This window comes from Vanessa cardui, chromosome 9 (genome assembly GCF_905220365.1).
Source record: "Vanessa cardui chromosome 9, ilVanCard2.1, whole genome shotgun sequence".
NCBI classification, from domain to species: Eukaryota; Metazoa; Arthropoda; class Insecta; order Lepidoptera; family Nymphalidae; genus Vanessa; species Vanessa cardui.
Window position 1 is genome coordinate 6,216,645 of NC_061131.1, and position 288,358 is coordinate 6,505,002.

General features: G+C 31.1%; 13 protein-coding genes, 1 long non-coding RNA gene and 1 pseudogene across 24 annotated transcripts in view; 9 read left to right on the plus strand and 6 right to left on the minus strand.

Moving 5' to 3' along the window:
* The first annotated feature begins 7,644 nt into the window (after positions 1 to 7,644).
* Positions 7,645 to 39,320, plus strand: LOC124532447. Its single transcript, XM_047107351.1, has 5 exons — positions 7,645 to 7,740; positions 20,418 to 20,569; positions 23,585 to 23,640; positions 25,094 to 26,074; positions 39,247 to 39,320. Exons 1-5 carry the CDS (start codon positions 7,645 to 7,647, stop codon positions 39,318 to 39,320), a joined length of 1,359 nt encoding a protein of 452 aa, XP_046963307.1.
* An 11,899-nt stretch (positions 39,321 to 51,219) lies between these two features.
* Positions 51,220 to 131,006, plus strand: LOC124532248 (repetitive organellar protein-like). 7 transcript variants are annotated; one of them, XM_047107029.1, is made up of 23 exons: positions 51,231 to 55,121; positions 79,982 to 80,029; positions 98,110 to 98,294; positions 98,727 to 98,889; positions 101,596 to 101,688; positions 103,216 to 103,361; positions 103,876 to 103,942; positions 104,046 to 104,081; positions 105,136 to 105,355; positions 105,749 to 105,863; positions 106,108 to 106,140; positions 106,829 to 106,894; positions 108,128 to 108,222; positions 108,386 to 108,555; positions 114,163 to 114,222; positions 121,303 to 121,466; positions 125,149 to 125,199; positions 125,524 to 125,778; positions 126,121 to 126,361; positions 126,899 to 127,060; positions 128,526 to 128,652; positions 129,063 to 129,208; positions 129,295 to 131,006. In XM_047107029.1, the coding sequence occupies exons 1-23, from the start codon at positions 51,626 to 51,628 to the stop codon at positions 129,315 to 129,317; spliced, it is 6,162 nt and encodes a 2,053-aa protein (XP_046962985.1). In that variant the 5' UTR covers positions 51,231 to 51,625; the 3' UTR covers positions 129,318 to 131,006. The 7 variants fall into 7 exon arrangements, with proteins under 7 accessions (XP_046962992.1, XP_046962985.1, XP_046962987.1 ...); XM_047107036.1 differs by lacking the exons at positions 106,108 to 106,140; positions 106,829 to 106,894 and adding an exon at positions 109,442 to 113,911 and having other exon boundaries at positions 51,220 to 55,121; XM_047107030.1 differs by lacking the exon at positions 106,829 to 106,894 and having other exon boundaries at positions 51,269 to 55,121.
* On the minus strand, positions 109,004 to 114,543 carry LOC124532250. The gene is made up of 3 exons (XR_006966633.1): positions 114,395 to 114,543; positions 114,137 to 114,233; positions 109,004 to 109,205 (listed from the first exon to the last, which is right to left on the minus strand). It is a non-coding gene; the product is annotated as an uncharacterized LOC124532250 (long non-coding RNA).
* Positions 131,007 to 132,799: 1,793 nt separating the features above from the next.
* LOC124532448 (centrosomal protein of 290 kDa) lies at positions 132,800 to 143,996 on the plus strand. The gene is made up of 30 exons (XM_047107352.1): positions 132,800 to 133,143; positions 133,522 to 133,790; positions 133,860 to 133,995; positions 134,132 to 134,268; positions 134,673 to 134,957; positions 135,025 to 135,212; positions 135,285 to 135,539; positions 135,615 to 135,742; positions 135,816 to 135,990; positions 136,218 to 137,050; positions 137,128 to 137,293; positions 137,365 to 137,503; positions 137,590 to 137,699; positions 137,775 to 137,951; positions 138,220 to 138,481; positions 138,560 to 138,794; positions 138,880 to 139,531; positions 139,699 to 139,833; positions 139,902 to 140,007; positions 140,238 to 140,411; positions 140,529 to 140,731; positions 140,820 to 140,969; positions 141,128 to 141,262; positions 141,407 to 141,561; positions 141,650 to 141,813; positions 142,266 to 142,432; positions 142,558 to 142,685; positions 142,989 to 143,089; positions 143,459 to 143,596; positions 143,773 to 143,996. The coding sequence occupies exons 1-30, from the start codon at positions 132,948 to 132,950 to the stop codon at positions 143,836 to 143,838; spliced, it is 6,165 nt and encodes a 2,054-aa protein (XP_046963308.1). The 5' UTR covers positions 132,800 to 132,947; the 3' UTR covers positions 143,839 to 143,996.
* Positions 143,997 to 146,259: 2,263 nt separating this feature from the next.
* On the minus strand, positions 146,260 to 161,633 carry LOC124532246 (putative sodium-dependent multivitamin transporter). 2 transcript variants are annotated; one of them, XR_006966632.1, is made up of 11 exons: positions 161,332 to 161,633; positions 155,353 to 155,475; positions 154,714 to 155,276; positions 154,550 to 154,646; positions 154,007 to 154,171; positions 153,440 to 153,597; positions 152,184 to 152,388; positions 150,796 to 150,984; positions 148,947 to 149,108; positions 147,850 to 147,923; positions 146,260 to 146,797 (listed from the first exon to the last, which is right to left on the minus strand). XR_006966632.1 is itself a non-coding variant. In XM_047107027.1 (10 exons), the coding sequence occupies exons 2-10, from the start codon at positions 155,467 to 155,469 to the stop codon at positions 146,765 to 146,767; spliced, it is 1,689 nt and encodes a 562-aa protein (XP_046962983.1). In that variant the 5' UTR covers positions 155,470 to 155,475; positions 161,332 to 161,633; the 3' UTR covers positions 146,596 to 146,764. The 2 variants fall into 2 exon arrangements, 1 of the variants encoding a protein (XP_046962983.1); XM_047107027.1 differs by lacking the exon at positions 147,850 to 147,923 and having other exon boundaries at positions 146,596 to 146,797.
* Positions 161,634 to 179,259: 17,626 nt separating this feature from the next.
* LOC124532582 (odorant receptor 19a-like) lies at positions 179,260 to 183,949 on the plus strand. The gene is made up of 5 exons (XM_047107542.1): positions 179,260 to 180,182; positions 181,328 to 181,424; positions 181,889 to 182,002; positions 182,539 to 182,694; positions 183,882 to 183,949. The coding sequence occupies exons 1-5, from the start codon at positions 179,260 to 179,262 to the stop codon at positions 183,933 to 183,935; spliced, it is 1,344 nt and encodes a 447-aa protein (XP_046963498.1). The 3' UTR covers positions 183,936 to 183,949.
* Positions 183,950 to 184,477: 528 nt separating this feature from the next.
* On the minus strand, positions 184,478 to 193,684 carry LOC124532581. Its single transcript, XM_047107541.1, has 5 exons — positions 192,996 to 193,684; positions 191,534 to 191,594; positions 188,855 to 189,063; positions 185,655 to 185,817; positions 184,478 to 184,906 (listed from the first exon to the last, which is right to left on the minus strand). Exons 1-5 carry the CDS (start codon positions 193,162 to 193,164, stop codon positions 184,822 to 184,824), a joined length of 687 nt encoding a protein of 228 aa, XP_046963497.1. The 5' UTR covers positions 193,165 to 193,684; the 3' UTR covers positions 184,478 to 184,821.
* A 4,233-nt stretch (positions 193,685 to 197,917) lies between these two features.
* Positions 197,918 to 207,624, plus strand: LOC124532254 (cell division cycle and apoptosis regulator protein 1-like). 3 transcript variants are annotated; one of them, XM_047107042.1, is made up of 16 exons: positions 197,918 to 198,769; positions 199,529 to 199,677; positions 199,765 to 199,990; positions 200,100 to 200,389; positions 200,837 to 201,104; positions 201,403 to 201,559; positions 201,637 to 201,807; positions 202,564 to 202,739; positions 202,877 to 203,047; positions 203,133 to 203,369; positions 203,755 to 203,990; positions 204,233 to 204,335; positions 204,425 to 204,539; positions 205,916 to 206,151; positions 206,682 to 206,797; positions 206,969 to 207,624. In XM_047107042.1, the coding sequence occupies exons 1-16, from the start codon at positions 198,107 to 198,109 to the stop codon at positions 207,141 to 207,143; spliced, it is 3,489 nt and encodes a 1,162-aa protein (XP_046962998.1). In that variant the 5' UTR covers positions 197,918 to 198,106; the 3' UTR covers positions 207,144 to 207,624. The 3 variants fall into 3 exon arrangements, with proteins under 3 accessions (XP_046962998.1, XP_046962999.1, XP_046963000.1); XM_047107043.1 differs by having other exon boundaries at positions 201,406 to 201,559; XM_047107044.1 differs by having other exon boundaries at positions 199,532 to 199,677.
* A 3,264-nt stretch (positions 207,625 to 210,888) lies between these two features.
* Positions 210,889 to 217,941, minus strand: LOC124532576 (abl interactor 2). Its single transcript, XM_047107533.1, has 9 exons — positions 217,769 to 217,941; positions 217,117 to 217,556; positions 216,181 to 216,369; positions 215,330 to 215,454; positions 214,707 to 214,782; positions 214,077 to 214,144; positions 212,422 to 212,550; positions 211,888 to 211,987; positions 210,889 to 211,156 (listed from the first exon to the last, which is right to left on the minus strand). Exons 2-9 carry the CDS (start codon positions 217,547 to 217,549, stop codon positions 210,993 to 210,995), a joined length of 1,284 nt encoding a protein of 427 aa, XP_046963489.1. The 5' UTR covers positions 217,550 to 217,556; positions 217,769 to 217,941; the 3' UTR covers positions 210,889 to 210,992.
* Positions 217,942 to 218,391: 450 nt separating this feature from the next.
* LOC124532286 (striatin-interacting protein 1) lies at positions 218,392 to 221,111 on the plus strand. Its single transcript, XM_047107110.1, has one exon. It carries the CDS (start codon positions 218,538 to 218,540, stop codon positions 220,989 to 220,991), a length of 2,454 nt encoding a protein of 817 aa, XP_046963066.1. The 5' UTR covers positions 218,392 to 218,537; the 3' UTR covers positions 220,992 to 221,111.
* Positions 221,112 to 225,362: 4,251 nt separating this feature from the next.
* On the plus strand, positions 225,363 to 229,201 carry LOC124532449. Its single transcript, XM_047107353.1, has 6 exons — positions 225,363 to 225,589; positions 226,171 to 226,380; positions 226,567 to 226,748; positions 227,229 to 227,437; positions 228,173 to 228,423; positions 229,090 to 229,201. Exons 1-6 carry the CDS (start codon positions 225,363 to 225,365, stop codon positions 229,199 to 229,201), a joined length of 1,191 nt encoding a protein of 396 aa, XP_046963309.1.
* A 2,726-nt stretch (positions 229,202 to 231,927) lies between these two features.
* On the minus strand, positions 231,928 to 238,810 carry LOC124532450 (homeobox protein ceh-19-like). Its single transcript, XM_047107354.1, has 4 exons — positions 238,624 to 238,810; positions 238,348 to 238,431; positions 237,427 to 237,540; positions 231,928 to 232,298 (listed from the first exon to the last, which is right to left on the minus strand). The coding sequence occupies exons 1-4, from the start codon at positions 238,808 to 238,810 to the stop codon at positions 231,928 to 231,930; spliced, it is 756 nt and encodes a 251-aa protein (XP_046963310.1).
* An 18,028-nt stretch (positions 238,811 to 256,838) lies between these two features.
* On the plus strand, positions 256,839 to 258,215 carry LOC124532451. Its single transcript, XM_047107355.1, has one exon. It carries the CDS (start codon positions 256,839 to 256,841, stop codon positions 258,213 to 258,215), a length of 1,377 nt encoding a protein of 458 aa, XP_046963311.1.
* Positions 258,216 to 259,039: 824 nt separating this feature from the next.
* Positions 259,040 to 272,337, plus strand: LOC124532452 (annotated as a pseudogene).
* Positions 270,165 to 288,358, minus strand: part of LOC124532579 — a 37,496-nt gene continuing 19,302 nt past the window's right edge. For both annotated transcript variants that reach the window (XM_047107539.1, XM_047107538.1), the window contains exon 2: positions 270,165 to 272,430. In XM_047107539.1, the coding sequence (XP_046963495.1) occupies positions 272,345 to 272,430 (86 nt within the window). In that variant the 3' untranslated portion in view covers positions 270,165 to 272,344. The remainder of the gene's footprint in view (positions 272,431 to 288,358) is intronic.

The window sequence follows — 288,358 nt, forward strand, 5'->3', positions numbered from 1 at the left end:
GGAAACCTGCATGTGACAAATTTCATAGAAATTCTGCCACATGTGTATTCCACCAATCCGCATTGGAACAGCGTGGTGGAATATGTTCCAAACCTTCTTCTCTAAGGGAGAGGAGGCCTTTGGCCCAGTAGTGGGAATTTACAGGCTGCTGTTGTATAACCCATCAATTTATGCTTTTTCAAAACAGCTAAAATAGTTATTACGAAATTACAACGTCATCTGTCCATAAAGGTAAATTACAAATTCTTCAGATCTACTTGTTATTTTTTTTAATCCTAAATTATTTGTATCCCAATATCAGGTAATGAGATTATAAGTGTCCGACGGCTCTTCGTTTGTAAGAAATCTTTATAAATCTCAATGACATAATTTAAAAAAATGATTATAGTTTATTAAGTCTTACTATTTGTGAAATACCATTCAGGGTTAATAGCGAACATTAAAACAATTCTTCTCGGACGGAAAATATAACCGAACGTACGTCATTAAGTCATACCGAATGCCCGGTCTCGTAAAGCTACGTAATGTAATGTAGTTATATTTAACCTTCGATTAACGAAATGTGAGTCAGCCCATGTACTCTATTAAAAGCCAGAAGTAGAAAGAGCGTCTGTACAACCGTCACGTCTTGACGCAGGTCGACTTAAATTGTTCGCCTGTCAATCATTGGACGGCTTTCAGGTAATATGTTTGCCATCAAATATTTATATAACCAATAACGAGAATTTAATACGATATTCAAGGTGTCCCGACATTTCGAATGTGCTGTTTCATGTAGTTGAAATACAGTGTGATTAGTACTTTATTATTAGACGTGTTCCAATCGATCCGGATAGATATAGAACTATTTTTGTTTTATTATTTACGTGAGTAAACATACAACTAGGTCAAGTATGTATTAATTTGTTTGGAATATAACAGTGATACGTAAAGAGTGATGTACTCGATTAATGCGTCTAGTAAATGAAATGTAAATATTTTTGAATTTCGAACTAATATTTATGAAAATCTACATGTCAGATAGTAACGAATATTTTATTATAGATTATAAATACAGAATGTAAAATGATTGATGTTAAGAGTTGATCTCTTTCACACGTATTATTTTTTAATCTCTAAGGTCAAAAATATGCGTTTGATAAGGTTGCCGAGGGTCACTGTGTGTGACACATCTGTTTCTGAAAGACAGCGAGGGTCCAATTCAAACGTCAATCTCATGTTTCCGCTACATTGAAGTTTGCTCGTTTACCGCCAATCTACTATAAATATAAATATTCGCATATTGTGAGTACCTTAATCAATTTAATTAAATATACATGATTATGATTATAATTGTAAATTCAAAAAGCTAATAATATAGCTCAATTATAATTATAATTGAGCTATGCTGTTAGATTTTAGGAATATATGATTTTATATAATCTTTTTGAATTGAATAATTATAATGAATAAAATAAATAAATATTCGATTGTTTTGTAATTATTTAAAAAAAATCTTAAGACATGATTGAATTTACGAGTGATACTTTATTTTACGCATATTTTTAGGTGATTAAAATATATTTATCATTTTTACTAATATTTAAAATAATTGTACCTCAGTAGATTTCAATCATTCATATATAAATGATCACGACTCTACGCGTTTTAAACTATGAACAAGTTATATAATTATATTATTTTGTTATTTCTATACTGGTAAAAATATTTGTACACATCAATATATAAAATACAAATAGGTATTGCAGTAGGTAATAAAAGTTTATTATAAAGGAAAGGACATAACTTTTCTATTTCTACAAAGAAATATATCAGTATTTTCGCATATATTTTATCTTCGACGCCATATCCGGCTCTATAAATTTCATACGTTTTTCTCGATACCTTAGAAAATACAGCGTCGATTTCAAAACTAGAATACTGCAAAACGAATTTCGCTCCTTGGATTGCGTTGGGTAAGTTACGAAGGTCTTCAATCGACTTATATTGATATAATGGAATCATAGAAAATAACCAAACGCTGTTTATATCTACACACTATGGAACTAAAGAAATAATGACAATTTAAATAACACGTATAATACTGAATGGAGCAAAAGCCAGCTCAGTATAGCACTGTTTATTAGGCGGTCCCTTAATCTCGCATATTTTGCATAAAATTACTAACAGAAACAACTAAAACAGTATTAAAATGTAATATAAGTGTCTGTAGAGACTATTTGAAATATCTCGTTAATTTGTTTATTATTTAGGTTTGAAACACAAAAAAAAAAAACACAGACAGAGATCAAAATTATTTGTATTTATTTAAAAATGCTTAGCAATTAAATCAGCGATTTGTACTAAGCAGCCTTTATATGGGGATCCATTGCCTGTATTCATCATTATTTAATTATAAATAATAAATACAATACACCAATAAAGTGTTTTAAGCTGTTGACAATGCTTTATGATACAGATAGGGATGAATAGCTGTTTGCCTGCGGGCGACGCAAATCTTTACATATCGTTTTGTTTTTTAAAACAGTGTTTCATTGCTTGAATTTTATATTTTACCGTTATTTTCATGACGCATTTATAAAGCTCTAGAGTATATTTAAACAATTTGTAATTCAAAAATTATGCACTACATTATTCATATTTTTATACTATTCTCACAAGAATATACACTATTTAAAATTGTAAATAGTAGAAAATTACTGAATTAAAATTAGTTTAATTTTTTTTACTTCTTCTTCTTCTTCAATTGACTACCTACCTACCTACAAAATATATAGTGGTATTATTTGTGTAATATTTTATTTAGAATAATTAAAGATATACTAGATGTGTCAATTTTGATTTAGTAACAATTTAAAATCATTCTAGACAGACTACTAATATATTTAGATAGCTAATTATATGATTGTGATAGGCAGTACAATTAATTTGAATCGTATTGTCGGAGTAGTGACTTAAAATATCGTGCGCTTTTCGGTTTAATAACTTTCATGAGTAGAGAGGTGGCTCAGGGATGGAATATTTACTGTCTGTAACTGAATTACTTAGACTATCGTCATCTCCACTCAAACTTGGTACAAAATTAATTGTTATATAATTTAGTTGCGATATTTTACATGCAACCACAACAACAACACCAGCTTGTAAATTTCCCATTGCTGGGTTAAGGCCTAGTTCCTTCCTTTGAGGAGGAGGTTTGGAACATATTCCAACCCGCATTAGAACAGCGTGGTATACATGTGGCAGAATTTTCTATGAAATTCGACACATGCTTGTTTCCCCACGCAGTTTTCCTTCACGGCCGAACACGAAATGAATTATAAACACAAATTAAATACATGAATACTCAGTGGTGCTTGTCTGGGTTTGAACCCGCAATCATCGGTCAAGATGCACGCGTTCTCACCACTGGGCAATCTTGGCTCTATTTATAATACCTATATTTAATTTAATTTAAGGCTCTATAATTATGTAATTTTACATGCACTGACATTGAACGTGAAAAATTATCCTGTAATAAAAATAAACTTGATTGAAGTATTTTACAATTAATTTGATGTTTATCGTTCCACTTGGTGTTGTCTGTGCGTTATTCGAAATATTTTACAATCAGTTTAGCCTTCGCTTCGGCAGTTAGTTCACATCATAGACTGAAATAATTTGACGGGAATGACCTCATTTCCACTCGTTATTTAGTTATACTAGTGTATTAGGTGCAGATGCTTGTTAATACTGGACTTTGACCCATATAGGTGATTACGACTAAGACTAATGAACTTAAATCGGCCTTGTTTCGCCAATTGTTTGATGTATTCATGTTACCGCTTACAGAGATAGTTAATTTATATAGACTGCATATTCAGTAACTCTGATGTAATATTTACTTCACAACAATACTCAACAAAGCGTACAAAATTAAAAAAAAAGTTATATGTGACTTTGTAAATCCAAAAGGTTATAAAAAACGAAAGATTTCATAGATTATATAACGTCTTGGAAATGAAATGAAAAGTATTTTTACACTATTACAAATTTTCACATAAATTATAAGTTTCGACGTATTTTCATAGTCCGCGTATTTCGTTACCTGAACCATTGGAAATTATAATTTTAAGTCTATTTATAAATCAGTACAATATTTTCATATCGAATTAATTACAATTCAGCATATTGAACTTAAATAATAATAAAAATAATATAATTACTACAATATTAATGTAACTTATATTGACTATATGACCTATTCAAAAGATCAAAGTTATTTTATTTTGAAGTCGTGATTATTTCAACTCCAATGAAAATTAAAGGAACATAATAAAAAATCGATCTTATTTTAAAATTGAACGAATATTTAACTGAAACTAGGAAAAACAATATAAGATAATGAAAATGTAATACTAAAATAATACAATAAGTCTGAAGCAAATCAATGCGGTCAATACAAGCATTAAACTAATTATATAGAGGATCTAATCATAAGAGCTCTCTGACACAAAGGACAGATAATAGCTTGTGTAAGTTGTGAACAGCTCTTTATTAATCGATTGTGTAATGGCTTCTGTATCGAGTTACAGACAATTTAATAAGTAGCGTAATTACAAGAAAAAGCATCTAGAATACCTTATAATGATGACTATAGGAGATAGATACTATTGTATGTATATTTTTTTATGAAATAATAATTAACACTTAACTAAATGTTAATGAGCCGAGATTGCCCAGAGCCGGGATTGCCTAGAGCCGAGATGGCCCAGTGGTTAGCACGCGTGCATCTTAACCGATGATTGAGGGTTCAAATCCAGGCAAGCACCACTGAAAATCCATGTGCTTAATTTATGTTTATAATACATCTCGTGCTCGACGGTGATGGAAAACATCGTGAGGAACCCTGCATTTCATCGAAAATCTGCCACATGTGCATTCCAACAACCCACATTGGAACAGCGTGCTGGAATATGTTCCAAACCCTCTCGTCAATGGTAGAGGAGGCCTTAGCCCAGCATTGGGAAATTTACAGGCTGTTGCTTTACTCTACTTTAAATGTTTATAACTTAACAAAATTTGACCATTCTAAATATATTAAAAGTGCCATCAATTCTGGAAACAATGTTTTATACCTCAATTCGAAGCGGGTCTTTACAATAAGTAGGTGGTACTTCCAGACTGGATTGTACAAAGATCCATATAGTCTAGATATCTATTAGTCAAGAGTTTTATGTCAATAAACAAAGGGTAGACTGAACTAATGGGTCACCTGGTGATAAATGGTTACCTCTAGTCATATTGGCAGTATGGGTAGTATTCACCATTCATTACCCAGTCAATGCGCTGCCAACCACGGGATGAAAATTGTCTCTCGTGCCAGTAATTACATTGGCTTACTCATCCTTCGAACTAGGGCATTGATGTTTGTCGCTATAATATGATAGGAGAATTTTAGCTACTGCCTAACCTGGCACAAGGCACATTCTTTTTAATTAGTTTTATTTCAAACGATCCGTAAAATAAACAAACATTGATCTTTAAAAAGGTATTTAGTATTGAATTTATGTAGAAACTTTTTTGACATTGAAATATATTGGAATGCTTTATAAAATTCTTCATACTGAAATAATGAGGTCATGATTTTCTCATTGAATAAATATAAATTGAGCCACGGAGCGCAGCTAATAAATCTGCTTGTAATTATAACTTATTTTCAGATGAAAGCGTTCTTAAATAGTCGAATATGCATGTAAAAGTTTGCCTTAACTGGTTTCAGTTGATATACTTATATATTCTAGATATGTATATCGATATTTATACTATATTGTAAATGATTACATTGAGAACAACAAAGTGCTAAAGTACCAGATATGTCGACAAAATATGTGTTGTTTTGTAAGAGTTTGCGTCAGCGAGCTATCAATCTGAGTATTAGGTATATTTTATTCTTGACCGAATACCAGAATCAAACATGTGTTACGTTTCAAATGTTCATTTGTAATCTTCTGAGAAATATCTTCTATTACATTAACGATTCTATAAAAATAATTTTCTAAGTTCGATACCAAAACAAATGGCATTAGCAATAAAAAATAGTTTAAAATTTAAAAATATAAATGTTGATATATCGTAACTGTGTTCAATTAATTAGATCTTAAGAATCATCTCGGCTTAATAAGCCTTTAAGGTTTTATACACCAAAACCACTGATCAGACAAAATGGCTACATTATCGCTGGCTAATCGTCAATACAATTGTTTATTTGTTGGACTGGCGATAAATTTTGAAAAATGTACATTTTTAAAACATTTGCATTATTTATTTGTTAATGTTTCCTAAGAAAACATTGAAGAGCGCATTATATAGATAATCCTAGTTATCTCTTTAAAAAGAAAAAGAAGTAATCTATACAGGCAGTTTTTCTGTTAATGAAATTAATATGTTTAAAAACTTCTAAATGTTCCCAAACAGTATTTCAGTATTGACAGTATTTGTTGTCTCTATTTTTGTAGTTATGATTTTTAGATTCGAACTTCGTCGGATTATATTTTATTGGATGATAGAGGAATTCCCACTAGTGATGTGATGTGTGTGATTGTTGGTTGTAGACTAGAAAAAAGTGATGTGCTTTGATTAACCGGTATATCCGTTTTTTGCATGTGTAAAAATTTAAACTTTTGCACGGGTTAACACCCAGTAAAGAAAATTGTTAATGTTGATTTACATTGAGACATTAAAATAAATGATTACTCTTTATTCGTAACAGAATTTAATTACGACATTTTTAATTTTTTTAGTGCAATAGTGAACTGTAAAGATTTAATTTCGCTAATCTCATTTAGTTTTAACAATTTTCGTGTGAATGTTACCGAATGTAATTAGCTGCTTACACACGTCGATAACTATTGCGTTTAAATATGAGCAGAAATTTAAATAAGCTATTACTTTGAAGTAAGTCATAATGTCTGGAAAAGTTTAATATAGAATCGAACGCCGGAACGCGGAAATATGCATTGACTTTGCGGAGTCACAAACTTGATGTACTTAATAAGTCTGCATTTACTTCATTTTGTTACTATTCTTATCGATATATATTAATAATTTACTTTATTGAAATAATCTATAGTAACATTACAAATGTAAAGCTCATTACACAATGAAAAAAATAAAATATTATTATCTTTCTATTATATATTATTTTTTTCATTGTGTAATTGGCTTTAATGTAACTCTTTCTGTCTATCTCTCTAATACTCTTTCACGGAGTTTTTCAAAGCAATAAATTATATTTGACAAATGAAAAGACTTTTTTTAATAAATTAAATTGGTATTGGTTTCATACATTATCTTCTGGATGAGAGAAGTTATACAATGGAACCTTTAGATGCTGTTATTTCTGTACTTGCACTGATAAATCGAATTTATTTCGCTATATGTGAAAATAAACAAATATTAATTCTAAACGCAATCTTTGTTTCAGATATACACTGTATCAAACCGACCTACCTCCAGAAAATAATGTGAATAGAAAAATCGTCTTCCACCAACTACCTCAAAAATTTATATAATGAAAGGGCACTTTGAAGAAAGCGGTTGGAATTTAGTTGAAGTGTGATTTCGAGATGCGAAGTTTTGTTGCAATGAAGTGAGAAGCTGGAAATGTCTGCTCGGGAAGTAGAATTGACTGGCGGCGCGCCGTGGGGCTTCCGAATGCACGGCGGCGCTGATCAAAATCAACCGCTACGAATATCGAGAGTAAGTATATAAGTAATATTTCACACGAACAAACGCGTATGCATATTTCAATCGATTTTAATAAAGGAATGTTGTTGGTATTTTATCCGATGTCGCTATTTTGTTTCGACATATAAAAAATCAGTATTACTCTTTATTACGAAAATATTTGTTGACTCGATATATTTTCGATTTTAATATATGACATCAACAAAAGAAATATATTATTTAGTCAAATATTTAACAATTATTGTAACAGAAACTCACATTAAATTGTTTTATTATTGTATTATCAATAGTCTTTACAAATAATAACGATTCATATAATATTATTTGTCTTAGCCTTATTTAAGTTATTTAAAAAAATGTCTCTTTCTGTTAAGATTGATTTGACATTCAAAAGGTAAAGGGTTAACTAATCACTCCCTTAACAATAATTATAATTAAAGCCGTAATCAATCGTAGCTTAAATCCTTACTTAATGAGCTGACTAAACAATCGGCCGATAGTAAATTCGGATTGGGCAACTTCGTATCGTGCAGATGCTACTAAACCGGACCGTGTATTTTTTGTCATAATAATTTAAATCGCTGGGCATGCGCACTCAATCCCTGTGTGGCAATTAAACAATCGATTAAACTAACAGCCGATCAAAAGTCAGTATTCTACGTTAGCTCTAAGATTCGGAGAGCTTTAGGGGAAATGATTTTCAGCGTTTCTCTGCGAATCCCGTAGTGACGAGTGAATGTATTGAAATTGCTTACTGAATTTGCAAGTTGAAGTGTCAATGTGCAGGCAATTGTGTATATTTTCGTATCAAAACTACATTTCAGTAAACCTTTCCTAACCGACTCAAAACTCAAAAATCATTTAGGGGTTAAAAATAATATGAAACGGGCTTCTTTTGATCATTTCAATAATCTTTTTTTGCCAAATAACCCTAAAAGTAAAATGGAAATAATATAATGTTTGAATATTCGTAAACAAACATAAGTAGGTAATAAATGAGGGTTAATTTTTTTTTATTAGATTTAACTACTTTTAGATTATGAGTAGGTTTTTTTACTAAATTATCCTTTTATATTAGGAGTATTTTATTTAGTAAAAAAAGCAAAAAAGTAACAGCCTTTACATTTCCCATTGCTGATATAAGACCTCTTCTTCCATTAAGGAGATGGTTTGGAACATATTTCACCACGCTGTTCCAATGCGGGTTGGTGAAATGCACATGTGGCAGAATTTCGATGAAATAAGACACCTGCAGGTTTCAAGACAATGTTTTCCTTCGCCGCCGAGCATGAGATGAATTATATAATATATAAACTTAAATTAAGCACATATATATAGTGGTGCTTGCCTGGGTTTGAACCCGCAATCATCGGTTAAGATCACGCGAGCACGCGTTCTAACCACTGGGCCATCTAAGCTCTTCATTTATTTATTTTATTTATTAACTAAATTTTAATTCCTATTAAATAATAGATCTTATTTTAGTTTGTGCAGGCTCATATTTTGCAGTGAAAAATATACTGTAAATAAGCATGTATTGTTATTTGTTAGTCATTTTTAAAAATATTTTATCTGCAAATCCACTTGGACCATCGCATTATACCAAGGGACGTGAACCTGACGTCACTTATAATTATCTTTCAAACTTTCCTTTGTATAAAAAATATATCGTGACATTATTTTTGGTAAGGATCGCTACGATATTCATATTTATGTTTCGAGAGTTTTACTCGTGAACCCTAGTTATTAATTTTCGGAAACTCGATAAAAACATTCAACTCGGGCGTCCTAAATTAGGTACTTTTAAATAAACGCTTACTCCCAAATTGCGCTATTAAAAATCTTTCTTTAATATCTTGAGAGAATATTGCGAAAAATCTTTTATTCTGAATGATCATTGCTGAAATGTTATTCTTTTTTCCTGCTGGATGGATCATTACTCGTATATTAAAAATGCTAGGCGCGTCACAATAACACTCCTTGCATATTTAAGCAAAAGCATATTTATTTTTACGTGTTCTTTTGCTAAATATAATTATAACAGAGACAAAATTACTGTGCTCAATTCGATGAGAAAATGTTTCGTTTGATAAGCAATAAACTATAAAAACAAGAATGTTCCGTTTATTTTACTGGACGTTATAATTCCGACTTGATTTTTATGCTGTTAACACAATGGTCAGTTTTATATATTTTTTAAGATACAATATAAACAGACGTAAATGATATTAGTTTTATAATATATTTTACGAGTATCATATGGCGGATCAGGCAATATCTGCATTCTATTTTTGATTTGTAGTAAATATTTTCGTTCTATTATCGTCCGTGCATCATTCAAACTTTACTGCCCTTAAAAACTTAATAGGACATAAATGATTGCTATCTGGCGCAATGGCAGCCAAACTTTTCTTAACGTATGTTTAGCAATAATTATATCATAAAACATTTGGTTAATTTTGCATCATCATCATATCCGTTTATACAACCGTACTTTTATTGTTTGTTAGATTAGAAACATCAATATTACTTAAATAATTGCTTCTACTCTACAAGCGGTTCTATATTTAAAAAATCTGATTTTATTTCGTTTAGCGAAGATTTTATTCAATAAAAATGTATATTGAAAGTTATAAATTTAATAAATCTCTCTTTTATAAAGTCAGTCGAAATACAACCAATAAAAATTATTTTATCGAGTCTTTAATTTTAAATTCACAAGTAAAAACTTTCTTGAATTTTTATTTCCAAGTTGTTGGCGTAAAAATCGTCGCTGGAAAATGTTGTGAATATTTTTATAGTGACAACTAACATTTAATCTCGGTTTTGCGCGGGACTCTCTAGAACTCATATTAAACAGAATATTTTAACAAAGTAAATAAATTTGTAACCTTTTATGAATGAAAATCAAGCTTTCAAATAATGCGCAAGTAACAATGTGGTTTTCTGTAAAACATTTACGGTTCGACACAAAAAAGTTAGTGTTATTTTTGGTTTACAATATGTCAACATAATTTAACGTATTTTGGAGACTTTCCAATCAATGCAGTATATATAATATGAGAACAAAACTATAAAGCTTACCGAACTTGTGGTAAAGAATTTATCACCTAAATATCTTACTATACATAGTAAAGTAACATATAAGAATATATGCATTGAGATTTGCAAGTTGCAAGAATATCAAATAAATCTAGCGATGATATGTAGTACAATTTTTATAAAGCCACTAAGTTACATACTCGTATATCCCCACAATAATATCTTCATTTTATTTCAACAGTGCTTCAGCGATACGCTCGAACGAACATTGGATGTGAGTAAAGTTTGCCGAATTGTTTCCTTAACAAACAACAATCAATCTTAGTAACGAGTGTTCGCTCATCTTTATTTACTAAATATTTCAGTAAAACATTTTCGTACTTGTGTTTTGTTACAACTAATTGATTTAACATTAATATACATGTGTTTGCTACAGATTAATATTAAACAGTTTCCTCAACTATTTCATGTTAAAAGGCAAAATTAATATTTATAATTCGAATTAAACTAAGGAGTATTATTATTAGTATTAAATTAAAACAAGCCTTCTTTAAATTCCGAACGAAAAGTTCTTGTGTTTTTTTTTTAATTTAAATAAAAGTTACTGTTAAATGGTGACATTAAATAACGTTGCCAGTAATTAAAAGAGTTTGGGCGGTCAAAGGCGTTGTTCAGTTTGCATCTTACCTTTTACCGAGAGACAGAATTCTCAAGTAAGTCTTTATTTCTAGAGCACTTGAAGGAAGGCGTAAAAGCCTGCGTTATTTCCACATCCTCGTTCCATACGTAGGTCTTATCGGAGGCTTTCAGCATTTCCCCCTTTTCCTAGAATCAGAACGCTATTACCTAACAAATTTTTTTGTTCGTGGAATTCTCTTGCCGCGTTTTATTCCTTATGAAATTCAGATAACACGCTACTTTTAATATTTTCACGCTTTATTTTTTTAACACACTAATTTTAATATAAATATTAAATTTGCTAAAGCATTGCATCTTTGTTTTGGTTTTATGAGGTTTAAAACTAAAATACTTACTACTAAATTGATGTTGATTTTTATTTTTATATCTACAAAATAAGCAACGCTATAACTAATTATTTAAAAACCAGTAAACTAAGCATATTAAATATCACACATTACATCTGATCGACATCATATATTAAAGTATTCAGATCTTAAATGAAAAAAAAATTGGTTGCTTCCGGGAATATTTAAAATATAAGCTGGATTTATATTTGACACAATAAGAAATATTTTTTAATTCATTATTTTTATTTTCAAGAGATACAAATCAGAAAACGTATTCATGAATATTTGATTATACATACCTAACGTATATAGACACAAAAATATATTTTAAAATGTACGTGCATAAATATAGATGTAAGTATTTTACACCAGCGATTGAATATAGTCCTTTTTATGTATTAATGTATAGATTGTGCGGAAACAATGCATTCACTTTTATGAAAAGGCTAGCGACCCGTCCCAGGTTCGCACGAATGCAATCTATTATTAAAGAAAATGAAAGTGCGCTCAGTAAGAATAATTAATTTAGTTCTTATATTTTATTTTATAACATTTATCTATTAATGTATCTAAATAGGTCATGTGTGAGATATATGAATTACAAACTTGTTTTGACTGGTAACTTCCCTGTTACATATAAATCAAATCTCTACCTTGGCTTATAGATACAAATTTATGTAATTTTAGTTGCCAAGGCCAAAATTGTATTGTTTCAGCCACTTGATACGACCGACAGTTTCCTTGCCTTGGTGACCTTTTTTTTGGTGGCACGTAATTTAGAATTGGGAATGTCTTCTAAAATATTCATTGGAATTGTAAGGTGTAGAAGAATATTTTAATTTATATTAAATACTCAAGATAACTAATATTTTTATCAGAAAAGCGATGATTAAATTGCTGAAAATGGAATTAATTGTAATAGATAAGAATAGTTAATTCTTTAAATTTTTAGTAGATTGTTATGATGTATCTCGTAAGATTTAGCCATTGTTAGCAAAACATACGAAAACATTTTATTGTGTAAAATGATGTCTAAATTCAGTCATTTCATACAAAATATTTACAAGCCATGTATTTAAACCATTCCTATCGCCTATCTTTTTATGAAAATTGTATCAAAATCCGTTGAGTGGTGTACAAGAAAGAGCGGATACAGACAGACAGAAAATGCGAGTTTGGTTTATGCGGTCGAATCGAATATAGTAAATAATAACTAACATTTTGCTACTGCTTAATATTACAGCCTTATATAAATGTTAGTGATTCAAATTTAATTTCCTGGAATAGAAAATATACTATGGCTACAAAATATATTTTAACGATAATTTAACAAATTTTACTCTTCGTTATTATTACAGAGTATTATTTTTCGAATATATTTATTGTATAATTTGATATTTCAACTATGTGGAAGTTTAAAACGAAAGTAAATTTTATGGATATATACAAGACGCAAATAAAACATATATTTAAAAACTGTAGTGTATACAATATATACTGATGTGTGGCTCTGATAGTGGTTTTATGCCGACGGCCTAGTTATTGGAAACGGCACAAAGCGTAGAAATCCATACGCTTTTAGCAGTGGAAAAGGCTGCGTATATCACATAGCAAATTCTGTAATGTCTGGTCGCTACATTGGTAGGCTTTCATGCGTTAACGAATATTTAAATATACATTTAACTATTGACGTTTTCAATTCCGATAGTGAATTTTAATAGTTATGTATGTAATAAAGTTTCTTAAAATTATTTTTAGCTAGTAGTCGCTCGTGACTTCGCTTTCTTTTCGTTTGGTTCAGGGGTTTGGTTGTCATGTGTTAAGCAAAAAAGTTGTCCTTTCTTGATCTTGAAGTTCATGTTTGCTTCATACCAAATTTCATCAATATCTGTTCAGCGGTTTGGTCGTGAAAGAGCGGCAGACAAACAGGCTGCCAGAGCTATTTTTACATTTGTAATATTAATATACATAAATAGATTTATTATTAGTAACATTTAGTGTTTCAGAATTATGAAATTGATAATTATAATTCTGAAAATAACGTGACTCCATTTCTTTTTGCTTCCGAATATTAATAACGGCGATAAGAGTACTGCTAGTTATAAATAGGGTAAATTAGGTATGGTGTTCAAGGAGGCCGATAGACGAGATCGCGTAAGCAAAACACGTGCGCGTAGAGTCATGCGTACGTGCGTCAAATACCAATATCGTACTTCCGTCTGACCAATGGCAAAAGAACTGCGGTAATCCACAATCTCACTACTCTTATTATATAACCCGTAGTGAAAATATAGTTCTTTCTAGACTGGACTATTTTCGTCTGGATATATGACAACATATTCTATTAAATTCGAAAGGATTTTTTCATCATTTTACAAGAAAATGTTCGATGAACGAGTATATCGTTCGATTTAAAAAATGTGCCAATTGTATAGATATAGTAAGCCACTTATAAATTATATACTTAAATATAAATATTTTAATAAAGGCAAATTAAATTTCAATTTTAAATGGTTGTTACTTAGAAACTTATGGGGTTCTTTTTAATTCATCATTCTTTTAAAGTTGGTCGGAGTTGTATAGAAATGTTTCAACCCCCAGTAATACTAATAAATTTATTAAGATTTAAAAAAGAAATGGTACTTCAACATCGACTTATAAACAGCTGATTTATTGGGCAAAATATATTGGACTTGGTGGTAGGGCTTTGTGCAAGCAGCTACTGAATGATCAGATATTCTTTTGTCAATCAGCTATATTTAGTATTGTTGTGTTCCGGTTAGTAGGGTGAGTGGGCCAGTTTTAATATATATACAAAGAACATTAGCAATGTAAAGAACGGTTAATATTTCTTACGCCACAGTCGCTTACGTATTTGATAGATAAAGACAATAATATAATAATTATAAGTGCGTCTATAAATTGTAAAGTGTAATATTTCTGCGTATTGCGGCAGCAACCGGGAGGTTGATTACAGATTGTGAAACTTATACTTTTAATTAAACTAACTGCCAGACTACATACTTCCTTAGAATTTCAACGATAAAACTTCAAAACTTTATGTACGAAGAGGTTTTGTCGGAATGAACTTTCGTAAACATGATATCCGTTTGTTTTGCATATTTGTATTGTTTATCTTAAATGATAAAAAGTAAAATTATCATTATGAGTAAATGATTAAAATAAAAAGCATAATTATGAGTAAATTTCTATTTTTTAATGGTTAGAATGGTAATGAACTCCAATATATTTAGGAAATAATAACAATAATTACAAGCAGATTTTAAGGCTTCACAACCAACAAAAGATGAATTATAAACACTTATTAAGATCATGAAAAATCAGTGGTACTTGCCTGGGTTTGAACTCGCAATCCTCGGTTGAAATGTACGCGTTCTAGCCACTAGGCCACCTCGGCTACAAATGAATGATATATTGATATTATTTATTTAAAGGACCTTTAGAATCCTAGTTTCAAAGGAATTACTAATATTTCCGTTTTTCTCTCCAGTTAAGCGTACAACTCGGGTTAGAAGTGGGTACGACTTTAGCTCAACGGATCGGGATTGAACCTGCGACTGTTTTCACGCCGCATATCTATTGATATTGTGTGTTAAATAAACTATCATGTATTAATAATATAAAATGAATAATTAAAGCTAAAATGCTATGATCAGTAGACGTACACGAGTAGCAATATATAAGTCAACTAATGCTTATTAGAAAATGATAAGATATAGTAATTACATCATTATACTCCACTGCAAAAACGTCGGCAGACACTGCTTCTCATCTGTACATAGCATAAATCGAAGTCACTTCCCACGGTCTGAACGCTTCGATTTTTTAAACAAAGCACACGGATTTGAACTCGATCATACGTCCACGTATGAGATGAATCGCTATGAAGCGGACTGGTAACAGCTAGTTTACAAATAAACCTAAAACAACGAATAAAAAAAATAATGACTATAAATTAAAGAAACCGCTCTGAATCCAATCAAAGCCATGTGACCCAATAAACAGTATGCTAGTATTATTTAAATCTATTTTATAACATGTTTAAACTTTTCAAACTTATTTTTAATGTTTATAATTTTTTTAATTTATTTCACAGCGAAGAGATGTTCCTTTTTTGTATTAAAAAAACTCCGTTGGTTATTCATGGTTAACTAATTCGTTACATTCCTTAAGATGGTTAGAGACTGGTTTCTAGAAAGCTCTTAAATACACAACTCCTCAAGATTTTAATATATTAAGGATAAAAGCTTTACTTTATGTAATTCGAGTTCTACTTACTCGAAGTTCTTTCTTTAGGTCTTGATACACTACCTAGAAATAAGTAGTTTTGAAATACTTAGTTTACAAAGATTAATTAATGTTTTATTTTGATTGCATTCCTCTTCATGTTTTATTAATATAAATATAAAATGCGTTTGTAAGATAAGAGTAATTCCATAGCGAGTTAAAAAGCTCAGCGGCAGCGCTTGTGGCACTCACCGGGACTGTCACAGCAATGAACATTCAAGTAACACGTTAACCCCAACACGTCGAGATAATAACTTAACGCTCTCATGAAAATTATATTCAAATGTTACTTATAATATCTCAAATTATTTACATACAATGTGAGTTCGTTGGCCTATTAAAAATACACGGAGGTTCTGCACGTAGCCATGGAATCAGCTCGTGAGTTTGCCTTCTACAGGATTAATATTCGAAACGAGTGACGATCCCCGATACAACAATAGCTACGTCCTCACGGCGCATGCATATTCGAATAATGCCCATATAATGTTTCGATGAAATTGGCTCTATCGTCCCGTGCCTCCTAAGCTTAGTGTCTACTTTGACTTTCTCGGGGTGACCGGACGATAGTCAAACTAAAATCTTTCCCTTGATTTTCGTTACTTATTTATTATCATTACAAGTAAATAAATTTTCAAACAACTGTGTGCTTTATCCTGTAACGTATCATATTATATAATCGTCGGTTGTGTTGTAAGTGTTTTGTAATGACTGTGTCCCTGTGTGCGTGATTATTAAGGCTGGTGTGGAAAGAGCAAGGATTCTCTGAGTGCACTCCGGAAGGAAACATGTTAAAGTTTTGTTCACCGGCGGCAAGGCGGCGTGAACCTAGCGCGGTTTGTAACTACTGAATTTTCAACGTGCCGCAATAGTTTAAGTGCCCTATTATACGCAGTATGACTTAATGAGTTTTTCTCATTCTTGCCATATTAAACGGTAGGATTTTCCACAGAATTTAAGTATTTACCATTTCAAAAATGACGAATTGTATGATAAAAATAATCTGATCAAATCCGATTCGTTAATACATTACTCATTAATGCATATACGGTACACTCAGTGTTAATTTGATAGAGTTTAACGTTCAATAAATTTATTGATGATGGAATACAAACATTAAAAGGATTTCTGGATCAAAAGGTTATTGAATGTAGTTTAGTGATTAAATAGAAATAATTATCGAACAAAATTGTCGTTCATTTAGCGTTCACGCTTGTAGGTCAATTTGTCTAAAGTCAGTTTCATTTTTGTTCAACAAAATATTTTCGAACATTATTTGTTGTGGTTTAAATTACTACGTCAGCGTTTTGTTTGTTTCCATGTAAAATATGAAACGCTGCAGGGAAGCGAGCTCTACATAATTATAGTCCGCTTGCATCCGTATAATGATATTATTTTTATGGGTAACATTCACATTGGATTGCATTATCGGTAGAAGTTATTGCAGTCGATAATAGCGTTATTTGTTTTTCATGCCTTTTTACGAATATTATTTTTTGATACTGCTGCTTTTGGCTTTATCCTACCGTTACCTGATGGACTTTAAGTTTTACCGACGAAATAATAAAGTTTATATTAAATGTTCCTAATCAAAATTTCGCCACAGCTCAAACGTGTAATACGTTACGTGTTTCATAATACTAACAAACGCTGTCACTCCCACCCAAGTGGAAAAGTAATAATAGCTCGCATACGACCCTCACCTTTGCCCACAAAGGACTATTCTTGAAGAAAACGTTTTGGGCTGTATGCCACCAAACAGTTCTACGAGTTTCATATATATGTAGTAAGTTATCTTCATGATATTTTCCCGTTTTGCCAAGATGAGATGAATTATAAATATACTACCTGTGGCCCGCGACTGCGCTTGCCATTCAAGGTTTGGTTATCATGCCCAAAAACAGAAAGGATTGAAACCCATAGTATCCGGTTAAAACTCATATATTTACTTAGATCTAGTCGAAGCTTTATATGCGAAAATTTAAAAACTCGCATTTTTTATTGTGTATTAGTATACGGTATATGTGCGTTTTGTTATGGAAAGCAAATAAAAATACGATATCGATTTAATTTTACTTCAGAATAAATTGAAACGAAGCAAAATCCTTTATTAAATATAGAAGCATTAATTTTGTTTACGTAACAATTTATTATACGTACGAAAAAATAAAACATATACAATAAACATGTCAAAGATACCTTAGTAAAGAAGGCACGGTTATCTCTTCCTTTACTGAATGAAAAAAAAAACAAGAAAAACGAAAAAAAATAACAAATGGTTCGCAATATAAACTCTACTGAGAACTTGTACCAATTAAAATACATGAGTTAAGTAAATGCAACTTTTTTATGATCTGAATAATCTTTAATCACGTACTAAGCTATATTTATTTATGTTTTTTAGAATGCGACTTAAAGTTATTAATGCGTTGAGCGAAAAGTATATGCGGAATTTTGTTCTAGATGCGAAAATTTTGTCCAAAGGAGGATAAATCGACTTTGCGGAGCTGAAAACTTTATAAGGTTTTCTTTACTTCTCGAATTTATTCTATGTTTGATATTTTTCTATCATTTTTAGCATATCCAAAATCAAAATACACTATATTAAAGTAAGCTTTCACAAGAACTTTTGAATCGTCATTTAGAAGTAGATTCTTCAGAGAAGAACCGACAAAAAATTCAGTAGTTACTCTTTTTTCAACATTAAAAAATACAGTAATTTCAGTTATTTCTTGTATGCCTATATAACATTTTTTATAACTCTATAGATAATCCGGTTTTGTTAAAGACAGCTGGAGTTCAGAGATTGTAAATAATCGATCGTTGTTGATTCAATATAGTGTATATGTTCAACTTTATCCCAAAGTATTAAACTGTTAAAGTAACTCGGCTTTCCATGAAAAGTATATGCTATAAGTGTCAATGGTTTTAGAATTGGATTATTAGTTCAGGGGACAACTTTATTCAAACAAACAATGTTATGGCTTTATATTAATATAGACACACTAATCAATTGATGTCAATATTCGTTAGTAGTTTATCTATCCTCACAGCATATACTTCGGAACTGAGTCTCCAAAGGACGCCAAATTAGAATTGCGCTAGAGCTTTGAATATAAAACTATGGTTAAAAAAACGGTATTATTCGTTACACTAAGAAATGTATTATTCAACGTTAACTTGAAAAGTTGTCGTTTACATTAGTTATTGTAAAACTTACCCGTACGTAAGTTAATACGTGTAAGTTTGGTTATCACTTACCCTTAAGGGGCTCATTTGTATGTCCTCCACATTTTATAATATAAATGTTAAAAAAACATTTTCTGACAGTCACTGATACGACAAGAATAAAGAACAACTGATTACAGCATTATTTCGTTTTGCAACTTATTAAAAATCTGTAAAAATTATCACCTATTATACACCTCGGAGGTGTTAGAAAGAGGTCAAAAACCTTAACGCGAGTACAAACAGTAGAATAATGTTTAATATTTATGGCCTTACTTGTAAACTTTGTTTTGCGGGTAATTAGTTAAACGCTGACTTCCCTTCCTGACATCATTGATTAGAAATACGTAAGGAGACTTGTTTCACTAACATTAAATGACTATACTATATAAAAGCAATAGTAAATTTTACAAAGGATTTTCACTCTTTTACTCACGCTGATTTAGTTATTCTGACAACCTATCACATACAAAACAATGAATAACACGATTTTATATTGAATTTTTAGTTCAAATTCCACATAAAGTAAAAAAAAAAAAATGAAAAATGGGCACGAGGTGGCGTATGTCAAAACGATCAAAGAATATAAAAATAATAATAATAATTCCGTTAAGGTTATTATCTACCTTGCTTAGTATTGTTGTGTTCCGTTTTGAAGGATGAGTGAGCCAGTGTAACTAGAGTCACGAGGGACATAACATTTTAGTTCCGAAGGTTGGTGGCGCATTGGCCAAGTAAGAAATGGTTAATATTTCTTACAGTGCCATTGTCTATGAGAGGCGGTGACCACTGACCATAAAGTGTCAGTGTCATCAGACCCGACATGATAAATATGCTAGGATTTTAAAAGCAAAAAATAGAGTTTAAGATTCAAGTATATCAGAATTAAAGTTTGAAAATATGCATAACTGGAAGTAGTTTTAATTTAATCTGGGAAATAAAACATTTTACGGCAACTCAAGTGAAGCTTCATATTAGTGAAGAACTGGAGCTGCATTCTGCATGTCATTTGTAAATTTAATTTCAACATTAAATATGCTGTTCTAGTATGATTAGACTTATTTTATTTGTTGTATGTTTCAGGTAAATCCCGGTAGGAAAGCTTCGTTAAGTGGGATCCGCGAGGGTAATGTCATCACCTCGATCAACGGCAAGCAGACCAAGGACATGAGCAACGCTGATGCTCATGCGATGCTGCGCTCCGCTGGACCCGTTCTAAGACTCGGATTGAACGAGTGAGTGATTGATGCAACCTACCTTTTACTAGTCACGGTTACTCTTGAACTCAGCGTTTTTGAAATCTTGTTCAATTATATTATCTTGTTGAATTATATTATAGATTAGAAATATCTCTTAGAATATATTTCCCTAAATGTACATACATATGTATACTAACTAAATGTATATATGTAGTTTCGCTTACACTAAAAACAAAAGTAATGCGTTCAGCATTCTGTCGTGGTATATAAAAAATGACGTTAACTGACATCTGATCGAATTTCACTTTTGAAGCATATTAATAACAAAAACTCCCTATCGACGTATATACGTGGTTTTTTGATATTCGTATTAGTTTTAGAAATAATTTTGTTAATAAGTTTCTTCTTCATAGATCATAATTGAGTTTATGTAGATAACGACATTATAGATATATGCAACAGCATTAGTAAACATACATATGCAAATATTCAAACCACAAAAAGCACCAGTATGCACAAATATTAGTTAAAAGCGAGCATCGACGCCCAGACCTCTAGCGTATTTGCACTAATTATTCCATTAATTCAATCATCAATTAATGTGACGAAATCAATTGAGTTATTGAAACTTACGAAATGATTTAATTCAAATTAATGTACGCTGTACGTTTAACATGGGCACAAAATAATATTGAAATTATAAAAATGTAAACTCTTTTAAAAGCGACAAGTTTACGTAAAATCAAGAGATACAAATGCAAACATTTGCGCTCTAGATTTGCATAACAGTACAGTCAAGTGCAAAAGTAGTGAACGCCGAGACAGAGGGATGCAAAGTGACGTAGACAATAAAGTATCGTGGAATACAGCAACATTTTTAAATGAGAGTTACTCTTATTTCCCAGCTTTGAACTCGACATTTTGCGAGCGACTGTATCGGAGGCTCGTTTTAATCTAGTTAATCCCCGTTCGTTTCACGCGATATTTGAACTCGAACTGTTTTGGAGATGGGAAATGATTGAACCCAAAGCTTTAATGAATGTCTCTCTGTCTCGTATGACTGGAAATTGGCAAATGGTGTGGTCGGGAACGAATTATCTATGCTTTGTAGATGCTTCGATATCCGTTTCACTTATTTATAATGACAAACAAAATCGAACACTTTTACAAACAAATATTAATTAATTCAATCATTTATTAATTTATCTAAATGTAAATCACTAGCTGTTACCCACGACTTTGCTCTCGTATAAAAATATGAATATATTTACAAATTAACTTAAAATATGACGTTGATGATTGGTAGACAAAGAGGTCATACCTCTTTGTATTTAAAAAAGTAGTCTACGTCCTTTCTCGGGCTCTAGACTATTTGTATACCAAATATAATTTAAATCGGTTCAGTAGTTTTGGCGTGAAAGTGACACAGACAGACAGAGTTACTTTCACATTTATAATATAAGTATGAAAGTATGGATTTTTATTAAAATTTATCGCCAGATAACATAGTACAGCTTATACAACAACAACAACAACAGCCTGTAAATTCCCACTGCTGGGCTAAAGGCCTCCACTCCCTTTGAGGAGAAGGTTTTTGAAACATATTCCACCACGCTGTTCTAATGCGGGTTGGTGGAATGCACATGTGTTAGAATTTCTATGAAATTTGTCACATGCAGGTTTCCTCACTATGTATTCCTTCACCGCTGAGCACGAGATGAATTATAAAGACAAATTAAGCACATGAAACAGCGATGCTTGCCTGGGTTTGAACCCGCAATCATCGGTTAAGATGCACGCGTTCTAACCACTGGGCCATCTCGACTCTTACTCAAATGTACTTAAATAATCCTACTACTATTATAAAGGCGAAAGTTTGTATGTATGGATGTATGGATGTTTGTTACTCTTTCACGTAAAAACTACTGAATGGATTTGAATGAAACTTTACCACAATATAGCTTATACATCAGAATAACACATAGGCTACAATTTTTGAGGTTTCTAATGTGAGGTCGTAAAAAAAACACATTTTTTGCGCTTACATTGCAAACGCTGACTGAATCCTACAAGATAGATCAAAACAATGTACTACAGTATTGTACAACTTAAAAAGGTCTACAAAAAAGTCAGTGATGGTATATGTTTATCTCTTAGGAATAATCCACAATAACCATTTTTTATCCTTTACTTTGTATGAGAAATAATGGCTTATTTACGAAGTGATTTTAAGCGATTACTAGACTAGACGGGACGAACCTGAAGTCCACGCGAACGAAGTCGCGGGCAAAAGCTAGTATAACCTAAATAAGCAAAACAAACAGCTCCGTTCCTCTTTCTCCTCTGTTTGTTGATATGATTTTCGTTTTTTCTTTTAGTTTCGTAGTTCATTGACGAGCTATAATGTTATCAATAGAAATAATTTGGAAAAACTTTATTTTCTGTTTCGTTTTAGTTTTTAGCAGTTGACAAAATTCCAAAATTTACAAAAGCTTGGATTTAATTCTCGCTGACTTCCAGACAGAATATATTACATACATTTGTAATTATTTTAACTAACATACCTTTGTTTTTTTTAATATTGAGAAAGAGTAACTACTGACTTTCTTAACGGTTCTTCTCGATAGAATCAGCATTCCGAACCGGTGATAGCTTCACTTAATATAGTTGTTTAAAGATTATTAAAAAGTGCTTTTAAAAGCCATTTGAATAATAATATTTTGATTTGATTTATTCCACCAACCCGCAATTCCACCAACCCGCATTGGAACAGCGTGGTGGAATATGTTCCAAACCTTCTCCTCAAAGGGAGAGGAGGCCTTTATCCCAGCAGTGGGAATTTACAGGCTGTTGTTGTTGTTGTTGTTGATTTGATTTGATTCTAACTTCTAATATAAAAGAACTATATGTAATATTTTCTGTACAGTAACGGTATTTTAATACATTTATTATTCTATTCTAATCCGTTTAAAAATTGTATAACATAGAGAAGATACAACTTTATGAAATTAACTTACTACCATGTTTTAATCTAAGTTTTCTCCTCGCCAGAGACAGAGAACTGTCACCGCGAAGAAGATCTATTGGAAAAGCTACCGAGTTAAAAAGTAAGTTTGAGGAATTTTCTGGAATGTAAAACTACTTTAATTAGTATTCAATAATAACTTTGCAGGTGTTGACACAAACACCTTTCCTTTTAATTGAATCAATTTATTAGAGAAGCAATCTTTTTAATCGAATAATAAATACGCCCAACGTACGAGATTTTTTTTTTTAAAGTTGGAATAATATAACTCTCATTCCAAATTTGAATTTGAAAATTTCTAGTCTCAACAGTTCTGGCTGTATTTTGCGTATTTGTTTTGCAAATTAGAGTATTACCTTTCTTTAGTGATATATGTTTTCCCCTTGAAATCGTAATCAGCACCCTACTGAAATCCAAACCGCTAAAGGGCGATGACCCACTACGTCTACATAGATTCACAACACTTACATCCTTTGACGCACAGATTTATATTTTTTTACGCTCAAATATATTGGATACTAAGACTTCAAAAAATTTACTTTTATATAAATAATATTAAATGTAATAATATATTAACGAAATAATCACCAAAGCACGCAGGCATAAAACAATTTTCCTCAAAATAACCACTTAGATATTAATATTCTAAAATTTATTAAATTATACATATCTTTTTTTCGAATACACCTCCCCAGTTTTTCTAAGTAGGTAATGATATTGTTACATAAAACTAGCAATGTAGAGGGCATGACAGTTAAATATCGTTTGCTCATATATCAAATGAACGCATTTCTCCGTAACAAAATAATCAAACATGAATCAACTGTGGTCAAAAATGACTTAACAGACTGAAGAAAAAATGCATGCATATAATATATGCATCAATTCTAATTTATTTTCGAAATAGTAGCGATTTTCAAAATCATCTTTATTTCATACTTATACCCTATATAAGCTGGGTATTAAATAAAAAATGTAATTATTGTAGTGAAAACACGGCTGACATAAGTAAGTATATCTTCAATCTTCAGTCTTAAAAATGTTAAGTAACGTTACAAAAATAATTTATTAATAAAAACAAGCCAGTTAGTTTATTCATGATGGAGACAATATTTTTTATTAATTAAAAATATATCAAACCAATATGTTCCACGTTTTTAAGTATTCGAATGTTTCATTCAGAACATTAGATGGTATAAGATTAAATTTAAAACGGTCTTTTCTCGCTTTTTAACAGCAAATAGCCTAATGTAATCAGATGCATGCGATGCGTTCCGGAAACACGTGACGTGCGGGGAAGGAAATTTAATATCCACGAAGAAATCTAATTTAAAGCGAAGCAATACGCCCCAACTCTAAAGAAATTTAAATTGAATTTTAAACTCTATATTTATGAAAGACAACTTTGTTAAACGTAACATAATTACGTTCGTTATGTTGCAAATAAAAATATATAATACATTTATTACTATATGAAATAGGATTTTAGTTCTTATAATTATATATTTATACTACAACAAACTGTTCTGTTTCAGGACCTTCGCAACTAATTTCGGAGATAAACAGCGGAAGAGCGACGCCACAAGCGCCTGTCTACGCTACGATCCGGCCGCCACAGTCCCCGCACAATAAACTTTCGTCTCCGATACGATCGCTAAACTCGCCATTGTCAACTCTAAACTCAACACCGCTTGTAAAGTCCATCGTTCCTCCGGAGGAACCTATCAAGTTTCATCCGACTAATCCTTTCTACTCAACATTACCAAATTACACGAGTACTTCCAAACTTCCTATCCCGAACGGAAAAACCACAAACGCTCAATCTTCATTACACAATAGGCCAATAAATAGATCGTCCGATTCCTATACTAAAAATAACGATCATGACTTAAAATTATCCTCATTTTTTTCTAAGAAATTTGATTCTGGACCAAGTAGTATACCCAACGTGACAGTACACGACATACAAGTTGATAATGGTTTTGAACAAACTTCACCAAAAGGATATACAAACGAAAAACATAATTCACTCTCCGACGATCAGATAAAGTCAAAAGAATTTAGAAAAAACAGTGATTTAGATAAGGACGATGTAAAAAATCCTTTCGAATCACTCAAAAATAATTTCAGCGACAAATACAAATCCAGTGATAAAATTAATGGGACTTCTAGTATCGGATCGAAACAACTTTATTATTCAAAAAGTGATGGTGATTTTCGAGTAAATGAAGAAGTAATAAAACAATCATCGATTACCGAGCAAAAAATTAATGAAATTGAAGAAATAAAGACGATAAAGAAAATAACGCTTAATGGCTCAGTTGACAACGAACATAATCAAATAAATGGTGTGACAAAAGAGAGATCGTCGCTGCATAATAGCACGAATGAAAGGATAATTCCAACGACAATTCAAAACGAAGATTCATATAGAAGTAAAGTCGAACAAGACGATAACAGTCATGGCTGTATTTCTACGCCGACTTTTCAATCGGCCTGTGAGGAATATAATGTAGGTAAGTACTTTATTTTTGTATATATCTAACACATACTAGCTAAAGATGTAAACGACTATTGTTTGTAGCCCATTATTTTTTACACTGTATATTTGAGGTTAAGAACCGTTCGAACTATAACATTCTCCTTTTAAATAAACCTATGATGATATTATTAACGTGAAATTCTTCTCAGTGATCTCTTCTCTCTTTAGTTTGTTTTACAAAATAGTTATATACACTATTAAATGTTAACGTACTAAAGTTAGTAGTAAGTTACTTAAGTCAAATATAATTTTTCCTTTTCGGAAAATGCTTTGTAGTTTATTCTGACTAGAATTAGTGTTGTATGATCGCAGATTACAGAGGTCTATGAATATAAAATTATTGCTTTTTTCAAATTGAAACATTATAATAATAAATTACCTAAAAAAACTATTAAAGTTTTTTTAAAGTAAGGTTACAAAATTGTGGCATACATGAAAAATACCTACCTATACTATACCTACCTATAATAGGAATTTTGCTTTATTTAGTTTTATTTATATCAGTTAAGTGTAATTTTTTTTAATGGCTATAATTAACAAATATGGAAATTTCGGTAGCAAAGTATCGTATAGTATGAAGTAACTTAGATAGTAATAAAATAACAAGCGACATCAACACCTACAATGACTACACACAAAGGATTATTTAATTTACGTCCAAATAAAACATAATTTAAATAAATAATTCTTAAAAGGTAGATACTCTTAAGAGTATAAATTATTAGCGTCCAGGGATTGTGTTTAATAGTACTTTCAATGTTTGATGGTAAAAATATTAAGTTTCATTTAATAATTCACGATGCCTAATTTGATTATGTACGTAAGGTTTTTTATAATAAAAAAGTATTTTAAATTTATTTCCAATAAAATTGTATTGAGCCATGCTTTTCATTAGATTATACGTTGCTATTTTTTTTCATCGTTCGGATTAATTTCGCAGAATTGTAATTAAATGTATCTATCCATGAAAAAAAAACTTAATTTTAAAGAAGTAATTGAGCACAATAAAAGAGAATTTAATTCTTTAAATATTTTACGACACGAGATCATATTTTTGTAAATTATGCTTTTCTTCCTATTGAATTCCTTTCTTTACATATTTCATCTACCTTTTTCTATTGGTCTTATTGTTAGTGAGTGACAAATAAATATTACCGAGAGTTCCCGAGATTTTTCTCCGTATTTTTAGAGGGATCGCTTGGCATGACACTCCTTATATTATTCAGGCAGAATATTTTAAGAGAAAACTGCTAACATTATTACAGATAAAACGAAAGTGTGAGAGATTTTTGACCTTTAAAATATAAAAATGAAAGTTAACCAAAATGTATATAAGACACACGTGTTTTAATTTATTCGTGCAGGTATACTTTGTATTACTATTATAATCATATATAATATATAATACTTTACAGATAAAAAAAAATTGTCACCATTTGAACTGTTTAATTTAAAGATAAACTTAAAAAAATACCTATTCAATTTGTATCTTATGAATAAAAATTACAATTTTTAGAAATATTTATTTTTAATTGAGTGCACAGCGGTGGAATATGATCCTTACTTTGACATATTAATCATTTTAATATTAATTAAATACCTTATATTATCAGTATTGATATAATGAAAGGATTCAGGACTGACTTTATCAGTTGAGCCTAAAAAGCCGTAGAACAAAAAAAAAATCATACATAACAATCGTAACAAACTATATATTCAAGGATCAAATTCAATTAAAAATATATCTCAAGTACTACTACTTCTAACTTTGCTTCTAATTTAACCAATACCTATTTCCTTGTGTTGGGTCCTTCCGAAACCCTTGTTATTTTTAACAAAGAATTTAAATGAGATCGAATTTCTACGGCCTCATTAATTTCACTGATACCCTTTCACCCGCTAAGCTTTGGCAGATTTTCAAACTGGACGTAAGTATGATGATAGAAATCCGAGCCGAGTCAACTTCCCGACAAATTCGTACGTAATGGAATTACCAGTGTTGTGTTTCGTACACTTTGTTTAAGGGCTAAAATAGTTTAGAACGCTTCTTTACGATCTTTTATTTCTTATCAAATTTCAAATGTTAGCTTCAAAATAAAATCACTTTTAAGAATTTTTTAGCGTATTACGAATATTGTGACGTTTTTTATGATAAAGTTAAATGTTTTCCATTTAAACTGTTTCGTTGTTGTTTTACGAAATTCAAAATATGTGACATTACTATATCATGTCATGTATATGCGTTTCTTAATAACGATTGCTTTGTAATTATTTTATGGTTACTTTTCCGTAATTAAGGACATAACTATGTTAGGTCTTTCTGCAAGTATAACTAATGAAACTATTTTCCCCTCCAGTTGAGCGTAAACCTGAAATTAGGATTGGGCACGATTTTAAGCTAAGAGATTGAACCCGTGACTTTGAAATCAATATGCAACGTTGATAACTGTCAGTCGTTTTTCAGGATCATTTTATTATATTTATTAATTAAAAAATCTACAATACAAAATACTTTATAAATAAGAAGATGTAAATTGAATGTAGACTAAAACTAATTTGTTATTAGTAATACTATTTTAATTAATTAAAATAATTAAAATATTTAGAGATATGCTTAATACATCAAATAAGCATAATAATTCCATTAACGATAGTTAGGTCACAGTTGTCTATTTCCTATAAAACGAAGAATAAATCAAATCTTATCTAGCCAATAGATAAACTAACAGTACTGTCTTATGCCTCTTATATAGAAAATATATCACTGATGATCTAATAACAAATAACTATCATCTATGCTCTAAATACGACAAGACAAACCAAGGTCTTGGGCCAAACAGGGTGCGGTGTCACGCTCTGAAGGCGACCTGGGTACGCACCCGAAATACTTAAGTATTACTGCTACCGATTAAGCACAACGTTTTTCTGACATCGATCTGGATAGTCGTTTCTATTATTCTCATCTTCATTTAAAAAAAAAAAAAACAACCTAAAAATCTGTTTTGTGCAAATGTGATATTCGGACTTTAAAAATGAACTCGCCTTGTTTCGCGAACGCACCTTATGTTTTTCATCCACCATCCGATTCCTCCGCGACCGAAACAGACGACAGTACCGACTCGGGTTGCGAGAAAACTATCGGGGACGATATACGAACGAAATATAGCGATCCAAAGCGCCGAACAATTAACAAAGTTAGTAAAAAAATTCTGAAAGTAATCGAGCGTCTAACGTGTAATATAAGGCGGTACTCAAAGACAAAGAACGTGAGAGCAAATGAAAAGAAAAACGAACATCGAGGTCAGTACCAAAAGGCAATGCACTTACTAGCTTTATGTTCAAATAACAAAGTTATTTCACATTTTAAAATAAACACTAAAGCTTATCTTTATTTATTTTATTAACTTTCGAAGTTTGATCATAAACGATATTATCTCATTCGCTAAAAAGGTTAGATGTTTAAAAAATTGATTGTGACATATTTAACACGATTTAAGTTATTAATTTAAATATTAAATAAAGCTTGCTCAAGCGGAAGCTATTATATTGAATTTTTAATATTACTAGAAATGTTTGTCCCTTAATCAATTAAAGATTGGTCGACATAAAATACCGCTTTAGTGTATTATTAACAGTTTAGAGCCTTGAATTAGTGGTAAATTGACGTTTTCCATTTATAACTCGTGCAACTTAACCAATTATTGCGGGTTCAAACCCATGCAGGCACCACTGAATTTTGTGTTTATAATGCGTGTTTATAATTCATTGCCTGCTCGGTGTTGAAGGAAAATACAGTAAAAAAACCAACAAGTGTCTAAATACAACGAAATTCTGTAACTGTATATCCACCATCGCTCATTGAAGCACCGTGATGGAATCATTCTTCTCTAAGGGAGAGGAGGCCTTAATTATTTTACTTGAATATATGGCGCAGGTGTGTAATCAGACTTTTATTTGACTTTAAAAAATACTTCATTTTATTAGTAGTTGAAGTAAAGATACTTCAGAACAAACCGACGTGTAGTAAAAAACTTATTATATATTGTAGAATAAATACCCGAATAAAGTAAAATTACATAATTATTTAATTATACACTTAATTTTAACAAGAATAATATATTTTAATAACAAGTTTCTTATATTATAATTACACATATATGCTCAAGACCCCATTTTGTTTAAGTATCTGAATGAAATGTTATTTATTGCGACCATAAAAGGTCAAATCTTCGCAGCTTAATGTGCTTAAATTGAATAAAGAGGTTTTATTGATAAGTCATAAACATTTCGTCATTTCTTATAATAAAATGAATAGTTTGTATTGAATAATTCTGACATTATTAATTACTGGCAACCCAACTCGGCTTCGCACGTGAACAACGGCTGTTACTAAAAGTTATATACAAAACCTTCGTCTCGAATCACTCTATCTATTAAAAAAAATTGTATCACAATCCGTTGCGTAATTTTAAAGATCTAAGCAAACATTTGGATAGACAGCGGTAAGCGACTTTGTTTTATACTATGTAAGTAAGGATTTATCGAATAAGAAGTCACATGAGTTTGTTCTTGTTGTAACTGTCACAATACATCTATGTATTCTCGAATGTCGAATTTGAACTTCGAACATAACAAAGTTACGTGAAATTTCAAATAAATTTACCATTCTGTTCGATTTTTAAAATATCAAATAATTAAATAATCGTTTTGTTATTATTAGCTTTTAATTTCTTTTAAATATTTATTTAATGTTTTAGTTGAATAACTATTAATTATATATTCATAACTTTTATTTCAAATACTTCGTTGACATAATTACTTTATTTAATATAGTGATAAAAGATACTTGACAAAAGTATTACTTAAAAAGAAATTATGTACCTACTGTAGTGAGTCTGAAATGTAATAAATTAATAATCGATTTTATTGTTTATTTTCTCTGAAATTATTTTAATTGACATTCAGTATTGGCGATTGAGCGAGCAGATTTACGATTCACAGTGAAATAAAGAGCTAGTTCTTTTCGAGCTTAGTACTTGAATTAATTATATTTTGATACTTAAAGTGAATTAAATTACTATCAATTTATTTCAATTCATTGAACTTTGCAGTATAGAATGATGTTTGGAACGAAAAAATCAAGTGATATTACAAATTTATAAGTGTCTGTTTATTCGTTTGATACGTTATAAAAAGAAATCACTTCTGAATGTTTGTGTGCAATAATTAATAATGCCTTATTGGTTTGATTCTTTTTTAAAATTTTAATATATATATATATATATATATATATATATATATATATATATATATATATATATATATATATATATACGTTAAATAGTTTCAAGTTTGTATTATTCACAAAAGCATGCGGAGGTCAAATACGAGATTAATTTGATATTAGTGTATAGAGTAATGTTTTATATAATTATTTATAGTATATCACGAATACAAGTAATTTTACTGGAAAACCTTATTTTTTCTTATAAAATTTCAAGTATTAAATCAGTATAGGAAGCGAATGGTATATAGAGGTTTTAACTGTAATAATTTAGATGTATTAATAATATAAACATACAAATGTGTTGTTAGTAAATACGCAATGAATAATGAAGGCTTATCAATTAATCTTAAGCAGATCGTAGCTATTTCCAATGAACGTATCTAATATCTATCTGTACAGCAAATAAAAAATGTATGCAAAATCAAGCACTGATAACAATTTATATAATAGCAATGGTAGTATATAGTTACAGATATTTAAAAAAGGTTTCGTAGTATATGGCAGATAATATTTCGCAACGTTTCACAATTTCGAAGAAATATATTGTGAAGTAAATAAAATATTTTACACCGCAGAAGTGAAATTGACTTTTAAAAAAAAAATAGACTCTTAATTATCTGACTGTATACCAAATAACAATCAATAGTGAATAATAATTACTATAAACATACATTTTCTACAACTCCGACATAGTTTGACCGAAGCACCCATACTTTATGCCAAAAGTAAATCATCTGTTACAGACGATAGCACATTCTTTTCAACCGACTTCAAAAAGGAGGAGGTTATCAATTCGTCTGTATTTTTTTTGTATATAACGTCACAAGGTACCGGTGCATTAGGCGGTAAAAGTAAAGTAAAGTAAAGTAACAGCCTATAAATTTCCCACTGCTGGGCTAAGGCATCCTCTCCCATTAAGTAGAGGCCTTGGAACATATTCCACCACGCTGTTCCAATGCGGGTTGGTGGAATGCACATATGGCATAATTTCGATGAAATTAGACACATGCAGGTATCCTCACAATGTTTTCCTTCACCGCCGACCACGAGATGAATTATAAACACAATTAAGCACATATATATAGTGGTGCTTGCCTGGATTTGAACCCGAAGTCATCGGTTAAGATGCACGAATTCTTACCGCTGGTCCAACTGAGCTCTTAGGCGGTAAGAATATTTATTATATTAGATATTTTTGTTATAATATTTTATATTAATTATGTTCGATCCATAAATTGACTCTTAAATAAAGTAGTAGTACTTCAATATTTTAATTATCTTTATAATGTTTTCGTATTGATATTGTTTGTCTGTGATTTCTTATGTAGAAACGTTCCTTAAGTTTGTAAAAAACGAGCAATATTTCAATGTACAGGAAACAAAAAAAGATACTATTACAGATTACTTATGTTTCATTGTAATGTCACAATAATTTTTAACGAGTACGAACGAACTAACACTTGCTAATGTACACATATATACTATAAATACTAGACAAAAACTGACCATGTCAAAACATTAGGATAGCAAAAGAGGTTTGAGGAGATAGTCATATATATTTTGGTGTTTACGTTCATGTTAAAACTTACATCATATGCATAATATGTGTATGGTGTTGATAAACAATAGAAAATTGTTATTTATTTATTTTTGCCACCCGTTATAGGCGTTGTAATGCTATATCAACTTAGCTTTGCACGTAGTTCAAACATAAGATTAATATTCACTTAATTAAGGGGCGTGTATGTAATACGTTTGAAGTATTATAACTTAAATACAAGTTCAGGGAACACATGTCTGACCATGTAAAAACAAATTACTGACAAGGGAAAACCAATTAGAAAAGGATATGTTCTGAAGTGTCAATTAAATAAGATAAGGATGTAAATCAACTGTGATTTCTATTATAAACTTTTTAATTCTTAAACATTTAGATTATTATACAATTAATTGAATTGTAATTATTAATAATAATTTCTTATTGATGTTTTAAAAAGTACTAGCGACCCGCCCCGGCTTCGTAGGTGGCAATGCTCATACTAAATATACTACAGATTTTTTCTTGTTTCTTTTGAATATTGTCTATGTATTATATACAAAAACCTTTCTCTCGAATCATTCTATCTATTAAAACTGAATCAAAATCCATTGCGTAATTTTAAAGTTATAAGCATACATAGAGACAGACAGCAGACTTTGTTATATACTATGTAATGACACGAAAGATATTTTAGTCAAAATTGCTATTAGAACGCAATAAAGTTGGCTTAAAAATTATATCACTATATCTCTGGCACACTACTTTTGTGCGTTCACATGTTAAATACTGTACAGATTTTGATAAGGATTAACACAACGATAACTCGTGACATTGAAGCTATCCAGAGTAAATTTTCTGAAATCAAATTAAATTAATTTGTATTTATTAATAATGTCTATATGAGTTAGTATATATTATAAAGTTCTGATTAGTTTCACAAACAAAATCACCCAATCAAAATAACTCGCAAATATATTTTCAATTTTTTTTTTTATGAAAAATCAAGGATGTAATTAGTTTCACGGATCGAATAAGATTTGAACTCTGGTAACTCGGATTATTTGTTCTTATAATTATTATTTATCGCGTACATTTGAAAGGAATATGTGTGAGGTGATGCATGCATTGAAACACTTTTGTGTATTTCTTAGACCTCACTCTGGAATAGTGTATTGGAATTAGCTTCTAACTTCTCAAAGAGCAGAGCGATGTGGAGTAATATTTAGGATTCATTTCTTTATATACATTCATAGAAATATATTCAGGGAAAATATATTAAAAATAAAATATATATTCAGACATATGTTGACGATTCAGAATACAATTACTTTCCGGACTCTAGGCACTTTGAATATCCTTGCTGAGTATGCAACTTTCGTACTATTTCCTCCCGTCTTTTATGTGCAAAAAATATGATAAAAAGACCCTTCATCGTCCTTGACGTATTGAAAATGTGAGGTTGGCTTTTTGGAATGACGTCAAAGGGTACCAGCCCGAATATGATACGCCTATGATCGAGTATTGGAATAAATTTTGTAATTGTAACTTGCATTTTTGTTAAACAAATATGTGTCTTTTGTAATATTCAAGTAAGTAAAGTAACAGCCTGTAAATTTTCCACTGCTGGGCTAAGGCTTCCTCTTCCTTTGAGGAAAAGGATTGGAGCATATTTCACCACGCTGCTCCAATGCGGGTTGGTGGAATACACATGTGGCAGAATTTCTATGAAATTAGACACATGCCGGTTTCCTCAATATATTTTCTGCATCGCCAAGCATGAGATGAATTATAAGCACAAATTAAGCACATGAATATTCAGTGGTGCTTGCCTGGGTTTGAACCCGCAATCATCGGTTAAGATGCACGCGTACGCGCTCTAACCACTGGGTCATCTCGGCTCAATATTTAAGTACTCTATTAAAAAAAGCATTTTTCTCTGCTATTACGAATATACGCATGAGTTTGTTTATTTAGAACTTTCTTTTATTAGTTAAATATAAACGCGTTATACTGAATGATCTCTAGCAAACGAACGCTACTTGCGTAATAGAGCTATTTATTTGCTAAGTCAATGCACCTTCATTTTGTTGAGTTTGTCTGCGCTATGTTTTTAATCCGATTCTATAAAACAAAGTCGTGGTAGTAGCGTCATTAAAAAACATTTTTTTTATATTTAAATAATTTTATGAAATATATTTTATTCATAACAGTTATTATAATTTCTTATTCTATAATCATATTAAATTATAATCTATGGTTAGTTTTTTTTCATATTATTAAAATTGTAACCAGAGAAGTAATTAATGCCTTTGTGTATTTTTGAATCTTCCACCAACCCGCATTGGAACAGCGTGGTGGAACATGTTCCAAACCTTCTCCTTTAAGGGAGAGGAGGTCTTAGCCCAGCAGTGGGAATTTACAGGTTGTTGTAGTTGTTGTTGTCTGTTTGTATTTTTGAATTATATATTTAATATTCCTGTATGTTTTAATACAATTTAGTTTTACAATCTGAATTTTAGAAATTATGTATGGGTGGTATTAGTTCGACATTCGTTATATCATTACGTTAGGATACAATTTTAGGCATACTCATGTTTGCGCAACTGATATTTATCTTTTCCACTTTGACATTAATCTATACCATATAAATACATAATGACTAATAATACACGCGGCATTTGCACAATAAAACGCAAAGGGTGCGCCTACGCATCGCGTTAACGTGACAAGCACAGTTCCGCCCTTTGATTGGTTCAGTGCTTTCCTCGCTCCACTGATACTATACAACGTGTGTTCCATTTCTGACAATCGATGTCTTGCACAACCGATTCAATATACGCGATTTTCCCGTGGAACTCATTTCAATGCGTACTAGATCGAGGTTAAAAAATTGATTTTGTCATGTCGTCAAATACAAAACGAAATTATTTTCGTTTTTATAATATTACTTATAATCATACTTACGTTCATACATAAATACACTTATCGTGGCTATTGGCCGACTGTTATTGTATCTATGTACTTATCTGTACTTAATATTATAAATGTGAAAGTAACTCTGTATGTCTGTCGCTCTTTCACGACCAAACCAATGAAACGAATTTGATGAAATTAGGTGTGAAGCAAACTTGAACTCCAAAAAAGGTTATAGGCCACTTTTTTGCCTAACACATGATAACCAACCCCTAAAACGCGAGCAAAGCTGCGGGCAACGACTAGTCTAAAATGTAGTAGAAAAATATTTTAAGGTAAAATTTTCTTCATTGTATGTATCGAATAATTTTATTTTTTTGATTTCTTCCACGTTTAACTGAGCAATCACGTGGTGGCAATATCATTCAGAACTTACACCTAACGGTGATACAAGACAGTAGCTTAAGGGCGTGACGTTATAGTAATAAGAATATAACATCAAAACACCTATTGTATTTTCTATGCGCAGAATCTAAATGTACAAAACCAGTGTTTCATTTGAATATTATTCTTATTGGTGAATATTATTTTCGATTCACAACAAATAATAAATGTGTATCTTTGAAAGGCTACACTTGCAAAAGGAATAAACTCTACCCATAAACATATTTTTATTTCAACCACGCTGATATGGCTCAGTAGTTGCAAAATAAAAACAAAACAAACCCAGGCAAACAACTGATTTTTCATGTGCATTTTGTTTGTTGCTCCTGCAAATACCTAATTTCTATGAAATTCTACCACTTGTGTATACACAAAATCGCATTGGAGCAGCGTGGAAGAGTGAGCTACAAACTCTCCCCATAAAGGAGAGTAGGTCTTAGCCCAGCTGTAGGCCTTTTATAAGTTGTTAATAACACTACTTTACTATTCAATTTTAAATACTCCAAACATTATACTTCTCGTTATTGTAGTAGGCTAGCTTAAAAGCGAAGGCCCTGGATTCAAGTACCGGCCTGGACCTATTTCGAAATGTGCACAATCCCATCACTTGTAAAATATGTTCAGCTAATTGTCTCCTGTCAAAATATAAGAGTGCGGGGAAAGAGAAGGCAATCGAATATTTTACTGTCTGCATAAATTGTTAGTGATCTATACTTCTATACTAATATTATAAATGTGAAAGTAACTGTGTCTGTCTGTCTGATGCTCTTTCACAGCCGACATTTTCACGCAGAATTTGTCGAAATTTAGTATGAAGCAAACTTGAACTCTAAGCACATTGGCTACTTTTTTGCTCAATTCATGACAACTAACCCCTAAAACGCGAGCAATGCCCGAATGACAACTAGTTATAAATAAATTAATATGATACAACATCACATACATTACTCTGATCCCAATGTAAGTAGTTAAAACACTTGTGTTATGGAAATCAGAAGTAACGACGGAACCACAAACACCCAGACCCAAGACAACATAGAAAACTAATGATAATCTACATTGACTCGGCCGGGAATCGAACCCGGGACCTCGGAGTGGCGTACCCATGAAAACCGGTGTACATACCACTCGACCACGGAGATCGTAAATAAAAGGTTATGAATAGCCGTTACGGTCAAAATCACTGAGATATTAATCAATACAAATCAATCATACATTCTTAATACTTTAGTACTAAATTATAATCTTACGTATGAATTTCTGACATACCCACATATCATCACTCATTTCTGTATTATTTATTACAATGGTCAATAGTAATAATTAATTTATATCCTATTAATATGACGACAAAGCAATCTTAGTTGACTTCCCACGAGAATCGAATTGTTGTTATGTAATTTAGTTCATTGAATAAAGAGACAGATGTCTTGACTTTGCCGAACACGCCAACAGCTGTTTACATTCATTTGTTAAAGTTTAATTTGTATTTCGATATTAATTTAGTTACAAATCCACACATGCATTGTAAACATATTCTAAATTGTGTAATTGTTATTAAAATATACCATAATAAAATTGTTAGATTCGTAGAGTGTTCGATTATCTTAATGTTAAGATAGAGTATCGGTTTTCTCTTCTTGAAGATTACACTTAATGGGATCAAAGAAATTAGTCTGTGGGGATCTTTCAATTTGGGTTCATTTATTTGTAGTAATTAAGACAAATTATGTAATTGGTGTTTACATTTAAAGAAATAACAAAACGTTATAATTAATTGATAAACAGACATTTAATTGCAGAAAAAAATATATACAATTCTTTTCTTTTCAGTCGGTATTTAATTTAAAACATTAAATACCAGCTGATTTTTTTCATCAAATTCAAATAAAAAATTTGTAAAAATATCAATCCTAGTATATTTAAAGGATATCTGTAATCGAAAATTAAAACAAAGTGACAAAAAAATCAATACCCGTTTCATTGTAATTAGGAAGTTTGACTTCAGTGATAAATTACACTAGGCTTACTTTACGTGACCTATTTCTGATCGCTTAATAAAATGAAGTTGAATGGAACAGACCATGACACGTAGTCGAGTGATGGATGGTCAGAGTGGTCAGAACAGAATTTACCTATTTGGTCTTGTACAGTTAAACTGACAATCGCCGCACCTCGCCTTCGGACAATATATTGTATGTCAATCACTGGCAACACGCACGGAAGTGTGCATTACCGTAATTTTCGTTTGTTTTGTATTCGAACATGGCTTAAATAGAATCGTTAAATATAAAACACTGAGTTATAAGCCTCGTAGTGTTAGTTGACAACAATAAAAAGATACACGCGACATGTTAAACTGATTATTTTATGAATTATTTTTAGCGCTTTTTTAACGATTTTGTAGTAGAACATTTTCACTCTTCATATATTTGAAAAGGCAATATTTCCGATCAAACATAAGTATATAAAAATGAATAATAATATATGTATATAGGTGTATATTGATCTGATTATCAAATAGCTTTGAAGCTATTTTATCTGACTTTGAGAATATATATTTTTTACATGTGTAATGCTCAACATATTAAACTAAATCACTTATGACTTTTGTTTGTTATTGAAACCTAAAAGGTTTTTCAACCTTTAAAATTTAATGGAATTATTTTTTTGAAATCAATATCTGAGTTCTATAATAATCGTATTACAATTTATTTCCAATATGAAATAGCTCAAACATTCTACCTTAAAGTACCATTAAGAAATTATTATAAGTACCTAATATACATTGTGGCATATATCATACGAAGCTGCGTGTAACTGATATGGGGCAGGGAATTCGAGCTTACATTCGCCTTTTTTATGTCAACATTGATCGAGTTTAGGATGGTATGACCGGTGCTTAGTACAGCGTGTCGTAATCAGCGGACAAAGCGGGTATTTTATTGTGATTTACATACAGAAAGTGTCACTGTGGGCTCGCCCTGTGACAGTGGACCGGTGTGCGCGGAATCCGACGCGCGGTCTAACACGTGAAATGACATTTTGACGGATATGTTACGCTAACAACGAATAATCGAGTTATTTTGGTGAGTAAGTTTTTGTCATAGTTTTAATTTTTCTTGTATTTTTGAATGAGATTTGTTTTCATCTCGTATTTATGAATGAAAACATGATAAATGTTTTTATTATTTATTTTAAACGATGATTAATATTAAGTGGGTTCGGTGTTTTCGACGTTGTTCACGCCAACATTTATTGCTGTTATGGAAAATTTAATACACAATATTTAGTGAATCATATTTCAATTAAATTTAAACAATGATTTACTTCATTGACATTTAAATAATAATTTAAAGGATTTGGCTTCCATAATTTTACTCAACAAAACAATCTTTTTTATTTCGTAGGTAATTATAAAACCTTATAAGATAGTATTCTAAAATAAACGTAAACGTATAGGGTCAACTCCGAGTAACTTATTTTATACTGTATTTATCTATACAATACCCTTCCATTTAAATATAATGAGAAAAAAACAAATATTATAATTATTTTAGTTTAAGGGTAAAAAAAGTAACAACAAACATGTTTTGTAAATTATAATTTCATTATATTGACTTTCAATTAAGCGCTTAAGGATTTCCGTAAACATTAAATTGAAACAAATATTTCCCCTCGATCGCTATGATGGCTTATTCGAAAATATTCGATATTGGGTAATGGAGGTGTAACGGATTAATTTCGCCAATGATGTGATGCGAACAACAAACCAATTCGATACCATCAATCGTATCTACTGAAAATATATTGCTTATTCGATAGCTATCGACTCGTCATTAAATTATCGACTTCCATCCAAATTCCATCATTTAGGTGCGACACTAATTGAGCCGATAAAACAAACTTAAGATGAGAAGCATCACCCTAAGAAATGTTTGATGTTCTAATCGATTTGTACTACTGTTTATTACATTTAGTCGATTTTAATTATATCGGAATAACAAAATTGTTTTGGAACGAATGTTTTGGAATAGGTAAATATTTTGGCGTAATTTAATTTTATAGTTAATTTTTTTATGTATGTATATGTATTTTTTTAGTATGAATATAAAAATAAACGACTATTTTCGGTGATTTGATTTGATGATTACACTTAATATAAAAAAGTATTGTTAATTTTAGAATAAAAACTCTAATCCCAAACGAAAATAATGTCGATCACAGTTTCTCCTAATTTTCGTCTGAACTATGATCGATTCGAAGCACGATCGTAACTTTATAAAACTTTCAAGTTGGAATTCTTTTATATGTTTACCGGTAAACATTTCCAATTTTGGCCTGAGGAAATGTTTTATTTCATTCACACTATACGTGATCGAGAATGTGTGACAGCTCAGCAATTGGCAGACACAGGTGGCACTTGACAGTTTACGAATTTTCGAATGATAATGGATTATCGGTATCTCTTTTTAATAGTTTGTACATAACAGAGATACAAAACATTTTGACTTGTAGGTCGGGTTTTTTATAAGTCACCTATTTATGACATTATATTCTAAAATCAAACACCAATATTTTGTATTTCTGTATGAATGCATAGTGATGAGTTGAAAGTTAAATCAGTGTAACTACAGGGACAAGGAACATAAAGAGTTTTGTTCCAATATTGGTGGCGCTTAATTGTGAAGTGTGATTGTGTGAGTCGAGATGGCCCAGTGGTAAAAACGCGCGCATCTTAACCGATGATTGCGAGTTCAAACCCAGGCAAGCACCGCTGATTCGTGTGCTTAATTTGTCTTTATAATTCATCCCACCAACCCGCATTGGAACAGCGTGGTGGAATATGTTTCAAACCTCCTCAAAGGGAGAGGAGGCCTTTAGCCCAGCAGTGGGAATTTACAGGCTGTTGTTAGTTGTGAATAATACTATTTATACCTAATAGTAACAATGTCTAAAAGGCATTAATGACTTATATTAATGACTTTCCTACATTATATATAAAAATTGGCTTCATCAACATCCTGTAGACTCACTTTCAGAGAAGTCAGCTATGTTTCAATTTATCAGAACCGTAATGATGTTCTAAATAAACGCGCAGCTGTGTATCGATCAGCTTTCAGCTGCATTGCAAAATTAGGATACCGATTGTTTTAGCTTTAATTTACATTTAGTAGTAGTATTTCCTTTCATAGTTTTGAGTTGTTTATCAGAATGTTCCGAATATATTCGATCATTCAATATATATTTATGGTTCAATTACTTGAATATATTTGTGCCATAAATCTCCCATAATTTAGTATGAATTATTTTGTCTTCTATTTATACTAAGAATGTTTGATTGAAATTATAATTAACAATAATTTATTTAAATGTATCAAATGTACTAGTAATTACAACCTCAATGGGACACAATAATTTTGTTTAAATTAGTTATATTCATTAATTTTATACAATACTATTTTATGTACCATGTACATGATATGTATACTATGTTCTTCAGTAATTAGAGATACATTTAAACATTGACTACTTTTTTGTGTAAAGTACTTTATGGGTATTCGTATTTTTTTATCTATACATATAATAAAATTGGAGTGTCTGTTTGTAATATTACTCAATACATATATATGTATACACGATACATATATCAAAATATTTTTTTTACCATTTTTGTGTCTGTCGGTCCGTCTGCTTGTTCCGGTTAATCTCTGGAACGGCTGGACCGATTTTGACGGGACTTTCACTGGCAGATAACTGATATAATAAGGAGTAGCTTAGGCTACTATAACTACAATATTTTTTTTGTTAAATTCAAACGCGTACGATGTCGCGGGCACAGTTAATGACATGTAAATGCATATATAAAAAAAATTCCATCGACTTTAGCGCCATATGATACTCTACATAACTTATTGGCCACCAACCTTGCAAACTATCTTACTCCATTTTGCCTATGTCTCAATCACTCTTCAAATCGATAACCAACAGTATTAACTATACTTGGCAGACGATGGAATATATGATGAGGGTGGTAGGTACTTATCTATACGCGTTTACCACCTAGATTTCGTTATAAAAAAAATATATAAGATCATTTTAATAAATTCTAAATGTGCAACTTTAATATTTAATGTCGAATAGTGCTGGATGGGAATGAGATGAAAACTCAGTGATAAAATATGCTACGCGAGTACACGCTATTTTAAGCATATAATTTAATATAAACAGTAATATTAGTTGAATATTCGTTAGTACATGTTATATATGAATAGCGTAAGCCGGTTTTGGTCCCAGTGATTATAAAAAAATTGGTTATGGTCTTATATGAAGAGCTCTACCCTTAGATGTGCAGAAATTGAACAAGGATTATTATTGATTGCAATTTACTTAATTATTACGATTTAACTTAGAATTAATCTGAAAGAGCAGAAAAAAGTTATGGGCTAGTTAAAGAGCGGTATTACGGCTGTATTAGAGATAAATGAGAAACGTCAACAAAATTAATGAAAATTGTTTTTGACAAACTCAAATTCGAACTGAAAAATATCATATCAATTAGGTTTCATGATTTTGGCGCCAAATGTATATAGATGAGTTACATGCAATTAAATCAAAACAAAACATTTAATAGGTTCTGAAATTTCGAATCTTTTGAACAATTTAGAAGTTTCGCGGTATTGAATATTAGTTGAATAATATTGATATTAATTTGTTTACATGATGAATAAGTTAAAATTTAATTTTATATCAATTATTGAAAGTACAGACAACGTTTTGCCAACAACAGGAACTTCAGTACTAAAAATCCAAAAAAGAGGTGATATTATTTATTTTGCTTAAGCCGAAAATAAACCTGAAGCATTATTAAAATTAAATCAGCGTCATTGTAACGTGACACTTGGTCGCCTGCATATACTGCCATACTACTTTTAACTTACTGTTAAATCAAATAGGAAATCATTGTTATCGTTTACTTTATGTCTAGCTAATAGGATTTTCTTATTCTATTCAAATAAAATAAGAAAATTTAAAATCTTATATAAAGGGTAAGAGCCATGGGTACGTTTATCAAATCGGATCTCATTTTTAATAAGTAAATATGATGTATCTTTTTTATTACCAAGCGTTAAATGTCGGTATAAACAGTAAAATTAACAAAAACCTAGTATGCTTGGATGTTTTACTGCATTTCATATTACTATATCGAAAGAATAAAATAAATTTTCTTAATAAAAAAGTGAGGTGTTGAATTGAAACAATATTTTATTCAATTCCCTTTTTCATTCATACAGATGACCAATCAGATGATGTGTTGCTGTCAAGACCGCCCGTGAAGTCTCCGAGCACACCTTCGCAAGCCACAACCCCGACAAATAAACGTAAGTGCACATTAAATGTTTCGAAAACCGTCTCACACATTATACAGATCCGTGTATTTAATACCTATTATTCCATTCACATTATTATTATAATACATTCATAATTTATCGGAAAATAACATAATTATTTCCGTTTTAATTATATTTGCTTATATTAATCGGATGAAAATTATTTATACGAACCAATCACAGAGACGGAAACGTGTATTAGTGATTAAGTTAATTAACTATTAATAATTAGGTATTTAGTTATATAATTTTGTTGATGCACAAATTAATGTCGCGTTAAAATTCAATGCAGTCGAACTAAAAAAAACTATTATATCACAAATAAATATAGATTAAAAAATCCTCAAATATATCTGAGAATATTCTAATTAACTCAAATAGGGTTTCGAGGTCATTATCATTAACATGTATTTGTAATATCTGAGTATAGAACACTACATTTTTAATAAGTCAAATCAGTAGAATTTGTTAAGATTTCTCTAACAAATAAAAACGGACTGTAATCAGCTCAACTTATCTTCAATATTCAGATGAAAACATTCTCGATCGTCCTTTAAAAAATCGATACATATGTGTCATTAGTTACGATGCACAGACACACAATACACATGTTTAACTCAACACTCCTCGTTTTGCATCAGGAGTTAAAACAGCACGGACGCAACGAAATAAACTATTAATTAGTTACATTTGGGGTTTTTTAAAAGTTTTTATGTATTTTTAATGCGTCGTTAAACAGTTTAAAGCTTAAGACAATAAAATGTACGATTTACATTTTATATGTGACGTATATTTTTTGAGTTATAATTACAACTATGACACATAACATTCGTCATTCTATTCGAAATGTAAAAGCGTTTTGGATAAACTAATTTAGAATACAAATGATATAAACGACCTTGATTCTAGAGCCCGACTGTATAGCTAATTCCTACTCATAACTTATCGTACAGCTACATATGACTTCTTGATATTGAAGTGTTCCGTTTTTAAGTGTGAAACAGGATTACAAGCACAAGAAACTTAACTTCTTAGGTCCTAAGGCTGATGGCGCTATGCTAATGTAAGAAATGGTTAACATTTCTTATGGTGCCTATATTCATTGGGTGAGAAAACCTCTTATTCTAAGGGCAGTTGTAAGTACCTACTCTTGCAAATGAAAACATAATATACTTAATAAAATGCAAAATAATGTTAGTAACTGTAAATTGATGGCGTTTTTTTTGTTCTAATTTTGTTGGACATAGCAATTTCAAACATTTTCTATGAATAAAATATTTTTTTTTTATTTTTTATAATTTGGCAAATACATCTTGGAAATCTACCTTTGATGAGTGTTTCCTGCACAAATAATAAAAAATGTTTTTATTTTATACAAACATAAATACTGTTTTGAAATACATATTTATATGGTAAGAATGTATGCAGTAGTATTATGACGTAATTCGAGAGTAAAATGTCTCAAGATGAAAGATAAAAATTTACGCATCCAAAGAACGTATACTTATTTATTGAAATAGTGTGAGTTATGAATGGTTTTTTTTTCTTTTAATCAAGTTTGAAGGAAATAATTTACCATAAAGTACCAAAAACAAATTAAGCGCAAGTATATAAAATTCGATAAAGTGACCTATTTTTCAATGAATTGAAATAGATATGTAATTTAATGTTATTATATGTGTTAGATTTGAATTATAAAAGAATAATATGTCAGGAGCACTGGATAGGTTACCAGAACGGGTACCATATCCTGTCTGAATTTCTTGTATTATCACGTCACACGTTTATATACCTATGATTGTTTAAAGATTAGGCTTAAAAGTAGTTCTAAGCAAAGAACAATAATGGTAATGTAGTGTTTTCAATAGGGTTTTCGTAATAGGTATTGTTATTGTGCTTATAAACTCTTGTAAACTTAATACTTCTTTGTTCTGGACAACTTGTTTGTAATTTACATCAGGTACCCTCTTTAATAGGACCCTTTGAATTTAACGTGTTTGTTATAGTTGTTTAATGTTCTAATTAGTGTAACAGATCTTTACGCTCGCGATGGCGCGCCCTTCCATGCTAAATTGTTGACGTGCATTAGTGTGTGTGTCGCTCATGATTATAAGATATCTTTGTGTGCGTGCGATGATGAGAAAGAAAAAGACAATAATGAATATAAATTTGACTTTATTTATTTATTCTATCACTTTTATTTTGTAAAAATATTACTGTTCGAATATTGAAACAGCTTGATAAAATAAGTTTGAAACCCTCTCCACAAGAAAAAATGTCTGAAATATTTAAACATCACTTTTGATGATTCTATAAAACGATGGCAAATAAATATAACGAAATGATGTTAATATATTTTTACGTACCAATTTTCAATTAATACAAGATTCCATGACGTAAGCTGACATTATGTAAATACGATGAAATAATACGAATTTCAATTTCAGACGATCCTGTTACTGACCCCAAAATTATAATGCCAAGCGTATGACAATAACCAGATTTCACTTGCTAATCGAGGGTTGGACCATGAGTAATGTCCATGCATCACGTTGCCTCGCTTTGAGTTTGAATTTAATACGTGGGTTAGTCAGGTTTCATAAACATATTTCATTAGTTCTCGCTGAAAATATATTTTTATTGGTTTAATTATCGGAATTCCTAATTATTGAAATATTAACGGTATGCTAATACAACGGATACTTAAGTTATATTAATATACGATTGAAAAAAAAAATAAAGAAAGACTCTAAAAACATCACGTCATAGAAAATAATTTATCTTGTGAGGTTACTTTTAAATAAAGATGGGTCTTAAAACTCGTATCGATATATTTATTTTCATAGAAGCATTCATTATCCGGTAAAACAAATCTATTTATATTTGTTAGGCATAAAAATAACCTATGTTGTTCCGCTATTCCGCTATCAGCTTAAGATTGCTTAATACAAAATTGTATTAACATCGGTTACAAAACAGACAGACAGAGATACTTTCGATTAATTTTAATATGAATTTATGATGCAGTATATATTATGTTCATTTATTGAGTAAAAATATTATTTTATTTATTCCTGTGCTTTTAAATAAACTTCAATTTATGATATAATATAAAATGAATTGTTTCCAAAGGCCTTACGATCTTACGATTTCAATAAAGAAATATATTTTAATAATTTATTTAATTAATTAACGTAATATCCATAGTACACAAAGAAGAAATGGTAATAACCTTAATACAACATTCATAGAAATCTGCTTATAGTCGATACAATTGCTTTATGACCCTTTGAACGTATGCCAAAAAAGCGCCACCAGTTATCGTGCCGGCCTTTTGGCACAATATTCCGGATCTATACGGCGATTATGTCATGCATCGCAATTCCGAACGTCCGTCCGTTTGTTGTTCTACAGTCGCCACAAACAACTATTACACGAAACTTTATGCTTATGTCTAAATTCAGTCGAACGTGTGTGTGAATGGAATGGTATTCCTGGAAGGTCACCCTCGTACGTTTGATCTGTATTTTGAATCTCAAAAACGTATTGCATCTAATCAACTCCAAAAATTACCTTACTCGTTTATTACCCCTGTTTTCAAGGTCTAATTTCGACAAAAAAAATTATAATATAAATATATAATATATAATATAAATTATATAATTAAGATATTTTTTTTCGATACGATCCAGGAGGAACCATATTCGCATCCAGATATTTATGTACATATATTGATTATGAACCAGATGGTTATATACACGCTATTATTTTAACTAGATAATATATAAACAAAAAAAAATAAATAATAAAAAGAAACAAATATATTTGTTTGCGGACTGTACTATAAACCTAGATTATCTCTGAATGTGGATCGAATGAGAACAAATCCCAATTTAAATATGCTTTAAAAAGAAGACTTGACCTAAATAAAAAGTTCAGTGAATTCCTCAATAACATTATAATATGAAAATAATGTGTGCATTTGAATTTTAGCACTGTTATTAATCATGGCAAAACAACCCAACCCGGCTAATAAGTGTATATATCTACATACATATACATATCTATATACATGTAATAAAATTGGAATGTCTGTTTGTAATATTAAAATAGACCCTTTTTTACTCAATGCATATGTTTGTATACACGGTACATACGCCAAAATAACATTTTAAACAATTTTTGTCTGTCTATCCGTCTGTCTGTTTGTTCCGACTAAATTCTCGAACAGCGGGACCGATTTAGACGGGACTTTTATTGTCAGATAACTGATATAATAACTTAGAGTTCAATTATATTTATTCAAACGCTTACAAGGTCGCGGGCACAGCTAGTATCTTATATATTAATAATAAATAAGTGCAAGCCGATTTTTGTACCAGTGATTATGGGACGATATATTTTAATATGAGACAATATCACATACATTACTCTGATCCCAATGTAAGTAGCTAAAGCACTTGTGTTATGCAAAATCAGAGGTAACGACGGTACCACAAACATCCAGACCCAAGACAACATAGAAAACTAATGATAATCTACATTGACTCAGCCGGGAATCGAACCCGGGACTTCGGAGTGGCGTAACCATAGAAACCGGTGTACACACCACTCGACCACGGAGGTCGTCAAATTGATATATGCAGATAAAAAATCGAATAAGGGCTCATTTTGAAGTGCACCAGCTGTAGTTGTGCAGACTATTTTAAAGAGGATTCTTAATTGCAATTTACTGAATTGTTACGGTTTAACAACGAATTAATTTAAGAGAGCGGAAAAAGTAACTGGTCAGGTAGAACGACACTATGGCTGTAGAAAAAAAAAAAAAAAATATAAAACAAAACCTGTCATAGGATTCGATATTTGTAAAAATCCGTTGAATTAACGCGAAGTTTTGTGTGCTACTCACTTATCTATATAAACTAAATAAAATCAAAAATCTAAATCAAAATAAACTTAATTCAAGTAGGATTTTACAAGCACTTTTGGATCGTCATTTTACAATTAATTGAAGCTATCACCGATTCGGAAAGTAGATTCTACCGAGAAGAACCGGCAAGAAACTCCGTAGTTACTTTTTTCAATATTTAAAAAATACAAAGTCATGTGAATAAGAGAATAGTCAAATCATCCAACGCAGGACAGATTATGGTACTCAAGGTTACGCTCAAACGCAAGTAAACTTCTATGTTTTACACTCACATAATGCGAAGAGAGGCTATTTGATAGAACCAGATTGCATTCAAACGAAAACACGAAGATCCAGTCCCAGTATTATTACATTATAAACAAGCCTTTTGGCCGAGGGACCAGTTACATACATGTTCATACATCTATATGACTTATAGCAAATCAAAAAGCATTTAAATACATAATATAATATTTTTACTTCGTTGTTATTTAATTCACTTTGAAGAAGTTTAAGTTTTCCTTATTCAGTTTTAAATGTACAAAAAAAAATAGAATTCTTGACCAACAATTGCTTGTCCTTCCCCATTTATCTGGGGTCGGTACAGTACGTATACAGCTTGCATAGGATTTTCACCGCCGCTGTACGATGGCTGAGACGCTTATGTACTTGATTGATGAGTGCGCTTAAACAAAAATCGCAGCGGCTGTTTCGCCATCAGGTTGAAATGAGCTCTATCCTACTCTACCAAAACAACACAGATCATATAGTAACCATTATTACTAAGAGATGAGTATCAATAATGCTGTGTCTGTTTTACACAATGATTAACCTAAAATTCGTGATATTATTTTTAGTTAGTAAGAAAGAGAGAGCAATATTGGTAGTCCTACCAAAAGCTACGTAGAAAAATCCATAAGCATTTTATCTCCTCGCGTAAAACAATCAGCTGATCGAGTAGGCTGTAAAACATCAAGAGCAAGATTGACGATTCGATTGTTTATCATTAAGGTTTCGACTATTAATTGTACTTTAAAAAAAAAAAACAATTCCAAAAATACATGCTATCCCGTATTATTACTTTAATTTGTGTAACTGAAGCTACAACAGAATTAACACACGCAACGACTTAACTGGAAAAATAAAAAAATATGAAGTTCTGCTTGATACTAAACCGTGATAATATAGATGTTCTTAATTTATTTTATTTTTTATACATTTATAAAAATATGCTATTAAAACATCAAAAACGGTTTTTCACCCTAAACCTTTTTTCTTAACGCCTATAACATGCATGATTACGTTGCGCAGTGGAAGCGTTCAATCAATCTAGATGACCTGCAAGTCTAGAAACGTAGGGGCTCGTTAGTCTAATATTAGCCCACGCTAGTAACGAACTACATGTAATATCCAACATCCTTTATTTCCATATTGGGTTTGCTTTGTGTACCAATTCATTGCAAAATAGTCGTGTAGGAGTCGAAGCCGGTATTACTGTTTTTTTTTATTCAAACGATATAGACTCCTTTTTCGAAGATCCTTTTTAAATTTCAATTTAGTAATATACATATAGAGTCATTAGATATATAATATAAAACCAAATCGCTAAGTACTAAATTCTTTATAAGGCACGCAAAATAAAATATAAAGTACCATTGCATTAATTTATGTAAATACATATTTTTTATTCAAAAAGGTGAAATGAGAAATTTTACTATAAATTCAATATTTAAATGTATATTTGTTATTTTGTTATCACATAAATTTTAAATTATTAATCATTTTTTGTAACTGTTTTTACAAATTGAGTGAGAACGTAGTGCACTCACATGACAACACAGACTGTTGTTGCCATTTCCATTTTTAGGTAATATTATTATAACATCAGAATTATTCCTAGTTCAATTTTGTTGAATTTTAGTAGTAATACAAAAATTTATGACGTGTATAAATCCAGTTTCATTTGAGTAACTGCTTGTTTGAAAAATGACATTGTTTTGTGATCTGTACACATGATGCGTATACTTCGTGATATAGTTGGTAATTGTATTAATTTTATCAGCATACACCTTTTTTACAGTTGTCTTAATAGTGAGCTTAAAAATAATATAAAATTTAAATATCAAAATTATATTTTAATATTGAATAGCAAGACGATTTATTGGAAAAAATTAAATTGTTTCACTATTTATTATCATTCAACATTCACATTTATATCATAAGACGTCGTCGGTTAGAATCAATACATGCTTGTATCACTGAAGGTCATCAAGAAAGGTGATAACATTCTTATTTTTTATTCGTTCATTTATTTAATCGCTGAGATATTGTTTAGTTATTTTTATGCAAATTGAATATATTTTTTTCGAAAACAAATATTAAATATTTCGCATATTAGGTAATGTAATAAAAATGTTAAATTAATTTTCAATGTGCTAAATCCAAAGAAGGCATACTGACAAATTGATATTTCGTTAGCGTGACAGTTCATTCCAAATATAACTTATAGCCCATTGTTTTGTTAAGTTCCTCTCCGTTATTCACCCCTAAAATGGGAAAGTAGTGTGTGAGCAATACTAATTAGCAATAACTAATTTAAATCGCGTCTGGCGATAATATAGATGCGTGTTAGTACGGAGCGGCCGTCGGCGGACTCCCCTCGTGGCCGGCTCGTCGCGCGCGTACCGCTCGCGTACACGTCTCCGCGTAAAAATAAAGTCCACAGCGCGCGTCTGCGCACTTCAACCCATTTATAATTATTAGTAAATCGCGGCGCGAGCGCACGACTGCCGTGACCGGGCGCGCTTGCGAAAAAGAAATTCGTTTCAATTCAAACACACGAACCCTTACGCGACATAGACTGTGACGACCGACGCGAAATCCCTATCATGAGAATTAACTTGTAAACGAAACAACGACTCCTACGCATAAATACCGGTATTTCGTAACGAGTGACATCACAACTGATTAAAAATTTACAAGGTTTTTCATTGATTAAAGAAGTGAAATAGTGATAAAAGTGAATAATATTTATTTTAATTATGCCTGAAAGGCCGAAGAGACGCAAAAATAATAAAAATAAAAGGAAGAATAATAAAAATAATCGAAGTGATGTAAATAAAAATAACACAGAAGAAAATGAAACTACCGTTGTGGAATCTAGCTCGAATATTACGACGGAAGTCACTAATGAAAGTAAAAACGAAGCAGTTAAAGATAATTGTGATGAACCTGTGATCTTACTATGTGAGAACTTACCTTCAAATATCAATACAAAAATAAATACTTTAGATGAAACACGACAATCTGATAAGGCACAAAAGAAGCAAACTAGTGATGATGACTCTCTTGTATTATCGACGTACATCGTTGAAACTCCTGACCAAACTATCAAAGCAAAGCCAAAATTAGATAATGGAATGAAAAGTAAGAGTTGTGATAATGATGATAGCCCTACTATAGTTGAAATCACTGAAGATTTAAATAATCAAAGTGATAATAAAAATAACGCTCCTGTTATTGACAGTGGTCATGCAATAGTAACACACAATGAATCAAATATAAATTGGGAAAATGTAGATGATTTTAAACCACCCCAAACAGAATTGATCGAAGGTGTGTTGTCAAGTACAACAATACCACTCAATGTTGCTGAATGTGAGCAGATTAAAGCTCTTAGTCCAGAAGAAGAATCATCATTGCGAAATTACTTACAAACATTAAATTTATCCACAAATTCTTCAAATCTTAACGCAGGAGATATTAAAACAGAAATAGAACAACTTATTAATCGCGAAGTAAAATACAGACTTCGTCGAAAGGGCTTTACTGAAGATATTATATATCCCCGTGCAGGACCATCAAGATCTTTAGCCGTAATTGATGAAGAGGGAAGTAGCGGGTCCTCCAAAACATCACAGCGCCACTCATATTTAAGTGATAAAAAAAGTGATAATGAGGAACTAGAAGATGAAGTATTTGAATGTAAAAAAGAACAAAATCTTAGAAATGAAAATGTTGAGTTTATAACCCAAACATCTAGGCACTTAATACCGCAAAAATGTATTCGAGTAGATGCAAAACTTAAAGAGCCTGAGATATCTGAAGCACGAGGCGATTGGACCGTCAAGACTGTTGAAAAATTGTCTGGAGCCGAATTAGTTTATTTGACTGACTCATCCAGTAGTACTAGTTCAATATATGATGCGAATGATGATTTTAGTAAAGGCGAAGAAACTGATACATCTGTGCGTATAATAACTCCAACTATTGAAGTAACTGATGCAGAAACAATGCTTTCAAATACGTTTTTAGCAAAAAATTATGATATCAATGCTAACAAACCTCGAGAAAATGATATGAATGACGATAAGAAAATTAATTTACAGTTATCAAATAACAAAGACTCAGATAATATACAAAAAAGTGATTTTTCGTACAATGATCCACATTCAAATAATAATGGACATGAAATTATTGTTTTAAGTACTGATAACCTAAAAACAAATTTATTCGTCAAAGATTTGGAGGATGAAAACGTACATATATCACCAGAAAAATGTGACCTAGACTACCAAGATAAACAAATAAACATAAATAAAAAATCTCCAAACGATATAGACGAATACGATCTTGAAATTAAAGTTCTTAAGTGTGAACTTAATGATGCTATAAATAACTTAATAAAAGAAGTCACTTCTGATTCTGAAAATAGTAATGAATGCTCAAAAGATACTTTCAAACGTCAAGATTCTTCTAGCAGTATAGATTCTTCACAATGTACAGCTAAATATAATCCAACACATTCTTCCCTTAATGATGTATCCAATTTAATACATGACGAGGAATCTGAAAATATCAATAAAGATAATGTGGAAAAAAGTACAAGTGCTAGTCATGTGAAAGATGTGCTTCATTGCATTACAACAAAACTTCCACTATCAGATAAAAATATAAACAACAAAATCATCAGCCCTACGTCACTACGGGATATATGTCTAAAGAAAATTTCTTCTTTTCCATTTGGAGAAAAGATATTAGAAGAATTAGCTTACGTATCTCAACGTTTACAAAATACTGTTCTTGCTTCACAATCTAAAGAGATTACCGGAAATACAACTCAATCCCGTAAGGAAAATATTCAATTGCCTCCTCCTCCAATAAAACCAAGGAAATCATCGCTGAAAATAACTAAAGAAGAACAAAATAAACCTCCTGTGCCAGTACGTAATGAATTAACTTATGAATGTTTATCTCCATCTCAAAAAATGTTGATGGAAAAAACTAATACTGTAATAGAAAAAGATGACATACCTCAAAAGGTTGAAACGTACATCAGCAGAACTGATGAAAAAGACAATAATAATCAAAAAGAGTATATAAGTGTAAATTCTATAGAAAAGATGCCAATGAAATCACAAACTGGAAGTAGATTATTAGCTTTACTTCGTGATTCGTCTAATTCGCCAAAATTCAATTCATCTGGCATATCAAATGTTAATTCTAAAACCACACAGGTTAAACATAACAGTGAATCATATTCAAAAAGGCTGTTAGAAGAAATTGATACGACCGAAATACCAACAAGAAATAAACATTTTCCACCAGTTTTATCTGATAATAGTCCAAAATATGTATCACCGCGTAGATCTAATATTTCATCCTACTGTTATGAGAGTGATTCTGGAATTAGGGAAAAATCATTTCAAAGTATGCAAAACAGCAAGAAATATTTTCATTATTCCACTGGCAATTTAAGCAAAGAAATCGAAAGTGATATAACTTCAATTCAAAATATGCATAGGTATTGTACGAACTTAAGAGACCAAAAAAACGAAGACTACAGGCCTCGCAGACCATCTTTGCCTAAAGATTTATGCGATCAACAAATGGAATATATTTGCCAAAAAGAAAAGGAAGTGGATGCAGAACTACGTCGATTAGAGCAGGAAAAATATAAAAAAAATAATAGAGGTCCAAGAGCTCCAATGATTTCAGATAAAGAAAGTTATTATGATCAAATATTTGATTCAAAAAATAATAATTATTCAAAAAAGTGTTTTTCTGTTCATCCAACTCCTCCGCGTCCAGAGAGAAGTAAAATATCCTCTTTGTTTAGCAGTAGTGAAGAAGAATTACTCAGAGAAAAAATGTATTCTGAATATGTTAATCAAATGGCTGAAAGAGAGCAAAGAAAACAGCAAAAAGTTATCAAGATTACCCAAACGCCTATCCATAGCAATGCAACATCAAAAAGTATGCCAGCACTGGAAAGTTTAAATTCAATGAACAATCGTATAGAACAGGAATTTATATCGAAAGCCAAAGAAAGATGGTCTAAATTGGGTATCGAAGATCCCGAAACTGAAGACGAGCGGGAGAAAGGAAACAATGTTTATAGGGAACCAAGAGTAATAGAACATAAAATTAAAGTGATTGAATCCGGTGAAGAAAAGGATGTTCAAAAACTGCCTAGTCATATGCAAGAGTTTGTGAGATTTACAGTTAATGATAAGGGCGACGAAAATGGTTGTACTGGTGAGTCGGATTCCGAACAAGCTCCTGCTCATGTTGTGGTCTTTTGTGCAGTGGTTATTTTAGTATTAACAGTTGGCAAGTTTCTGTTAAGACTTTTGCGAAATCAGTGATACTAATACGTTAAAATTTAATAATTAGCTTTAGTTGTTTTGCGTGTATGTGTTTTGCATGGATGTTGAATTAATATTATTGACTGTATGAAATTAATTGACATACTTCTCCGATAATCAGGTAAGTTTGCATATATCTACAATTATTGTATAAATAATCTTAAGATACTTCCTTCAGACCGTTCTGATTTTGTGATATACATAAACATGTAAACGAATACTTAACTTGATGTTTTTCTTACAAATATTTTAAACGTATGACATACTGACAACATCGTAATTTTTTACCAATAAATTAATAATTTGTAATTGAGGCCTTTTGTTCTTTATACATCTATAATGTTTTAAAACCGTGCCAATATTTAATGTACTACCTAACATATATAGATTCATATCACAGATAGGACTTCGTTGCAATTATAACTTAAGTGACAGACACTGTTTGCAAGTGTGAGGTCGCGTGATAACTGTGTTATCACATTGACGAAAACATGAACAGATAAACAAATCATTAGGATCAATGCAATACCAATGTGTTATGATAGCTCATTATTATTTCAATTCTGGTTTATAAACGTTATCAAATAATTGATTAAAAATCCTCATATAACATTCGTATTGTTTTATAGTAATATTTAAGCGTAAACAGTTATTTTATTTTACTCCTTTCTTCAGTAAGAAACTGTGAACCAAGTGCGTCGTCCGTGAAAATATTTGGTTCGTCTAAATCGGTACTAAATGGCCTTTGGTGACTCAAAGTCGCAAACTCATTCCTGTGATTTGTTTCGCACGCCCTTTGTCACTTCTTGATCATGAAATTAACGTATCAATTGTCTTGAACATTTCTTTGTAAAACTAAGGATACATCTACAGTTTTGTGTTGATATTGTTTTACTTCCAAAATGAAATGAATTTAAATACGACTCTATGAATTTTATATACTAAACCGTTTTATGCTTAATAATTTCATACAATATATTTGTTTTTACCTTATACATTATTGTATTCTTAGATTCATCAAACGATCTGATATGCATTAAATAACTTATTTGCTCCACAAATAAATATTCTTACTCCTATCATATTACTCTAATATTATGAGAAGCATAATAGATTTCTTTTTGTGTTTACTAATAAATTATAAACATTTCGACATGCATTTTGATTAGAATTTGGTAGCTGTCTATCTTAATTAACTTTGATGGTAATAAGCTTGATGGGATTATAGATCGTAGTTGCTCGTCGCAGTCAATTATGCAGGGAATGCGATGGAATTTCAATTAACGTGCGAATAACATCTACTTTACGCGATAAATACATGATCCAATATGACCGTCGAAATAATGTATAAAGTTTAATATGTTTGAAATGAAAACGGTATGGTCATCAAAACAGTAGATGTCAAGAATTATATTGAAACATTATTTAATATATAAACGTCTGCATTTTGCTTGATGATGCAATGATTGCAACTATCTTATGATCAATTCGTTTATTTGTAGATCTGATTTCTTGAGTTCTGTATTCAAAAATACATAATCAAATCATATCTTTCGCAGTTATTCTTTGGAATTCAATTCATTTCACTTTCTATAAATATGCATTATTTGAGATTCTGTTTTTGAAATTGTGAATCGTAATACAACATTAACTTGCTATAAATAAATATGTTCTAGCATATACACGTTGGCAAGTAGGTGTTACTTTTCTGGCGCTTCATTCACTCTCAAAGATCATGTTTAGTTGCAGTAAATAGGTCTGGCTAAATTAGAATAAGCTATTATGGATAGGCTTCCGTTTACGTCAATCATGAAGACAGATCCAGATATTCCTTAAAAATATTACCTCTTAAATTACATACATCAACATTTGATTAAATGAATATATAAATATCAAATAGTCGTTATGAGAACGGATTCAATGTAAGAAATTAGAATGCATTATGTTTTTTTATGTACCAGTGTGGTAGAGGCAGTGTATAAGTATACTTTTTTGAGGTCGGAGAATCTGTTACTCTGTAACTGGGTTATGTAGGATTTTATCTACTAAAACTCCCAAGCCTCGGATAACCCCATTATAGTCAAAGCAATTTAGCTAAGTACGTTAATCAAGCATATTAGTGGCGAACTATTGTCATCTAAAGATTGGTTGTACGTATTAGCATTTTCGAGAATAGATGATGATATCAAATAATTAATTAAAATAAACATATCGTAACACATAATCCACAGTGAGGACTTAATACGAGTTGAATTATCTTTTTTATTATTTATGAAGAACTCTCAAGATAAAAGTCATTGAAATTGATTTACTTTAATAAAATTAATAATAAAGCGAGCATCGTTTCAGGAATAACTAGTATGTGTAAAGCGATAAACATAGCTCTCGTGTTACCTACATTAATTTAGCGCATGAGAAATTTCGTAATACTGTCGTTTTGTGCATATTTACGTTGCTGTTTTCAATTACATAAAGTATCAACTCTATTGATGGTTCATTGCTCTAAATTTGACTGAAGACAGTTTTGTTAGTGCAAACAGGTTCAGCATCGATAAAATATAACATAGAAAACAAAGTTCGTTCAATTTTAAATTTTTGTTGTTCGTTTTTTTTTTTATATAAAATTAAACATTCAAATTTAGCTTATGGTCTTTTGAAAGATGCGAACAAACGATAGTGATTTAAAAGAACAAAAACAAAGTAAATCTTTTAAATTTTTAGTGGAAAATTCTTTCGAGTGTGTGACAATGTCTGTTTCGAACGATGCGGTAAAAATAGCTGACCGTGAATGTAACTAGTTTATTGTATTGTTCTGGAAATGGAATATTAAATAACTCTAGAGTTTTCTTTCTACGACGAGCTGTACGCGTTTCCAAAATCAGAAAACTCAATTAGCTTAACGTAAACTAAACAATGCTTTTTAATATGTATATCTGAGGGATTTTTTAGTTATTATAATCAAGACTCTGACTTCATTAGTAAAAACATATATGTTCTAGATATTATATACTATACTAAACCAAAAATGATTATCCTGAATGACCTATCTCGAAGTGCTTTCTATATTCTATTAAATATATTTTATTATACGTATGATTTTATTGATAAATTTTGTGTCAATGATGCCAATCTGTATCTACTGCTGAACCTGGGTCTCTCCAAATATTTCGATTCTTCGAAGTAATTTAATAACTAAATAATATTATCAAAATGTTTCTGATAATGAAAATCGTAAAATAGCAAAATATTTATGTTATTTTGTATTAAATGGAGTAAGTACCATCTGATTTAAAGTACAAATATCACTGTTTTGACATAAAAGGTTGATTAAACGGATAAACTACGTGACACATTTAAATAAAATATAGAACAATAACACACTAGATGAACAATTTTATTATCAGACTATGATTTTACATTTACACAATTTATATCTAAACAAATGTGTTTTGATAGATAAGATTAGATAGATAAGATGATCTTACTCATGTTATTAAGCTAAGGAGTAGTACAGTATATTATTTTCATTTCGTTGCACACGCTAATCTTAGAATCTAATATTATCTATACTTAGATAAAGGTCTAAGTTATATTTGAAAATAAATCGCATGTGTTGCTTATTTATAAAGTTTCAAAATAACGCAACGTTTATAATATTTAAAACACACTATTTCCCAAAAAGCATCGATTTCATAAATATTGTCAAAGAGGTGCAAAGGAGATTTATTTACGTATAAGTATGTCATATCTGGCTATAAAGTTTTTACTGAAGGCATTAAAAAAAAACAATTGAATGTATCACATGGTAAAATCTATATCGTTATATATAATAAAGCTATAATTATTAGGACCCAATGCAATGTATTTTGTATATAAATAATGAATAAAATAATACACGATTATTGATTATATTTGCGACCGAGTGACCTACGATAGATTAGTGTTTACTCACAGATCTTCATGATTAAATAGCATCATGTAACTATGTAATATATGCTCCTATATATTCATCTTTATCTGAAAGCCTTTATAGTCCAAGAACCAGTGATCGGCAGAATTACGGTATAGTAGCAAGTTCCATATTACTGTCAGGTATACTGTTTCAAAAGCAAGTGAATGGCTCTCAGTCTATTAAGAATTCTATGACAAATTAAAATGATAATTTACGTTTTTGATAAACCGCTTTGATGAAATATAAAATGAATAAATGACTTTATATTTAAGAATTTTTCGCCTTGACATTTTATATTACTTTTACTGTCGAATGACCTTATTATTATTTGTCATTGACATTGATATAATAGTAAAAAGTAATTGGCACACTATTATATACACGAAAGCGTTAAGATCGAGTCTATAGTCTACAAACCACCCAATGTGAAACACTATTCGTCATTTCAAGTGCGTTCATCAATAGTTATGAATGAAATAAATAAAATGTTGTACTTAAGCAATAAAAGTACACAGTTCACGTAGCTAATTCGAAGTATCGGGGTCCATAACAAAAGAGTAAATGTCAAAGAGCCCGCAGGCGTGCCGGAAACGATTTGACTGCGGAAGTGACGTCATCTGGGGTCGGGGACACTCGCACGACTGATAGCTGATATAAATCAAACTGCATACAAATATCGAGACAAATCATCTAAATATATAACTAAAGGTAGATTTAAAGTTATTATGTAAGTAATTTAAAATTATAAAAAAAAGATGGTAGGTAAATCACCTACAAGGAAAATATGCATTGATAAATTTATGACGCACTAGGTTACTTAGCACTTTTATTTATCATGTTTTCAAAAACGTGATTAAAACCAAGTGAGGAAAATCAAAACAACATAACCTACCTTACCTTTACTTGGTACACTTCAAGCTATGTTTGATTACGTTTATTATTATACTAGCTGTCGGCCGGGATTTGGTTGTCATGACAACATGTTAGGCAAAAAAGTAGCCTATATCCTTCCTTGAGCTGAGATGGCCCAGTGGTTAGAACGCGTGCATCTTAACCGATGATTGCGGGTTTAAATCTTAATTTGTGATAAAAATTCATCTCGTGCTCGGCGGTGAAGGAAAACATCGTGAGGAAACCTGCATGTGACTAATTTCATCGAAATTCTGCCACATGTGCATTCAACCACCAACCCGCATTGGAACAGCGTGGTGGTATATTTTCCAAACCCTATCCGTAATGGAAAAGGTGGCCTTTTCCCAGCTGTGGGAAATTTACAGGCTGTTACTTTACTTTTTTACTTTATCCATCCTTGGAGTTCAAATTTGCCATACCACATACACCAAATGTCATCAAATTTAATTCAAAAAGGTTTGGTTGTGAAAGAGCGACAGACAAAACTACTTTCACATTTATAATATTAGTACAAATTGTGAATTGAATATAAATGATTATTAAAATAAGCAAAGAATTTTCCAACTGTTAGAACGAATAATACGTAGCCATCGCTTCGTGCAAATGGTTTCTACCTGAACAATTATTTTTAATTGCGCGGACCAAAGAGTCTCACTTCTTGTTTTATTTTTAATGGTGTGAACACTGACTTCAGTAAATATGAACACTGGAGATCCGAGGATGTACCTAATATATTTTATTTGTTTAATAAGAACAGAAAAGTAGCTAAATACTATTAGTTATTTCATAAACACTAAATAATATTTATACACATAATATCATTACATAAATGCGAAAATAATATGTCTCTACTGTAATAATGGCTAAATAGCGGAAATATTTTTACTTACGGGCTCATAGGCCAGTAAGATTAACATAAAAAAGCATCACTATAAAAAAGCGTGTTGTAGTCTGAAAATGCAATGATTACACAAAAAACTTATTATATTGCCAGGCTGGAACAAATTAAATATTGGCAATTGTTTAAATACAAAAGTAAGTTTGCACTATAATCATTTCAATGAAGTGCAAAAATAATACTAATTAAAAAACTCCAATCGTATAAAGCCATTATGAAAATACATCCAGGGCATTCTGTATAAAAAATTACTTCTAGTCGCCTTTTGAGGGATTTTGAGGATAGAATGCAATATAATTCCCTAAGGAAAACTAAATATTTATAAATATAAAATAATATGATTTAATTTATTTTTAATTTTATATTTTATTTAAGAAATAGGATTATTCATAACTTCTTATATGAAATAATAACAACGTTTTATAGGGAAAACATTTTTTCAACGCCTATACGGTAAATTTAATTTTGACGCGTTCGTGACGTAGACAAGTATTAAATTCGTAAAAAAGTTGAATTTAATGATAAACAAATCATTTAAAAACTAAAAAATTACTTTATTTACTAGTGCTTTGTTACTTCTAATTAGTTTTTAAGACGAACGTGGCCGGTTTTATTATTTTTTATTATAAAAATTCATTGTCGTAGTATCTTCTATATATTATGCACGCGTTTTTATATTTATGTCGTAAAGTTGCAGTCTCCATAACTGCGCGTTGCTATAAATACAAAATTGATATTGTTTATATATTGTTGTTATAAGCGCCATCTGTGTTTATTACGATGAAACGGCAAACGTAAACCCCGGTGATCGCCGCGAGATGTCTATTTTGCTAAGACTAAGCGCATGATTACACAATGTCCGCTGACTAACCGCAGGTAAATATAGTTTTTAGTTAAACTTGCCAATATTATATCACATATATTTTAGACTGCTTGATATGCGTGTCATATACAATTGAATAATTATTACTATTGATTTTTGGATTATCTGTGGTTACTATTTTCACTATATTATGATTATTACGACAGAATCCCCCATTACTAACCATATTCTAAGAAAGTATAAAAATACTAGGTTTTCCTAATGTGATATATTTGTAACGACACATAACAAGCATAAAAATATATTACAATTACTGCATAGTATTCATAAGAAATCATTTTGAAATCTATCTTAGTATATAAAGCTGTAGTATAATTATATGTTATTCCTAAAAAAATAATCAAAATATAGGTAAACAAATTTAGGTGTGATTTCTTGAGACCACGATGACGATGGGCTCCAAAAACATAAACAAAGATGTATAGAAATAAAAGGATTTGTTACATTAAAAAAAAACTACAAAAAAAAATTTCCATCACCAGTATTTCAGGAACAAACCAAGTATTCTCGGATGTTGGACGTTGTATACCTGCTCTACCTATTTTTTGCCTAGCGATAATTTATTTCGGTATTAACAAACACAATCTAACTACACTACATCCCGAAACACTAGAATTTCTTGTTTCTAACAACAGAATTTCCATATTCCCCGTTTGAAATATGATGATCTTCCATTCAAATGCATGATTTTCAAAAATGCTTCCTACGTTATACACGTACTGTAACCGGCCGAACTGTTTTGAAATTCAATATGTATATGACTCACACAAACAGGTGAAGTTAAATAAAAGCTTGTAACACAAATACGCTCGGAATAAAAGTAATTTATAAGCTGTAGATACAAAAATGACACTTGTTTTACGTGCCATCTACCAAAAAAAATATTACTAATGCGTTATCTGTTATAACAAGTCGTGAGTGATGGCGCCATTACATGTATTGTGAATCGATCAGCTCGTCGATGTCCTTTTGGGAGGAAAGGATTATCATCATGCTTGTCACTGAAATATAAACCGTATGACAACGGAATAAGAATCAAAAGTGAATCTGTTTTGCATTATTTATATTATGTATAAATCGTTATAAAAATTGCTCGTGTTAAAAGAATTGATGAATGAAAAAATATGTTTGTTAATATTCCGTTGGTCGCACGGTGTTATATTTTCTTTTTACAGTGAAACCTTACGACATATTATATTATATGTTTAACCTGGAACGTTCCAACAATTAAAAATATAAGATCTTATTATCCTTGGGGACCGAATCGAAATGCTTTCAGCCTTTCAAAGAGGTGTCAATAAAAGTTTACTTACCACATATTCGTAATTAGATTTGGAAGATTTTTCCGATATCATTCTGGCTGATTTATTATAACAACACTATAAAAAGATTTAAATAAATAAATAAATATTGAACAACATGACATACATTACTCTGATCCCAATGTAAGTAACTAAAGAACTTGTGTCATGGAAAATCAGAAGTAACGATTGTACCACAAACACCCACACGCAAGACAATATAGAAATTTAATGAACCTATTTAACATCGGCTCGGCCGGGAATCGAACCCGGGTCCTCAGAGTGGCATGAATACCGGTGTACACACTACTCGACCACGGAGGTCGTCAAGATTTAAGTATGATATGAGATATCGTCAATCAATTTAATTATAAACATACTGGTAAGATTACTCATAACAATTTGAACAAGTATCGTCAATGTATGTCCCTTTGACAGAAGTTATACTACAACTTCGTCCTAGTGATAAGTCATGTCAGTCGCAATTCATAGTCGGACGGTAGGGCCGTGGGAGAATCTGCAGTGGGTAAGATTAATTAAAGTTGCGGTTGAATTAATAACGGCTGAGCTTGTGCCGGTCTTCCAGTGTTAGAGAATTACGAGGCGTATCATAATAGCAATAAACTTTACCCGAAAACAAAGCGAAATAATACATCTCGGTAAAAAATATAAGGTAACTCTCGACTGCCGCGTTAAAATGTAATATTTTGATAATAGAGAATTTAATCTTCTTTATCTCTACATATAAAAACAAAGTCACTTACCTGTCATTGTCTGTCCCTATATGTATATGGTTATATCATTAAAATTACGAAACGGTTTTTGTTTTTTTTTTTTTTTAAATAGAAAGAGCGATTCAAGAGTAAGGTTTTTGTGTGTAATACATAGACAGTATAGTAAAGTAAGTAATATAAAGTAACAGCCTGTAAATTTTCCACTGCTGAGATAAAGCCTTTAAGGAGAGGGTTTAGAAAATATTCCACCAGGCTGTTCCAAATCGGGTTGGTGGAGTGCATATGTGGCAGAATTTCGATGAAATAAGACACATGCAGGTTTTCTCACGATGCCTTACTTCACCGCCGAGCACGAGATGACTTATAAACAAAAATGAAGCACATATATGTATATAGTGGTGATTGACTGGGTTTGAACCCGCAATAATCGGTTAAGATGCACGCGTTCTAACCACTGGGCCCTCTCAGCTCACAGACAGACAGATAGTATAGATTCACTGATAATTTTAGAAGTTTGAGAAGTGATGTTGTAAATAAACACATTATTTGCGCTTACATTGCAAACGCTGGTTGAACCTGATCAATTACTATAATATTGCACCCGTGCGAAGCCGTGGCGAGTCGCTAGTTTTACTGTATAATATGGGATTGAAGTTAATAACAATATCTAGAAAAATAATTGCTAAAATAAAATATATATAGTATGATATATTTGTGGCAGTTAGTAGGTACACAAGTATTCTCTCTAACTTAATCGTTTGCTGCCACGCTGTTTGTCTGTTATAGCACGTATTAGTTCTAAAACAATAGTGAATCAAATCATTCTACCCCAAACGTTGAGGGATAAGTTATTATAACCCCAATTATATACAACCGTTTGTATAAGCGCTATATAAATAACTCCCCCGAGGAATTACGGGTTGACAAGAGATCTCAATAAGGATATAAATCCAGCGCATTTATTACATCCGAACTAAATCGTCTCGCTTTAATACTGCAATAATAATAATAATCCTGATACATGCATATGTGAAGTAAAATGATTTGGTGTTATGATTTATGAAGATAACGGATTGTATTAAAACAAGCAGGCATATAATTTAGTAGCATTAACATTTTTGAGGCGTGTTATTTCATTAAATAGAGGTATTTTTATGAGCACTAAATAAAAGAACTAAATAAAGGAAGTACTCTAGTACTCTTTTATACAACCATCAATGTCCCAAAGAGAAATTAACAATTTATAATTTTTATACTTTCGTTTGAATATACAGGAACGCAAGCATGTTTCCTCATTGCGTTTTCATTAACTATTGAGCTCGAGATGAATTATAAGCACAATTGAAGTACAAGGAAATTAGGTGGCCCTTATTGTGTGTGTGTGGATTAGAATTCCGTGCTGTAACCACTTGGCTATCTTGATTTTAATATATTGAAATGTACATAAATTTTCGTTATAAAATTTTAAAAATCTTAAGCAGCAATCATATTATTACGTATATTTTTTTTGTTTGTGGTACACAAAAATAGTTTCAATTTACAAATATAATTTTGTTCTGGTATCAGTAAAACGATAACAGAACTTGCATTACATAATTACGCTAGTCCACCAATGGAATCCGCTAATTAATGATAAAGATTATTGCTTCTGTTATGACTCGTTGATGCAGTTGTCAAAGTAACTTATGAATGTAACGAGTTCAATAATATCTTGATATGATGTTATAAATGAGTTTTGTGTCTATAAATGTCTGTTACTATTAGATATGTGGTCAATATTAGAAACACCTACACAAAAGTAAATGTAGTATATTTTGGGATAGTCGGGGTATTTTTGAAATGATTCATACATTATAAATTACCACCAAAGGTCAAGTAATGGATAAATAACAAGCTAGAGCTAAATATTTAATATTTCGATGGCCATAACAAAGGGCTTTGTTGAAATGTATTTATAACTTCATTATCGATACCAATAACATAACTAGTTGAAAAGTGTCTGAATAAAAAAAGCTATGTAAGGACGATTTACTTGATATAGTAATATAGAAAGGTACGAACAAAAACGTGTGGAATTATTCCATGCACGATGAGTAATGACTCAATTGTATTCCATAATATATCTGTATATCGGAAAACAGTAACTACTGATTTTCTTAACCCTTCTTCTCGGAAAAAAACACATTCCAAACCGGAGGTAGCTTTAAGTTTAGTCTTATCTGTAAAGTGCTAGTTGAATAAAGTATATTTTGATTTCGTAATAATCAAAGAGAATCATCAATATTACAAGAAAATAGACAAGCAAAGCAATTAGCAGCTTTCTTATAGATGAACTGTGCCAGCCCACCTGGGTAAATCCCACGCACTAATTACATATTCTACCGCTAAACAGCAAAACTTAGTTTTTTTATATTCCATTTTGAAGGGTGAGTAAGCCAGTAAAATACAAGCATGAGGGTCATGACATCATAGTTCCCAAGGTAGCGCACGGGTGATATGAGGAAATATTAATATTTAAATTCACAAAGTTTGTGAAAACTGGTGACCACTTATCATCAGGTGGAATTTGTCAGTCCACCTGCCTATTTTACATGGAAAAGTTCACAATATGAACAGGTACGTTATCGTCACATTCAAATGATAACAACAAGTAATGAGTAACATGATCACAAGTAAGATAACCCGCTGTGTCAAGGTTAGGATAACGTCCACCGCGTAACGTTGCAAGGAGTCGTATGAAATATTTAAATTGAATAAAGTGTACATTAAGAATTTAAATTAGGGATTATAAGAAACTCTCCGGTTTAGTGCCGATAATCAGTTACTCTACCATTCAACTTGTATTGATTTTTGTTGGAAGATTGAGCTATACAGCTTTGCTTACTCTTCTGACTTTCACTTATATATATTAGTCATCACCATTTTAATCATTCTATCAATCATAGTACACCATTGGACTCTGGCCTTGACGAAGAGATCCGTTAAATTACAGTCATAAAATTCCAAGAAGTATGCCAATGTTAAGGTGATCAGATACTGTGATGTGATATGACCAATTTGTATGCCTGATTTCCGGAAAAAATAAAAAAGTCGGAAAAACGAGATGCTATTATAATTTTTGTCGTAATTGCCATAATTGTTATTATCTTTTATAAGTCTTTGTGCAAGAAGCTACAACAATAAACCAAGGAAATTGAACCGGTGACTCAGATCGTTATGTCCGTACATCATTAAGCTATTGAGGCTTCAGGACAGTCACTTAAGAATCTTTAAATGTAATCGAGTGTGAATTGAGGTCAGGAGGTCGCCCCGACACTTATGATAGAAACGATTATTATTAGATGTGTAGGTCAGAAGTTAAATATCAAAATTTGTCCTTTCTTACGCTGCGCTGTATTATTGTTAATCTGAGGGGTTTTATTTCGTTACAATTATAATGTCCTGCTGACCGATTTCAGACACGAAGGTTATTCTCAACAGACACTAGCCAACTGCGTACAAGATATTATTAGTAACCAAGTGCTGTAAATGCCTGTAGTGGTGTAGCACACTGCACTGGTCCGTGTACTTTTATTATATATGTGTTATTGTGAATATGCCGATGGCGTTTCAAATAAATAAATAAATAAATAAAAGTGTATGAGGAAACATAGATGCACTCTGTATACTCCCCTCACTGTCATAAACTGATACAATCCCGATGATCAGACCTAACCAGAGAGAGTGCAGGTATAGGACTAACTGTTTTACGGATTTTTCTTACCACGTCCGTCCTTGGCAATCCGTATTTGATTTGAAACCAGTACCTCCAGATGTGTGACGATTTAATCGTTGTAATATTAATGTTACCCACTTGATTAGTATAGTCTATAAATCAAATATGATATCATTAAAATCTTATTGTAGAAAAGGTACTTATAATTAGTTAGAGCACTCAATGTCTCGCTGAAATGGGTATATATTTTTAGTTAGTTATTTCTAGTACCTAGTACAAGTAATACCATCGAGGGTTGTGACGATGTTCATATAAAAACTATTCAATGGTTTTTTTTTTACAAATATATCGCGATGTTTTATATTTCACAGTCAACGTTATAACTCTATTACTTCCTGTCTCGATCTCGTTTTCCAACAAACTAGAATTACAGTTATTTTCGGTCCTTCCTGTTACGATGGACGGCGTGCAAATTAAAGGGCAACACGAATTTGTATTCAATAAAAATATATCTTATACCACGCAGTGACCCATTTAGATGTCGCCTACATTTCTCTTAAGATAAATAAATGTTATAATAGAGTAATTTCATGCTACATACATGTATTGAAAAAATACTCAAACATCAGAATTATGTTCAGAATTCAGCGTGTAATTTCCACCATAGTTTCCATTGTTTTCCATTTTCCGTAGGGCAAGCGTATCGCGTCATGCGGCGTTATCAATGGCAGTCTCATCAGTAGCACCGCGATCGTCATAAACGAAGCACGTGTGCGTCACCTAGACCGTTTTTCCGCGAATATCCTTACCGCGAGACCGAATAACATAATGACAAATAATTAAAATTAATTTTATTTCCATGCCATCGAATTGGATATACGCGTAAATTAATTTAATCGATTAAATGATAAGTTAATGGGTGTGTGTGCACCCCGTGTGTGTGCACGTGATTGGATTACGGAAACGAGGGATATTGTTTTATAAATGTAAGTATGAATACGTTAGGGTAGTTTTTAATGAATTACTTTTTGGTTCCGCTCATGCGGGCTCGATTATACTATCAACGAGTGTCGAAGGTCGATAACTGTTTATCTTTTATCTTCGTGTTTTGATTCAAATTTATCTGTACGAACCGTCCTTTTCGTTTTATAGTTAATAACATTAAATGCTGTGTAAATAGATATTTTGCACGTAACGAATATTCTTTATTCAAATGTATTCTATATTTAGGATTTATAGCGTCCAAAGGTGGTGATAATAAATAGATTTTAAACGATAAATTATTATTTAAAAAAAGAACAATTTTATACAAAACCTTTTTTGTTTTTAAATGCAATATCGATCGAATTAATCATGAGTATTACTTTACCATACTGATACATAATTTATTTATTTACAGTATATAAAATTGGTTCATATATTAACTTTATCACAATATAAAAGTCTTAATTTGGTGGTAGTAACAAGCAATATGTACCTTATAGACACAAACATTAGACTACATAATAAAATCCAATTCTTATTAGACTTAATGCGTTTTATCTATTTTAGTCCTCGAGTTAATGAAAGTTAACTGATAAAATAAATAAAGACAAACAAGTATTTATATATAACTCTCCATTTAAATTTATAAGTCGATGTATCATAATGACAATGTTGTTACATTCTCAAATAAGATTAAGTTACATAATACACATTATATCAGGTGCATATACATATATATGTATGTATGTGCAGTATGAAACTTCATCTGCGTGTTTGTTGCACATTATTGTATTATCAGGAATATTATGGTTATTTTATGTTTATTACCTTCTGTGTTTATTTACAAATCTATTCATAATCATCTAATCTAGTTAGTGTAGGTAACATGGCCGTTCTAATCAGATGAATATAAATAACGATGTGATTTTTAGTCGATGAGTCATCATAGTTTAATTATCACGTGTGTTTATGAAACAATTAAAGAGGTAAATTGAAAAGCATAATCATAATCGATATTTTGTTTACGTGATAAAAGAAATGGATGTAAGTCAAGATCCTATTTTATTTATATGGATTATACGCTACGAAACAGCATCGTTGCAATATTGAAATATATAAAGTTATATATTCTCATATTGTCTGACGCGGTATCATAGCATGAGATGAAATAGAAGGATCGACGTTTCAATTTCGTAATGCGCCACAAATATCGGTTATATGACAAATATAATATATTACGATTTTTTTTTATATAATACCATAAAGTAAAGTAGCAATCTAACTATATATAGGCTTGAGCTCTCAACCTTTGGTTAAGATGCACGTGATCTCACCACTGGGTCATCGCGGCTTATAACATTATGTAATAGTAAAGAAGCAAACTGACAAAGTAGCCATTTCATGGTAAGTTGTCACAAACGCTTACACTTATGCCTGTATTTGCAATGGCTTAATCATTCCTCAGACCAAAACTGCTTACTGGTAGAATACCTGACGAGTAGGTGGTACGTACCCAGGCCCTACCACCAAGTACATAAGATAAGATACAAAGATAAGGTATAAAATATTTATAACTATAAGTTTTTTTAATTAGTACAATGAGGGTCTGTTTATCTTTAAAAACGGCCTTTCAAATAGACACTATCAATTACTTCAAATTATGTTATATTTACATTTATGTTATAAAAAGAACAGTTGAATGAAATTTAACAGAAGACTTATTATTCCTGTATTGTATCACGATATGCGATAAGATACGAACATAAATACAAACGCATATGAATCGTTTTAAAAAAATCACAGAATCAAACTCTACGAAAAAAAAATCGGCACTTATATGATACCGTATAAGGATGATGTAATCTTTACTATGCGATAAAATAATAAATTTGAAAAGTAAACAGTAGTTCAGACATGGTAGTTTATTTTATATATATAATAACCTGCGATCATCGACGTTGGCAACACTAAACTCGGCCTTTGTAAAAAGGTCTGGATAAAGTTAATGGTTTTCTCGCCTTATATAATATTTTTTATTCAAATATTATTTTACAAACTCTATTAAATCGTTTATTTTTATTGTATACAACGCTAGAGCCGCTTTAGAATATATATTATATGGATAAAAACTACAATAAAAAATCAATAGTTAGTCTTTTCCAATATTTGAAGTACAAAGTCATGTCAATTAAATAGAATTAAAAAAAAATCATAATACCTACTCGTACATTCTGAGTGTAAGTCAAGCTAGGTCTATTATAATATTATAAAAAAATATATAGTAGTTTCAAAGTGCAATAATATATGTCCACTTATTCTTATTTACTTTGATCATAGGTGAAATTAAAAAGATTCAATTTTCTTTAAAAAATAAAATTAATCTTTCTATGTAACTATGTATAAGAGTTACTAAATTTTTCGTTCAATTAGGATAAATTTTGGTGTCTAACCCTAAAAACAAACAAAATTTGTATACTGTGTATATGTAGTTTGTTCGTTTTATTCTACTGAATACACCAAATGTGACTAGATTGTATACATATATTGTTCATAAATAAGATAAACAATATTTTAAAATACATGCTGTAAATATTAATTAATAGTAATTTTAATTAATGTAATTGTAATATATTTGGAAATAGTTAATTATTATTATTCAAACAAATAAACAGGGTGTCCTACCATGACCGTTTTCATTTACGAAATTAATGTGCATATATTAGCGCACGAAACAACACTGAAAACTGAGGGCAAATATAAATTACAAAGGTCGTTAAACATGATAGACGAATTTATAAAATTCATTATTCGAAACTCTAATTTGTGTAATTAGCTCAGGCTGGAGAAAGTATTGATTATTGTTAATTAAAAAAAAATGGAACACAAATATTTAAAATTCGAAGGTTCATTATTATGTACGTATTAGGTTATCGACGATAGAGTCTAAAATATATATGGAAAATTATATATGATGTTCTAGTATTGATGTGATAAATGCAATTTAAAAAATCATTGCCAGTTAGTGCAAGGATGAATGAATTGGATTACCTAATTGTTTCCACCTGTCCCCTAGACTGGATACGTACGTATCCACACCAATGTCTTATACAATAAACGGACTTATGTACGAGTATATAACACGCTTAATCTAAGTTGACCGGCTTAAATTTGCGCTGTATGAGACTTGAGCGCATGACTTCATTAACGATTGTTTATTATTTACTTATTAAAAAACGCTGACATAAAATGGGAAGAGAAGTCAAAGAATATAATATAGGCTAAAACTTTTTAATCGAGAAAAGTGAGTGGGAGCAAAAGTGTATTTTAAATTACAAAATAAATCATAAATAACAACACCATCTTGTTAAAACTAGTTCTTTAATTAAAGACACTATAAAGACGGACGCCTCGAGTGATTCTCGGAGAATTATAGCGTCCGGTAAATCGCAACGGGGAATGGCTCAAAGGGTAGGAGTAAAGTCTAATCTTCGGACCACACAATTACCTCTAATGAAACAAAAGACCTACGATATCTTTGTCCTTCTGTAGATATGTAATTGGCCATCTCCATAGAATATTCAGCTGTTAGATGCGCCAGCCAGTTTTCTGTAAACAAATTTCACGCTAAGAAATAATTGTATTTATCCATCATGAGTCAGTTCTGAATTAGTCGAATAAAATTATCCGGGCAGGTCTGAACCAACAATAAAACGCTTTATTACATCATGCCCATAGAAAATTGTTGATTGATGCTAAATACTAGTTAAACGGTTTTATTGGCAATATTTTAAGCAACAGCGACTACCGCATACTTTACAAATATACAATCTGTCAGGCTTAATTTTTGTAGCCTCGCCTTCAAATATCACTTTTACTTTTAGCAAAATAATTAATAGTAGATAATTATTTATGGCTCAATGTGAAAGTATATTTATTATTTCACATTGTTTGAATTAATTCTAATATATTATTTACAACTATTTGAGAGTCAACACTATTCTGTATGTTTTAGTAGGAAGTGTGTAGATGACGTTGTATTTACTAGACTAGCTGAACCTGCGGCTTTATCAGAGCGATATTTATAAAACACCAATTTCCAACCTAACTTTATTTCATAAGGTGTATAACAACAACAACAACAGCCTGTAAATTCCCACTGCTGGGCTAAAGGAATCCTCTCCCTTTGAGGAGAAGGTTTGGAACATATTCCACCTCGCTGTTCCAATGCGGGTTGGTGGAATACACATGTGGCAGATTTTATATGAAATTTGTCACATGCAGGTTTCCTCACGCTGTTTTCCTTCACCGCTGAGCACGAGATGAATTATAAAGACCAATTAAGCACATGAATCAGCGGTGCTTGCCTGGGTTTGAACCGTCAATCATCGGTTAAGATGCACGCGTTCTAATCACTGGGCCATCTCGACTCTAAGGTGTATAATATTTCCTAAAATCCCTAAGCTTTCCTATAGAGAACCTACCTGACCCACATTTTATATTTTGTTGGTGTGATATTTTCTGAAATTTCACGATAAATATTATTTTTTGGGAAAGTATGACCAATTAATAATTCAATTATAGAAATCAAAGTAAAATTTTCTATTATAATCACTTGTTTGTTTAATAACTTAATTTATCCACTCCTGCCTTTATTTCGTCGAAATGGCTCGACCTTTTAGGATATTATATTAAAGACTCCTTTTATAACGAGCTGCCAAGACCGTTATGTCGTACCCGTAGTGTTGATTAAACAGAATTATAGAACTGGACTACTCTGTAGGGACTTTTTCATTGCAAGGAATTAATTGTATCCTAGAACTTTGCCAAAATTCATTTTTTTAATATTCGTTTTAGTCAAAACATACAATCTATTTTATTATATATGGTGTTGTAAATATATCATCTATATCTGTCCGTGACAGAATAGCGCCCTACCACAAATGTGACCCGATTTCAATGTAGTTTATTGTTGTATGGAGTTTATGTTTATTCGATTACTAGATTAAAGGATGACTTACATTTCTGTTTAATGAAAAAATACAAGAAAAAGACCAAAATGTAAATTATCACCTAGTAAAATTATATCAGACGACATTACAGTAATTTAAAAACCTTGGTTTAACTCTGCTAACAACCGATTACATAATTCCTTTTGTGAAAACTCTGCAAAAACTAATAAATATATGTATATTGTCATTCGTTTTTGGGTTACACCATATAATAAAATACTTTGAATTTATCAGCTTAGCAAGTTGACGTAAGTCATTAATAATAAGATAAGGCATTATGTAATGTACAAAAAAGTACCTAAACCCACGGTCTGGTCAATGGCGTGCAGGCGACATGTAGGTCATGGTCTCTGAACACGCCCAACCCAACGATAATATCTCCGCCGCTCTCGTAATCCTCCTTCATACCTAATTAGAGATAAACGCTAAAACTCATCTATCCAGTGATCGTAATTAGCATTCGATGCAAGTTGATTACCTTTGCCTTTTAAAGATACGTCGACGAGGAATAGATGCTAGTTAAAGATAATTATTTCTTATTCAAGCCAATTGAATTTTTTTTGTTAAAATTCTGTAGACGTAACTGTAAACTACTTGCATTGTGTTGTGACATTGTTTTTTATTTAATATAGATTGATTCAGTTGATTTCCTTGACTACAACGTTTTATCAATATAATAGCATAATATAATTCTATAAAGTTACTTATATTATAATACTTTATAGAATGGGTAAATTAGAAAATAAATATACATTCTAATTTTATTAATGAATTAAATTATATTTCTGTATTATTATAATACATTTGGACTTATTTGTTTTCTGATTGATAGAACACACTGCGCACTTCTTTACTTTATTCTTATATTATTATAACAGTAAACGTTGATCATTTTAAATCGCCCGGGATTTCAACCCAGATCTTCGACAACTGCGAAAAATTAATCTAGCCTCTAAAACAACTGAGTCGATGGTTCATATTTACCAGCAAAAATGAGGTCTTATTCGTTGGTTTGTAGTTGAAATACACGCATCATATCAACTGTTGTTTCTAACTTATAGTTTGCGAGTTCCCTTGCCGTAAGATGAAACCATGGAACGATTTTCCAATCTTCGTCTCTCCTTTCTACGTCATGATTAAGAAATGTGAACTGTCGATGTCAAAGGTGAATACGAAACGTGGCCTATGATTCGTTACAGCTCTGTCATTTTCTTCCAGACGATCCTTGATTATCCATGAAATTGATAAATCTAATAAGGTCTACCCACACCGAACAAGTTTGTGTTTAGTTGACAGAATGCTGGTGATTAATCATATTGAACGGTATTCAAAGTGTTAAAACTTCGATATGGTTATATATCATACTTTAATCAATTAACATTTAGTTTAATAAGGTAGTTAATACTTTTATAGAATTACTGATATAGTATAGGTACTCTGCCTATGTATCGAATACAAATATGTTAAGAGGGAAAGTGTACCTATTGTTAGTTTAATTGTTTAGTTTTATCCATATTCATATTAAAACTAATAATCCCATTGACGGAGACATTTACAACACGATCGTGCAGGATATGATCCTAGGGTCGCGCTATCATCGATGTAGTTGAAAACACACGCACACAACCAAGAAAACAATACACACAGATACGCGCACACACATAAATTTCCCCTCACACACACATAACATAACGTAATATAATAAAAAATAACGCAAATTTTGTACTTTTTTATTGTTGGAATAATACTAGATTTTAGAGTAGGTATAAGTGCATCATCGCGCACACGTAACTCGTTTAGTTATAAAGTCAGTCAATATAATCCATTACTATTTCAGCAGGATAATTGTCATTTGACAAGCCGTCAAAATTAATTATTACTAAACTATCTACTTTGAATAATGGACGTTTTAAAATAGAACTAGCTCTGACCTATGACCTCAGTCTTTTAGGCAGTTGTTTTTTTTTAAATAGTACGTAACAGTAGAAATTGTAAATTTCTTCCTCTCTAAATTAAACATATATTTTTATAAATGAAACTAATATCGTTGAAGCGCTTAAGCGCTGAAAACTTAACTTTTACAAATATGCTGTGGGATCAAACGAATTCGCTTTAATATTTATAATGTTATGAGAATTTCTGTAAGGTAACTATAAAAATAGTGTGATGTATTTTTGACCGATCAGATATCAGTAACTGGGCAAGAGATATTAAACACAGAATATATCCTTAACTTACATAATCCGGTACGACCACTAAAATTCAGATATAAAACTTAGAACTTTTCTTGAAAGCTAAACCTAATATTATTTTAGACGATTCGTATCCAAGACTCTGAGATCAGTAGCTTTATATTTTAGCCATAACACCACCGAGGCAATAATATATCAGTATATTTGTAAAGGTATTAAATTAAAAGAAATCAAAGGTATAAAAATCCTTTCCACAGTCGCTCCCACGTCCCTAGAGGCGATTAACTATGTAAGAGTCTACTTTAAAAATCTTTTTACCTCCGACTCTCTGGAAAATTCATCAGTAGACGAAATTTTATAGACATTAGAATTCGCAGCGGAAATTACCGACGGCATCCGAAATGTCGGTTAATCGTTTGATACTTCTCACTATGAATCACCCATTCATTAGCATCGAGTTGCATTACGTCAGTACTATGTTATTTAATTCGATACAAGGCACATTTTATGAGTTTTAATCATTCGATGTGTTAGTTGATAGATCCGAATAATTTTTGAGTCCGTGTTAATATTCGAATCAATTTGTTTTATCTGTTAATTTAATTATCGAATAATATCGTCATGCTTATAAATTATAATGAAATAATAATCATTCGAATAGGAAACATTATTATATCGTAATATTATTTTAACCGAATATCAAAAGGATTAATAGGTAGGTTTGAGAATAGAATTCGCTTCGAGGGGCTATTCTGTAAGAAGAAACTTGAAATTGACCGCATATCATGGGCATAATATGTCATTTTATGATATGCGACATTGACTATAGACGTATTAAATAGGCGTATCACCGTGCGTCAGTTGGCAACATTTTACGAGTGAGATTGTAAGTGAAATCTTACAGAATGTCAGCAGTTTGTCTGCTGCTAGTGTTGAATTATCTGTTGAAAGTCGAATTAAGTATTTGTGCAAATGATTGCCTTAGATGTATTTGCATTCGTGGAGAGGTTACAAAAAGGTTAATAGGTAGATAATTGCGCTGGTATTTTTCTTAACGTAACATTTAAATATTCAACGCGAAGTGGTAATATATCTCAGTGAGATTTAGGAGCCTGACTTGTCGTCCATGGATTACGTTGAATTGCTTTCTGAGATTACCGGATTTTGTTCAGATATAGATTACGTTGCGATTTTTAAACGATGATATCTTCGTGTTCATTTTACAATCCTATACAATGAAAAAAAATATTATGCTCATATTTTTTAATATAGACGGTAATTTTACCATTGACAATTGCATAATGTTGTACGATTTTTTTTTATATTACGTATAATTTTAAACGTGGTCTATATTGATTTGTTGGCGAGACAATGCAATCCGTATGTCATATAGGGCGCGGTCTGTTCACACGACGTACAGGATCTGGGCTCCGTTTGTTGCGCGCGCGCACTCATGCGCTACGACGCGCCCTATCACATCAATCGCATATCGATGTTCAACCTTTGAATATGTAAATCAAGTCCATAAAGAGCTGAAAGCGGCACCATTAAGAAAGATTACACCGCAAATTGGTTTTACAGTGAAAAGTAATAGCATTGGCCATTTAAATAGACGAAATACTTAATCTAAGTTTAATTTATTCTCTCGGAATAATCTACTACTAAATGTATGATAAACAATAATTTTATATGCTCGGATAAAACATTTTTGTAAAGGTAAATTGAAGTTCTTTTGATTCGCTATTCTATAGGATTAAATTAGGCTACCAGCAATTGTTAATGTACCGAGAACCGGCAAGGAACTCAGTACATAGTTACTCTTTTTCAACAATAAACTTGTAGACTAAATATTATTATTGAGTCTTTCCAATAATAAGTATGGATATCGATTGATTACACACTGTTGTATATTTTTAATTATATACATATATCGAAGCATCAAAGTGTTTAATTAGGATTTCTTTTATCGTACTTGATGGCGACGTCTTTATAACGTATAGTACGACACAAATTAGATGTAGCATCGGCAAAATTCGTAAAACCGATTACTGCCTATTTATACAACCAATAGAAATAGTTTCCTATCGCGCCATTCGACGCTATTCGTCGCTATATATTCTCACGTCAGAGAAAACAAGTGCATATAATTCGGCGTGTCAAATTGACGAATATATTAACTCATATGATATTACAAGTTATTACGTTTGTGTAAAGATCACTTTAACATAAGAAATGTACGAAAAGTCATATTTGATGGAATATTAAAAGGAGAGATATTACGAACAGGAACGTCTAGTCTCGTAACGTCTGATAACGTGTTGATGCCTAACTCCTCGTTATATACATTAACATATTATAAAACACTATTCAAATGTTGTTTTCAAACACTTCGTTCGAGATAATGTTAATAATTCAAACCTGTCTCTCTACATTTGACCTTTACTGTTCACAATGTATTTTATTATAATTTACTCTGTACTTTTCTACATGTTCATGTTATACGAAACTTATGTATTTTCGGCTCTGACATTCAACTGTTTCGGTGTCAAGAGTTAAACGATGCCAAAGCCATTTGGCAAAGAGACCTACCTACCTGGCCGAACTTCTGTCCTATTTTAACCATTTAGCTCTTAAAAATAAATAAGTGAAATTTAAATAATATTCATTGATATTTACTTAGTTGATGCTTCATGGCCCAGAAGTTAGAACACGTGAATAGTATATATAGGATTTTGGATGAAATCCCACACAAACACCACTGATTTTTTTATATATGCTCATCTCGTGATAAGAGGCAATGAAAATTATCGTAAGGAAGCCTGCATATTGTGAATCTGCCATATGTCAATTCAACGAATTGCATTGGAACAGCGTGCTGGAATACTTCTAAAAGGTCTTCTGAAAAGGAAAGGAGCATTTAGCCCACTAGTTTGACATTGCAATATATAACTTATTTTGCTTAGCAAAATTTTGAAATGTTTTTGCTGATAATGTAACTATATTATATATCATTATTTTAAGTTTAAATAAAACAAACATTTATCGATAACCTTGTTTGTGATCAATGGAATTTATAAATAAATTATTCATAAAATAATCGTTTCAACCATATTCTACCGCGGTAATTATAAATTATTTATGTTAAGGTTCTACTGGATATGTCATTCCGACTTTAATTATCAATATGAAGTGTCTTATACATTTATTATAAAGGTGAACTTTATTTAATTATTTATTTAAAAGTATGTATTAGAATTTACATACATCATAGTAAATTAAACATACTCTATTTTCATTGCTCTATTTAGGTGTATGGCTGATAAAATATTCAAGTTTTATTCACGTATAAATTGCATAATGTATGAATTTAATTTATTCAATAAAATCGCATAACTACATAGTGTAAAACAAAGTCGCTTTCTCCTTCCCTATATCCCTATGTATCCTTAAATCTTTATAATGACAAAGGATTTTGATGCGGTTTTTTGTAATAAGTAGAGTGATTCGAAAAGAAGTTTTTTATATATAATACATAGACAAGCAAGCAAGCTGGTAATTTTCGAATTTTCCACTGTGTTATCATATAATTACAACCGTGCGAAGCCAGGGCGGGTCACTAGTATCATATAAATATATATCTACAATTTGTTACTAGATTTTTACATTGATATTATAAGTGTTTGTTGTAATAATTACGTTTGAGTATTCTCATCGGGAACTAGGCTTTCTCCGCAATTATTCTGTACACGTTAATTCAATATTTGTTGAGCACCGTTTGGAGTGACGTACGAAACGACTAACCTAAATCCTTCACCTTCACGGAAAACACTGTTACAATATCATTGAGGCTATAGCGCTTGTTATCGACGCCTTTGGATCGTTATTCTTTTTTTGTAGTTTTAGTTGAGTTCATAATTTGTGCGTAGTATTTTTATAGACAAAATAATTAGCATTTGTAATGCGATTTTGAAATATCGTACTTAAATTTTTCATGTTTGTTTTATTTTGTGTATTATGATACAATTTAATGAGTGTTAAAGTTTACGTTTTATCTTTTTAAAATAGAATAATTTTCAATCATGATAGTACAAGCTAGCGTACCGAGTGCTAGAATTATTGTTGTTGGTTTGTTATAAATATATATTTTATGCATTTGATTGTGATTTGCAGAGACCGTGATGATTGCGCCGACGTTCAAAGCGCGTTCGTCCTCGCCAGGTATTAGTTTGACGAAATATGTTGTTGTGTTTTCCTCTGAATGGCCCCCGAACATGTAGTCGACATAAATTTGCTTATAAATGACACGAATAACGTTATGTAAATAATATTGTCGAATAATACATTATCTAGTATTCATTTTACTAATTACAACATTAATTCCACAAACGATTCCACCTGTTGGGTTAAAACAATTGGAATGTCAATTTATTATGAAAATAAATATTTTAAACAACGAACGTAATTCATAAATGAAATATGGCGTTCTTTGGATTTCATTTCGTAAATTGCATACATTTACGTTTTTCAATTAACTTCATATAAAAGTACGTGGGTTATATCAGTAAAATGCTATATCAGAAAATAATTAAAACGCGATAAATTATAAGACCATATGAATGTACAGTAGGAAATGAAAATATCAAGTAATGTGCGAATGACAAAGACGACGTCATCACGACTATTTACATGATATAATTATTTGGCTTTAAGAGCAAATGATATGCATATTTTACAATTTAATTTCAAAGACGTTTTTATATATTTATATTTGTTTTTTTTTTAATATTTTAAATTAGTTTAATTTTAATGTATCCTGTTTCCTTTACTCGATCTTCAAGGTTTCTACTATAGCATATCTGAAATATACTTTTTATAAAAGAACCCGAATTGGCAAATAAAACAGAAATATGTTTTAGGATGAATTATAAGTGTTGCGTACTATATCGGAAATAAAGTTATGCTAAATAAATTGTAGTAGGTATTTGACCAGCTTGTTTCCGTTATATTACACCGGCGTTCTACTAATTGTAACTAATTGATTTGGAATGTCTGCATGTTTGAGAGTTTGTTTTGAAGTTTTGCGGTGATTTAACTTATTAACAGCATACTATGTTTGAACTTTCTACATATATTGGAAAATGTTCGTCCGACGCTGCAATGTAAGCTGGAAAATATTATTTCGCATACTTTCGTGAACACTAAATGGATTCATAACATTTTGCGAAACAAATTTACACACTATTTATTTACGAAGTAAATAAATCTTAGTTACTAACGCCATCTATTGGCCAACCTTAAAACAATTACGAATTAAAAAATAATACCAAAACGTGTCAATGTCCTCAAATAGAATTTATTTATTAATATAATTCCGTAAATAATTATAAAAGCTGACCTACACGAGTCTACATGAGTATCTCAATTTAGCAGCAATCATAACTTGAAAGGTCATAAAAAGGAGGGCCCCATAAAGAAAGCATTAGCATTTCTTCATGTTATTACGACGGGACTTTTACGATACGGCCTTCCTTCGTAGCTGGGTTAATCGAATGGAAAAGAATTTATCGGGAACATTTCACTCAAATAATAGATTTTATTCCTTCTGACCATATAATTTTATTTGTTCTCTACTGAATACGTCCTGCGTATTTTATTTGGTTTATTATTTGGCTAAAACGATGTAAGATTATTTCCAAAGGCAAAAGATTATTTATTCCGTAATTCCGACGCTCTTACGAATAATAAAAATTGCGTATGATATACATGTTTGAACAAATGTAATACCTATCCTTGTTTATAAAGAGAGTTACGTATTAAAATTGGTAATAAGAATCGGTATTATTATCATTATAGCTTATATTAAATAACTGAAGTATGATGCTTTCTACTGAAAGTGAACAATTACATGAAAATCATAACGTAACGGGTATTTTTGATACCAACCCGTTTCGACAATACAATAGACATTTTTTATATATCGAGGCATAACTTAACCCACATAAGTGGTAGTCAATTTTTAGTTCGTTCGTTTATATAAACCTTTGTTATGTCCTTTTGTTTGTTATATCCAATAACGGAATCTAACCGATATAAATAGATTTTGTATTATATATCACGGAAACCAAAATCGAGTTGAGAAAGTACAATGAATAAAGTTGTATAGAGAATTAATGCGATCAACAGCCACAGAATATTCGTAGTGTTTATAATTCATCTCGTGCTTTGCGGTTAACGGAAACATCGTAGTATCTGTCGAATAAAATTCTGCCTCACTTGTACCCAACGACTAGACTAGAAAGAGTGTTCAAGATGGGAAATTTCCAAAATTCATAAAATACACGAAGGGAAAACTTTGAATTTTTTTTTTTGAAAAATGAATGTAATTTCAATTTGCATAAAATAACGTTTAAAAGAACTAAAACTATAAAAGAGCTATTAAAAAGATATAACAATTTAGAATGCTGGTATACAGCGTGAAACAAAGTTGAAATAGCTGTTGCTTGTACATAGTTTAATAATGCAAGTCACGTAGAGTCATATTAAAAGTAACGTTCGAGTTAAACCCGCTATCGTAACGATAGTAGACCGCGGGTGGCCTTTCTAAGCTAATATTACGTCATACTGATAAAGCGTACCTACACTTCCTCTTCGCGAGGCAAATAGCGAATATACGTTTACGTAGCGTTGAGCTAGCTGATATTTTTTCAACTGATTTCATTTATTTCGTGTTTCTAACAATCACAGAGACAATTAAGCTTTATTTATTCGTATAGATGAAATTAAATTCGCTATTCATATATATTTGTAAAAATAAAACACCGGCCAAGAGCGAGTTGGACGTGCACGAAAGATTCCATACCTCCTCTATAAAAACCACGAATAACGTTTATTGCAAAAATTAAGTTTAAATCATAAGTCAAAATCATTTATAATATTTGTTTTATTTTATTATTTGTAAAGTTAATTTAAAACTAAAACTGCTGCCGTTGGTTAAATATTGGACAAAAACGATCAAAAAAAAAAAAAACGTATATTGTAACCCCATAAACGCTTATTTTATTCTGTTTGTTAGTATTTATTGTTAAAATGGTAACATAAATAGATAATCTGTGAAAATTTCAACTGTCACCGTTCATGAGATAAAGACTGGTGACAGACGTATGAGCAGCGAAGTCTCACTAATAGAGTCCCGTTTCACCCTTTGGTTAACCCTAAAAAAGATCATAATTACGATTCTGTGATATATCCTTACTATACTTTATATTTGATTTTGATGATTTTAGAGTTCATCTAAGTTTATTACTAGGTAATATTACGTACACGTTGATGAGTTCATAATATACAAATAAAAAATAAGAATGTTTACAAAATTCATTTAACAATAAAGATTAAAACTTTTTCGAAATCGTACTGCAGTCTGTAGAATACTAAAAGTTAATACTTTTTGCTATAGCAATATTTGTAAAGCTTTACAAATTTCCTCATAAATAAATATTTATAATATTAATAGTATACTATAAAGATTTTAGTATTTTTGCGGTTAAGCTGACTCACGGAGAATTTGATTTCGATCAAGTATATACCTACATATACAACTATTAGAGTATCATATTATAAAATATATTATAGTACCAAATACTTGACAGTCTTAAATATACACAATTTCAAGTAATTCTCTTTAATGAGGTTGTACTCATAAATATGTCAAAATATTGACATCACATAACGATTATGCAAATATATGTTTTTGAATAAGTGGATTTTGAAGCAGGATATTATGAACGACAAATAAAATAATGCAAAAGAAAAATCTCGATATATCGCTTGATAAATTTGAAGAATTATAAAGTCCAAAAAATTAACCTATTGTTAATAATTATAATTAATAATTATTTGGTGGGGATATATAGGGCTACCGCCAAACAACAGTACTTACTATTGTTACTTTTCAACAGGTATTTAATTTCTCACCTGACTATTTATATATGAACAAAATAATGTAATATTTTTGCTTTTTTCTCGTGAACAAGACATTCGTAGATAATGTCGGAATATCGAGCTTCAACGAACAAAAATAAAAAACATGGTAAATATCCCGAGTTCAATAACTTTAAAGATTATGTAATGTTTATGCGTACAAACCTAGATATCGCTAGTTCAAAGCATTTGCATACTTTGTAATTAATTATATAAATATATTATAACGACTGTTTCAATGTTATACTTCCGACATCACTGTCGATGTTCAATATCACTCACATCGTAAAATAAAAGCGGTGTCGTAAACTCTAATGCGCGAGACATTACATTCAAGGATTCGAGGTAGACAATTTTCAATATGTTGCTTAAAAATACACATTTGTTTACATTGGAATCTCATACGGTGTTCGTAAGCATTATTTACAAGTTTTCAAGTTGGATCCTACCCAATATTTTAGGCTCAAAATGGGAAAAAAACGGCTATTGAGCGAAAAAAAAAACCGTAAAGCTTTGTCTCTTCATATTCCTTTATGCTGCGAAATTAATGTCATGGCATTTTCAAAAATGACATAATGCGACAAATATGAAAAGTCACATCTATCCGTATAAAGATTTACTTTTGTGATGACTTTACTCGTCGATACATTATATTAATGAGGATAGATAATTCCACTCTCGAGGTCTTCTGACTACATTAAGTAGACGTATTGCAAAACAGATTCTAGTATTTATTTGATGGCATTTAAAACTTCAGGGCCATTTCCGGACATGACATAGCCGTCATAAATGTTCAATTACGTTACAACCAAACATTGCCCAAAAATACTCGAAAATACTGACACGGCGTTTCACTCATTCAAATATTACGATCGAATAGCCCGTCCGGGTAAAATAAGAGTTTTATTTATTTTACGATCGCAGTGACATCTACCGGAATAAATCTAAATACAAGAACCCAAAAACACTTTCTACATTTATTTTAGTAACAATTTCAATTTTATTTCTAAATAATTAGAAAAAAATCAAGTAGTAAGTAAAGTAAAGTAACAGCCTGTAAATTTCCCACTGCTGAGATAAGGCCTCCTCTTCCATTAAGGAGAGGGTTTGGAACGTATTCCACCACGCTGTTCCAATGCAGGTTGGTGGAATGCACATGTAGCAGAATTTCGATGAAATTAGACACATGCAGGTTTCCTCACGATGTTTTCCTTCGGCGCCGAGCACGAGATGAATTATAAACACAATTAAACAGATACATATAGTGGTGCTTGCCTGGGTTTTAACCCGCAATCATCGGTTAAGATGCACGCGTTCTAACCACTGGGCCTTCTCAGCCTATAAAAATTATATATAGCTTATAAAATTAAAAAAAAACAATGTGATTATAATTGTTAATTACGTAAATAACCAGTTTAAATCCAATATATAAATACATATTTACATAATAGTATAGATATTTTTTTTTTTATCTCAAAAATAAATTTTCGTGTGGAACATCGATATCGATTGGACAAACAACAGAGCTTAACAAACAAAAACCTTTTAGAGCAGCCTTAAAGAGAAAAAAAGCAACTATTCAATTTTGATACTTTTAAAGGTATTTTTTCTTGAAATAGAATATAACACATTATTTGAAAAATATATGTATTTAAAATATCAAAACTGGAGTATTATAAAAAATATCTATATTATAAATATATGTATAGGTACTTATAGAAAAAAAAATAGTGTTTACCTTTTATTTTAAGCTTCAAGTTGAAGCGAAATACACAGTAGCTTGCCTCTAGTTGAAAATGGAGTTCATCAACACGGCCCCATTATTATCGGGGGTAGAGATGTGACAATGTGCCTGGAGGGGGTTTCAAACCCCCCTTAAAAGTTGGCGTGCTCTCACCGCCGTATTACATTCTTAGATGTGTGTCATTATCTCCTTCCAATAATTATTTCTTGAATCCCCATTAGGTAGGTAATCCTTATAGTTAATCAAGGATATGTCATTGGCACTCATATAACTCACTTTAAAAATAAGATTATTTTTGTTTATTTACATACTAGTAAGCACCCGCGGCTTTACTCGCGTTTAAGGGTATTGGTTGTCATGAGTTAGGCAAAAAAGTAGCCTATGTCCTTTCTTGGGATTCAAGTTTGCTTCATACCAAATTTCTTCAAATTCGATTTCGCGGTTTGGTCGTGAAAGAGCAACAGACAGACAGAGTTACTTTCACATTTATAATATTAAGTATAGATTTTGCAATACGATACAATTTATATAAATAATGTCGATGGTTTATGGTACCCACACACCGGGTGATACATTTGATAAACTGCCAATCAATTTTATACAAAAAATGCAATGTATTCTCCAAAAACTAATTACTTATGGAGTATATTCGTAACCATACATTTGTTTTGGCAATTATAGATGTCAATGTCCATATTTTAATAAACATCAGAACCAAAATCTGTCACTGCGAAGGTTGGTTGCTACACACTGCGACGTATTTCGTCGGCAACTCGTTAGAATATTAATGCTACGTAATGTGTAATGAATATTTATCACAACTTTTTCCATTACGTACCTCAGATTTTCACCCGGAAAAATTACCTGCGCAAAAGATTGCTGATGAAAAATTTGGTGAAATCCATACCATAGATAATTGGAGAACTTTCATGTTGCTGCAATGCAATCTATATTTTTCAACGAGGTCCTCCTAAACGGTTTAATCGTTGATTTTTTTGAAACCAGTGGACTATACCCACCAAACGATAATAAGGTTATAAATCGATTCCGGTATGTGGCGTTTTTTTTCTCGCTGGAAAAACGCATTACGCACATTTACATGATGGAAAGTATGTGGCGATTTGACCAGATTATAAGTAATGCTTAAATAAGAACTAAAATAAAAATCAATAATGTTCTTATTTCTTAAGTAACGACCTTCGTGGTCGAGTAGATTGTTTGTATCGATGTAGAAAATTCATTTGTTTTCTATGTTGTCTTGGGTCTGGTTGTTTGTGGTACCGTCGTTACTTCTGATTTTCCATAACACAAGTGCTTTAGCTACTTACATTGGGATAAGAGTAATGTATCTTTGTAATGTTGTCCGATATTTTTTTATTTAAGTACGTTGTCGGAAGTGTGTAGCTTGTTACGTTTAGAGAACTATTTTTAAAAATTAATAATTTCACGGTTGCATAAAAGATTAGTACTACCTATACTTTTGCTAAGTGGTTTACTTATAGCGAAAAATATAAATATTAAATAAACACGTTAAAAAATTCCGATTAAAATATATAAGTTTTCAGGATATATAATTCTTGTTTAAATTCAACGTGTACATTTACAAATTGCTAACCAAACTACAAATAATGCAAGACAATTTACTGTTTTGTTACGTTATTTCTAAAACAGCGCTGACACATTTCGTTTTGAAAACATTGTAAATCTTTTCTATGTATGAACAAAAACATCAACGAAAAATTGAAACGGTTTAATTTTTCTGTTTTCAAAAAACTATTATGTACGAAAATATTTCATCGTTTTCAGTCATGTGGGAACGAAATACATCTGATTATGCAGAGAAGTCTGTCCTCTTTACAACGCACAAAAGGTCTATCTTCGTAAAAGCTCTTTTGTGTCGTTATTGTTTGTTTTGTTAGCCAAAAGCGATGTTATCAATAACGCCCCCTATTGTTCATAGTAACGTACATTCACTCAAATTAACGTAGTAACGTACAAATGGACATCGTTCATCTAGTAATTCGATATTATGACTGTCAATTATAATCGACGTATTGTATTGAATAACCAAAGGCTTAAATTAAGGGCAATAGCACTATATGCTGTAGAATACCGTATATACTAATGACGATTAGAAGACAAAAGCCGAGATGATCCAGTCGTTAGAACGTGTGCTAGTTTACGTTCGCGTTATGAGGGTTCAAACCCAGGCAAGGATCACAGCAAATTCATGTGCTTAATTTGTGTTTATAAATCATCTCGTGCTCGGCCGTGAAGAAACCTGCATGTGTCTAATTTCATAGAAATTCTGCCACATGTGCATTGGAACAGCGTGGTGAAATATGTTCCAAACTTTCTCTGCAAATGGAGAGGAGGCCTTAGCCCAGGAGTGGGAAATTTACAAGCTGTTGTTCTTGCTGTTGTTGATTAAAAGAGTAGTAGTAAAACGAATTATGGTTTTATAGAACCATTAAAGAGTCAATATACTAAATTGTTAATAATGTTTTACGACTTACGTTAGTCTATTATAAATAATTTGTACTTGTTAAGATATGTTTGGGCGAGTGACAACATGTAGCCAAGTGTGTGACCTTCGATAATTTGACCGAAGCGTCAACCATGGAGAGCTGAAAGTTTTATTGTCGTAGTCTCGTAGAAATATAATGAACACTCTTATATTATTCTACTGAACGTAATATTATGTCCGTAATTATGGAGTTTTATATGTTCAAAGGTTATTTACTGTTTGGTTACAAATCACGACACTAAATTATAAAATCATTGTTAGGATAAGAATTACTTACAAATTTATATGTCTGTGATTACACCGGCACTATACGCATTTTAAGAAACGTTTTGTTATAAAAACGATACTTTTATTTTTATATTTTTTAAGTCCCTATTTTATTCAAATTAGGGCATCTTGACTTCCTAAACAAATAACGTACATATAAGGTTCGTGTGAATATTTCATGACCTATTACATATGTAAGTATACATAAAAATATTATGATACAATAAATTATACATCATTATTTAATTTTGTTTGGATTAATTGCACTCAACAACTGCTTATAAAATTGAATAAGTATTAAATAGTAAGATATGGTTAATTTAAATAGTTTACATATTTAACAAAAAATATGAAAACGTAGTAAAAAGTAGAGCGTTCCAAATATATAGAGATATTTTTTTAGTATTTTTCTGTATTTTTCAGAGGCACCGAATTCAGATGATATCAGTGAACAGCGGTGATAAAAATAGCTAACATATGCTCGTTTAACGCCAGATGCCCTGTGACCTTATACAGTGTCCCGTTTATATACGTTTCATATATGTTACAATTCTCCGCTGAATCGCAAAAAGGAGACGAAAAATACTTATTAAGTGAACATTTTGAGTTTTAATTTTCGTTTTATAGTTATCAAATCAAATATGTAAATAAATTAAAATCTTACTTAAAAAATTAGCTAATTGAAAACTTAATATTTCATTAAAAATATCACAGTTTTCTAAAACTTAATTAAGAATAAGCATTGCTTTGAAGATCTTTAGGTATGGATTTCAGGGGAAATTAATATTACAACTAAAGTCCAAAATATCAACCAACCAACCAAGCTAAGCACAAAACGCTAGATCGACGTCAATACACGTTCCACTGACGGAATGAATGAATGACATTGAACTGTCCTGTCACAGCATAACTCAACTACGGTTAACAGTCAATCCTTATTGTTCTTAAGAATTTAATTAATAACATAATATGATCCGTGTTAAAAAATATATGTAGAAAATCTATTATTATAGAGTGTTAAATTTGGAACGATTATTTATACGAATAAAATTAATTATAATAAATATAAATAATATCATATCTTTTCTTCGTCAAAACCTGATATGTCATTGACTACTACTGATAATTAATAAAGTATAAGATGTTATGTAAATCCGTCGATTATATTGGTACATTTGGTTGCAAATCTGAAAAAATACTTTACAGCTTTTATATGAGAGAAAAATAATTGCTTAATTTTAGTCGTTCATCACAACAAATAATTAATCCTCAATGATTGATTTAAATAACAATTGAAATGCCAATTAATTCACAAAAAAACTATATTTATATGAGTCAAAAGTTTATTAACATTAATGAAACGATCTTTTTAATTAATACACGGACTATACGGTACAAATCTCTTTAACCATAACCATTAATAAATACCTTCAAAAAGTTTTAAATATTTTTATTTGTAAGCTAATAATGTAATTATTAAGTGTGTAATGATTCCAACCTACCCATACAGATATAGTTTCAGTGATTCAATCTTCAATTAAACCGGAACTACAATACTAAGGATTACTGTTTAGCGGTAGAATAAGTGATGCTTCGGGGTAGCCTTCGATATTATTCATGTTTCCAATTGACTACAATAATCAGTGAACATTTGAAGTTGCACGATTGCATTCAATAATTCAAAATTAACAATTTTCGGTATCAATAGGTCCGACTAGTTAATTATTCATTGCCGTTAAATTTGAGACCGACCGTTGTAGTCAATATTGCCGGGATTGTTTGCCTCTGCATTCTCATAACGGTAATGAAACTGGACGTCGATTACATTTCATTTCCGATTATAACAATAATATGTTAACCAACATACATATAACTACGTACGATGAAAAAATAATGAGCAATTTTTTTTTTAAATTGTAGTTATCGTATTTATTGATACGACACAATTATTCATAATTTATAACGGATCGTAATTGTCTTTTAAAATTGTAAAAAGATCCTTACTGAAGATACCTTACCGTGTTTGTTGACTACATTATGTTATAATCTCCTTAGCCGATCGGAAAAACACGTTCCAGAACGAACTTAATACACGCTTTTAATAAAGGAATCTGGGAAAACATTGAGCTTCCATCGGTACACTTTTTCAACACACGCTAATGAGTCTTTTTAATGAATGAGATTTTTGCTAAGCCGAACTATGTTTATTCATGAATTATTTGGTATAAATTCCATAGTAAGATCGTTGCTGTCTAATCCAGCTAAGAATAAGTCTCAAACTTATTTAAATTTATGTTTTCTTTTTGAGTATTGAAACTTACGTATAGACTTGATATAGTGACGATTAATCAATTTTTTTCAATACGTTTTAATATATCTAAAATTAAATCATAAGAATAAAGTCACACATGCGTAGCGGACGCGCAGACGATGTTGCGCAATGAACCAAATTTGATGTGTGCGTGTGTGTGTGAACGAACCCGTAGTCATTAAGAGAACGGCGATATAAATAGATGTAGCTATTTTAGACAGATGTGTGTCAACGGGAAAGATAATTTAACTGATCATTTTATGAAATCACGTCTATAATAAAATAATCATTAGTATCTACGTTTAAATTTATATTGACAGGACACATTATCTCTCAACATAGATTTAATGTAATAGCCTATATCATTACATAGTACAAAAAAGTCGCTTACCGCTGTCTGTCCCAATGTATGCTTGGATCTTTCAAATTACGCAACGGATTTTGATGCGATTTTTTAGGGTTAGCGAGAGAGAGCGATTCAAGAGGAAGGTTTTTGTATATAAATACATGAACAATATAGTAATGAAACAACAAAAATTCTGTAGTGTATTTAGTATCAGCACTCGTACGAAGCCTAGGCTAGTTGCCTATAATATTTATAGGCTATTAAACTAAATAATAATGCAAATATAAACTTGAATTCTTCTAAAAGACTCTTTTTAATGTAATAGTATTTATGTAAATGTAATAATTCAATTAAAGTAACAGCCTGTATACATGGCATTACTAGCTTATTCATCCAGGATACAAAATAACATATGTAATATATTTGCCAAGAGTTGGAAGTAAATCACACAACGGTGATCTGTATATTACGTAAAAATAAGTTGCGTGGGTCAGCTAACAAATAAAAAAAGAAAAATATTATATAAAATAAATCACGAAAACACGCAACAAGAGTAATACAGAGGTCATAACACCTCAATGCTTTGGCACTTTGACAAGTTGGATATTATTGGCAGAAGGTGTTAGCGAAAACAGGAAACGGTTCTATTTGGGTAAACGTTACGAAAATACAAACTTATAAATAAACAATTCGTAACTTTATTATGTAATTGTAATGTTTTATTATTGTTTGTTACAGGTAAGCAAAGCTTCACAGACGAAAGTACGGTAGAGTATTTCAAATATCTTCAGTCAAAACATGTGATTTATTTCTTGCAGTTTTACTTAAAGCCAAGATTGCTTTTTGATTCATGCAAACATGTATGAATCGTAATATGAGGTTGTAAGTTTAAATCACGGTGTTATTAAAGTGTTAAATTTATGTTAATAATTCATATGTTACTCGGCGGTAAAGGAAAATATCGGTGGGAAATCTGCTTGTCTTGAAAGAAATTGAAACATGTAAATCAGTTACTACGCAGAGGAGCAACGTGATAGATTACCGTATCCTTCTTAACAGAAGGCACATCACGGGCAAATTTATGGTCGTTAGTAACTGAATATGAAAATAAGTATATTCATTATGTGTTGAAGAATGTTAAAATAAATCTGTCAAAATTATATAAGGTTACACGTTTACGATATAGTACGATGATATTTTATAATAAATTAAATGAAATGTAGTGAAAGTTTTGTTGAATATTCTAATCATAATTTTTATTTATCGATTAAGATTATAATATAGTACAAACAAAATAAGTAAATAAATCAAAACGGGACCAGACGGAATGCAGGTCTGAAGTAAATACTATAAAAATATATCCGAACGAATTGATGTCACCCTACTTTTTTGTAGTCGGTTAATTTGAATAAATAAGCATTTAAATTCTCAACAATGGTAACAGATAGAGGTACATTTTATAGATTATAAATAATCTAATTAATCCCAAAACAAATAAACTTCACAAATAAATAATAATCACTTGATGCTAAAATGCTTATTTTGAAACTATTCAAAGATTACATAAATTATAACTTCCGAATCCTTTTAGTTTATTTTTCAAAGGAATGAAAGTTATGATTTAAACGAGTCAATGTTTAATGAAATAAGTTTTAAACTGCTTCAAATTTACTTTAATTCTCTTCTGAAACGTCCGCAGTTAATTCAATGAAAAATACGTCTGTAAAAATTCTTATACTTAACAACTTTGAATAGCAAGAGACCAAGTTTTAATGAATGAAAAGAGGGCCAAGTGATTGTACCAATTTCTCTCGACGAGATAAAAATAACGTTTTTATAAGTGCTACATTAATGTGTATTTACTTATTTTTCAGAGAGTTTACTTTTTTTTGTTTATTCCCTGATTACGCAATTTATTAAAAGTAGAAATAAAGCTAACGCAGTACGAAAATAAACTGATGTTTTCCCACTGGAAAAATCCCTTAGTAGAGAGTTTGAAACTTATTCAAACATTCTGGTTAATTGCTGTTTTTGGATCTCATAATTATGCAGACTTGATCATGATATTGTTCTTCAAATAAATCATCAATTACGAATCATCATTTACGAATATTTATAACTTAGCAAAATCCGAAAATACTATTTTCACTCGTATATTAATCCAAAATCTTATTAACACTCGTAAACTTAATATAGCATTGAAAACTACAATTACTCGTACCACCAACGAAAAAGAAATAAGCAGTATAACTGTTCTCAAGAAATATGTTTTACAAGGCATGCAATTAGCCATAAGCTAATTGAATATCGGAATTTGATGATGAAGATTTGTAATCCTCACCGATTTCAACGGAGACTAACCAACTTAACAAATATATATAGGCAGTAGATTCAATTACAGTCAGTAAAACATACTTTTACTGTATTTGATACAAAAATTAATCACCAATATGCTTATTTTAACAAAAAATATATCGTCTTTTCCAGACATTTCGATACCTGGCGACCTATATGATAGCGGTTTATGACCACATTTGTGGTTTTAGCTAATTACTGTGATAAAATCCGACACGAAATACAAATCTTTGAATAAAATAAAGAAAATTTTGAAACAACCAATTTGATGCGAGCTACGTATACGTTACCTGAACATATAAATGGCGTGACTTGTAAAAATGATAATGAAAATTTATGTAAAAAAGTGATGTACATGCTACTTAATGAGACCATTTAAGCCATATTTCTAAGTCATACGAGTGCTTCATTGGTCTTGTAGTAGTTATTTATGCTACAGATCTAGAGGTTTCAGACATTCACTTGTTTTTTTGTAAATCTCATTAGTACCTCGAAACCAGAAATTGGCACTCCGTACTTCGCAGGCATGTAAAGCTATATATATTGCGTTTGATCTCTTCGTTCGTGTTGGATACGTGTCCCTTCGATTCCGCTTATGAGAGTATGGAAACGGAGTGTGTTTACGCATATATTTATACGCCAATATTGCGCAGATGTTAGTGATTGAGATTGACGAATGTAACCGCTTTGGTTGGATTGTCAAAGAGGACATTAAAAAAAAGAACTTGATCCAAGGTCGAAATAATGACTTATCATTATCATTAACAAGCTGTACCTTTATTGTAGAAATTATTTATTCAGGTGTTACTATTTCGAATACGTAATATTTGTCTTTAACGCGAGTCTTGTGAAATAAAGAAAATTAAATGTACTCGTATATATGTAATATAAGAGTATATACAGAAATATTAGATATCATTATATTATTGTACGATATTGTTGATAGAAAGCGCCAGAACATGAGCTTATTAACTAATTCATGTTCTGAATTCTTAGATTATTATGTTATTCATTTATAATACTAAAACAAGCATACACATCTAACTCGTTGCGTTGAAGGTATAGGAGAGATATTGCTTATTTGCAACTATGTATATACCGCGTATCTTAATTAGGCACCTTTATGCATATGTCATATATGACAAAAAACTTATAGTGTTAAATTATATAGAGTAACATAAAACAGACTATAAAACGCTCAGAATAATTTCTCCAAAAAATAATTGTACCCTTCGGTTTCTATTTACGTTACATATTCTTAACAACAATTTATACAAATGATGAAATAGTTTACATAATATCTGTATAGCTTTATATATTAGTTGAACTTTATTGTTATATATTTGTATTTAGATTCACAGCATAGCGTTATAGTAGCCGATAATCTTCTTCAATAAACGGGCTATATAAAGCAGTGAGATTTTTGCAAATTGGACTCGTAGTTCCTGAGATTAGCTCGTTCAACCGTAAATGATATAGATGTTTCGAAGTATAATGTACTTTTGTTCTTTATTAAGAAATAGGCAACTTACCCGCGCCTCAACTCATTTGTTTTAGTTTAGAGTTCTCCAACTTGTGTTTACCTGGTTATCTATAACCATTAGAAGATACATTTTTATGTACCTTAAACACATATTGTATGGAAAATCATTGAATGTATAATTTATGTCATTCGTATAAAAAATATTTAAGATATAACAGAAGCACAGAAGCACTTCACATACAAAGTTATTGTTAGTTTATATTTTTATTTAACTGTACTTTTTTGTCAAACGTGCAATTGTATGTGTCTTATCTTTGTCAGTAGCAAATTAATTAATTTCTTTAACGCTGTAGGACAACAAAAACATAAATAAATATTTATTGCAAATATTTCTGAACTTAATTATGACAAAGTTGTAAAAACGTTTGCAACATAGCTTCGTTTGATTGCTATCCCAATATTGTAGGCGAAATATTAAAATGAAAATAATATTCTGAATATATATCATTATGCCCTATAAGATTGTTAGTAAGTAACCTGTAAACTGCTCATAGCAAAGCTAAGGCTTCCTTTTCCTTTTGAGGGGAAGGTTTGAATCTTATTCCAATATATGTGTGTGTGATGTGACAGAATTTCATTGAAATTATATACATGCAGCTTTCCTCGCGACTTTTACCTTCACTGCAATGGAATGAATTATACACACAAAATTAAGCATATGAATTCAATGGTACCTTTCTGGGTTTGAACCAGCAATCATTGGTGGCATTACTCTCTTTTTCTCCCGATATTTTCCTTTACCGCTGACAAAATCGTTCTTTATTTAAATTGGTAAAAAGACTGGTAAATCGGAACCATTTCTTCTATTATCAATAATTCACCAATCTTGGGAACTAAGACTTTATCTTTCTTACTAAACGCTTAAAACGAATTAACCTGAAAGTTATAAGTATATATTCACTTGTAAACTAAGTTGTTTGCTTTCAACACAAATTATAAAAGTAAACGGATACATATGTATATGAGAAATACTATTCCTCAATAAGAATACTGTCTAGTCTAAAGGGCCATTCAAGAAAAAGTTCCGTTGCACGTGATCTCCACAATCACGTGTATATATTTGTATGTAGAGTTAAATAGGACCTTCTTGTAGTTGCGACAACTTTGGCATAAAAGCCAACAAGCAAAGTTTCATTCGCATAGCGAGTTAACAAGGCGCGCGTTCGTTTTTGTGACGAGAATCCTAAATGTACATGACTGTAGCCCGAGAAGAAAGTTAGATAACACTACGGTTCGCCGGTTGGTTAATAAAATAAGTAAAAAAGTTGAATTCCTATTATTTAGCGCAGAACTTCAGCGTACTTTTTTTAAATGAATTTGTAACTACAACACTCATGCTATGGAAAGCACGTTATGCCGTTGGTTCCAATCCCGAACTGTCTCCTATTTAAATAAGTAAGGTAATAGAGAGTGCTTATATGAATTCACACATTCGTATATAATATATCCTGCTTAATTGACTTTATTTTATTGAGAACTACGAGCGAAATCGGTCAGGTCAGAATCACAATCACACAATAAACAAATATACTAAGATCGCTGACAAATAAACGTAAAAGTATAATAAATGAATATAATAAGACTAAGCAGAAATAATATGATAGAAAAAGGTCGTTGAATAATAAGATTTACATTGTAAATATTTATTTACTCTCGGAGATTTCATCTTCCGCAAGCCAATAACGACCGGTAGATTAGATTGGGGTATTAATCTCATCGCAACAGATTTATTGATAGACATTTTTTTAACGTTTAAGACAAACGCATAATAAAATTGACGTGTTAATAATCATTCCTATCAAAATCTATATTTGTGAAAGCGACTTGTTTTAAAATGTCATTGAATCCAATTCAAGTCAAATTAAACCAAAACGAAAAGCAATAAAAAACTAAATTCGAAATATTTCCCAACGATCTTAAAACAATATCAATTAACGCGACTACTTTTAGCATTCGCGCGCTTTTATTTCTGAATGTTTACAAATCTCCATATTGATTAACCACGTACATTGCAGAGCACTTAAAGTCACTCGTATGGATCCGGGCAAGGCTTTCTCAATTTCGCCCTAATTGAAATCGCTTTGGCTCACTTTTAATTTATTTACGTTTCCCTTTGATGCCGGCGTGCGAATCCATACAATTTAATAAATAATCAATTATCTCGATCTGATTTAATCCCCAGCGACCGTGGCATATTTTATGAGATAAATACGTTTTGTATTCTTTTATTAGAAATGTACGTGATATTTAATTCTGGTCATCCTTGCGACTCGAATCGCAAGCTTAGCCTGATTTCCTAGAAGGTTTTATGAGTATTTGTAATAATATCAGGCCTATTAAAAGCATGCTAGTTTAATTTTCAAACAACATCATATTATTAAAACAAGAATATTTTAATTACGAACAATTAACAAATTGGAACTTGCATAGTAAAACAATAGATTTTAGAGATCGAGGTCATTATTATCTCAAATAAAGGTGAAGAACAATATTACGCAGTCGAATATCGAGATGATAGCGAGTCTCAAATCACTTGACCTGCTTTTTATGATTGATTAAACACTCAAACTAATTTGATATTAGCAAAGGTAAATATTTATCGATTAGAATTGAAATGCGATCACCCAACAGTCTATATTATGTAGATAGGGTGTGTCCGCTAACCCAATTTGTTCAAAACGACCGAATAAACACACGTCGATTGTCCGTTTTAGGAAGATTTATAGCGAGATCGTAAAATGCAGTACTCTGTGTGAAAATGCCCAAATTGAATGGAGTAGGTATAACTCAACCTTCGAATTTACTCGTAGTTTTATTTGCTCACATATTGTTTCCTAACTGTAGCAAGTAATTTTATTCAACTGGGATAGTAATCATTTATCCGCTTTGTATTGTGGTCTTTCGTTTTTTTTTTAAGAGACAGAATGGTAATGGTGTTTATTTTAACAGCTTCATCGAACATTTTATTTAATAACAATCAAAATGTGTTTTTTTTTTCAAAAATACAATAATAAGTGCGGAGGAAATTTATATCTTTAAGATTATTTTATTTTGAGTGTTGTTACTTTTTTTAAATAAGGTATTCGTTTCAATTCTTCAATATAGAAATTTATTAAAAAAAAAAATATATGTTACGAGTATTCATTACATTAAAAATATCGGTTTCAAATACTCTTACTGTACTTAGTTTTTTTTAATAGGTATGTATAACGAAATTATTTATTTTAGCCATTTGGCGGCCCGGGGCGCCAGCGGGGGGCGTAACGCCAAGCGCGGAAAGCCCTAGCGCACCACCGCCACCGCCGCCGCCCGTATGGTCACCGAGCAGTAACACCACATCACCACAGACACCGAGGAAAACCTTCCGTCCCGTTCATTTCGAAGACACGCCACCACCTAGACGAAAGTTTGGTGTAAGTTCTATATTTTCTAAGACTGTCAGTTCCACACTGTATTATTGAGATTACGTATCTATAATCAAAATCAGCATTTATTTTAAATACTGTCTTCCAATCATGACAATTTTTTTAGAGCATCTGGTTAATACTCTCACCTAGGTATTTGTAAATTGGTCAGAACATTATGGCTATGTAAATATGAACTGTTCACTCACCTCAGTCAATATATTGATTAAACCAATGACTAATGTAATTAATTAATATTATATGAAAGCTGTGACTAGTTAAAGCAAAGCTATATAGATTTTGACTGGCTCGCTGTTACAAATATTGACCGGTTCCATTTATCACTAGTAAAACAGTATCAGCAAAATATTCGCTTACTTTACAAGACCCATTTACTATAGAATAATAATTAAAATATAAGATATAAATGTATAATTTCAGAGTTCTGATCAGAACGGTTGCACTAGCGGTTCAGAAAGCGAAGGTCGTCTTCGTACCTCGTTAAGCGCACCGGTTACTGGACTGAATACCTTGGGATCTCCCAGCACCAGTCGTCTGCCGAGAGCTCAGAACCCAACCGTGACTCTGTTGCAGAAAGCACGTGGTAATGTATATCATAATATCCTATTTTCCTTTTCATTATCATAACATAGTAAAACAAAGTCGCTCACCGCTATATGTCCCTATTTATGCTTAGATCTTTGAAATTTTGCAACGAATTTCGATGCGTTTTTTTTTAATAGGTAAAGTGATTCGAGAGGTAGGTTTTATATAACAATATACTGACAATATAGTAAAGTAGCAAGTAAAACTCTGTAGTATATCTGGAATCTGGGGAGGGCCCTAGTTTCTTATATAAATGAAAATATATTATAATATTACGTCCTATGTACGGAACAGTACTGACTAGTTATGTCTTCTTGTATAGTAGGTAAGGTTGTCATCTTAGGTTCGATTCTAATTCCTCATGGTACGGTCATGCCCATAAACGTAATATACTGTCGTAAAGTATATTATCGTTTTTATGTTCATACTTACGTAACATAAAATATTGAGTTGGAGTGATAAAATACATGTTTCTGTAATATCCAGATTAATACTCAGATTTTGTAAATTGAGGCATATACATATTTTTTTGAATTATAAAATTATAATCTCTCTGAATCTTGTAAATAAAAAACTAGTAAAGTTAAAACATGTTTTAAACATAAAAAACATTATTGGCTATCCAAATATATTTTTTTAACTTAAGAGTGATAACTGTATTATTTTCAATAGTTGATCTACACAAACCATTAATCATTTCAACGATAAATTGACTAAATATATACTTCATTGTGTAAACATAAAAATATTTTAAAATTTTACTTATAAACAACGAAAGACTCACATAATAAAACTGTATTAAATACTCCTTATTATTCTCTGAGGATAATTATCTTAATGTAATTCACAGCATTGCAATTCAAGACCGGTCGCTGGTTAGGTTGCGTTACGCATACAAAGTTACACTCATAATATTTGTCATAGTAATACATAATAAATAAATAATAAACTGTCTTAATAAGTTTCGGTCTTATGAAGTTTCATGATTATTATTTCTTTATTAAAAATAGTGAGGCAGATTGGGCTATCTGATGGTAAGTGGCCAGCACCCCTCATAGACATCGACACTGTTAGAAATATTTGTTAGCTGTGCCCGCGTCTTTATTGTTGTAGCCTAAGTTACTCCTTATTACACCAGCTTTCTGAAAATATAAGTCCCGTCAAAACCGTCTAGCCATATATAAGAATGCGTAAGAAATAATAAGTTTATATGGGTAATTAAATAATAGCAATATAAATCAATACATTTTAAGGTAGTAGGTAGGAGGTATATTTAACACTATCTCTACATTAGTGTACAATACATATAGTATACAAAATTAAACTTTGTAAAATATGTAAATGTTTAAAATGTTCTATGTATTTAGTTAAAATATTTGATTTTTTCCGTCAAAAAATGCTATAGATCTATTCTATTTCGTAACGAGTTTCGATAAATTTATGAACCAAGAACTTCCATAATTTATTCACGTCCATACTGTTAAAACAAGGGTTAATTGCCGTCAAAGTTTTCTAAATAGTCCACGAGTTTCCCTTTCATTATAAATTACGGAATGCTGATAACTGTGTCCCCCGTAGCAAATTACTGACACTTGATAACTCGTTCTATTGCGATGTAAATATTTTGCGAATGTGACAAATTGTTTACCTGCTAATTGCTTCGAATCGTCATCCCTAATCCTGTCTACAGTAATCTCAAATTTGTATCCCTTTGAATTTAATAACGTTAATTAATAATACGCGAAACTCCGGCCTAGTTAGCTGGTATTCATTTTAAATTAAATAAATAATTTGTGTTTGAAAATTGTTGATAATTTTTCACTTAATTATGTGGTATATAAATTCGTTAAAATTATTATTTCAATGTTATAATTTATTTACTACAATTAATAAATTAAACGTTCATGGGTGAATTTGTTTGGTTTGTTTCACGCAAAAACTACAAACTTGATTGATATAAAATTATCATATTATTTCAGGCCAATTATAAGCTTATATAGTATTGGAAAACGATGCATGTTTTCGAAATACAGCTTTATATATTGATAACGTGTAGTTCAGGTGCATAATAAGTACCGCAAAATTTTGATTAGAGATTTTTACATCTGTAAAAGATCTACAGAAAAATCGGCAACATATCATATATGATATGAATACCTAAATATAAACATTATTTACTTTAAAAAAGGGTGTATAAATTAACTATTTTATTCATGATATTTTCATTTAAATGCATATTTACCTTCATATAACTTATTTATATCGGGCGAAAGGTCATTTAGGTAGCTGTCAATTATTGAACGACGTATTCAATATTGTATCGAAGATGGAAAAAATGTCGGGACCGTAGCGTTTTACTATGACCGAAGCGATACCTGACGAGGGTCCGGCAGTTTTATTAAAGTTTAATAGGGTGTCACAATGCCGTTGAGGAGCCGGTGCTACGGTCGGTCTGAGATAACTATTATCTAATTGGATTTTCTGTTAGAGCAGGCGCTTGTTACGTATAGCGAGGTGTATCATAAATAACCTTCAACCAGATTGTTTCAGATAAGGCTTACAGCTATTTTCCAATTTTCATTTTCATATTATTTATATACAAATATATTGTTACTTCTGACAATTATCAGATTTGAAACCATACACAACGAACTATCATGTAACTGAAAGTATATATAAAAACATATTTCTTTTATTTTTCCAGAAGGTCAAATCTCTCGTGGACCGAGCAATTACTCACAGGAGAGAGATCCCCGCCTTCCGCGTGACCGACCATCGCCTCCCAAAGGTGACCCAGGTAAATATATCAATACAAGAATTATTAGCAATCTTTTGATATTTATAGAATTATTAAAAATACCTTTACTGACTTTATAAAGTCTGATATTAATTTATTAATATAATATGCAAAAAATTGTTCACAGCCTTGATCTTAAAATTATTAAATAACTAGAAACATCAATCATCATCTTTTTAACGTATTTATTAATGACATCACAACATGTTTTTACCACTCCAACTACTACTTATTTGCCGATGATCTTAAATTAATGAAACCAATATTTGCAAACGATGATGTAAATAAATTGCAAGAAGATATCAATAGATTGGAGATTTGGTGTAGGGATAACAATATGAGTCTTAATATAAAAAAATGTCACTGTATACAATTTACCCGAAATAAAAAAGCTGAGCCGAATAAATATTACATCAACAAACAACAAATCTCACTATTGCACTGTGTACGAGACCTTGGAGTTACTTTAGACTCAAAGCTGAGATACGACACACATATATTTAATATTGTATCTAAGGGATTTAAAATTCTTGGTTTTATACTCCGCAGGACTTCAAGAACAATTCTACCAAAATCAAAATATTCATGACCCTGGTTCTTCCCATACTCGAATATAATAGCACTATATGGAATCCTCAATATAATATCCACATCAATAGATTAGAAAAAGTACAAAAACGCTTTCTACACCATCTATCTTTCAAAGATTTACAGGCCAAAAAACATCAAAAGTTACAACGATAGACTTAAATTTTATCACATGACCTCTTTTACAACTCGAAGAATTATTATAGATCTTACAGTTCTACACAAAATTATACATGGGGTGATTGATTGTAGTAATCTTCTACATAAGCTCAATATCAATGTTCCTTCTCGCTTGCCTCGTTTAAAAGCTTATAACCTTTTAAATATTCCGACATTTAATTCAAACCTAGGACATAACGCTGCTGTTCCAAGGCTCTGTAGACAATATAACAAACTTTCTAGATGTAATATCGAACTCGATATTCATCGTTACAGCTTGTCCAAATTCAGAGTGTGTCTCAATAAAATTCTAACGTGATATTATTATTAATAAAAAGTTTAGTTTATAAGCTTTTTCCTAATTTTAAGATTTTAATTTGTATTTGTATTTTTACTTCCATTTATTACTTTTTCACTTTTATTTTCTTTATGTTTAAAATATTTTTTTTTCCTGTGCATGCTGTGGTCTCCTATAATTGAAGGAGCACATAACTTGTGTAACCTTTATACCGTTTTATTTTGAATGTGTAATTAGTGTGTATTCTTTGTTGGGGACTCATAAATAAATAAATAAATAAATAAATAAATAAATAAATAAATAAATAAATAAATAAATCAATAACTTTCGATTTCAAATTTATCTCTTGATTTATTACTAGATAATGTTTTAATATTTAATTCTACAATGTTACGAGCTGATGTTAGCTGGAATGATAATATATTTTTTTTTAAATTACGAATAACTAAATAGCTAATGATATAACTTTAATTATTTTCCAGTGCATGCATTACGGAAAGAATACGCCAGCGAAGGAGAAGGCGATCGCAGTGATTACGAGCGGAGTCAGAAGATGAATGACGTTAAGAAGAAAATCGAAGGAATCGGCCCAACTACCAAAGACGGAATGCCCGTAGCACTCAGATCTGTTAGTTTATTATTAAAAATCTAAAGAAATGACATATTATAATAATTAAATGAGTTAAAGAGTTTCATCACCCTTATAAAGAATTAAACCACTGTCTTAAATTCTGTTTTGGAGTTCATATATAGAGACATGTCATTCAAATCTTACTTGGTGGTAGGGCTTTGTGCAAGCCCGTCTGGGTAGGTACCACCCACTCATCAGTTATTCTACCGCCAAATAACAGTACTCAGTATTGTTGTGTTTCGGTTTGAAGGGTGAGTGAGCCAGTGTAACTACAGGCACAAAGGGCATAACATCTTAGTTCCCAAGGTTGGTGGCACATGACGATGTAAGGAATAGTGAATATTCCTTACAGTGACATTGTCTATGGGTGATGGTGACCACTTACCATCAGGTGACCCATATGCTCGTCTGCCAATCTATACCATAAAAAAATAAAAAGTTCATAAATAGGGACATATTTTTCAAATCTGTGTCAATCGAATAGTAGGTATATTAATATATTTGTTTATAGGAAGTGAAAGACCCATCGAGGTGGTACAAAAAAATGTACGATACCATACACAAAAACAAATACGACGGTAAGTTTCCAAAATGTAACTCCCTATATAATTCATTTTTTTTTATTTATAATTTATTTTTGTACAGTAATTTTACACAAACCTCATACATTTTCTTTTTCAGAGGATTATGTGACTATACGATACAAAAACCGCCGAGGTGATTATTGCATATTTTCAAAATTATTCCATGCATCGGTGGCTGTATCACCATAAAATATTAACGCTTTTGAACAATAACAATTGAATACGTTGACATTGACTACATTCGACATAATATTTATATTTAATGTTTTGGTATAATTATTTAAAAAAAAAGCCGCTTTCTTCAATAAACTCTAAATAAATCATAACGTTGAGTTTGATATAAAATTAACACACAAAACGTAACAAAAAACGTACATATCATTGATTTACCGATGTCTTGAAATCCTGAATTGTATTGCGTTTTATATGTGTGTGTGCAATGATGTTCTAGTAAACAGATATGTTATTAACGCGCAAAAATGAAGACTAGAAAACGTCCTAATTGGGACGTTTCCCTTTAGTCGTTTTACGTAGTAATACGTTATAATACGTCATAATTACGTAGTAATACGTTTTGCGTAATTAAAACATCTAGTTATCCCTGTTACTTATTGTTTTTATCAAGCTATCCTTTTTACTTTTAACTGTATACTTACTACTTACTATTACTGTAATGTAAAAATAAACGCTCCCCGGCGCGGCACACTTTTTTCTGTTATTTAGTATGGATATAACATATCTGTTCATTAGAATATCATTGTGTGTGTGTGTGTAAGTTGTTGTCAATCAGTATTTACAAACTAACGCTTGCGATACTTTAGAGACAATTGAAAAGAAATGAAATCACCATTCGCCTCAACGCATCGTCATTGTTTGTTGCTTGCATCTTTGTCCATCATTAAGTCTAGAAATTGCAATAAACGCACTCTTTAATGGCGTTTATAGAATGGCAGATTGCTATTCATCGAGAACACATCATTACGAAATACCCGGGAAATAAATAATAAATCATATAGTGCATATTAACAAAAAAATGTATTATTGTAATAACACCCATTTCCAAGTTTAATAAATTGTTGATACTTTAAGATATACGAGTGTTTGAACAGTTTGAAATACTATTATAATATCACAAAACCCTGAACAAATATCATACGTGATGTGTATAATTAAGAATTGTATTTTAGGTGAATTGCAAAGACCAAATAGCAACAGGTCGCAGTATGCGTACTTCGATCCCCGTTCTGGATACCTCAGTGAACCTGAAGGCGGTCTCAGTAGGCTGGCATCGAGCACGTGGAGTGATGCATATGATAGTGACGTCACTACTGGTCCTAGACGACGTACTGCCTCAGTACAGGAAGACAGGAGATATGACGATACGTCATCATATGTAGCGAATAATAAGTAAGTGACTTAAGAATTAAAATGTGTCATATTATTCATTTATTTAAACTTTCTTGCCAAAGAAAATTAAATTTAGAATAAGGTACGCGTTCCATGCGCAACAGCATAGATAATTATAATAGGTATATTCCATAAAATTTAAAGTAGATAACGTATTTTATAATATGTATCGTTATCTGCATTATAATATTATTTATATACTGGTGATTTATTTTAAAATAATAAAAAACTCTAAAATAATAAAATAAAAGACGATCACAAATTTAAATGGAATATAAATATGCGTTAAAAAATAAAATACTTTTAAATTCTGCAGTCTAATACGGAATTTTCTTTAAAGACTGAAATATTTTCGATATGTGTAAAAAATATTTATAACCATAATATTTTTAGATACAGCACATTAGCATCAGGAAGGGCCCGACAGGAAGTATACAAAAGCCAACCGGGCAGAATAGAGAACTACGTGCCGGGAAAATCTTCTGTAATTGACAAAGAGGCCAAACAGGTAAATAAGACCCAGACAATCTCTCTGCTTTTCCACCACATGGGAACTCAGGTTGATATCGCCATACTCATAATTTGGAACTGGATGATAATATAAATAAAAATCAAATCTTCATTCCAAACCATTTTCATTTCATAATCTCACAATGTTTTCGCGAAATTATAAAATATTCAAATTGAATACTAACAGCCTGCATAGTATCTTAGATATCAGCAACACAAATTGGATTTGTTTTCTTTTCTAGTGGTGGGACGAGGTCATGGACATTTTTGACGGGGTACGATATTTTAATTTTTTATCTGTGTAACTGTGTTATAACTATTGTAACATTTTATATTGTTTCGTATTTTAATACTGGCTTTAACTTTCAGTCGATCAAAAAAAAAAACAAATTAAATCCGAACACAGTTTGAAATATATTGTCTTTTCATTATTTCATTGTGGACAGATAATGGTCATTATCTTTCTTAAGCTGTTGATAACACTAACGGATATTGAAATTGCATATTCTGCATTAAAATATCCTTAATTTATAATTAAGGTTATTTGATTTTTTCATTGAAAACAATATTTAACATATTGTATTTAAAAAGTAACACTTAATATTTAAGTTTATTATAAAGAAGCTGTTCATTGCCACTTAACACCTTTGAGATTAGCGATGATATAAACGCCTCGTGTTATATAAGACTTCTAATCTTTTCGTAATTGTGTTAATGCAATATTAATACAATTTTCATTGTTACCAACTGTCATTTCAATTAAGCATTTTAGAATCAATGTTTTACCATACATTTTCAGTTATTGATTTCGTTATAAATAATAATAAACATAGTTAAATAGTAAGTAATTATAGAAGTTATTAATAACATCGAAGCGTTTATGTCGAAGCTAATATAATTGGTTTCACTGATGCATTTAATGCTATGTCCACATCGCTGCTTGGGCGCCGCCGGCACTAACAGTGGTTAGACGAGAATTCCCCTCTGCCTCCTTACTCCACATTACTCGCTCGTGCTATCCAGAAGAGTGTAAGGTTCCTTAACATGTCTGCATGTTGTGGTGCCTTTCATGTTGATAATAATGCTCAATGTGATTATTACCTTATTTATTGTGGCGCTCGTTTCGTTTTATTTATAACGATCGTGTATCGTTTACCTAATCGTGTATTGTTAGAACTTTGTATAGTATATTGGCACCTGAAAAAAGTCATTTACAATTTAAGTGAAGTGTGACTCAAATCATATAATGCTTAACAAAAAAATTAAAGTATATTTTATTAACATGTATACTTTCAACGACAGCTTTGCTTAGTAATCACATTGTGCGTTGTTAAAAATGAAATTGCTTCTGCATGTTTTAAATATATTATATCATGCACAATAATTCAAACTTAAATAATAATTATTTAATACTTATACAATATTTAAATGATCTATTTGCCGCTAAAAATAATTATATGTGTGTTTAAGTTTGTATTACCAAAAAAATGAATGAAACTTCTTATTAATGCATTATGTGCGTGATGCGTGTATAATTAAATTATTATTACAGAAATTACGAACCATGAAAATACTGTCCATTTTCATATTAACCAATGCAAAGCAAGTAAACATAACCTTTTGTGTTGACCGTTCTAAATGTTATGTGGAGAAAACTTGTGACTAAAAAAAAGTAATTAATTGTATTGTTGCATAATAATCATGTATATTTGTTAATAAAAAACAAGCATATACAGATGATCGAACTTCAACTAGGAAATATATTTTTCAATAGTTTAATAGTATACCACGAATTATACTTGCTATTGCATCAAACTACAAACAACACTTCGCCAGTATTATGAAATTAACAATACGTAATAACATTTTTAGGTGTTACGTTACCTAATTTCCGAATCTGACTGTTACTTTTTTAAATATAAAATAACTAGGAAAATAACAGTGATTTTGCGTAACGTCCCATGACATTGCGAATAAATTCCACGATCGTGTTATTTTTGATAGTTTAAGGAATGTTGCATTACATAAAGTACGCTCTTCTAAAATGCATGAACTATATTATAGTTGTTTTCATTTGATCCAACTTAGAAACAATTACGAAATTGTATTTTCAAATTGTCGTTGTTTATTTTTTTGACATAATTATTGTCGCTTTTTATGTCTTTTCTTGAACTTCATTACAGAAAATGAAATGAATATGTGATGAAGGCATAACTGTAAGTCTAGTTCGGGATATTAATGTAATTTTTGTTTTTTTTTCAGCAAAATGAATCGAACGCACTGTCCCAATCTCATGCATCACCTAAGGAAAAAAAAGATCTTACATCTGCTATTCTATCGAAATCGAATATGGCAAGGTATATTCATTATTCCTTATAAATGAAGTCGATTAGTATTATTACTACTTATTTTCCATATTTTAATTTATGAATTTAATTGGCATATCAAATAAAATTATCTTCGTTTTTATAATAATGATAATTGTATATTTTCATATTTAGTTTTCATATTTTCTTTAAGGGCTTTGAAAGAATCGGGATACGAATCAGACTCGACGTTAATATTTCGACGTAGAGAAGACACGGAGGCGCCACTATCACCGGCGGAAAGACGCGCAGCCTATAAGGACTTACAGGCTGGCGGGGAACCCCCGCTCAGAGGCTTCCGATCTCCAGCTCCGCCTAGGCAAGGTAAGATTTATTTTCATTCATTTAATAAATATGGTTTTAAAAATTTGGTGTCTTTATTATAAATATTCTTGTACTAACTTATTATTTTATTAAAACATTATATTTCTTTCATTATTAATAATAAATTTAATCTCCAAAAAAAATTGTTTGTATAATATATCGTAAATGGAATCTCCATTTACGATATATCAGATATCTTCAGATGGTTAAAATAATGTGACTGTAAAATTTTAATTTTTAACATATATGATGTTGATTACCTTTCTTATTGTTACTTAGTACGGTTAAATAATATAACAAAATATGCATGTATATGGGTGCCGGTTTAATGTTTAAGTACATTGGTGATATTCAATAATAACCATTCAACTAATGACTGATTATAAAAAAAGGCAAATGACATTTCCAAGATAAATTTTATAATTTACAATCAGTAACGAACGGAAGTCAAGGTTAGTACACCAATTCATTTGTTAGTGATGTTATTTGCCGTTTGAACAGTGAAACAAGGTTACAGTGTAATTACAATACATGGTGTTCACTAACAGCGATCACGTTAGTTTATTTCTGCTCACAATTCAGGTAAGTCTTGACGTATTATGCATGGCTCTTTAATAATATCAATAACTTCGGTGCTGGTTCGTCAGTGGCTGCATTGGAAAGGTAAACAAATGATTGCATGATTAGAGTAGACTCCAACATTAAACAAACACGTTGGCTAGAAATTGTATCAATTTTATCCACCGTATTTAAATCTGGCACGTTTGTTACCACGAATAGAGAACTACGCTTTACACCGTTTTATTTATAACAGGAGCACGAAGTACACCTATATAGCACAGGTCTAACGAATGAGAGAAGATTGATAATGATTGGAATTTCGCAGATGAATCAGAAATCGAATATATTCCAATATCATCGACTTTAACTAAAATAAGAGTACATAAAAAATCACCGCAAGTACATGAAATGATATGTTATCCTGTTACGGGATTCGAAAAAATATATGGAAAAAATATCGAATATTCGGAATTCGGATGTGTGACTGATCCTCCGCCGAAACCACCACAAAGAAGATCTTCAAAAAATAGCAAAACGCTTAAACTTGTAACATCAACAAAGCCAACCCAGAGGGACAACTTTACGCAGTCTAATGTAGACTTTTTAAAAGATAAAATATCTAATAAGTTAAAAAGAGAAGACACTCATATCATAATAAAAAAAAATCCAGCAACGTATCCTAATAGAATTTCATCAACTTCTGCCCCACCCGCAATGAATAAAATGAAGAATTCCTATTCTTCGACGAAAGTCAAACAAAAAACTAATATAAGTAACCCAAAACCTAGCACAACAAGCAGCTTCAGTTCACCAAGAAGAACGATGTTACCGATCAATTATTCTGGATGTAAATTTGGCGAATCATCTCAATCAGTGACAATCGAAGGCGGTGTAGGTAGACGAACGCCGATAACGAATATATTGGATAAAGTTACTTCTCTAGATAAGTTGTGGAGTTCTCAAAAAAGGAATGAATGTATCGATACGTCTAAAATAAAACCTAAGAGTGTTTTAAAAAATACAACTCCTAAAGAAACATCACACAAAGTTGTAAAACAATTAACAACGAGTGTAACTCATAAAAGTAGAGATATGATACGTACATCAGAAAAAGTAAAGAAAAATAAAATTTCCAATATTCAATCTAAATCTACTCAATGTCTTACGAACGAGCCAAAATCAATAACAATCAATCCCCTACAGAGAATGACTAATATGTCTAAATCATCAACGCATATAATGACGCCATCGAAAAAAAATCCAGTAAAAACAGCACTCGTAACTAATTTAAGAAAAAAGAAATCATTGGAGAATGTATTATTAAGTAGACCTCGTAGTGTACCATGTGTTGGACAAAATAATAAGATATCAAAAATTTTAAATAAAAATAGCATCACAAAATCTCCAAACTCTAAAAAAACTCGAAATATTTTATCTGAAAAAGCTGATGACAGCAGTCAATTTGGTGATGTTTTAGACGATGTATCCAACTTTGGTTCAATTGATAATTTTGAATTAAATGATACAAATATAAAGCAAGCAAGAAATGCTGTTATATCAGATTCATTTTTTCAAAATCTTTTTTGTAAGAAACCTTTTGTTTTGTCTTCCGATATTGTTTCGCAGCATACTACATTAAATTCAGTTATGGAGAAGGCAAAGGTTTTCCAATCATTGCCTGAAACTTATTTAGGTCCATCAAACTCAATTAATACATATTTGATTCATCGTAAGCCAGTTTCTCTTTCTCGTTTCAAAATTTGGGACAGACAACTAAGTCCAACACATATCCAAAGCACTCGATCCATTTCATGGCCAGGAAAAATGGATGGTAAAATACGTAAATTTGAAAGTTTATCTAAACATGACAGTGACTTTGGATCTTCATCGTCACTAGCGACTAACAGGAGTAAAAGTGAACCTCCCATAAATAAAATCTATTTTTCACAAACTTCGCGACCCATATCACCCACAATAGTATTTCACAGAAAACATTCTCCATCAACGAGAAAATCAGTCTCACCGACCAAAATGATTTTCTTACATTCTGGAACCAAGACACCCAAGATTGATAAAGCTGTTAGATCCAGCAAATCAATGTCACCATCTAGAGTTATATTTTCTGAATCGCCGACTAAAACTACTTCAATGCGGTTAGGAGGTAATTATCAAATAATTAAAACTAATTCTTTGGAAAATATAGAGGACAAAAATCAAGGAACTATATATTTTTCACAAACATCACGACCTGTATCACCAAAAGTTAAAAAAACCGTAAGCAGGAGTCAATCACCTACATCTATTAGATCCCCATCAAGTCGTCGCATACATAATGCACGTACTCATAGCAAGCTTGAAACAGAAAAAAAAGAATACCGAACACGTAGTGCAGATAACGAAGAAAGAAATGTAAATAAAAACAAAAAAATTCTAAGAACCAAAAGTGATTCTAATATAATAAGTGTTAATGATCCTGACTATGATGAATATATTCAAGATATTCAAAATATCAAAGGTAGATCAGAAAGATTTCGCGAACTCAATCGGTACTATGCCTATTTGGAGAGAGTTGCTGAGCTAGAGAAGGCTACATCTTCAAGAAATTTATTATATTATAGAAAAAAAGACGAAGAAATTATTGATTTTGATCGATGGAAAAAGATTAGAATAATAGAGAGAGCTGAAGAAGAACTTAACAATCTATATAGCAAACTAAAACGAGCTCAAAATGAAGATGACATTCTTTTTTACCCAAGAGATGTAAATGACTATAGGTGGAACTTTAATAGAGAAAGAGGGTTAAGAGTCAAAGAAAAGTCAGTTGAAGATTTAAAAGAAGAACTACAACAGAAAAAGTGTACCGAAGGCATTGAAATAGATCATTCACAGAGTAAAGATAGCTATAAGCCTCTTTGGAGAGGAACAAGCGTTGCAGAAACAGCTTTTAACATAAATAATAAAAACAGAGATATTGCAAAATCTTATAACAGACAACCAAACAAAAATAACCTTCAATTGGATTCTATGACTGATTTGCGAAAAAAAATAGGCCTTGGTAATCGATTATGGAGTAGTTTGTCCATGGACCAAGTAAATGCACTCAAAAATCAACTTAATGCTATTTACGGTAAAGAATTTAATTCCAAGTCAAACAAGGATGATGAAAAATATACGATTGAAGTCAAAGAAAAATCAACTAAAAATCCTTCTTTGCATGTTAGATGCAGTTCTTTAGTTACACCTAAAACTAGTGCTCCTGAAACTAAAATAAATAAATCAGAATCTATTGCTGCTATAACTTATCCAATAAATTTCGAAAAAGAATTGAAAAACAATGTTAATAAAATGCAAATGACACTCAGTGAAAATGAAAAGAAGAGGATTTCTCAATCTCTTAGTAAGGAGGTTTTGGATAGAATGAGTAAATTCGATACATTTTCTTTGAAAGAAGATAATAATTTTAAACTTCAAACGGAGTACACTAAAACACTTGAAGATACAAATACAATTAAGAAACCAAAAAATACTGTAGAAACCGATAAAACAAATCAAGCCGATACGCCTATAAAAAAACTGACACAAAAGAACGAAATGTCAAACCCTTCTTCGGCTAGCGAAACTGAGACCAGCTCAGATATGTCTTCAAAAACGGTTATTTATAAAGGACCTAAAATAGAAGTACAAAAGAAAGTTGAATATTTCGAATCAGTCAAAGATGATAAACAACCTCAGGTTATTTACCACGCAAGAGATAGTTCCGATGAGAAAAAAATATCAAAGGAATATAATAAAATTGAGGAAAACAGAGAACTAAAATTTGAAAACAATCAAATATTTCAATCTCAATCGTGTGCAGATATTAAAGAATTATTTGGGGAAAGCGAAAAAAATAAATTTTTATCGCTTCCTTTAAAGGGTGACCTAAATTCAAGATCAACATCGCCTCAATCGGAACTGTATGTAAGCGATCGAAGAACGCCTGACACGCGATTTTCAAGTGACGAGACGATCTGGCGTAGTCGAAGCCCGTCCCCCGATCCGGAGCGTTATTGGCGTGCTTACCTGAAACTGGCACGTGAGGGGGAAGTACGTCGACTTGCAAGACGGTTTGACTCACCCTCCGCTGCTGGTGCAGTATTACGTAGATTTCGTAGCGATCCCGAAATTATAAGAAACGACATAAAAAATTGGCCCGCTGAAAGGGCCTCAAGGCAAGAGAAATGTAGAGTTTTATTGCCAGTGGCGAGAATGCCACTTCGGCCAAATAATCGCTTTATGCCACACATCGATATTATATCGAAGTTAGCTGCTCTTCGAAGACGCAATTCGACTAGGTCACATTCAGCAGAAGAAGCATTGGAATGTAGACCCGGAGAAGTGGAACGTATTCGTCGTCGTTTTGAGGCGATGTCACTTCTCGGACAAATTTACACATCCACACCTGATGTAAGCGAGCTTCAAAATATAGCATCTTATTTATCGGGACCGTGGATCGCTCATCGATATCCGAAGCCGGAAGACAATAATAAACCTCTAAAAGATCCGAATACATTAGTTCGCGGTCGCACTGCACCAACGAAAAGCGAAAAGAATCAATCATTTAAAAAAAATGCAGTAAAATTAAACTCAATTCTTAAAAACGAATCGTTAGCAAAACAAGCCTTCGATCCATCAGCCCACCGTCCGGCTAGCCGCTATGAACCTCCTCGTACGCCTCCCCGGCCTCCACCTGCAGCGTGGCCCTATCGTCTAGCGCCCTTTGTCACGCCATCACGACACACGGTTACTTTTCAAGGTTAATATTTATTTACTATGCCAGACTTAATTGTTTAGTATTGGAGCTACTTGTGGAATGTTTCATTATCAATAAAGATCGATTGAACCCAAAACTCTAAATAATATTTATTTACTTATAAATGTCATAATAAATAATTACACATCAATGAAATTGACATGCTAAAATCAATCAATCTTTATTTTTTTTGTGTTATAACAAAAGCACATTTTTTTAGTTCCTTACCATATTATTTTATTGTATCCTGGTAGAAACCGATTCCGCTCCTGAGCCACCACGTCGGACATCGCACGGCAGTTATTCAGACTCAGGCAAGTATTTTCTTAATAAATTAAAAAATATAGACTATAATTACAATATTATGTTTAAAATATACATAAAATTACTTTCGAAGTATGTCACTTGTCAATTTAGCAAAATATTTTGTTTATGTTGTACAACAAAACAAAAAAATCTTCATACAAAGTCGCACCTCTTACTTACTCAAAAATTCCTTTGATTGGATATGAAAATCTCGTACATGAGAGGTTGACTGAGGCTATATTTATATTATTAGATGTCATAAAAAAAGGAAACAATAGCCTTTGTTTAACCAATCGGAACTTGTATGTCTTAGAGCTGGCTCGTAGTTGAACATATTTTAGTAACGTAAATACACTATGTGCGAGTTATTTGTGACCTTATACTTGTGTATTTTGATATTTTAAAGGTCGACGGGATATTTACGTCACTTAAATTGAGTCGAAACGAGTTTCAAGCATTTTAATTCACTGTAAACAGTATCTTACGATCAGATGTACTGCATGTTAGTGCTATTCGTGATATAAATACATATACCGATTGAGATTGAATATGTTAGTGCCGTCAACAAGTTTATTATCATTAACGAGTTTTATCAATCACACTTGACTGATAGACTATCTTATCATAAGCTTAGTTTTATGCGAACTGTACGGAATTTGTGTTGAGTACTGAGATGGTCTAACCGTGTATATAATAAAATGGATAGAAAATATTTAAGTGAAACAATTTTAAACGATAATAATTGTCAAAGTGTAACAACAGAACTGTTTTATTTTGATGATAATGTGCAGTACAGAAATATTCCCCTGTCTGGTTCAATGTCCAAATCGCTCAAAGCGTTGAATAGTTACGTTAAAAAAAATATTTTTTACGATGAAAGTGAAGACCAACAAGAAGTACAAGATGACAGTGCCTATTTTTCCAAAGAAAGTAGCCCAAATGATTCGGTGTCTAAATGTGACTCAGACAGTGTAAAAAGTGATCGAATTGAAGAAAAACAAGATAACCTCGCTTTGCCATTAAGTGGCGAATTATCGGTAATTTCTATTAATGATCCTACAACATTGACAGATGATTATAAATTTAATAACCTTTTAAAGAATACTAATACAAATGAAGTCAACAATTCAAATATAGAAAAGGAGGGACCGAAATTATTGCCTACGAATAAACAAAACGAATCGACTATTCCCGTTGCTCCCAAGCGCACTGCTTCTTTCTCTTGTAAAATTGGACCAAAACTAAATAATGATAACGTTCAACCAAACGATGTAGATTACCAGAATAACGTAACACTAAGAAATAAAAGCCATACTCTTAAGACACAAGAAAATCGTCATACCGTTCACAATTTCACGGAATGGGGAAACAGAACAGATATATACCCAGATGTTTATGCTCCTCTACCATATAGTAAGTACTTAGCAATAATAATAATTAATCAATCATATGTTGCTTTAATATTCTGTGAAATAAATATATTCGAATCTTTTTTGATTCGACATTCAAAATTACTTTCAGAAACAAAATAATAAATTGTGTCACTTCAAAAATGTAATCTTCACTTGTTCATTTCTCATATACTTATGACTTGAGCGATAACTTGTAAGATTAAGGGGGGAGGAAATGGTCATTACAACCGATGGGTAATTTTTTGGCGGGAGACGTCGATGAAAGTGCATCTGATAACATAGACAGTCGACGCGACGTTGACAGTCGGACCAGCCGATCCATCGACTCTCGATTTCGTATTGTGAATAAAATAAATAGTGAATGTGAATTAGATAGTGACTATAAAATGGGAATATTGAAACAGATAAAGAAAATCACAAGACCCGGTTTGTTTATCTAAAATAATTATATAGGTTAATAATAAGGTATAAATAAAAATATTTATATAGTAAATAAAATTTTATATGGAAAGTTATTAAATAAAATAAATTATTAAATTTGAGACGTTATTTTTATATATGAAAATATTAATAAAGTAATGTTTAAATATTTACAACATAATAATCTGCTACCGGTTATAGTAACTGATTACAAAACGCTACAAGTAGATACTCTCGTGATGAAATAGCTGATCTTGCTAAATTCGTTTCATAAATTGTCGTGATAAACTCAATAAAGTACATGACTACTTCGGTAAGTCTTATGAATTGTGAAGTATTTATTTCTTTTACTTCATAATTAGTGACATTTTAATTAGTTCTATATTAATTCAGTAAGTTACAAACCTTCTCCATAATAGTAGGGCCTTAGCTCAGTGGCACGCTAACAGGCTGTTACTTTTTTTTAATTTAAAATAAAATTTGTGTGAATGTTTCTTCGTGCAGTATACGTAATATGTGTTGATTAACGTGTAGTAATATATATAGAGGTAAGTGAATTATGGATATCACAAATATATTATATAAATTGTGGTGATGATGATTAGTGTTTATTATTTTTTCGTACTACTTACTAAACCAACGAGTAGTCGATTTATTTGTTTTTATTGTTGTTGTTCCGCCATCGAGTTTCATCACCATTTCTATTTATATTATGTAAAGACATTAAATTCAGCTTGCATATACTGCCTATTAAATGAATAAAACAAAATGCTTTTATAAAGTTGTGTTCGTCATACATCTCATACGATTTGTCTCCGGATGTAATTTGTGATAACCATTTAATAGCCATTACATAATACAACCGTTTTCTAAGTAAACAGAGTAGAGTATTTTTTTTGTTTGCATAAAGTTAATAAAATAACTAATCATTTTACGATTGGAAATGGGTGTCATATTCAATTCTACAAAATGTAATAAAATTAATTACTTCCCAAATATTTCTATTTTAGTTAGTTTCGCCATCCGTAGTTTTCTGTGGAAAGTAACACATTTTTTATACGAATCACGTAGGTACTTGCGAGTAGAAATAGTAGAAAACTTTTGAGTACTCAACTTTTCCCAAATTTAAAAAGGTTATTACTTATTGATTAAATTAATGATAATGTAATTTTAAATAAAATTATAAAAATAAAAATCCTTGACTAGATACTACGTTAATATGGTGAAAAATAAAAAGTTAAAATAACTATAAATACGTTTAATTTAAATACTACGGCTAAAATGTAAATTATAATTAAAAAACAACATATAATTACTCCAATATTTTTCGTTAAAAATAAATCATTTAATCTTATTAAATTAGAATGATTTTAATGCTTAACAAATATATGATAAGCATAAGAAATTGTTAATAATCTAACTGAGTTTTTTATATAAAATACAATTCGAACTCCACATAAATAAAAACACCATTCACAGAAGCTAACTTTGAACGGCGTTCATGTAGGTACACGCGTGTTTACACGAAGGCAGGCGCGTGCCATGAATGCCTATTAAGTGAAAGTTAACAAACGATTTGACAGAAAAGGGCTTTCCTTTTCCACGTCGTTCCAGTATTTCGTTTAACGTAATCGATTCCAAAGTTTATATAATTTTATTGACTTTTTTAAATAATTTATATGTAGTATGTTATTTGTTGTTGTATATGTAATTTAGTCATTATAATTCTTCAATTCGACTCTATATCATTTTTATCTATAAAATTACAAAGTACTTTTGTATAGAGTCATTTTTAATAAAATTGAAAACTTTAACCAAAAATGAGTAAAACCAAGTTCTAGGTTAGTAAAATTTCTATTTATGTTCAGTAAGGTCGAGTTTTGTTTTAGGATAATTTCTATTTATGTATACTCGAACGATATGAAAATAAATATATGTAACGTACATGTGTATCTCACAACGATGCCAAATCAATTGGACATTAAAATATTTAAATAAAAGTCACCCTTTTGGAGCAAATATGAATATACTAGTTATCGCCAGCGACGTCGCTCGCTTTTTAGTCGTTTTGTTGTATGTGATGTGTTAGGCAAAAAAGTAACTTAGGTCCATCCTTGCAGTTTAAATTTGCTTCATACCAAATTTCATCAAATTCGGTTCAGTGGTTTAGTAGTGAAAGAACGACAGACAGACAGAGTTACTTTCACATTTATAAATAGATAAATACAATTTCATTTACAACTTTGAGATGTCTTTATGTCATCATCCTCTCGTTACTTCCGTCCGTGGTGCACAATGAAGGTACGTAATGACGAGAATAATGACCCGCGCTGCTTCCGGTCTGATTCGTAGGCAAAACACACGTGCGATGGACGAACATAGCAAATGTTTTTAGTACTAACTAGCGTCTCGCCCCGACTTCGCACGAGTGCAATACTGATTCTAAATATGGTACGGAATTTGTTTATTTACAACATCTAAAAACTTCTAAAATGATCAGTGTTTCTTTACTATATTGTCCAGATATTATACATAAAATCTTCCTCTCGAATCACTCTATCTTTTAAAAAAACCGCATCAAAATCCGTTGCTTAATTTTAAAGATCTAAGCATACATAGGGACTGACAGCGGTAAGCGGCTTTGCTTTATACAATGTAATGATAATGATAAAATATACAATTAATACATATGTATATTAAGTTTAAGCTCATTTATTGTGCATTGCCACAAATCTAAATCATCATATGATTTTATAATTATACTTTCATGAATGTAACACTTACATACACAGAACGCAGTACGTCTAAGTAAATTACAACTATTAAGTCTAGAGAGAGAATACTAGTTTCTCCGACTCTACCCGCATATGAGGAGGGAGTCAGGTATATTTGACACATACTCTACCTTTTTAATTACCCTGGACAACGTGTATGCAAAATTTAATGATAATTGGTTGAGTAATAAAGGCGTGAAAGCGTTACAAATAAACAAAATCATTATCGCACTTATATTATTAGTAAGGTTGTTAAAAGCGTAAACAGTAATAACTCTTGAGATACATATCATGACCTAGTTTACAAACAGTGTACAAACTTCTTATGCTACTTTGTCAGTCATAGTTTAGTCATACTCCCATAATTATCTCTTATCATGATATACATTTTTAGGGTTCCCTACCTATTATTAAGACTCTGCTGTCCGTCCATCTGTCAGTCTGTTACCAGGTTGTATCTCATGAACCGTTATAGTTAGAAAGTTGTTTTTTTTACAGATGATGTATTTATGTTACCGCTATAACAGCAAAAACTAAAAGACCGAATAAAACAAATATTTTAGGAGATATATATAACCTAATTTTTTGCTGTTTTTTGTAGATATTGGTACGGAAACCTTTGTGAGCGACTACGACTCGCAGTTGGCCTTTTTTTGTTTAATAAGCTTTACATCTGTTATACGTATCTTTAGTATTATTTTCATGGCATTTTTCTATTTATTTTTATTTTTTATTTCTTTCTTCTCTTCGCGGTAACGAGTAAAGTTAATACAATTATAATTTAATTAAATTTCGAAATCAAACCAAAATTAAATAATTATATTTATTAATCGAATAATATTTCTCGTCGATACTGCGACAGATTTGGAATTACACTATATAGAGATAACTTAAGTAAGTAAATATTTGATTGAAAAAACTGAACTACAATTTAAAGAAGAAATACTACAAGCATTCTTGTCACTATTCCACGCAGTCATGAATTGTGCAATAAAGTAAAAAGTAAAGTAAAGTAACAGCCTGTACATTTCCCACTGCTGAGATAAGGCCTCCTCTTCCATTAACGAGAGAGCTTGGAACATATTCCACCACGCTGTTCCAGTGCGGGTTGGTGGAATGCACATGTGGCAGAATTTCCATGAAATTAGACACATGCAGGTTTCCTCACGATGTTTTCCTTCACCGCCGAGCACGAGATGAATTATAAACACAAATTAAGCACATATATATAAAGAGGTGCTTGCCTGGGTTTGAACCCGCAATCATCGGTTAAGATGCACGCGTTCTAAACCACTGGGCCATCTCGACTCTCATTGTGCAATAGCTATTATTAATTTTAATCTGTACACACCTATGTGGTTAAATCATCAATATACACTTATGTAAATAAATGCTTATAAGACTTCAATTGTTTAAATGTAAATGTCGAGACTATCTCAGATCGTTTATCATGCATTCGAAGATAGATCGTAGTGACTTAATCGTAAACCGGTTTAATCGTATCGTCACATAACCGGCACCCGAAATATAACCCATAATAGAAGTGTTACAACATCGAAATCCATAATACTTCCGCTGTTCGGAGACTTTCACTTATTTCTAGCAAAAATAACATTCCTACTCATACACACTGGTTTGTATGATTATATAAATTATGTGAATGGTTTTCATATTAATTACGACTTATATAAAAATAAACCAAACGATAAAAATGCAAATATATTTAGTGTTACTATATGTGATATATAATAAATATATGTAATTAGGTAGTAATTAAAGTAAGGAGATAGTGCCCAAACGGCTAGTCAAATTTAATAGTGACGATTCCAGCCTACTTGTTCGATATAAACATAATTAATTTAGATTTTGTAAATAATTAATGATTGTAATAAAAAAAACTTAGACCGTATTTGGCATTGTACTGAAATATTGCCTATATAAACGTATACATATATTTTGATATGCTTTATACTAATGTATTTTCTTTCAATAAAGAAGATAAAAGCATTACCCACAATTACTGTATCATGTTTTATTGAATAATGTTTACAAAACATAACCAATTTAGGAATAAAACGTTAAATTTAAATAAAGATATCTAAGTATGAAATCCAATGTGAAATGCCAGTCTAGTCATTTAATAATTTGCTCTAAAAGGTATTTAAAAAAAAGATACAATTGTGAAGTAATTTGTTCTATTTATATAACAAAGTTTAAAATGACGCAATAAATATTCATCTTTTTAGGCATATATTTTAATCCAATTTATATATGAAGACATCCATACAACAAAACACGTAATCGAATCCAGGGGATATCAATATAAAGAAATTCGAAATTTGAACGTTCAACGTTTAACTTCGAAACCTATACAAAAGATTTAGAAAATTCGAAATTCGAACGTCCAACGTCGAAACCGGCACAAAATATTTCAGTAGGGAACTGGATAAAGTGATGACATGACTTATTTCGTTTTACACAGAATCTCCAAGCCGCCGATACGTGGAGAGCGACGTGAACATCCACTACAGGTGTCCCGTGAGGCACGACCCGCTACCCCTTGTACCGGAGCGGGAACTCGCAAGGCAGCAGGCGGAGCATATGAAACGACTTTACAGAGAACAGAAGAGAAATAAATACTTACAGGTAATTATTATAAATTATATTATTAATAAATTTGTTTTTTTTTATTAGTTGCACATACCTCAATCACGTTTAATACTCTATAATAATTTTAAGTTTGACAAATCTATTATCAACGATCGCAACACTTTATTTATCTGTATTTCCTGAAAAAAAAAACTGAACGTCAATGTTATAATAACATTGGGATTGACTGTTAGATTATCTTTATACGTAGCCTAATTTTAAATGATATTACTTTTGAATATTTGCAAATTGTCAGCCATTGAGGTTTTATAGTCTTTAAACTATTCCACAAATATGTCATAATTATAAATGTGTTTACCGTCTTACGATAAATATGTAGTAAGACGAGAAGCGACCGCCAGTTATGTTACATTGTTTTATATGAATGCGATTAGCCACGCGTTCTGAACTTTAATTGAGGATAAAAATTTACTTAAAAGTAGAAAGTGTTTTTCTTCTATGACTATTAAATTATACTCACAAAATTATTCTCAACCACACTGCGATTTTGGCTAGATATTAGAAAATGATAATTAATGAGTAGTGTATATGTAAACGTTGAAAATATGCAATTTTATTCCGAAATTAAACTAAAACTTATAAAAATAAACGTTACATGAACGTACAATATACGTGGATTTTATCGAAACCTAAGGAACATTATAAATAAATATTGCATCAACTTTTTCTTATGATCTTTGACCTGATTTATGAAACTCTAAATAATTTATATTGCCATATATGAGACTTATTGTTAACGTTAATTGCGATATTTTAAAATGGTTCCCATATTAAAAATAAGACATCTCAAATTCAACGCAATAATTATTGTGTATTGAGATATTTCATAAGCATTACTAAACTCAGTCTTGCTCAGATAAAAAACTTACATATTTGTTATATTCATAAAAAAATGACTAAAATTTTTGTAATGACAGAATTCATACATATAATAAACATAAACAGCCTAGAGAAACGTACCCATAGGTCTTAAATAAAAAAAAATGTATCGAGCTCAAATCTGGTTAAAACCAGTGATGTTTTTTTTACATTTTCTATATTTTATCTCGTTCTTGATGTTGTAGAAAGTTAGATTCATACCTGCATTTTATTAAAAACGAGCAAGACCGCCTACAGAATTTATCCTGCTTGCCCAAGTTTTATGTAATAAAACCTTCTTTGAAATGGGCTGCACGAGTTAGTAAAAGCGTTAAATATATCGGTTTTCAACTTTTTCGTTTCCTGTTAATCATTTTAGCTAAAAATGGTAATTAACTGTATTGTACTAGCGTGGTGTGTAAATGGTCAGTCCTACTCTAAAAAAGGTCATTGCCCCGTATAAAAATATTAAAGTAAATTACATCCAATTTCGTATTAAATTCCATAACTTAAATAGTTCTATGCCAATAGCTAATTGATTACTTTCGATACTAAGAGTTGCTATTTAGACTGCAGAGAGCCTTAACACCAATCTTAACACTATTTATTGTAACCTGTATTTTGTTCCATAAATAATAATGCTTTTATTATTGATTTTCGTTTAAATGTAATTATTGAGAATACCCCAGTTCACGACTGATCGTGAGTTTAATGTGGGAATACGATTAGCGTGTCAGTCAACGTTGAATGATGGTAATGCTTTATCACGGTGTTCACTACCGGCTTGCACGCGAGTGCAGTTTGTTCAATACTTACCATAGATTCAAAAAGTTTAACCAATTATTTACATTGTTGCGTGCTCTTTTCGTATCGCTGTTTTTCTTATATTGCTGTTATGCTGTTTGTATATACTTATGTGATAAATCTATTTTGTATTTAAATTGACGCCTTATTTTAGACTCGTATTAAAATGAACTTAATTATGAAAATTTTCGTACATTAATTATTATTAATTGTGCTTTTTTTAATTAATTAAAATAATTTAAAAAATGAATATTATGTCATGTCATAATATGTCATATCATGTCACACTAAGTTTTAAATAAATAAAGCTTACATCAAGTGAAATGAAAATGGTCTCACAATGATAGTATGTAATTATTTAATTCAAAGAGAATAGTCGCGATAAAATAACTTCGGAAGTGTTAAATATAACGGCAGTATTAAATTACTATAGAGTAAGGCTCTATGCATATAGAGAGCAGTTTCTTCACACCTCGATTGTTTGCGTTGGTTTTCATTCTATCCGCATTAAAGCTGTGGTCATCTGCTTAGAACGCCAGTTCGCGTACGCACACCATACCGTTATGTTATTGTATCTTTGAAAGTGTGTCAATGTGTGTGTAAATAGTGTTGTGACCGTGTAAATACTCTTTTGTTCGCCAAAATGCACATGACAGCCGATTTAGTCATTAAGGTGAGGTAATATAAATATTTGAAGCAAGATAATAGGTGTTATATATTTTAAACAATAGAAATTATTATACTTTTGTTGTTAAAGTAATGAAATACAATACAAAAAACTTACTGATACCGGCTAGACAAACGTGTCTTGTATATCGATTTTTATACCCGTTACAAAATTTTCTCGATTTAAAATAATTACATAAATAAATCGCACTTTTCATAATCCATATTACCCATTAATATTATAATTAAAACATATTAAGCAAAACTTAAATACGTTAGTTAACCAAAATTGTTTATAGATTAAAAATATTGCCTTTCTACTATTACAAATAATCTTAATCCGATCCAGTGAAATCAGGCACAAACACTTTCACTCAAGGGCTCGGTACTCATTTGTTTGTTCATAAAAACCACTTTTATTTTCAATCTCTCAGCTTATGAAACATGTTATTACTTCAATATACAATTAAACAAAAATTAAGCGAATAATGAATTCATTCAACCTATACAAAATAATAGATACCTATGTATTTATTTTCAATATATTTTCTATAAAATAAGTACATAACTATTCTCTGGTTTTCTGAAATAAATTTGTTCATGTATATTGGTTTAATGTATATTTAAAAAAAATCGACAAAGTTTGAGTAATTTTTGCAATCGTCATGGTACTTTTTTATCTAATATGAGTTGTGAATATAAAATATACACCAAGGTTATTCGCATGACCTTCGTGACTATGAGTACAATTAAAATTAAATAAGTTCGATTAAGACATTTTTGGAAACTAAACGTTAGTAAATTCATAAATATTCAGTGAATTGATTGATCTATACTAATATCATAAATGCGCGTTTGTTACTCTTTAACAGTCAAGCTTCTAATAAGACCATCAAAGCCAAATAAACGTAAAAATGTATAATTTAATAATAAATTATTTTTATATATAACACAAATAATGTATTTAAAAAATATATAAAAATTAAAGATATTTGTATTCACAATCCATGGCCACTGTACCGGTATCAAATTCTATTAGGATAAAGATATACTACGTAAAGATATAAAAGATTTTAAATAAATCACCTTGAACTATGAATTCTTTTATAACATAAGTTCAAAATTATAATATGTATCAACGATATTCCATTGGATATTAAGCTCTAACACCTTAACTGAAGGTATAAAATTAAACGATTACAGATTAATTAGTTTTGAAATCGAATAATATATTTGTCTCAATAAATATTTAACGTGTTATAAAAAATATTATTAACATACTCAATGGATAGATCTCTTTAATTATAGTTAAACTCATTATTAATTACAGGAAAATGATATACGCGCTGCAGATATAGAAGCATTTGATGCCTCAATCAAGGTGAAACTTGTAAACTGCGTTTCACGAGTGGTTTTTATTAACACTTGTTCCACATTTAATTTAACAAAACGTGCTATATAATATATGGTTGATTTAATATTCTGCCGTTTACCATTCAAAATTACCTAAGTACTCTCACTTGTGATTGAGGCGTTATAAATAATTTGTAAACTTACATGCTTAATGTACATAACAAGTAATATTTACTATCAACGTCGTGATGATTACGTTGAGACGATAACTAACGTTTTCTCGAACTAAGAAAAGTAACCTAATGTGTCCTGTTCATTAAAACTTGATATTAATCTTGTCTTATAATTCCAGGAACTTCAGGATATGCAAAACAGGCGTCATCAAGATAATTTCATGCCATCACAGAAAACGGTCGTCCCGCTGAACAGATACGACGAAGCGGAAAAAATTATAGCAAAGGCGCTATATACTTTCAATGGTCAAACCGCACGTGAATTGAGCTTTAGAAAAGGAGACATCATAAATGTTAGGAAACAAATTGATTCTAATTGGTACGAGGGTGAAGTGCACGGGAAAATTGGACTGTTTCCCTACAACTATGTTGAAGTAAGTTCGCATCATCATTGAACACGTATATAGTATTCCTTTCAAGTAAATATACAAATACTATTCAAATATTTATCATTGATTTGAATAGAGGAGAGGTTTCTAAGTTTATACTTATATCATAATACGAGAGTCTGTCTACGAAATCAACTCTATCTATCCGTTGGGCAAACACTTACAAGGGCAAACTACTGAACCGAATTTGATAAAGATTAGTATGAAGCAAATTTGAACCCGAAAGGACAGGCTTTTGATGCCTAACACTTGATAGTCAACGCGAATGCGAACGTAGATGTAGACTAATTCTATGTAATAATCTAATATAAAGTTGTAATATTCCAGTTACTGAAAGGAGATGGACTACAAACCCTTAAAAAATCCGCCGTCATAGAAGGCAGAGCTAGAGCGAAGTTCGATTTTATCGCGCAGACAAATCTGGAACTACCGTTGAAAAAAGGCGAGGTGGTCGTGTTGACGAGACGCATAGATCATAACTGGTGGGAAGGCAGAAACGGGAATAAAACTGGAATATTCCCCGACAGCTATGTTACCATCTTGCAAGAGCCTAGTCAAAGTAAACCGGGTCAGTAACACTATCACTGTGTATTTATTATTGTAAAGTAATTTATTTGAAATATAGTTTTATTTTATTTTTTAATTCAGAAATAGCTTTATACACTTTAAGATACAAATACACAAAACATCGCATGTAACAATAAAGTAAATCTTATTTTTTAGAATTAGTCTCTGTGTTTCTTCATACACATTTCCTTTATGGAGTCTATCTTACTCCGGACACAAACTTAATAACTGGTACTGAAAAGTCAGATCACCATCTATTCTTAGAAGTGTTATTCAGTTTATATTTTATACCACGATTCAAATATTTTGTATGATTATAAAATAAATTACACCGCTGGTTTTCATTTGTTCGTTGTTTTTAAAAAATCTATGTATCACGTTTATCCACCATCCCTCAAAGGTGCTTCAAACCTACTCAATCCGCTGTACCTTTTATAAATAATATCATTACAAAATATGAATTATATAGTGCGAATTTATTTACGATTTAATGGGAGCTGTTTGAACGTTATTAAATAAAGTATTGTTTGTTTTATAGAACCTCATCCAATCCTCAACACCAGTAAGCCGGTCGCCTCTCCGGCGGCGCACGGGCTGCTTAACGGCGCCGACAAGCGCAGCATGGGCGCCCACCGCTACACGCCGCAGCCCAACAGCCCCGCGCTCGCCAATGCGCCGCCCGCCACGCAGCCTCTTGCTGGTATGTATATTCCAATAATAAACCTACAACAACAACAACAACAATAGCCTGTAAATACCCACTGCTGGGCTAAAGGCCTCCTCTCCCTTTGAGGAGAAGGTTTGGAACATATTCCACCACGCTGTTTCATTGCGGGTTGGTGGAATACACATGTGGCAGAATTTCTATGAAATTTTCCATATGCAGGTTTCCTCACGATGTTTTCCTTCACCGCCGTGTACGAGATGAATTTTAAAGACAAATTAAGCATATGAATCAGCGGTGCTTGCCTGGGTTTGAACCCGCTATCATCGGTTAAGATGCACGCGTTCTAACTACTGGGCCATCTCGACAAAAAACCTACACTCGACCTAAATGTAGTATAGCAAATTTAAAAAATATATTAAGGAACTCTTGTGTGCAAAAGGTTACTATACAGTTAATGAGTTTATGATCGATAGCACACCTTCGGAATGAAACGATCGCCTACTGGCTATTTCATATCATATTAAATTGTTTATATAATGTATGAGACAAACAAAAACAAACCCGCTGAGTTTCTGTCGCCGGTTCTTCTCAGGTCAGGGTAGTTTCTTTTCCGAATCAGTGGTAGTGTTTCAATTGACCATCAATAAGAAAGTGTAATGCTTCTATATTGAATAAAGTTATTTGGGTTTGAGTACAGAGGTGGGGACCGGTGTGAACACTACTTTAAAAAAAGTGGATGCATACAAACAATGCTCTAAATTAAACCAAAAATAAATTAAGGCTAAACAAGACAGAATTTATTCAAAGAGTAAATGATATATCTTGCTGCAATATAAATATTTTTTAAATAATTATAGTCGTATTAAGATGTATTTATTCATTGACTCATTTGTTATGTATTCTGTATTAATACGCAAATACTTGATTGCGGTTTATAAAGTTATCACCTATCACGTATCAAGGTGGCTTGTACATTGATATTTGAGAAATATATTCCAGATGTGTCTATATCCTGAATAAATTACTGATTGAATAAATAACTGAATTTTTGCTTTCAACAGACAATTAGATAACACAAAAGAGTCGTGTAATTTTTATTTTGTTCCACATTATCATCGAATATATTTTGTTATATTCATATTATTGTTATATTACTATTATAGCAAACATCATAAATAACTCACTGCTGAGCTAAAGCTTCTTCTCCCTTTTGAGAAGTAGATCGGAACGTTCCAATTAGGATTAGTGGACACATGAGGCACGATTTTGTTGAAATTATACACATGCAGATTTCCTCAAGATGTAATCCTACACCGAAGTGTTCGAGATGAATTACAAACACAAATTAAGCACATGAAAATTTTGTGGTGCTGAATTTTCCTGGGTTTGCACCCCCAATCATCAGTTATAATGAACGCGTTCTAACCAGCGGGCTGTCTCGGCTATAGTTCTATAATTTGTATAAATTATAAAGAAAATATGTAATATGTATACACAGGTTACGTAACGAAATCATCACATTCGCTGTCCGCTTCGGATCGCGGCTACGGGCCGCCGACTGGCGCCGGCGTCGACCTCAACAACACCGAGCCGCTCTATGTGGACACCAATGCGGAGGCCGTCCCGTTAGTAACAAAATCATTTGAAATCACGTTTTCTTACACTGATAGCTTAAAGTAGTAAAGTAAAGTAAAGTAACAGCCTGTAAATTTCCCACTGCTGAGATAAGGCCTCCTCTCCCATTAAGGAGAGGGCTTGGAACATATTCCACCACGCTGTTTCAATGCGGGTTGGTGGAATGCACATGTGGCAGAATTTCTATGAAATTAGACACATGCAGGTTTCCTCACGATGTTTTCCTTCACCGCCGAGCACGAGATGAATTATAACACAAATTAAGCACATATATAAAGTGGTGCTTGCCTGGGTTTGAACCCGCAATCATCGGTTAAGATGCACGCGTTCTAACCACTGGGCCATCTCTGTTCTTCCACTGATAGCTTACGTATTTATAATCCATTATTATGTATTTCAGGTATCGTGCAATGTACAAATATAGACCTCAAAACCCTGACGAGCTAGAACTAAACGAGGGAGACACAGTTTACGTACTGGAAAAGTGTGATGACGGCTGGTACGTCGGCTCCAGTCAAAGGACTGGACGATTCGGTACTTTCCCTGGTAAGATTCCATATATTTATATTATAAGTTGAAATGTTTACTTATGATAATATTGTAGAATGATAATGATACATGAATAATTACAGGAAATTACGTGGAACGCATCTGATAGCGCCACACGTCGCTGCTGCGGCGCCTGCGCAGCGCGGCGCTGTGCGCGCGACGCTCGCGGTAGGCAATCGGCTGATTACGGTCACCCACCAACGTCTGTCTCTTTCTGTCTTACAGATCCAATTTCATGAATGAAAGAGACTGATGACGACATTTAGTTTACGTCATGGTTGCCTTTACCTCTCTTTTATACCACTAAATATGTCTCCGATGGGAAAACCGGTATAATGACTCAGAGTTTGCAATGCTTTGTAAGATTATACGAACGCTAAACTTTCCCAATTTCAATTATTTATGAAATTAATTGGAATTTCTCGATACAATGTCTGTGAGGATGTTTTAGGGTAGATATGGTAGAATAAAAATATTGACTCGAGATTTTGAACGGTGTATTAACAATTTATAGATATATCTAAATGTTACCAAATTGTAAACCATGACTTTTATATCCTTTTATAAATAAATCGTGTTATATATTACATATATATATTTACCAAAACCATTCATGTGCTTCGGTACATACGTTTTACGTTTGTATTTTTTTTATATGAATTGACTTGTATCGCACATTTTACATTTAATTATAAAAAAAAAATCATTTTGCTCTATTTCGTATCTACATTTGCTTTTGCATGTTTACATAGAAAAAAATGTATGTACCTTATGAATATAAATCATCCCAAAGTTAGTAGCGCGCCCAAAGAATATGTGTATTGGATATTTATGGTGTTGTATAATTGTATAAAAATATATATACATAACTGTAAAGTCGGTCATTAGTTATAGTTATTTATTTGCGTAGGAGTCGGGGATTGGAGCTCTTCTTTTAAAAGTAACTTTTTAAAAGAATGCAGCCTTGCATGATTATACTAATTATAAACTAACCTTGTTTTCTTTTCAATTTTAACTGTGATTAAGTTTCATTTTTTGCGAAAGAATGCATCCTGAAAGTAACATATAAAAACTTTTTTATTTAAATCATGACGTGACAAAAGTCAAACTTTGATAACGTGAAATATATTTTCGATCTATTCTCATTCTAATTTTGAACAAAGTTTGAACATTTTGTGAGTATTGGCATCACTTAACTAATACATTTATCGCTAATAACAAACCATACTTCATTAGCCACCGTGTTTTTTTTTTAATTAGTTACCGCATTAACGTAGGTATAACTATACAAGTATATAAATACTCATAACTATGCAATGGTCGGTGTAAATAGGGCGAGTAATATATGGACAACTTTGACAATACTATTTTATATGCTTAATTTAATATTAGATGTATCGTATATGATCGTATATAATGGAAATTGAGTATTATTTACTCGGAAAACTAAGATAGATGTAATATGGCTTGGCTCTCGATTGTCTAGTCACCGTAAGCAGGATTAGTACATGCCCCGTACATTACAATTTATTTCTTATTCTATAAATCGGATTATGTAATCAGTTTGATTATTTACACCATTTATTATTTGTTTAACAAAAAGTTACTCTCGCCCTATGTAATTGCTTATATTATGTAATAAAGATTTCTTATTTAAATTTAACATGTTGTTGTAGTTTTGTTAATTTATTTCTAGAAGCACAAACGTTTATTTGTTGTTGACACATCGACATGCAATGTAACATTACTGCTACTGTTCAATGTCATCACATCTAATAATAAAAACTTTCTATTATATGTTTGTTTTAATTATCTCGCCCGCATATCAAAATATATCAGATTAAAAATTAAGTAAAAAAAAAGTAAAAGTAACAGCCTGTAAATTTCCCACTGCTGGGATAGGGCTTCCTCTTCCAATAAAGAGAGGGTTTGGAACATATTCCACCATGCTGTTCCAATGCGGGTTGGGGAATGGCAGAATTTCGATGAAATTAGACTCCTGCAGGTTTCCTTACGATGTTTTCCTTCACCGCCGAGCACGAGATGAATTAATTATGAACACAACGTTCTAACCACTGGGCCATTTCAGCTAAACTTAAGTAACTGCCTTTATTTCCCAGTTCTGAGAAAAGTTATTTTAGATTTTCTCAAGATATTTACTTCATTCCAGACTACAAGATTAATTAAGAATTAAGTGTATTGGTGGTGCTATACAGGAATATTATGGATATTCGTAATACCATAATCGATAAAAAAGTTTTATAATTTGTTATACCTACTTAAAGAGAGGAATTAGTTTTTTCTCTGTGATTATACATGATAAAATTGGGATAAGGGCATAGGAATGATGGTGATTATTATACATAATACCAAGCAATAGCCACAAAATGATTTCAAATGAATGTCTTTTAATGTTTTCTTTTATAATTTCTAAATTGTGTAATATTCGCAACCGTATCTGAAAGCGTTAAACACTATTCGTGTATCCATATCCATATCCGATCCCATGACATTCCTGTGTATCCCTGGTATGTGAGTGTCGTAGGCCACAATCGTTCTTTAAAATGCAGGGATATACCCTAAGCCTCCTTCTTTACAAATTATTGAAATTTTGAATAATAATACATATTATAATATTTAAATATATATAATAATATAAAAATCTAAATTGTTGTTTTTTTGTTTGTGTCATATATATCCTTATCATCCATAATTAATGATAAAATTTAAACTTTGTACAGTCGTTGTTAAGTCTAGCGTGAAGGTTTCTACGCTAATTGTATTATCTCATACGATTAATAAAAATTTACATTTCCAACTTGTACGGTAAATGGCATACATTAAACAGTATACGTATTTTACTCACGATTATATTTAAAGTGAATTCTAATATTTTAAAGCGATCTTGTGCTATAAATACCGCAATACTGGTGGATAATATAGATATATGAGGATATCATTTTTTATTCTTTATAGTTTCGCAGTCGAAACTGACCATAATATATAGTTATAGTTACTAAATAACTGTAAAAAGTCTTATATCTATTGATGTCGCTACGGTTTTTGAAGTAGGCAACATTTTAAAAAGAGGAAACTTTGGCGGGAATTTAAACTCGCTCTCGGCAGAATACGCTGGAACCGGGAACATTGCGATAACTTTGATTTTCATTACTGTATCTCTTTATATATTCTTGCTTGCTTTGCTTAGTTTGAATAAAGAAGAACGTTATTAATCAATATCAAGAGTTATCTTTCAACAATTAATTAACAAAAATAACTTTAGCTTATACTATACTATGTTGAGGTTTTAAATTAATTTAAATACATTGTGTAGACAGGATCGCGTCTATCAAATTTTAATATAAACGTTATACCACAAATCTGTTACAATACAAAATTAAAACAAGACTCAGATACACAATAACGCATTAAAACGTACTTAATTACCAGATTAATAAAATAATATAAATTTATTCAAATACTTTAAAGGCATAAAAAATTTTAAGATTACATAGTTGACCTCTTTTTTCCAGAATATTTACCGATGTTTGATGTCATTAGCAACTATAGATATGACAGCGTTGCTTAGCAACCGAGTTTGTTACAAACATCCAATAATCACACTTAGTGAGTCATTGCAGCGTTTAGAGCTACGCACTTTAATTGCGGCAAGTCTGGAATCTAAGTCGTGAGTCGTAGTGATCCTATTGTCTTCGTTGAGTGTGAAGCATTAATAATGGAAATAGATTGGAAAGAAATAATAAGATATTCCCAAAAAGAACTGAAACAAGCAGAAAAAGAAAGACTCTGCGAAAGTTTGTCCTGGATGGAAGCTGATGATATTGAACTAAACTTTAGTGACTTAAAAACTTTATTTCGTCTCTCTCAAGATATTTTAAAATATAAAACCGAACAAGTAAGTTATGACAATAGTACATAACACATTTAATAATGCATCAACTAGCCATACTCCTCATGAATACAATTCTTAAAGAAATTCTCTCTGCTGATATACATTATTTCACGTATTATTGATTCTTCAAAATATGTTTACAGGTTAATAATTTATTGGGAAAATCGAAAAAAAAAGTTAAATCTAAAGATAGATATACCAATACAGGTAAGCGTCGAACAATTTTATTATTTAGATTTTAGAATATTTATTTTTAAATTTATAGTAAATACGTAACTTCATTATAATTCATTTAATATAAACTAATTACTATTAATAATAAACTACTAGTCACTACTAATGCATGAACGCATCATCATACGATAAGTAGCCCATTTACAATGTGTTATTTCTTAAGATTCTCCTGCCATGAGTTCCGTGAGCATGTTTGAAACAATTGCGCATCAAGAGGAAGTCATAAAGGCAAACAAGGCGGTCCTTGAACAGCTTTATGCAGAGATTGCTGAATTGGAAGGGAGGAAAATTAAATATAATGAAAAATCTCCTATCCAGCAAGATAGTGATTCGAGTCGAAATACGTTATCAGAAATAAACGAGATCGCGCAGTTAGAAAATGAAATATCTAAAAGAAATAGACACATCAGGAAATTACTCGCCGACGTTAAAGTACGAAATTACCTTAATGCTAATGTTTAAAAAAAGATTTATATTATTTTATTAAATTATAAATTTTAGATTTTGGAAGAAGAAAATGTTTCACTAAAAGATAAATTACCAGTTTTCAAAGAAAAATTAAGAGAAGCAACACATGTTATCGAAAATCTAACCCAACAACTATTTACTCTAAGTAACAATGTAACAAGTCTTAAAGGTAAATTCAAATCAAAATTATAATATAGAAAAAGAAAAAAGGGATACAAGCTTTTGGATATTAAGTGAGATGTCATTTACTACTATCGAACATGTAATTTAACGTAGAAACTAATAAGATTACATGTATATTCCAGAACATCTCGGTATAAGTGAACAAGAAAAGGCTAATTTATATATTGAAGTAGAAAACTTAAAAAAAGACGTAAACGACAATTATTTAAAATATGAAAAAGTAGAGGTGGATGCTAAAAATAAATTACAACAGTTAAAGGTTAGCTATATAAACTGTATTTTTGTGTAGCCCTTTTTCATATTGATTAAGAACAATTTAGAGTTAGTCAGTCTCAGAAGTTAAAACCCAAATCTTTATGTAAATGTTTTACCATTACACAACTCGTTTAAAATATAAAACTTACTACACACTTGTTTAAAATATATATTTATCAAATTAGTAAATAAGTTATATAAAGTTTGAAATAAAGTATTACTTACAGAATTTATTAAAATCGAAAACCGAAGAAATCGTACGTTTGTCTGATGAAAATTCACAGTTGAAAGAAGACCTTAAATTAACATATAATAAAATAAATTCTCCAAACGTAAGTCACCCTTAAAATTTAATTTTCAATTGATCTGTATACTATTCATTACAACAAAATAAATTATATCAAACAGAAATCTTCTCATGAAGAATTAAGAATAAAAGAATTACAAGAAAAGCTGACAGACGCTTCAGATGAAATGATAAAGTCAGCAGACATAATAAAAGAATTGTCAAATGAAAATAAACATTTAAAATCATTAATTGATGATATAGCCGATAATTCTATCACTGATCAAAAAAATGAAAGCGATGATGGAAAAGAGAAGAATATGATTATTAAACTTAAGAAAAAAGTAAAAAATTTAAATGACGCTCTTAAATGTTCGGAGGATATGATAGCTTTAAGAGAAAGAGAGGTAAGATTAAAAACATATAACTAGAGAATTTTTTTAGGCATTTTATAAACATTTTTTATTTGTTTAGCTTACTGAAACTGCAAAACAATTACAATTGTTAAAATCAGACGACGGTATAAATACTTTGATAGAAGGAATTAAGAAAAAAAAGAGAGATTTAAAAATAAGAGATGAGGGTATAAAAAATCTTGTGCATGAAGTAAATAATTTAAATCAGCTTATAAGTGATCTTCAACTAGAAAATGAAACAATGAGGTACGAATAAATATGTTTTAATGTAACATAAATTAATATTGTTATAATTTAATAAACCTAAACCATTTTTAGGGAAAAACTGCAAATACCATTAAATGAGAAGATCGACTGTCGTGGTATTTTAAAAGAAATTAATGAAATGAAAACAAACAATACAGAACTCGGAATAAGAGTAAAAAAATACGAAAATAAGCTTATTTCCCTTGAAATAGATAACCACGAAAAGGATACAATAATTTCGAATTTAAAAGCAATGATGAATATGGCTGAAGATGATAAAAAAATAAATAAAAATATTGATGGTACTGATAACGATGGAACAGAAAAGTGCGTCGCTCATAAATCAATAACCACTTTTTTATTTTGAATGTTATTATTATTTTTAATTAATTTAATTTACAGTGGATGTTCAGGAAATATTTCGATAGGTGAAAATGGTTTAAAAGCATCAGATATGCAAGCCATTATTGAAGAAAATGAAGGACTTAGAAACGGGCTAACTGAAATTCTAAATTTGTTAAAAGATAACAGTAAGGTCAATTTTCCAATTTATTTAAAAGTCATTTGAACTCGAATTCTTAATATATTTTATTTTTATTTAAGGCAACACAAGCTCTGGTGTCTTAGCGATAGAAAGTCCAAGTTTAGAAGCCGTTTTAAATTCATTGATTGCGCGTAAAACAGCGGGCTGGTTTTCACCACATATGAAAACGGTAATGGAATTAAAAGCGGCACTAGGCAGCAAAGATGCCTTAATGTCTGCACTACATGAATCAAGGTAAATAAAATTATTATTTTTAATGATATATTTGAGATTATTTTTTTACAATAATTATATATTATAAATAATTATCTACATGGGAATGGTTAATCGATGTACCAGAAACAAATATAATTTATTTAAATTTCTCAGCTTATATTACATTATTTTATAACAACTTTGTGATAGTCGATTTTTGATAATGTATGTACATAACAGCAGATATAAAAAAAATATTCTTGTAGGAAGGAAACTTTTAACGTAATGGCAAAATTGAATACAGAGGAACAAAAGTCATTGAAGTTAGAAAAAACGTTAGAAGAAATGAAAAACAATTTAAAGGAAGACACCGAAGACAATATTTCGAGTACAACGGATATCAGTATTGGAGAATTTGGATCTTGGATGATACACACTAATTACGACAACATCGATTTTAAGAACGAAAATGATATTCGAAATATAGTTTCTAAGGGAAACGTGTGGTTTGAAAATCAATTCAAAGAAGTTATTCAATATTTCCATACCAAATTTGCAGCACTTTTTGATAAGCTTACAGCCTTGACGATAAGTACAGCTGATGATCGTAATAAATGGAGCCTCCAAGAAGAAAATTATAAAGCAGAAATAGAAAATTTAAAATCCCAAATAGATGAAAACGACGAAAATAGTAGAATACATTCTCCTGGGTTAATAAGCGTGGCAAATTCAAACTTCGTAGACAGAAAGTACATTTTTTTAGAAGAGTCGTATAAACATATAAGAACACTAAATGAAAATATAAAAAATGAATACTTAGAAAGTAAAAAAGAAAAATTGAATGAGGCTTATGAATATGAGAGAAAAATTCAAAATTTAATACAATCTATTATAAATTTAAGTGACAAGTTACGCAATTCCGTACCATTAGAATTATTTTTAAACCAAAATAATATGTTAAATGAGCTTATTCTAAAATATAGAAATGATAGGGAAACAAATATAAATAAATACATTATATCTGAAGATTTAGTTAAACGCTTAGAAAAAGACAAATATGACATATTAGCAAATCTTACCAAATCTGTACAAAATACGAGTAAGGCTTAAAATGAAATCAATAAGATTAAAATTATTTAATAAAAATGGAACATAAAATTATTCTTATAATTTCAGAAAACGAAGAAAATAAAAGCATAGAAGAAATTATAGCAAATATAGATGATTCCGTTCTTCAAAAACAGCTAGAACAAGTTACTAATGAATTACAAAACAAAAATAATGAGATAGAAAAGTTAGAGAAGACAATATTGGATTTACAAAATTCACAATCAGAAATAATGTAATTATTACATTTAAAAATATGTCTAAAATAAACTTGAAAACTTCATGTCATTAATATATATTTTTCAGAGATAAAACTTTACATTCTGAACCCCGTGAATACGTAAATTATATTAAGGAACAAATGGAAACATTAAATGAACAGAACAAAATACTAAAAGAACAATATCAGCAAGCTGGAAATAAGCTAGATAATGTACTGTTGGAGGTACCGGCTTTTTAGAATTATATTATTCTTTTTAATTAGCGTTAAAGAAGAATTGGTGTCTAAATTATTTTTATTTTCCTTTGCAGCTACAAGCATATAAAAATAAAGAACTAGGCAACGATAAGGAAATAAATATGTTGAGGCATCAAATTCTAGATCTACAATCTGATGGAGATGTTAAAGCTTCAATGGCTAGGTTACATATTTAACATTATATTATATTTGTGTTTTTAAATTATTGTGATTTATATTTAAGCGTTTTTTTTTTCAGAATAAGCGGTGAAGTTTTACTAGCACAAATGCAAAGTTCTGAAAATCAAAACAAAATTGAATCTCTTAAACTTGCTTTAAATCGAGAAAAAGAACTTAGGGCTGAAACCGAAGAATTGTTAATGAGCCGACAAAAGGTGTTTGATATTTATATCCTTCGATACGATACAAATTTAAGGTAAGACAAACCAGGAAAAGTAATTCACAAAAGTAAAAGGTCTGACAAAGTTTCTTAGAAAAATGAGCAGTGTTTTTTTATTTTTTCTAAATAAATCTAATCTATTTTAATATACATATAACTAATGTTAAATATAAAATATCATGTTATTTTCTACGACAAATTCATACACATATTACCATAGTATAATTACTATGAAAATGTATGTTCACAAATTTATTTGTATTTTAACTATATGCATGAAACAACAAAAAGTATGTAATTCAAGGAAGTTGAATGAAGTCATTGATATATTAAGACAACAATATCAAGGAAGCTTACCGCTGATTTCTGTTGAGAACTTTATCAATAAAGCAGAAGATATTCAACGTAAATCCGTTGACATTGATCATAAACTTAATGAAATTGAAGATTTACAATCTACTTTAATGACAAAACATAGTGTTTATAATCAAATATTAGAGATGTCCGCTGCCAAATGCTCAGATAACGAGGACATTTGCCCACATAAAATCAAAAATATTATTACAGTAAGGAATATTTTTTAAAGTTTTATAAGTTTTAATTTTTCGATGTTAAATAATTAACAATATATGATTTCACTTTAGGAAGAAACCCAAAAACTTGAAATAGAACATTACAAAAGAAAAATTATAACATTAGAACAATCACACGAAGAACTATTAAAGCGATGTTGTCTTCTAGACAAAACATTGATTTCGCTTAATCGAGGATTTAAACTAAATGATCTTTCATCTCAAAATGGATATCATAAAAAGCAAAAAGAGCATATAAGCATAGAAGTTGAAGATATTCAATCGGACGATGACATGAGTAGTAGAAGTATATATACTAGAAAATTATTTATGTTTAGTTTGTCAGTAAATTGGTAAATATATAATATATATGTATTTGTATTAACTTACAGGAAGTCGTACAAAAACCTTATCCCATCCTAAGATTGATGTAAACATCATCAAAGAAAGTAAAAGTCACACGGATGAAACAAAACCTAAAATAGATCCTCAAAACCTAACAGATAACAATGTTAAAATAAATCAACAAACCCAAACATTTTGGAAAGAAAGGAAATTAGATGAAAAGTTAATACAAACGGAGCTTGATCATGTTGAATTAAATTCACTGGTAGAAAATCTTTTGTCTGAGAAAAAACAAAAAGAGAGCCTCATCGAAGAAACTAATGCAGTAGCTAAGCAGAGAGTACAGGAAATATCGCGTCTTAATAAAGAAAAACGTGAAATAAGTACAATGCTTAAAAATGTAACTGACTTGTGTAATCAAAAAGACGAAACAATTAAAAAATTAGAACAGATCCACGAATCGGTGAAACAAGAAATAATTGATCTACAATCAAATCAAGCCAAGGAAATAAAAAAAATAAATGAAGCAGTAAATGAAGAAAAACAGGCTCTTTTAATAGAAATTAAGAAAATAGAAAATGATAAAAACGACATAATAGATGAATACATACAGTTATTGAGCAAGGAAAGAGAGGACTACACAAATTCTTTGAAAAGCTTACAAAATAAACTAAAAGATTTGCAGATAAAATTAGATAAGTGAGTACATTAAATTGCGAATAAACCCTTAAAAATAAAGATCTTATTTTGGTTTACTAACGATCAATCATTGTAGTTTCTCTTCGTAGATAGCGATGATCTTATCTTACGTTATACCTACCAGAAATTAGTCTTATGTAATTTAATTAATCATGTATATATTACAGGAGAAAAACTGAAGCAATCACGTCCCCAGATGACGTTGGTAAAGAGACAAGCAATAAATTTACGTTAAAAATTTGCAAATTAGAAGAAAAATGTTTTAACCTGCAGAGTGAATTAGATGGATACAAAACAGATTTGTTAGTGTTTAGTGCTCTTTTTTTAATTGGTAAATACAAGTTATGAAAAATAATGAAATATTTTTTAGTGAAAACCAGCAAGGTGAATTAGAACGGTGGAAGAATTTGGCATCCGAAAGACTTAGTAAAATGGAACAACTTAGTACACAATTAAAGGAAAGACATACCGATGAAGTAAGTTATATTTATCTATAAAATACGAAATGAGTGACTTCTATACATTGTGTAGAAAAGAAAATCGGGACTCAACATTAGATATTTATATATGCTGATACATTATAGCTTGATAATGAAATACATACATGTTTTAAATACAATTAATTTTAAATAATTTTACAGTTTACATCATGAGTGTCAAATAAAAAACCTAAAGAAGACATTGTTTAGTTTCATTTGAATTTCAGGTAGAATCTTATAAAGCAGAAAATCAACATTGGTTAACACAGTTAAAGGAGACGCAACGTGAACACTTAGAATTACGAGCCCGATTAACTGAACAAAGAACTTTACACCTAAAGCAAGTGACGGAGAAAGACAATCACATTGAACAGCTCCGTTCCGTTGTAAACAACCTTAAGGTACATTTTGAATCGATGGGTGCAAGTTTTATTCAATTTCATTCCAATCCTCTAAAGAATTTATTTTAATTATTAATCAATCTGCTATTTTTGTATTTCACAATTTTTTACTTTTAGTCGCAAATTCTAAATATGCAAACTATGCTCACCATTAACGATCCTAGCTTCGATCTCTCTGCCATAGTAGAGGTTGATGAAGTTAGCGATGGAGTATCACAACAGGGATCGGATAGACTAGAATTAAAGTTTGATTCAACTGTTGACTTAAATGAAGCACAAGAAGATTTTGCAAAATTGCCTTGTAGCTCTACTGCTATATGGTATGCAAATAATATTATATGTCCGTATTTAATGAGATTATTTAATAAAAGGTATCCTACTAACACAGTAAAAAATTGGATTTACCAGGCAAGAGCCATTGATAGAACGTTTGCGAAGAGAGAAGCAATTAATGGCCAAACAGAACACTATTTTACGAAGGCAGGTCAAAATCTTAGCAGCAAGAGAACGGAGGTCCCGATTGGATGCACAGAATCTAAAAAATCAAGTATTCCGCATGTAAATGCTATAAATATTTATAGTAATTTAAGGTTTACTTTCTTACAATAAAATTAAAGATAATAGCTGCCTCAAAATAGATAAAAATAATTCACAATATTAACGAATAAAATTAAATTATAAAATTGTACCAATATAACCTGAATATACTTCTTTAGCAGCACTACCGGTAACAAAGTCCCATCAGCAGAATCAGCAGCATTACAAAGTAAGATCGCGTCGCTGCAGACTCAACTCACAAGCGCGCGTCGCGACGCAAATTCGAACGTCGCGCTCTGGGATAAGTGGAAAAGGTATTTAGTACTCTAAAGCTCTTTTAATTTTCCTATTAAAGTATCAAAGTTTAATTTGTCGCAATTATTAATCAGGTAGTTTATTTTATACACATTACATTTTTATTTATAATTAATTTTGATACATTGTGCAACATTTGGTAGAGCGCAACAGGCATCAGACCGATGGCAGGCACGTTACGAAGAAAAATGTCAAGAGGTTAAGAAAATAGAAACGAGTTTGAATATGAATAAATCAGCTGTAAACAGATTAGAAAAAGAGAAGCGTATTCTTCTGGCCAGACTTGGAGAAGATAGACGTAATATATTTTTGCCGTTACATGCTCTTAGTAGAAATAACTAGATTAAATATACCTACAAATATTTACCTATTACTCTATCTTGTAGAAGAAAAACATTTAGCAATAGAAAAACAAGACGCCGAAGAGTCGGAGAAAGTCTCGTCTAGGAGCGAACAATGCCCAAGTCCTCCAGCCTTGTCTACCCGGGCGATGCTTGGCAGGATCGAGGCACAGCAACGGAGGATCGCTGCGCTTGAACTTGCTGAAAGGGTATCTGTTTTGCGACTTAAAATATCCTAACACAATACAATGCCCACACCTGTGCGAATCGATTAACTAAGTTTAAAATTATTTCTAAAATATTAAAACTCGAGTGACATAAACATTTTATAAAAGCTTTTAAACTAGGGCTCAATGAGCAGATGGATTTTCTATGACTCTATTAGAACGCAGTTCCGTTTTGTCTAGACTTTTTTAGATGTTTTCGGATGTTTTTAATCACGTTCTTCTATGTGGGATCATATACATAGCCAATCTTTACTGTAAGCGAAAAACTGAATTGCTATCGAAATTACCTGATTTTCAGAGCTGATGTTACCTGAATGAAAATCTGAATTTTATCCCAAAAAAACAAAAAAATTTCAAATGAAACATTTGACTCAAATAAAATTTAAAATTTTGATAAACATACGCGTCATTAATAAAATATTTTATCGTTACAGGGCAATGAAACTTTAGTCTCGGAATACGAAAAGTCTCTGGCAGAAATAACATCACTCAAGGGACAAGTGCTGAAACTCGAATCCGCACTGCTTGAAGCGGAAATACGTTCTCCGTTTAAAACCACGACGGAAAGCCAGCCAAGTCAAGAATTACAATATTGGAGGAAGTAAGAATTTTATATACTGCTTACCTTATTCATATATCACAGAATTATAACTTTATAGAATGTAATTTTATAAATGAAAACTGATTTTTGTATAGTGATATTAAATAAAACTAATAATTTGACAGTTACTGCGACATGTTGAAAGAAGAAAATATGCAATTGACATTGAGAGTGAACTCTATCGATGTTACTCCTACTTCCGCTCATCAGCATCGCATCAATGATTTGGAACAGACTGTGCTTACTTTACGAGGTACGTACAAAGATTTTTAAAATTATTAAGTGTAATATTTAATAGACCGACTCCTACCAACTGTTTGTTTTGACAGCAAACGGAATACGATCGCTTATCCCTTGCATACGTGTACTTTATTATACTTCGTTTCTCACAATTACTATACTCATATAATATGAAAATAATATTTATGAGTAGTATGAAATTTATTTATATATTTTTAATTGACAATGCTTTTCAATATTCATTAATTTCGATGCTTCACATCTGCCGGTTGTCGAAGGAATATAAATTACCTTGCTTTTGTTTTACTTATTACAGGGCTTGTAAGTAAATTGCAAGCGGACCAAAAGTCTTCATCGACGGGTATTCAAAAGCGAGTTGACTCTCGACCTGGCAGCGGACGAAGCGGAACTGATAGGGTATGACGTCTTAACAATAGTGAAAGTTAAATTAATCAATTTATAAAACAGATCAAAGTCACTTGTAGAATAACAAGTCTAGTATAACTAGGGCATTTCTTAGAATTCTTTGTTGTAGATATTATGACTTAAATAAAAAATTAAAAACTCTTTAATAATATTAATATACTATTAAATAATTTTACGTCCACGTATGGTGACAAAATCTGTTGGAATAAAAGTCGTTAAATTACCTATTAGGCTTGCATTAATATGAGTGACGCTCTTACGAAATTAATGAAATGACTAATAATAAATACAGCACAATATTAATTAGGTTATATTTGTTTTATTAAAACGCCGATTGTAATTTATTTATTGTAATCGTAGGTTCGAAGTCAAATAGAAACGTATCGTATCGAAATATCCAATCTCAAAAGAAGCATCATAGAAAAGGACGCACTTTTGGAGAAATCAAAGGACATGTTGAAAATCGCCGCTGAAAGAGAAGACGAATTATTGAGAGAGGTACGCATTATATTCGATGCCATTCAATTTAAATGACACTTCCATTTTATTTCGTTGAACGAGATAAAAACCTTTTTAATTTCACCTTCTTCTTAATTTTTTTTTTACAATCTTGTATTTTTTTTAACCGAATGATCTCTATAGACAAAAATACTATAATATTGTTTTCTTTTTAGAATATGTTGATTCGCCGTCGTTTAGACCAACTAACGGAAGGTAAAGGAGGTTTCATGTCAGCATAAAAGAGGAGATAAGGGAAAATGAAACATTCACCTAAATTTTTAACAATGTATTCGTATAAAATAAGCCATTTTCATCATAAATAAACCTAACCAAAAAGCACAAATTTCTTCTTATTACTTTAGTAACAAAATTTAAGCACATAATTCATAAGTACAATTAAACTATGAGGCCTTAACTAATCATATACTTTTTTATTTTAATTGATAACAATTATAGCATTTCTTTTAATTCAAAACCAAAACAAATTTACCTAGCGTGTTTTCGAATTTGCATTTATTGTAATAATCTTTGATTATTGTGCGTAAATAAACTCTCATTGTTCTTCTCGCAAGCACGTCGAAAGAAGTAGTTGCCAAATGTTGGCCACAAGTAACGCACACTAGTAAAGTAGAATGACGTTTGGCCAATGTCAAGCTAGGCTTCCACGCACACCAAGTTATACACCGATAATAAAGTTCGTTTAGTTGGTGAATTTTATTATTTTAACGAATACTGTATCTAGATATAAAATCTATCCGATTATATTTGCCTCATTTGCACGAATATGGATAGGCCATAATAGGATACGCATGTTGCCACATGATGCTTGAATATGATAAGGTTCACCAAATGTTTGATTGACATGTTATATTTGGCCAAACTACGTGATATCGCTGCGCAAACACGCTAAGTAAAATGCCTCATTTGAACTTCACATAGTATAACAATGTCTAACACAACAAATTAATGTAATACACAAGCTATACTAAAACACAGCTACATAGTACACAGCCAACACAATTGTATAATCATATAATATTTCTATGTTTATTGTCTATTCTTATGAATGTAGTAACTCACACTTAACAAGTATTTATTACCGCAATAAATGTAATACTATATATTTGTTAAGATGCTCAACAAATAATATTCCACAACACGTTCCCTAAACAGTAAAATACTAGTCAACTACATTAACACTGTAACATATTTTTTAGAACATCCGAATTATAAGCATCTCGTTCTTACTCGTTGTTAATATGTATTGCTATCTCATTTTTTCAACTCCAGCTTCTTTACAAGTCATTATTGATGCTTCATATTAAACTGACACCTGTCAGTTGGATAAAAGTAAAATGTAACAAAAAAATCGTTAAAAAATATAAATAGTTTTCTCTTGAAAATATCTTGTGTTGGAAACAGTTACGGTTTTAAAACTATGTTTGTATTCGTATGTTACACAATAGTGTAATGCAGGTCGATATTTTATTTAAATAATCATTACATTATTTCAATTAAGAATAATTGTAATCAAATAAAGTATTATCCATATAAGTACGCTTGTCATAAATATAAAATACTTGAAAGTATCTGGCAGTAAAATTATTATTCATTCGTATCCATAAGTACAAAATAAGTATTTGCTATGTAATATCCTAAATTGGAATATACTTTAACCCTATATATTTTTTTTTTATTTAAGGCATTTTTGGAAGAGATTGTGCTATCACAAGTCATTAAAATAAAAATATAATTTTTAAAATACTTATTTTTATACGAGTATAATAACGGCTTTAATAAATTTATTAAAACAATAGTGATATATTTCATTCTGCCACATTTGAAGGCGTGACAATATGAATATATTCCAAATTCAAATTCGTGCCGTTTATGATAGTGGAGATAAGTATCTCAATGATTTATAAACACGTCACACATATAATGGGGATTCTACACTGAAAATCCAAAGCCCAGTCAAAAACCGCCAATAGAGCAGTACAGTCGATCTCATGAGAAGCCCTAAGTACTTATGTTGTAGTCACCATTAATATACCATACAATAAATACATTACATTTGGTAAATTCTTCAGACATATTTGTTTGTATCATAAATGTAACTCTGCTGGACTAAGGCCTAACGAAGGATTGGATCTTATGTCACCATGCTGGTTCTACACTAGTGTACGCAAAAATCGCTAAGGATCGATATGTACAAATATTTCATTCTAAATTTTCTGAATTTGGTTTCAAATAATCTATTTAAATGTCTATTCACGGAATGCTGTTCTGTAATTAAGTTCTTTATATCTAAATAAAATAATATTGAATACCTTAGTTAAATTTATCATACCTTATTTTGGTATAAGAGTTAGTAGCATCAAACGTTAACTTATATAATCAACGTTCAATTAATTTGGAAAATATTTGATGTTCTTCAATTATGTTTTAAACAGTGTTGTACTGATATTATTTGTATTTTTGTCTTTATAAAAATATCGAATTCCTTTTATAATGTACACTCTAAAATTTTATAGATCTATATTGCATAAAAACTAAGAAAATGCAATCGTTTACCTTGGATGATTGTGTGTTAAAATACTCATATTATGTGTTAGGTTTTATTTGTAATGAAGCTGTAGTTACTGGCAATATTCTAAATATGCATTAAGGAAATTCCATTCACTAGAATAGTCCATTCAATAAATAGCCGCTACGATCGCTTTCATAGCGATTTCTAAATAATATTGATAATTCCAATAGGAAAACTTAAAAACAAATTTTAAACAATAGCTCGAATATAAAATTGCTGACGTCATTTCCTTTTATTCAATTCGTGATCGTATGAATACGTGATTTATTTCCATATCGACTAGTTCGTAAATTTGTAAAGAGCCGCAGTGATATTATACAAAGAAAAAAAATATTCAAAATTGTCTTTTGACATAGATTAAAATAAAAAAGATTAAAAATTAATGATTCACCTTATTCTATATTATATATGTAGATATTAGTGGATCATTAATATTTTAACATAATTAAAGAAATAATAAAATTTTAAATAAGGTTGTAGTAGTAGTTTCTTAAAATATTTCGATCGCCATAATCCATGTAACGATACACATTGATATTCAATATAAATTTAATATAATAATATAACCAGGAACTTTAAAGTTGTAAATCTTGTTTCAGCAATTCGCACTGAAATTTAATAATTACATATGAGTTTTTATTTATAGATTAATACTAAATAATACTTTACATAAAGTTAAACAAAAATAAATGTATAGATCTATTCATTCACGACAGCGCGCCCTCAACGTTAGAGAGTTACGAGCTTAAAAAGTGTATTAGTATGAGGCGACTAAAAGTAGAGACAGCATAAAAATAAACATTAAATTATATTTGTTGACTTTAATTTATTAAGAAATAATTAACATGACGTGATTTCGAGAGAGAATAGATCTATAACGACGCTTTACTTTAAGAAAAATTTTACTTTATATATTAATATTAAAAATATACAAAAGTAAATTAATATGTAATTAAAGAATGTACATTAAAAAATGTGATCGTATCACTCTAAATGTTATGTGCACAATCGTTATCATATATATGTATGTAAAGATGCAATCGACTTAAGGCGGCTCTACACACACTCAACTATCTTAATCTACATAATCTGTGGTGAATACCATACATTATAAAGATCTCGATCAATTATATCATTTAAAAGTGGAACTTGTCTATTATCTTTACTTCAGTCAGTTGAATTGGCTTTTTATGGACATTTAGACTAATTGCAAACAAAGAGTTAAGTACAAACAATTATTAAATGCGATTGCAATATTCTCTTTAAATATTATAACGGTTGTGCAACATAAACGAGTACCAAGATGCATGCAGTTATTTATTTCATCTATCGTATGGAATAACAAAATAGCAAACGATGTAAATTTTTATTTTATTATTTAGTTGGAAAAATAACCCAAATTTTATGTGAACGAATGATGTTAGTTCTTGTCAGATTATATTACAATATTACATCATATATTCAATATGAAATTATCAAATAACATAGACTTTAAAATTAAAAAAGTAAAATAAGTTCTTACTAGATACCCTATTATTATACATACGTTGCCCAATATTTTATGTATATATCTTTTTATATATCTTTAAGGTTCTCAATTGATAATATAATTATTTTAATAATAGGGTATCTCGACCTAATAGAAAGAAATATTACCCACCTTAATAAAATTTGGCAAGCATAAAAAAATCCATAAAGAAGCGTGTGCATTCAGTGTGGAATGATGGTGTCCATCTAGAAAAAAACTGTCTAATGAACTAAAACTACTTATGACAAGCATGATGGAAGCGCTGAGAAAATAATTACAAGAAAAAAATCCAACGATTAATTACCATAAAAAAATTTAAACTAATTTTAATTGCGGTTGTTTTGACATTATCAATATTAATTATCTAATTATTTTATATCGCTATTAAAATCAGTTATTTATCAATCATTATAATCTTACAATTTAATAACACAGATGTGTTGAACAAAACTATTTAAAGCCTATTTATTACCAATAGAGGGGCAAGAATGGCTTAATATTTACATATTTCTTGATATTTGCTAATAATGCTTCTATTCGTAAATTTACACACACATTTACACTAAAAATTTACTGCTCCTATTATGCTATTCAAGACATTTACTTATATCCATTTTGATTTTATTCCCGAAATTCTGTTAACAACTGTCAACTGACGACATTTTTTCACGAATCCATAATACGATAGATTATCCGAGATCTCGCCTTTGATATCGTGTCAATCCAATGTCAATTATTTAATTGTCCTTACTCCTCCTTTGGTTCGAATTGGCTATAGACATTTAAAGATTTAGATAGAACTTCCCATATTAAAAATTTTAATAATAACAGAATAATATAAGTATATTGCTATGAAAATGATACCTAGAGATCTGTTATATTGTATAAGTTATCGTATTATATAATAAGATAAATTACATAACTCTTAATTGAGTACAAGAAAAACTCGTGTCAATCTACAATGCATTGAACTGTGCAGATAGCATCCCATTAAAATATAGATACATTACAAGCCCCTTATGAGTCAATTATTAGAAGGAAGTTTATAATTCGATTAAAGTAAAGTAAAAAGTAAAGTAAACAGCCTGTAAATTTCCCACTGCTGAGATAAGGCCTCCTCTTCCATTAAGGAGAGGGTTAATTCGATTATTTACCCAAAATTTATAAATTAACATGCAATTTTAAGGCGAAATGAAGCGATATACAAGCGAGTTATACAAGTATCGTACCTGCGCACTGGACTTTTCGTTTCTTGCCCGCAGGCGGCGCGCGAGCGGCGGCGTGAAGAGCGCGGGGTCGGGGTGGTCGCGCCCCGCGCGCTGCCACGGCTGCTGCTGCTTCCAGACAAGCGACACGATCGATCCCACGACTAACACCCAAACAAACCCGATCTGAAATATTCATTTCATGATCGTCACTAAATGTCGTATATTTTAGATTTATAAGTGTAATTGTGCTAGAGCTTAAGATATGTTCGAAACTGTGAAATTTGTTAAATAAATATATATTCGACAATATCACATACATTGTAAGATCTTAAACTCTGATCCCAATGTAAGTAGCTAAAGCACTTGTGTTATGGAAAATCAGAAGTAACGACGGTACCACAGACACCCATAAAACAATATAGAAACGGATGGGAATCGAAACCGCAACCTCGGAGTGGCGTACCCATGCGAACCGGTATACATACATACTACTCGGCCACGGAGGTCGTCATATAATAATGTCGTAAAAGCTTACTACTATTCCCTATTCCATGTTGAATTGAAAGGAATTATATGACTTCAGCGAATTAAGAAACAGCGCAAACAAACAGATATGAAGCCTTATGAAACCTTCTTTTAATAGATTAATTAAGTAATTGAAGGATGTACATGGGACTTTAAAATATATACACACATATGATTATCACTTGTTTCTCGAAACAGCGCTATTTTCTTTAAGCAACGCGTTTATACTATTACTCAAAAATACAAATACAATTTCATAGTACAATTATAAGTAGTGAATTAGTGACAATAAAAAAACAAGGGCACGCAAATTGAAAGCAATGAAAACAAACAATAACTTATATTTTACGAGGTCAAAGTCAAATGTTCAAACTTCGATTGGCATAGAAATATACATTTACTACACAAAAGGTTAGTTTTTAATGTTTTTTTGTTTACATTCGAAAGGTCGAAAATTATTATAAAAGTTCTGCAAAAAATATTGCCTTAGAAACAAATGCATTTTAAATATTTGAAAACCAACGGTATTCATATTTTATGACACCTTGTAAACTCAGACGAGATCCTTAACTATTTGTAGAGGTTTAATTTTTGAAACATTATTTTATAACTTATACAAAACTAGCAACCCGACCCGGCTTCACACGGGTGCAATACTGACTAAATATACGACAGAATTTGTTTATTTACATCACATTAGAAACTTCTAAATATCAGGTTTGCTTTACTATATTGTACATGAAGTATATCTTGAATTACTCTATCTATTAAAAAAAACCGCATCAAAACCGTTAGGTAATTTTAAAGATCTAAGCATACGTAGGGACAGACAGCGGAAACTGTCTGATTTGCTTTCTGACTAACTTTTTGTTTTATATTATGTAATGATGACTACACTTGCTTAGATGCAATTTGTCGATAGATGGCAAACTAAAAACCAGTTGAGAAGTGCTTAACAACAGCCTGTAAATTCCAACTGCTGGGCTAAAGGCCTCCTCTCCTCTTTGAGGAGAAGTTTTGGAACATATTCCACCACGCTGTTCCAATGCGGGTTGGTGGAATACACATGTGGGAGAATTTCTATAAAATTTGTCACATGCAGGTTTCCTCACGATATTTTCCTTCACCGCTGAGCACGAGATGAATTATAAAGGAAAATTAAGCACATGAATCAGCGGTGCTTGCCTGGGTTTGAACCCGCAATCATCGGTTAAGATTCACGCTTTCTAACCACTGGGCCATCTCGACTCTGAGTGTGCTTATTGCGTTGCTATTTAAATGAAACAAAACTAGCAACAAAAAAAAGTGAAACAAAGAAAAGTGAAATCTTCAAAGCTTTACTTACCGGACTTGTCCACATATAAGATATCCTGTACAAGTAGAAATAATCGGTCGTTGAAGCTGGTTCAGGTAGAGTAACATTGAAAGGGCAGCCCTCTACACTGACCGGTAGCTTAACCGGAGACGGACGAGGACCTCCGAAACTTATCCAAAGAGTTAGTGCCATTCCGCTGAGAAGAGCAACTGATACACCCTATAAAAAAATGTTTGTAATAAAGCATCTATAATCATAATTAATCTATATATCTTGCTTTGTATATATATATTAGACAACATCACATACATTACTCTGATCCCAATGTAAGTAGCTGAAGCACTTGTGTTGTGGAAATCAGAAGTAACGACGGTACCACAAACACCCAGACCCAAGACAACATAGAAAACTAATGGTAATCTACATCGAGTCGGCCGGGAATCGAACCCCAGACCTCAGAGTGGCGTACCCATGAAAACCGGTGTACACACCACTCGACCATGGAGGTCGTCGTATCATGTTATACTAAAATTAATATAAAATGAAAATAAGTGCTTTGTATAATTAGAACAATTATGGAAGCAGCTTTTGCTTATACTATGCAGCTATTGACTCGCGATCGAGAAATGTGCTTCTACCGTCATACAGTTCACCTAGTACGGAGGGTATCGAACTTGAGTTGCTTAGCATTGCTTTATTTAATTTACAGTATATTTTAATAACTTAAGAGTTACTTTTCTATGTAAAATAAATGTTATATGTATCTATTGTAAATATTAGCACTAAGCAAGTTGTAATAGGTTAAATAAATAAATAAAAAATAAATATAGTCTACGACTGTAAGTTTTTGAGCCAATCTAGAGACCAACTTAATAACCAATGCTAAAGAAATCCTGATTCTATTCCGATTAAAGTTTGACCAAAACACGATTGAATGAATGGAAAAGTTTGTAGAATCGGAGAACAGCTAAAAAAAAAAATATAGTTTCGATTCTATTGCTATAAACTGTCCATCTGTCGTATAATTCCGATCTAGTTTCAATCATCAGGGTAAGTATCGTTCGCTGGTATGGTTCGCTAAACAACAATACTGTATTTCGCTATGCCAATTAGAAAGTTATGTACGAATTTATAGTCACTTAGGCCTAGGCTACTGTTTACCATGAGGAAGCGGTCCATCCTGATGAATTAATATTCAATAATTAGAGTATATAGTACATATAGTATCGATTTAGTTACATTTAAAAAGTAGTAAAGTTTAATTGTATTTATTTCCTATTATTTGAATCAGTAAATAGGTTCTCTAAAAATGAAAATAAAAACCACCTCACTGTTTTGAAAACTGCCGCCACACCATATAATCATATACATATTATATAAGAACATAGAAAGATATTGAAAATATAATCACAACTTACCCGTTCATTCGCGTAAGTAGTAAACATTCCCAAAGTGAATATACCAAGTAGAGGTCCGCCAACGGCTCCGAATATAGTTAGGGCGGCCTGCAAGACCCCACCCAAGTGCTCTGCCACGAACGCCAGCGCCAAAAACACGAGGCCGAAAGCACATGCCGCTAACTTTGTTAGCCACGGTATATAAGAAGGATTCACTTTGAACCACCTTTAATAAAGATTTTATTTGATTTATAACAAGTCTAAAAGTAAAACTAGTTATAACGGATTTGAATCGCGTATATTAATTATTTTTAACATCCCGACGTTTCGAGCACTTTACAGCGTTCGTGGTTACGGGTAGACCGACGGGTATATCGTTCAAATCCGTTATAACTAGTTTTATTTCAATGTGTAATAATCGCGAAAATTTAAGATAACATGAAGTTTAAAAGTAAGTACGCAGTGGCGGTTTTATCAATAGGCTAAGTAGGCTGGAGCCTAGGGCGGCAGATTTAGAGGGCAAATTTAGCCCAAATTTGTTCTTATCTTTCAGAAATTTATAAAAATCTTACAACTATATGTATACACATTACGTCCGTAATCCGTATACTCGTCACTACATAGCGGGTTGAAAAAATAATCTAGTGACTGACAGAAATATCATCTAGAAAAAGAAAAAAACCGATGTAATGAGGACGATAGAACACAAATCATAAATGTTGCAAAAAAACAGTAGGGTTGGCAAAAATTTAATAGGCTACTAGCCTACTAGCGGCAAATTTGTAAATCCGCCACTGTAAGTACGAACTATTCACCTTATAACCTTAAGTATGTACAAATAAAAAATAAAAATACTTAGTTATTCATAGATAAATTCATAAGATACTTATTATTATAATAATTTTTTTTGTTTTTATACCATATTGCAATGTCTTATTTATGCATTAAAATTAATTGTAGAAAAACTATATTCACAAACAAATATAATGTAATAAGGAGTAAGTTAGGCTACAAATTAATTACTCAAACGCATACGAAGTAGCGGACACAGTTTAATATAGATTATGTATTTAATATAGATTATGTATTACTGTTATATTATACTTAAATTATTATAATTATGCAACATTTGATAAACACATAACTTTCGAAACAATTTATAAAATTTTCCGCTTACTAATTTTAGCAAATCTTATTATTTTTTCATTTGTGATATTATTTATAGTAATTGATGACTAGTATATATATATAGATAAATAGTAAATAACATACTTTACCTGCTTACATAATCTGTGAGTGTAACCGCCGCAAGTGCATTACAGGCTGCGGATATAGTTGACAGTGACGCACTGAATATTCCCGCCACGAACAAACCGGCCAGTCCTGGCACGGACCTCATAGCGTCTACCACGTAATACGGCATAAGCTGATCAATCTGCAAACAATTTCCTGTTAAAATTGACCAAATAGGTTGAATATAAATTAACAAAATAAATAACAAAAGTTTACACAATATGTAGACATTAACAATTTATATTAAGATAATTTATTCTACAAAAAATAGATTACGGAAATGAAGAGTTTATTTTTATTTAGTGTTCTTTATCTTTAAAATATGCACACTAAGTTTGTCATAATGCAGGATTATATAATACGTCTTCGTAAAAGATAAAAAGGCATCTTAAATATAGTATGTACAAATATGCATAGCATTTTCACAATGGCACAATTTACCTACATTATTGTACAATTTTACGAATATATTATCCTACTGTAATATTGATGTAAATTACAATGTCTATTGAAAACATTATACTTATATATTACTTATAAAAAAATCTTACTGATGCAATGTTTTTGCTGGCTAGTGGATCACAGTCTTTGTATACAGCATATATGCTCAATCCACTGATACAGGTAATAATACTGAGCACAGAAAGAACAGGCCAACTCCACCAGAGACACTGCTGTGAGCGTTGCAATGAGCTGACTGTAAGGAGACGTTGAACCTACAAATAGAACATAATAATTATTATAATTCCATATTATTAAACAAATTCTCCCGGCCTCGTCGCGTCTGTCTCTCTGTATGTTCGCGAAATACTCCTAATCTACTGAACGAATTTCACTAATATACACAGGGATTCATAAGGAAGGTTTAGGTATATAATTTATTAAGGTTTTTCAGCAAATAAGTTGAAATAAAATGACAATTGTTTAACATGTCGGAAAAAAGCAACAAAAAATACATAAATAAAAAGTGAAAATATAAAAAAAATTATATCTACCCCTGCGAAGCCGGGACGGGCCGCTAATATTGAATATAATACGGTAATCGTTTCTGATTTAAGGTATTTATTAAATAATTATTATAAGATATAAGTCACCTGCGTATGATTGACGGCATACAATGAAAGGTACGTAATACAACCACCAATAATCAAAGAGAACCATGTATGTCTTTCTGTTGGGTCTACGCTGAAACTAAACGAAGACTTATTAATAATTTGTAATTAAATTATCACAGATTTTATTTACAATTGCAACTTACTTTGAGAAGTCTAATCTGCCACCTTCGTAAGATGTAATGAAAATTTGTTCAAATCCACCAAGTTGTATTGATGCAAATATAACAACACTGAACACAGCACCGAACATTAGAAAAGATTGTAGCAAATCAGTGAACAGCACAGCCTTCATACCACCTAACGTTGAATAAAATGTACACGCTAATCCCACAACTAGGATAGATACTAATCTATCAAGCCCCGTCACTGATTCCAAAACAATTGCGGGCGCATATAGAACTATGCCATTATACAAAATCATTTGTAGAGTATAGGTTAACGAAGCCAGCATTCTTATTTGTGGACCGAAACGTAACTCTAAATATTCGTAAGTACTAGTTTTTTGAAGTCCAAAAAATACTGGTAAATATAATTTAGAAGCTATAGGCGTAGCGAGGCCGTATGAGAAATTAATAACTACGAATTGCATTCCGTAGTAGTAATTTTCAGCAGATACTCCTAATAACGTAATAGCAGACATGAATGAAGCCATAAGTGACACAGCTACTGGGAATATCGACATGTTGCGATCAGCTAACAGGTATTCCTGGAAAGGAAAATAAACGATATTGCCGGAAGTTCAATAATAATATTGTGATTTAAATATCAATCGAAATACTTACGTCATTGGTTTTTTGTTTGCCGCCACTGAATCGGAAATACAAACCGATAGCGACAGACGCTACCATGGTAGCCGTCATGATGACGTAGTCCCATACTCCGAATATTGTCTGAACCATGATTACCTGCAATAATTTGTTCGTATATTAAATTATTTTTACATTAAAGCTGCGAGATTACATAACTGTTATTATTAGATATTTCATTTTATTGATAATGTGTTTCACATTGAATTAACAATTAAATTATAAACATCTTCGAACTTCCTATAAGATACTGAGATAGTAGCATGTAGATGTTATTTATTATACACATTGTACTTTACATTAATTTAAATTGATTTTAAATATGTGTATATGTACGACGATGTTAAGAGTTCATTCATCTGATTACATTCATTTGACTACTAGGTAACTATTTTTTTTAAATAGTTGTACTGTTTAATACTGGTATTGTTTTACGCAAACCCATCTGAGTAGATACATCACAATCATCAAAATTTCTACGGCCTAACAGAAATGCTCAGTATTGTTCTGTTTCTGTTTGAAGGGTGAGTGAGCCAGTGTAACTAAAGGGACAAGGGGCGTAACATCTTAGACGATAAGGTTGGTGACGCATTGGTAGGATGTAAGAAATTTTATTATTTCACACAACGTTAATTTCTATGGGTGGTGGTGATACTATCAGAGAGCCCGTTTGCCCTTCCACCTACCTAGTAAATAAAATTAAAAAAATACAAATTATGGCAAAGTACGCTAGTCCAAAATATATTGGAAATGCTCATTGATTATTTGATTTTATTATAGATTATTTGTTATCAGATTCGTGTAATTTCTTATAGTATTTAATAATGAGTGAGCAATATTATTATTTGTAGCTAGTTTTATAAATCACATGCGGATCGAAAAAAAATCTCGTTAAATTACCATTTCCATCTATTTGTGAATTATAGAGAAAAAAATCTTATCTTTAAATCTACTAGCAGTCATGATGATATACAATATTTTAATACGTGTTACTTTGGCAAAAAGGCAATTACAATAAAGAAAAACAACATGCACCGTCTCCCAAATTCCAACGTCCAGTCGAACAGGTTTGCTTTTCTGGGAAGGTTTTCATTGGCATTCATTACCTTGTCCATCATTACATATATGTTATTATATATCAAAGTCTTATGAATCTCATTTATTTGATTTGAAAGAGATATTTAAACAAGCATAATGGACGCTGTGTCTTCACAATATAAACGTTTCATGTATCAATAAACCTGATTATACCATTTCGATAATACCGGTGTGGTCACCGCTGTATTTGTAAACAGTTTCGAGACTATTGCATTTTAAAAGCATTCATTTATAAATATTTTTGCTATTCTCAAATATAATATAATATGACTTTATATCTAATAATTATAATGTAGTAAATCACATTAACTATAAATTTGGCTGATATTACTTAATTACTAATAAATAAGCTTCATATTTTTTTTCTCTCTAGCGACACTAAAATTACTAATCGATTCAATATACTTAGTTATTTTTTCACCACTGAGCCATCACGTCTTATGTGTATATACTTAAAAAAGCATTTAAAAATATTAGTTCATTTACATTATATATTTCATAAATGAAGTTTATCCTTATCAAAATTTTATATAATAGTGACACACCAGAAATAATAATTTGCTGATAGCATTATACAATTTAGGCAAGAATATTTATATATATCCATAACTTTTTAAGGAATTGCAGTTATTATTAACAACACATCATATTCTTATATGGATAGATAGTAACCTAATTTAAAAATATTCATATATCATGACTTTTAATCTTAATTGTACCAGAACGCAGTCGGGGTGAGATAAATGATTTATATATTTTTAATAAACGACATAATCGATAAGATGTTACGGTGTTCTTAAATTAAAAACTGCTAATCATTAAAAAGCTATAAAACTTCATGCATACATAACGTTACCATAATCAAAATGTATCTAGCGTGAAATAAAGTAGTAACATATACAAGCGTCTATGGTAACCATTCGTTACCATAGACGTATTTATGTTTACCATCAATAAAAAAAGATACATAAAAATAAATATATATAAGTCGCGTTTTAGGATGTTTCTTATCACGTGTTAGGCAAAAAGTAGCCTTGTGTCCTTTCTTGGAAATTAAGTTTGCTTCACAACAAATTTCATTAAATTCGGTTCAGCGGTTTGGTCGTAAAAGAGCGATCGACAAACGGACAGAGCTACATTCACACTTACAATATTAATATAGATAACATATGTACATGTAAGTAAATCAGTGTATTAAATACGAGTATATATGTTCGAAATTCTAACAACTATTATAGAAGTCTTGCAAAATGTTCCTGCAATAGAGAAACCAATTTAAAAGTATCATGGCGGCTCAATTGTCTCAATCGTTTTAATTAAAAATATTTTCAAGACATCGCAGACAAGACATAACAAGACAAGCTCACACTTCGAAAGCCACTGAACCAATACATGAAATATTTTCTTAGTGAATTGTTCATTTAATTGTGAATTTCCCTCAAAAGATTTAAAGAGTCTCGATATTATTTAATTGTGTATTAATTAGATAAAAAGTTAATGACTATATGCCTTTAAATTGTTAATAGTAAACTAAAAGTACAAAAGCCAACATACTAATAATACGTTAAGAGCGTTTATTTATTAAATGTTTTCTATTGACGTAGATATTCTTAGCAAATATTCATGAGACAGATAATAAAATGATGTAAGCAACTAGAGATTTAACTTATAAGCAGTATGATGATAAGAAGTATTACCATCAACATATATTATGTTGAACCACTTCAGTTATCACATCAAGTGAATCGTTAATCTTCAACATCTCATGTTTGCGATAATACTATCAGATATTGTGCATTTTAAAGGTCAAATGGCAATTTAAATAAGACAACTTTCTTATATAAAAAAAAAGATTAAATGCAAGACGTACTTCACTCAAGGTCTTGCACACTTTATTTGTCAAAATATATCATGTCAGCTTAATACTTAGACAAAACCAGTTCGATATGTTAATTCTACCATCTAGACCTAAACCAACCTTTTAAGAAATAAGGGCAAGACAACTATGTATATTATGACTCTTTTAGACATTTTTATTTGTGTGTATAGAACTTTTGTTTTTGTACTGAGATCTATGACACTAATCAGGTAAGTAGGTATATAAAACTTTAAGTCTCGAAACCGACTACCATCGCATCGGACTATCAGGAATGACAGAAAGAGTGATTTTTTTCCAACATACGCACTTATGCACTATAATATATCAAATTTATCATACATATATATAAAATAAAATTGGCAAAAATATTTAATTATAGTATCGACTATTTATTCAGTCCAATAAGATCGAACACGTTTTTTTTTTATTATGCAAGATGAATGGTAACTATAACAATCAATTGTATGTGATAGTTTATAAGCTATATTAAACTATCTCAAAGCAATTATGACATCGAATGTGATGATTTCCGTGTAATGCGTTCACAGACAGAGATGCAATGTAATTTTTTATTATAAACGGTGAGGCCTGACTGAGGTGATAAGTCTGTTAACAGTCTTGATCTTAAATCTCACTCGTATTTATATGAGAATTTACGAATACTGTCTTGCAGTATTATTATACATATCTTGCGGGTTTTGCCACTAAAACTATACACAACTTTAAGGATAAACATGAATAAAATTATCATGAGCTTCAAGTAAAACAGTAATCATTATATACTAGCCATAACATTTGTTTATATTTTACCTGTATTTATAATCAGGAGGAAAGTAACAAGTTACGATTTTACTCAAAAGAGTTTTAAGGCTCGATAAGTCTAACATAACCGAATGTCAAATCAATGTTTATAAAAAAAAAATATAAAAAAATGTCAACGAAATAAAAATATATTTTGTTATATTCTGATATCATTGATACAAAAATGTTTCTCCATCAAATATTAAGCGATATTTCCATTTGCTACTGAGCACGAAATAGATTGTTAAAACTTTAAATAACCCAAATGTCCTCTGGATGAAGAACATTGCAACACATGAAGAGATATTCTATGTTACGTTTTGTCTGCACGAAAAATAATCTGGGTCAGCTTTATAAACATCAATACGTAATTATGACGCGTGTTTTGTTAACTATTGTCATACTTAGTCTAGTCTTTAAAGAGATATAAATACGTTTTTATTTTGTAGGGTATCCAGCATAGACCCTGTACATATAGTCTATTTAGCATTTAGAAGTAGTGTAGGAGTCACTACTTCTAAATGCTAAATAGTTTTTTATGTACATCGAGTATATCTGATCTTACATATAATGTTGCAATAGACCAATATTATTATTATTAATTTATTAGCAAAGGTTATATAACTTGCTGCAGTTCAAAACTAATTGTTAAAAATAATTTAGAATAAGAGTTATATTGCTATTGTTGGTGAAAAAGGTCGTATCTCAAAGTTAAATTCAAATTTTAAAATGCAGAAAGTCTAGTCACTATTATATTATATATTACCTTGAACTGAATGCTTATTAAATAATATTTAAAGAAGTAATTTCGAATGCCGCGTCTATCTACCAGAAAATAAACGATTGTAAATAAGCTCTTAAATTATAGCGATCTTTTTGTATTGAGATGTCTTTTCTATATTGCTTGGCTTAGATTACAATCAGAACAATTTTTTTTTTATATTTTCACATTGAACATATATATAAGTATAAATCGTAGTTAAATTTACATAATCTTATCAACGTTGAGGAAAAAGATTGCATAAAGCAAAGCTCTTGATCTGACATAATATATTTGATGACCAAATACCTATTTCACGATTGTATTTTGATTTTAACTACTTAGTTAAAATCAAAATACAATCGTGAAATCTTTTGTGCTATATAAAAGTGACGTATCGCTTTAATTTAATAACCGATTGATCGATATTCGTGTAAAGTTTTAAAAAGATCTAACAAAAAACAAGTACAAATTTAAAATCTCTAATCTTTCATTAATATGACCCATATACCACGGTGCCACTTAATATATGTATATTTTTTTTAATTTAAAGTACATGATAAAGATATTCAGTCACATGTAGAGACACTTTCTTTTTTTAAATTCATTACTGGTGTAATGAATCCCGTTATTAGAGCTATAACATGCAAGATCGGAATATTCAGAATTCAAGCGCTATTTTTGCATATCAACTGAACTTTTCTACTAAAAATAAAATAATCAATTTCTTTGCATCTCGGAGTACCGACAATTCTACGAACGTATTGATATCGTATGCGTTTCTTCGCGATGTTTTCGAAGAATTCGAGTGAACAAAAGTGAATATATAAAGGACATAAATTATACATTGCGACCGAAATACTTGAAACGCGCTCACCCTTACAAATGATATAAGATTGTTGCTAATAAATTAATACAAAATCGATTTAGTAGACTACAATTATAGTCTGATAACATTTTGACCGCGTCGTAATAATTAAAACATTTAATTTATATTTTCGTAAATACATATCTACGTAATCATTTACAATTTATGCTATTTAGATATCATATAATAATTATTAAAATTAAAATTGAAATAACGTGTATAAATAAGAAAATATTAATAACATTTTTAACATAACGGCATAGCTGAGATCCGTCGATGTCAGGTGATGTGTTGGTAATACCTAAACATTATTTTGAGGTCAAAAGAGTTCAAACCTACCTGCCGTAAGGAACTAAATATTACAATATATTTACTAAAATATTTCGCACTTTAACAAGAAATGTAATGGATATAAGATTTTTTTTTTTTTAATTTTAACACACTAATGTGCGTAGCGTTTAAATTAATATGTTAACCTAATTTTATCAAAACATAAATGAAATTTTATATCAACAAAATAAATTAAAAATTTAAATGGTATGTACTTACAAATATTTGAGGTGAAAATATTAAAGAATCAAATCGATTATTTTTCACAATTCTTATTTTTCAGTCATATTCTTCGACACTGTATAGTAAGTAGGTATATAATTTAATAACACCAAAACTACATAATCGCTATAAATACGTATATTTATAATAAAATTCCAAAATTTATCACTGTTAAATGACAAACCTGAAAATAGTTTTTTTTTTTTATTTACGTCGAGTAGGTTTATCTAATAAATTTATTATACAAAATATACATGACGTCTCATCCCTACGAAATCACCTACCAGAATGAAGTTCGCTTAATTAAGTATTGAAAATCATACTTTAAGGTTATGTTTCTGATCGCGCGACTATCATACGAGTGAGAAACGTCAGGTTTTATGACATTTTAAGCATTTAAAGCGCTGCCGAAAGTCTCGCATTGTATTGAAATTATACGTCAAATTATAAAAAAAAATGCCAGTAATTCCTGCATAAAAATGAAACAATAATATATTCCTGAAATAGATAATTTTATTTCAATGAAAATCTTTATTTTAACTGAGTTTTTTTGAGTATAGTTAATGAAGGTCTCAAGCGCTTGATCGCGTGTATTCGCAGAGCTCTACATTTTTTACTCTATAGCTTTAAGATTTATTAGACCATTATATTTAATAAATTTACATTTAATATATACATTTTAATCAAATATGTTAATAATTAATATAATATTAATAATTTCATTATCACATTTAAAGAAACATTAATAAATCTATAAAACAAAACTACCAGTGACATCTAGTGACAGACTCAGACAACACTTAGTCATGGTTGTTGAAATCAAGTAAATTTTTACACCTATTATTATTAATAGATGTAAATATTATATTATGATATTAAATGAATCAGCCACGTTACATTGATTTTCAATAAAATACAAACTAATGTAACATCTTATTATAACTTAATAACTCATAATTTTAAAGTCCTCATTTAATGTGTAATATACTTTCAATACATTATACATATATACAATATAATTAATACAAATACAAATTAATTTATGCACGTAAAAATTTTAAAATTAGTTCCTGAAAACCTCTCTCCTACGTATCATTTTTAGAGGACCATTGTCCTAATTAAATTTACATATACAGCGTAAGTACATTTCGTTTCAATAAATAATAATAGCACAAAGAGCAAAGATCTGATGACAATATGTGAATCATTCAATCAGGTCTATAAGAAAACACCGATTTGCTTAATAAATGCCAGTTAACTTAACACCTGTAACCTAACTAGGTTACACGTGGAAATAGGATAGAATGGTCTCGTTTCCGATCTCCAGAACTTCCTCAAGCATTTTAAATAGTGAGCTTTGTAAACTTTATTGTAATGTTCATACATTAGAATAAAATAAGAAATGAAATCATCAAAACTGAAAGGAATGCCTGTTTACTACGGGCTCCTTATCTTAATATGTTAAATATAATGTTATTTTATAAATCTGAATTTGAATTTTAACTAAATACAAATATGTCGTCCATAATGTTATATTTAATTTTAAGTTTATGTTGCACAGCAAGTGACTACTTTTATCGAATAAAAATAAAGATTCTGGAGAATTAATTTTATAATAAAATTAGGTATATTAATTAATTAAACAAAACACTATCTTCTTAGACTTAGAGATAAAAATAAAAGGTCAGTTTCTATTCTTATGTTTCGGAAACTTATATTTTATTTTTTGTGTTATTTAATAAAATGAAATTGAAAAATTAACATATTAATATTATAACATAAAATATTTTTGTATTGTTTAATTTATAAATCTGTCTTTAATATGTTTATATGGTTATTAGTAATTTCTACATGCAACTTTTATATAAAATCTTTTTGCGATGTTTTCGAAGATTTCGAGTAAACAAATGTGAATATATAAAGGTAATAAATTCGCGCTCACCCTTACTAATGATAAAATATCTTTTTGACCTCTATGACTATTCAAAACACGCAAGGAAAGAAGAATGTGATTAAAATGGCGAGAGGAAATAATGCCACTGGGGATTTCAGAAACTGTATACCTCAACCTGTACAACAGTAACACCATTTGATTTCTTATCGGACCAATAGAATTTAAAGGGTTGACGTAAAAGGTAAGAAATCTCCTGCGATCACAACTAATACGGTGGTCTCTCGAGGATCAATCGTTGGACCTTTTCTCTTCCTAGTTTATATAGTATAAATAACTCACCTTATCGTAGCACTTAATAAATGTTATGTTATGCCTGTAACGTGACTATATAGTCAGTGATTCATTTTCTGACAATAGTAACGGTCCAACAGCAGAATTTTTGTAGAAAAAGTTACTCTTCGTATTATGTACTCATCTGCAGGTTTTTTTCGATTAGATGTTATTTGAAAATATAAATAGTGGATATATCAATGGCAAACTTTTATATATTTATGTATCATAACTAACTATTAGGCCCGGCTTCACACGGCCTACACTTCTATAATGCAGATAACTTTTTGGTTGAAGAATGAGTATAAAACTTTTTTGCTTTTTCTGCTAGGAAAGTTGAAATTCTTTTCTCTCATTAAATATAGTAATATTCATTTATTATTCTTAAAAAACATTCCTCTTAAATAACTCTATTTATTGATCAAAAGGTTTAAGTGTAAAGGCGGCGGTAAGCCTCTTTGTTTCATACTATGTAGAGACTTAAAGAATGACTTAAAGACTTAAAGAATGGTCAAATAAAATAAATGAAATAATATCTTGTGAAAAAAATTATCTACATGCTAAGCTAAAACACTGTAGAGAGTTGCCTACTATTTATGTGCTACTGAAATTGATTGGTTCTAGTAGTCGTAGTAGTAGTCTAGTATCTAAATTTAGAGCTATCGAATATAATTACACATTGGAAGTCGTAAATATGTTTCCAAATAATTTAGTTAAATGAAGAATGAGTTGAGGATTCAAATATATTAAGGTAATTAAATGTGTCTAGGAACACAATTTGCCGTGCTACGGTTTCACACCACACACAACTATCTCGTGACAGTTTGCAAAAGCGTTTGAGATTATTCTACAACGGCCAGGATTGCATTACAGACAAGAAACAATTGCCGATAACAGTAAAAATTTGTAGAATCTATACGTTTAATAAAATTGAAGTGACTGTTTATAATATAAAAATAACTGCTTTTTACTCAATGCATAATGATTTTGGATTTTGGTATATTTACCATGTATATATAACATGGTAAATATACCAAAAATATTTTTTCAATTTATGTTTGTTTATTCCGGATAATCTCTGGAAAGGCTGCACTGCTTTTGACGGGACTTTCACAGGCTGGTAGCTGATGTAATAAAAAGTAACCTAGGCTAAGACAATAACTCTTTTGTTAAAGTCCAATGCGCACGAAGTCGCGGGCACAGCATACAGAATATTTTAAATATTTTTTGAATTCCTTACCATATTGTCACATGACAATATTTTACCTTCAACGACCTTTAAATTTTTAATTATATTATTTTAAAAATTCAACACGTATGTAAATTATTAGCCCGATTATTACCTGCACTCAAAAATTTAATTTAGACTCAGACACATATTGTTCCCGGCTATGAAAACGATAACAACACGTGCAATTAAGCAGCAGTAATATTGCTTATTGCATTTTTCAAATGAACAATAGAAGGATATGAAATTAAATAAATTAAGTTGCGCAGATTATAAACTTAAAGATTAAGATAATAGACTAATAGTATAAAAATAAAGAAATAACAAACTTACAGCCGTAAGAATGATCTGAAAATTCTGAACCAATCCACAGCATATAATAAAAAAAGAGCACTGCAAATGATGGAACAGCACGACACCTAAGGAAATTGATATTCAGTTTAAATACCATGATAGTATATAAAAGTTGAAGCCGTAAGAAATCGCCCATTCGTCACCATTTATGAGACCTAATATTTTATGTCCATTATGTTTGTAGTTATGCCAACTCACTTAATCTTTACATACTAATTATATGTTTTGGTGCTTGATGGTAGAATATCTGAATATCTGGTATCAATCTGGACGAGCTTGAATAAAACCAAGTAAATCCTATGCTAAGATTAATACGTTAGTGAAATTTGTTGAACAAAATTAAAATTTTACTTCTTCTATCAAGTCTCTGAAGTCATAAAACCTCTTTCAAAAGACTCCTTGCTTTGGCCCTTAAAATAAATGACAACCGCTTCAACGTCTTTACTTGAAGAACATATTTACTGCTTAATCTAGACTAGAGCCAGTGTTATTTAGTGTTGCCATGTTTTAAAATATTCTTATCAAATATAAAAATAAAACTTAACGCAACAACTATAGAGTTCATTTATACATTATTTTATATTGTTGATAAAGAAAATAGTTTTTATTCAATTTAGAGACTCTAAATTTCAAAATTCTTTATTTTTAAAAATGCGCTCAACATCAGTCCGTCAGTCAGTACCATATACATACTATATGGTACTGACTGACTGACCATATACATACATTTAGTAAATTAGAAAATTTATGACAATAGACGCAAATTGCAAATATGTAATCGACTAACGTTGATAAAATGCAATTTATGTTTAATTTTCATACAAACACGCTTCAATGTTCTGTCATTTCAATTAAACAAATGTTTACTGATAAGTAAACAGATAATGAAAGGTATAAGGTACTTATACAGTTGCTCCTGTTTAAGTATTATAAAAGATTAAAAACATTTATGTATATTATATACCCATTACTTCGTCACGGCTGACCTAGCAAAAGACGTGCATACGGGTTTACTCGTATTCTGTATACATTATTGTATTATTTTGCGTCGCATATTTTAAAAACGTACGATGATATTGCCTTTCGGAACGTAATAGCAAATATAATACATTCTTTTTCATAAATTTACAGTCTTCCATAATAAATTCAGTATATCAAATTTATAAAACACTAAAGAGGTTGTGTGGTTAGAGGTGCTACTAAAAACTGAATTTAATATTCAGTTTCAATATATATTTCTACTAATTAATAAATATAATAATAATAATAATAGAGCCTTTTATTTCAGAAACATACACTCTACAAAATTTTACACAGGAATTACGTTAAAAGTAAGTATTTTTTCTACTATATACTATTTTTCTATTAATAAATATACATATTAATAATAAAATCACCAGTCTCTTTTCAGCTTTGAAAATGCTTTGAGAATTCAATTTTTTTTAACTCAATCCATATTATTTTAAGTCTAGTTACAATGTTTAGATTTGAATATCACTAGATTCCGTGGCTTCTCATATTCAAATGAACTTGCACAGGTAATTGCATTTCTCTGAAATAAGATGCAAGTTTAGATAAGCGGTATGCATAGTACTTATACCGACTCTCAAATAGCAGAGCCAGATATTAATGTAGCCTCCATTAAATGACTATTAAGTCAGGGATAAAACGTTGTAGTAAATAATCTTGAATTATTAATTTTTTTAAAGAGCGATATTCTATTTATCCTTTTATAAATTTCAACTGTTTCAAACTAACATACTATTGTCATCTTATGTGTACCATAAAATGTATTTAATGTTTATACACTACGACAATGAGACATAGCTAGTCAATTCAGGCGAAGTTGGTGATTAAGAGATGCAGCAACTCAACTTTAATGGCTAATGTCAGTTTTCCAATTTTCCAGTTGATCACAGGCCAAAACTATAAGCGTTTCGATTTTTGAATTTCCAGCTAGCCATTCACAACATCACAATGAATTGTATATGTCGGCGCGAAACCACGAATTTAAGAAAAACAGGTGTCCAGAAATGATTATTTTAATAATAATAATAATTTTAAACTGTTTGATTGTGAAATTAATAATTTTTAGTGAATTTTGAAATATTAAATTAGTCTAAAATATTTTAGTGTTTGTAAACAGCTGTTATGTTTAGTGAATAAGTCTACCCACCTTTTTTGGTTATAAAAGATCAAGCTCCCGCCGGTATCGGGAGGCTTGGTCGAGCCGTCGGAGCGATCGGACCGTCTCATATTGGAATAAAACAGGGAAGAATATTCCCTGAGTTTAATTTCAAACCCCCGAGTATAGATAAAGATCGAAACCCTGACACTCGTTTTCATGTTTTTTAAAAAACGGGCTCGGACATGCTGCTCCGTTATATATTTTATGTCGCCGTTTGATGGATGATTGAACCAGTGTAGCGACAATCACAAGGGACATCTTAGCTTCCAAGTTTGGGTTATATTGACGATGTAACGAAAGGTTTTTTTTTTTAATTTTTGACAGTGCCAATGTCTATGAGCGGTTGTGAACATTTACAATCAGATGGCCCATTTGCTAGTCTGCCTACATATAGCATAAAAAATATTGTTAAACGTATAACGGCGCTCTTATCTCAAAATCATATTTTTTGTCAATGAATTACATTATTTGCATGATGTATTGATATAATTTATAATTCATAAACAGAGTCAGTTTAAAAATCACACTGTATACGTTCAACCGTTTCCAGTATAGTGGTGTGGTTCACGAAGTGCAGTACCCTTCAATGCTAAAGACTGTTAATCAAATAGGGTTTAGTGATTGTGCTTATGACACTTTAGTCGTAGCTCTGAGGATTTTTTACTTTGAAGAGCATGTTTTCTTTACCATTCTCATCTCATACTTATATTATCTCATACTTTCTTTAAATGGTTATCTCTCTCATTGCTTATGCACACATAAAAATTACATGCTATAAATTAAAGTACTCTATCAATTCTTACACTTATTAACATACGTAGGTATAGGCAACATAAGTAGTTAGAAAGGTGGACTATCAAATAGAACACCTGATAGTTAATGGTCAAACCACCCCTTGAAATGGGCACTGTAAGAAATTTTAACCATCCCTTACATCGTCAATGCGTCACTAATCTTTGGAACTAAGGTTTAATACCATTTGTGCCAATAGTTACACTGGATCAAACATCCCTCAAGCCGGAACACAACAATATTAAGTGCAACTACTTGGAGGTCTCCTTTATGAGTACTTGGTGGTACATACTTAGACGAGAGAAGAAGAATTTTGAACTTTGATTTCGTTTTTGGTAATTAATAACTCGATATATAGCCGAGCAGTTCCTTGCAATAGCAGAAGCGAGTTAATTTTAAAACGCTTATATATGTTTTAAGATCACAAGCCTTTTTATACTTCTATTAACTAACATGACTTTGTATTTTTTAAATATTGAAAAAGAGTAACAGAGTACCTACTGACTTTCTTGCCGTTTTTCTCGGTAGAATCTACTTTCCGAACTGGCGGTAGCTTCTCTTAATTGTAAAATGACGATTCAAAAGTGCTTGTAAAAGCCGATTTGAATAAAGTTTGTTTTGATTTGATATGATTTATTGTAAACATATAATATACGACGATGTCAACAATGCTCTCTGTGAAGTGACATTGGCACAGTGTTAACAATTTCCTGTTAAATACTAAAAAGACAAAATATATTAAATTACTACTCGCAACAATTTGTAAAAACGAATGTATTTTTAAACCGGGAAGCATTCGATGTTAAAAAACAACGGAATTCCTTGGTACGACTATACATTCTAAATTGCAAATCATAAAAATAGATCAGCGAACCAGATGGGAGCTATTTGCGCAAATTATAACCTGAGCCCAACAAATTAAATTAAATTCATTTAAATGATGAATGGGGCTTTTTAAAATCTATTTCATAAAATCACGTCTGTAAAAACATTAAATATTTTTTCCAGAAATAGTGACGCACAAACTGTTAATACTAGGAACAAATACAGACTTATAACTGCTATTACCCGATTGCAAGTTATCAGCGGTAATAACTATTTTATGGGACAATACATACGCTTTTACAACAGCTTAACCCTTAATTTGATAATGTATGCCCTAACATACATCAACTTTAAAAAAATATTTTGTAGTAGAAAATACATAAATAACGTAAAATTATATTTTTATCACCTTGCAACTTAAACAACTTTTAGTAGAAAATATAAAACAGGTACTGGTATCACTAGTTTTGACATTAGTTGACGAAAATGGCGTACCGGCGGCCGTCAGCTGCTCTCTCCAAGGTATTTATATAATTTTATTGATTATTACCCAGTTTGGGAAAAGTTTCACGACTGAATCTTATGCTTGATATCATAATTATATAATTTGTCTAATAAGTTTGCAGTTCTAACTTCTTACATTGGTGTTATTTTGGATATTAACATGATGTATGCTGTGACATACATTGCCAAGTTTGTAAAAAAATACTCCTATTTAATTTGTATGTCAGGGCATACATTGCCAATTTTAGGGTTTTGCTTTGCTTAGCTGGTATATTAGAATTTTTTTTCTTTGTCTGCAGCAAAAGCTTGAAACTCGTGGTGGTAGAATTTTAGCACTTGTCCCTGCTCAAAATGCACCCTCTGATGATAGTGAACATTCTGATATTGAAGACGAAATACGTGTGCACACACCGCTTTTCATGTCCAGCTCCTCTGCACCCTCAATTGATAGCTCTTTAGAAAGACTTAATCTTCTAGATGATGAAGACCCCACTAGCGAAAATGTTCGCCTCACACCAATTTTCCAAAATGTTTATTCAAGCCCTTCTCTAGAACCGAATTGTAGTCAAGTACCAGTACTGAGTGATATTCCCTCATTTCCCGTAACACCTGCAACCCCTGCTACTCCTGCAACTGCTACACTAATTGCACCTAATGCACCCCTTGGTTTGGTAACACCTAGCATGTCGACGAATGCCTCCTCCATATCACGTATTTCCAGAAAAACAAGATCACAACGCCCCACTGTTCATGTTGCTAAACGACCTAGACGAATGCAAAAGTTTACTCTTAGTTATAATTGGAAAGAAGCTGTGTTTCGACATGTGGCTTCTATAGAAGAAGAATCGGAACCTGTCGAGAGCGTCACAGTCCTGACTCCCCTGGAGTATTTCTACAAGTTTTTTTCCCCAGACATTTTGACAGATATTGTCGAACAAACAAATACGTATGTAATATCTCAAACTGGACGTACTCTGGGTTTGACTGAAGACGAATTACGGGATTTTTTAGCGATTCATATTATTATGGGTGTTGTGAGCATGCCGTCTTATACTGATTATTGGAGTTTGCGATATAGATACAAACTTGTGGCTGATTTGATGCCACTAAAACGCTATCAACAAATACGTCGATTTTTACATTTTGTTGACAACAACATACAAGATTCTGACAGATACTATAAAGTTAGGCCGTTAGTGCAAAAAATAAGAGACAATTGTTTAGCTCAAGAAAATGAAAGGAGATTCAGCATTGATGAGATGATGATCCCATACAAAGGGACAAAAGCAGGGAAGCGGCGTCAATATATGAAGGACAAACCTAATAAGTGGGGTTTTAAAAATTACGTCCGTGCTGGAGTTTCAGGATTGATTTATGATTTCGTATTGTATGGAGGAGAGGACACATTCCGATTCCATTCATTTACAGAAAAGGACGTATCAATCGGATTTGGAGCGCAAGTCGTGATTGCTTTGTGCAAAAGTATTAAATCCAAACCAGCCTTTATTTTTTGTGATAACTTTTTTAGTTGCCCGGAATTGTTCTACATACTGAGAGAAGACTATGGGATCTTTGGACTAGGAACCATCAGAAATAATAGGTTGAGAGGTGCGGAAGCAATTTTGCCCTCAGAGAAACAAATGAAAAAGAAACATCGGGGTAGTCATGCTCAAGTCTCCTGCGACAAAAACCACTTGGTCGCAGTACGGTGGAATGACAACAAAGCAGTGACTTTGATAAGTTCCTATGTTGGCGCTGAACCAGTAGCTACAATAAAAAGATACTGCAAGGACTCCAAAACGAAGGTTGACGTTCAATGTCCGCAAATTGTAAAGGAGTACAACAAGCATATGGGAGGGGTTGACTTGGCCGATATGCTTATCTCCTTATATAGAACACCTTTCAAGACAAGGAGATGGTATATCGGCATATTTGCCCAGCTTCTTGACATCTGTATCAATAACGCATGGCTCCTTCACAGAAGAGATTCCAAGACAAAGTCAATTGCTTTGAAGGACTTTAGATTCGAATTGTACGAAGGTCTAAAAAAATACCATCGTTTTGAGGGAAGTAACAAAGGCATCAAAAAAAGAGAACCACAAGCCGGGTCAGTTGAAACGACACGATTTGACAACGTTGGTCATTTTATGACAATGACCACACAAGGAAGATGCCGATTGTGTTCAAAACTTACAGTCGTGCAATGTATGAAGTGCCAAGTCCGCCTTTGTTTCGTAACAGGCAAAAATTCACGTAACTGTCAACTAAATTACCATGTGCCTGCGTAATTTGTACGTATTTTTTTATTAAAAATAAATAATAAATATAATATTTGGTTCTTTTTACATACGTAGTCAGTACCTACAGTAATTGGCAATGTATGTCCCTGAATACAACACATTTACGATTTGTATTCTTGAGTAGTTGGCGGTGTATGTTGTGGCATACATGAGTTTTCAGGAAAACTAAGCTTTTCAGATTTTTTTTCAAATTTTTCTATGGTCGTTTTATGTGTATCAATAACATTTCTGATGAAAAAATTCAGGTTTTATAGCATTTCACACTTTGCCAAATTAAGGGTTAAAAAAGCTCAAATATATTCAATCGTTAAATTCATAAGAATCGTTTAGGACATTGTGTGTTAAAGGATTCTGCAAAAGTACTCGCTAGTAGGCGGCAGTAGTCGGTAGTCTGCAAGTCACCAGCAGATATTATATCCCCAAATACCAATACTTAGTATAATTGTGTTCCGATTTGAGCCAGTGTAACTAAGGACATGAAGGACGTAACATCTGAACCCTCGATTTCGACGGCGTATTAGTCATGTAAGGAATTGTTATTATATCTTACAGCGGCAATGTCTATGGGCTTCGATGATCACTTGCTGGCCTATTTGCACCTCTGCCTATATATATCATAAATAATGAATTATTAGACCATTGACCATTTTCATCATTAAACTGTATTTATATTATAAATGTGAAAGTAACTCTGTCTGTCTGTCAGTCTAACACAATTTGATGAAATTTGGTACGAAGCAAACTTGATCTCCAAAGAAGGACTTAGGCTTTTTTGCGTAATACATGACAACCACACCCTACACGCGAGCGAAGCCGCAGGCGATTACTAGTACCTCAAAAATAACTCGCCTCCAAGCAATTTCAAACAAGTGATGACTTTTGTAACTATAAGAAATAACAATTGTTAAATTTGAGACAAAAACATCCCGCTGAGTTTATTTTGCTTCTTTATTGAAAAAATATTTTAACTTTGACATTTCTTTACATACGGGAAACATCACGTGTTGGTCGATAGGTTCGTGCTGTGTTGATAGCTCATTAAATATATTTCATAATAAAAAAATACTTATCAAGAAAAAAAGTGTGCATATTTTTATCATTAGGGCGAGCGAAGCGAGCCCTACTCTAATTCAACAATCTGTACATTTTTGTGGTACACTTTATGAAAAAAGTATTACGCCTTTAGATTTGAAATTTAACATAGTAATTTAGAATCATGTCTAGATGTGTTATTTATCATTAAAATATCTTTTTTTTTTTAAATTTTTTTTTTATAAATACAATTTGTATATGGACACTAATGTTAATATACTACTAATTTACTAATATGCTACTAACGCCATCTGTCGAAGGCATGTATCAACTAAATTGTTTAATATACTACTACTAAAGCCATCTGTCGAAAGCATGTGTCAACTAAATTGTTTCTACTACTAGTAGAAACAGGTAGAAATAGCGTCAGCACCATAACAACAACACTACAGATTTTAAAAACAACGTCACTGTTGGTTTATTGTGTGAAAACTAATTATTATTGCGTGAAACATTATTTTATTGCTCAATTTCTCAGGTGTAATATTGATTAAGAAAAAATATTAGGTAAGTGCGTATGATCGTAAGTACCTATGATAGAATTTTATAGAAAAATGCTATCCATTATCCAGTTGTATCTGACGTAAAACATGTTGGTTTAAATGTTTTATTGTTATTGTTGCAGCGAAATGCCACGAAGACGCACGTTAACTGGCCGTAAAGAACGCGAACATAACCGTGTTTCAATGAATGATTTAAGAGAACGTCAGAAAAGATCTCGAAATATGGAATCTAATTTTCATCGCGGAAATGTTCACTTTTTAGAGTATGCCGTTAATTTCGAAACTGCTCAGAAAAATTTGGAGTTAAAACATTGCAATTTATGTCATCGTCGTTGGTTCGATTTACATATTGAAGAAGACGGACTTTGTGCTCTTTGTCGTAAATTTCAAGTAAAAAATGAAATGAATATATTTTCTACAGACAATAATATGGACCCTGGTCCACAACCTGAAGTTTTAAAAAAATTAACATTTCTTGAAGAACAATTAATTGCTCAAGTTCATCGGGTTATAACAGTATATAAACTTAAAGGTGGTCAATTTGGATATAGTGGCCAAGTTATTAATTTTCATCAAGACATTACAAATTTTACTACCTCTTTACCTCATTCTATTGATACTATTTCAAAATATATTTTTGTTAGAAGAAATTATGGTGAAGGATATAAAGATTTTATTGTAAATCGTGATAATGTTGAGGCCGCTTTGATATATCTTAAAAATAATAATCCTTGGTACCGTGATATAACAATTGACGAAAATAATTTACAATGTTTACCTAATAATGAAAGTATTTTTCAACAAATTGTATTAAGTCAAGATACACAACAACTTTCATATAATTTAGATAATGAGGATAATGATCAAAATATATTATATGATAATGTTTATGAATCTGGAGCTCCAACGGTGACTTTTCAATGTAATCGTAAAGCAGTGAATAGTGTACTGAACATTCAGGAAGAAAATGATAGATCTGGTGTTTTACCTTGGCCTATATTTGATCCTGTGCCAATCAATGAATTTACATGTGATGGATATATTTGCAGAGCATTTCCAACTTTATTTCCTACTGGTAAAGGTGACCTTAGAGATTCAAGAGTGCATAAAATTTCTAATAGTGAATATTTAAATTTCTTATGATGTATGAAGATGGGAGATTTGCAAAACATCCAAGATTTAGATTTTTTGCATTTAATAGTATGATGCGTTGGACAGCTTTGCAGAGTATTTGTGTCAGAAAAAAATCACTTTTACGTAATATTGAGACAATTGAACAACTCCGAGAATTATTACAGCGAGAACCAATATTGTATAAATCAATTTTATCATATAATACTAATTTGAGATCATCTAGCTCATATTGGTACGTGAGATCTAGAGAGTTAGTGGATATGATTGAAGAATTAGGAACTCCAACAATATTTATGACATTGAGTGCAGCTGATTTATATTGGCCAGAGCTGTATCGTATATTGGATCCAGACTATAATTATGCCGATCTCAATCAAAGCAGTGAATTTATTCGTAAATCTAAATTATTAAATTCAAATCCTATGATTGTTTCTTATTTTTTTAAAAAGCGATTAGATACTTTTATGGATCATTTTGTTAAAAAATACTTTAAAGTCACAGATTTCTGGTTCCGTATTGAATTTCAACACCGAGGTAGTCCGCACATGCATGGTCTTTTCTGGTTTGAAAATGCACCTGATCTTAAGAATCTCAATCCAAATGATATTACAAGAATTAAAGAAATTATAAACTACTTTGATGAGTTCATATCTACATGGCATCCAGATCCTTCTCAAGTTTATGATATACATCCATCAAAATTACATTACTCTGATATATCTGATGAAGATGTTGATTACAATCATTTAATACGAGCTGTACAAATGCATAAATGTTCTAAAGCGTTTTGTCAAAGAAAGAAAAAAAATTCTTCTGAGACTATTTGTCGTTTCAAGTATCCGAAAGAATGTGTCAACGAAAGTAAAATTCAATTTATTCAAAATAACGAAATAGAATATATATCAAAAAGAAATAATTCATATTTAAATAGTCACAGTCCACAAATTTTGAAAATTTGGCGAGCAAATGTTGATTCGCAAGCCATTGTTTCTATTCATGCCGTTCTTAGATATATTGCTAAGTATGCTAGCAAAGGTGAATCAAGATCGGATGGTATGAAAGATTTTATTCGACAAACAGTACAAGAGTCAAATACTAATAGTAATGTTGTACAGATAATCCAAAAAAATTTGATAAAAATGTGTGCTGAACGTGACTACTCTGCTCAGGAAATATTTTGGATTATTATGGGTTGGCCTTTGTATCGATCTTCTCGACAATTTACTACTATAAATTTTAGAATATCTGAAACGTGGGAATATCTGGATATGAATAGTGAAGATGGAAGTATTTTTGTTTCGAATTTTTTGGAGAGATATCAACAACGACCAGCAGAATTTGAACAAATGTCTTTATCTGATTTTTTTACAAAAACTTATAAAAGAGGTTCAACTTATAGTATGAGAAAAGTACCTTTTATTCTTAGAGTTATACCAAAAGTGAAATATGATCCTGGCTGCATAGATAATGAAAATTTTTATAAACAACAAGTTATATTACATGTTGCCTGGCGACAGTTAAATGACCTAAATCCTGACAATAATACTTGGAAGATTGTATATGAACGTCATTTTAAAAATAGTAATGATAATAGTCTTAGTTATGAATTGGATCAAATGTTACAAAATTTAGAGAATGAAGAAGATTATGAAGTAATAAATACATTTCAAATAGAACAACTACATGATTGGATGGAAGTAGCTGCTGGATCACAAAATATTAATCAAGAAGATGATTTAGGTAGAAGAGAAATTGATATCCGATATCAATGGCATTCTATTTCAAGCAAACAACTATTGAATTCATTAGAAACATTTATTGAAAATGAAAAAATTGCAAGAAATCAAAGAAACCCTAACATAAATAATCACAATTATTTGTCAAATTTTGCTTTTTCTGGTGAACAGCAAGAAGTGATTAATATATTTGAAAAACAACTTAATTATCTACAAGGTTACGAGGAAGAACAATCTGTAAAAAGAGTGGTTATACAGGGAAAAGCTGGCTCTGGAAAAAGCACATTGATAAATTACTTTACTTTTCGATTGAATCAAATATTGGGATCATCATCTTATAAATTGCTTGCACCAACTGGTGCTGCTGCTGTGAATATTAATGGTTCGACAATTCATTCTAAACTTTTATTGGGAGTAAATAAAACGTTCAAAGATCTCGATTTACATGCACTTGCTAATTTTCAAGAAGAATTATATGGTTGTAAATTTATAATTATTGATGAAATGAGTATGATTGGATGTAGTCTTTTGAGGAAAATTGATTTACGTTTACGTAGAGCTTTTCCTTCAAGGCAAGATGAACCATTTGGTGGATTATTTGTATATTTTTTTGGAGATATTAATCAGTTGCCACCTGTAAATGATAGGCCGCTTTATAGTAATAAAACTGAAGGAAGTGAATTTCTTTTAGAAGGAAAATTGTTATACACATCAAGTATTCAAAAATATTTCTTTTTATCATCATCATTTCGACAGAATGAATCTCAACAAGTTTTTAGAGATATACTTGATCGAATTAGTAATGGTGAATGTACGGTAGAAGATTACAAAAAATTAATGACACGGAGTATACAATCATTATCATTAAATGAACGGATTTTTTTCAACGATGCCATTAGACTATTTGCAACAAACAAAGATGTAAAAGAATTTAATCATCAAAAGTTAAAAGAATTACGTCAACCAGTTGCTTATATTCCAGCTTATCACAATTGTTCCAAGGCAAAATCAGTAAGTGCAGAATTATTAGGTGGTTTTGAACCATTTATTATTTTATCGATTGGATCTAAAGTTATGTTACGTTCTAATTTGTGGGTTGAAAATGGATTGGTCAATGGAGCTTTAGGTTATGTCGAAGATATAATTTATGAAGAAAATTGTAGTCCCCCTGATCAAATGCCGCGAGTGATAATGGTCCGATTTGAAAATTATTCTTATTCAACTTACGAAAATAGTGGTTGTATTCCAATATTACCCATAACTAAATTTTGGAAAAATGGAAATACCAATTGCTCAAGAAAACAATTTCCATTACAATTAGCTTTCGCAATTACAATTCATAAATCACAAGGTTTAACATTAGATAAAGCTGTTGTAGATATTGGAGAAAAAGAAACTTCTATTGGTTTAACTTATGTCGCGTTTTCAAGAGTAAAAACATTTGAAGGATTAGCATTAAGTAGAAGATTTATTTATGATAGATTAAGTAGTATTAAAAACTCAAATATGTTGAAGTGTAGAAAACAAGAAGAAATCCGTATGAGAAATGTAAATGCTTTGATACAATAAAAAATTTAAAATTTGAATTTTTTTTGTCGTATGAGTTATTTATAGAAGTCCATATTAATAATTCATATATTAAAATATACTTTTAATAATATTATTCATTATTAATAGTATATATTATTAATTAATAATAATATATATTATTAGTTAATAATAAATAATATTATTATTTATTATTGTTAATAAATTATTACTAGGTAGAAATACCTCGCGAGCCCTCACAAAGCTGCGCTTTTTGCTAGTATATAATAGTGCTATACAATTTCTGAATCCAGCTATGTATAACATAATTATGAAAGGTAATATGAAATTGAATATTTTCTTTATTTCTTCATAACTTTCGAATGTAAAAAAACTGCAACAGAAATCCCAATATGTAAATTTATATAACTTAATCTTTAACTTTTTTATGTTTGCTTGGGGAATTTTAATAACTGGCAGTACTGTTGTGAACATTGTGTCAAATGGCGTGAACACCTTGAACTGCATTAACAAATAATTTATTACATTATTACCTACTTTTAACTCCAGTTTACCGAAAGATAAGCAATATTCAACCATTGTTGTTTGTAATATAAAGCTGAGTGACTTACTTAGCCAACTAAATTATACAACAATAAACATATATAAATTTCCTAATTATAATTCTGCGATCAGAACGATTAAGAGTTAGTTTTTGGCTTATATTTCTTTGGACAATACGCATTTGAACGTTTTATCCCGACAAATAAATAATAATCAAATAGCACGGTATTTGAAATAATTTAAATAGATATAAAACAAAAGAGCAGATAAATATGAATAAAACTCGTACTCGATTTGAATGTCCCCTTTGGAACAGTTCACAAAAGCAATTAAGTAAATCTATTATTTAATTAAGGGATCAACTATGATTAAATATTCCGTGTAAATTACAGGTTTCGCTTTATAAGCAAAGAACACTTATTACGAGGCTAGTATATAATTTTGAAGCAACACATAATAATTGTTTCAATTATTTATACTTTCTGCGGGAAGGTGTGAAGTTTCAATTTTCAAGCGAATTACTCATATAATTACTTTCCATTATTCTCATTTCTATATAATTTATGTTTATTTATTACCAGATCGCAAAATTATACAGTGATTCAACAGTTTTATTGAGTAAATTAACGTAATGCATCTCGTGGAGTCCATAAATATTTCATTAAAGAAAACGTAACATTAATTACTTTCATTGATTATAACACCATTTGATAAATATCTGTGCCTATTTCAACAATACTCCAAACATTTTTATAATGTTATCATTCATTTCACTCATTTAGATATAATCGCACTCGCTTATATTTTGTTCCCAAACATCAAGTGTAGTTGTATCATTGGTGTCGTCTCTTAACACCCAACTCAATCACGCCCATGTTTATTGTGTAATGTTCTTATTTTCTTAGTCTTACATGAAACCTAAAACAAAGATCGTTGTAAACTCAAGGAGGAACCATGTCTGATTTAGCCAATAGTAATCCGCCAAGACGTTATTTTTCTATTCACTTTCTCTTACTTCGGTTCCTTGGCTTAGGATGGTGGCATCATCCAGATGAAGAAAATACTGATAACTTTCCTAAATTTTATATCCTTTACGCCATATTAACCGAAGCCGTCTGGGTTGCTGGTTTTGTTGGACTAGAATCTATCGATCCGTTTATTGGTGAAAAAGATCTCGATCGTTTTATGTTCAGTCTATCCTTTGTCATTACTCACGATCTTACTCTTATAAAACTCTACATATTTTTCTTTAAAAATCGCGAAATCCAAGACATAGTTCACACTTTGGAAATTGATTTGCAACAGTTCTATCAAAATAACGACAAAAACCGAAGAACTATTAAAATAACAAGAATATTGACTGCGTCATTCGTCTTCTTTGGGTGGATAACTATCGGGAACACAAACGTGTATGGAATCGTTCAAGATCTTCGCTGGAAGGCTGAGATAGCTAAATTGAATGACACCGATATCAAGCCGTCAAGAACACTTCCTCAACCGATATATATACCGTGGGAATATCAAAGCGACACAGCGTATATCTCAACTTTTCTTTTAGAAACAATTGGGTTACTCTGGACAGGGCATATTGTTATGACAATTGACACGTTCATTGGGTCCGTAATACTACATATGAGCTCTCAGTTTGCAATACTGCAAGAAGCTATAACCACTGCTTACGATCGCACAATCGTTCGTTTAACAAAAGGCATAATTAGCGATAGCGGTGACACACTTATTACTGTCGATTCTTGTAATGAGGAAGACAAGATCTATTACGAAAGAATTGTGCGAACGCATTATACGGAAAAAGAAATTGAGATCGCTTTAGAAAATACATTTAAGAGTTGCGTTCGCCAGCACCAGATGCTAATTGGGTAGGTGAAAATGGATTATATGCACAGATAAATAAATAAACATTATTCGAATTTTACCGTGTTAAAGTTAAGATAAATATCAGAGCGAATAATTTTATCCTCTCCGATATTTATTTTTCCTGGGAAAATGACATTAATTTTAATTTAATCAACCCCTGGGCTCGAAATGCAGGCGCGTAATAATTCGGTGGGTGTACCAAATTTATTTTCATGAATCGTAGAGAGCGCATTCATCACAGGCAGTAAAGTTAAACATTTATTAAATAAATGTTCTCTTTTTTATTCAATGAATTGAAATATATATTTGTATTTAACAAGTTTATTCATATTCAGATTTATCATATCATATCATTTTGGTGATCAGCGATAACATTTATAAATGATGGTTGAAATACATTACATTTTATTGCATTGAATACAACATGCTAGTACATATATTGATGTTTGTACCTATATTTTTTCTTCTTTGAAACATAAGCCATTCTTTAAATGTTATAAAAACTATAAAATGCATTTCCCACAAGCTACCCGTCTAGCTTGCTAGCTAGCTCCATTATCTTAAGTCACAGAATGTAAGTTGAACTAAACTTCTGGCAACCTAACTGAATGAAGGCAACGACCCTTAAATTGCAATAAAGTGCGACGTAAATTAGCTTGTAACGTAACACGAGCCAACGACTAACTTTACTTTCTGAAAATATTGTGCACAAACATTCATTGACAATGAATGCGATCTAGTAAAGACATTAAATATAATAGACTACTTAAAAATATTATATAAACAATATGAATAACGTATATGAATTTTTAGTTCCAGATGAAACTAAGTCGAGCAACCAACTTTTAGAAATAAACGATATAATATCTGCTATTTTACAAAATATGTGTTTATCTCAAATTTAAAAGAAGTCATCTAAAGATTGTTGTATAAAATACTCCAAAAGCACTCGTCAAATGGGGGAACCGCATTTGCTATGATATGACAAGGTTCAATATCAGAAGATTACCGCTTCAATGTTGTCAGTCGTTACTTTTTTCACGCCTAAATCAACATAATCTTCGTCTCATATTCACCTCGTATAAAATGAAAGAGTTCATTCATATTTTTCGATAAGTCGGCATTCAGTGAAGTCTTTTTCTTACAGTTGCGTACAGAATTTCGCGACGACTTATTCCTACGGCTTTATGACTCAACTCCTCTCAAGCATGGCTGCCATTTGCGTGGTAATGGTACAAGTTTCGGTAAGATAACATAGTCACTTATTACTTTTTTACTTATTATCTACGGAACTACAGATATAACATTTTAAGTAAGCTTGAATTTGAATGTCGGCAATGATGAGGAATTTACTTTTTATTTCAATTAACATTTCGAGCATGATTCGCTAAGAAACATTAATTCCATTATATATTTGCATAAACCATTAAGCAGTACGTTACCTACGTAACAGAACATAAATTTTAATTATACTTCCACACATACTTAAATTTATTAAGAATTGTTTGTATAAAGGAGGTTTTGCTTGTTTATTTTTTATCAGACCGCTAAAATTTTGATTATGAACAAAAATATAAGAATATATTCTATATATATTACTATACTTAAGCCTAAGGCAGATTGATTAACTTATAGTTTATAAATATAAACTGTGTAATGTAATAAAATTTCTGGAAAACATTCCAAGTGAAACCTCATCTGTTTGTAGCAAGACGCCTCCAGTCTCAAATCAATTCGCTTAGTGACATCACTAGCCTTCTTTGTGGCCATGATCATACAGCTCGCTTTACAATGCTTCACTGGAAATGAACTCACACATCAAGTAAGTACTAATAATCATACTTTACACGTAATATTACATAAAGTACGCATAAATACTGCATGGAACATAAATTTTGAAGAGTACATAATATAAATACGAGACTTAAAATACTCAAACTTACATTAATAAGTACATAAATAGATAAAGATTTTTAAATAAAATTATTTATCCGACTATCTTAAAAGAAAATTAGTCAATATTTTTTATAAGATATACTTTAACAGATATTTTAACCAGTGGTCGTTACAGTTGTTTAAACATGTATTTATAAAAACTATTAACTGAAACTGAGGCTCACTACCTAAACTATCTAATATCACACGCGTCTTCACCTCCTAAGGGGTTGAATTAAAAAAACTATCGTCATAACAAACTTTATCTAAATTGGTTCAGTATGAAAAGGTAAATAAAAGAGGTTTCCAATTTTGGCCACCTTATCGCTACATAGCTATAAGTATCATAGAATCTATTTAGTATCTATTTTTTATCGTATAAAAATGTAAGTTTGAAGAAATCATAGTGAACAAATATGACAGGCCGGTCGTGTAGCAGAAGCAGTAATGCAGTGTAAATGGGAACGCATGCCGCCACGCCTGCGCAGACTGCTGTTAATGACCATGATGAGAGCTCAGCGACCACTGCACCTCACCGCCGCAGGTTTCACCAATATGGACAACGACTGCTTTCTAGCAGTAAGCTATACTTTACAAACTAATTAAAGTATTACATACCACATACATACATAAGTATAAATTATTGCACCATAGTTTCTATGAGTTTCTGATCTGAATTTGAATCTGATCTGATTTTTAAGTATTGTAGTTTTTTTATGACTATATAAAGCTAATTAATATAGTTTATTTTTTTAAGTCACACAAAACATATTTCGTTCAGATTTTTCGAGCAAATTGAAAGACTTCCGTTTACAAAATATATTATATATTATGGTAGTACTCTCTTACAGGAAAAGTTAAGTCATTTTTATTCTCCTATTAAAAACTCTTTTTAAGATGATAATAATGAATATTACTATTCAATATTTATGGACTTCATAAAGTATCAAAAACATCACGTATTCTTCATAATTGTTTATATAACAATTAAATAAAAAAGTGAAACTGCCATTAAGTAATATACTCAATATTGGGTATATCGTATTACGTTGTAGGTTATTGTAAATATAATTGCCAATCTTGTCCCATATCATTAATTGTAGCAATTGCTTCTCAATCAATGATATGTCAATGGGTATAGATGGTTTCTCTGTGTGTGTACAAACATATGTATAGACATTACATTCCACATCAATAACGTATTACAAGGAATTCGTTTCATGACGTATAGCATCACGGAGAAACTATTGGATATACTTATCAAGATGCGACTCGTTATAATTTCTTTATTGACAATGTGAGACAAAATTACCAGAATAAATATAAAGGATGAAACATATTTGACACATATGATAGTGTCGTAACGAATATTATACAATAATTGTGAACGTGAGTTTATTTATTTTTTTGTTTATTTGATACGATTTTATGGTCTTAATTACTTACCCGTGGTACTACAGAAAATAAAATAGGGCATCGGAAAACCGCTTCCCTCCTCCTGTATACTTTGGCGGAGTCGAGTGCGAAATATAGTAACAAATATTTGACTAAAGGATTATCTGGAGTCTGATATAAATGTAAAATATTGCTAGTAAATTTCCAATAGCGATTATATGATGCTGTTTTTGTAAACCGTCATATTCTTACTTTTATCGACGTATTTGTTTTCGTATACGTAAGAGTATTGAAGGATATTCAGAGTAAAAACTTGTAGATAAATACACTATACTTATTACTTTAATTTTTTTTATCATTATTTTTTTCAGATTATGAAAGCAGCGTATTCTTATTATGCAGTTTTGAGCCAAAGACAGTCATAGACAAAAAGGATGAAGAATTAAAAAAACAACAATACTTTATTATTTATTAATACACGCATATATGCACTTCATGTAATTTAATTTTAAACTTAAATATAAATGTAACTAACTAATCTATTCTATCACAGATTTTAAGGACATATAAAAGTAGAAAATAAATAATTCAATACTTTATTACTAGTTACTAACCTTATGCCATTTCATTATAAGTCATAATTTAACAAAGTCTGTTTATATGATTGAGTAATATTTGATAATATTTTATGAATCACATGGATATGAAAATTTAATAAATATGTTGGAGGTCCGTTTCTAAAGTGTTAACCAAATATTGATGCTCGAGGTTAAGGCTATGAAGAAATATATCGCTCAAAAAATCAAGCTTTATATATTGATCTCTTATGTTTTGATGTTATATATTGATTGCTTTAAAGTACCTAATTTTATTTCAAACTATTGTACCAATATATTATCTTTCGTTTGTTTTTAAATTACGATAGTTAATAAGTAGAAAATTCGGAAAACTTAAGTAATAACAAATCTTTCGTTGAGTATTATATTTTATTATGGATTAAGTGTTTCGAAAATGTTTTATAATCTCGGCGATAAAATGGATCTTTTCTTTATTTTTCGGTACCCCTTTTTTCAGAAACGAACCGTTAGCTTAGTATCAATAGAGCAACTTAAAAACAAGCGGATAAAATTTCACTCCACTTAAAGTAGAGTTCTATGTAGCAATGGCTACAATTTTTAAGAACAAAGTTTCCTGGGTTAGTTTTCTCGCTGAAGTTCGAAGTCTGGTAACGAATATTGATAATGTTATCTTTGAAACCGCGTTTGAAGAATTCATTTATGAATAATATTCTCTTTGCTTAATAAAAACAAGTCAGAGTTCCAGAAGACGCGGTTTCGGTGTTACTGAACGTGATCTGTCTGAAGTCTTCACATCAAGAACTTTCATTTCTTCGCATCTGTAAAAAAGGAAAAACATATTTAAAAAAATCCAACAACCTAAATAAACAAAATTACAATATATTTAACAAGGACTTCATTATATTTTTTAATAAAATTCGTTCGTAAATATATTACTTACAAAACTTCTATACATCTAATATGTGTATATGAGTAAGTAATAACTAAACGTCAAATGTAAATATAAAAAAATGAGTGTTTTATTATTCCATCTACCAAGTATATTCCACATCGCAACTCATTCATAGTTGTTTGCATTCTCTAACATGTCATCTCAGTATTCTAAGAAATATCAAGACAAAAAATATTTTCTTGGAAAATATAAAGCACACAAAGGATGTATACATTTAAAGTATCGTTTTAGGATGTGAGTTATGTACAGCAGAAAGGCAGACTTTGCAAAAATACAAACGTAATAGTTAGCATTGAAAATTGTAGAAATTATAAGCTATTTCTTCTTAGGCACCTCGTGAGCTGTGCCTTTTATAACACCGGCACTTTTTTGTTTTTCGTCTCAATATAAGAAACAAAGTATAGTAAATAATTACTATCGGTAGCTTCCGTGTCATCAGAACTTTCTTACATATTAGTAAGTGGTAAAAAGCCGGAAAAAATGCGCACAAAATCTCGAAAACCTATATTGTTTTGATACAGTTTTATTTTCAATTTTACTCATAAAATATCAATAGTTTCATAAAAATATCAAATAGAAAACGTCATAAAACGAGTAACATTTTGTTAGCAAACCTGTCGTCAGCGGATTGCGCTGCATTGTAATAGACGTCGGGTATGTTAGAGTCGTGCTGACTCAGCAGCGTACTGCCCGCCCGGGGAGAGTGCGGCCCGTGGGTCGCGTACGGGGAGAACGGGACGGTAGCCCGCAACGCGGCCAGTACAAGCAACATGCCCCCTGTAACAATCGCATTAAATCACTTATACAACTAAACACACACACATTTGACGACCTCCATGGTCGAGTGGTGTGTACACCGGTTTTCATGGGTACGCCACTCTGAGGTCCCGGGTTCGATTCTCGGCCAAGTCAATGTAGATTACCATTAGTTTTCTATGTTGTCTTGGGTCTGGGTGTATGTGATACCATCGTTACTTCTGATTTCCATAACACAAGTGCTTCAGCTACTTACATTGGGATCAGAATAATCTATGTGATGTTGTCTCATACAAATAATATATTATTTCTTAAGTGCACCGGTCTAAAGCTTCGTTCAGGATAAAAATTATTGATCTTAAAACAATATTAGATGCTGCTCAGCAAATTTACAGTAAACTAGTATTAAAATTTAATAAATTTCTCGAATATTATCTAATAAATTGCTTTACATACATCAACATTCAAAATATTAATATAACATTTTTGTGTTATAAATAATTTTAGAATTTCTTTTATTATCTGTTGCGGAATAAAGGGATTTTATTTTATCGATGTACCATAATTATAGAGACACTAGATATGATCTGCGGTATCAAAATCTTTCTTTACGATTATAAATTAATTTATTTACATAATTATTACACAAACGTGTGAATCTAATTAACTACTACAGTTTGCCAAATCGCTGGATGTCTATGGCAAGTGCTTTGCAAATTAATTAACTGCAGAGTCCCAGTGGCGGACAAGATAGTAAGGAATCCTCCCCTTTTCAGAAGATATGGAGACCAACAGATTTCACCCGACATAAAATACATATTATAATTATTTTGTGTGAGATTTGAAGATGGTATGTCTAAAGGACTTTGTTATTAAATAATAATTAAATTCAGTAATTTCACGCGAAGCGAACAAACATTATTAATAGGTATTATTACTTTAAAACCTTCCGACAGGAATTATCAGCAAAACATTGTTTCGCGGATGATTAAACAATACTGTCTTTTTCTTTCAAATGTCGAATCATTCATGATAAAGAGAGATAGCAATGCTTTACTAAGCTACGGCTGTAAAACTTTAGAAAAAAAACTATTTAATTTTATTTAAAAATGTCATTTCGAAGGTTCTATGGTAATATTATTACGTCTGAACGGCGGTTATGTGTGGGGTTTTCGTTTATTTTCACTTTTTTATCCTGAAATAACTAAGCACTAAGAGGTCAATGGGTAATAATTCAATTATTTTATATACAAGTAGATGAAACTTAAACCCAATAAACTAAAAGGACAAGAGAAAATAATATTACGTTCTTAAGACCATTGTGCCCATATCATTGAGCTGATGGGGTTTCGTATTTAAAAGAATGAACAAGTTTCTTTCAAATTACTTCTTCATATTGACGCTTTTTGTTAGTACGACTTTTTAATCGGTCAAGACACTCATTTTGTCCCAGAAACATGAAACCATGACCCATATAGTCTCTTCTGGAGTTGCATTATATGGTGGTCTAATTAACGATTCCAAGTGGATGTAACAGGAGGTTTCATACAACTAGATTAACGGGCCATAAATCTTATATAAAATTAACTACGTTGATCCTTCCGGTTGATCGTTTTTTATCGCCTTGTCTGATAAGATTAAAAATTATCTATAAAACATAGTTTAGAGCCGAGACATCCTTCTCTCCTTTCTGAAGAGAATATTTGGTTCTTATTCTTCTACGCAGCTCCAATGCCAGTTGTTAGATAAACGGGACAGATTGTCCTCCATTATTTAAGAGATTAATTATAAAAGCAAATTAAAACTAAGTAGCACTTGCGTGTATTCGGCCATCTTGAATTTTACAATCCAATACTGTCCAATAAAGTGAGAAAATATTTTATAATATATAATAAATTGAAATATAATGTTAGTAATAATAAAATTAAAAAATAACAGTTTACCTATGTGTTATAATAGTTTACCAGTAAGTTTAAATGGTTATAACTATATTTTATTGCTATACATTTCCATAATCCTCCAAAATTATATATAACCCCGTAGGTATAATACATGGAAGTAAAGAAAAACCGTGAATACGTAGCTTTAAAATGCGGGAAGTAAGATAACGATGTTGATTCCTATATCACACGTCATACGTGAGATGACAGACGTGTCGCGAATCGCAAAAGGCGTATCAAAATGAAAGTTTAAGCAAGAAATACGCACGCTACTTCTACTAGGCGTATATATGTCGCAGTCATCTAGTTAAATCTGCTATTTGATTGTATGACTAGCGTGATCATTGAATGACAACATTTAATTGAATGACTAAAAAACAACACGTCAATTTATTTCAACTTCTTGACTGAACGTCATTTAGGATGGTCGTCAGGATATTGCTGACTTTATATTGTTGGGTAGGTTAGGTTAGTTAAATTATAATCACCTGACTGATTTTCCGTCCGCTCTGTTCAAATGGCTGTGTTACAATCTGCTAACAAGTTGGACGTTGAGTGACACTGGTTCAATCAATTCAAGGAACGCGCTAGTCATACAATCAAATAGCAGATTCAAACACATTACTGCGACATGTGTACTGTTGACTTCTGTAACCATTCCTATATTATTTACAGCCTATTTTTATAACTTCCGCAACAAGTTATTCGTAACAATGGATTGTAAAAAATGTAACCTAATCTGAAATGTTCGATATGCTTATATCAAATCATATGTTGTTTTTTTAAACGAAATAATATTAGTGTTCGATTATTAGATTGTTGCCATCATAAAAATATATGGATTTATATGTATTGTTATTTATAAATTCTTTTTTTTTTTCTATAAAAATGAAGACACTTTTGAAGTCTCGTTTACATAATGGTGCGCGTCTTTTTTTTACCTTTACGAGCAATATCTGACGTTTACACTTTTTATAGTTATCGTGTAGTTGTTTACAATAAATATTTTTTTTGCGACAGTGACGTAAAATAACACAAAAAGCATAATAATACAAATATTACCGAAGAACTGGTAAATATTAAGCTTATTTTTAAATACACGTTTAATCATTTCTTACCTGACACCGTAGCCAATATTGTAAGGTTAGCGAACAGTATCGCAGTTGCCGCACACGCGTAGAACGGAGCCCGAGCACGACCGCAGGACCACCTCATGAAGTCCCAGCACCTCAGCTTCATGGAATATTCACCACGACGACATAAAAGGTCAATGAACAGTGCCGCCACCCACATAGTCTCCAGTATAAACACTAGGGCTGCGCCAGCACTGCGAAAATTGAAACTATTTTATTAATAATTTCAAGTAACAATTATAATATTTAAATATACATAGATGAACGCGCTATTGTTACTTGACAACAACAAACAACAACAGCCTGTAAATTCCCACTGCTGGGCTAAAGGCGTCCTCTCCCTTTGAGGAGAAGGTTTAGAACATATTCCACCACACTGTTCCAATGCGGGTTGGTGGAATACACATGTGGCAGAATTTCTATAAAATTTGTCATATGCAGGTTTCCTCACGATGTTTTCCGTCACCGCTGAGCACGAGATGAATTATAATGACAAATTAAGCACATAAATCAGCGGTGCTTGCATGGCTTTGAACCCGCAATCATCGGTTAAGATGCACGTGCTCTAACCACTGGGCCAACCAAACGACCCCCTAAAACTCGAGCGGGCGACAGCTAGTTAATCATCTGTATTGGATAAATGAATACCAATATTATATATTTTTAAAATAAGTTCCCATGTAAGACATTAGCTATGTATAAATAAAATTATCAAATTGTAAATGTTTCTTTAATGAACACTTGACTATAATCGAGAGTACCCTTTGATTCTTAAAGAATGATCCGTTTGGACTACCGAGCGAGCGAGCTTCGAGATATAGGTATGCGGTATTGTTGATCGAAGGATATAAGTAATAACTCATTATGAATTAAATAATAATATTCGACAATGCTTATATTAAGTAAATAAGAATAATAATTTTATTACAAAATTGATTACAGTGTATTTTCGATGATGCTTCCTTTTTGTGTACAAGTTATTTCAGCAGTGTCACTTTGGATACAGGATACACAAAAGAGATTGATCGATTCCGTTGAGATTAAACGTCAAACAATTTAAAGTGTAATTAATAAGTAGTTTAGTCGAGGACAAATTTTGGGAAATTTTCGTTCAAGGTAGCTAGCCGTTGTAATGTTAATGCATTAATTATTTAGGGTTTTTTAATGATTAATTTGTGAGCGTATAAACTAAGATTTACTGGTAATTAATATTAATAGGTATTATTGATAGGTAACTTATTGTTATTGCATTAAATTGCATTATATTTAAAATTATCGATACGCTGCCAGAATAGATTTAGAGATGATATAACATTAAACATAAACATTATTCATGTTACGGATCAAATTAAAAGTATTACTTAAAATAATGTGTTTCTGGCAACTTTCTTTAAATTATTATTACTTAATTAAAAGATAATTTCAAAATATTCTCTGTAACGTTCGTATCTAGACAAATCGTTTAGATTTTATTGCATTCATGCTACTGCCAAAAACAACTGCGCGGTATTCAAAATTTTCTTAAAAAATAATTTATATTATTGCTTTTATCCAGAAGTAAGAATAAACCTTCTTGCTGATTAAATGCCATAATACTTAATTCCAGAATGGAAATATACGAAATACCTACGCCATTATATCAATTAAAACAAAACTATTTACAGGAGATTTGATAGGAGACATATTTGCCTCGATAAAAATTGGTCAAATGATATGTCTCGAAGAGTAAAAGCAAGGAGTATTTAATTAAAATTCGTGTAGCGAAGTATATAAAAGCCGAGTAAAAATACTTTCTTTTTAAGAAAGAGAAATGAGAAAGACATAAAACGTGCTGTATACGCCTCGGCCTCTTTTGTGAGAGTTTTCATTGGGTGAAGTGTTCTACGCATTTATTATCCCTGTATATTCGTCCTCATTCATGACTTATTTAAAATCCTTGCCATTTATCATATATGGCAACAATGAATTAAATTACATAATATTTATTCCTCAATATGTACAAACATACACTCTTAATAATAAAGGCTTGGTGAATATAAAAAGTACGAAAACGAACTTGCCAGTATACGAATAATTAATTTGTATTAAGTCTCAAGTTACTTCAACAAACAAATGATGGTAAATAACTCTATAGTAAAAAACGTTTTTAAAACAAAAATGATTTCGGTACATTGTTAAAATAATCAAATTTAAAACATAAAAAAATATGAATATGCGTTATAAATATGTGTGTCATATTACTTGCCTTAACATTACATTCGTATGTATGTATATATGTACATATTTTAATTGAAGGTTGCAATTCACTTTTTATTTAAGAACAGTAGAAAAATCTTTTAATTTTTTTAGTAGTAGATTTATTGTTATAATACATTCATATTGTAATGTCTGTTTCGTATTATTTATTTATTTGGGAAGCTAACGTTATATACTTAGTTAGATATTTACTCTACATTTCAAATTCTTAGAAATATTACAATGTACACCACTCTTAATATTTATTATTGGCTATCGCTTATCTGGGAAACTGTATGGAAACACCCTTCGTCTCTGCAAGCCTTTACTAATCCAACGTTGCAATTTACGAAACGGGTTGAGATGGTGTACTTTTCTGCCGATATGACTGAAAATATAATGCAATAGGTGTATGTATATGATACTCACATTAACCCTGGGGCGACTTCGTACCCTAGGACCATTAGTTCTGCGCCTGCGCCGCTCATCACTGAGAATAGATGACGATAAAGACGAATAAGTTAATTTAAAAAAAATCAATTAAGCTGACTTAGATTGAATTTTATTGAAATACTTTACTATACTAGTATTGATGACAGTTTCATTTTTATTTCTATATGATATTTTTGTTCTTAACATAGTTTACGTAGACATTATATAATATAATACCTATAAAATTTGTTAAAGAGCTATAATCAACTTCACAATAATTTAATTTCGAATGATTGTAGATCGCTATTACATTATTATAATTAGATGGCAATTATATATAATATATATTTTATAAGAAGTTTCATGTTTATTTGAAAAGCTTTCAATAGAAGTTTTCTCATAAAAAATATAATTATTAATATATGTATTTTATTAATAAATCAGTGTAATACAAGACATAAAAATTGACAGATGAATTAATCGAATCATCATTTAATAAGAATACTCGAAATATATATTTTAAGTACCTAGCTGTGTAAATTTAGTGATAAGAAAAAAAAAGCAATTTTATAATGATTTTTTTAAAAACATTCGGCTAGAGTTTTAATATAATAATTAACCTTTTTACATTTTTAACAATAGTTATGGTAATAATTCAACGTTAAATTTCTTTTTATTAATATGTATACCACGTGTGTCCTAAATACGTTGATTTCAACTTTCGAATAACAAAAATTGTAATCCCTTTATATGTAGGAGATATAAAGGGATTAAATTATATCTTCGAATATATTATAAAAATCATACGACATAATTTGATAGTTACAAAAATAATTTATTGCAGATTAAAGTATTTAAATAAATAAATTTACTGTTTTACGGTTGCACAGATCAAATAAAACTCTACATACGATAACAGATATAATAAATGCTCCATATATCTAAATTACCTTATCTAGCTTAATATTATCAACAATGGTACTATAACTCAATAAATCAAAAATATAAGATAAGTTAAAATAACTGTAAATATATTTTTATGAATAATAAATGAGTAACTAGTACTCATTGCCGATTATTTTCGCTTCAATTTATATTCCGAATCGGACATTAAGATCTCAACGAGTTTGTATTATAGATTCTACTTTACTTGAATACGGTATATTTCGATTATATTTAAATATATTTAGTCACGAACGCAATGGTTTCGCAGAATTTATTAATTTCAATTGATACATACATAATAAAACAAGTGAATGTAACCAATAATTCGATAGATGGTAGTTATGACATTATACAAGAAAAAAAAAACGAAAAAAAAATACAGACGAATTGATAACCTCCTCCTTTTTGAAGTCGGTTGAAAACGTTTCTATTTTTACGAATTTAAGTAACTTCATATCAAATCCCGTTACCATTACTGTTATTCAAAAGTGATTGTAATTAGAGAAACACTTACCTATAGCAGTTATTAATCCCCACAGTCTGGCTACGGGCTGTAACAAGTCCCACAACTTGGACTCTAATGACTTTTTGGGGGTACATCTGTTTACTGTAGTCCCTTTATTAATGTTAGGCGTCGGACGAGACCCACTTTCCGGGTTGCTTTGGTTAATTTCCACACTCATTTTCGGCACTTCACTTCATTTCTACTAATTAAATGAACCTTTACGAGAATACACAAATTGATTATGTTCCAAGGTTTCTACGATGCCCCAATGTATCTAAGTAATGTATGTACACATATCACACCTAATTGTATGCGAACACTATGTAATATCTTTCTTAAGTTTCACTAATATTTAATTTTTCCAAACAAATACAGAAGTTCGAACTTTTATTTTATTATTTATCAAATATAATTTAAAAAAGAAATCACGATTAACAATTGAATTTGGTGCGAAATCAAAAAGCGCATCTGTTTATTTAAACTGGCATCGTTCCAGAACACGGAAATATAACACCTTGAAAGTGGTCTTTGTAAACATGGCGACTATAATATGTAGGACAAAAACTAAATTTAAAAATAAAAAAAAAAGAATACAACAAGAGTGCGTAACTTGTTATAAAATGAAAATGTCCGCGTAACGCCACGATCCGTTACGTCTGTTCGTGCAGCCGCGCAATCTCACTCTGCTGAAAGTTACAGACAGACTGGTCCAACTCGAAATCATCGCTTGTAAGCAATAATCTTGCATTTATATATTATATCATTTAGGTCTGGCGGGTAAACTTTTTTTTAAGTAATTATTTTTTAACGCATTTTACACTGGCCAGTATGACCTGATCATAATTGAAATTCAAATTTCGAATTAATAAAGCCTACGTCGATGGGTCAAACGGAATCAAAAAATTACATAAGGTTTCCTTCAAAATCCTAGACGAGCAATAAGAAAGGATTTTTTTAAATTATTCCTATAACGAGGTTACCTCATAATTTAAAGTTTATATATAAATTCGTCATTTCTGATATTACTAATATGGAAATAAGTGTTAAATTTTATTAATGCATGTACACAAATGTTAAAGGGTAAAAAATAGGATGTAAGATCTTAGGGAATTTCGACATTTTGCAAAATTAGAAATATATATTTTATATATTGTAATATAATATATTACAATATTTTAAGTACAGGATTTAAAAAACCCTTTTACGCTCATCCTTTATTTAACACAAGAGGGTTAAATAGGGATAAAGGATGAGCGTTTTAATCAAATTAAAGACGTGGAATTTAAAGTTTATGCTGGTATTTTAATATTAAAAAAATATATTATTATTCCAAAAAATATTATGATTTATTTTTAATTTAACAGCGTTATTTCTTTTCTGATACGAATTCTAATTTGACAATCAATAAATGAGTGTAATGCTTCATATGAATAAAAAAATCCTTATTTGAACGCAGGGTCAGTCTCTAATAAGAATAATAGTTTAATTTAATGTTTCTATAATGTTATATATACCTTAGCTGTTTATTAACATTGCTTGTTCCTGCGACTATTTTATTGTAATATAAAATATGCTTATATGGATTAAAGATGTTTTTATGTAGTCATAATGCCGATGGATTCTCAAATGAAAATATTCCATGAACTATTGTTTAGTTATCACTATCGAGTTTTTTTTTAGTTACTGATTACTGATTTTCTTTACATAGTCCCCCAGCATAGACCCTCTAACATAATAGCCTACTGGTCTACTGTTAAATATTATATATACGGCCTATTCATAGACAATGCTATTTAGTTACAGACAAAATTACTACTAGTACTATGTAATATTCCTATCAACTATATACATATCAGCGCTGTTTGTTTACTTCAGCGTTAAGTTTCGGTCATATCACTATGCATATAGACAAGTTTATTTTATACATGTGTGTACGACAACCTTGGACTCAAAATTAAGAAATAGACTGCATTTTTCATTTTTAAAGATTTAAATACTTCTTTTTCAAAGTCCTTGTCAAAAATGTTCAGTAAACTGTTTTTATATCGCCTGAAGCATTTACTTAACTTGGATTATATAAATAGAAATGATACATTTGTGTATTATTTTGTATTTAAAGGACCCCTTCGAATAAATATTGTCATAACCTTAGAACGACAAGGTTTTAGAGGCCGTCGTTGAATCAACAGAAAAAAATTTGAAAAATACTTGCTATTATTTGTTAAACAGTTAGTTAAAGATATTATAATAATAAATGGATACTTAATTTTATTTAAAAAAAAAACACGAGTTCAGAGATATAACAATATTTGCGTATTTACGTGTTTTACATAATAAGTACCTATTAGTCTATAGATAAAAACAAAATGTCGTTATATAAGTTACTTTTTATTCAATTTACATATGCAAACTTCGTTAAACATTCAAATTTATATCTGACTTAAGAGTTTTACTTTTTTGTGAATAATAATTATTCGATATGAGTCGCCGGTCGTCTATTGTACGTTGGTCGTACAATGCCAGAAACCTTCACGCAAGTTTCAACAGCGACTACGTATATAAAGTTTCAAGTTTCAACTGAATCGGATGAATTGTATAATTGGCATAGGAAGTAGGAACACTTATAATATAATACAATATGCATAGACTTATATATAAATAAAATGAACAGCGATTGTCTAGTGGTTAAAACAAACCCGGTTCAAAGGCAATACCAGTCATTTTTATTGTGTTTAAATATTTGAGCTCGACTGCAGTGTTAGTGTTGTATAAAAATGTGTATTTATCACATTGGAGCAACATGGTGGAAAGAGCTCTGATCTGAAAGATACTGTCTCTTTCTTTCTTTGTCTCTACTTGGTGGTAGGGCTTTGTGCAAGCCCGTCTGGGTACCACCCACTCACCAGTTATTCTACCGCAAAATAACAGTATTCAGTATTGTTATATTCCGGTTTGAAGGGTGAGTGAGCCAGTGTAACTACAGGCACAAGGGACATAACATCATCACATAAAAGAAAATTAATGATTCGTTGTAATATGCAACATTATTCCAACTCCGTTTTAAAAAAATCTGTATTAATGAATTAGGGATCTGAGGGCGCGGCAGTGCCCCAGCCAAGTCTCGTGCAAAACGGGCACGGTCGTACCATCTTTTCTCGAAGCGATTCGCGGCTGTTTCAAATCCCGCCCCCCTTTTCTTCGAAGTGGACTAAGCTAGGAGTTTGGGATTTATAACTACATAATAATTTGAATACGACTTGGCTTCTATGAGATCTCAAAACTCTTTACGATGGAAAGACTGCATCGAGAGACTTGGCATTTTTTTACATTTAATGTTTTTGGTAGGATTTGTGTTCCTTTAAAGTACTTAGCTTATGTATAATATAAGACATATGTATACTAATAGATGCGTTCAGAGATGATTTAGGTATAAATATATATTAGACTAGCTGTGCCCGCGACCTTGTGTGCGTTTGAATTTAAAGGAAAAAAAATGTTTTGTAGCCCAACTTACTCCATATTATATCAGTTATCTGCCAAGTCCCATCAAAATCTGTCCAACCGTTCGAGAGATTAGCCAGAACAAACAGACAGATCGACAAAAATGGTAAAAATTGTTATTTTGGTATAGGTACCGTGTATAAATAGATACATATGCATTGAGTAAAAAGGGCTATTTGAATATTAAAATCAGACACTCCAATTTTATTATATGTATAAATGATGACATCGGTTAACCGTTTTGCTTGTGCTTATAGTATTTAGTATTAAAAGAAACAATAATTTTCACACATGTATTGATAAATTTTAAGAAATTTTAATTAGTAACAAAATTGGTCGTCCTAACTTTCTAAGAGTAAAATAAGAATTTTATCTTAAATTAAAAAATAAACGAAGGTAGTGTTTCTAAAACGACCTGTATCTGTAATTAATTTAAACCTTTATGATAACAAAGTACTTTCAGTAGTGAAAAATAAATTATGAAGTTTAATATAAATTAAAATACATAATATAAAAAAAAATATACTTAAATATTTATATTTTCAGTCTTAAAAGCACATTATGATTAAAATTATATTATAAAAAAAGCCGTAATTTATAGTCTGTATACGCCCTGTGTTGCGTCAGATAGGCAAAAACTGACATATTAATAGCACCTGGCACTTTGAAATACAACTTTTCTGGAGTTTTAATGCTAATATTTGTACATTACACACCAACGACAGCTATTGTAATTCATTATTTTCCCAAAACCATATATTTATAACAGTTAATGTTGAATTCTGCTATTAGCGCGTTACTTCGTTACGAGTTTAAACTTTAAAATGTTTAATGTACGCTTTTCATTATATTACAAGAGTCTATGAAATGCTGTGGCTGTCTCTAATTTTTCTGGGGCATTAAGCTGCATTGCAATATTCTAGAAGATCTACAATATTTCATTAACTTTATTGTATACAATTTTGGACCAACAACTCATTCTCAATGGAATATGAAACATACACAAATTATGCCTTTTTATAATAGTATTATGATAAAGTACCTCTAAAGGTATTTTTGTGTACAACAGAGAAAAGGCGTTTTCTAAATATAATTTAAATCCAACTACAGTGAATTTACATTTTGGTTTATCATCTTGAGCTTGTTTTCATCCGAGAATTGAAATAAAATACCATAAATATAACAGTGCTGAGGGGATTGTAAATACTGATAATCTGATATTAGTAATTTATATGAACGAGAGTCAAATTTAACTCACATGAAATCAAATTAGTCGTAGTCATCTTTGAGATAATAACTATCATTTCTATTAAACTTAATAATTTATTAATGAAATTTAAAATGATTTTATACATTTTTTCTTTAGGGGTAAAATATTTTTGAATCTAGCAATGTTTTACTAAAATGTCAGATACTCTATGCACCTAAATGTGCAGTCTGTGGCCTGTGCTTATTTGTTCGATCGTTCCTAGCAGTAGCGTCACGCTCACGATTTTATTATTTTGTGCATGGCTTCTTGTTTAGCGGCCATTTTGTATAAGGTTTAAACTGAATTAAATGTACACTATAAGAATAACAGAAAGCAAATGTCAATTGTGAGTGCTTAATAATATATCATAATGCAAACTGGTAGCGGAACCAAAAACCCGCCATGGGCTCGATCCAACGTGAACACAAACATGACCGGCATGAACCCCCAGATAATGGATCCAAATGCAATGATGTCACAACAAGGTATGATGCCGTTTCAGCAAACTCAGGCAGTATTTAATCCAAGTATGATACAAGCGCAAGGAGGTATGGCTATGCCAATGGCGGGACAAATGCCAATGAATCAAATGGCTCAAGGCCAAATGTATCCTGGAAATGTTGTAGCTTATCCTACACCGCGCGCTATGAATCCAAATATATATCAAAACAACACACCTAATCAGACCCAACAATCAAATGAACAGCGTGTATTTACTGGTACAGTAACAAAGACCCACAACGATTTTGGTTTCGTTGATCATGATGTGTTTTATCAGACTTCTGTGTGTGCTAAAGGAGCAATACCTAAAGTGAATGACAGAGTTCTAGTCGAAGCTACTTACAATCCTAATATGCCTTTTAAATGGAATGCAACACGCGTTCAAGTTCTCCCTAAAGGGGGTCCTAACCAAAAAGTTAATCCACCAAAATCCAACACGTACAATGCAGTCCCACCTCCATCTAATAAAAAGTCTATGCTGTCTCGCCGTGATGACCGTCGTGACGAAAGACCCTCTCGGAGAGATGACAGAGTGAGTATTTCAAATTGTGCCTGCAGTGTTTATTATTGTAAAATGTAAACAAATTATCGTGACTATACAATTACTATGCATCAGAGTATTTATCTATAAAGTAAATAGGTATAGGTGTTAGTTCAATGTATTAATAATTAGTTTTATTGAAATTTTATGTTTTAAACTATTCATACTCTATGATGGTATGCCCATTTCATTTTATACTATTTGTTGTTATTGTTGGTAATGGCAGGTCAAATACTGTATAACTAATATAACTAGGTATATTCAAAAAAAACCTGAACTTCCTCCCCATCAATTGATAAAGTAATAAAATTGATGCTACATGTTATGAGTTGCAAATTGTCCTTATACTGTAGGTATAACAATGGATTTCCTTAATTTGTAAACATCATACAAAAAATGTAAACAGTTTACAGTGACATATTTCATATAAATATGCAAACTTACAACAAAAATTAGGAATGGATTAAACATTTTCACTGTGAAGTATTGGTGTAGTTATTCAGTTTAAAAATGTTAACTGAGTAAATAATATAATTGGAAATAGTAATGTTCTTTAAAATTGTAATAACTATAATGTGTTTGACATTATCTTGACATTATCTGTAATAAATTTATTTCTTTTACATTAAATACTAAATAAATGTATGATTAACAATAATATTGTTATATTGTAATTATTTATTATATTTAAAGAGTATGTAGTTTAGTACAATTTATAATTTTTAAGCTTATGTTTTAATATTGTTTTAGAAGAGATCCCGAACGAGAAGCCGGTCACGGTCACGTGATCGACGCGACAGCCGTAATCGTAGAGACTCTCCTCCTCGTAAACGGCCAATAATCCATCAGCCTTCACCAATCAAATATGTTGTTAGAGTTCCTAGGATACCTCTTGACGTGTAAGACTTTTACATTGCTTATATTTACGTTTATAATTCAAAAGTAATTTAATCATTTAATTATTTATTCTGTATCTTTTCTTTCAGCCAAAAGATTGATGTTCCCACCCTCTCTCAGAGATATACAAATCTTTATATACCATCAGACTTCTTCAATGCATATGTAAAATGGGGAGAAACTTTTCCTCCCCAAGCACCATTTTCTTTAAATAACCCTTGTGCATACCACATAATGAGTAGAGATGTACCAAATCCAAATGCCAATGATGCCACACTAGAGCCACCAGATGCTGACTATAGATTTTCAGCTAAGGTAAGAATCCATGTTTATGCACAAAAAAAAACTGTATATTGTTACATTGGTTAATCAATTGCTGAGTTTTACATGTAAAAAATACCGCTAACAAGAATGTTTGTTTTAGGTAATGTTAATCAGTATGCCAACATTGGAAACCTTGTATCAAAAGTGTGGACTGACGAAAGTTGACGAAAAAGACAAACGCGCAAGCAAAACGCCTTTGCACCCCACTCGATTGATTAAATTCCTTGTTGGACAAAAGGGTAAAGGAGGAGAAAATTTCGCTATAGGTGGACCTTGGAGTCCTTCCCTGGATGGAGAAAATCCTGAATCTGATCCTGGAGTATTAGTTAAAACAGCCATTCGTACTTGCAAAGCACTAACTGGCATTGACTTATCAAATTGTACTCAATGGTAAGTTTCACTTTTCTCTTGTTTAAAATGTTCGAGTTTTTTTGTATCCAGAGAATCGATATTTGTGCTTTGCTTTTTTCCTGAAAAAATTAAGAGTATTTTCTCAAATTGCATTTAATAATACATAAGCTGCAGACCATATGAATGTTATAATAGATAAAATGTTTTATCATAACTATGAGCAATTCAATATTGAAGAAGATACTCTTGGTTTCTCGGCGGTATAAGTTAGTTGATCATGGTACAGCACACATTCACTGTGTGAGAGTATAGAGGCGTTCGTACATCGTAAGTGGCGCTGCCGATTGGATGCAGATCGATGTACTGTCCTTCAAAACGAGCTAGTTGACTCTCGTACGGGATGTGTCGTGTCCATGCAGCAGTCGGGCAGCCTGAGGGCGGCTGCGGGTGTGAGTATGCATCACTATAACTCGATTACCCGCGCAGGTACCGAATGGTGGAGTTTTACTACTGGCGCGAGGGCAGCGGCGGAAAATCGAGACTCGAGTGTGTGGTGTTGTTCCTGCCAGATGTGTGGTCCGCTCAGCCCTCGCGTATCGAGTGGACGACGGTCCAGGAGCAGTATAAGGCGGCCTGCGACGCGGCGCTGCGAAGGCTCGACGGCGAGGACAGCGATTCCGGCGAGAGGGCGGCGCCCGAGCCCGCCGAGCCCGGAGCGCCGCCCCCCGACGCTCCGGCGGACAAATCCCAAATTGTTTGTTCCCAGTTTTGTTTGGTTTTGTTTCCGGCCGCCTGCGCTACTACCGTATCTCGAAGACATCGGCCCCGCCGCTCGCTGCAAATTCGATCCTGAAATCTGACATAATTTTATATATAATAGAGCCTGAACGAATAGAACCGACCCCTTGCCGTTCATATACGTTCAAAATTTGGCTATTAAAGCTTTGTAGAGAATAGTTTCAAGCAGTCAATAAAATTATAAAAACAAATCTCTGTTGCCTTGAGCTAGTGGAGCTTCCGCGGATGGAAATAGATAGTTTCGTGTTTTTCAGGAGATCGACGCCAATGACAGTACGATAACGATCGATGAAAATGACGACGATGACGATGGCAAACCCGAACCGACGCACTACTCCAAAATTGATCTGAGGACAATTAAAGTCGACCAACTGAGGCAGGAACTTCGAGCTCGAAACGTTAGTTGTAAAGGTATATTATTGTTTTTTTATAATAAAACTATTTATAACATAAAGACATATAAAAACAATTTACTTTCATTTCAATAGGTTTACGGTCACAATTAGTTTCACGTTTATCAAAACTTATAAAAGCTGAAGAGGAAAAAGAATCTAAAAATGATGATGTTATGGAAGTGGAGGATGATGAGCCAGAGGAAAAAAAAGAAGCAGAAGAAGAACATTTTGAAATTAAAGACGATAAGACTGAACCAACTATAGGTAAGAAAATATGCTATACCAATATGAATAATGTTTTTTTACGAGATAGGTGTAGGCGAATGGGCGAATAGTCCAGCTGATGTCCAGTGGTCACCATCAAACACATTGGTGCTGTAAGATATTTGAAACATTCCTTAAATCAATAGTCCAAATAAGTTTTTATGACCCTTGCGTCTATGGTTACACTGCCTCATTCATCCATACCTAAACACAACTATACAAAGTATTGCTGCTTGGTAGTAGAATATGAGTAGTGAAACATACAAAGACAGACTTGAACTGTACAACTAAGTAAATGTTTCTTGAACAAATGTCCGTCCTCTATGTATATATTATTTATTTGTATTCATACCATAGTGTAACAATTAAGTACAATAATGATGGTTTGTTGTGGTGCTGACAAAGTGTTGATTATTTATAATAGTCATCACAAACTAACAGATTTCTCACAAGTAAATAAATACTACATATGTGAAAGTGTATAATTTTACTGTATTAAGAGAAGATAAGCCTGCGTACTGAACCTACGTGGCAGTGCGATTCTCATGTTCATGTTATTATTCATTTTTATATATCACGATTTATCAGTTACAAATCATAATGAGTGTGCTATCAATCAAATCAATCTCTTTTTCTTACAATTATTATCTCCTTGGCAACTCCGAATACCCTCCCAATATTAACAGTTAAAAAAAATACATTCATATTGTATACCGAATTCATATATCCAATTATTATGATACATTTCTAAAACAGAGGAGGAAGCTCCAGTTGTCATACCAGATGAGAGTGAAGAAAAAAGTGAAAAGAAGGACAAAGATGATGTAGATAAGAATAAGAATAAAGAAGATAAAAAAGATATTAAAGAAAAAAGTGAAGAGAAAAAAGAGAAACCGAAAACGGAGAAGGAAATAGAAGAGGAAAAGAAAAAGGTAAACTATTTGATTTATTCTACTTCTTATATTACCAAATGATATAACTAATCATTGATGTTTGTGCCTTTTTGGTCTAATACCAATGAATCAGTCTATTTACCGACGATTATATTGTCATGGTAATTATATTTCAGATAGAGAAAGAGAAACAAGTTCTAAAGACCAAATATGAAATGCCAAATACACCTCATATTATTGTACACCCATCATCCTCAGCCAAAGGCGGCAAATTCAGTTGCAATGTTGCTACACTATCGTTGTTACTGGACTATCGTATTACCGACAACAAGGAACACAGTTTTGAGGTATCTTTTATAATTATTAATTCTTTGTATAATTAGTAATGATTAAAATATATTTTTCGACTATACAATAATTATTATTTTCTAGCTCTTTGTCTTTGCGGAGTTGTTCAATGAGATGTTAATGCGAGATTTTGGCTTCTACGTTTACAAAACTCTTTATACATTACCCGAAAAAGCGGAAGAAGTAAAAGAGAAGGACAAAAGTGTCGAGAAATCTGAAAAGAAAGATGAAAAAAAGGTCGAGCCTGAGAAAAAAGAGGAGAAAAAAGACGACAAAGAGAAGAAAGATGACAAACGGGATCTTCGTAAACGTGACAGGCGGGTAGGTGGCAGAATTAAAACTGAAAATAAATATATTTTTATCCATAATATCTACAACAACAACAGCTTGTAAATTCCCACTGCTGGGCTAAAGGCCTCCTCTCCCATTAAAGAGAGGGTTTGGAACATACCACCACGCTGTTCCAATGCGGGTTGGTGGAATACACATGTGGCAAAACTTCTATGAAATTTGTCACATGCAGGTTTCCTCACGGTGTTTTCCTTCACCGCTGAGCACGAGATGTATTATAAAGACAAATTAAGCTCACAGCGGTGCTTGCCTGGGTTTGAACCCGCAATCATCGGTTAAGATGCACGCGCTCTAACCACTGGGCCATCTCGACTATTATCTAAAGATAATTAATTTCTTCAATTTGGTTTCCCAGGACTCCCACAGCGACGACGACCGTAGCAGTTCGCCCCGGCGGCGCAGTCGTGGCGTGGAGCTGCCGCCCGACCCCTACCTACTGTTGTCGCTGGTGTACTTCGACACGGCCCGCGGTGGTACCATCACCCGCAAGGACCTGCAGAATCTCTTCATGAGCCTCGGCTTGCAGCTCTCCAGGTCACAAATACGGAGCATACTCGAGAAAGTCTGCATCCGAGACAATTTCAGTTATAAGTGAGTGTTCACTTTGGTATTTATGTTTGGTATAGAGAATTTTTATTTTTTGATAATATTGCGTTAGTTGGTGGCATCTTGTTTCATTATATCTTAATTAACATTGCTTTGAATCTGAAACAAGTAATTTTGCAATTTTTTTTTATAGAGGATGATGATGATGAAGATACGAGTTTTTACGATATATATGTTCCAACTAATAAATGTATTTTTGTTTATTACATTTATACACTTATTTTTAGGTCTCTCATTCAAGCCATTAAAGATTTAGCAGCGGGCACACCAGAAGCCATCCAAGACTTACCATTAGACAGCACTGTAGTAAACAATGAAGTACCTGCACATGTAAGTACAGTTGTAAATCTAATCCAGTTTTGAATTTCCAATTAGGTAATTAGAATGTTTCACAAAACGAAAAATATATATTTTTATAGATAACTGAATTAGAAGCTACAATAGCTTCAGGCAATCGAGAACTCCTACCGGTATTTAACAAAGATAGCAACGAAGGTCAGACATCTTCAGCAACCAAGGACATCAGCGATAGTGGTGAGTAATTTTGTCAAACTTTGTAGTCAACTTAATTTCATTAGTAGATCGATTCAGATGAAAAATGTAAACTCATTAGGGGTGGACCTAATGTTATTTGTATATTTAATTTGAAATTTCTTACAAGAATGAAATTAGTTCAAAGTTTCATACTATATAGACCGGGAGATGATAATGACAAAATATTTGGTCATTTGTACCAGTATGGCGGTTCTTTAGGGGCCTAATTACGTAAGGGAAAAAAGGAAAATGATGGTCATACCGCTCGCACCGGCGGCCCAATCGCGTGGGCTTTAATCGAATGCGTCGGAAAAATAACGAGTGTCGAACGATTTGTTCCACAAAAATGCTTGTATTTTCAGATAGTCGAAAAAAAACGAAGTAAGCGGTATCATAATGCCATACTTCTCGGGTGTGGCTTACAGCCCGCCATACCGACGCGAATACGTTAATTTTAATAGAACAATTCAACCATTTGTACCAGGCTAATTTTTGGATAGCTAATTATCGTCTAGTAGCCATTGACGGAAATCACCTTGCCATACTTTTCCGACAGTTCCCAATGGCCGCCATACCACTGCAAAGGAGTAATTTTTTTTATCGCCAAACGATTTGCAATACTGGTACAAATGACCAAATATTTTATCATTATCATCTCCCGGTCTAATAGGCTATTTGACAATGCGAAAAATAAATTGTGAATTACTGTAATCATAGTATATTATGAGTTTAAAAATGTTTATTTAATAACGAAAGTTGAAAATAATACTTAATTTATTCAAAAATCCATAAATAAAAATGCATTTTTAAACGTTTGTCACGTGACACAAAACGCTCCTGATTGGCCGGGCTTATGATGAAGTCACTTTCTTGTAAACTTTGTTTTTCTACTATATGTACCACAGATTAAAATACAGGAAAGTGACGTCACCGACCACATTGCACCGCCATATTGTCCGAATAGCGTTTTTGCGCGCTATTTAAATATGGAATTTTTAATGTGATATTTTTCGGCAAATATGTACTAGAAATAAAAAACACAACTTTTACTGGGTTTCTTAACTTCTACTAAATAATATAAAATGGATTTTAAAAACCAGTAAAATAGCCTATAGCATATAGATAACGTCGACGGCGAAACAGACTCACACGAATTTTCCTCGCATTGGCAGGTATAGTGACGTACAAGTCGCGCGTGGTTGATGTGGGCGCGCTGGTGGCGGGCGCGGCGCGTGTAATTTTTTTTTTATCGCCAAACGATTTGCCATACTGGTACAAATGACCAAATATTTTGTCATTATCATCTCCCGGTCTAATAGCGTATAGATAACGTCGACGGTGTAACAGACTCGCACGCATATTCCTCGTGTTGGCAGGCATAGTGACGTACAAGTCGCGCGTGGTGGACGTGGGCGCGCTGGTGGCGGGCGCGGCGCGCTGGGCGGGCGAGCGCGCGCGGCTGGAGGCGGCGCTGGCCGACGCGGGCAGCGCGCTGCGAGCCGCGCGCGCCGCCGCCGCGTGCACGCAGCGCGCCGAGCGCGGCGCTCAGGTGCAACTCAACGACGTGTGCGCCGCGCTGGCCGCCGCGCGCGCGCGCATCGCATCGCTCACGGTACGCCCACACCCTTATTGACTGTACCTACCCACCATACCTGTTGACTTCCAAGCAGGAAACATTAATTGAAATAATTGTATCTAATTAACATGACGTTGTATTTTTTAAATGTTAAAAAAGAGTAACTACTGATTTTCTTGCCGGTTCTTCTCGGTAGAATCTACTTTCCGAACCGGTGGTAGCTTCACTTAATTGTAAAATGACGATTCAAAAGTGCTTATAAAAGCCTACTTGAATAAAGTTTATTTTGATTTTGACTTCTGATGACTGATGACTCTTATTGACTTTTGATGTATTATCTTAATGTTGTCTTAAATTTTCGCGATTATTACACATTTAAATAATCCCGTCCCGGAGTCTACCCGTGACCACGAACGCTGTAAAGTGCTCGAAACGTCGGGATGTCCAAAATAATTAATATACGCGATTAAAATCCGTAATAACTAGTTTTATTTAAATATTATGATCTTCTTTGTATTTTATATATAGTGCTTATGTGATTCGAATTCGGTTATTATTTTTTACAGGCAAGCTCGAAAATATTCCATTCTGCTCTTAAGAGTATACAGTCTAAAGTGGAGGCGGTTGTGAACATTAAATATGAGGACGACGACGTTGTGGAAGTTGTCAATGGACCTTCAAAGTGAGTTGAGAATGTATAAAATTCTGTATACAGTAGGTATAATTTACATTGGGTGCAAGCCCTGGATGGAATTGCTATGATAGTCTAGTATTAGTAACTAATGAATTTAATCCTATAGTTTGAGCATCCAACTTAACTCAATAAAACTAATGTAACAATAACAATTTGTAGGGTGGAAAAAGAAGAGAAGGATAAAGATAAATTAGAAGACAAACCTTCAGAAAAATCTCCAGAAACTGACAGCAATGTCACTGAAAGTAATTCTGACAGTAAAGAGGAAAAACCAAAAGACAATAAGGAGAGTGACATAATTGGAACAGAAAACATGGATCTCGACGACAAATAATACAAAGTTAAAGAAGTCATCAGTATAAGTTTTTATATTTACTTACATGAAACAAAAAAGCAATAATAACGATTATAATTAATGGAAATAAAATAAAGATTGTAATTTTTTTTCACTTTTTTGATAAAAAATATCATTTTAAATAACACAGATAAGAAATAAGCAGATAAATAATTATGCCTCAATGTATTCATATGACTACTTATAATACTAGTAGTCTTTATAATATTGGTAAACAAAAATAAATATAGTATTCCTGTCAGTGCCGATATTGAGTAAGTCTCTTATACCGTTATAGAGTATATGTCACAAATATATAACCAATGTTTGTGAGATGTCTTCCCGAGTCGTAACAAAGTATGCGAGACCATGCTGTGTATGGAGAGTAATTGTATGTAATCATTGTATTTTTGACAATGTGTGATTGAATTGCATTTTAAGTAATCCTATTGTAAGTGGTGGCCATAAAAACGTCACATTACATACTGAGTTTTATTTTTATTTATAATCCTGATCAAATATAAAAAATACTTGAAACTTATTCATTTACGATTCAATACACATACCGCCTTTTGGACTTTTTAATTCACACGCCCAATGACAATTAAAAAAGGAAAATTTTCAGAGCAGTCTCAAGCTATGCTGAGGCCCTTTGGCAGCCATGAATTTGGGTCAATTTTAGTAGATATTTACTACCATATAAAGCACGTCTATAGCTTTCAACTTTTAATATCGACTGTGTTCACTAACTATTCGATAAATATGTTAGTTATTGCATACAAATATGGCAACGTGTGAAATAAATTGTAGGTCCTTCAGGGCTCTGAGCACATAGGTAAAGAATGAAGATTTTAGTACATGTTCTACTTTATTATAATTGAAAATGAACGACAAATGAAAAGTATTAAAAAAGAGAATAAAACTAATTAACTAATAGTTTGTTATCTAAAGGCGCAAAATATGAAAACAAATACAATAACTAATTTTAAATTAAGAAGTGAACATTAAAAAAGGGTGAGCTTAGTTGAGCGCCTCAAAATTGTAAATTTTAATTAGTGCATTTTGAAATCTACTGTCGGTGTCAAAGTCGCCGATTGATCTGAGAATACAATACGGTGTTGATACAGACGTCCATAGGGAATATAGCAATGAAAATACTACGACACAAATAAAATTACTGGGCACTTGTAAATTTTTTACAAACATATGGTTTAATAAATCAAACAAGATTTTAATCTATAATTTATTACAATGTACAAATACATCATCATATTATATATTAAGCTTACAAATTAATTAAATCGTAAAATTATCATAGTACGTACATTTATACTTAACATTACTAATTTAAAAACCAGTTGAATTTTAGTTATCTTAGTAATTGGAAATTTCCTAATGATTTATTTGACGCAAATAAAATATTTTATAAGGAATGCTAATGGATTCATTTGTCAGGTTTACTCAGAAAATAATAATAATTTTATTTGATTATTAACTGGGTGGTTATATATCACCAGAAAAATGGCAAGATAGGTAAATAGAATAGAAGCCGGTGGTACAGAAACAATTTATTACATTTTTGGACTGTGTACTTGAGATATATTAACAGCCTCCCCACTGTTGGTTTTAGACCTCTTACTTAAAGGAGGCTTGGAGGCTTGGCTCGGAGGCTTGGAGGTTATTCCACCACGCTCCAATGCGGATTGGAATTGGAAACATATGTTGGAGAACTTCGTTGAAATTAGGCGCATACAGGTTTGCTCATTTAGTTTTCGTTAATCGCCGAACACAATATTATTTATTAAACTCATGAAAATTCAGTGGTGCTTGCCTGAGTTTGAACCCGCAATCATCGGTTAAGATGATCGCATTCTAACAACAGGGCCATCTCGGCTCTTTTATTTCAGATAGTAAACATTAAATATTATATTAAAATATTTAAGAAAAGTAAATATATTATTTTTTAAAGATTTTTTGGAGCAACAACATATCCATGAATACATTTTAAATACCTAAAACAATTCAAAGACGATGTCTGTCCCTCATTCTTTCTCGCTCCCGCCCAACAGTCTCGAGGAATCGAAGCGTATTTTAGTGTTTACACAATAAATTAACTGTCAGTGTACTGACGGAGTTCGTAATCTTAAAAAAATATAGAAATAACGAAGTTTTATTCAATATTTAGTTAGATTTCGTATGAAACGAGCCATGATATTTTTTAACACTTAATGCGATATCGTTAATTAGGTACAAAATACTTTTTGGGAATATCGATCAGTGTGATGAGTATAGTACGACACAACTTAGATGTCGCATCGGCAAAATTCGTAAAACCGATCACATCCGAATTGAGTACGCTATCCCAAATTATCAAAATTTATTTGTCATGCGAGTATGATCTTTACACAAACGTAATAACTTGTAATATCATATGACCTAATATATTCGTCAATTTGACGCGTCGATTTACATGCACTTGCTTTCTCTGACGCGTGAATCTATAGCGACCAATAGAGTCGAATGGCGCGATAGGGAGCTATTTCTATTGGTCGTGTAAATCGGCAGTGATCGGTTTTATTTTCATTCCATTGCATTTTCCGATGCTACATCTTATTTGTGTCGTACTATATATAAGTCGCTTTCGATCTTTTAAATACGCGGAGCACGTCACCGCAACATTTGTCACTTATATTTTATAGCATATTATATTAAGCCCGAAAAAAGTCAAAGGAAAAGTAGGAAGTGTATAATATTTTTAATCTGTATCAAATACATTTTGATACGGATTCAAACGTTGAAAAAAGCTTCGTTAAAGGAATTTCACAGCATGGACCGGTAGTCAAATAGAGTCACAGAAATTCATATTCAGAAAAAAAAAACATTTGGCATTGATATTTGTATGGTCTCCAATTTAATGGAATGCACGACCACACATTGCTTATTGCAATACGCAAACTAACACTAGACGTCGCCATTGTCACAGATAACTTATTTATTGTTTACTCTACATTATTTTGTAAAAAAATCAGTACATATTATAATGGAAAGACCGAGAAGTAATTCAATAACTAGACTTAAAATTATAGTACACATTACTGAAAAAAATCATGAGAGCTATTTTTTTAATTGCTATAAATATTATATTAATACTATATCTTAGAACTTTCTAGAGACTAACGACATTACTTATCAGCAAGTGATTCATTAAACTAAGCAATTTTCATGATTTGACATTCAATTCAAATATAAATCAACAGTATTCAACTAAATATAAACAATATGTATAGCTAAAGCAGTTATTTTTTTGAAATAGACAGCATAACTAAAAAAACAACTTATTAAAGATTATATGCTTCGAATATCATTTATACATATATATTAATATATGAGCAATCTACAAACTTAAACTAAATGCTACTCGGGTGACCTAAGTTTTTTTTTTACTCATATATCTGAAAAAAAAGAAGTATCCATAATATACTACATGTAAAGTAAAGTAAAGTAACAGCCTGTAAATTTCCCACTGCTGAGATAAGGCCTCCTCTTCCATTAAGGAGAGGGTTTTGGAACGTATTCCACCACGCTGTTCCAATGCGGGTTGGTGGAATGCACATGTGGCAGAATTTGGATGAAATTAGACACATGCAGGTTTCCTCACGATGTTTTCCTTCACCGCCGAGCACGAGATGAATTATAAACACAATTAAGCACATATATATAGTGGTGCTTGCCTGGGTTTGAACCCGCAATCATCGGTTAAGATGCACGCGTTCTAACCACTGGGCCATCTCAGCTCTTATACAACATGATTAAGCTACAATAGAATAAATAAATACACGTAGGTGAGGTTTAAACACAAGGTTCGACGTAGTTCCCCGGGAACAGCCCCGTGACGCCGTCCATGACGCCCTCCCACCAACCGTCGTCGTTCTTCTTCAGCACGTAGATGACGGCACTCTCCTGGAACGACAGTTCATCCTCCTTGTCCGCGTAGTAGTCGTAGATGGCTACCACTGTCGAAGAGATTGAGTATCATCAAGTTACATACGAAATAGTAGTAGTAGATATTAAAAAAAAAAACCATTTCAATAACATAACTTGTATGTAAAATATATAAATATAAACAAAAATCGCATTAATTTAAGAACAGTTTTTGCAATATTTGACTCACGTACTATATAACATGAGACGTGAAATAAAACTTTGAAGAAAGTGTAACTGAGAACAATAATTCTACTAACAATTTGCCACTTTATCGCGAATCAATCGAAAAGTAACCAGCTCGGTCGGTGTTGGATCGAAATATAATCCACATTGTATAACTGCTGAATTTCAGTGAGAAATAGTCGAAGTTGGATCGGAAGAGAATCGAGAACGAATGATAATATTTATAATGTAGTAGAATTGCCCCCTGTACTACTGTAACAGGAACTGTATTTTAAAAATGCTTCATTTTAAATCATAACATTTATTAAAGAGCCTCACTTTATAAAAACTCATTGCTCGAAGTGATATTTATACGAAGTTAATATTTTCATCACTTAGTATGATGTTTGCTACAAATAATGCCTGGTTAATGTTAGGTATTCCCATCTATATGCTATCACATTCTTTGTTCTATTGATGGCGACTTTTTACAAGTGATTTTTGGTCAGTGACTTCAAAGTCAGAAACTGAGATATCCATTTAACACATTAGATGTAATAATAAAGAAAATTACACACTCGTGTGTGGGATAGTATACCTTTTTCAATGTAATTCTTTGGCACCCAACCGGGTAAATCTTCCTCATCGGGTACTATTGCTGGCACAGCATTAGTATACTGATTACCGCTCATCTTGTTCTGTTATATTAAAAAAATACATATAAAAAAATACACATGCTTCACTATATTGATTATATTATTAATAATATTAATAATATAATCAATATAGTGAATCAGTATAAAGAAAATATGTATATGAAAGTAATTTTATTGGAAAATTCTCAAGGTCACTTGTATATGTACCCATCAAGGATTTATTTGGTACGCTATAGTTAATTTTAATGTAAAAAGTTTTCAGAGTAGTTCTCGGTGATTACATAGAGATTGGTAGTTGTTAAGACTCATTAATACTATAACAAAATTTATATTCCATAGCGAATCCTAAAATTTTTGAAAGAGGAACAATGAAATAAACTTTTAGCAGCGTCATAGCGTATAACCAAAGAGATTGGACTTTTTCTTATCTCTAAGCAACTAGTGAGAACTGATTGTCGATTGGCGGCGGGTGTCACCTGTAAGAGGTGCGGGCGGCCGAAGGCGTCGGCGGCCAGCTCGTCGTCGAGCGGCGGCGGCGGGAGGGGGGGCGACACCGAGCCGCCGCGCGCAGACCCGCCGCCCGACGCCGACGACGACGACGCGCGCTGCGGACACAATATATTCATGTCAGTGATAAAAACTTTAAGGTTTTTGCCCCAACGTTATGGGGTTAGGTTAAGTGATCAAGATCTACACTAGAGGGGTTATTCAGGGGAAAAATTAACAAATAGAAAAGTATACAAAAAACTAAAATTATTACATGAAAATTTTATGACGAACAAGCAAAAGATAAATTTGAGTAAGTAATAAAAAAATGTTTTTTACACTTTATTCTTCTCAGGAAGGATGTACAGTTGGGATAAGAAATGGTTCGTCACCTTTAGATCTATTTTCGTGTTCAGTATGAGCGATAATCTGCTTTACCGATTGAGTGATATATTGCATCGCAATGATTTGATGTTTAAATTCAAAAGGTATTAAGAGTTTACAATTTCATAAGGGAATGAATTTGTAACCTGTCGACGGTTTTCTTATTCTGACTGTACAATAAACACTATAGGGCTTTTATAGGATTATTTATGAGAATTTTAGTGTGCCAACGACAGAAAATCTGTTCACATCACTAAGTAGTGAGTGTAGTAATTAGTACACCCAACACATCAGCATAAAACTAGTTTAAATTGAAATATGTAAACAATTTATTCATTTATTATGCTCATTATATAAAAATCGATCAAATTGTGAAATAACATAATAATCATTATAGTCTGTTCGCGTTAAGAATGCAGTGAGTTGTCATTCTTTACCGGCCTGACTCCGCCCCCTTTGACCAATCAAATATTTTCAAATTATAAAGTCAAGTTCACATTTAATTAATTATTAGCTGATATTTTTATAATTTAAATTTTGTTTATTTATATATTTATATTTAATTAATTCAAGCTGTACATACATACAATAATAAATGTAACCTATAGCTACTAGATGACGTTATGTCAAAATATGTAAATTTCTACATCGCGATGGCAAGATTCGCAAACGATTGTATATAGTGTTAAGAATTTTGTTGATTATTCACCCCGATTCGATTTTTTATTTTAATGTGTATCTTTTAAATTCATTATACTTAGTCTTTAAAACAAATATTATTTGTTGGAATTTTAACACAAATATGCATACACCTTCACCCTGCTGTTAAAAAAGTTTTGATTGGTCAGGGGGCGGAGTAAAGCCGGTAAACAATGACAACTCACTGCATTCTTAACGCGAACAAACTATAGTGTTGTTTAATATGTAAATAAAACTAGTTATAACGGATTTTAATCGCGTATATTAATTCTACCCATGACCACGAACGCTGTAAAGTGCTCGAAACGTCGGGATGTCCAAAATAATTAATATACGCGATTAAAATCCGTTATAACTAGTTTTATTTAAATGTGTAATAATCGCAAAAATTTAAGACAACATTATTGTTTAATATGACTTAATAGTTCTTAATATATTATACTCATATACACGCCAATTGTGAACCAACCAAGATTATCTTTAAATTAATCCACAATTGTCTGACGTGGCATGTCAAAAATTAAACATAATATACTTGTTACTCAGTGGAGGTTTTACTTACATGTCCAGGGAGACTCATCGAATGTTGACTATGTTCTCCATCTGAGCCGATCAGTGGAGAAGGTGGTGCTGAAATTTAATAAAAATGAATAAATTTCTATTTTTCATCACACAAAATTTAATTGAAAATACATTATTTATGTTAGTTTAATTTATAATAATATTTTAAATTGTGTATATATATGTCGAAGAATGAGCAACGTCATCGATACGATCAAGAACTATGCCTTGATGTTACTAGTTAATAAATTATTGAAGTTGACACTGGTATGAAATCGCTTTTGCGAAACGACAACACTGCATTCTTGGTAGCTGTCAAGCATTCGTTTGTTAATATCGATTTGTTCCGTAAAAATAAAATATTGTAAAATCCGTTAACGGTCTTATTTTTAAAAATTAAGTAATGGAAGAAGAGCGATCTGATCCCGAATGTATGGAGGATGCGATATATATATATATTATAGTATATGTTACATATTCAAATATAACTTCTGAGTTGGCTGTTTAATCGATATTCATTCTAAAATGACATCCCATCTTAAATATATAGCTCATTCCGATCACAAGAGGACACATTGAATTGATGTTATATTATTAGTCGTAGTTTATGACTTTAATTGACATTACTTACGTGGCATACTAGAATGTAGATCCTGTTGTGAATAGTTTGATGGTGACTGGTGCTGATTTGGATGTACCATGCCAACCTTGAAATGAAAAAGTTTTGAGGTTTATTTTAATTTTACAGTAACTTATAACAACATATACAAGTTTAACCCATATCTTCACAACAACAACAATAATTGATAAATATTAGATTGACATTTTAGTTTTTTTATTATAGGTTGGCGGACGAGCATATGGCTCACCTGATGGTAAGTGGTCACCATCATCCATAGACAATGAAACTGTAAGAAATATTAACTATTCCTTACATCGTCAATGTGCCACCAACTATGGGAACTAAGATGTTATGTCCCTTGTCCCTTGTGCCGTGAACACAGAAATACTGAGTACTGTTATTTGGCGGTAGAATAACTGATGAGTGGGTGGTACCTAACCAGTCGGGCTTGCATAAAGCCCTACCACCAAAAAGTAATAGCTAATTCCTTCTACTGCTTCCCAGCTAGTTCGTAAACATGTATTTCAATCTTCATAATCAAGCATGAATCCAATTATAACCACAAATTATGATCATGGAAAATCAATACCTAGAATATACAATATGATTATGACAATAGAATAAAGTTGTACCTGCGGCTGCGCGACGGGTAGTGTGGAGTACCCGGGCGGGCGGCGAGGGTAGTTGGGTGCGTAGTGCGACGGCACCTGCGGCGGCGCCACGGCCGGCGGCGTGCGGTACTCGCGGGACGACTTGCCTGCAGACACATTACAAATCCATTATTATTTTTATTTATTATTTACCACGGTTTATATAACATATAAGGTTGGGTCTCTCTAGTGAGCATGATACATATGTGTTTCAGAAGGCCCATTCCATAACATGATGTGTCTTATAAGCAACTAATACAATTGTCTTCTTATGTTTTATTTCCACCTATCAGTTTAGTAAAATACTAATATAATATTATTAATTAATTGGCTAAACCATAAATGCTTCAATGTGCATACAGCCATTTTAGGAATTAATAGTATGTATTGTTTACTACTATTTCTAAATTTTAATATACAAATTAATAAAAAAAAAATCTAATCTTAGTTTAGTTATAGTTTGCTGAATCATAATAATAATAAAAAATGTATTTAATAAGACCCTATAATGAAGTATAATTTATGATCTAAAGGGCTTTAAATTTTTTTTTTTATATAGGCTAGGTTTATAATATAATTATGGATCATCATTCTCCTGCCCTTATCCCAATTTTATTTGGGGTTGGCACAGCATGTCTTCTCCTTCCATACTTCTCTGTCAGACGTCATCTCACAAGTAACATTATTTCTAGCCATATCGTCTTTCACACAATCCATCTATCGTTTCCTTGGTCGTCCTCTACCCCTATATCCATCCACATCCATGCACAAGGCCTTCCTCACAATGTGTTCCTCATTATAATATAATTATGGATATGAATAGGAATTTATACCCAGTGTGCCCCTCCCTAATGTGCCTGTATTGGCAGCAGAAGCAGAACGCACAACTGCCGGTGGTGTTGGAGGCTTTGTGGTTGGAGCTGGTAGTGGAGCGGCTCCTGGGGCAGAACCTGATCGACGACCACGAGGTGTACCATTACTGCCGCTGCTCCAACGGGCACCATGGCCAATATCATCAAGAGCTAAACATGAAATGACATTAATAACAATCATTATTATATAACTATATGTGCTTCAATATATTGATTATTATATTATTAAGAGGATAAAGAAAATATTGTCTCTAAATCTATATGAAAGTAGTTTTATTGGAAAATTCTTGAGGTCACTTGAATATGTACCCATACAGGATTTATTTGGTATGCTATAGTTAATTTAATGTGATAAGTTTTCGGAGTAGTTTTCGGTGACTACATAGAGATTGGTAGTTGTTAAGACTCATTAATAATATAACTAAATTTATATTCCATGGCTAATCCTAAAATTTAGATACTTTTAATATGGTGTACAATCTCAATGAAAAAGGAACAACGAAATAAACTTTTAGTAGCATCAGTGACATTGTTACAGCGACATATAAAGTTGGACATACATATATTTCAATGTTTAGAAATTCTGAATAATTATTATGAAACTTACAAACAACTTTGTTTATCTTGAATGATTATCTTAAGAAATCAGGGTTATAATCCAATTGTAATGAATAAAACTATCAGAGTTATATTTCAAAGTCTTGTCTGACGCAGAAAAGGTTTAACCATTTACACTTTTTATGGTTACATTGTTATTTGTTTATGTTTCAGTTACAGTTATTTGAATGCTTATCTGTTAGTAAAAAACAAACTTTACTAACTAAACTTTTATACATAACAATATATACCTAAAATGGTGATCCAAAATAATTACAAAGAGATTGAAAATAAATATACCTGTGTAATCAATGTTCTTTCTAACATATTTTATTGGCTTCTCTGGGTTTGCTGGGGCAATTATTTTATACTGTCGATTAGTGACCTTATTAGCTGTTAGAACTCCTATTTCCCTTCTGGCAACTTTCTCTTTGTGAATAGCCACTGTTTGAGCAATATGGTTCATCTGACCTTCCATTTCTGCCAATTGCATTGTTTGCAGTTCTAATAGCTGCAGGAAGTTGTATGCAAGTGTATTTATTTGATATGCTACACTTGCTAAGGATTGTGTAGTGTAATTTTTGGTACTCTCTAAAGCCAGCCTCTTGTTTTCAGATTGAAAGTAATTTGCTTCACAATATTCTGCAACCCTCTCAAGGTTGGTGTGGCTATCGGTAAGATGGTTCCGCCCTTCCGGTATATCAGTTTGCAGTAACGCTGCTAATTCTGCCATTTCGGTCCTTAAATTAAGGATGTAGTTAGTCGCTTAGCAATAAGTCTATTAACTATCGTGCATTAACTATGATTATTATTAGAAAATATCAGGATTAAATAATTGATCGCATATATTTAACTTTGCACTGTTACTCAGGACTTTAATTCAATAAAATTTTACTGCAGACTGGAGGTATTAAATAATCTATCTTCATGAAGTTTTTAATTTTATATTTACCTTTGTATAATGTTGTTGCGATTCGAACGATTAACTCAAGTTATATTTTTCACCAATTAATGAAATACAAAACACTAAGTAATTGTTAAAAAATCTTATCAAAATTTAAAGTTTAATCTTATAATAAAATAAACACTCCACCCACAACGAGACAATTGACACTTAATTTATATCTTAACAATAGTGTTGCTCTATATTTGATGGTAGGATATAATAAAATAATTATTATAATTAACCATGAAAATGATTGATTTTGTGGGAATTTTATCCTGTTCAAAAAATTAATTAAAAATCCTTTCATTTCTTTTAATAACACCGTTTCATCATATTATAACTTTAAATTGAAGCCAAATTGAAGTTATAATATGATGAAACGGTATTTACTTCCAAAAATTAATAATCTTAAATTGCAATCATTGTTAATATGATTTTTGTTTCTGTTATTATTTTTCACATATTGGTAATTTGGTAGATTTTTTTATAGTATTATCTAGTATGGCCGTTTCTTTTCTATATATTTTTCAATGATTGACTATGTAAATTGAAATGGAAAATTTTTCTCAAAAATGAATAATATACAACGTTTCATTTAGGCAATGGCAACATTATTTATATTTTTCATTAGATATTTGATTATCTGTTCTATTGGCCAATTGGACAATCGTTAGGTGCCAATTTTTAGTGCAATTCTTGTTTTATTAAATACTATATTGTTAATTCTTATCTTAAAAATGTAAAAATCTATAAAAGCCATTCAAAAGTTTACAAAATGGGAACCAACGGTAATGGACGTCGCGGAGGCGCTAAACAACTGGATGTTCGCCGGCCCATGGAAGAAGGGGAGTGTATGAGCCTGAACGACGAGAGCCCTGAATTGGATTTTGTGTATGATGATTGCGATACACAAGCAAATGAAATTGCTGAACTCTACAGTTACACTGAACATCCCGAGTTCCAATTTAATGTGAAAGCATTTGAGGATATTATGGAAGAATTCAATTTTCCTCCTAGTTGGCAAAGACTAACAAATCAACAACAGCGATCTGTTGTTATGAAGTTGCTAGATCATCTGGATGTTGCAGTGACTGAGATCCGAATGCGAGCAATGCGATGCATTTTGTATTTGGCTCAAGGTTGCTGGGCCGAAATGCAGTCTGATACGGAACAAGCTCATTGGGCTCGTCATAATATAATGATGTTGTACGAAATGGGGACGTTTTCTGCATTCGTAGAACTTTTAAATTTAGAAATTGTTAGAAGTAATGCTGCTGTAGCATCTAGAAAGCTTGCAGAATCTTTAGCTGATTCAACTAACTTGAGAGTAATTTTATCTGTTTTGTACCTCATAACAGAACATATGAGAACTGAAAAAGATAATCCCAACTCAGAATATATTCATTTATTTAAAACATTTAAAGAAGAAATAGGAACACCCTTTGGAGAAGAATTGCTACCAGTTAAACTTTTAGGCATGGTTACTCAATTATGTGTAGGAACTACTCCTCACTTTCCTATGAAAAAAGTATTGCTGCTACTGTGGAAAATTTTACTGGTATACCTTGGGGGTTCTAAAGAAATAAAGGAAAGAAAAGCCAAATTACGTGAGAAATATGGTTTGCCTCCTGTAACCGAAGATACTCTTGAAGTAATAAAAGGAATGCGTTCAAGTTCTCCTCCTCCTAGTGCAGCAGATATGATTGAAAACCAGAATCCGGGTCAGAGAAAACTAAAAGAAAATGAAAGAGCACTTCGAAGGCAAACTTTTATAAAACAAACATCTCTTGATGAATCGGACGAGCAAATTTTTACCGACAAAGAGGAAACTGGCAATGGCTCTGAAGATTATTCAATGGAATTTCAGTCCATGTCCAATGAAGGTATGCAGAATATGAATCAAAATTGTCCAGATTACATGTACATTAAACGATTTGATAGTCCGCCACCACCTCCTCCCTTGCCTAGATGCTTGCCATGGAGGTCTAAAGTTCGTCAAAAAGATATTGACATGTTCTTAGATAATGTAAGAATAAAATTTGTTGGTTATTCACTACCTGGCGACAGACAGACAATAGCTGGCTTACCACAGCCCATTCATGAAGGTATTGAGATATTAAAGAAACACATGTACACCAGTCTTGCTGAAGTTCAAGCAGAAAGAGAAATTGAAATAGCTCGAAGCCCTCTTACTAGAGGTGAAAAAGAAGTAGAAGAAACTGAGGCAGAAGTTTTGTACAGAGCCATGCTGTCAAATCTTCCACAGTATATGATTGCACTATTAAAGATACTATTAGCTGCAACACCCACATCTACGGCAAAAACATATTCCATGAACATAATGGCTGATGTTTTGCCTGAAGAAATGCCCATGACAGTACTGCAGTCATTAAAGCTTGGTATAGATGTAAACAGACACAAAGAAATCATTGTCAAAGCTGTGACAGCTATATTGCTACTGCTTTTGAAACATTTTAAATTAAATCATGTGTATCAGTTTGAATTTATGTCACAGCATTTGGTATTTGCTAATTGTATGCCTTTAGTAGTGAAATTTTTTAATCAAAATATTCTCTCTTACATTGGAGCAAAGAATACAATACCAATATTTGACTTCCCCGCCTGTGTTATAGGTGAACAACCTGAACTTACCAAAGAGTGTTTGGAAATAGGTGACTCTCCAGTTCCCTATTCTTGGAGGAATGTTTTCTCATGCATAAATCTTTTGAGAATATTAAATAAATTAACAAAGTGGAAAAATGCTAGAATTATGATGTTGGTTGTAGTTAAAAGTTCTCCAATATTGAAGCGTACATTGAAGGTGAGACATGCATTGATGCAGTTCTATGTGCTGAAGCTGCTAAAGATGCAAACTAAATACTTAGGTCGCCAGTGGAGGAAAACTAACATGAAAACAATAAGTGCAATATACTCAAAAGTAAGACATAGGCTCAATGATGACTGGGCTTTTGGGAATGAAATTGATGCACGACCTTGGGATTTTCAAGACGAAGAGTGTGCTCTTAAGGTCAGTGTAGATCGATTCAATCAAAGAAGATATGGCACTGATTACCTAGAGAGTGAATTATCACCAGTCGACACAGACATTAACAGTGTTCTTGATGTGAATGTCGAGCTTGATGAGGAATTTAAAAGTAATTATGAGCTATGGCTTGATCAGGAGGTATATAATAATGAAATCAACTGGGATGTTTTGTTATCTGCATGAAATAAATAAGTTTAAAAAATGTAAAAACATATTTGTAGTTTTTCTTTTATATTATTTTAATCAAGTTTTAAACTAGATTTTCTGTATTGAAACTATTAAATAAATTTATTTTACATGTAACTTCAGTGTTTGTGGACAGTGTACAGTTTTATTTGCATGGCATTAGATTTCCCGTGTATTTATGAATTAAGTTAGAAGATATTTTAGTATTTTATCAGCATTATTGCAAACAAAGTTAGCAATGAAATCAGTATATAAGCTGATAAGTTTTTTGAAATCTCAAACTATGTGTAAATCATTATTTATTTATCATATTTTGTCTTCAATACAAAAAAAAAATCTTTAATATTATAAGCTCATATTTATTATTTTGATGTTGCACAAGCTTTGAAAATGACATTTTGAACACTAAGGAACAGGAAATGAGTACTGTATGTGTACTCTCTGTGTGACTGTCATGATACATGCTATTTAAAATATATTTCTGGATAAAAAGTGATAATTATTAAAAGTTATTGTTAGCCTGATTTAATAAATAAAAAATACTCCAAATAGTCAGATCATATTAATAAAAACTAAAACATTAAAATATGCAACAATATTGTAGACTATAGATTTATTTTAAAGAATTTGTAGAAAAATATCTTTAAACTTTTTCATATAAATTAATAAAAATATTGTTTTTTATATAATCATTTGTTTATTGTGTTTTATGTTCTGAAATACAAGTTTATTAATTACTGATATTACAGATTTAAATTGTCTTTTATAAACATAAATAATTATCCGACTACTTTTTTTTTTATAAAAACTTATAGATGAGTTTTGAGTTCGCCATACAGTAAAATTTGGAATTCAAGTTTTAGAACACGTGAAAAACATGAATTGTAAAATAAATATCCCTTTTTTCATTGTAAATGTCTAGTAGGTAAAGCTACTTTGTAGTGTATTATAATAAATTGACTATGAAATAAACTATTTAAGATTTGTAATGTTTTGGTAAATAGCATATACTTAAATATAATTCAAATTATATAACTTAGGTAAACAATAAATGTTCTGATTCTTAACTCCTGTTTATTTAGGACGGGTTACGATTTGTATTATTTCACGAAATTGTACATTAAATTAAATAAATGTGTATGTTATTTACAGTTTTATTATTTCAATATCTATGTCATAAGACCTGGAATAAAGTTGTTTATCAAAAAGAGTAGGCACCTATATAAAATTAACATCCTTTCCATTTCATTCCAAAGTACAAAATATAAGACATATTAATCCAGTTTAGTTATGTTATTTTTCCTAGCAACATATAATATTACTTCATGTACATAATAACACAAAAAATGAGAAGCGACACTATATTTTTATTTCTATAAATTTATATCTTTACGAAACTTGGCCTGGGTTTGCACTATACCCTTTTTCTTTTACTACTATATTTTATATATAGTATATATAGGTGTCTTACAAAAATAATCATATATATACTATTAGACTATCATTTATGTAAGACAACTATCGTATTCTTATCGGCTGCATCACCCCAAAGCATAATTTCATAATTTCACTAAAAGTAACATAAACGGCGAGTTTTATCAACAATAGTTAACACTTTTATTTGATTTTTTTACTACCAATTCTGCAAGCAGCTTAGGTAGTCGAAAATCAATTTATGTGTGAACTCCATTGTAGCTAGGCATAAATATTTAACAAAAAGTTTAATATTTGCCAATATAAAAGGTATATTTAGGAATTAGTTATTACAATTGGAGTATTTTTTGTCTTATTAAGACTCAATATCTGATAGTTAAGGTAAGTAGATTAATTCGTATGGCAAACTTTATTAATATTTATAATTAATTATTAAACATTCATATTAACAGCAGTGTTGCATTTAATTTTGATTGCTTCCAATGATGTTCTATTACCTAAACAGATATGTCATTAACGCGCAAAAAGTGTTTTACGTAGTAATACGTTATAATACATCATAATTACGTGGTAATATGTTTTGCGTAATTAAAACATCTAGTTATCCCTTTTACTCATTGTTTTTATCAAGCTATCCTTTTTACTTGTAACGAAATGTAAAATAAACGGTCCCCGGCGCGGCACACTTTTTTCTGTTGTTTAGTATGGGAATAACATATCTGTTTATTAGAATATCATTGATCGCTTCGATATTTTTAAGAAAGTTGCTCGATTCTATAAATGAAAAAAGTAGATAAATTTGCAAGTAGAGACCATATACCTAATTCTTATTACGAAATTTAAGCTACATATTTATGCTAGACTTGGTATTAATTATTATGCATATCCTTGACTAAAGTCACTTATAATTTTGTCAATTGCAAATTGATGGCGTATTTACGTACGTCATTAAAAGTAGTACGGATCTAATCACTTTTGACGGCGCACCCTTTCCCCTTAATGCCGGTTGTGATTATAACATAACTAAGTGCATGAGATGACGAATGAATTCAACAAAAAAAAAATTCAAATTGGACTATATCTGTTAATGCATAAATGTATGCATGCCGATAATTTAACGTGGAGGGGAAAACCTCTGGCGGTTGAGCACGGTAATGTCTTTGATTAGATGCACTAAGTTAATTTAAAACAAAAAGATTTATGTAGGTAAAAATAATATCTACCTAAATACAAAGTGTACAACCAACAAATTTTAATGAGTAATTCTTAATTTCATAATGTACCAAAAAGAACTAAACGGCAAGGGTATAATATGAATTTAAGGTAACTAAAACCTAAAACAAAATGCACTTCCGTACCATTAAGTACAAAAAGGATTTTAATAGCATAAGCAACCTGGGTTTGTTCTCACGTCAAACGTCGCTTCGTTGACATCAAAACATTTATAATATTGGGTATTATAATGGATCCTCTATCCTCTCTACGGGGGCACTTAAGAGCCGCGAGGGTGAAATACTGTTCTCTTATCAAATTTGTATTTGTTATTTAATTTAGGTATAACTCAAAGTTTTCTGTTAACGAGAATTAATAACACCAAAAGCATTTTTTTTTGGATCAAAATGACAAAAACAAACATAGGCTTTAGTACTCTAACAAAAACTAAAAACTTAATAATGGTGATTTAAACGTACCTAACTGATATTACATTATTTTTAGAAATCTATTTAGACTCAAAACTTCTGTGTAATCTTCTGTGTGAACTCCATTTCTGGGAGACTCCTCCCAGACATGAACAGTAAATGAGGGCTCAGCAGCATGCTAGAACAAGATGACTTTCGTACTCTTCGATTAGTAGTATGTACTTACTTTGTTTATTTTCATAGTATTATCAGATGGCATTTTGATTTGGAGGAACGCTACAGATATTAAAGCTGTGTTCAATGTGCAAAAGAGAGCTGTCCTATCTGTTTATAATCTCGGAGCTCGAGATTCTCTTTGGGATGTTTTATATAAGGTGAAGACTTACAGTTACTTCACTATATTATGTTTACAACAACATTATGAACATTCACAATAAATAAGCCCTTTTCGAAAGAAACAGTGACAAACGTCGTAAATACAAGAGGAGAGACAAGAACTTATGGTTATATCTTTTTACCAATTTCCAACTAATTTTCATAGTATTATATTTTAGTAGTATTTTGTGCTCGGCCCATCAATAAATTTAAATTTCATTTTGAAATATCATTGCAAAATAAAGCATATTAGGTACTCAATACAAGAATTAGTTAATGATAACAAAGCATGTAGTTAGTAGCTATTGATTTCCAGGCCGGATTATTGTAAATTTAATAGTACTTTTTTACATAAAGTCTGTAATTAAAATAGGTAATGGAGAAGTGACTACTGGGTTCTTTTCGGTTTTTCTTAATACAATTGATTTTATGTATCAGTGATAGCTTTACATTTATGTAATTCAATACTGTGACTTGACGATTCAATTCGAGACATGTGTTTTTATGAGCTTACTTGAATCGAAAAATGTTTTGAATTGATTTTACTTTCTTCAATTAATTCAAATTTTATTCACCAGAGTAGCCAATAAATCGTTGAAAGTTTTGGTTGTAGGTACATAACATAAATATTTTTATCGTCGAACTGTTCAAAATTTTCTTGAATTTTCTTGAATTTTTTTTTTTGAAAAGAAAAATATAAACGTAAAAGTATATTATATTTTTGTCGTATGCGGCACACAGACTAACAGTTACATTACGATACAATCTTAACGCTGAAGAATTTTCTGCTCTATAACCCGTATAATCTTTTAGTTCAAACAGCGTAGAAGAGCTTAGCGATCTTTTGCATTTTCTCTGTGTTTCATGTTCACTAACACGTATAAAATACACATTCTATAAAACAACTTTATTCTTAAAAATGTTACAAGTAGCGTTGTGTGCATCTATTTTTTCGATAGTTTTATCTTCACAAGTGTTTGAAGATGATTTAAATTTGAATGATATTTTGCGATCGGATTTAATGCCAACGTATTTTATGGTTGATGTAAAAAGTAAAAACAATGTAAGCGAAATAGTAATGGACAGCAAAACGCCGTCAGTAAATGGTTCAATTGATGCAGCTCTCTCTACATTGGATTTTCACAGGTATTATTGAAGTCTGACGTTTTTTTTTAATTGTCCACATTTAGACATTAGATATAAGTATAATATTTTTATGCTTAAAATTAGTTATGTTTTATTTGGTGGCGATAAAAATTAAGGCAACTGATTAACTGTACAATTACATAATTAAATTAAGACACTTTACTTTTAACAAGTAAAATAGTGATGTTGCCTGTAAATCAATCAATAAATAATAATCCCTTGCTAATGTCTTCTTTTGAAGAGAAGGCTTGGAACTTATCCACGACACTGATCCAATTTGTATGCAATACAATTTACTAGCGACCCGCCCGGCTTTGCACGGGTGCAATACTGATACTTAATATTCTACAGAATTTCTTTATTTAGGTCATTACATTAGAAACGGCTAAAATTATCAGTATTTCTTTACTATATTGTCCATATGTTATATACATAAACCTTCCTCTCGAATCACTCTATCTATTAAAAAAATCAAAATCAATAGCTTAATTTAAAGATCTAAGCATACGTAAGGATATACAGGCACCGGTAAGCGACTTTGTTTTATACTATGTAATGATGATTAATTATTATCTTTGAAGGAAAATGATGAACGAATACCAGTGTCGAAACTATATCGCTGAGCAAATACTAGATGAAATGGGTAAAAATGTATTACAAAACCGTTTTGGTAAACCCTTTGAAAATAATAATATATTCAGTAAAAAGGTATTGACGCGACGCTCGCATGATCTAAGAGACAACGTTTTACATGATTCAGGTTCTTCAAATTACCAAGAGTGGCTGGCTAAGTAAGTATCTCAATTTTAGATTAAATTATTCAATACATCAGTTCTAAAACTCATAATATTTAAACACAGAATTGCAGCCAAAAATAGTAAATTTAAATAGTTTCAAGCAATTTTTTGATCAGAGTTTACTGTAGATTATTCTTATTTATTTACATTTTCTAACATAAACTAATCTTTCCCTTACAGAGTGATGGCTCTCAATGACATAAACCGACGCTATAATTTATCTGTAAACCCTAACTTTAACAACACTGATCAAAATGATGCATTATATCGCCCTCAACCAAGAGAAGGTTATGAGGTTGCTGAGCCCACAGACACGACTCTTGGAGACACCGATGGGATTATGTATGACGTTTCTAAACACGGTATGGGTTGCTTAGTTATATTTCATTCGGTCTAAGTTTGATGGGTCGTTGGCAACACTATTCTGACCTGCATTATTTAATATTTTATGTGATTATTTTAATGTAGTAACTATAAGGCCGTTTTATTCGCCATATATGATTTTTACCTCAGTATTTTCACGGTTTATCCATCAATATATTTCTTTTAAATTGAGAACTTTAGACAAGTAATTGTTTTTTATTAAACTAACGACGACATTTATGTAGAAATATATGATACTTATTTTTTTATGTCAGTTTAATATAAAAAGTATAAAGTTACTAAAAAACCTAGACTAATCTTCAGATTAACATGAATATCATAAACACCATCTTGCATTACAAAAGAGTAGCATGGTTGAAGAAAATATAGTAGGTAGGGATTAGGACTTTTGCTTGTCGAAAATCAAACAATAATTATATAATACAAGCATATTATATTGAGTTTGTTCCATTTTATAGGTGGTGGCTATGAGTATTCGATGCCTCCTCCACCGCCACCACTTTACCACCACTCGTCGCCACCAATACACGAAATACACGAGGAATACGCTGTAGAAAAGGATACTCACGGATTGGGCTTAGCAGATCTCTTCGACATATCCCTCACAGGCATCGCTTTTTTGTCATTTGGCATGTTCGTGTTACAAGTGCTAATGTGCATCACAATGGTTTGTAATTTTCTTATATACTTAGTTAGTAATTAATTATATCTTATAATTTGTTAACCTAATAATATCTTCGTTCCTTTTATATCTACGTTCAATTTATCCAAATAAATTTTATTATCTATAACTACACCATACTTATTGACACGGAACTATTACTATTTGATTTTTAAATTCATATCTAAAGTGGACACTCTAATTTATTGTTATAGTGATATTCGTTTTTTTCATAAAAATGAGGAACTTTTTCTATTTTACGTCATATAATATCATTTTTACTAGAATTGGTTTAGTTCAAATTCCTATTTGAAACGTTGATCCTGATGGTTTTAGTTGGACAATTTGAGAATCAACAATAATATTTTTAATGTCAAGATACGAAATATCATTCTACAAACATAAACTTATCCTTAACAGTGATGGATACGAATACTTCTTAAGATCAAATTATTATTATTTTTTTTTATGTTATAGGTTGGCGGACGAGCATATGGGCCACCTGATGGAAAGTGGTCACCATCACCCATAGACAATGACACTGTATATTACCTTACATCGTCAATGGGCCACCAACCTTGGGAACTAAGATGTTATGTCCCTTTTGCTGTAGTTACACTGGCTCACTCACCCTTCAAACCGGAACACAACAATACTGAGTACTGTTATTTGGCGGTAGAATAACTATTATGCCTTTACAGTACAACAGAGCATTAATTACATATTGTTTCTTAATTTTAGAATCATCCGCAGACGCAACTGATGCAAGTAGTCGATAACACAGACACAGTTAACGTTGATGATGTTTTTCGTAACAAAAGAGAATCAGAGCTCCCTAATCGATCTGTATCAGCTCTCAATAATCTAGCCAGATATGCCATGATGGCGATCAAACCCCAGACAACTTTGTGCATGTACCGTACACTGTGTATTGGTAACAAACATGCGAGGAATATGCGAGATAGGAACAGATATTGGTTGCCGTTATGGCAGTAAGTATTTCACTATCATAATGATGCTGCTGAATATATTTTATTTTCCTCTGCTAAACAATCTGAGCTTAAGAGATTCTTCGAGAACATTATTTTCTTATTTAGAGTAAATCTTTTTATTTGTTTTTAATTGTTCATTACAACAAAACAATCTTTAAAGCAAAAACTAATATTATAAATGCGAAAGTATAGTACAAAACAAATTAGATGTAGCATCGGAAAATGCAATGAAATGAAAATAAAACCGATTACTGTCGATTTACATAACCAATAGAAAAAGCTCACTATCGCGCCATTCGACGCTATTCGTCGCTTTAGATTCTAGCGTCAGAGAAAGCAAATGCATGTAAAACGACATGTCAAATTGACGAATATATTAGGTCATATGATATTACAAGTTTGTGCAAAGATCATATTCGCACGAGAAATAAATATTGATAATTTGGAATAGCGTACTCAATTCGGATGTGATCGCTTTTACGAATTTTGCCGATGCTACATCTAAGTTGTGTCGTACTATAACATTTTCTTTATGTCTACAACAGTCTTTTGTTTTCTGTTGCTCTTCATAGCCAAACCGCTGAACCGAATTTATTGAAATTTGGTATGGCAACTGTTTATGTCTAAAACTTCGAATTCGATTTTTAAAATAAATTTTTGTTAAAGCGCTGGAGTAGCTTGGACACGCGGCGGCGCTCTCGGTGCGCTGCGAGCCTCTATCCTCGGTCTTGGCGGAGCTGACTGCGAAGAATTTTATCCGAAGCGAAACTGTACTTAAAATTCTTAAAAAATGTTTTCCGATATTTTTTTTTATTCATTGTTATTATACACATAAAATATTTCCTATATTAAAACATATTACAGTGACATCGAGGTTTACATATCAAACAAAAGTAGTCACACGCCTAGACTATTTCCATATTAAGTTTGTTTTTTCGTTGAGGTTTCCAATAGCTTCGTTAATTAAGTTTAATAATATCTTTATATGAATCTTGGAACAAGCGTGAGATTTAACATATAAAATGATTTATCTATTGAGTCGATCAATTATTAAAATTGAAGTGAAATGGAAGGGAACAAAAATGATAATTAGGTCTATTTGGAATCGACGCGATATGAAACGAGGACTGGGAATGCAACAAGACAAACAATTTTGAGAGTTAACTGAGTTAATTAAAAAATATCGTGCATAAAGATTAAGTCGTTTTATCGTCTAACGAATTGTTTAATAACTATAAATAGATCTACTTACATACTAGAGGAGAGACAGTAAATATTTCCTATAGATATATCAGTTATCTAAATACATTAAACTACTTTTTGAATACTGATACTTATTAATAATGATTTGTACGTATTTGTTGTGGATATGTAGCTTCGTATATATTTTTTCATTATATAATTAGGTATATCGTCAGATGTTAATACATTCCCTAGGTGGTAGGGCTATTTACAAGCCTGAGTAGGTACACCCACTCGTAGTGTATTCAACCGCCAAACAGCAATACTTAGTATTGTTGTGTTCCGATTTGAGGGATGAATGAAGGGGAGTGACTACCAAGGATGTCATCAATTCCTATCTATAAGTAGTGGTGAACACTTACAATCGTTATTAATATGACTTTCCCACGCACACAATGCTGAAAAAAATATATAAATACAACAATATATGTTAGTTTAAAAATTATATAACTCTACTACGACCAGCCCAGCTTCGAACGGATTCAATGCTCATACTAAATATGTATGGCTGTTTACAACAATCACAGCTTTTTGTCATTAGACAATACAAATCGCTATGCGTTTTTTAATTTGTAATACCTTCGACACTATTAATTTGAATTACATTTTGTAAAGAGCCACATTAATGTCTATTAAATGCACAATATATTCAATCTAATTGGATTCAATTTAATTGAATAAGGATTAATGCTGTATTGCCTTATATCCCTTGGTAAATAAGCTATTATTTCTCGAAAAAAGTAAAAGATGAAAAATGGTTATTGTGCGTTATCCTTAAGAGATAGACATATACTACGACAAATTTTGAAGACCTTTTTGTAGTTTAAAAACTGCAGTACATTATTTTGAGCTAGATAGCTTTGAAATCAAGGCAGGGTTCAGACAGCGTTTGCATATTCGCATTGTAAGCGCAAAAATGTGTTTATTTACGACATTACATTTTAAACCTCTAAAATTATTCGTGATTCTCTACGAAATTAAGAAACACTCTATCTATTAAAAAAACCTATCAAAATTCGTTGAGCTGTTTCGAAGACATCAGCATATAAAGGGATAGACAAACAGTGAGAATCGACTTTGTTTTATACTTTGGTAGTGTTTAGCGATATTTTTAGGAATAATAGAGAAAGTAATAAAAGGTTATAAATATGGTATATATAGTTTAATATTTACATTTGTTTCACTAAATACATGATATAATTCGATTATAAACATTTTCGTTTGGGAAATATTATATTCTATGTTAAAATACGTTACTTACATTTATTTAATTTATTTCTTATATATTTAACAATCATTTATTATAATAATGTTACACGTATAATTATATTCTAAATTATTATTTATATATTAGTAGTGATATGTTTATCTCGATTTTAATTCTTCCATTATGCATATTGATAATACATTTTTCATATTTCTACAATAAATAGCTAGATATCATTTAGTAATTAATTATGAAATATTTATAAATTTACAAACCTAAAGGAACTTTTGCCTGTACAATAAAATCAAGACATATAATTAATAAGTACATAGTATATACATACGTAAAAATTTTTAGCAATTCGTAAGATTTATCTTTAATTCAAAGTTAGTTAGTTAATAGTTTCAAATTTTGCTTCAATTTATTAATACAAGTAATTTATCAGCTTTTCTATGACGTCATAACGTTACTAACGACGTCGCAATAGTTACAGCTTAAGTAAAGTGACAGAAGTAGCGAGTTACAGCATACTTGTGTACATTTAACACTGTAATTAAAATAGTAAATAATATACAAAACATTACAAATTGAGTGAGCACGACTAATCTTTATAGATCTACAGGTGCACATTAGCAGAGCTATATTAATAATAACATATATTTGATATATTAATAATTATAATAATCGTAAAGTTAAATACAGCCTTTTAAAAAATACGTAACTATATCTTCTTCTCTGTATACGTCACTATTCAATAACTTTTATAAAATTAAATCGTTTCATTCATTATGACACATTCGAGTTTTTTTATACTCATGTTCATATTCCTATGTCTACATATTTAGCCTTTATTCTTATGGGCTTTCAAAACATTTTAGGTTACTTATCCAACAAGATACTTAACCATAAATCCTTAATGCTTTTTAAAATAATGACCAATTTCGAACATCTTTAAAAATAAGAAAATTAAAACATTCATCAAAATCAAGCTGATTTAGTTGCGGAGATTACAAGCTAAACTACAAATTGTAATTAACGATTACTATTTTTTGACACTAAGGCTGTGACGTCGGGATAGTAACTGGAGTAAATACACAACTGAGTGGTGCGTATGCGTAAGGACTTAAAAGAGAATAATTTTGAGGGCCATGTCCGAAGATATGTCCGGAAAACAATCCTTGACGTTGAGCGATTTTGAGGCGAGACGTTAGCTGCTTCTTCCATTTCGTTCTTCGGTTTTGAAACCACGTCTTAATTTGTACTTCCGTTAGGCCAAGAGCCTTGGAGAGCTCCAGCCGCTTTGATACACTGAGATACTTATCAAGTTTAAATTCCGCTTCTAATCTTTCCAGTTGCTTTGCACTGTATGCCTGTCGAGGTTTCCGCTCAGGGCCGGCTCGACGCGGCCTTCTATTATTTTTATCATCTGTTAAAGATACAATAAAGTTAAAGACATATTCTGATTTCAATATTTCTTATTGTTAAGTATATCACTTGATAACTGATATGCCCGCAGTTTTCATTTTTATATTATTTTCCGCAATTATAGCGACTGGTTATAAGCCTTGTTTCTTGAATAACGAGATTTAATTAGAAAATACTAAAATTTAACGGGAAGCAATACTATTTTCTTAGCGTTAATTTAAATTTTAGTAACATGTAACTCTTAAAATAAGATAAATGAAACACGCCTAAATTTACAAAGTAGCTGCTCTCACTTAAAACAAACATATGGTAAATTTTTTCTCAAGTACTAATCGGAATTGTCACAGGCTCTTGTTAAGTGGCTATAAACACAATCAGGGTATTTGCGTTGCGCCTGCGCAGTTTGAAATCTCATATGTCAATAACGCATTGTGGCGGGTGTATAGCGTGTGATGGCCTCGCTAACAGACTGCTAACAACTTACGTAAGCGATTTTAGATGTTTTTAGAATATAATTAATTTTTATTTCGTAAAAGACTAGATAGACCACTAAGAACTAAACCATGATCAACAAGCCGATATTTGCGTGAGTGCGGATAAGTGCAAGTGTTGATTCTGAATATCAAGCAACAGAGAAACCACTTTCGGGATTCCCTAATTTCAATAATAATATTTGAATATTTATTGTTATTCGTTGTTAAAATATATTCTAATTGTTTTATCATTTTTTTTTATTAAAGAATGATGAATATAATAGTGTCGATAAGTATAATATCCAAATGTTTTTTCTTCTAAATTAATGTTTAAAATAATAACTTCTTATAATTTGTAGATACTAATGATATAGGTAATTTTAAGTGTACATTACATTTTCATTCAAAACGTCATTTATTTTAAATAAAATGTTCGTAAGTTAATTTTTTATTTATTAAGTACACAATAATATCTACGTGATAAATGGTCGCATGCTCAAAATAAATTACTTTAATCTGTTTATTTGCTTATTCAATGATTCCGAATATCAAATTAAATTAGAGTCCGGCAATAATGTGAGCGTGGCATTAGCACAATTTACAAAAATTCGTGTATCATCTTTTCTCGATATACTTCCAACAGCTCGGCGCGTTAAGGCGGGGTGTAAATAAGCGAGCTTTGTCAGTAATTATCGACGCGGCAGCTGTTTACCGACACGTGGGTGCGAAGTCGCGACCACCGTCCGACGGCTGGCGACAATTCGTCGAATGTGTCTCCGGACTTATCGCACTAAACGGAACGCCATGTATGGTCTATTAGCTCTGCTCGTTAGGATAGTGGACACAAATTTTAGCGCTATTTTTATTATTGGAAATATTTATTGCTTATTATAAAGCAATCAGATTAGGTAAATTGTGACGCAAATGGTTCTTTGTTGACACCAATAAACTATGTTTTACAATAAATGTTAGCATATCATCAATGGAAGCTAATATTATTTTTCAATAAATACTAAATCACGACTAATATATTCAAACAATTTTGGTTGTCAATAATAAAAAATACAAATAAGTTGGTTCGGTATTTAAAACTATTCATTATTTATTTAAAAAACGGATAACATTACGACACGGAAGAAATGTTATGAAATTATAAATTCTATAGTGTTTGGGTTTTGACATGTATGTAAATGTAGTTAAAATGTTTTATCACGACGAGACCTCCTGCCTCTTCTCGGATGTTACACATGACACACTAATTTTATAGCCACCGAAATTCCGAGTGGTCATCGCGACGAATGTGACAAAATAGTTGACAAACTAACGATTTTTTAGGTGTGCATAGGTGACATATTGAAATCTTTTTGAAGAATAACTACCTTTTAATTTATTTGATAAATCTCTATAGTCTTCTCCACTTCTACATGGAAAAATATAAATGCATTAATACAGTAAATCCATAATAATTTCGAATCAATGATTTTATCGTTCATATTTCCAAATTTAAATTTCGTAAAATAAAATAAACACAATTGATTGTTGTTATTGTTAATAAAGTAATTTTTAGGATTGCAATGTTTCTTTACTTAATCAGATATTGAGAAAAACAGAACATATTCATTATTATCAAAACCTATATAAATTAACATTATCTTAGTTTCCTTGTGTACCGTCTGTCTGTCGGACTTCTAAAATGGCCGACAAAGATATACGGATGTACACATAAAATAATTAAGTTCATCCCTCCTAATACTAAATAACAATTATTCATAACTAAGGGATGATTGCGTGTGGTTGAAATATTACAGTAATGTGCGTGTGAAGATTCGCACCCGAGCGTCATCACGCGATGCGGCACATGCTATGTTTTCGTGTAGCACTTGGGTGTTACTGTGATAAGCAGACCACGTATCATAATGTGATATTACACCGCATATCTCAACGCAGCATTATATTGAAATGTCATAGTGCTAAAAATATATATGTCGCGATACATATAAACTTATCTATTTTTTTTAAATAATATAATTGAAGTTATATCGTGTACATTGTTTTGATCCAAAAACGAAATTCAGAGAGGTCAATATTTTCTTTTTTTCCTTAATAATGAATAACAAGTTGATTAGTAATGTATTTATCCGCTTTTGGTCGAAACGGAGAATTGCTTAGCCATTGCCGAGAAATGATTATCACACCTTAACTGTTATTTAATAAGCAGTTACGTGATCATCTTCTTGTCATACAACGTTAATTTTATTTAATAAATTCAAATGATAAAAAAATATTCTCTTTTTTATGGTATAGGAAGGGCCACCTGCTGGTAACTGGTCACCATCACCCATAGACTATGACGCTGTAAGAAATATTAACTATTCCTTACATCGTCAATGTGCCACCAACCTTGGGAACTAAGATGTTATGTCCCTCGTGCCTGTAGTTACACTGGCTCATTCACCCTCCAAACTGGAACACAACAATACTGAGTATTGTTATTTGGCAGTAGAATAACTGATAAGTGGGTGGTAGTATTCTTTTATTTATTCCCACAATTATTATTACTACCGTAAGTTTATTGTATATTGACTTCCAAATGTATTTGGAGAAAGACATCTTACACAGCTGTCATGTAATCTTGACCATCCACTTTTGACAGACTTAGCACCAATAAAAAAATAACAGCAACTAGCGACCAGACCCGGCTTTGCACGGTATAATTTTGATACTAAATATATTACAGAATTTGATTATTTACGACATCACATTATAAACTTCTAAAATGATCAGTGTTTCTTTACTATATCGTCCATACATTATATGCAAAAACCTTTCTCTCGATCACTCTATCTATTAAAAAAAAACGCATCATAATCCGTTGCGTAGTTTTAAAGATTTAAGCATACAAAGGGACATAGGGACAGAGAAAGCGACTTTGTTTTATACTATGTAGTGATAATTGCTAACACGGGTCAAACGGCTTATTATTATAAGCCTACAGACTCGTATAAACGCAATCGCTGCGTCGCTCCCATAATAGGTAGGTATTAACAAATCGATAGGTCTTCGCAATCGAATCGAAATGTAATCGTTATCATCCAGCCAAGTACCTGTTCTAAAAACGCAATGATCTAGTAGTAGGTACCGGACCTCATTTACGATTAAACTGAGGTTACTTTTTGTGCTGAATAGTCGAAGATGTATGCAGTCTGAATATAATCGCAAGCTCGTCTCACGAGCGTTATATGTTATTATGGCCATTCTAGCACTTTGGGTCGTTTTGTTTCAAATCGCTTTACCTGAGTATCAGTAATTCTAGGCCGAATTGTTTTGACTATATAATTACTTTTTATAAGGTGAAATATTTGACAAAAGGTAGTGTTCTCCTATCAGGGATATCAAGTATTTTAGTGCTGACGTAACTACTATTCGTACAGAAGAATTACTCAAAAATACTGAGAATGTTTTACAGAGAGAAGTCACACGTAAGAACTATTTGACATCATTCACTGCTAAGATATGTGTTTATATGTTGATCGATGTATTTTATGTTGAACGATCCAGAACTACATACATTTAAAGCCAGACATCATGTATAACATTGATAGGCTGCGTTCATTCCAGCTTTTAAAATCTATTGCATTATACAATTTGATTCAATCACAAAACCGTAGACAAAAACTCTTGTTTTATTTGGATGAGATTTTCGGTTTGAATCTAAAATCGCAATGTTCCTAAAGAATCAAAAGGTAACGATAATTCAGCTACGAACTCCCAATTAGAAGATAAAATTAAAACGTCCTTAGTTTGCAAAAGTGCCAATGTTACATACAACCTTTTATTATAGTTTTTTGAAGTCACTCAATAAAAATATTAGTCTTACAGAGAACGACTAAAAAAATGAGCATATTTTTTTTGTGGGTGGAGTACATATATTTGTTTTTAAGAGTGTCAATCACACAATATGTATCCAGCGTGACACTTTTTTTATTTCATTAATAAATGCTTACAAAATACGAAAAAGCTAATTTTAATACGATCGTTATTTATTTGTGGCTGAAAAACTCTTTTATTTAGACCCTGTTCAAAACGAGGTAGATCAATTTGTGAAGATATTGATCCAATTGTGATGACGAAAGGAACAGATATATTGTATATATTTTAATTTGTTCTTTTCTTATAATAATAACAACTTTAAAAACATTGGGGTAAAATTCTAGTAATTATTTGGTACTATTCGATCCATTTTCACCTCTTTACTGGATTTCAGAAAAGTTACAGCTCGATTGCAAGCGACGCTTAGAAAATTCTCTGTGCCAGCTTTACTTGCTACTACCAATGGTGTTGCTATCACCATGAATTAACCCGTGTCAACCACTGAAACTATGAGACAACCTATGTCTTGGAAAGTACCATCCTTTTCGCCCAAAAATAATTTTAGTGAAAAATGTTCTTAAATTTATTGGCCTATGTATTCTAAAGGGATCATTTTCATTGATTATATGATAGGTGAGACTCTTGTGATTCCAAAATTAGGTTCGGCAAGAACCTCGTCGTTAAAGTAAACCTCAATAGTATTGTTCTTAATTCTGCTATGTGCAAATAGTGCAAAACCACATTAGATCAAATTTTCAAACCATGCTGATATTTGTATAAGATTACCATAAAATGTAGATGTTGGTTGTTGTGTAGCAAGCCAATGAGCATACGCGTGGCCCGCCAACAACTCGGCACCATTGAGTGCGTTCAGCTCCGGACACGTTGAAGTCGAAGAAACTGTCAAAGGTAAATGAAATTAATTCACAAGACACAAACAAACAAAATCTTACAAGATCATTATTAATCAAACATCAATGTTTTGTGAAATGTAAGAGTTTCATTTTTATTATTTTTTAAATATATTTAGTTTATTTGTACAGTGATTTAATAGATATTTTCGTATCATTGACTAATTATAACAACGAGGTTATAATTCTAATTGTAATGACATGACAGAATTAATTAATAATCTGCTTAAGATTATTATATGTATTTAGAGATAGGTATTGGACTAATGGAGTATCTAAATCTCTAAAATAGTAATTATTAATTTCATATAACATGTATGGATAAAATTCAGCAGAGATAAAATTCTCCTTAAGAACTTTACACATATTTATTTAGCATTGATACATTTGTTAAAACAATATAGAGCTTCTGTCAGTTTCAAAATAAAAACAACACAAAGTTAATGAATAAATGGAATTTTTACAAAAAAAAATAATCTTAAAATAAAGTAGCATTACCCGTCGGTGCTTCGTTCTCAAAAAATGAAATCAAATCAGTGATTTTTGAGATTTGAGTCTTAGTCTTTTCAAAATCAATGAGTATGTAAATTGAAACAATAGATAAAGATGAAGGCCAACCGCCGTATAAAATAAATAAAAATAGCAAGTTTGAATGCATCTCTACATTTAGAAACAAAGCACTACAAATAATATATAAAGGAAACACTATAAATAAAACAGTAAGTAAGAAAATTATTACTTTTTGTATAATAAATTATTAATTAATTAACACTAAAGTCTAATATAAAAATTATACCATTGTGTTCATCTCCCGTTTCTTCATTGTTTCCTTCGCTTTCTTCGATTACTGATTGTGTTTGAATATTACTACGATTATTACCTAAAATATTATCAATTAAGAAGTTTTTTCCTCTATTATTCACTGCACTGTTTTTGGTATTAATAGAGTTAATTTCATCACTCTCAAAACGATTGCTTGAATTAATAGTCATTTTATTTGAATATAAGCTTTTGTTCAAAGAATAAATAGTATCTACGTTATTTAACGGATTTGGGTTTAACGCGTACGCACTATGTTCTTTTTGATCACTGTTTTCACAAATCACATCAATTGTTTCATTCTCACTGTCGAATTCAGATTCCGATTCTGAATTATAACGTGTCTTTCCGTTTAGATTAGCTGTGTTCGAGAAATTATCACGAAATGATGATCCAGAGTCATTTTCGCACGTGCTTGATATATCGTCAATCGAATTCATTATTTATTTAAATCGTTAGCATATTAAGCGAGTTTTATTAATTTTAATTCATAGTATCAACCTCATGACAAACATCGATCTCACGTAAATGTAACATTATCGAAGTCTATTCAGTCTGTCCCGCTGAGGTGTGAGATGATAATTGCTTCCGAAAATAGGTGGTGCCGTTTAGATTGATGCGGAAGCTGTAGGTATCACCGCGTAGAAGTTCTCTTTTGCTACTGGCTGATTATCAGATAGAGGGGATAACGCCATCTTAAGAGGTGGGGCTTAGGGAGCCGCCTGTGAAAATTCACACCTTTCTTTTATTTGATAACAAGTTATATGAGCTTTTTACCGTACAAAAGATTCCTAAAAGCTTATGATGAGATCTACTCGGGCAATATTGCCCAGCTATTATTCATGTCATAAATTTTGATAAAGTATGATGACGTATATAAAATTAGTAATAATTAAATCTTAATTTAATTTGATAGCGTTATATTAGATTTGGTTTTTTAGTTATGTTTTTTCGATATATATATTAAGTTAATTTACTTTATACTAATTTTACCCTGAACGCTGCATTTCAAAAAAAGACACCAATCATATTTATACGTAAATTCAATTTAATTGTGTATTCATAATTTTGCCGTGGTAGTGGAAATCAATGGATTCTTCAATTATCTTTTAGGTAGGTGTGAATTTTTAAAAGCAAAAAACTTTTAACCAATACCAATTGGTCAGCATTAGGTACTTCTTTTTTATTTGGTTTTGGTAAATTTGTTGAACCACGGTTCCACCTCGAAAGTGCTTCTTATTTTACCCACTCAGTCTCTTCGGCGATCGCCACGACATCGCTATCGCATCTAACGCCCTGATGGTTGGCCCTAGGGTATGGGTATTTTTTAAGTCCATTGTTATCCATGTGTCCATTCTTATCATGCGAATTTGCTTCGTTCCTAAGATATTGACTACAACAATTCTTATAATTCTAACCTTAAAGTCAGCTATTTATTATCAATTTCGAAACCCAGTGGACTTCGTTTTTAAACAATTTGGAGCACTTTCTACGTAAAATCGTGATTCCACAAATTCACCTTTATTTTTTATTACATAGGTAGACGGACAAATGGCCACCTGATGATATCACCGCCGCCAGGAGACAATAACGCTGTTAGAAATATTAATTATTTCTTATACCGCCAATATGTCACCGATCTTGGAAACTAAGATATTATGTTGTGCCTGTAGTTACACTGGCTGACTCTTCAAACCAGAACACAACAATACTGAGTACTGCTGTTTGGCTGTGTAATATATAGTGAGTTGTACTGTGGAGGTTGTCCCTACACAGAAGGTAAGGCTTGCACAAAACTCTACCACCAAGTTAACGACATTTTTAAGAGTTTTTTTAATCAATACAAGAGACCGGGCAGTTTTTTCTTATAAGCTGTATACAGATTTATGTCGTGAGCCAATTTATCTATAACATTATCTTTGTTTTTGTTGTTTAAAAATTAAATTTAACTATCATTGATTATACAATTATATGATATCATAATGCGAATAATTATACAAAACGTTTTTTAACCTTTAATGAATTTTTTTTAATTGTTGGCTCTAGTAGTAAATATAAGAACATATAATTTTTATTTTAAGGTTTCATACAGTTTACTAAATTATCCAGGCATAAATGGGTTACTGTTCTTAAATTAATATAATATAGAATTAATACGCATTCGTGATCTTGGCTTGTTCATCGTATACTTCTTTAGACATACCAAATTTTCCTCTTACCCGGTCGTGGGATACACAATTTTAGCAAAAAGTTACAATTTAAAGTTTTATCCTAATTGACTCTACAATAAGAGCATTTTATATGGGACTATAATTTGAAATATTAATTTTATAGACTTTTTAAATAAAAACAATAAATATTATAAAATTGATTTTCATTAAAGTTTTACATTTGAATAACATTTTGAAAGCTATAAAAACTAAGAAAAGAAAGGTTTTTTTTAATTTTTTGCTTGTGTAATCTAGCATATTTGCTTTCTTTCTTATTTTTGTTTCTTCAAATACCAGTCGATACGATTTTTGGATATAATATGAGACAACTTCACATATATTACTCTGATCCCTATGTAAGTAGTTAAAGCACTTGTGTTATGGAAAATCAGAAGTAACGACGGTACCATCGATATTTACGTATGATGAAAATTTGTTAATTAGTATAATGTCAATTATTCCCTATACCGATTTTGAAAGAATATAAAATAAATATAAATTCAATAGGTTCATACCTGAATAAAGTAAAATATATTTATAGAAGTTAAGTTGAGACGCTGGAATTTCCTAATAATATTTTTCCTAAAATTGATCAGAAGGAAGTCTTAATACAATAAAGAGAAATATGAACTGATACCAACTGTAAATATTATTTTCCTATTTAAATACATCGGTAGTGCACAAATTATTTTGAACACAAGATATTCAGTCCCTAAACAATTATTCCCTATAAATTAGTCCCGAGAGATCTAGTTAAAGGTAATGGAACTACATACTTCAGAAATAAACCCCCTTTCCACCAGGAAAGTCTATTGAATTAGTTTCTATTATCCCTTCGCTAGATGTCGCTTTTTATCAAACGATAAAGAATATGGAGGGTTATATTTCCCGCGTGCTACTTACATCTTAAACTCTACCTACATATTTATCGTTATTTCCGATAGATGGCGTTACAACGAGTTCTTCATAGATAAAGCTGAAATAGACTAAACTTAAATATTGCAACATGCTAAATTAATAACTATTTAAAAAATAAATTGTTCTATTTAAAACAATTTAAGTTTAATTTTAATGTTATGATTTTTTTAAATAACTTTAGAACTTAAATACGTTATTTATTTTTATTGAAATAATACAGGAATACGATCGATCTCACTTATTAAATTATTTTTATAATTATTCGATTATATAGACAATGCCTAATATAAAGTCTTGACAACACCCAGAAACATTTCAATTTAGTTTGTTTAATTTTAAGCAAAATTAAAGTACCAATGGAGCTCAAAAATGAATACCATTTATTTATTTTAATGACCAACTAATCATCTCTACTTGGTGTGTACGACCCGGCAGTATAACAAAAATATTATTACCTACATAATATATTCATAGACCATAAACATCTATGTTATTATGGAAAAAGTATACTTAATATACAGTTTAAATGTTTAAATTTTAGGTAACTAGCTTAATCCACAGTGTCACTTGTGTAGAATTCACATAATGAGGAAACTACTTCAAAATCTGTCATTTTAACGCCTAATTATTATTATTGTTTTCTCATAATAAATTAAATTATCTACTCATTCATTATTGATTATTTGCTGGATTTAACGATGAAAAGCTAAATACCGACATTGTAACGAATCGTAGTCATTTGAGAGCTCTCGAAGATTTCTAGAGAGAACTTCACTCAACTTCGACCCACTGTGGGCCAGATTAACTATTTCCATATGACCCCATATAAAACAGCATTAATATAATATATATGTAGTATGAAGAGCGCTGCTGATATTATTATTCTTATTAAGGCTTTGGAGCTATCGTGAATTAACCCAAATAAAAATAAATATATTAGAGTTTGTTTTATTTTTGGTTATTATATAGTATAGGTATAGTATTATTTTTTGGTTTGGTAAAAAAAAAAATGTTACCTTGTCTTCTGTTAATTTAGTCGCTTGCATTTTTAACGTTTAACTGTTTTGTTAACTATCCTAGACAAACAGACAAATTGTGTTTTAGTTTTGATACTCGCAAATGTACTTACAAATTGGCATATATTTTGAAATCACACATACTCCAACTTTATTTATTTGTATCGATTAATTGGTTACCTATATATTTTAAAAAGCAGACGACCTCCTAGCTGAATGGTCATCTCAATTCAATAATTATTATTAAATCACCCCTTACACGTACGTACTGCGCCTGTCAGTTATAACAGATTTATTAGCTCATTCAACTTTCAAAGAGGAATCCTGGACCGGTCGTGGTAGGGTAAAATTCTAGCGATATATTATATACTATTTGATACACACATTTTTTTTAAATTTAAATTTAACGTACAGTATGTTAAAAACATTAATAAAAAACACACCTCTCCTAAACGAAGTACGAAGAGTTGTATTCGTATGGTTTTGTAATACGATAGTTTGAATTTAATATCCACGTAAAGGATCAGTGTCTTTCATTTTATTGAGCTAACTTGATTCGTTGGAATTTTATATTTAAAATAGGAATGTTGACGTCTGGCGATACCAGAAACCTGAAGCTCTTTTATATTATGTAGTATTTGTTAAATTATAACGCATGTATACATATAATTAAATAATAGAATTATTATTTAATAAATGTTATTAAGTCATTGTTACTTTTTTAAACAAGTGATGTTAATTTTCATTTAAAATAGTTAAAACAAAAACCATTTTTACATTTGATGAATATTTTCTTTTTATTCATAGCTCTCTACGAAAGGTCGGCCGGCATTCCAAAAGAGTTTTTTTCGTCTGTGAAATAAATTCTAATAATGCCTTCATTCTAAGTTCAGTGGAGCGTATATAATGTTAAAAATTGTTACAAATTCGTAAAGCAGAGGCAACGTCATATCATTCATTTTATTATTTCCGTTAAAATTAAGCTTTAAGGAATTTGCAGAACGTGTCATTTTATTTGTCTTTGAAGTTTATTACGAATAATCACGAACAACCTTTTTTTGGAATTTGTAACAATGAAAAATATGTTATTTAATTTTTGTTGATACAGTATTTTATAAAAGAAACACAGTTACAATCAGAAAAATGTACGCTATTATAACGAAGTGTCATGAAATTTAATATGTCGGATATAATGTACTGAGTTTTTTGTAATATGAAGGAGACGAACGTACAAATGAGCCCCCTGAACGTAAATGGTCACTATGACAAAAGATACTGGCGGTGCCGTCTCACCCATATACCGCAACTCCTGAGCATATGCATTGAGCACACAGTCCAATCCGTACTCTCGTATTAATTGAATGTTTTTTCGTTTCCTTGTTTTTCCTGAAGACGCTTCGTATGGTTTCTATGGTCTGCCACCTGCACTGCTTCCAGACGTATTAGGGTCATTAACTCGACACTACAGTGGAGCACGAAATTCTCCATTTAACCAGTCGACATTCTTACTTTCAAAGCGTTCTCTTTTAATTATTAAGCCTCGTTAAAAAAGTAACCCGAATATTTTTTTACCATCTTAAACTATTTTGGTTAATTTTTCATTTATTTATAAATTATACACAATAAAAATGTATAATACTTATACATTTATATCAAAAACATACGAGTAATGTGGCGTCGAATTGTAGTAATGTAGAGCCAAAATCACATCATTGAACATGAGTTAGCTTTGATGCTTTTTATACACATTATGATTACCAAAAAATAATTAAAAAATATAGAAAAGAAAGCTTATTTATAAGACTAAATTTATTAATTAGTTTTACTCCATAACAACGACTTTCACGTGAAACGGTTTTGTACGGCCTTGTATGGGCCGTTCCCATAGTGCGTTGTAGAGAAATACAAATAATTATTGGAAAATGAAATTATTGTTTCAACTTGAGTGCTGATAAACTGACGATGAGTTGATTTAAATACATTAATGTGTGTATTTACCTTATTTTCATTGTTCGTGTGGTAGAAGAATACAGTACTATCCCAATATAAGATAAGGTAACTAAGCTCTTCTTTTCTTTTTTATTCAATATCTACAATATACTTCCTGATTTTCAAATAGTACATTATTTAAAAAAAGCCTCTAGATGCTAAGCCGACGAATTTTAAACATATTGACTAAAATTTAACAGGCCGTTGGCGTCACATACCACAAAACGCGTTCAAGCGTACTGGCTAGGGAAATTGAAATAATAAACAAAGGGAAGGCTTTAGTATTTATTCTGTACTCTTATATAAAATTGATTTGTTTGTATATACGTGGGTTTAAGATTCGTTGACTTTTATTTGATCGCCTACCATGATAGTTGGTATATTTTGGCGTGGAAAATTTTCATATAAATCCTTTGTAACTAACGGCTCGCGCAGTTGTATAAATGTCTGTAACGTTTTTCTAATCGCCATTTTAGCTAGGTAGAGTATATTTTTAGTAATATATAAACAGCATAATTTAAATAATATCTTATTTGATTTTAATATTTGTGTCATTTCATCTGATTCCAGTGAAATTAACATGCTTTCTTGTTGTTACGGAAGCTTGTACACGAATGAAAGACAACCGAACTATTTAATTATTTCTATTAATAGACATATTTATTAGAGATTATCTGATTCGTAATTATATATACTAAACGAATATTTGGTCACTATTGTACCAAATATATGTGAAAATAATCGATGTCATGCTTCTGACGGTAGTATAATTGAATTACCAATTTTACGTTTATGTCAATTCATATCATCTCTGTCTCTCAGGTTTGAGGTGATCACTCATAACATTAGACGCGTGCTACTATCTCTTGAAATTACCCCTTTATACACGAAGATAAATTGAATATATTTTGATTGATACAAAAAATTACAAATATTTTACTTCAATATAAAAGAGGTAAACAGTTGAAATTAGTAATCTTATTTTTTTCTAGGCTCGGTTAGTACAGTTGCATTTCGAATCGAAGTTAGTAAGCTAGTATGAGTATAGGCACTAAGAACAAAAAATCTGCGTTCTCAAGACTTGTGTTTTAGTGTTGTTGGTGTTGTAAAAATTATCTACCACCTACAACACTAAAACACAAATCTCCGCCACAAATCAGGCCAAACATTTCCAAGGCAGGCGGCCTTGGAAATGTTTGGCTTAATAAATAGATTAGAATAGACTTTAATCTCTAAACTTAATTTAATTGTCACATCTTAAACAAGCTCTACAAAAATTAAGTTCATCTCTGTATTACATTTACTTAGTAATTACTTGGAATATGTTCCAAACCTTCTCCTTAAAAGGAGATTCCTTTAGTCCAGCAGTGGGAATCTACAGGCTGTTGTTGGTGTTGTTGGAGTAATTACACTTTAAAATTGAATATTATATCATAGCGTACCTATTATGTAATGTTACTTAAGTATCACTAAATAAATCGATCTATGACATACTCACATATAAAATATAAGCTTTGATATTTCGTAAAATTAATTAAGTTTTACAAGTATAAAGGATATTTCAGAATAATTTCCCAGTTTGTACTAGAGAATATGATAAACAGCGCACGTAGTGAAGCTTCACGTAGTGTTTGTTTATGTAATTAGCGTTGAAGAATTACCACACATTCATCCCGCCTTGCGAGAGATTCTGAGCGAGCATGGAGTGACTATTTAATTTAAGAACATTTTACAACCGCTCGCGTTGTGGACACTCATTTGCATTTTACGACAATTAACGATAAAAAATGTTTATTCAAACGTTGTTGACAATAATTAAAAACATACCTTAAATGTGCATGCTTGGTTTTTTAACTGAATTCCGTATTAATTAAAAGAGATCTGGAACGTTTTTAAATAATATCTTCTTATGATAGTTAAAGTATTTCTCTAATAACTTTAAAAACTTATAAACATTCGAAAGATATCGTAATAGCCATAAAGCACAAAAAATGTATTTTGTCGACTCTACGATCCCTACTGGGTTTGAATAGTATTCCCTAGAACTCAGAACACACGCAGGATACAAGCGCAAGCGTTTCTCAGAATGTAGGATGAATCTTAATCTAATCTAATCTATAATCTAAATGAATATTTTCGAAGATATTTCTAGATAGTTTGTATTGTCTAATGACTGAAAAACTGTGAACGTTGTAAGACATTCTGTAGTATATTTAGTATCAGCATTGCAACCGTGAAAAGACGAGACTGGTCGCTAGTTAAATATAAATGTTTATAATCCCGCTCGTAATTTTTCACCTGTAAAATGTAGGAATGAAATTAAGCGACTAATTAATTATACGTATAAGCATCAAACTGGAAAACATTTTACAAATAAACAAATTAGTAATACTTAGTTATTGTCGTTACATTTGATTGGATTTTTTTCTTTAAATAGCTGAAGCTGAAATTCTCGTGAAAGGTATTTCACATGTACAAGCGTCCCCGGAGTGTAAAGGTAATGACGTAAATATTCCTGTCACAAGTAACACACGAGAAATGTCGAAGGCTTTTTGCCATTAGGTGCACATTCGTTTCTATAGCACTCCAATATGGCTTCAAATTCTTTGAAAGTGAATATCGAAGTCAGCTAGACTTAAATAAAAATTTCTTAAAAATATATTACTACTTTTTAGTTTAGAAGATTTTTTAAAATGAATTAACAAATACTTCTAAATTCAAAAGTATCAACCAAAAACCAGCCTTGGCTAATTTCCTAATTGTTAGCTAAATTATTACAGGTACCTCGTTTCCCAAGGAATGTCAAATTATATTTTGACGAAATAAAAGAAAAGTAATTTTTCGATTTCAAACATCGAGACATCCTTATGACAATGCAATCTATTTTGAATCAAGCGTCTGTCCGTCAATATCTAGTGGTCTATACAATCACATATCTTATAAGTATTTTACGACGCAACAATAATATACATTTTCCTTGCTTTTATGTTGTTTTTAATATTGTATTTTTAATTATAACTGTAAGATACTTGTGATATTAGTAATGATTACAAGCACAAAATGTAAACGCGCGTTACGTATAAACTACATAATTTATTATCGGGTTATATTGATTTTTATAGAATTAAAATTAATAAGACATTAAAATGAGTGTAAACATTCTTGAGATCTACAAATCGTTTGTAATAAACCCTGCTTTTGGCAACGTCCGCTTTGAATGCGTCCGGACCGACAATTCCGGCTACGTTGATAAAACCTTTATTAATTATAAACATGTCTTAAAATTAGATCAATTATTAAAGTAGCAGTAACTGACACGAAAACAATGCTACTTAATTAAAGCAGTTGATAGTATATAGTAATACTCTAGTTATAGAAAATATTGAAAATGTATTAAATTTTTTTTTAATTATATTGAAATATGTCACTATAAATTATAACTGTGAATTGCAGTTAAACTAAATTATAAATAATTATAGTCTAGTATTATTGTTTTTAATTGACACAAAATAAATAAAGCATTTATAATTAATATAATTAAAAATTATTAGGCATTAATTAATTAAATTTACTTAATAATACATCATCTTAAAGGATGTTTATCGGGTCTAAAAAAAACATTTGTTTTTGGAACTATAATTTAATTGCAATTTGTAATCTTATACTGTTAAACATTTATAATAATTTCTTACTCACAATAATATATACCTACTATAATATAAAGCGTGAACCGTGGCGAGCGCAACGATATTCTTTTGTTTTTTTTTGGAACTCAATATTAAATAAAAAATGGCTATCAGAAAGTACTGATCATTAATAAAACATTTTGTAGCTCTTTTACAAAATATGTCTCATTTTCTTTTTTAACATGTAGTGCTAAACGCTGATCATTTTTGTCAAACAATTTTGTATCAGAAAAGGTTGGAATATAATTTGCTATGTCCATATCAAAAGACGATATCAAGCGAGACAATAACTAAATGTATTGTCTCGTATATCACGTCACTCACTTCATTTTAAAAGTGTATTTATAAACTGATATTATATTCTGTAAGACGAAACGAGTAATACTTGGCCGTAAAGATGACAGGATTTTAAAGACATCGATAAATCAAAATGTAATTCATAAAGGACATAATAATAGAAAAACGATTTTTGTATATTTATGAGATATACCTTTTTTATAAGATTTTCATAGAAGTTAAAAACGATAGATAAATTACCCATCTGACTCATATGCGACTGTACAATCAAAAATAATAATGGTCTAAATAATAGTATGATTCAGAAATTGCATATTAATTTTATATACTCATTTCCACTAAACATAAAGTTTACTATTACTTAATACATTTTAGTACAGTTAAAATTTACGCTATAAAAAGATGCTGTAAAATAATCTAAAATTAATTTGCCACAGGAGCTGAGATGGCCCAGTGATTAGAACGCGTGCATCTTAATCGATGATTTCGAGTTCAAGCCCAGGCAAGCACCACTATATATAAGTGCTTAATCTGTGTAAATAATTAGAGAGTAGGCCTTAGCCCAGCAGTGGGTAATTTACCGGCAATTACTTTACTTTTTTTACCTGAATTTTCGATTAAAAGTATCGTTTTTGTAAGAAATAAGAATCAAATTGAAGATTTGATCTAAGTAGTTATGTCCCTTGTGCCGGTAGTTACACTAGCTGGTGAGTCAGATGATGCAGGTTATGCATTCTTCATACTGGAACACGATAAATATAATTATTGAGTGGGTGGTATAGACCACGAACTATTTAAACCTGATACAGAAATATAAAGAATTGCTTTTGCTGTTGAATGTAAAATAACCCGATGAGTACCTATCATTACAAAGATCAGAATATATAATGTACAAACATACTACCATTAAAGTTTTATTGTCTGTAAGATATATCGAATAAACATTCACGGTGATACGGTTTTATTACTTAACGAAATAATAACATGGAATCAGTTTATTCGTGCCAGATTCTATTAGAATTATCACGCTTAATAATATAACATGTTAAGCTCTGTTTTTTTAACCGATTAATTAATATGTTGTATATTTTGCAAACAATATGTAGTCCTAGTCTCAAAAATTCATTGCAGAATTTTTTTTAGATCGTAGTGTTACAAGTAATTTTCTGTGACTTAGACAAAATGGGGACAAAATATTGTAACTTACCCGAGAAAATCATGAAAATACAAATTAAATAATTCAACAAAATATATTTTTTTTAATTGTATTTTGTATTATTAAAAAATATATAGCTAATTTAAAGAAGAAACTTTATCAAATTAAGGATTATTTTGAAAAATCAAATTCTCAATCGCACAATTTTTTCTCAAATCTTCATTTACAATCAATAATAATTTAAAGTTCGCATGATGTTTCCCTATATTATTTTATTGCTGTCACTAGTCTTAGGCTCTCCTCAAGATGAATATTTTTTTAAATTTAATTGTCATATCTGGCAACCTTAAATAACTTTTTAAGTTCAATCTTTTAACTTTTTATATACTTAGCAAAAACACGGGATTTTTGTTTGATCTCTCAAATCTCTTCTCTGCCCACGGCCATTACTTTAATTTCTTATCAAAATTATAAATGTGGCGTTTATAATTTATGAATATTTACGAAATCAGAATAATGTTCTATAATTACAACTCATTAATTACGACGTCAGTTCATGATGAACTTTGAACAGTTAAATTCCATAAATAAACTTAAATAATTATGATGAATAAGGTACATATTTTTTTATAAACAAAAATATTGTGTTACAAACGACATATTCAACGAAATATTCAGTTTTACAGGTAGAATGTTACGCGAATACATTTCCGGGCAGATTGGATAACTGAGACGCTATCAGCGGCCCAAATATGACTGCTATGTTTCCGTTCCGTTCCCGGATGTGAAGTGACAGCTGTACCGACTTAATAATCTAATACCTCATATTATACAAAAATATATATACCTGCATGAATTTTGTATTACAATATCTATAAGAAATTATGTTATGTTGCAAAAATGAAATTTATTTGTGTCTATGTGACAGAAAACCTGAATACGTGCCAGTCACTAAAAAGGAATACTTTATGATACGTTTTTGTTTTAACGCATATGAAGTTCATTGGCTTAATTACATGGGGCATCATGATACCTACATCCCATTTTTTTCTACAGTGAATTCGCTGTAGAACTTCTACCTATACCGTTCTATAAATCGCCATGACAATTGGTATACGTATATACCTATAGAGCAACACAGCAACACGTTCGGTCACTTTTCTTATTTCATATATGTATGTGACAAATTATTTTTTACGTAACCTTCTTTCAATGACACGGGCGTAATCGATACATTAAAATCGTTCATCGTGGAAAATAATTTTATTATATCCGCGGCACAATAGCTTACGTCATCTTAGCGAAAGTTTAGATACATCACTCACACTCGACGCATTTACAAGAATAATAAATCACAAACTTTACGACGTTCATTTTACCACTGTCCCAGTTTAAAAACTTCCTTGCAGTCGCCGTAGTTCTGATAAAAAACGCTATTGTGGAGGCGATCCAGTATAAATATTATCAAATACGTAAATTAAAATAAATATTAAAATTACCTTTCAAAATAATTGTTATAAGTGGTAGTCGTATAGCGTAGCGCTGATGAAGATGTTTTGATGTTTATAGAATACAATACAATACTAGAAATAAAATTACGATGGAAAATTTCATTGGAAATTCGTTTCGTTGAATTAAACTGCGTTCGGAAACTGTTATACCGAGAATTTTACATAAAATATTATATTAATTTTGAATAAAATATATAATTTTGTATAAGTTACTGTTTATTAATTACGTGAATCGAGAAATTCAATATTCCAGTAATGTTCGTGAAATATATAATACTAGCGGATTCCCGGCTTCGCACGGGTGGAGTTGGAGTTTGGAGTGGAGATAATTTTTTTGTTTTTTACTTTTTATTGCTTTTTTTACAACATGTTTAACATTTATCATTATCTTTCAAATTGTCTTTTAGTAAAAACCGTATGAAAATCCGTTCCGTAGTTTTGGAGTTTATCGCAAACATACAGACGAACAGACGTGCCCGGGGACTTTGTTTTATAACATTCGTATACCGTTTCCAATTGCGCTTGTAATAATTAATAATAATCACACTTTTTTGTATAACAAGTTGATTTTTATTTAATAGCAGATTTACGCACTAATGCATTATAGTATAGTCAAATATGGATTTTGTTATAAAAGTCGGAGTTCTTGTCTCACTAGTATCTTAGTTCCAAAGCTGCAGAGAGCAGATGTACGTACAAAGAGGTGTAATGTAATCACATAGGGCCTGGAACGCGTGGACTGAATCAAGTAACAATATTATGACAGACACAACGTTTCTGACAAGGGTAAATAGATAGACACGGTTATGTATGTGACACAAGTGTCCCTGTAAATACATTTAAATAATTCACATTCTTTTAATTATACTTTCATTTGATATACCGTTATATAATTTACCGTTCAATTTTACACTTCAGATTTTTCTTATGCTTTGTTTGTCTAAACTATCTTTAATCTCCAGGTAGCAATCAAAATGTGCACGGGGTGTATTTTTGCATAAAAATATAATTAGCAATTACACTCCATAAAATCAGATATTAGTTGCATTCTCGTTACTTGAATTCGTGGGTATTGAATCTGATCACCTCGCACTTTTTCACACACATTTGTCATGATTTTTTAAATATACTTATATCATTTTAATTGAAATAATAATATTTAGTACGGCTTTTTATTTTTAAATAAGTCTTTTTAATTGAAATAACATAAATTAGTATGATTATTGATTCAGTTATCGATACCGTATTGTGGCACTACTGTCACTTCCTCTTGTGGCGTGGTGTAGCGAGCTAGTACTGCCTGGCACGAGAAAAACAAAAGGCGGTTAATTTTGAACGCGGTGGTAGAAGAAAACGAGGTTCTGAGATGGGCGGTAAAAGTATATATTTAATATACAATTAGCGAATAGTTAATATATTTATCGATTGGTAACTTAAAGTTAAGTTAATGCTATGTGAGTAGTTTTATTACACATTAGTGTGCACACATAGCTTTTTTTCCTTTTTTTGTGGTATACGTTGGCGGACGAGCATATGGGCCACCTAATGCTAAGTGGTCGCCATTTCCCATAGACAACGAATAACGCTTTAAGAAATATTAACTATTGCTTACATCGTCAATGTGCCACCAACTTTGGGAACTAAGATGTTATATCCCTTGTGCCTGTAGTTACACTGGCTCACTCACCCTTCAAACCGGAACACAACAATACTGTTATTTGGCGGTAGAATAACTCATGAGTGGGTGGTACCTACCCAGACGGGCTTGCGCAAAGCCCCACCACCAAGTAATTGCGCTTGATATAGTATCTCATTGTGAGATTTGAGGTGTACAGGACATCTGTGTTGGCGCTCACAATTATGATATGTCCTACGTATGGCTGCCTTTATTTGAGATTAGCCGCCGTAGCCGGAATCAGTCTGGACAATGTCATCTACTGCATCTTTTGCTAGACCACCTCCGCCTAATTGAAAATAGTAATAGTGTGTTAACCGCCTAGTTGAAAACAGGAGTATATAAAAATGTACCAAAAAAGATTATGTTTGAGTTTATTAGGTTACTATACAATAGTAAAAGTATTAAGCGCATCCTATACCCTTTTTAGTAAAAAAATAGGACCTACCTAAGTGTATGATTACTTTTTGCTTTTACTAGTAGGTAACTCAGATCACCGTAAACATCGCTCCTAATAACAAACTCTGTCACTCTTCTCTCGGAAAGCGGCTTATTTATGTGCAATTAAAATATGAAATACACGACTTTGTACCGCATAAATAAAAGAATAACATATCGTAATACAAATGTATTTTGACTCTTATTATTATTACATACATTTGAAAGTTATAATGTAATTTAAAATGTATACTTAAATATGTATTTTAACATATTAATGGACTTAGTTGAATGCTTTTAAATACTATTTATATAGTTCCATCACATTATTATATACATGTATATTTATTTTTCGTTATACAATTCTGTTACCTAGAAATCTTATTGAAGGACTTATTAAAAACTTTAAAAGGTCCCGAATTGAGGTCTAAAATAAATAAATGATCAAAATTATTATAATATGTATGTTAAAACATGAAGCAATAACTTTACATGCCTTTTAAAGAAAATTACGCGCACAGCGAAGTATGGTAATTTGGACATTTAATGTTTATACGAAGAAGGAGTGTTCACTTGATTTTATTGAAATAAAAAGCAAAAGTAAGAAAGAAGACCTTATATGTGTATCTTAAAAAATCAGCAAAAAAAGGTCTATTTTGAAAAAGAACACTTTTTAAATTTCTTTGAACTTGTAAATAAGCCTTGTTACATTACAAGGCTGTCTCGAAAAAGAAATAACGTCTGTGTCTTCTTATGTATAAATCTTCTTTAGTTATGATTAGATTCATTTACAAGATTAGGGTGTTAATTTCCATTTTATTTATATTAATTATATTACTTTATTCAAGTTAAGTTAGTTTAAAGTATGTATATATATGGATATACTTATAACTTGCTTTACTTTTAGTCATTTATTTTTTTATAAATTAATTCTTATTATTACAAAAAAGAATTTAAGAAGAACAAGACTCACCATAAAATCATTATTAATAATCTGTTTAAGAAAATAAATATCCTTTAAAGGTAGTTAAAATCTTAGAAAAGGATGTAGCACAACTTTCAAAGTTATTTTTAAGTGATTTAAAAGTAAAATGAAAAGCTTTTAGTTGACGCCAACTAGTTATTATAAGACAATTGTAAATAATGCTAAAAGACTTTGAGTTTTTGCAAGTTTCGATAAAAACGAACAAAACAAAAGGGGTATTAACATGGTTGTAAAAGGCCACTTCTGACTTTAATGGATAGAAAACATTTTATCTTGTTACATACTTTTGGCTAAGTGCTGAATTCGGTTTATTTAATAAGAATTTTAAGCGTTTGTAAAATTATTCCGAAGTTGAATTTCTAAGGGTCTGTTCATAATTGACTTAAAATATATAATGTATCTATTAAAGCGTTTGTCGTCAAGGTCATGGAATTTATCTTTTGTCTTCATAAATATGTACAAAAATAATCTCACGTTACCTTTATTTTTATATCATAAAGCTGGAATATTTGCATGTACGAGCTAACATCAAGATATATCTTATTTTAATAATTCTCTTTGCGTGAGATAGTCTGTTTAATGTGGAGAATATAAGCTTTATATCACAACCTCACTTCTTGTAACAATGAGTTTAATATTTAAATGTGTTTTATAAATATGAGTTGAAAAGGAATTTCAAATAAGTTTTATATTCCAGTAATTCAAAATTAATTTAGAATGACTTTATTAATTACAATTTAAAATATTTTACTTGAAAAATCTTCGCAACCCTTACTGCTTTGAAATAAACTTTAATCCTTCGTGGAGCAAAGTTTAAGGGTTAAATCTTTGAAAATGTTTGAGAATAGTAATTCGCAGAAATTTTGAGTCTTATATTTAGTTTGAATTGTTTAAAATGATAATAAAATATTGTTTCTAGAGGCTCAAAGTTTGTGCACCAAATTATAGCTATATACGTATATATGTATTATAAAACAGATAACCTCGCTGTGTCTGTCTGCCTATCTGACTGACCACATTAAACTCAGTAACCATTGAACGGATTTTATATGGTTTTAACCATTGATGATTGTTACAGATGAATTCATGCCCACTAGGTATTTGCGTGCGATATACACCGTCAGTTCTTTTATATAAAATCTTATTACTGATGCAAACTCTGGCGGTGTGGCTAGTTGTGTATTAAAGCTTCAGATTTACTTTAAATTGAATTATGTATCAAATTTGAAGCCTTCAATTATCATCTAATTGCTATCCACTTTCGCTGCCGAAGGGTCTTTATTCTAAGAATGAATCATGGACGGATCAACAAGATTCTCGTATTTTTAACCGACCTCTATAACAGAAAGAGATTGTTGGTATATTCAATGATTGTATTTGACGACTTACGATTTTCCTATGAAATATATTTTATTCCTAATTCCCACGAATTTTATTTAACGTAAAAAAATATATTTTTTATGAAAATTTATTCTTCTTACCTTAAATTTTATTATACAGTCTTTCTTCTGTCGTACAATACACAATATGTTTATCGATCGTATTCTAATAAGATTAAACATAAATATTTAATTCGATGTAAAGTTTAAGCTTTGAAACGACCTTTTGATCCGAGCTCAAGTCTCGTATGGTTAAGGTCAAAGCATTACATAACAACGTTAATACACGTTTGTCAATATTTAACTTAATATTTACAAATTTTAGATGTCTATACTTTTATATATCACAATAGAAAATGAATGAACTAAACATGGATTACATTGTGAGTGAATCTTTTACCGTTTTGTTTAATTTACTCGTGAAAGTACCGATATTATAATAAATACGTTTGTTGTAAAAATGTTCTATCAGTGCTTGTGTCTTTTATGATATTTTAATATGTATGTTTGTGTAGTACATTTTCCTCTTTGGAAGTAACATTTTTATACCGTAGTCAAAAATTTTAAATTAAAATGCTCCGTACATAATACTAGGTTTTTGGTTTGTGATTATTTTTGTTGCTTAATTAGAAAACTTTTAATATATAATGAATGAAAAAATGTCTAGATTGTCTTTTGATTTTGTTAATTGCAAAATGATCTGCGGGACTTTATTATTAAATCGAGAATACCTCCAGAAAAGATGTATTGACTTCGAGCATTCGGATACTTGATGTGGCACAAGTTAATATTTACTTCCAATGTTTTTATAATATCGTAATCGTAGAATATTATTGGAAATATATATAAAATATAGCGTGGAAAGAATTACTCAGATATAGTACTATGGAACTATATATGAAGTCAACAAACGGCTTGTTTTCTTTTTATATTTTATAATATCTTCCTGACAATCTGACACATATTATTAAATAGAAAAAAAATATTTTATTTTTAAATATAAGTTCGGTTCTTATAAAGATTAAGATATTGACGTATAATTTAAGAAGAAATTACAGTAATCTATTTTCTTGTCAAATATTATGCATTGTCATTTCAATATGTACAAGTTTTCTTATGGTTTTGTCATTTATGTATCAATTTAATTAACTTAAAATATGTCTCAAGAGGATTCTGTCGATACTACGCATTCGTTTTCACAAGGCACAATGTCTCGCTATTTCCGACCTGACAGATTTGTTATAGAACCGAATTCTAGCAACGCTGACTTAAAATGGACTCATTGGCGATTTACTTTTACAAATTTTTTATCAGAAGAAATTTCTACCAATACTCCTGACTCTATGAAACTTATGTTATTGGTAAATCATTTAGCACCGACAATTTTTTCATATATTCGTGATTGTAAATTTTACGAAGATGCCATTAAATTACTTAATAATATATACATAAAGCCTAGAAATGAAGTTTTAGCACGGCACATACTAATTACAAGAAAACAGCGACCGGAAGAAACAATTTCTGAATATTCAAGAGCTTTGAAACTCTTGGCTTATGACTGTATCTTTCGGAACGTTACTGCCGAAGAACACGAACAACAAACGATTAGAGGAGCATTTATTGCTGGTATTACCTCTCAGAAAATTCGCGAGCGTCTTTTAGAAAACAATTCAATTACTTTAGATGAAGCTTTAAATCAAGCTATATCATTAGAAACTGCAGAACGAAATTCAGAAATAATTGCTGGTAACTCTAATTCTTTACAACTAAATGCATTCCCTAATAATGTTAATGATTTTAATCAAAATGTGGCGGTATCTAATACACAACGGAAACGCTGTTTCTTTTGCGGTGGGAATATACATCAAAGAATAAAATGTCCTGCTTTTAAAGCCACATGTCAACTGTGTTCTAAGCAAGGCCATTTTGCTAAGGTATGTCGAAGCAGCAATCAACAAACTGCAAATGCTCTTACAACAGACTCTTACTTACATTATTCAAATGAAAGTTTCTTAGCTGCATCGCCTAGTAGCTTACAAAATGCTACCGTACCTATTTTTATAAATGATACACGCGCTGATGCCTTGATAGATACAGGAAGCTCCGTAAGTTTTATCGATAAAAAATTAGTACAAATAATGAATTTAAAAATAAAGCCCTGTAAACAGACAATCACTTTAGCATCGTTGACTCACGTATCTTTCGTAGAAGGAATGTGCCATGCTACAGTCAAAATACAACAACATATTTATCAACATCGTCAACTGCTAATAGTTAACAATCTTTGTGCCGATGTCATAATTGGCCATGACATACTAAGAGATCATTCGAAGTTAGAATTTAAATTTGGAGGTAATCGAGATCCTTTAAAAATATGTAACGTTATGAATGCATCTGGGCCACCAGTTTCTTTATTTACTAACTTATCATCTGATATTAAGCCTGTGGCGGTAAAATCTAGACGATATAGTAAAGAAGATATCGATTTTATTAATATTGAAATTTCGAAGCTACTAGCAGACGGAGTTATTGAACCCAGCGTTTCACTAACTATTCGCAAACTATCAACAAATTTACTTTGTTAGATGCATATCCTTTACCAAATATAGAAAATATAGTATCTGAAGTTGCAAAATATAATTATTTCAGTCAAATAGATTTAAAAAGTGCCTAACATCAAATCCCAATGCTAGAAAAAGGAAAATTATTTACTGCTTTTGAAGCTTGTGGCAATCTATACCAATTTACCAGAATACCGTTTGGAGTTACAAATGGAGTAGCAGCATTCCAACGAGCTTTACATTTTATTATTAAAACTGAACGTTTAAAAGGTACATTTTGCTATTTAGATGATGTAACAGTATGTGGAATGAATAAAAGTGACCATGAACAAAACCTAAATTGTTTTATGGCTGCTGGTAAAAAGTATAATTTAACCTTAAATGAACAAAAATCTACATATGGTGTGAATTCTATTAATCTTCTTGGATACCATATCAAAGACAATACAGTCAAGCCGGATTTTGACAGATTAAAACCTTTATTAGACCTGCCACCTCCAAAGAATAACAATGAATTAAAACGAACACTTGGTTTATTTGCTCACTACGCAAAATGAATCAATAATTTTTCACAAAAAATAAAACCATTGGTTGGCATTAAATCTTTCCCAATTAATGATACTGAAAAAACTAGCTTTGAGTCATTAAAGTCAGAAATAGAAAAATCAACACTAACTGTTATTGATGATAATGAGATTCTTACTGTTGAGACTGACGCATCAGAATTTGCGATTGCTGCATCTCTGTCTCAAAAGGGGCGACCTATAGCTTTTTTTTCTAGAACACTTTCAGATTCAGAACAACGACAATCATCAATTGAAAAAGAAGCGTGTGCTATTGTCGAGAGTCTTCGCAAATGGCGGCATTATTTAATTGGTAAACATTTTTTACTTTTAACAGATCAACGCTCTGTTACATTTATGTTTAACCAAAACCATTTTAGTAAAATAAAAAATGAGAAACTTGAACGATGGCGTCTCGAATTATCTTGTTTTAAATATGACATAATTTATCGACCGGGAAAAGAAAACATAGTCGCTGATGCTTTGTCAAGAGTGTGTGCTCATTTGAATATCGATAAATTACGGGACCTGCACAACTCACTTTGTCACGAATGATGCATTGGGTACGTATGAAAAATTTACCGTATTCGGTGAATGACATAAAATCACTTACACAGTCTTGCCAAATATGTGCCGAAATTAAGCCTCGAATTATGAAATGTAAAGGTCAATTAATAAAAGCAACAGCACCTTTTGAGCGACTAAACATTGACTTTAAAGGACCTTTACCATCGAATACGCAAAATAAGTATTTATTGACAATAATCGATGAATACAGTAGATTTCCTTTTGCATACGCCTGTAAGGAAATAACAACTGCAACTGTTATAAGATGTTTAAAAGATTTATTTTACATTTTTGGAACGCCGCTTTATATTCATAGTGATAGAGGATCTGCTTTTATTTCTAAAGAGTTTACAGATTTTTTAAGTTCCTTGGGAATTTCATGTAGCAGAACAACGCCTTAAAATCCACGTGGTAATGGTCAAGTCGAACGTCTCAATGGTACTTTGTGGAAAACATTACAACTTGCTCTTCGTACAAGAGAAATGTCGATTGAAAGCTGGGAGCATTTACTACCAATTTCCTTACACGCAATTCGTTCTCTTCTTTGTATACCAATTAACACAACTCCACACGAACGACTATTTAATCATCCTCGTAGATCACCTCATGGAGAATCGTTACCCTCTTGGTTAGTTCCTGGACCTGTGCTAATGAAAAAAAATATACGCAATAAAAACGATCCATATGTTGAAGAAGTTGAACTATTACAAAGTAACCCTTATTACTCTTTTGTGAAGGATAAAAATGGGAGGGAATCCACTGTTTCAAATCGAAATTTAGCTCCACTCCCCACTCCAATGGAATATTACGGTGATCAAAATTTAGAAGAACAATTAAATAATTCAACTTCAAAAACACACCAAAAACAAGAAGAGATTGTAGACGTTTTTTATGACTCAGAAGATCGAGCGATAAATGCTGAAAATAATGATGTACAAGATATACAATCTGCTACGCCAAGTACGTCTGCGGATCAAAACGTTAGGAGATCCGAAAGGACAAAACGAACTCCATATTATTTAAAGGATTATAGTTGCGTGATGAAAAAGTTAGAGGGGGTTAATGACGTATAATTTAAGAAGAAATTACAGTAATCTATTTTCTTGTCAAATATTATGCATTGTCATTTCAATATGTACAATTCTTTAGGTTAATTAAAGCCAAGTTTTCTTATGGTTTTGTCATTTATGTATCAGAAATAAATTGAATATTGATAATTAATAATCTTATTATTTATTAAATTACCTTTATAACTTGATTATCAAAAACAGTAACGAATGAGTTTCATGTTGGTTGCACACGGTAGAATCTACGTAGCAGACTGTTGGTAACTTTAAATTTAATTTAGTCTCGTAAGATGAATTGAATAATATATATAGGTTAGTTACCTATAATGAATGTGAAAATTGAGTTTCAGTATTTGCTAAAATCAAACACAAAAGACTGGTCAGATTATAATGAAATTAAGAATAGAAATCTATAATAACATCAAGAAATATTTACGTTCCATTTCTGGTCGTTAATTTTCATTTTAATTAACAGCTTGATGGCATTGCTTAAATGCCAATAAAGCTTATTTAAGTGAAGGTAACAAACGCAGTAATCTCGACTAAGCCGTTCAATTTCCTTCGTGTATTCTCCAACTGCGATTTTGGTGTGATATTCTGAGTCTATTTGGTATGATCGTATACCTACTGAGAGCCGAGATAGTGTAGCGTTTAGAATACGAACATCATAACCGATGACTGCGTGTTCAAACCCAGACAAGCACCAGTTAATTTTCATGTGCTTAATTTGTGTTTATAATCACTGAATATAATCACGTGCTGGGCGGCAAAAGAAAAAATCATGTCTAATTTCATAGAAATTCTACCACATGCGTTCCATTAACCCGCATTGGAACAGAGTGGTGGTATATATTTCAAACCTTCTTCTCAAAGGGAGTGGAGTCTTTAGCCCAGCAGTGGGAAATTTATAGGCTATGGTTGTTGTTGTTTTTGTTTGGAACATATAATTCCACCGCGCTGTTGGTGGAATACACATATAGCAGTACTTCTATGAAACTAGACACATGCAGCTTTCCTCACGATGTTTTCCTTCACCGCCGAGCGCGAGATGAATTAATGTAAATACAAATTAAGCACATAAATATTCAGTGGTGCTTGCCTGGGTTTGAACCTGCAATCGTCGGTTAAGATGCACGCGTTCTTATCACTGGGCCATCTCGGCTCAGCTCAATAATATTTAACAAGTTAACCTAAATAAAAAAACAACAAACCTATATTAATTAAAAAAATAATTTTATTTTGAATAGCAATAATAACTTAGATTGCTTTATAAATTTAATAATAATAACTTTAAACGTTAATGTTAACTTAGTAACAACTAACTTTTCTCCAAAGTAATTATTGTTATATTGTCAAATATTAAATTACCCATTTAATATGTCTGTCTGAAGTACAATACATTTTCTCACGATTATAATAAGCAAATATAATCAACAGGCATATCATAAATTCTAATTTAGATTCAACAGAATATAAAGCTGTATGTAATGTGAATGATATAATATTGTTCTTTATGTATAAAATTCGCTGAGCTTTTCGTCGTATAATAAATAAGGCAGAGTGAGAACAACGTCATTTGCTTGTTATTTATACGTAGTTTTCATTTTAAGTTACTCGTATTTATATAAAAATACTTGTTTAATATATTCTTTAAATATTTGCGAACATGTTACTATAAGGCGTAGGTTGTAAGCGCTGTTATGCGATTTTTATACGATTTACGAAGTTTCTCTCACGATGTTTTCTTTCTCCAGTGAATACGCAACGAATAATTTATAAGTAATTAGCCCGTATAGGCGGACCAACCGTCAGGGCGCCACGTTAACATGCGAAAGCGATCCTTTGGCGCCCACCGAAAAAACGGAGTGGATACCGCTGGTTTGTTAGTGGGTATTCCGGTGTTATATAGTTTGTTTCGGGCACCGTCGAGTTACCCATACCCCCCCCCCCCTTGTAGGGGAAGCGCGTAAGGCGTTTTCCAACGAGATGATAAAAAAGGTAAGTTAAGTAAATGAGCTGTACTTATAAAGACAAATTAAGCATGTTAAAAGGCGGTGGTGGTGATATTGTTCCCGTTGACTTTAAATATCCAGATACATATACTTTAAATAAGATTTATAATAATTGATGCTCGATTTAATTGCCACATCAAATAGATTGACTATTCTATGAAGGTGTGAGTTGACTAAATAATATTTAAAAAGATAGGTCTCTTTAATTTGGTCGGTAAAAGTTTCAGATATTGAAGCGCTCGATTTATAAACTTTACTGAGATTTTTTTCTTGTATTAATGAAACCTCACTAACGCCTTTAAGGTGTTGTATAATGAAAAAAGGTGCTGTAAAATGAAGAAATACATTATTTTTGTTTCAAAACCGTATCAACTTTGTTAATTCGAAAAAATACGGAATAATTACCTAAAAGCTTGTAAGGTAGGTAATATCATAAAAGGGCGCAATATCACTAATTACTTTGTATAATCTAACTCCTAAGTTAGTAATAGTTCAACGAAATTATATCAAATGAATGTCAGTTTTCATTAGCTATATACGATATAATTACTACTTAATAATTATACGCTGTATTTACGGTAAGGCTTTATACAAGTCTATTATATTAGATATTTGTTCATATATATTATGATTATGAAACATAATATACTTAATACATTTAAATTAAGGTGTATTAGTATTTAAACCAGAATCAATTTGTTATGGCGCTAGTCTGTTTTTAAGTCACTTAAATTATTGTATAATATTTTCTTACAATAATACAGATTATAAAAAACAATAAAAATGCGTTAAAAAAATGTTAAAGAAAAAAATTTCAGCCGCATTTAAATATACAAATGATTCAGTTAGTGTCCACATTTCAAAGTTACTTTGACAATAGCTTGTGGTTCTAACGAGTTGGAGCCTTGTTAATACCGACGTTAAACAAACGTTTCCAAATTGAAAAACTGGATTATGAAAGTCATGGCGAACACTAAATCGAAAATTAAGAGTTGGGACATTATGACGTCAGCGTTAAATATTACATTAATTAGGGAGTTTTTTTTTCATCATCATTACATAGTATAAAACAAAGTCGCTAACAGCTGTCTGTGCCTATGTTGGCTTAGATCTTTAAAATTGCGCAATGGATTTTGATGCCTTTTAATAGACAGAGTGATTCGTAAGGAAGGTTTTCATATATAATACATAGCCAATATAGCAAATAAAACACTGATAATTTTAGACGTTTCTAATGTGATGTCGTAAATAATCAAATGTTGTAGTATATTTTGTATTAATATTGCACCCGTGCGAAGCCTGGCGAGTCGCTAGTATTACTATATTTAGATTATCTCGTAAATTGTTAGGTATTTTTATCCACGGTTCGTGTTATTTTTATCTCTGTTTAAACGACAGCGTAATTTCGTTAACTTTACATTGGGTTTCCTTTTTCCCGCTTCTAAATTAGAATAAATTTGTTTAGTGTATATTTTCAAACAAAACAATTTTAATACGATACGTTATAAAAAATAAACGAAGCATTTGTGCGATGTTTTATAGTATTTATAAAAAATAACATAAAATCCTTTCATATATAAAAAAAAAAACAACAGAGTTGAAAAAGTACGATAATAAATTTACCTCCATTTATTAGGTAAACAGTGACAGTCGCACAGATTTTTAAAATAAATATACTTTTTTCCCTTAGGCTTATTTCATTCTGTCGCTAATAATTTCCGATTTTATCATATGTGAGCTATAAGCAATTCTGTATTTAAATGAAATCCTTATGGTCTTTCTTGGTTAACCTTCGCTTATCACACGTTAAGTATCGATTCGGTTGATATTGAGGGTTCACAGTCGACTGAGGGATAAGTTCCGCTCCGCCGGCCACCCATTGTACTTAACCAAGAGCCTCATTGGACATTATGTTTTTATTTACACGTTACCTTGAAACATACAACGGTATCTACCGTTTGTCAGATGACCAGGGCTTCAGAGCGAACACAAATCTTACGCAGAAAACAAATTTGATTTTAGAACTGTTGAATTAAAAAATATCCAAATTTATATCTATCTATCTATCTATAAGCTGAGGAAATTTTGTGATTGTATGAAAATTGTATATAAAAATAAAATTATTATGTACAATTCTCTATAAATATTCTTATATGTATAAACTAAGAAATAAATATAATAATGTTCCATTTAAAATATTAACTATTTTTTTGCTAAGAACTAATTTATCATCCTTTACTAATAAATTACAAACATGTCTAGACATGGCGGATTAAAACTTATGTAGATATTAGCTAAGATTACAGATTTTCAAGAATTCAAAACTTCCATCAAAATTGGCCACGAGATGTTTTTGGTTATTCCGCGTAGTTTCGGATTAGGCCATCAACGCCTGACGTTTTCCTCCATGTATACATTAAAACCTTCTCAGACCTTATTCCAGAAAATACGGCGCCGGACCGGAATAGCTTTTGTGGAAGTTTTATGTATATTGGTATAGGAGATTTTCCATCAGGTAGATGTCTTGATTACTGACTCAGATTATAAATTTACTTGCCTAGTTATTTATTATATTACATTATATTACTATAATCAAATCACATTTGTAATTTATTAAAAAAATGCGTGGTAATAGTTATTACTATATTCTTATGTAGGAATTAGGAAAAAGCCTTCTATTGCTACAAAATATCTAAGATTCCTAGTAAACAATTCGATGAGACGTTATTTGTTTACGGAAATAAATTATCAAATTTAAGATCGATCACTCAAACCACTTGTGAAGATCTTTTAAATAAGATTTTTATAGGTATATAGGTATGTGTGTTACCTATTCTTTTCAGGTGTGTTTTTCAAAATCTAGAAACCTGCAGCACAGAACTTTTACATCTTGTTAGCCTATAATGTATAGAATGCTATATAAATGTTTAACGAGGGATCGTTCACTAAGTAAACGCAATCGTTGAAAAAATTACCAGTCCAGTTAATAGAATAAAGTAAATCTCTAAAAGCTCTACATAGAAATAAGGGACAGTTTTTGCATTTTTTACTCGATCTTAGTTTTTTTTTTATTTAATCGTATAATCCTGTTCATTAAATAGCTTTTATTATTACTCACACATGGACTGACTAGAGTGGACATATAAATAAAAATCTAGTTTTAGAATGCAAGAGTCGAGCTGGTCCAGTGGTTAGAACGCGTGCATCTTAAACGATGACTGCGGGTTCAAACCCAGGCAAGCATCGCTGATTCATGTGCTTAATTTGTCTTTATAATTCATCTCGTGCTCAGCGGTAAAGGAAAACATCGTGAGGAAACCTGCGTGTGACAAATTTCATAGAAATTCTGCCACACATGTATTCCACCAACCCGCATTGGAACAGCGTGGTGGAATATGTTCCAAACCTTCGCCTCAAAGGGAGAGGAGGCCTATAGCCCAGCAGTGGGAATTTACAGGCTGTTGTTGTTGTTGTTTAGAATGCAAGGTACACGAACTATCATAATTATTTCAAGTCATCGTTTTTTGTATATTTGTTTTCATTTATAAACGCAGAATTGTCTAATATTTTTAAATCGACAGAGTACACATATAAAAGAAATGAGTATCTGGCGATAAACAGTCATAACAATACAGGACTCATATAGGAGAGCTTTATCAACCCACATTCGTTTCTACGCCCACAACAAAGGTTTAAAAATAATTCTATGTTAAATATTTGTGTACATTCCATCCCATTATTATTGTTAATGGTTTTTTTATTAATAAATATTTAATTCCAAAACACCACTATTCTATGTAAATGCTTATTTGAACTTTAATTATATTTCCATTGAAACATCAAATTTTTTGATGACTCCTTAACACGTTAAATGCGGAGCGAAGTCTATTACGCCTCTTATGTATTTCCTCGTATGTTTGTATTATAAAAAAAAAACATAGATTTCTCCGTCATGCAGAGAATCCCTCATCTCTCCTTATTAGGAGAAGGTTTGATTCCACTACGCTGTTCCAATGCGGGTTGGTGGAATTCACATGTGGCAGAATTTCGATGAAATTAAACACATGCAGGTTTCCTCACGACGTTTTCCTTCACCTCCGAGCACGAGATGAATTATAAAGACAATTAAGCACATATATATTGTGCTTGCCTGGGTTTAAACCCGAAGTCATTGGTTAAGATGCGCGCCTTCGTACCACTACACTACAGCTCTTATAGTGATAAATATAATTATACGATGCCTATTGAATAGAAAAAATAAACAATGTAATATCATCGATTACTATATTTCTCGACTAATGATATCTTGTCAATTACAGGTCAAAGTCCTTTATTATTTTTCTTCAGAGATATGTAACCTATTCACCGTTGATCATGATTGATGATGGAGAAGAAACCGTGGTATTGATCAATAGATCAATAGATCAATACCACGGTTTCTTCTGCTCCAAATTAGTTATCATTCTTATTCAGACAAAATGACACATAAAATTATTGTAATCTTTACTACATGCCTGACATTATATACTCTGTTATTATAACACTATTCTGTGTTCCAAGAACGACCTTGGAACCTCTGAAGAAGACGTCTCCGCCGTCTCCTACCATCAGAAATGTTTCACACAGTCGGCGTATTTCAGGCAAGCTTAGATAATGCTAAATCTGACTACCTATTATAAGTAATAAGATTGGTCTATTAATATTTGGGGTGATTATTTATAAGAACGCTATCACGGAAGGTTATAATATAAAATAGACTGTTGGCAGTTTGTTGACGTGCTCTGCATCTCTCGTTTTAAAACGAACATCAAGATTGTATTACAGGGTTATTGAAACACGTGTACGGGAAACTACGTTCGGTTCGCGGTACCAGGTATTCCCGCTGGATGATTGCCTGATTTCGTAGTCAGTGAGCGCTTAAAGTATGTTGAGTTTGGTTGAAAATTTACTAATCGAATATTAACAGCGCTGAATTTAATTTATTGTTATACAGAATTATAAACCGTGCTCATATTTTCCATCAAATTAAGTTTTATATTTTATTCATATATTTTAGAACAGGTTTCGCACCCAAAGAATTTGTTTTAGAAAGGAACCCCAAAGAGGTACATTACAGGTATAACAGAGTATTATTAACTTTAAAAAAACTGACAGTATTACGTTACATTATATTACAGCGCACTTTACTCGTTAATGAGAGAGTGCACCTTCTTCGTTATTCCAAAGTGTATTTATAATATAATATTATTGAATGAACACAACATAAAATATGGTCAACTCATATTTAATTTTAAGGTAAATGGTTAATCACAAATTATTTATTGCAAATAATCTTGATTTTCATGAAGCCGCTTGTTTATGTAAAATTTCAGTAGAATGTAAGATTATATATAATTCGGAGTGTCAGTATATAAAGTACTACGCTGCGCATGGTGTCTAAATTCGTGTGATGAGCAGTTTATATCTTATTGCGTAAAAAATATATATGTATGTCTAAAATGTATATTTTTTTAAGAGGCTCACCCAACGTTACCGCATGTTAAACCTTCTTTTCGATAAAACAAAAGAGGTCCATAAAATTCGATACATTTTTGGCAAATAATATCAGTAAGATATTGAAGGCATGCGAATATTTGTAATGTATCGTTGTGTATAAAGTGCCTGAGCTGGCGAACACGGGTAGCGCAGCGCAGCATCCGCCGCATAGTTGAAATGGCGCCTCGAGAGGAATGCGCACTCCGCTCCGTCCTACCTTTTCAAATCCCCAGCCTTTCTCCCAAGTTTACCCTTTGTGAGCGAATCGCCCACATAATAACCCCAACTTGACGCATTTCAGAACAATTGAAAAATCATAAATAATACAACATCGTATTTATAAAGTATTTTATTAAACATGTTTTGTTTGTAAAATAGATTAATTAAAACTGACATTTACAACAAACAACTATAAAATTCTTTGTTTCATTTGTCTAACACTAAGTATACGTTAATAGGTCTCGCTTAAACTGGAATAGTTCTAGTAGGTACAGCCGACTGGAAACAGTTCGCGCGAGGCGAAAATCTTTGAGATTACCAAATACCACTTGAACACGTCTGAGTTGTGCTTAACGTATCACTTGAAGACAGGAGGGGATTCAAATCACGATTAAGACTAATACGTACATTTAATTTCATAACATATATTCGTTATTATTTTTATTTCTGATTAACGTTTCGTGTCCACTTTCATCGTTATAGCTATGAAATTTAAAATTTGAAATTAATCAATAAACAGTCAACATAACATCTGTTGTGTAATTATGAGCTTAAAGAGTAATGAAGAAAAAATCTTTTTGTTATTTTACATATTATAACGATTGAAATGAGTATGTTTTGATTATTACAAAATATTAAAAGTCCTGAGTTGTTAAGCCGAGTTGACACGAAACTTATAAACTAAATTACATCAAACATTCAATTCGTATAGTATGCACACCAATAAATAATTTAATTGTTTTCTACAGACAGTGTATATAGACGGATGATATTCCTATAAGGTTAAACAAACGTACATTTTACATACGCGAACATTCACTTGTAGAACTATCTATGAATTAAATTAAACACCAATAGAACAGATTTACTTAGATAATAGCGTTTTGCAATTTATTACATAAATATTTAACGTCCATTATAGGAACAGCTTATACATAGTACATTGCCTTGCATTTATATATTATAGCTAAACATTCATTTATTAAACATTTTTAGAACATATTTATTTTACTAATCCATTACGAAACATTAATAAAATTTCGTAGTTTAATTATTTATAATTAGACGTAATTCCAGTTTATAACTTTATAAATAAAAAAAAATCTTCAATAAAATATATCACGTACATAATTGTATGCTATGCTGAATTATATAATTTGATCATTATGTAGCAAACAAAATCTTATATTAAATTATCCTACAAATATTATGTAACCACAAATGGTTAACATTTGACGCAATAACATAACACATACGTATTATATATAATTACATAATATTTAATATACAATGTTGTTATACATTCTTGATAGCGCCGTCGTTTTAGTGTATCGATATTAATTTGAAAAGAGAATATTTTAAGCGTGATATGAAGCTGCTTGCCCCTTTATATAGATTTAAACCACGGTCCGTAATAAAAATTTAATAGCAAATCGTTTCAATCATATGAAACATGTGTTGCAATAATAACGTCCAACAAAGGAATAAGTGTAAAATATACTTTATTCAATCACTCGGGTGCATTCAAGTTTGTGGTTGAATACGACAACGCTATTGAAGCATGCTCATTGATTTTACTCTTTACAATAACAAGAATAGGTAGTATTCAATTCTCGTCGTTCTGTATAACAATATTGATAGATTCTACAATAACTACAATACAAAAGCTCTTATTCTTATCAGATACAAGCACGGGTTAGAAGCTCATTGACTAGACTTGATAGGCAGACTTTATTGTTCATGATATACTACAGTTTCTCAAATGGCTTACTTTACTTGGTTTTCTTCATTACTACAAAACCATTTCAAACATTGTATTTTGTATATATATATATATATATATATATATATATATATATTTGAACAATATTTAAGTCGGTAATTCATTACACAGTTAAAATTATTTACCAAAGATAAATAATAACGAATTATAATATTATGTTTTTGTAATTATATTAGCATGACATTTTAAATAAAAGCTTAGTTTTAATTATACAATGATATTAACAAAATTAGATTATAATCTAATATGTACATAAAATTCTTATTAATTATAACCCAATCTTTGATAACGCGACTTATAGAAGCTGAGATTTGGATTTGTGCAATACTATTTTACCGTTTCAATAATAACGATATCTGCGCAAATTATCGCGCAAAGTGATACCTGAGTGATTTGTTTTAGAATTATTATTTTAATAAATATTATAAAATAGAAGTGTTTTAGTGATGTAGTCAAGTTTCAGATATCATTTATTTAAGTTATGTACAATGTTAACTTACAAAATGAAATGCCAAGACACGTGATTATATGCATTCTATTTTAATAATTTGAGGAATAAAAAACAAGTTAGTAATTTCCGTTTACATTTCTTTTTGCTAGCAATACTGTATACTATTTATTAATTAATATAAATAAATAAACATTTTATTTAATTTGCAAACATTCTATATTAAATTTTCCACCATTTTATGCATATAAATTTATGAATACATATAAATGACACAAATCAATAAGAGTTAAATGAAATTTCAAACTGAACATAAATTGAAAATAAACTTTTACCCTTCGTGTTATAAAAAATTAGGCAAGAAAAGAGAGAGAAAAGTTTGTTGATAATACGATTAGTGACAATGCTGCCTTGACTAGCATCTGAAAAAATTGCTAAAAACGTATTTTAAACGTTTCTTTAACACATTGTTTTATTTTTAATATTCAATTATAAAAAAAAACAATAGATTATAATTAATTATCAATATAAGCAAGAATGCCTGTGGTGATCACATGAGACGGGTGGTTTAAAGAAAATTAGGGATAAATTCTCGAAATTCAAGATAGGTTTATTCAACAAAAAGGAATCATCAAAGTCAGTTCCCGATCGGTGAATATATACCTTCACATACAAAAAATGATATAAATTAACTTATTATTTGAAGTTTGCTGAATATATTTCTATCTAATTAATAAGTATGAGTGTTGTTGTTAATTTTATCCTGTAGATCATATTTTGGCTATGTCGGCCCATCTCATAGCTCCAACATGAGAATTTTGGGTTGCATTTTCTCTCACCCTCAAAGTCCAATGGGACGGCAATCTAGCAAGGCCTGAGATATCAGGTGCAAGACCCACGCTGTGGCATTACGCTCTTTTCGAAGCCCGGTTCTATAAAATTGAAAACAACGGGTCAAATCCAAATAATTTGTAATTGGCCCAAACCGGGATCTTGTTCCACAGCCTTACAAGCTAGCCACAAGACAATGAGACTAATTTTGGCAAGTAATGAATAAACAGAATAACATTAAATTACCATTAATTTTGTTAATTTTCATTATAAATTATATGATTACTGAAATGAGGTTTGAATATATTTGTATTTATTATGGGCGATTATTCAAATCGGGAAAATGTCTTGCTAATCATATGTAATTGAACCCCATGACATCCTAATATTTAAAACAATCGAGCTCGTTTAAATTGACCGTTGAAAGCAAATATAAAAATTGACTAGAGTACACTTGTAGCTATCAAGTTAATTGATCCCGTATATTAGAGCAGTAATTGCATTTAATATATTATTTTGTGGCAAAATTGATTGTTATTGTTTGCAGATAAATAGTGCACTTTAATTATAATTATGATTGATGCGTAATTTACTAATAATATTAGATACCCTAATGTAATTTTCGTTTCATTAGTTCATACAGTGAAAAGGTTACGATCATAATTTAACCACCGACTAGTATAATTTAATCTATATCCTTATCTAAATACCGGAAGCAGGTACTGCCTGTCTATCTCAATACAATCTCATAATATATATTATAGTGTATCTATTATAACAATTAACATTTCGTATTTATCATTCACAATTTCACAAAATCTAACTACACTTTTAAACCACACAATTCTCGAATAGAACCCGCGATCGAACGCTACACAGTCTGTTCGTTTGATTTCCAGCGCGATAAAAGCAGGCCTAGAACAGAAACCTTTGTGTTCCGACTGAATCACGCTGGGCCCGCATCGGCTCTGCTCACCGGTACGCTGCGCGCGTCCTCTGTGGGCACAGGTTGCGTGTCGTGGGGGGTGAAAGGTAAGTCCACGCTAGGAGTGAAGTCCGGAGGCTCCTCGGGCGGTGCGGCGGCAGGCCTAATGTTGTCGAGCCGCGGGCGCGGCGAATAGCGCGGCGTCAGCGCAATGCCCCCGACGACAGGGTGCGATTGGCGATTCCCGCCTGTAGGACGTCGTGCATCAGCCGCTCGTTCTCTTGCCGGACTGCGAACAAGCGTACAGCTTAACCATCGTAGGATTAAATGGCATTTAATAACAGACTTTGCTGGGTCACACGTCTATAGGGGGCTACTCTGGTCATTTAAGGACTTCCAAAATCTAGTACTATATTCTGTATTAAGAGAAGACACTAATCAGTATTTTTGTTGTTTTAGGTAGGTTTTATTTAAGGTCTAGTAATATATTTGTCATTACTAAAGGTAAAATATTATCTGATGCTAAAGGAACTATTTAGAGCTTACATTAAAATATTCAGTAACTTATTTATTCTCTCAATGCTAAATAATCATGCAAATATTAAACAATTGAATATTACCTAATTTAAATATTACTTAAAAATATTTTTCCCTCTTAAATGTTCATATTAGAAAGTGTTAAATATATTAAGTGTTTAAAATACTTGTTAATACATCGAATTGATAATTATACATTATTGAGTATAACATCAACAACGGTAACGTTAATAAGCTGCAAGAAATTATTAAACATTTAATCTTGTTAAACAGGATCTAACTTATCTCCATATGTTAGTTATTTCATAATATTATATTACTTTTAGAGACCCTCTTATATTTTATATATATAGAAGAAGTATTCTTTCTCCTTATACTTATTTCCGTCAAGTAATACCCGAACTAGCTTTAGGTATTATTATTGTTAATAGATTTATCATTATCATTTACGTAATGCAAGAATTTTTTCTAAATTTGTTGGCACTTTTTACCAATCATAATATATTGCATCATCAAGAAGCAATACTTGAGATAGTTGTGTTCCGTTTTCAAGGGTCCATCAACTATAGGGACATAGTATATATATATACTATGTCCCTATAGTATATATATCTCAGTTTCCAAGGTCAGAACGCCCTGTACCATAAAAATTCATTTGATAATAACTGTTATTAGCTAATCGCCAATTGAAATGTAATCAATTCCTCTAAATAAAAAATAAATAAAAAAATAAAAAACGAAGTTCAAATATCAATAGACATATATTTTATATAAAACCGATTTTCGAACAGCGAATAGTTTCTTTTTTATGCATGTGCAATCGTGTGCACAATGTGTGAAAATCACAAAATAGAACACGACTAGCCGCTCTGAAGTATCACTAGCAAAATTAAAAAATATATATTATCAAAAATTATTAAGCTGTATATGAGATGATGATTTCGTTTAAAGTACCCGAATATTATCGATCGCTTTTTGCGAACAATACCATATTAAAAAAAAAAAGAAAATCATATACATCCGTAATAAATATAAAATACATAATAGATTGATAAATTAATCCAAATTGTAATTATATATCAAGTCAAAATACTCGTGACAAAAAATAATAATTAGGCAGTCCTGTTTATCTATGTATTTAGATGTCGCTGTTTTCTTTTACGACTGAGATAGGTAATGAAATTAAGCTAAGACTGAAACCACTATTCAGTTTAAAGTTTTAAATTGTCTACGGAACAAGCGAATATTGTTATATATTTCATAACGAGACTTCGACAATCTTTCGAGGCTATTAAAAATAAAAGTCGTATTTAACTATTATCTAGATCATATTTCGAAAATGCTTCCTTAATAAATGTTCTCAAAAATGGTATACATTTTAACAAGTACTATTAAAAGTGAGGAGAGAATTTACAGTTAGTGAAGTAGCCGGGAACCATGAAGTGTCTGTAAAGCACACTTAAAACTGAAAGCGTTTGATTGAAGTTGCAATTATTTTATCATCTGTTTATGGTCAGATTACTATTGACCGATACATTGCTTCATTATAAAAAAAGAACATTTTAATAAAGATGAAAAAATAAACAGCTGCCACATTCAATTAGCGTATGAAATAGGTTTTATATATATTTTTATATTATTAAACTCCTAAATTAAAATGAGACGATTCAAGATAAATCTTATGTATATATCAGTTAAAAGAGAATAATAAAATTCGCTTCGTAATTCTCGAACATATGTGCGTACTTACAAACAAATGTAAAATATTGGTAAGTAATTCGACAATAATCGTATATAATGCACTTGTTTGCACCGTTACTATGTAAAACAGCAATTGCTAATTAAATAAAATTGTAACTGGATTAAGGCAGTACATATATCATTGTTACAAAAATAAACGTTGCAAAAGACTTGCCTAATATTATTATCACAAAAGAAGAAGTATAAAGTAAGAAGTTAAATGTTTCTAATTTAAAGTAAACACGATAAATGAGCTCGTATATCGTTGTAACAGAGTTACATCTATATTAAATCTTAACTTGCAACAAAGCAAGCACCAATCTTTTTCAATTAGTCTTTGCCCGGACCGTGGTAGAAGGCAATTTTATAATAAGGGATCTTCGAATGAGTTTTGTTTTCATAAAGAAATATCAAGGGATCGGTTAAAAACTCATACTTTCACAAATATATTTAGTTTCAACTGGAGTCTTCGCTATTAAGCGTAGTTCGCAAATTTACCAACGATAACGCCTGGAAATGCCCATCATCTTCAGGTGACAGTGAATGCCACGTATTTGAAGTAATATAATTGCCTCTCACGATTACGTCAACATAATTAAGTTGGACACCAAGAGCGCTATTCTTAACGGTATTCGAAGTGGTACAAAGCGTATTTAATTGTCCTAAACAAATACAATTAAATGGACTGAGGCTGAATGTTCTTTGCGAATAAAGGACAGTTATGTTTATTAATTAAGCTAAACATATGTTACCTTCTTTATAATTTTTTGTATTGTACCACAACAATGAATAAAAATGTTTTATCTTTTCAAGGAAAATCAGTAAATTTATATTTTTTAACGTATGTTAACTTCTTCATAACATTGAATTTATACTGAATTCGGCGGACCCTAGCAGTTTCGTGGGCTTTGCATTTTGAGACTCAATATATTATATTATATTCCTAAAGCCAATGAATGTTATATTGGCTTACCTTTGTCAGCCTTAATATCGACCCAACAAGCAACAAAATATTACTGTATGAAAGGGGGAAACCTTAGCGATGCCTTTGTTTATCAATAAGTAACCTAATAAATTATATAAGAATCCTTACTCAATCTATGAAATCGAACTAATTTCTAATTGATTCCCTTATTATTAAGCAGCAAGATATTGAATAGTTTCCAGAAATTAAGCGGGTGAACTAAATACATTTTATCTTCTCTACATAAAACGATGACGGTATTTTCTATTCAATCTCTTCATAAACCTGGCTTAGTTGATCGTTTAAGAACTAAGTTTTATATTGTCTGATATATATCGGTACGGTAAATGCAGCTAAAGAGAAAGCAAGAGACGGTTTGATGTAGCGGGGGTCGTTAAATTAACTACAGATAACTTTGTTAAGCGCGCTCTTAGAAAACGCTTGGAATTTCAATTATTTTGTTTGTCGTTGAAACGATTTAAGTATATTTGGCTTTGTTTACATACTATGTATTACTCTAGAAAGAAATCATAATAAAATGTGAAAACAATTTTTTTACAGATAATTAGGGTAACCTCAGATTTTTCTTATATTATATATTTAGATATTCAAGTAAAATGAGTAAATTTTACTTTTTCCCAAAAGTAAGCATGAGATGAAATCTTTCAGTATGATGAACTTTTTGACTGATTATTTATTTCTCAGCATATTTAATACAATAAAAACTTCGCCGCGAAATCTCTCCTGGGAAATAACATGGTTAGTGATTTCAGTAAAAAAATTGAAATGAATTTGTCATCTTATTGTTCAACAAAGACTTCATTATTAAACTATAACCTTGTCAGTGTTTCTAACACTGTTTATAGGTTTTATAAAATTTATCAAAGAAAATCTTGTAAGAGATTATTTTTAAACTATTTATTTTACACGACAGCTTACCTAGCAGGAGGGGCGAAAGGCTTATTCTAAAACAACAACAAACAACAACAGCCTTTAAATATCCCACTGCCGGGCTAAGGCCTACTCTCCCTTTGAGGAAAAGGTTTGAAAAATATTCCACCACGCTGTTCCAATGCGGGTTGGTAGAATACACACGTGACAAAATTTCTATGAAATTAGACACATGCAAGTTTCTTCACGATGTTTTCACGTAAACAAAAATTAAGCACATGAATATTCAGTGGTACTTGCCTGGGTTTGAACAAGCAATCATCGGTTAAGATTCACGCGTTCTAACCACTGGGCCATCTGTCTATCCTAAAAGACTATAAGAAATATAAACTTTCTCCTAATTATTCCCAATGACTGAATCACTGATTTATTATTTTTAAGGCATGTATTGAAAAAACCGCTTTAAAAGCTATTCGAAGAGACTATAATATTTTTAATCCATGTCAAGTGGAATCTTCAGATATTGAATTAAGCTCGCTTAAGAATCTCTTATCCGAATAATTAAAGATTTTACAAAAGTTGAGTTAAGTTATTTTTGATCAAATAAATTTATAAAAGTAACTTCCCTTTGTAAATCTTACATTGCTTTTAGTCCTACCATTTTCTGTTAAAATAATTTTAGGCCTAATCTCTTAAATCTCGTATTTTGCCAAATCTTATCTCAGTTAATTTTATCTATTCATTTAATGATAACAGCTCGTGATAGTTTTAAGTTATAATCCGCTATATTACTGAATATTTTAAATAAATCCTCATTTTCATATAAATAATAATTATTATGTAACCTTCATAACTACACCGCAACCGTAGCTAACCGCAAAATTATTATATTTTAATCCCATGCTCTAAGTTTAAATCGTCAAATATACAAAGTACACTTGACATAAATTTAAATACTTACCTCTTAAACTATACTAAATATACTTTAAGAGGTAAGTAAGATAGTAGATTTCTTGACTAAAGTTAAAGCATTTATCTGTATTTGTTTTAACTACCTATACAAATCATATACAAGGTTATTGGTGATTCGACGTATATCCGTTAGGAGGTCATAGGGGTGACTATTTGCAATAATTTTAACCCCCTTATGCATAGTGCAAAAGTGAACCATTTTTGAGTTATCATGTTTTTAGCTTTTTTCAAACTTTCCTTTCAGGTATATCTTCGTGAGGATTAGGTATAGTAAGAATATAATCCTGCATTATTCGCTGTAGAACACTCTACGTGTGCTGCGCTCTGTTATAGAGTTTGTCGGATTCGCTTATTAATACTCTATTTAGGCTATATTACAAAATGTCTTGTTTATAACTTAGCTATTGAACTGTTCTGTGTCTAAACTTTATTTTAAATTTGTATTAAGTAAGTAAGTTTTTTTTCATTGGTTGTTATTTTTGTTTTAAAGAGCGACCTTTTGTACGAATTCGTTCATGTTCGAATACGAATTTACACCAGCGTCTTTTCTGGTCATTTTATTTCAATCGATTTGAAATAATTTCCTTCAATAATTATACATTTTTGGAATGCTAAGAAAACGGTTATATTTTTTAAATAATTTGCAGGCCATGTTTCACAAAGATTTTTTTGACGAAAATACGGCTTCGCTCGCTGAGGTAAAATAAATAAAGCTCAACAAATATAAATATACCAAATGTCGTCTCGAAATTATTATTTGGAACACATTTTTTGAATGCACTCGTAAACGTCAAACATGGCCGCCCGTTGAACTTCATGTCATTGAATTTCATGGATTTAATATCGAAATATCTCGACTGCTGAAATTTTACTTATGTTTTTTTATCATATAAATAACATTATATTTTAACAATCTATAATTTTATTAAGTGTGGATTGTTTTCGATAGGGTCTATCGTCGACCAATACGAAATTTCTAATACAGATAATACTTGTGTTTTCGATGTTTCGTATTATCCGGTACGCAGATTGATGAAATCTATCTAATCTAGTATATTGGGATAACTGATAATTGGCTTGTACATCCACGAAACTAAATTAATTTTAGCTTATAATACTAAAAGCAAATAATATTATTAAAGTTTTCTTGACATAATATAGTACTAATATCATTATCACTGGCTTTTAACGTAGTTAATTAACTATTACAAATTCTGATGCCTCGAATTATTACCATAATAATAACTCAATTTTATTTCATTCGTCTTTTCGTTACAATATAAAAACGTAACTAAAGTTTCCGTTGAACATTTAATACAATTAGATCAAGAATATTTGAACACACATTTCACTTAATTAAACTGAAGCTACGATTCTTAATTCCAGTACAGATATAGAAAGAATTTAAATTAAATTTCAGTAACATGGTTTTATTAAATGATAATAAATCAGTATAAAATTATATACGAAAATTATAGATTTAATGTACAACAGACAAAATTATAAAAAAAAATTGTAGTAAAATAATTCAAAATAGGTACGTTCATTACAGCAATGCCGATAAAGTGACTGTTTTATTAAATATAAAAATTTGGGAAAAAAGCAAATATTTCATAAAATAAATATGTGTTATATTGACAAAAACGTTTAACGTAATTGATAATGTATGCAATTATGTTCATTTTATACAAATTATTATGATATGAATTAGAAAAATTGTTAATGATCTTTCTATTTATTTCATTTTATGTTTTACAATATTATCCGAAGATATTTCATTGTTTTTTAGATTAGTCAGAAAACGAATGAATAATGAAAATTGAGAATTCAAACTACCTATAATACATATATCAACCTAGAGTTCTAAACTATTACAGAATATTATGAACGAAATAGGAATTTACATTTGTTGTTCGATATATTTTGTTTATGCAAAATAATCTTACTGATTATTTTGATAGAATCAGTGACAAACATTGTATAAACAAGAGAAGTAAAGATAAACTTGTAACGTCTAGATTCCGATTCTACAAAGTCAATAAATCCTTCCCAGGAATAGTAATCGAATCTAACTGTAATAATATTCCCTTATAGAATGTTATATAAATTTGTATCTAAAAGGTATCTACAGTTTATATACTTGTATATTATTATATATGTGAAGAAAAGTGTTGATTTAATATTTATTGTTCATTCATTACGTTTTGCATTTTATTGTATATAGTAGAAAAAAGAACAATTATCATCCAATGACAATGTAAGTCACGAAAAAGGTTAAGTACTGAGTATCATCTTTGCTATTTTAAGCATAATTTATTTTGACGGGTAGTAATTTTACCGTAAATATAATTTGGTAAAATTATGTACCATGCCTACTTATATAAAGCATATTTTTATAAGTATCTAGGTAGTGTAGTATATTTTGATGTTGTTTTATTCCGTACAGCATACGTTATAATGTTGTTATATAACATGAAATATTATAACTAAATCCCAGTTCGAATGAACGAATTTAGGTTCAGTACAAGTTTTGACAGCAAAAGTCGTATGAATTTAACTTCACAGCTTCCATTTGAATGCACGTTTTCATTTGTTTCTGATTTTCCGCGCATTATACGAGCTATCAGCATATAAATAGCTCGCCACTAGAGAACTCTCCTCACTTCATTCAAAGCTCAGCTTGGAGAATGTAATATAAAGTGGAATACATGTGGAAGCAGTTGCGTCACTAAGTTTGTATGCTTCATGTATGAACACATAGCTAGAGAAATGAAAGAACTCTAACGCTGTAAACTTTTAATACTCAGTCATAAACGTTTACTGTTACTATTAACTTTTAAAAACTCATATATTTAAATTGTTTGTAGTCATTGTATTTTACCTTGTCAAATATTTCCTTTTCACATCTATTGACTCGTGAAATACAAAAGCACTTAATAGTTGTATAGAAAATGAAAAATAACGATTTAATTTCTTATAATCAAAAATAGAAATCTCGTAATATAATTAAATTTAATGAAGTATAATTGAAAAGAAAAGAGGATTGTAACTGCTTCAAATTTTGCTGCAAAAGTTGAAGGACAAGTTTTCAAACTTCTTAACTTGTTTTTGTCGTTCCTTCCGATTGTTTCGAATCTTTAAGTATTTAAAAATCAATTTACCGATTGAAATTCAATCACAGTATCGTTTATTGAATTAAGAATTCGATAAAAAAAAACTGTATATACTTTCTTAATATAATAAATTCGGTATATTTTTTAGGTACTAAACCGTAGTAACAAACTATATCAGAAGCTAAATAGTCTCCGAATTTTCTGTCAAGATATGTAAGATATAAATCAATCTATAAACGCTTTCATAACTTTGGTTAACAACTTTGGTTTTGGTTATGTATAAATTTAATCAATATGAAACTGTAATAAATAATTAAGTAATTGTGTGTCATACATAAAAAAATGAGCCGAATTTGAAATTTTTTGATGCTCAGTATTCCATTTTGTTAAGACTCATTTTATAACATTTTGTACATATGTATGATTCTTCCATAATATTACATGTTTGTATCGCAAGATAATCCAGTGAGTCATACGTAGACATGTTGCACGAACAAAATATATGGTAGTGTAAATAGTTTTGACCTATTTTAAAACTTCTATAGATCTTCACATGTTGCGTCATTATCATGCTTTTAGATCAATGAAGAACTGGGATTTGTAATTAGAACTTGAGTTATCTATATTAATATTATAAATATGAAAGCTCTGTCCGTCTGTCTGTCGCTTTTTCACACCCAAACCGCAGAACCAAATTTGTTAAATTTTATTTAATTTGTTAAAATTTTGAGTCGAGATGGCCCAGTAGTTAGAATGCGTGCATCTTAACCGATGATTGCGGGTTCAAACCTAGGCAAGCACCGCTGATTCATGTGCTTAATTTGTCTTTATAATTCATCTTGTGCTCAGCGGTGAAGGAAAACATCGTGAGGAAACCTGCATGTGACAAATTTCATAGAAATTCTGCCACATGTGTATTCCACCAACCCGCATTTGAACAGCGTGGTGGAATGTGTTGCAAACCTTCTCCTCAAAAAGGAGAGGAGGCCTTTAGCCCAGCAGTGGGAATTTACAGGCTGTTGTTGTTGTTTTATGAAGCATACAGTCTTAGACTTAGGCTACACCTTTTCCCTAACACATGCCAACCAACACCCTAAAACGCGAGCGGATGCGCGGGTGACTACTAGTCTTTAATAACCTGATTCATTAATAAGTTTCATAAAAGGTGTTTTCGGTTTTTAAAAAACTTATTATTTAATTATATAAATTCTACTTTTAACAACCTGTTAATATCCCACAACTGGCCAAAGTCTCTTTGAGAAAGGTTGAATCTTATTCCACGACGCTGATCCATTGCGGGTGGATAGACAGCCGATAAGCATAGAAACAACGAAAGTCAGGAGATGAATTATAAACGCAAATTAAGCACATTCCAATTCTTTGAATCTTCGGTTAAGATAATCATGTTCTAACCACTGAGCCGTCTCGTCTGTTCTCTTAAAGAACAAAAACAATTTAAAATATTTTCCGACCATACCTTTGTTCTACGGCTGTAACGATTTGCAAGAACAGCGATTTCATGAAGTTAAAATAAAAATGCGTTCTGAAAATCTCTCAACTTTTAAAACAATTTCTTAATACTGGTGCCGAACATTTTTTCATACAACATACTAAATATAATTTGATTGTGATAATTTGTTTACAGTATAAAAATGATGAAATATAAATATTTTAAACATAACACATGTTAGACGTTTTTTTACATTTAAACTGTACTCATCTTCTTCTCCGGATCTAAGCTTTTAATGTATTTTGTTTTAATCTGACTGATCCAAGAAAACTAATGAATAGTCACTGGATCAGTCACCAAAATCGCATAAAGTAATTTATCAAAGTTTTAAATGATAAATTATTGTTTGAGTTGTTTTTATTTGAATGTTTGTAGTGTTGATAAATAAATTTCGGTTTTTTTTTTGTCATCGTTAAAATTTTTAAAATATAAAAATAGAATTATAAGCTCTGCATCGAATCTATTCCAGATGTGACCTCATTAACTTCTTTCCGTAGATTTAGTAGAAGTTGACACCTTGTCACACTGAAAAAGTTTTATTAAAGGTCTGAAAGAAGGATTAGTTGTCAAAGATTACACCTGTCATTCTCATGGACTTTCAGCAAACAAGATAATAGTTTTGGGTGGAATAATACAAGCAATCTGCTTTCTATTCAATATCTTGCTATTCTATTTCTGATACCTGATGATATCGTATGATCGAGTGTGAGCAAAAGCTGCTTTCATGTTGCTGATAGGTTTTTCATGAATATATTTACTACCTTTGATTACTCACTCACTCGCCCTTTGACAACGGTCCTCTAACAGGACGTCATAGAATAATTACTTCGTCATGTTTTTATTAGAACGTCATGTACGCTCAGAATCGACAGCGAACAGTCGAAAACGAAATTCGATAAATAACTCCATATATCAGTGAGCAGCGCCTTCATAATATGATTTCACTTTAAGTGTGGCAAGGTTGTAAAATGTAAGAAGTCTCGATTTATTAATGAAATACAAAGTTGAAAAAAGAACTGACCTAACCAGCACTATGCACTAGAAATTCCGAAAACCGACACCTTTAGATTTGATGAGATGTTTGGCTAGCAGTGGTATGTTAACGTTTTTACTTTATTATAAAGTAGTAAGTAAAGTAAGTAAAGTAACAGCCTGTAAATTTTCCTACTGCTGGGCTCATGTCCTCCTCTCCCATTAAGGAGAGGGCGTGAAACATCCACCACGCTGTTCCAATGCGGGTTAGTGGAATGCACATGTGGCAGAATTTCAATGAATTTAGACACATACAGGTTTCCTCACGATGTTTTCCGTCACCACTAGCACGAGATGAATTATAAAGTAGTAGTTGCCCGCGAATTCGCTCGCGTTTTGTTCAGCGGTTTGATCGTGAAAGAGCCACAGACAGATAGGCAGGCAGAGTTACTTTGACATTTATAATTTAAATATAGATAATTTAACTTTAAATATAACGGCTAAATATTATGTTATAAAAAGGGAACAATATGTAATGAGTCCAAAGATATCGTTACTACAATTGTCGTACACATACGAATACTAGATCGACATTGTCATTGTCATTGTCATTTTCCCAAAGCGCTGGATGAATATTTGTTTTTGAACTTTATAAAAATGAAAGGGATTGCGAGTTAAGAGGTTTTTTAATCTGTGGAAGTCGTATTAAAATCCGTTCAACCCTTTCAAGGCGAACAATAGAAAGACAGATAAGGATAATTAAAAAGCTTTTAGTTTGGGTTAACGACCGTCTGCCACAGCGTACTTGCTCGAAAAGTACCATGGGCTACTGAGGTTTGTGGGTTAGTTGGACCTCCTTATAACTAATTTTCGAGAGTATTGAAACATGTAATCAATTTTTTGAGGCTGGTAGAGCTTGATTGATAATTTAAGTGTAGAGTCTAGAGACTCTCTTCGGGATGTTTTTAACAAAGTAGGAATACTCAATATTGCGTCGCACTATATTTACAACAATATTATGTATATTCACGGTAACATTGATCACTTTGATAAAATCAGTGATAATCATTGTATGTGCACTAGGAGTAAGGATAAGCTTATAACGCTAAGTTTCCGACTCCGCAATAATAATAAGTCAATAAGTCCTTCTTGGGGCAGGGTATCCGTTTCAATAATAAATTTCCGCAGACATTTTTAACTTTGCCGTTTAGTAAATTCAAATCGTTTGTAAAAAATACATTGAAAGAAAAAGCATATTATTCGAAACAAGATTTTATAGTTTATAAAAAAGCGTGGAGTTAATACATGTTGACTTCCAAGCAGGAAATATTTATTAATTTATATAATTATTATTTTTTTAATTATTGTATTTAACTAACATGACTTTGTATTTTTTAAATGTTAAAAAAGAGTAACTACTGAGTTTCTTGCCGGTTCTTCTCGGTAGAGTCTACTTTCCGAACCGGCGGTAGCTTCACTTAATTGTAAAATGACGATTCAAAAGTGCTTGTGAAGGCCTACTTGAATAAAGTTTATTTTGATTTGATTTGATTTGATTTGTCAACTTAATTGAGTACTAGTAGTCGCTCGCGACTTGCTCGCGTTTTAGGGTGTTGGTTGGCATGTGTCAGGCAAAAAGTAGTCTTTTCTTGGAGTTCAGTTTAGTAGACTATGTATTTTTGAGTTGTCAGTGTAGTATCAATACTGTAAATGTGAAAGTGTATTTATTGGTTCACCCTCTTTTCACGCAAACTCTAACGGACTATCGGATCGTGTGATTTTTTTGTTGAGTTTATGTACCGGAGAGGAACATGTACGCATCCCGTAAAAATGTTTGATAGCCGCGATAAATACTAGTTTGTAAAACTAAAGCTAGAATAGTATAGTACAACTTAGATGTTGTATCGGAAAATTCAATAAAACCGATTACTGTCGATTTATACAACCAATAGAAACAGCTCCCTATCGCGCCACTCGACGCTATTCGTAGCTTTTCATTATCACATCAGTTTAACCCGAGACAGCAAGTGCCTGTAAATCAATCTGTCAAATTGATGAATATATTAGGTCATATGATATTACAAGTTATTACGTTCGTGTAAAGACCATATTCACATAAGAAATAAATATTGATAATTTGGGATAGCGTAATTACTAATTGCCAATGCTACATCTAAGTTGTGTCGTACTAAATAGTGTTTTAGTATAAAGCATTAACAATTTAGATATTTCTAATAGTTGACAAAACGTATCAGCTCAGCCATATAACACGCATGTTCTGCGAGAAGTAATTAATCTCTTTAGCATTAGGCGATAAATCAATTACACTCTCGATGTCGACACACGAACGCGATCCGCGCCCGAACGATGGGATTAATTTACGAGTTTAAACCCATTACCTTTTACACGCCCATTACAAATTACATTTATACGTGAAATGATTGCGATACTAAAAAAGCGTTTTAAAAATATGTTTTTGTATTCGTTTTTCAAATTGTATATCATTTATTAAATAAACAAAAATTTTAACAAAAAAAACAATCGACTTCAAACAATACACAATTTCAAAACAAACTAATATGTACTAAAAATTTATAAAAACTATTGCAAGTAAAAATATTAGACTGCATAAAAGTCGATTTACGATTATATAATGTATTTACAATTATTATTTTTGAAGCCGGTATCAGTCAAGAAAACCCTACAAGATATCTAGTAAAAAATAATAGTATTTGTACGTGTTTGTAATTAAATAAAGAATATGTATTGTTATGTTCTTCGTCACCGCATTAGTCGTCAAACCTGGCCCGTTTTATATTAAACAAATAAGTCGTAAACATTCCCGTCTGTTCAAACACAGTATTTTATGTAAATTCAATACGATATTGTTTTCGTGGATGCGAATAAAAATAGCTTACGTTTCACCTCCTTGTGTCATTATAGGAATACGAATATGCAAACAACATACAGTAGGATATGGGGAAAGCTTTTTATCAATTGTCGGTATTTGATTTACATATCAATTTCAGGTTTATGAAATCAGATCAAGAAATATTCTGAAGTTATTGTTTAAACAAATATACAAAAAATAATTTGAAACATGTAACATTTCTTAACGTTTTTTTTTTTTACTTGTAAGTTCACCACCTTATATTCAACCGCCAAGCAACAGTAGTATTATTGTATTTCGATTTTAAGGGTGAGTGACCAAGTGTGACTACAAGCAAAAAATAGATATAACATTTTAGTTCCCAAAGTTGGTGGCATATTGGCGATGTAAGGATTTGTTAATATTTCTTACAGCGTCATTGCCATCTTAGGGTAGTGGCTTAACAACAGGTGGTCAATTTTCTCATCCGCCTACCTATATCATAAAAAACAATTAAATTCAGTAGTAAATATAATGCAATAAAAGCTCCGTTGACAATGATAGATTGTGCAATTCAAAAACCATTTATAAATTTTATTGGTATGAACCAATGCAAGCTTGCGACAACTACTCAATAATTTTAATCGGCAAACATCAATATTTCCTGTATGTGTGTGTGTTGACAAAGTTGGGTGAGATTGCGACAAATGTAGTGTGATTTTGGATACAGAATGTTACAGCTAAAAACACACCTGATTCATCAGCTCAACGAAAAAAATCCTTTTGATTTGTAATTCAGTCAGTACTTAATACGAGTGTAGAGTACATTGAGTTGATAAGATTGTTGAAAGGCAAAACAACAACAACAACAACAGCCATTAAATTTCCCACTTTAAAGGCAATATTAGGGCTATTTGAAAGCAAAAATCCTTGCAGTACCATAACCAAGATCATGAAAGATCATTAATAATGACGAATGTACTGTTAGCAACGTTAACACTGAAAAGTTTTTCGTTCAACATAGATAAAACAATTTTTAGAGCCGACTGTTAGTTCTGTACGAACCGAATACACGAACATTGCACTGCTATTTATATATACCTATTGCTGGAGATTGCGCGTTACTGGGTGGGTTACTAATATGTAGTAGCCATGTGTACAAACGCACAAATCATTTATAACCATTACTCGTCATGAAATAACTCGCTTATAAACTCGGTTAGAAAGTATATGTCGATACATAATAAGAGAATTATAAATGATACAACAATGATTTTATACGCTTTCAAATACGCAATAAGTATAATTTTGTTTATAGTAAATCGTTTTTCCGAAACATCAAAAATATTCTTTACGTTATATCATAGACGTTCTAGATTGCAGACGTTTTAAAACCCCAATACGAAATATAAAAGCGACAAAAATAATAACAGTTCCTTAAAATATTTATTACTACTATCCTTTTATAGGGTAAATTATTGGTTAAGCATTTTATAACTATGTGTATTTATTATTTCGATAATCACTTACGTACCCATCGACTTTATACACCGAATTAGTATTACAATTTTACTTTTAACATAAATAATATTAGAAAGCTTTTTAGGAATTATATATGGATATAAAATAACAAAAACCTTTTTACAATCAGAACATCCGATGTATTATTTGAAAACAATTTACCATACACTGATTTAAAAATAGAAATTATGAGCAAAAGTCTGCCAACGTCTAAACGTCGATGTGATTATTTGCACGAAAATAGTACAAGGCGTTTGCCTAAGTGCTATAAAATACGTAATGTAAATATACAATTGTGTCGCTGTTCGTCCGAGATACACATTTATTAATCACAACACAAAACGAACCATAAAGTATCGACGAGCAATACGTTTAAATGTGTGTGATTTGCACAAAACAGTACCTTTGTGCAAATCTCATCAATTGCAACACCGCCAAAGCGCCATTTTATTTTATACTAGCGACCAGACCCTAATTTGCACGGGTGCAATTATGGATATTCAATATAGTAGAGAATGACTAAATTATGAGTATTTCTTTATCATATAAAAAAGCGTGGAGTTAATACTCAACTAATAATAATAATAACTATTGAGTTTCTTGCCGGTTCTTCTCGGTAGATTCTACTTTCCGAACCGGCGGTAGCTTCACTTAGTTGTAAAATGACGATTCAAAAGTGCTTGAAAAGCCTACTTGAATAAAGTTTATTTTGATTTGATTTATATGGTCCAAGTATTACATGCAAAAACCCTTCTCTCGTATCACTCAATCTATTTTAATAAAAACGCATCAAAATCCGTTGCGTAATTTTAAAAATCCAAGCATACATAGAGACAGACGTCCATAACTTTGTTTTATATAATTATTGTTTCTATGTAATGATTATATAGTTTATATTTCTGTGTTTTGGTTTGAATGTGAGTCAGTCGGTGCAATTACAGTCGCGAGAGACATAACATTAACATCTTAATGCCTACTGGCAGCGCATTGGGGGTGTGAGGAATACTGATAATAATGGTTATTACGATTGTTATTACCTGATTATGAATTAGAATTGAGTTCAGTTCTAGTACTTCCTTATTAAAATATATTTCAATGAAAAACTTAATATACTAATTTATATTTTGT

Coding starts and splice junctions, on each gene's coding strand:
- LOC124532447 (XM_047107351.1), top strand. CDS start 7,645: ATGTCTGCTCGGGAAGTAGAATTGACTGGCGGCGCGCCGTGGGGCTTC. Junction 7,741..20,417: donor AACCGCTACGAATATCGAGA/GTAAGTATATAA, acceptor TGTATGTTTCAG/GTAAATCCCGGTAGGAAAGC. Junction 23,641..25,093: donor AAAAGCTACCGAGTTAAAAA/GTAAGTTTGAGG, acceptor GTTCTGTTTCAG/GACCTTCGCAACTAATTTCG.
- LOC124532248 (XM_047107036.1), top strand. CDS start 51,626: ATGCCTGAAAGGCCGAAGAGACGCAAAAATAATAAAAATAAAAGGAAG. Junction 104,082..105,135: donor ACGATACAAAAACCGCCGAG/GTGATTATTGCA, acceptor ATTGTATTTTAG/GTGAATTGCAAAGACCAAAT. Junction 127,061..128,525: donor CGCCACGCAGCCTCTTGCTG/GTATGTATATTC, acceptor ATGTATACACAG/GTTACGTAACGAAATCATCA.
- LOC124532448 (XM_047107352.1), top strand. CDS start 132,948: ATGGAAATAGATTGGAAAGAAATAATAAGATATTCCCAAAAAGAACTG. Junction 137,504..137,589: donor TAGATAATGTACTGTTGGAG/GTACCGGCTTTT, acceptor TTTCCTTTGCAG/CTACAAGCATATAAAAATAA. Junction 137,700..137,774: donor GTTAAAGCTTCAATGGCTAG/GTTACATATTTA, acceptor TTTTTTTTTCAG/AATAAGCGGTGAAGTTTTAC.
- LOC124532246 (XM_047107027.1), bottom strand. CDS start 155,469: ATGGTTCAGACAATATTCGGAGTATGGGACTACGTCATCATGACGGCT. Junction 155,277..155,352: donor GCAAACAAAAAACCAATGAC/GTAAGTATTTCG, acceptor TTTCCTTTCCAG/GAATACCTGTTAGCTGATCG. Junction 146,798..148,946: donor ACGAAAAGTCCAGTGCGCAG/GTACGATACTTG, acceptor ATTAAATTTCAG/TGCGAATTGCTGAAACAAGA.
- LOC124532582 (XM_047107542.1), top strand. CDS start 179,260: ATGTCTGATTTAGCCAATAGTAATCCGCCAAGACGTTATTTTTCTATT. Junction 181,425..181,888: donor TGGTAATGGTACAAGTTTCG/GTAAGATAACAT, acceptor ATCTGTTTGTAG/CAAGACGCCTCCAGTCTCAA. Junction 182,003..182,538: donor GAAATGAACTCACACATCAA/GTAAGTACTAAT, acceptor CAAATATGACAG/GCCGGTCGTGTAGCAGAAGC.
- LOC124532581 (XM_047107541.1), bottom strand. CDS start 193,164: ATGAGTGTGGAAATTAACCAAAGCAACCCGGAAAGTGGGTCTCGTCCG. Junction 185,818..188,854: donor AATATTGGCTACGGTGTCAG/GTAAGAAATGAT, acceptor CGATTGTTACAG/GGGGCATGTTGCTTGTACTG. Junction 184,907..185,654: donor GCGCAATCCGCTGACGACAG/GTTTGCTAACAA, acceptor CCTTTTTTACAG/ATGCGAAGAAATGAAAGTTC.
- LOC124532254 (XM_047107042.1), top strand. CDS start 198,107: ATGCAAACTGGTAGCGGAACCAAAAACCCGCCATGGGCTCGATCCAAC. Junction 201,560..201,636: donor TCGAAACGTTAGTTGTAAAG/GTATATTATTGT, acceptor TCATTTCAATAG/GTTTACGGTCACAATTAGTT. Junction 203,991..204,232: donor CGAGACAATTTCAGTTATAA/GTGAGTGTTCAC, acceptor ACTTATTTTTAG/GTCTCTCATTCAAGCCATTA.
- LOC124532576 (XM_047107533.1), bottom strand. CDS start 217,549: ATGGCAGAATTAGCAGCGTTACTGCAAACTGATATACCGGAAGGGCGG. Junction 214,145..214,706: donor TCTACATTCTAGTATGCCAC/GTAAGTAATGTC, acceptor ATTAAATTTCAG/CACCACCTTCTCCACTGATC. Junction 212,551..214,076: donor CGATGAGTCTCCCTGGACAT/GTAAGTAAAACC, acceptor TTGTGTCCGCAG/CGCGCGTCGTCGTCGTCGGC.
- LOC124532286 (XM_047107110.1), top strand. CDS start 218,538: ATGGGAACCAACGGTAATGGACGTCGCGGAGGCGCTAAACAACTGGAT.
- LOC124532449 (XM_047107353.1), top strand. CDS start 225,363: ATGTTACAAGTAGCGTTGTGTGCATCTATTTTTTCGATAGTTTTATCT. Junction 225,590..226,170: donor TCTACATTGGATTTTCACAG/GTATTATTGAAG, acceptor TTATCTTTGAAG/GAAAATGATGAACGAATACC. Junction 227,438..228,172: donor TGCTAATGTGCATCACAATG/GTTTGTAATTTT, acceptor TCTTAATTTTAG/AATCATCCGCAGACGCAACT.
- LOC124532450 (XM_047107354.1), bottom strand. CDS start 238,810: ATGAATTCGATTGACGATATATCAAGCACGTGCGAAAATGACTCTGGA. Junction 238,432..238,623: donor CAGTGATCAAAAAGAACATA/GTGCGTACGCGT, acceptor ATAATATTTTAG/GTAATAATCGTAGTAATATT. Junction 232,299..237,426: donor ACCAACATCTACATTTTATG/GTAATCTTATAC, acceptor TATCTTTAACAG/ATGATAAAAATAATAGAAGG.
- LOC124532451 (XM_047107355.1), top strand. CDS start 256,839: ATGTCTCGCTATTTCCGACCTGACAGATTTGTTATAGAACCGAATTCT.